This window comes from Euprymna scolopes, chromosome 10, assembly GCF_053919585.1.
Source record: "Euprymna scolopes isolate OS-2025 chromosome 10, ASM5391958v1, whole genome shotgun sequence".
Lineage (NCBI taxonomy): Eukaryota > Metazoa > Mollusca > Cephalopoda > Sepiida > Sepiolidae > Euprymna > Euprymna scolopes.
Window position 1 is genome coordinate 43,135,093 of NC_136491.1, and position 283,823 is coordinate 43,418,915.

General features: G+C 34.5%; 2 protein-coding genes across 15 annotated transcripts in view; both read right to left on the reverse strand.

Annotated features, from left to right (window-relative positions):
* LOC145285948 (uncharacterized) overlaps positions 1-55,207 on the reverse strand; it is a 90,897-nt gene extending 35,690 nt beyond the window's left edge. The window contains exons 1-9 of one of the 13 annotated variants that reach the window (XM_080134460.1): positions 55,062-55,205; positions 52,835-52,921; positions 40,871-40,966; positions 32,302-32,448; positions 28,376-28,522; positions 20,034-20,150; positions 15,881-15,954; positions 7,392-7,515; positions 2,519-2,586 (exon numbers count right to left, since the gene is read on the reverse strand). In XM_080134460.1, coding sequence (XP_079990586.1) covers positions 2,519-2,586; positions 7,392-7,515; positions 15,881-15,954; positions 20,034-20,150; positions 28,376-28,522; positions 32,302-32,448; positions 40,871-40,966; positions 52,835-52,913 — 852 coding nt within the window. In that variant the 5' untranslated portion in view covers positions 52,914-52,921; positions 55,062-55,205. Of the gene's footprint in view, positions 1-2,518; positions 2,587-7,391; positions 7,516-15,880; positions 15,955-20,033; positions 20,151-28,375; positions 28,523-32,301; positions 32,449-40,870; positions 40,967-41,073; positions 41,194-45,178; positions 45,261-52,834; positions 52,922-53,693; positions 54,130-55,030 lie in introns of those variants that run through there. The other 12 variants (XM_080134459.1, XM_080134458.1, XM_080134463.1 and 9 more) reach the window with 12 other exon arrangements.
* Positions 55,208-86,761: 31,554 nt separating this feature from the next.
* Positions 86,762-240,341, reverse strand: LOC145285951 (putative pyridoxal-dependent decarboxylase domain-containing protein 2). 2 transcript variants are annotated; one of them, XM_080134471.1, is made up of 24 exons: positions 240,094-240,341; positions 204,393-204,472; positions 144,978-145,049; positions 144,341-144,433; positions 141,653-141,808; positions 138,412-138,601; positions 137,111-137,179; positions 133,499-133,577; positions 131,974-132,058; positions 129,533-129,653; positions 127,647-127,802; positions 124,797-124,847; positions 113,888-113,962; positions 112,374-112,437; positions 111,677-111,768; positions 107,463-107,568; positions 105,527-105,585; positions 103,402-103,514; positions 97,897-98,021; positions 94,792-94,910; positions 91,331-91,423; positions 89,600-89,699; positions 88,736-89,279; positions 86,762-87,590 (listed from the first exon to the last, which is right to left on the reverse strand). In XM_080134471.1, exons 1-23 carry the CDS (start codon positions 240,253-240,255, stop codon positions 88,801-88,803), a joined length of 2,739 nt encoding a protein of 912 aa, XP_079990597.1. In that variant the 5' UTR covers positions 240,256-240,341; the 3' UTR covers positions 86,762-87,590; positions 88,736-88,800. The 2 variants fall into 2 exon arrangements, with proteins under 2 accessions (XP_079990597.1, XP_079990598.1); XM_080134472.1 differs by lacking the exon at positions 240,094-240,341 and adding an exon at positions 223,862-224,014.
* Between the last annotated feature and the right edge of the window lie 43,482 nt (positions 240,342-283,823).

Below are 283,823 nucleotides of genomic sequence, written 5' to 3' on the forward strand. Positions count from 1 at the left end.
GGGTGGCTCCACACTCCCTAAGGCCTCCAAGCTGGGGCCTCACCATCGGATATAGTTTAAGGTCATATCTAGGACCGTCTGATCTTTTTGTCTTTTTTGCTGACACTTCTTTTGATAATTCTGGTGCTGTTCTTCCGGATTTTCTTTTGAAATCTGATCAGTCTCTTGATTCTTTAATTATCACTCCAAAATTGGTTGCTAGCATTCTTGTTGGTCTTAACCAGTCTATACTTCTGGCCCTGATTCGATTCCTGTTGTTGTTTTCAAGTGTTGTGCTACTGAACTTCCTTCTATCCTCTCAAAATTATTCAATCTCTGTTTATTAAAATCACGTTTCTCTTCTTGTTGGAAAGAGTCATTTGTTGCCCCTATCTTTAAAAAATGCTGGCGATCGGTCTGACATAATAAATATTGTCCTATTAGTCTTCTCTGTTATTATATTTATAAAAAAATGACTCGTGTACCACCACCTTGAATCGAAACCAAAATGTTTAGCTTGCGATTTACTTTTCCTTTGACGTTAATGCCTGAACTATGAAGATATGTTTACTGCAAGGCTAAAAATTAAAACATGACCCAATAGCTATTACGTTATGTATGCATATTCATTTGACCTTCACCTGGCAATTTCCATTTTTTTCATTTTCACCCGTTTGTACCGATTTTCCCCGGCTAAAACCCAAATATAAAGTTTCACATTGGTTTGAATGCTCTATATATTAAGTTTCACATCTATAGTCCAAAAACTGACAAGAGTTTGGTAGGCAAAACTTTTTAAACAAATATATATACACATACATAATATATATAGAAAGAGGTTTGTGTTTACTATAACCTTTTTACGCAAATATTGCGCAAGTATAAATCCTGCAGAATATCTGCATGAATATAATTACACGTAATAGTTAACTAAAGATGATCATCCCATGAGAAAACCGAAAAAACTAATAGGGAATTAATTAAAATGAATGTTTAAAAGAATATGCAAATTAGCTAGATTTTTTGCTAGTGAATGCAATTATATGACTCATGTATAACAAAGTTGTATTTTCTTTTTAAATAAATTGAAAAAAGGGGTTTTAATATGAATACACACACAAAATGAACACACACACACAAAAAAAAAATTTATAGGAGTATAGATAATAAAATAAAATTTTAGAAGTATCTGAGAAGTGACTGTCTTGCCTGCCATTTTCAAAAAAATCTCAAGAAACAAAGGGGGATAACTCAACAAGACTTCCTACTCATACGATTTATGTTGTAATTCCTATGAATTCCTATTAATCACTAAAAGATGATATTGTTTATAAAAGTAGAACTACTCATAGATCAATTTACATGATTTTTATAATATGAGATTTTCGTTTCCTCACCGATACGTAAATTATACAGATTTTTGTTTATTTTTGTTTTTTAATATAGGGTGAATTCTGAACAAGAACCTCTGGCTAATCAATTACAAGGGAGATAACCAATCAATGACTGATTCATAAATAAATTAAAATGATCTTTAACAGTACAAAAAAAAAATGGGGTGCTTGTTCACACTGGTGATCTTTTAAACCAATGCATTTGAGGTGAAAACATAATAGCTATGTGCCAATACAATATACGGTGAGAAGGAACACAGGCCTATACACCCGACATTACAATCTCTCAATGCACATCATCTCTAGATTTGTAGTCTAAGCGGGTGATTCCTCCAATGTTTGTCTAGTCTGGCTTTGAAGGTATTGAATGACTCTACAGATACCACTTCTTCCGGCATGTGGTTCCACACGTTCACCACACGTTGGGAGAAGAAATGTGCTCGAACAGACCAAGCTGCCCCCCTCCGATATCGCTGCTTATTCAAACAAAAGGAATTCCCACAGGTCCTGCAATTAAGGAAGCATCTTGAGACAGTCAACATTGTATTCACCATGCATATATTTGAAGACTTGGATAGCATCTCCTTTCATTTGATGGACCACCAGAGTTGGAAGATCCAGTTGCTTCATTCACTCCTTATAGGACAGATCATGCAGATCTGGAACCAATTTCATAGCCCTCCTCTGCACTGCTTCTATGGTTCCAATGCCATGCATATATATCATGCATATATAAACATAATTCCAAAAATTACAAAACAAAATGATCCGGTAGAAAAATAAGTAAAAATAGAATTTAGTGAATTATCAAGTTTTATTGTATGTTTTAATATGGAAGAGCTGTATGACAAGGGAGATAACCCTTAACTTAAATTAAAGATCTTCCATCTTTAAACATGATATCTGGGAACGTAATTGTGGCTAATTTTTATTTAAAATACTTGTAGCACATCACCTACTGGATAATTTTTCATAATTTTTGGAATTTATACTAATTTCGCCATAACATGTAAGTTATAATAATTTCACGTGAAATGCGTTGGTATAAAAAATCACTAATATGAACAAACGCTCAAAATGGTTTTATAAAATATAAAAACTGAATCAATGAACTAAAATAAATAAATGTAATTTATGATTCATACATTTTGAGGATTCAATGTGGATTTAACTAAATCTTCACCATCTTCACCGTCTTGAGTAGTCATCGAATCTGAAAGGTAAATACTTCAATGTTATTTCAGTTAATGCTACAAATATCAACACCCTAAACGATTCTGAAATGGGAGCCACTTGGCTCCCTGTAGAAGACTGTCCAAAAAAAAACAACTTTTTTAATAATAATCTTAATAATTTTTTCCATGTTATTGACTTTAAATATTTTTCTTTAATTTACTTAAAAGACAAAAAAAAAAAAAAAATCTGTCTTTATTTTGAGGAGGAGGGGAGAAGACTTATCAGTCAATTCTTTGTAATACTAAGACTACCCCCCCCTTCACAACGCCTGATGCAAACATCCACTTATTTTCATCTCATTACTTCTTCGGTATCTTCCCCTTACACTCATACGCTCTCCCTTCCTCATTCCTATGAACATACAACTTCATTTGTTTAAACATCACGTGAATAGAGAATCAACAAGACACATTTATTGTGCCGTGATTTGTCATGCATAAATAGTAAAGCCGTTCAAAAGTTTGAGTGGATTTTAGTCGCCATCAAGAAAACCATATTTGCTGATGGAAAAAAAATAGTTGTCTTGTTTCAGCTTGGAAAATACAGTTATCTGATTTGCACAATGGTCTATATAACTGACATCCTTTTCTCTGTCTAGAGACATAGGATATCGCCTGAAAATATATGTGTGATGAAGAGTTTATGGTGAAGCAAGGGTGGCACAATTACCAACTGCACTTCTTTTAAACCGGCATTGCTTGACTTACACATCTGGACAGGTGCAGATCAGATCAGCCTTTCCTGCATTAAAAGGTACAAAACCAACTTCGAAATCTAGTGGGCAATGCCCTTTATCCTCCCTACTATCCCTCTCTCTCATAGAAGAGACATTGCTAGTCTTTCTCTACCGTTATTTTCATGGCAGGTGTTCGACCGAGCTCTAATCTATGGTACTCCAATAAAACATTCACAACAAAGACTCATCTAACTACAACCACTGTCAATAGTTTCCTCTCTCTCTCTCTCTTTCCATAAAACTAAATGAAACTTCCATGAACAAAGTTTCTTTCCTCGAACTACCTATCTGTAAAATGCAATACTTCCCAGTTCACCGCAGCATGATCGTTTTCAAGTTCAATGCCCTTTGAAATAATCAAATTCAGCCTAATCACGATAATTTCCAATCATCATGGTGTTGTCTCACCATCCACCTGACATTTCTATCCTTGAGTGGCTTTGGGGCCTTGATAAGCGATAAAACCTTAGTAAAAAGAAAAAAAAAACAAGCAAAAAAAAAAGCAACCTCTTCCCAGATGGTCTTCAACTGTTTGTTGCATAAAGGCATTTAAAAAAAAAAAATTTTCACCAAAGATTAAGGTCTTTGATACTATCAATATTATGGTTAACTGCGTATGTGTCATGCATATACTAAACTCTGTCTGTCTGTCTGTCTGTCTCTCTCTCTCTCTCTATATATATATATATATATATATGTACATATATACATATATATATGCATATATATACACATATACATATATTTAGATACATACATACATACATACACATGCACATATACGTGTGTGTACATATAACGTTCAAGTGAATGCTCTCTATAGAAAAACTCTATTGCCAAAACAATGTTAAATAAATTAACTTATGTAGCAGAAACAAATGGAACTTCTTTCTTCCTCGAATCAATGCCTCTCCCCCGTACTATTTGGCCACATACTGACCAATCAGGGGTACGGCGCATTGATCCTTCCTATCCCCTAAGGAATTCGGCCAGCATCCGGTTTGAGGAATAAGAACTCGTCCTTACTGAGAGAGACACCAAACAGAAAGGACCTTCCTTTTCTTCTCTCTCTCCACCTCAGTGATTTCTACCGGTATCGACGATTCCACGGGGAATAACTACTGCGATAGCACCAGGTGGCCGGAGTCCAGCTTTTGACAAGGAACATATCACATTCTCCTTAATAAACCTTTTCTGTGTTACATTTTATGAAATTGTTGCGTTCGTCATTTCAGAAGCTTGTATTGAATTATTTATTTTATTAGGTTGTGCCCTAAAAGCATTCTAAACCCTAAATGTATGTGCGTTTCTGAGTGGTAAAAATATCCAGTAATTTTGGTGAGATCTTGTAGCCTATTCAGTAAAGTCTCTGGTATGATCTTGTTTCCAAATCTCACTATGACTATGCTGAGGAGCTGTAAAAATGATGAAATGCGTGCGCGCCTGGAGATTATTACTAAAAAGGAAAAAAAGCAGACGCTCCCATAAATGAGTTATGACAGTGAGGTGCATGTTCTTCATAAATAAGTAAAACATTGTTTCTATTACCAAAACAATAACAACATGAATAAATATATGTACATATATACTAGCAGGCCTCCCGTCATTGCTCAGTCATAAAATTTGTTTAAATATGATATTTTAATTTATGCAGATTTCAAATTTATTATTATAAAGCCAATTCTCTATTGATTATTATATTGTACCTAACATATAGTAGTGATTTCAAAAGTTAAAAAAAGAAAATTATGACTTGGGTGCCATCAATTAGAATCAAAACCAAAACACTTAGATCCCCGAATTGTATTCGCTACCATATGACCTAAGGACAGAGGGATGTCAAAACTTTAAAAACTAATGCAATTTAAATATATGTTTGTACATGCATAGGGGAGCACTTTAAGCTGACTTAGGCCTGCCGAGTTTCAATTTTTTAATTTGACTCCCTTAGCAGCTATTTTAAAAATAAACACCAAATTGAATTTGTTCCACACATCTGAATTCTTTATATATATCACATTTCAAACCTGTAGACCAAAAATTGATAGAGTAGTTTGGTAAGTGACCTTGTCTTTGTGTGTGTGTGTGTGTGTGTGTGTGTGTGTGTGTGGAACAGTCTCTACCAAAGTGCACTGCATTATTGTAATGATAGTTGCAATTTGCATTAACAATCAAATTTGAAGTGAAAAGGGTTTTTACATTGAAGAAAACTTACCTAATATTCAATCACTAAAACCACGAGGTTGTTTGGTCCTATTGTGGATATGGCAAAACCCAGCACACCTGTTCATTTTTTATCTTCTGACCCTTTGTTAGTTGCATCGCATCACTTAATCACACTTAGCCAGTGCAGCCATGTCAATTCTATACCGTGTCAGTTCCTCAGCAAAAATACCAGATCATTGCTCAGGAATTTTTAGACTCTTCAAGATCGAGAAGTGCCTTTTAGACTAAGTTGATAACTACATGTTTCTGTACTGTTAAGACAAAAGAGCTACGATCAAGGGGAGCTAACTCCTTTTTTGTTTCAGGTGGAGTTAACTCCTCCCTTTTACCTCTGTTATGTGAATTTTCATATGGAGATGTGAGAATGGGCCAGACAGACTCTGGTAGGTGTCACCAAAAAGAATGACTTTAAATCTGGATAAATGAAGATGAAGTTATATTACTTCTGTCCATTATAGCTGTGACACACAAACTCAAGCAATATCGGACTAAGACTGATAGATGTAATTTGCATCATTCTATGTGTTGCCTCCTCGTAAATAAAATGTCTATGTCAAGGCAACTGTATCTTAATTTTTTCCACTACTTTTTGTCAATCATGTACTACATATATATATATACACACATATTTACCTTCTGGCATAATCCTCTGCAAAGCATTAATAGTTATGATATGCCAACATCCCCATTCATAACATGTACCATCTTCTATAATATAAATCTCATCTGTCTGTTTGAATGTATGTATGTATGTATGTCTGTATGTATGTCAGGTCATGTCATATGCTACTGGTACCATGTAACCCAGTACTACCTGCCTCATGGTCCGGTCACCGGTGACTAAACTGGTTCCCCCACCAGACTTGTTTGGTGAGGAGGGCGGCTAGTCTCCCTGAAGGATTAAAAACAAGACCTTCCAAAGGGCGAATGAACTCTTTTTCTGGGTCAACGGCCAACTAGCACCGTGTATATTTGTGTGTGTGTGTATATGTGTATTGGGGTAGAGAGGGCTCCCGTAAGCCGTGGTGAAGACAACCTTTCTAGGAGAAGCAAATCTCTGATTTAAAAAACCATAAAGCGGAAGACCAGTACCCGCATTAAGCTGGTCTGCAGTTTAATTTGTTGCTGGCTATCTTGCTCTTGCTTGTTGCTGGATCTCAACATTTTGAACCGAGAGAGACTTAGCTGTCGTACAAAGCTAAGACTCTGTAACATCATATTTGTATAGATACTCCCTCAGACATTTGGGCTCATGGATTTTAAATGTCTGAGGGAGTGGCACTCGTCTGACAAGACGTTGCAATCATCATCATGTCTGCCTAAAACTTTGACAGACGCATCAGAACATGACGAAACTGGTATCGTTTTAAACCTTGAACTTTCGGACGACAAATACCGAAAATTAACCAAAAACATTAATTCCTTCAACTAAGCAAGGCAGTTTTCTACAAGGAGGGGTTGCTTTTTTTTCAGATATTTTCGAAAGTCATCTACTCTTTTCAATTGACTAGTCTCAATTTTGACATTTGTCACTTCCGGTTTGGTGATGGACGCAACGGCAAAGACGTCACATTTTTTTTTTTTGTTCTTTTTCTCCTTCACAGTACGGGTTCGAGCCTGCTTGCCTACTACCACTTGTTTTTTTTTTTTTGCTTAACACACACCTCCAAACACCCGGGCAACGCCAGGCACCCAGGCTAGTCATATATAAACACAAATTCTTTACCATTCAATCCATCATTCCTCATTTTCTTTTTCTTTTTTTTTTTGCATGTTAATGAATAGTGTTTCACAACAATTTATGCAAATTTAAAACTCACCTTTGCAGGTCAAATTTTGAATATCCTTTTCCGACGTTTGACTTTGTACATTTACATTAGATCTAGTATTATTATCAATACATCTGCATTGTATTCTTTTTACTGGGTCCAATTCTGAAGGCGACTGAAGTATTGACAAAACAAAGCAGCAGAATTATTTAAAAAATAAAGATTAAAGTACAAGGTGAATATAAAGGACTCACATATTTGGAATGGGTAAGGGGCTGGCTGTAATGGCGGTATAAAAGTGAAAAAGATCTCAACTGATTTTTTTTTTTTACCATCTATGACAACACTTCAAAGGCCGTAAATGACCAAGTTCTCTCTGATTCTCTCTCCTCTGATCTTGAGCACATAGTACAATGGGAAAGAGGTAGCTGGTTAATTTGAATGCATTTAAAATCAAGCTTCTCTTTACATCATCAATGCTCTGATCCGCATCTGGCATCAAAATGAATGGCTCTCGTCTTGGGGAGGCTCCATGTTTGTACAAGCTCCTAGGTCTGACCTTTACTCCTGATCTGAAATGGAACACTTACACCAAGTCCGTTTCCAAGGTTGCTGGAAAAATGATGGGATCATTCTACCGCTCCAGTAGACATCTTAGTGCTGATGCAATTCTCTACCTGTATAAGAGCCAAGTACGTCCAAGGATGGAGTACTATTGCCACATCTGGGTAAAAGCTGCTAGAAGCAGCTTATCCTGCCTTGACAGAGTTCAAAATAGACTTTGTAGCTTAGTGGGGGATGCCCTTTTATCTTCCCTGCAACCTTTTTCCCACAGAAGCCTGGCGCTGCTTTATCATTATTTTCATGGCAAGTGCTCATCTGAACTCCAATCTATGCCCCCCCCCCCGCCAAATTTTCATGAAAAACACTCGTTTAGATGGAACGCCTATCAATAATTTCCGTCACTCTTTATCTGTGCCTAAACCTAAATGTAGATTCCATGAACAAAGATTCTTTCTTAAAACTGCATGCCTACGTATCTCTCTTCCATTCCCCTGCTTTCCAGCTGACTACAATATGGTCGTCTTCAAGTCCAACATAAACAAGTTCTGGATAAGCCGCCCCCTTAAGTAATCCAATTTCCCAAATTTCCATTACTAACGATTACTACGATATTGTCCCATTGACTTCTGTACACTCATTAACACTTATCCTCGAGTGGTTTCCGGCCTTTGATAATTGGTGACTACTTTGTAAAAAAAAAAAAAAATATCAACCCTTACCTTATAATGCTGATTGTTTAGGAAGAGGCGTCAAGTACCATTTTTTGAGAACTGAAACCCCATCTCCCACCCCCTTAGTGCTCACTTCAACCATTGTGCCAAATGTTCATTTCAAGGCACAAAATAATCTGTTGGATACACCCACCACCACCTTCGGTTTAACGTCTGCTTTACATGCTGGCATGTGTTGGATGGCTTTTAGAAATTGATTTTCAAACTGGACATATCTTTATCTCTATTTCTTTCAAACCCATTATTATCATCTCCTCTCATATTGTTATTGGCTTTCCCCTGCCACCTACTGCCTCAGCTGTTTTACGTCTACTAATCCAAGAACTCTCATTTATTCCTTCACCATGATCATACTAATGAGGTCTACAGACTTTACACACAGATTTCCAACATTTAAACTAAATGTTGTTTGTGGTGCCCACCTTACAGATAACAATGAACTCTTCCTCTTATTATAAAGACTGGAGGAATATACTTCTAAGTATTATGCACAAGTTATGCACACTTGGCAGTTAAACTGACGTATAACCATTCTTTTTATTTCTTTTTGTGTTTTTTTTTCTTTTTAATATATTTTTTCCACTAAATATCGAGTTATATCTTTTTACTTACCAGTCCACAACATATCTATCTATCTCTCTCTCTCTCTCTCTCTCTCTCTCTCTCTCTAATATATATATATATATATATATATATATGTATATATATATATATATATATATATAGAAAGTGTGTAAAATCATCAATCAAGTTTTCATAGGAGAAAACATAACAAAATCATATTTATATGTACGATCGTTTCGGAAACGATATCCTTTTATTCATTCGATATTTACAAAATAAAACCATCCCTTCTATTTATGCTGATGAGGAGACAATATCCAGAAATATTTTACTTATTATTCGATGGATTTATTTGTAAATATCGAATAAATAAAAGGATATCGTTTCCAAAACGATCATACATATAAACATGTTTTTGTTATGTTTCCTCCTATGAAAACTTGATTGATGATTTTACACACTTTATATATATATATATATATATATATATATATATATATATATATATATATATATATATATATATATATATATATAACACGGAAATTACATAATTGTCGATGCAATAATTTATTTCAACCTTATGGTATTTTCAAGCATCTAAACTAGACATTGTCTAGTTTAGATGCTTGAAAATACCATAAGGTTAGTTTAGATGCTTGAAAATACCATAAGGTTTAAATAAATTATTGCATCGACAATTATGTAATTTCCGTGTTATATTTTGATGTTATTGCTCTGTTTACCACATTGAGCTCTCATACCCGGATTTCCTCCTGGAATTATTCCATTATAACACTATATATATATATATATATATATATATATATATATATATATATATATAGCTCTATATTATTACACCTATTGAGCTTATCATAACTGCAATATTCAGAGCACAGTACCTTTAAATATATTTTACTGAGACTTTGCTCATTCAGACCCTGTCTATTACACTATATATACATATATACATATATATATATATATATATATATATATATATATATATTAGTGATGGGGCGATTCCAATATTTTTACCAATTCTGATACAATTACCGATTCTGATTCTTTATGAATCTTTAAATATTTAACTATGAAAGTGTTATTTTGTCCCGATTACTGTAAAAACGCTTCTTAAATGTGCGTATATTTTCTCAAATGTAAAAACACCTTTGTGAAGGGGGTAATCTATAGATTTTAGTTTTAGTGGAAGTTTAAATCGATTAATGTTTATTATTTTATTATTACTACCAGCAGTGGAAAATTTTGTTTTAAACAAAAATCGAATTAAAAAAAAAACAAAGGTAATGAAATCAAACGTTTTTGGCATCGGAAAATAGGCACAAAATTTTTCCAATTCCGATACCCTGAAAAGTTCTGATTTTTATGATTTCCAATTTTGATTCTGATTAATCGTCCAACACACACACACACACACACACACACACACACACACACACACACATATACTAGCAAAAGTACCCGTCGTTGATTGGGTTCAAAAACAGCCTACAGAAAATGGGCTCTGATTTATGAAAGTACGATAGGTTATGAAAAGGAAGGGTTGTAAAGAGATAGCTTCGAATTTGAGGGTATCAAAACCAAAGCAAAATATGATGAAAGTAAAAATAAAATAGATAAACCCCATAATTTATTATACCATACCTGTTCACACTAAAACACTTATCACAATATTCTGTGGATCTATATTAAAAAAACTTGTTACACTTTGTGACATATTTCCATTCTATGGAGGTCAGGTGCGAACGAACACCCCATAATTTTATTATACCATATTTCTTCAAACTGAAACATAATTATCAAGGTATACTTACGCAGATAAATATGAAAAGTCTTTATTAAAGTGTGTGCCTATTTCCATTCCATGGAGGCCAGGCGCGAATGCAGACCCCACAATTTTATTATACCATCCCTATTTAAGTTAAAACATACTTATCAAAGTATTCTTATGTACATCTATATCAAAAACACTTGTAAACGTTTTTTTTTTAAATTTTTAAATTTATTTCCATACTTTGTGGACCATGCGCGAACGCAGACCCCACAATTTTAATGAATCATCATTATGCCAGATCAAACATACCCATTCCTGTGTCTCGATACATCTTCTATCATTATCTGTAATCAGTTTTTTAAAATAGTCAACCATATAGGAGCCTGTTCGTGACCACACACACACACACATTCATCTTTATATTATATATATATATATATATATATATATATATATATATATATATATATATATATATATATATATAATTATATTTAAATAATAATAATTTTTTATACCTACAGACACTAGTGTTTCATACTTACGCAATCATCAGTGTAGTTCTACACACTTGGAATTTAAACTCATGTATAACCACTCTTTTGTTTGTTGTATTTATTTTTTCTTTTCAATATATTTTGTTTTCATTAAATATAGAGTTGTATCTTTCTTCTGAACCCTTACCGTAATTTCACTTAAATAATCATAATTTGTAAACTTATAATACTTTAAAAAACGAAATCACATTGATTTTTTTAATTAGTTTCACCATTTATATCTCAGGAATACAACTTATTGAGTGATGTGTTATATATATTATTGTGGTGCCCACCTTACAGATAACAATGAACTCTTTCTTCTTACGATAAAGACTGGAGGAATATGCCTTTTAGCGTTATACACAAGTTATGCACACTTGACAGTTAAACTGACGTATAACCATTCTTTTATTTGTTGGATTTGTTTATCTTTTCAATATATTTTGTTTCCACTAAACACAGAGTTGCGTCTTCCTTTTGGAACCTTACGGACCACAACACAAAACAATGCGAAATACGAATTCTCTTTTAAAAATCATTCCTTTAATTGCCGCAGCATTCATATAGGCTGGATGTCCTTAGTGTGATGATGATGACCAGTGTTTTAATCTAGACACCATCTGTACGTGATTGTCTATTAAGGCTAAAGTGCGCTTCGCCTGCCCTTTTGAGTTTCATGAAGTAATATGACTATTACTGATGTACGTCTTTAAAATTAAAAAAAAAAAAAAACGACAAAAAAATTATACTTCGCTCGTGTTTGCACTAATATTCATATAAAACTAGCATGACCTGTGGAAATTCCACAGAGGACTCATTCATATGCAATATAATATGTTAGCATTCTGTAGATGTTCAGCGTTAATGGAGATGCTCTGATATTATTGTACCTATTTACTATGCCTCCCCACGGGACAGAGTTAGACACCAGGGTCGTTTTTTAACGTGGAGAAAAGGTACAAAAATAAAAATTGTCTTAGTCGTGAAGGATTTCTCCTCCACCAAAAGAGAACAAGAAATAGAAGTGCAGCATCTGAAGAACAGATGGTGTTTATTTGCTCCCCCACCGAGCAAATTAGGCACAAGGCCGATTTTTAATGTGAGGAGTGAAGGGAGGGGGAAGGGAAAAAGGGGACCAGCTCCCGAGAGGTGGGAAATGGGAGCTGGTTAATGGTCAGGCATGTGGGGTTGCCCCCACATCTGGTCTTTGCTAGTCATAGCTAGTCATAGCTAGTCATAGCTTGCAGCATCTGCCGGAACAGATGCTACACTTTGATCTTGTCCCGACGTTTGTTAAGACTGCAAAAGTATTTATCTAAGCTAGCAGGGATGCTCGGTGTAGCCAGGTCGTAAAGTACGCTTAAAGATGCTGTTTTAATTATTGCAGATTTTATATACATTATTATAGAATGAGGCTCTATCGATTTTTATATTTTATAAGGTTGCGATTTCAAAAATAAAAATATATATATCCATATGACTTGGGTGCATCAGCTTGAATCGAAACCGAAACCAAAACATATATAAACTTGAGTTCCTTCAGCTATAATCGAAACCAAAAGCAAAACTTATGAAGAATTCTTGGTAAAATTATTTATTACAAAAAATGAAAGTCCTTAGCAGTTACTCGGATGTAAGCGTGACACACAAAATAAAGAACACACACGCTATCCTAATGCCTACTGGAGAGAACTTGAATGCCTACTGGAGAGAACTTGAATGCCTACTAGACACTATCCTCGAGTGTCTAAGGTCTCTCTGTGCAGGGGTTTGTCACAATAACCTGGTATGAGGATACTTTTCCCTAAAAGTAAACCCTGACCAAATATTCAAATTCACATAGTATTTGCTGCCCAAATAAGATCTCCTCACTATGGCTAACATGCATTAGCTTTTAGGAGGAATGGTGCACCTTCTCCAAGTGATGTTACCTCAAATAACAACACTAAGCTGGATACTCCACTAGATTAGATAAATTCTTGTCCCGGAATCCGGTAAGACCAAGAGACCAAAATAAAAAATATACTGCAAGATATAAAACTGGTTAATTGTGGAGAGGAAAATTATGTTCGCAATTTCTTTACTAACTCAGTGTTTGAGAAATAAACTTTAATGAAACATTCGAATATCCAGGTATCTTATATAGAGTTCAAGTGTTAGCCCCAGGTAGTGGGTCCCTTGATTTCTGAGAACTTCAACTGAAGTAAAATAAAACAATATATATATATATATATATATATATATATATATATATATATATAAAATTTCCTCTGGGAAGGCCCCCGGCCCCGACTCAATTCCAGCAGAAGTATATAAAGCTGGTGGACCTACACTGCTTTTAAGACTAACAGAACTCTTCCAATCTATGTGGGAGAGTGAAGAATTACCGCAAGATTTTCGTGATGCTACTATCGTTCACATTTACAAACGCAAGGGAAATCGTCAGTCATGTGACAACCACCGCGGGATATCCCTTCTTTCCATCGCCGGGAAAATCCTGGCCCGCGTCCTTCTCAACCGCCTGCTGGTGCACCTTGAAGATGGTCTTCTTCCCGAGAGCCAGTGTGGCTTTCGAGCGGGCCGCGGGACGACTGATATGATATTTGCTGCACGCCAACTGCAGGAGAAGTGTGTTGAGCAGCACCGGGGCCTCTACACCACGTTCGTCGACCTGACCAAGGCCTTCGACACTGTTTGCCGAAATGGCCTCTGGCGGATCATGAAAAAATTTGGTTGTCCAGACAGGTTCATCGCCATTGTCAGGCAGTTCCATGAGGGCATGACCGCTCGTGTCCTGGATGACGGCGACCCCTCAGAGCCCTTCCCTGTGACCAACGGGGTCAAGCAGGGCTGTGTCTTAGCCCCGACGCTCTTCAGCATGGTTTTCTCTGCCATGCTCCAGGACGCTTTCAAAGACAGTCACTCTGGCATTGACATCAAGTACAGATGTGACGGGGAATTGTTTAACATCAGGCGAATGCAGGCAGTCACGAAAGTGAGGGAAACCATCATCAGAGACCTTCTCTTTGCCAATGACTGTGCCCTTAATGCCCCAAATGAGATAGAGATGCAACGTCAAATGGACGGATTTTCCACCAGTTGTGACAACTTTGGTCTCACCATCAGTACAAAGAAGACAGAAGTTATGTACCAACCCGCCCCAGGAGATGCATACCATGAACCCGGCATCACTGTCAAAGGACAGAAGATCCATGCTGTGGAGCAATTCACCTACCTTGGCAGCACCCTCTCCCGCACCGCCAACATTGACATTGAGGTTAACCATAGGATCTCCACAGCGAGCAGTGCATTTGGGAGACTTAGAGACAATGTGTGGAAGAGGAGAGGCATTACACTCGCAACCAAACTGAAAGTATACCGAGCGGTCGTCCTGACAACCCTACTCTACGCCTGCGAAACTTGGACGCCATATAAAAGACATGAAAAACAGTTGAATGGCTTCCACCTCAGATGCCTCCGTAATCTTCTCAACATCCGCTGGCAAGACAGAATTCCTGACACAGAAGTCTTGAAGCGCGCGGGGCTCCATACCATCACCACCATAATCCGCAAAACCCAGCTCCGGTGGGCAGGCCATGTCTATTGCATGCACGACAGCCGAATCCCCAAACAACTTTTCTATGGGGAACTCAGCCAGGGAAAGCGGAATGCAGGGGGCCAAAAGAAACGATATAAAGACTGTCTGAGAACGTCCCTAAAAGACTTTGACATCAGCCCCCTGTCTTGGGAGAGTCGCGCTGCTAAACGTTCGGCCTGGCGTTGCGTCATCAGCCTAGGAGCCGACAGGGCAGAGAATCAACGCATGACACACGACCAGCAGAAGCGCAAGAGGAGGAAGGAGAGAGCTGCCTGTTCACAGCCTGCCGATACTGCCTTCACATGTCCAGAGTGTGGAAGAGTCTGCCGAGCACGGATTGGCCTTCGGACGACAAATATCGAAAAATTGTCCAAAAGCATTAATTCCTTCACCCTCAACTGGGTACTTTTCTACAGGGAGGGGTCACTTTTTTTGCCGATATTTTCGAAAGTTATCCCCTCTTTTCGATTGTCTAGCCTTAACTTAAACCTCCGTCACTTCCAGTTTGGTAATGGGCAGAATCACAAAGAAGTCAGGTCTTTTTTTTCACGTTCTTTGCCTCCGTTATGGTACAGATTCGAGCCTGCCTGCCTACTACAACTTTTTTCTTTTTGCTCAACACACACCTCCAAACACCCGTTTACACTATCTACAAAAATATCATGTGACCTAAATTTTCTGAGGCCAGAAATTGGTACTGCTTAAATAAACAAAACAATTTTCAAAAGGAACTTTCTGTATCTTACCTTTATATGTGCAGTTACTGATTCCTCCAGATCCCTGATGTCTGTTAAATCCGTTTCATCCTGGCTCTGGCTCTCTATTAATGATAAAACATACATTTTTTTCTGTCATTGCAATAACTTTACCAACTTGTAGTAGAAATAAGCAATTTCAAAGACAATGAAGAAGTCTATCTAGTCATAATATATCAACGCCTTGTTAAACAACCAAAGTGTAGTTGTTGTGACTGAATCATAAAACACTAAAAAGCAAATGTTTCTAATTGCTACTCTCTATCTTTCTCTGCTTCGTTTGGATTCACTTTCTTCTTCACTTCCTAAAGCAAGTAAGTTTTCACAGGAACGCGTTAACTCAAAGTATTTTCAACCAATGAAAATTGTTTCAAACCTCAAAAGTAACGAGTCTATGTTAAAATAGCAAGCTGACGCAAACTTATAAACTCTTTTAAAAACAAGGGAATAAACAGCTAAAATAAAGAGAGAGAGAGAGAGAGAGAGAGAGAGAGAGAGAGAGAGATTAAATCCAGCTCACCTGAAATACCAAAGAACGTATACTTCCCCCCCGAAAATGTGGAAAGGAATCTTCAATGACTCACATAAAAGCTTTCTCCATCTTGTGTACACATTCTTACACATTAGCAACAGTCAGTCAAACAAAAAACGAATTGCTACTCACAGCTATACATGCACTAACAAACACAAGGTAAACCAACACACATGCACAATGTCACGTTGCTAAATACTCACATCTGTATATTAGTCACTCCATGTACATTTTAGTCTACACCATTCTAAGCCTTGTGGGCGTTAACTTAACTTCCTTCACCAAACACATATTTGAATAGTGTGTCGTACGCATTCAAGTGTCAGTTTATAAATTTTTAAAGTAAATCAAAGTAGAATAAATACAGGGTGAAACATAAAATTGTCACCCTAGAAAAGACGACATGATTGCATTTCCGTTTGATGAAAACCGGTTTTCTTTCTTTTACTATTGCCAGCACCCTCAAAATGCATCGCTGAATTGGTAATGAATAACAGGGACATCCCCAGGGTGATGAAAACACAGTTCCCGGCCACGGTTTAAAATAAATCTGTAGTGTTATTTTTTTTTTTTAGGGCGACAATTTTATCGTTCCACCCTGTAGTGTTAGTGATTTTGAAGCAACAGTTCTATGGATATGTCTAGCTTATTATTGGAGTATTGTTCTTACAAGAAATGGATATGATACGAATATGCATAGCACAGTGGTTCATTTAAAACTCAACATGGGTGCCAGCATTCGCCACCAGCATCTCAAGCTGCATGGCCACTGCATCCACTGATTTCTCAAGTGACTCCTTTTTTTATTATCCCATTGTGTAACCATTTATAAGGCAAAAGAAAAAACAATCGAGGATAAAGGATAATGAAATAGATAATAAAAAATAGTAATTCTTCTGCTCTTTGCAGGAATATTGCTCATGGAATATACGGAATTGCTATATTGCGGGTCGGAATATACAGTATTGTGGGTCGACTGTTGTTTTGAATGAGTGCTATGTGGAGATTTCTAATCCTTCTATTCATCATTATTCAACTAAAAAACAAGCTAGTTATATAGTTACTTTAACACATGCATGCCGTTTTTTCCATGGCTGAAAACAATTAAAGAGTTTTCCACATGTGCGAATACCCTATATACTAAATTTCAAGTCTGTAGTTCAAAAATTTGTTGAGTATATAGGTTGAGAAGTGCCCTCACACGCGCACGCACACGCACACACACACACACACACACACACACACACACACACACACACACACATTCTCACTTTTATAGATATACTAGAAGATGTACCCGGGGAGTATTATGTGTTTTTTTTTTAACCGTTCACTTCTTGTAAATAAATAAATAAATAAAAATATGTGAGCTGAGATCAAAACCAAAACCAAAAGGCAGCGAGTCAAGTACGATAACCATTATACCAGCTAGACAGAACTTTTAAAAAGTGTTTTCAAACCAACTCATACTTAACATAAGGAAGCTCTCATATTTCATGACCGTGCATGCGCAGTCATGAAACAATTGAAAACAGATAAAAATCCGGTGGCCTAGCACGTACTAATTTTTAAATTTTGACTCCTTAGCAGCCCGTTTTTCCAGATGGAAACGGATTAAAAAGTTTTCCACGTGTCTAAATACCGTATGTACCAAATTTCAAGTCTGTAGATCAAAAATTTGTTAAGTATATAGGGTGAGAAGTGCCCTCACACACACACATTCTCACTTTTATAGATATATAGATAGACTAGATGTTGGGTCACAACTACTACTACTGCTGCTGCTACTACTACTACTACTACTACTACTACTACTACTACTACTACTACTACTAAGTAATCCCACCCCCACACTCTAGAGATCTCTAGATGTAAAAGATCTTTTTACTCCAATAGTTTCTTCCCCAGAACCGCTAGACTCTGGAATTCCATTCCAGGTCCCTGCTTCCCCAACAGTACTGACGTGCAGAAGTTCAAATGTAACGTGAACCGATATCTTGCTGCCCAAATCCCTACATAGTACCCCAGTAGTTGTTGCCCCTGATAGTAGCCCCTTACACCAAAGTGGCAATTTGCCTTGTTTGGAGTGAAAATGTAATAAAAAAAACAAAAAACAAAAAAAACAAAGTATACTTTAATTTTATTTGTAACGAGCGGTACCCGGCCACGCATTGCTGTGGCTTAATGGACATGGAAAAGAAACGCCATAAAAAAAAAGGCAAAAATGTATGTTTTTCATGTTCTCCATACTTACGGATACATTAGGTTGAAAGTGATGCAAACGTGAGTGTTTAATTTTATTATGGACAAGTAATTGAGCTCGCACTTGCAAATATCGTATAATAAAAATTGTAGCCGATTTTTAATTTGTATCAAAGTTATAGTGTTTTATAAATAATAATTCGCTGCAAAAAAAAAAAATTAAAGAAAACCTTCTAAAGAATAAATCAACAAAGTAATAGGACGATACACGTGCAGCCAGACACACGCATACCAACAGATGTGCGTACGAATGTCCAAATAAAAAAAAACGGAAATAAACTGCAAATACAATAAGAAAAGTAAATATGAAATCGGAAAAGTCTGAGTTGCACGACGATGTTCACTCTACACAGGTCTGAACGCTTCTTTCTTAGGACTGCCTGCCTATGGAACACTGTTCTGCTGGCTTGCTTCTCGACCGACGACAATATCGTTGCCTTCAAGTCCAATGTAAACAAGTTCGGAAAAGTCTGACGAGGTTCACTTTATACAGTTCTGAACGCTTCTGCCCACTCCCCCCCCCAGCAACCTGCTTTTATGGTGCCATCGCACACCTCAAAATCACGTGTGAGACGCAATTTTTCAAGACCTGTTCGAGACCAGCGATATTAAAAGACCACGGTCGCCATCTTGGATTTTTTCGTTTTTCCTTTTCATCGCGCACAACAGACCGACACAATCACGTTTTTGCGGTAAGCCTTGTCTATTTTCCTCACAATATATATATATATATATATATATATATATATATATTTAATTATTTTTCACAAGAGAAGTGGCATCTTACATTAAGAACAGTTGTGTATAGTGACGCCATATTTCAATGTAGTAACCGTTCGTTAATGTAGGGAAGAATAGGATTCTAAAATATTAGAATGTTCAGAGCTCAGCCAATCAGAATGGGCGGACTATGTGAAAGAAGATGTTATTAATTATGTATGGGAAAACTAAAATTTTATGGTATATCTCTGTATCTATTAAACAGTTACGATCAGTGCAATCTCAATAGCGTAGGAAAATGTAGAATTAGTCCTGGTATTTACTGGTAGTGGTAGTAAGACTTAATATTTAGAGAGAAAATAGGAACTCCTTCCTTTGAAGATGTTACGATTATGATGGTGTTGCTCTTCAGATGCAATGTACTATTTTATTATCACAATTGAATGTGTACATAATGGTGTTCGAAAGCTACAGAAGATAGTGGCTATTAGGCTAGATGTATTAAATTTTTATGCGGCATCTGTTGTTGTAAACCTACGATACTTTGGCCCAGAAGGGAGTTTCTGCAGTCCTTTTATTATATAAGAGATAAAAATATTGTAATGAATGCAATCAGAATGAAACACAAACCGTTTTCTGAGGCTGAGGAAATTTCGTAATCGTTGAGTTGAATGGCTTTGTAGTTCAAATACACCGCCAGTTCGTCTGCAAGTTGCTCGACTCGAGCTCTGTCACATTGGAACTCTTCTGTAAAGTAAAACAAGAAAAGTAAATGATGAATGTTAATGGCTTCTGCAAAGACCAACAAAAAAAAAAAAAAAAAAGAAAAAGAAAGAAAGAAAGAAGATGAGTGATAATTCCAAAAGACAAACGGGGGGGAAAAAAAAAATGGACATCGATGATAATGTCTTCCGCATGTCTGGATATAGAACAGAAAATAACATGATGGAAGATAATGTCTTCTATGTCGACGTATTCAGAAGATATTGAATGAAAGATAGCTTCTTCTCTAGTTGCTTATTCTAGTTGTGTTTAAAAAATAACACGTTGGGTCACCCACTCAGCTTTAATATAGACTTGCAGGCCGCCTGGTAATGCCCAGTGATAATATACGCTTAAATATATTTCAATTTGTACAGCTTACATATTTATTATCATAGAGCCCATTCTCTATTGATTATTATATTGTACCCAATATATAGTAATGCCCCACCCCCGGCATGATCCAGTCATTAAATACCCTTAAATATGATATTTTAATTCATGCATATTTCGTATTTATTATTTTATAGCTAATTCTCTGTTGATTATTATATTGTATACAATATATAGTAATGATTTCAAAAGTTTAAAAAAATGACTTGGGTGCATCAGCTAAAATCAAAACCAAAACATTCAGCAATCCAGTCTTAGTCGTTGCCATTTGAGCTATCAACAAATGGATGATAAAAGGATAAAAATTAAGCAACTTCAACCTACAAATGTATATTTGCGCATGCATAGAAGTAACAGGGTTAGTCGACTTGCACCCGCCAAGTTCAATTTTCTTATTTTTCAATTGTGACCCCTTAGCAGCAATTTTTAACAGCTAAAAGCCAAATTGAATTTATTCCACAGGTCTAAATCCTCTATATAAGAAATTTCATATCTGTAGACCAAAACTTGAGAAATGAGTTTGGTAGAAACCGTTCTACGTACACACAGACAAAGTCACATTTATATATATATATATATATATATATATATATATATATATATATATATATATAGATAGATAGATAGATATAGATAGATATATATAGATATATATATATATATATATAGATATAGATACAAATACATGTGCATGTGCTTGAACTTTTTCATCCTTAATACTATGCAATTATGCACAATATAAAAATTTTGCCTAAATAGAACTGAGCGTAATAGTTAAATGCACGTGATCATTCAATAAGAAACCATAAAAAATGAATAATTAATTAATGAAAGCTCGGTTTTCAAAGGAATAGGCAAATTAGTTAACCTGTATGGCGTAGCTATCAATGATTAAGAAGTCCGTTTAATAATTTTTTAATATAAAAAGTCAAACAAAATTTTATGTTTACAAATTTATTTTATTGCTTATAAAAAAAATAAAGAGAATAATATAATAAAAAAAACACACACACACGATATGATTTGTGAATCTTAGGTAGGGCGACCCTCGGTGTGCTTGATGTATTATGGTGAATGAGAACTTTAGCTAGAATCAAGCATAAACAAGCAAAGCTACAGTGACGAAGATTACCATAGACAACCCTTCTTCAATTTTTGGGTGGCCTTGTGCTTAATTTTTTGTTTAGTTTTTGTTTTAAATTTCCCCCACTCTATATCTGTGCCTAAATCAAAACGCGGATTCCATGAACAAAGCTTCTTTCTTAGAACTGCACGCCTGTGGAACTCTGTTCCGTCTGCCTGCTTCCCACCGGACTACAACTTGGATGTCTTCAAGTCCAATGTTAACAAATTCCTAATGAACCGCCCCCTTAAGTAAACACTTCATCAAATCTCCACACTAACGTAATGTACTTGCAATAACCCTTATCCCTGAGTGGCTTCCGGGCCTTGATAAGTGGTGATCACTGTGTAAAAAAAAAACAAAAAAAAAAACTTTAAGAGTGAATAAAAAATATATAAGTTGATGTAAGTGCGACAAAAGAACTCAATTTTGTGTATAAATTGTTTGGATCAGAAAGCTATGAGTGTGTAAACCTAATTAAATATAAAAAATAAAAAAGACAAAATCCGAAATCTCTCTCTCTCTCTCTCTCTCTCTTTCTCTCTCTCTCTCTCTTTCTCTCTCTCTCTTTCTTTCTCTCTCTCTTTCTCTCTCTCTCTCTCTTTCTCTCTCTCTCTTTCTTTCTCTCTCTCTTTCTCTCTCTCTCTCTCTCTCTCTCTTTCTCTCTCTCTCTCTCTCTCTCTCTCTCTCTTTATTTACAGGTTAAATAATATAACTACTCTTGGTGATATTCCCTTTTGTTCTGATTTTCTTGATGCCCTAAGAGTGCAAAGTTACACACTAGGTCAATTTTTTATGTGAAGAAAATCCATGGGCACTCCGAATTGGAACAAAATTAAACCTAAGTTTGTATGGTGTTTTTCTTGTATGGTTGTTTATGGGTTACGAATAATTTTTAATTTGTTTCGTCCACCATGGTGTTTCGTACACACGCTGAAGTCCAAAATAGGAACAGGGAAAAGGGAAACCGATTCGCTTTGCCATGGCAACACTGAAACCTGTGTATCGCTTTATTGTAGGTCAATATATTTTAATTTTGAAATTGCTATGAAACGCTGAGAAGTGAAAATTGGTACACTGATAGAGCTTAACAATGTGCCTTATTTCCTAGATTTTTGTGGAATTTGAACAAATATTTTGAAAATTATGCTAATTTTTTTTCTATTTTCTGGTAATTTTAAGTGTGTATCACTTTATTGCGGCGAGAGTGGCGAAGGTTTAAATTAAGGCTAGTCAATCGAAAAGAGAGGATGACTTTCGAAAATATCGGCGAAAAAAACAACCCTTCCTTGTAGAAAAGTGCCCCGTTGAGGGAGGAAGAATTAATATTTGTAGCCAATTTTTCGATATTTGTCGTCCGAAGGGTCGTGTTTTAAAACGATACCGATCTCGTGAAAATCCGTCGCTTCTGTCGAAAGTTTTAGGCAGACATACAAACATACATACATACATACATATACGCATTTAAACAGCAGATGAGATTTATATTATAGATTAGCCTGGGTGCCCAGTGTTGCCGGAGGTGTGTGTTGAGCAAAAAAAAAAAAAAAAAAAGTGGTAATAGGCAGGCAGGCTCGAACTTGTACTGCAAAGGAGGAAAAGAATGTGAAAAAAAAAAAAAAAAAAAAAAACGCAACGTCTTTGCCATTGCATCCATCGCCAAACCGGAAATAGCGAAGCTATTCAATCGAAATGAGGGGATGACTTTCGAAAATAACGATGAAAAAGCGACCCCTTCTTGTAGAAAAGTGCCCAGTTGAGAGTGAAGGAATTAATGTTTTTAGCTAATTTTTCGATATTTGTCGTCCGAAGGGCCGCGCTTCAAAATGATACCAATCTCGTGAAAAACTGTCGCCCCTGTCGAAAATTTTAGGCAGACATACATACATTTAAACAGACAGGTGAGATTCATATTAAGACTAGCGGTGGTACCCGGGGTTGGCCGGGTGTGGTGAGGTGTGTGTGTGTGGGGGGGGGTAGATCAAAACAATAATAAAAGGGAAAATAAAGAATACGCGAACGAAATAACCCTGTTTAAATGTTGAAACTTTTTGTTAAAATCGGAAAAACAAACAAAAAAACAACAACAGCGGACGTGATGTAAAATAAAGAATATGCAAACAAAAAAAAATGGCATGAATAACCCTGTTTTAATGTAAAAACTTCTTTTTAAAAAATCTGAAAAACAAAAGCAAAAACAAAAAAGCAGCGAACGTGATGGAAAAATAAAAAAAAGGAAAAATAAATAATAAACGAACGAAAACATGGCATGAATAACTGTTTAAATATTAAAACTTCAAAAAATCGAAAAAAAAATGTCTGATATGTTGACGCGAACATACAACCTTAAGACAACGACGCTGTCACTATAACAACTACTCTATGATCGATTGTTTTTCTTTTCTATTTAAACTAATTCAAAAAAGGTTTTTCGCGCGTGCATGTTTGGCTAAATTGTCATGACGGAATGATTTTTTACTAACCTCCCTCATTACGAACGTGTATTTCTATAGGAAATAATTAACCTTTTTTTTTTTTTTCTAATTTTTACATATTATTCGACCAAGACATCACCCTTTCAGACAGTACCGGTTTCGACCCGGTCCGGTGCCACGGAGAAATTTTTTAGGCAGGCAGACATACATACATACATACATACATACATACATACATACATACATATATTTAAACAGATAGGTGGGGTTTATATAATAGGCTAGCCTGGATGGCTGGCGTTGCTCGTGTGTTTGGAGGTGTGTGTTGAGCCAAAAAAAAAGTGGTAGTAGACAGGCAGGCTCGAATTCATGCCACAAAGATAGAAAAGAAAGTGAAAAAAATGTTACCGCTACTCCATGACGCGGCCGGAAGTTCGGAACGTTAAAATTAGGCAAAGTCAATCCAACCGATACGATGACTTGCAAAAATGACTCGCAAAAATTCGATCCCTCCTTGTAGAAAACTGCCCAGTTGAGGGTGAAGGAATTAATGTTTTTGACCAATTTTTCGATATTTATCGTCCGATATGTCGAGCTTCAAAATGATACCAATCTCGTGAAAATCCGTCGTCTCTGTCGAAAGTTTTAGGCATACATACATACATACATACATACATACATACATACATACATTTAAACAGACAGGTGAGATTTATATTATAGACTAGCGGGTGGGGGGAGGGACCCGGCGTTGCCCGAGTGTTTGTAGGTGTGTGTGCTCGGGCGGGGTTGATGGGTGTTGATGAAAACATAACAATAAGCGAAGTATAAAAAACAAAAAAGAAAACAGAAAAATGAACGTTAAAACTTATCTGAAAAATAAAGCGGGGTGTACCCGGGCGGGCGGGGGGTGGGTAATCAAAACATCGAAAAAACAAACACAAAAGAAACTAACGTAATGCAAACGAACGATGTTATATGTAAAATCGAAAAAACAAAAACAAAAAAGAAAACAGAAAAACGAACGTGAAAACTTCTTTAAAAAATCTAAACAATCCCCCCCCCCCAAAAGCGTGAAAAATGGCTTAAATAAGCCTGTTTCGATATTAAAATTTAAAAAATCGGTGGGTACCCGGTGTTGGCCGGGTGTTTTTGAGTGTGTGTGGTCGGTCGGGTGTGTGGTAGGGGTTGTTAATGAAAACCTAAGAATAAGCGAAGTAAAAAAAAAAAACAAAAAAAACAGAAAAACGAACCTTACGTGAAAAATGGCTTAAATAATCCTGCTTCAATATTAAAATTTAAAAAAATGAAAAAAAAAGAAGATATCTCACACCACGATTCGGACCAAAAACGTTTAGATAATGACCCAACGCTCTAACCAACTGAGCTAAGACGACGGACATGAAATTGTCAGTTCTTCAAATATTTAAACTAAATCAGGTTATGACGTCGTCTGACGCATGCGTAGAAGCGAATTCGTCATGAGAGGGCGGTTTTTGCTGACCCCCCCCCCTGTAGAAAAGTGCTGATTTCAGGGTGAAAAAAATTAACATTTTTGGCCAATTTTTCGATATTTGTCGGGCGAAGGATGGGGCTTTCATATGAGACCAAGTTTGTGAATTTTTGTTCTGTCTGTCGAAAGTTTTTAGCAAACATACAAACATACATACATACATACATACATATATACATTTTCGCTTTTATATATATAGATGAGGAATACTTTGCCTGGCAGACTAATTAACAAAAAAAAAAAAAATAAATAAATAGAAAAATAATAATAATAATAATAATAATAATAATAATAATAATAATAATAATAATAATAATAATAATGATGATGCCGTTCATCAAATTCCATCTGTGTTTGTTTACAATATCACGTCAGCTGATATTTGGGCTTGACGATGAATTCTCTGGAAAAGTCACTTCTGATTCATGTTTAGTTTTAAAACATGCAAACAAAGAAATGATTTGCGGAGATATTAAATGGTACCTCTTCTTTTATGGCAAATTGAACTTATTATTAAAAAATAATTAAAATAAAATGATGAGGTACACCCAGGCTTGAACAGGGTGACCATTTGATCTGTAGTCGAATGCTCTACCACTGAGCTATATATCCAGATGACAATATATCTATTTTTTTTTTAAAGAAGAAATGATTTGTTTAGATTTATTATCCCCTTTAGTCGGTGTAACGTAAAATATTTCCCTGTAAAAATTATTTTTTTTATCTATAAGAGAGAAAACCTATTTTTAAGATCGGATTTTTTTCTGATTTTCGATACTTATCAGATGAATTTCTAAACAAAACATATCTAAGAACACTGCCAGACATATAAATTAGCTTTGTGTGAAATTTGCAAAAGATAGGCTCAGCCGTTTCGGAACCTATGAGGAAGAAACTCACGCACACAATATATATTTATATAATAGTAGAGCTAGAGATATAGGGCAGATATCATGGGTTGTCACACATGGTCAACAAGTGGATTCGTTTGTGATGGTGGTTATCGGTGGTGCTATCCATTTACAGAGTGTAGTAGATGTAGTCAACAGGGCAAGTTGGGAGAAAAGGGGAGATAATAGTGTTATGAAATAAGATAAGCAGAAAAATACAACAAAAGGCTAGGAAAGATGGATTTTGGAGTGATGGTGGGGTGTTAATCTAAATAGTTTGGTATGAACGTGACCTGTTTCTCGGGAGAGTTAGGAGTAACTGTATTCAAAACATGCAAAATGCGTTTTCATCAAAACATAAAAGCATAAAAACGTAACTGGAGAATATCACAGGAATTAAAAGAAACAGGAAAAAGAAACGGGAAAAAGGAAACAGGGAAATATCACAGGAATTAAAAGAAACAGAGAAAAAGAAACACGGATAAAAAAAAAACGGAAAAATGACAGGGCAAAAAAAAAAAAAAAATAGGAAACAAGAAACAAGGAAAAAGAAAGAGGGGGAATAAACAAGGTAAAAAGAAACTGAAAAAAAAAGAAAGAAACAAACAAAAAAGAAACAGAAAAAACGGAAAAAGAAACAAAGTACAATCACAGGAACTAATAAAAGAAAGGGAAAAAATGAAGAATTAAAAAAAAAGCGGGGGAAAAGAAACGGAAAAAGAAACAAGAATTAAAAGAAACAGTGATGAAAAAAGAAACAGGTAATGTTTATAATGTTTCTGTGTCGTTCTTTCACAGAAAGGTCAACTATTTAATTCTGACTTCGAGTAACTGACATGTAATAGCTTTGTCATATTGTTTTACTCCGATCAATAGATTCTGTTTTAATACTTTAATTGTTTATAATACTTGTGTTATATATTAGGGCCCTATGCCGGTAGGTAGAGCGAATATGAATCTCGAGAGCGTGTCATTCAGTGCGTGTCAGGACAGCCTAGCGATGAACAGAAATAAACTCAGTGTGCCCGGTGAGACAGGTGATAACGGTTAAGGATTAAGTTCCTAGACAAAACAGTTAGATGCAGGTGTTGATTACGTACGAAATTAGATCACGTTTTTTTTGGAGGATAGGAATAGAGTTACGAGGCAGTTCGCGTCGAGGGGGGGGGGCTAGAGAGCAGACGTACTCAACAATGTAAGGAGCAAAGCGAATTACTTCTAGACTGCTTGTTCGTCGACCAAATTCTTAATTCATAAGTGAGAAGAATTAATTTAGCTTATATTTTATAAGAAAGAAATATTAGGTCTCTCCCCATTCTGTGAACGTGTTTCTTCCCAATAAAACCTTTAAATCGCAACAAGTCTCCTTGTGTTTCACGTATAAAGTTTGTTCGTTTTGAGTGAGAGAAGATCGAAGCCACTGAACGATGAACGATACAAGTCAATGGCTAGACGCACATAGGAAGTGGTTACCAAGGAATAAGGACCCGACACACGTATATACAATGATGTGTTGGTTGAGTGCTCACCGGCGATAACGCACCAGTATGCGTTTTGTTGAACGCACAAGCACGCGTGTGTGTGAAAAGACTATGTATGAACCATCGTGTACCGTCATTTATTGTTATGAAAGGAAGTGGTAAAAAGGATGTCGATCACGATAGTTTTAAGAGGTAAACAAAAATGCATTTCACGACACAAACTTTAAATAATTACGCACCCAGCAGTTTCTACATTACCACTTAATCTGTAAGTTGTTAAATAAATGTGTTAAAGGTTATATATACTCAGTCTGTTGATTATTTTCGAGTGATTATTAAACGGATACCATGTATCACCAGACGTAAAGCATTTACCTTTTAAAAGCTTCTTCCTTTCCCGAAGTTTCGCTTCCTTTTCCTGAAGTAGAAGACTTTGTTGATTGTATTCAAAAACTTTTGTTTTGAACAACATCTTTTCTTTTTTCATTCGTTTCTGCTGAAGCTTGAAATTCTTAAGTGTCTCTAAGAATAAAAAAAGAAAAAAAAGAAAAAGAAGCAAAAAGAAAAAAAAAGACAATATCACATTTTCATAGAATAAACAAAGATTGAATTTTGATTGACAAACGCCAAGAAAACGCAATGAAAAGCAAAGTAGAGGTTATCTAACTAACTTTGCTTTTTTTTATTATTATCATTTTGCTTTGGTTAATTTTAAGAGATCAAGGGAGCTAACTCCTGGAGCTAACACTTGATTTCATTACGATTTGAATTTATATCCGACGACTCTTTTAAGAAAAGTCACTGTTCCATTTATAGCTGTAATCTGTATTTCATGCCAAGTTGGTCTTCCAGTGATTGTTTTTAAGTCTTTCTTAAGATTGCTTTTCATTAGGCCAGTTGTTCCTATTACAACTGGTAGAATATTGATTTCTTTAAGGGACCATTTTGTTTTTAAATCATTCTTTAGATCTTGATATTTTGTTTTCTTATCTTTTCCCATTCAGCTCTATTAAGGCCAAAGTCATTCGGGGCAGTAACATCGATAATGAGCGCAGTTATTTCGGGCTTGTCCCATTTAACAACGTCTGGTTTAATGGCTTGTCTCATTTAACAATGTCTGGTTTAATGGCTTGTCCCATTTAACAATGTCTGGTTTAATGGCTTGTCTCATTTAACAATGTCTGGTTTAATGGCTTGTCCCATTTAACAATGTCTGGTTTAATGGCCTTGTCTTTTATGTATCTGCCCACCTGTATGTCTTTGTCATAGAATACTGTCACTTTTCCGTTTGATGTTATGGGTGATGGTTCACTTCTAAGCTGCATCTCTTCACAGATTTTTCAATGGGGGGGTGTAAATAGGCGGGTGTACCATTAGAGTGATTACCCGTCCCTCTAGCAAACCAGAAGCTCTGGCATAGGAACACATGTCGCTCGACTAGTTTTTACAACACCTACATGATTTTATTTCACATTGACGGCAGTTGGAACCAGTACATTGACCAGAACGGGTTGCATAGTGCAACTTACAAGGACTAGCTCTTAGCTGCTCTAATTCCTTTCTCCACTGTAGGTAAAATTGTAATGAGTTTGAATATTGCTTGCCTAAAAAATGACCACATGTCTGCGCGTCTTGTAGGGTTCGGCTGCTGAATGATAGAAGAAACCAAAATGGCAACACTCAGATGATTTCTTTTCTGAAACAGTCGCGTGAACTAATGCCGAATTCTTGCCGATCGTATGCAGATTAGACAATCTTGGGCTGTAAATAAGCAAGCTGTTTGAAGAATGGGAGAGTTTGTTTTTGAGAAAGGCAAGATCTACACGCATGCTAAATTGAGGTGTGACATGTTTTTGGAAGTTGAGACAACACAGTAAAGTTAAGAAAGATGGTGCTGTCAATTTCTATTATTTTCATCAGTATAGCCCAGTAAAAAGTATTTTCATTTAAAACTCCGATGTCGACTTCCTAATTCATTTTTGGAGTCAGATAAACTTTCTATCATCTATTATATTAGGCTGGCGCAAAAATAATGTTTTTTTTTGCGTTCAACTTTATGTCAAAAATCATTATTTTTGCATCAACCTAATAATAAATTGATGAACCTAACTTAGGTAATCGGATATGTACATTCAATGGCTGAGTGTCAGTTTTAGGAGTCAAAAAAAGCAGCTTTCAGAATTTTTCAATGAAGATTGATAATTTGAATTAAAAAGGACTATTCAAACGATTGATCGCCTCCTGTGTGTTATTCTTACAACGTTTCGGCAGATCTGCATTTTGTTGTACTCAGGAATCTTTATGTTGAAAAATCCATACTAGAATCGTCTATGATGCAACAGATAAAATGCTAAATAACGACCAATTCTTATAGAGGTTTAAGGTTCAATCTCCAGTACAGGCAATACTAAGAATATAATTAAGAAGTTTAAGATTTCGTCCAGAGTCATAGCTGACAGAACAAGAATAATCTACCTCTGTGGATTAAATAATGAGTTCACTTCGATGTTTTATAAAGATTCCAGAGTGTTGCAATATTTTTGATTAATAATAAGGATATGGTCCCTGACAGTCTGGAGATGCTATTTATAAACGATGCTGCTAGGAACTGGCGAATCAAATTAATTCATGTTCTGCTAGCAACCAATCAGAAACCAGAATTGCTCCATAAAAATTAAACCTTTTCTGTAGCAACCTTGCATGTGTTTTCTTTGTGTCAACACGGGAGGAATCTTTTGTTCTGGGGCTTCCAACACAAGAACTGTCTACTGAGAACCAGTCACCTCCAGGACTTGTATAGAACAACTAATCATCAGAAACTGTTCTGTCTACTGAGAACCAGTCACCTCCAGGACTTGTATACAACTAACCATCGGAAACTGTTCTGTCTACTGAGAACCAGTCACCTCCAGGACTTGTATAGAACAACTAACCATCGGAAACTGTCCTGTCTACTGAGAACCAGTCACCTCCAGGACTTGTATAGAACAACTAACCATCGGAAACTGTCCTGTCTACTGAGAACCAGTCACCTCCAGGACTTGTATAGAACAACTAACCATCGGAAACTGTTCTGTCTAATGAGAACCAGTCACCTCCATGACTTGTATAGAACAACTAACCATCGGAAACTGTTCTGTCTACTGAGAACCAGTCACCTCCAGGACTTGTATAGAACAACTAACCATCGGAAACTGTTCTGTCTACTGAGAACCAGTCACCTCCAGGACTTGTATAGAACAACTAAGCATCAGAAACTGTTCTGTCTACTGAGAACCAGTCACCTCCAGGACTTGTATAGAACAACTAACCATCGGAAACTGTTCTGTCTACTGAGAACCAGTCACCTCCAGGACTTGTATAGAACAACTAACCATCGGAAACTGTTCTGTCTACTGAGAACCAGTCACCTCCAGGACTTGTATAGAACAACTAACCATCGGAAACTGTTCTGTCTACTGAGAACCAGTCACCTCCAGGACTTGTATAGAACAACTAACCATCGGAAACTGTTCTGTCTACTGAGAACCAGTCACCTCCAGGACTTGTATAGAACAACTAACCATCGGAAACTGTCCTGTCTACTGAGAACCAGTCACCTCCAGGACTTGTATAGAACAACTAACCATCGGAAACTGTTCTGTCTACTGAGAACCAGTCACCTCCAGGACTTGTATAGAACAACTAACCATCGGAAACTGTTCTGTCTACTGAGAACCAGTCACCTCCAGGACTTGTATAGAACAACTAACCATCGGAAACTGTCCTGTCTACTGAGAACCAGTCACCTCCAGGACTTGTATAGAACAACTAATCATCGGAAACTGTTCTGTCTACTGAGAACCAGTCACCTCCAGGACTTGTATAGAACAACTAACCATCGGAAACTGTTCTGTCTACTGAGAACCAGTCACCTTCAGGACTTGTATAGAACAACTAATCATCGGAAACTGTTCTGTCTACTGAGAACCAGTCACCTCCAGGACTTGTATAGAACAACTAATCATCGGAAACTGTTCTGTCTACTGAGAACCAGTCACCTCCAGGACTTGTATAGAACGACTAACCATTGGAAACTGTTCTGAAACTAAACATAGCTTTCAACTCAAGACAAAAGTTGCTATAAAGATTGCCAAGTTGAGCAAGATGCACCTGAAGAAGTACGGAGGTTGCATCGGCCAAAACATTGCAAGAATTACATTGAAAACATGAAGAGTAGTCCGAATAATCTAAATACAAATTTAAAATAAAAAAAAGTTGAATTTTACCCTTATGAAAAAAAAAATTGATGCGATATTTACCACGTTTTTCTTTGATGTTTTCCTCGAGTCTGTGATATTCTTTACTGACTTCGTTAAGCGCTTCAGCAGCTGCAATAAGTTTCTCCTTGTTTGTGGAATACGTCTCATATGCCGCAGAAAGTAACGAGTAAATAATGTCACTTGATCCTGTGGAAATCGTTGAGAGATAGTTATATATTATATAGGGGCACTTTTTTTTTCACCACATATCAAGGCCCAGAGACCACTCAAGGATAAGTGTACAGTAGTCAATAGGACAATATCATAGTAATCGTTAGTAGTGGAAATTTGGTAAATTGGATTACTTACAGGGAACGGTTCATAAAGAACTTGTTTATGTTAGACTTGAAGACGACTATATTGTAGTCAGCTGGAATGCAAGCAAATGAAAGAGAGTTCCACAGGCGGGCAGTTCTAAGAAAGAAACTTTGTTCATGGAATCTATGTTTAGGTTTAGGCACAGATAAAAAGTGGGGGAAAGTATTGACAGTGTTTTCAGCTTGACAAGTGTTTCTCATGACAGATTGGCGAGGGGGGACCATAGATCGGAGCTCAGATGAGCACTTGCCATGAAAATAATGATAAGGCAGAGACAGACTCGCAACATCTCTTTTGTGAAGAAGAGGTTGCAAGGAAGAGAAAAGGGCATCCCTTAATAGGCTACGAAGTATATTTTGAACTCTGTCAAGGCAGGATAAGCTGCTTCTAGCAGCTCTTGCCAAGGTGTGGCAACAGTACTCCATCCTTGGATGTACCTGGCTCTTATATAGGTAGAGAATTGCATCAGCAGTGAGATATCTACTGAAGCAATAGAAGAATCCCACCATTTTTCCAGCGAGCTTGGAAACGGATTTGATGTACGTGTTCCATTTAAGATACGGAGTAAAGGTCAAACCCAGAAGCTTGTCAAAATATGGAGCCTCCCCAAGACGAGAGCCATTCATTTCAATTGATGCCAGATGGAGATCAGAGCTTTGATGATGTAAAGATAGAAGCTTGGTTTTAGATGCATTAAAAGTAACCAGCCACCTCTTTCCCCATTCTAACATGTGCTCAAGATCAGAGCAGAGAGAATCAGAGAGAACTTGGTCATTTACGGCTTTTGATGTGCTGCCATAGATGGTAGTGTCATCAGCATAAATGTCAACGAATGATCTAAGGATGTGATTTGGAAGATCATTGATGTAGATCAGGAAGAAATTTGGTCCCAGGATAGACCTCTGTGGGACTCCAGCATTAATACTGTGAGCTTCTGATTTTTGCCTCTTAACCACTACTCTTATGAACCTATCAGAGAGAAATGATTTAATAATTGAGAAGACATTTCCAGTTATACTGTATCTGGAAATCTTGTGAAGTAGACCTTTATACCATACCCTATCAAAGGCCTTTGATATGTCAAGAGCAATTGCCCTAGAAAGGAAGCCTCCATCAAGAGATTCGCTAATCCTATACGATATAACCGTAAGCACTGAGTATGTGGCATGATCCTTGGCTTTGGTAGAGGTGATTTTAGATGACGATAGCATTTTTGAGTATTGCCAAGAATCACACTGATATTTAAGATAAATTGCAGTATAAATGTTATGTTTAGTGCAAGTTCTTTCTGCCTTGCTTCCTCCAGCTAAGGGCAGAGGGTAGGGGTTGTAGAGAACCGTTCTTGGGTTCCTGTTACATACTGTCGGCTGATGAAGTCAGCCTGTCTTGGCTGTTTTATTCCCTAGCTTTCTGGGAGTTTCTAAATTTTGGGGGTTTGAAACGATTTACATTTAATGAAAATACTTGGAGTTAACATGTTCCTGTGGAAACTTACTTGCTTTTGGGAGTGAAGAAGAAAGTGAATTCCACTGAAGCTGAGAAAGAAAGAGGATAAGCAATTAGAGTCATTTGCTTTTTAGCGTTCATAGGAACCACTTCACGATTCCGTTACAAGTACATTGACTGCATGATAGGTTATAACTGGTCAGTATTAATGATGGTGTGTTGCTGTTGTTGTTAATATTATAGAAACTAAAGTTATCTCCCTTTTGGTAGAAATTATTTTCCAGCTTAGAGTTATTTCCCCTTGGGTTTACTTCCTGAAATCTTGTTACAAACATGAAATCTTGTGGCAACCTTCATACCAACACAAGTTCAAGAATTAGACATCTTTCTTATTTTGCTATTGGATGCTGAACAGTAAAGTAAGAAATGTAAAGATGACAAACTGATCTAAGAGTCTCGTCCAATTGCAGTCCAAACAGACAACATCTGACTGAAATCGTGAAAATCATGCTAAGATGGATAACCAATCAGACGACATATGACTGTCTTAAAGCCCAACCAGGAAAGAGGCTAAATCCAGCTTCTGAATCCCTCACTTAGAATGGAATTTAATTTAGTTTCCACAAGTAGGAAAGTACATTTTCTTGTTAGCTAGTATAATTCAGGGAAAATAACTTGAAAGCTAGCAATATTATCATTGCTAGAATAGATCATTACATGGCGATAGCAAGTTGAATAATGAAGTGCACAGGCCCTCATGGACGCCTATGCCTAAAATCATAAAATTTCTAGAAGGTGCTACCAAAACTTGACACACCATAACCGTCAACTTAATGAAGCCATATCGAATTATTTTATTAATATTCTGCCTAAAATTTGCTCTCTTACCAGAACTTTATTCCCTCTAGTCAGTATGTAAAAAAATTGCTAGATTCCAGCAGCAACTTTATCCATTTCATCATGTGTCCATGGCACCTGGTGCAACGGATAAAAGTGTTAAGTTAAATCAGTTCTAAATGACAATCTTCAAAAGGTTTTAGGTTCACTTCTCACTAAAGACACTCTTAACTATGAATAAAATAATATTACTTAAGACTTCTATCCAGTGATGACAGAATGAAAACAATCCACCCTTGTAAATTAGATAAAGAGTGTAGTTTGAAATTTGGTATAGATTCCAGCATTTGACAAGATGCATCTGAAGAAGGTCGAAGGTCATCTTGCCTGAAACGTGAATACAACACTTAAGATGAGAACATTAGTTCAAATGATATGAATTATCAATCCTCATCTCAGAAATTCAGAAACATGACATTCACTTTATTTATGCAAAGGTTTGTTGCTTTAAGAGTGATCTCCTTTGGGTTATATCCAAGTTATCTCCCCTGGATCATACTTTTGATGCTGTATTGCCAAACATCTTTCAGGATTGCAGTTCTGGAAACTTTCTTCTGGTAGCATTCACTGAGATCCTCAGGCTAGCCCACACACATGTAACTAAGATGTACTTATACATTATGCATCTCCTTCTCTTTCTTTCTCTCTTTCACTCCCCTCCCCTCTCTCTGAAACAGTGCGAGAATAACATTGAAGATGAGAATAGTAGTTCAAATGATCCAAATAATCATTTATGACGTCATGCTGCTTTTAGCAACTATCATTCATCTCTTATGACGTCATCCATTTTCAAATAAATATATATATTTCTTTCTTGTTGACCTTTTGGCCAAGATCACAGTGTAGGAGAAATCCTTCTAGACTGAGACAATTTTTATTTTTTGTTCCTATCCAGAGTGCCCCCTTTTAGGGAGCTGAATTTTCCCCACATTAAAACCGACCTTGTGTCTAACTCTACCCTCGTGGGGAGGCAAGTAAATAGGAATAATCATGAAGTTCACACAGTGACAATGTGCAGGTATGATAACAAGTACGCATTGTCCACAGAGTTTTAGCCATCTAGTCTGACCCCCCCCCCACACACACACACACTTTCTCTCTTTCCCTCTTTCTTGAGTCTGGCAATTTTCTATCTGTATAAGAGTCAAGTACGTCCTAAGATGGAGTACTGTTGCCACATCTGGGCAGGAGCTGCTCACAGCACTCTATCCTGCCATGACAGAGTGCAAAACCGATTTCGTAGCCTAGTAAGGGGATGCCCTTTTACTCTTTCCTGCAACCTCTTCCCCACAGAAGAGACGTTGCTAACCTGTCTCTACACTATCATTATTTTCATGGCAAGTGTTCATCTTAACACCAATCTACGGTCCCCTCTTGCCAAACTTTCATAAAAAAAACACTTGTCTAGTTGAAACCACTATCAATAATTTCCAACACTCTTTATCTGTGCCTAAACCTAAACGTGGATTCTATGAACAAAGCTTCTTTCTTAGAACTGTTCGCCTGTGAAACTCTGTTCCGTTTGCCTGCTTTCCAACTGACTACAATATGGTCATCTTCAAGTTCAATGTAAACAAGTTCTTAATGAGCCATCCCCTTAAGTAATACAATTTACCAAATTTCTACTACTAACGATTACTACGATACTGTCCCAATGACTACCCTACACTCATTAACCTTTATCCTCAAGTGGCCCCTGGACCTTGATAAGAGGTAACTCCTTTGTAAAAACAAGACATTCCAACAGTTCATTGGTAGTCTAGTCTATCTACAAAGTTCTTGATAGTTATCATTTATCCTTTGATTTGATTTGGTTGTTTTGTTTTCCGGCATATCAACCCTTTTCGGGTTATTTAATGCCGAATCAAGTTATTTTGGAAATAGTTTTTATGCTTCAAGTTCTTTATATCTTCACATATTTATTTGTAGAGTTTGGTTTGGTTGTTTTGTTTTATGGCATATCGACCCTTTTGGGATTATTTAATGGCGAATCCAGTTATTTTGGAAATAGTATTCATGTTGCATCCATTTATTTTGTTGAAGGTTTTTATTCTTCAATTTTTTTTTGTATCTTCAATCACTAGTCTGTAGTGTTTGGTTAGGTTGTTTACAGTGGATTTATCGTTTTTGTTCCCTACCCTTCAGAACATGAATGGGTTTTGCAATTGGAGAGAGAAAAGGGGTTACAATATTAATGCTTGGTACATTTTAAATTAGGAAACCAGTCAGGAAGTGAGGAAGATAGAAAGAGAAAAGGAAAATGGAAAGAAGAAAAAGGAGGAAAAGGTGGGTTGTTGTTTCGGTTTTTGGTTTTACAGAACATAATTAAGTTTTGCAAAAGGAAGTAGAAAAACAAAAAGCATCAATGTTAGATGCATTTCGTCTCAGGAAGCCAATATCTTCAGACAGCCTGATCTGGTAGCACCAGTCATGTATCCTTTCTAATGTCATCCACTTTCAATTAATTATATATTTTTTTTTCCTGATAATAATAATTCGTTTTTATACACTCTTCCTTTTGTCTTTTCATGTCTACCTCAGTTTATCTTACTTTTCCTCCTCCCACGACGTCATAACTTTTTTTAGTTTTATTGCATACACACACATGCGCCCCCCCCACATTTTATTATAAATATAAATAATTATTTGTATACCTACAGACACTAGTGTTTCATGCTTTCGCAATCATCAGTGCAAGAAGTGATAATTACTACTGGTCAGGAGATTTGAACCCTGCTACAAAGTCACTGTTGACCATTTGATAGGACGTTGCCTCCTGGCCAAGAATTAAGGAAAATTTAACACCTATCAATGCCAAATGCGGGCACAACAGTAAAGCAGTCAAGAATGTTCAAACGAGCAGAACTCGTGAACATTGCACAATGCTAGTAGATTGCCTTTCTTTTATTTTTTTTCCCCTGACAGGTTTCAATTTTAATAATCTTAAAGAGTTTATAATTATAAATGTTAATAATTATTTTTATACCTACAGACACTAATGTTTCATGTTTCTGCAATCATCAGTGCAGGAAGTGACAATTACAGCCACAAAGTCACCTTTGACTCCATTTGCTAGGATGTTACCTCCAAACCAGCGTCAATAATTGTCACGAGAATTAAGTGAAATTTAAAAGATTAGAAAAACATTTGTACCAACGGTTTCAAATCGAAACAAAAGTGGCCTATAATTGGTCTTCTTTACTGGGCTCTCTTTAGCGTCTGTTTATGTTTACGTCTCTGGAAAAAAGCCATCGGGGGGGGGGGGGGTAAACATAAACAAAGGCTGAAGAAAGTCCGGTAAAGGAGACCATTTATAGATCACCTTTGTTCGGATTTGAAACCGAGGGTACAAATGTTTTTCTAATCTTTTAAATTTAAATTTCACTTAATTTCACTTTTATTTTTTAATTTTCTTAATAATCGAACAGTCTACTGGGGTTGTCTCCCACTAATCACACACACACACACACACACACACACACACACACACACACACACACATATATTATTTAAATTATTATTATTTAAATTCACACACACAAAAAAAAAAACACTGTAGGCTAGATGTCCGCAAAGGGACCTTCTCATAGATGTTTGTCAACACATGGAATAATCTCCCAGATGCAGTTGTACGAGCACAAACGGTAAACACATTCAAAAGCAGGCTTGACGCCCATTGCCGATTGCTGTCGAGTTTATATTGTCCATCCTCCTAAATGGAAGTGCAAATTCCTGGGTTTCTGTGCCACGCATGCCACAAAGTTGTCTGGGAAATATTTCCCTTGGAACGATGAACAGGTCCAAACCTGGACCTCAAACATCTATATGTTCAAAGTCAAAGTCAAAGTCAAAAATTCGGTTAATAGCCCAATTGAGCTAAAAATGTTAATAGACCTAAAAATAAATACTAATTTTAGAAATGTTCAGAATTTACTATTTAAAAAACATGATTATCCATACAATTGTTTTTGCCAAATTCAAAACACATTTTTCTTGATAAATAATAAATTCAAAATGTTTTCAAAGTGCTTCCTGAGCGACATTTTTATCTTCAATCAAATTAAACCCAAGAAAAATCAAAACCGTTAACTTCATAATTGTTCTCTTTCTTCATTTTACTTTATCCATTGGGCCAGAAAAAAGAATTCTAAAAGATTTGAGTGATAGCCAGCGACCTGAACAGCTGGGCTGACCAGACGCTCCTCGATCTGGGGTGGGGGCATCAGGGCCTGAGGTTATGATGTTAACTAGCCTGTGTTAATGGGAAATCTGTGACTTTACTTGTCTGGTCATACATCGTTCACTGCTCAGTTACCTCAATTTAGACAGTAACCGCTGTGAACTGATCAAATTAATAAATAATTTGTTGTTGTTTGTTCTGTTGTTTGTTCTGTTGTTTGTTCTGTTTGTTTGTGCTGAGAACTTTTCATTTTGCAGCAAGTTGACCAGACCAGCAGAGGGGTTAATAAATCTGGAGACTACACAGAATAGGAGACGATTTGGTCGAGACACGAAGCGCCCCACCATGGAAACACAAAGACGATCAATAGGCCAACGTGATGGAACAACGTATGATCAAAAAAGCACCTGTCATGTTGGGTGCGGTTCGATGAGGATAGAGATACCCGTTATGGATGGTGCTGTTCGAACCCATTATAACTGAAATAACTTCTTTCTTTCAAACACTTGTCTTCCTTGACTTTACCCACATGCAAAAATTAAAGTGTAATGTTGTACCCCTTTTCCTCCTCATGACGTCCCCAATTTTAACGTTCCTTGGTTCTACTTGGTCACTTGGTACCTGTTCACAAAATGGTTATTGTTTTCTTGAAGACTGCAGATGTTGAAAGGTTCAGGTGTGGTAAATTACCACTTTCCTTACATTGTCAAAGATAAAGAATTCAATTGTCCGGCATTGGTCATCAGAGTTGTACTATTGAGAAACAGAGGTACCTTTTAAGCATTATAATAATAATTATAATAATAATTATAATAATAATTATAATAATAATTCGATGGTTGTTCTTTTTGTATAAAAAATAATTATTCTGAGTAAATGTTACAATGTGTTTGTGTAGAAAAAGAAGAAAAAAACTTTTAAATGCACTTTTTACTTGTCTAAGTGTTTTTTGGATCCTTATACCTAAGTCTGGATTCTGCGTCTTGGTGACGTGAAGTCGTTAAAGCTTTTTACACTTTATTCTATATTGAGAACTGGCTTGCGTACCCGGCGTTGACCGGGTGTTTGGAGGTGTGTGTAGTTGAGCAAAAGAAAAAAAGTGGTAGTAGGCAGGCAGGCTGGCAGGCTCGAACCCATACCGCGAAGGAGAAAAAGAACGTGAAAGAAAAAAGGTAACGCCTTTGCTGCTGCGCCCATCGCCCAACCGGAAGTAACGTAGGTTTAAGTTAAGGCTAGTCAATTGAAAAGAGGGGATGACATTCGAAAATATTGGCGAAAATTGCAATCCCTCCTCATAGAAAAGTGCCCAGTTGAGGGTGAAGAAATTAATGTTTTTAGCCAAATTTTTCGATATTTGTCATCCGAAGAGTCGAGCTTCAAAATGATACGGATATCATGAAAATCTGTCGCCTTTGTCGAAACTTTTAGGCAGACCCGTGTCAGGTATATAGCCAGCTAATCTGTTTTTCATGAAAATTTCCTATTCACACGATGAGAAAAACAATCGTTCTCCTTCATTGCAGATTTTCTAATTAAATTGCAAGTTCTTTTGTCTTTTAGTAAAACCAGGTTTCATATCAACCCTTTTCAATCTGACAATATTGTCATGGTAACCCCTTATGCTCCAGTGGCACTATGCCTTGTTTATGATGGACAAAAGTAAAAAAAAAAAATGAAATACAAATTATTATGTGTTAAGAATATCCGTAGCAATCTGTCTCTACTTACTCAATAACGATGCTTTGTTTTTCCTTTTGATGTCCCAAGGAAACTTTGTAACCCGTTCATTGTGCGGGGAATATTTAGGTGTCTTCATGTTCTCACCTGAAAATAAAATTAAGAGTGAGGGGGGAAAAATGGGCTCCTGTCTACAATTCAACCTAATAAATTTAAAAACAAAAATACAGAAAAAATATTTATGGTCTACGTACCCATTATGGAATGAAAATATCATACTCCAAAAACCATGTGAATTGATTAAGTGGGTTTTCTTTTTACTACGAAAATCAAATTTTATGAGAGAGTGCGAGTCGTGTATCTCGTTCCGTCATCTTTAATAAATAAAGGAAGACAATTCAATTAGAACTACCGAGATTAAAATCAGTCTTGTAATAGCTACGATTAGTATAAAAATCGCTAAAAATCGTGAAAAAAATTATTCTCTCTCTCTTCCCCCCCTCTCTCTCTTTCTATATATATATATATATGTGTGTGTGTGTGTGTGTTTTTAACATGTTTTTAAACATGTTTTATTAACTACTTGTTCTTATATATATATATATATATATATATATATATATATATATATATATATATATGAATGGAAATGTATAAAAAAAGAATACGAAAAGTATAAAAGCCTATAACTTTTCTTTATTCGTTTTCAATTGGTGACGTGCAGGAATTCAAAATAATATTATGAAAAAAATTTAAAAAAACTTTTTTTACAAGTACATAATTTTCGGCCGATCCTTCAGTCTTCATTGGTGTAGTGAAAGTATATATATAAAATACGACTTGATCAATTTATGTGCTTTTTGGAAAATGATACTTTCATTCCATAATGGGTATGTACATCATAAATATTTTTAATTCAGTTGAATTCTGAACAAGAACCAAAAAATAAATTTGGGGCCTTCTTGACATAAAAAAAATTCTTGTCTCAAAAATGTAAGTACGATTCTAAATTTCTCATCGCTTGTTCTCGCCTAACCTGGATCACCCTGCTAGTTTGATGGCTTTCTGCAAATCTTCCATCAAGAGAGTTGAGGTAGCTCTCGTGAAATAATTAGAATATTTCCTTTATGTAAGCGTTGTATGAATTTTAATTCAAATGCGTCCGTTTAAGAAGCCGATTAAACACAGAATTTTTTTTTTTTATTCCTAAAGATAGTGTCATATGGTGGAGACTTAGTTATATTTAGATAAATAAATATCTACTTAAAAAAGATAATTCTGCGTTGTATTGGATTCTTAAGCTTACAAATTCAAATTAAAATTTTCACAACTCTTACATCAATGAAAAGATCTTTAAATATAAAACATATTCGCTTTATTTATTTAAGTACAACTTAGCTAGTGATGATGGTGATCTATAATATAAGTCTCACCTGTCTGTTTAAATGTATGTATGTATGTATGTATGTATGTGTGTGTGTATGTATGTATGTATGTATGTATGTATGTATGTATGTATGTATAAGTCTCACCTGTCTGTTTAAATGTATGTATGTATGTATGTATGTATGTATGTATGTATGTACGTATAAGTCTCACCTGTCTGTTTAAATGTATGTATGTATGTATGTATGTATGTATGTATGTATGTATAAGTCTCACCTGTCTGTTTAAATGTATGTATGTATGTATGTATGTATGTATGTATGTATGTATGTATGTATGTCTGCCTAAAAATTTCGACAGAATCGACGGATTTTCAAAAGATTGGTATCGTTTTAAAGCATGACGCTTCAGACGACAAATATCGAAAAATTGGCTAAACACATTAATTCTTTCACCCTTAACTGGGCAATTTTCTACAAGGACGAGGCAATTTTTTCGCCGAGATTTTCCAAAAGTCACCCCCCCCTTTCGATTGACTAGCCTTAATTTTAACCTTGTCTCAAAAATGTAAGTACGATTCTAATTTTCTCATTACTTGTTCTCACACAGACAAGGGTTATTCTACGTTTTTAGTGTAAACAAATAGTTTTTTTTTTCTTTTCTTGTTTTTTTTTTTTTTTTTACTCACGTTCACCCCTAACAAAGCATATCGCTATTTGGATGTAAGGGACTACTATTTGGGACCATGCCTAGGAAAGGTTAACAAAGATATTGGTTTACATTATATTTAAACTTCTGCATATCAGTACAGTCAGGGAAGCAGGTAGCAGGAAGGAAATTCCAAAGTCTAGCTGTTCGAGGGAAGAAGCTGTTAGAGTTGAAAACTTTCTGGCATTTAGGGACGTCAACAGTGAAGGGGTGAGATTTTGTTGCTAAGCGAGTTTGCCGGAGATATGTACATCGAGAGGGCACAAGTGCAACGAGTTCATCAGAACACATTCCATTAAAATATTTGTAAAACAGGCACAGAGATGCAACATTGTGGCAATGGTACAGAGGTTGGAGCTTAGTTGACAAAGTGGGACCGATGAGATTGACAACTCTTTTTTTGACCCTATCCAAGAGGGAGAGGCTAGTGGTAGATGCACCTGCCCAGATGTGGCAACAATACTCCATGTATGGGCGAATGGTGGCCTTGTAGAGGTACAGGATGTTCCAGTTCATATTGTTTGTGAATGATATGCCAAGGAGTTTGCTTTTTATTTGAGACTAGCAGGTGTACTCGGCATTGTCCAGACCAAAAAAGTAACATAACTTCTATTTCTTTATAGTTGGACATACAAGCATACATTTGCCCTTTTATATAGCTTCTAGAGCTACCTTAATTCCTGATCTGAAATGAAACACATATATCAAATCTGTTGCCAATATCTCTGGAAAAATGGTTGGATTATTGTACCTTTCCAATAAGTATCTCACTGCCGATGCAATCCTCTATCTGTATAAGAGACGAGTATGTCCTAAAATGGAGTAGTGTTGCCACATCTGGACAGTAGCTGCCCAGCATTCCCTATTCTGCCTTAATACAGTTAAAAAGCAGCTTCAAAACCTAATAGGTGATACACTTTTTTCTTTCCTGCAGCCTCTTTTCCACAGAAGAGACTTGCGAGCCTGTCTTTTCTCTATCATTATTTTCATAGCAAGTGCTCGTCTGAGCTCCGATCTATGATCCCTCTTTGCCAAACTTTCACAAAAACACTCGACTAGTTACAATCACTATAAAAGATTTCCCCCACTCTCTATCTGTGCCTAAATCTAAATGCAGATTCCACAAACATAGCTTTTTTCCTAGAACTGCCTACCTGTGGAACACTGTTCCACTGGTCTGCTTCTCGACCGATTGCAACATGGTAACCTTCAAGTTTAATGCAAACAAGTTCTTGTTGCACCATCCTCTTAAATAATTCAATTCTACCTTTCCTCTCTGCTCTGCTCTAAGCAAATCTGTCGACCTAATCCACGAATCCAAAATCTCAATCATGAAAGGTACTCAGAAAAAATATTCGATCAAACCCAAATCTCCAACTTCCAACGCAGACCCCCACTACCATGTCTCCTTCTTCAACATCAGAGGTTTACGTTCCTACCTTCCAGAGGTTTAAACTCTATTACAGGAGACCAAACCAGACCTATTATTTCTAAGTGAAACTGGCATTAGACCCACTTTTTCCCTAGATGAGTTCGTAATTAAAGGATACTCTAACTTAACCTCTAAATCTGACCCCCAAAATCGCCATGGGCATGGAGTATGTGCCTACATTAAAGACGACTTTCCATGTGGTAGGGACATCTCTAGAGAAGATTCTAATTTACCTTACATGTGCTTCTGGGTTGCACTTGCTCACACTAGTGCGTTTATATTTGCACTCTATCGACCCCACAACAATGGAATTACTATCTTAAATAACATAACTGAGAAAATTGACCATCTCCTATCTGAGTACCCCTCAGCTAACATCCACGTCTATGGGGACTTCAATGTTCACAACGTGGAACGGTTAACCCACTTTAACAAGACCAATGACAAGGGGAGGTTCTGCCATGATTGCTCCATTGCTTATGATCTCACTCAGATTATCCAAGAACCCACCCACGTTCCTGACACTGACGGTCAGTATGCAAGTCTCCTAGACCTCTTTCTCACAACTTGCCCTGAGTTGTGCTCATCTTCCGTTCAGTCCCCACTGGGATCTTCTGACCACTCTGTTGTATTGGTCAAGATAGAAACAAAATGTAATAGGTCCTCAGACATACCTCTCCATCGTACAGTGTATCGATATTCTATGGCTGACTGGGATAGCTTCCGTACATTTATATCAGACCTACCTCTACGTGCCATGTTTAAAAAGGATGTGTCGTCTATAGTATCAGACCTGACGGAATGGTTAACTGTAGGCATAGACAGTTTCATACCCTCAAAAAAGTTCCAGCAAAAACCTAACAGCCAGCCGTGGTTCTCCACAGAATGTGCTGCTGCCATTGTGCACACAGATCACTTTTTCCATTGCTTCCAACGTAATAGATGTACTGAGACTAAAGCCGCCTTCAGGACTCCCAGCAACCACTGTAAAAAAGTAATAAAGAACGCAAGAGAGTTGTATGCTCAGCCCGTCAAGTTCAAGGTAGCTGAGCAGCGGCTTGGTTCCCATCAGTTCTGGCAAATAGCAAACAGAATCCTCAACAGAAGTGTGAGCTCTATCCCAACTATCATCAATGGACCTGAGTTAATATCGTCAGCATCAGAACTTTGCAGCTAATTCTACCCTTTACGACCAAGGCCGCCAACCCCCAGTATTTCCTTGCATATCAGAAAACATGCTAAGTGACATACAAATATCTGTATGTGATGTTGCCAAGTTAATCAAAAACTTTGATTCCAGTAAAGCAACTGGTCCTGACGCCATTCCAGTCATAAAGCTCAAAAGGCTTCAACTGGAACTAGCGCCCATACTTACCAAGTTATTTAAGCATTGTCTTAAGGAGAAATGCTTCCCAACAGCTTGTAAAATCTCATGAGTATGCCCTGTATTTAAAAACTCAGGTGATCACTCATCTCCCTCTCAGTACAGACCAATAAGTCTCCTATGCATCATGAGTAAGATGCTGGAATCTGTGCTAAACAAGGAAGTAGTCAACCATCTCAGCAAAAATAATTTTCTTAGTGATATGCAATATGGTTTCTGTTCTGCTAGATCTACAGCAGACGTGCTTACAGTTATCTCATAGGATTGGCGAATCCCTCGATGGAGGCTTCCTCTCTAGGGCAATTGCTCTTGACATATCAAAGGCCTTTGATAAGGTATGGCATAAAGGCCTACTTCACAAGATCTCCAGTCATGGTATAGCTGGAAATGTTTTCTCAATCATTAAATCATTTCTCTTTGATAGGTTCTTAAGAGTAATGGTTGATGGACAGAAATCAGAGGCTCTCAGTATTAATACTGGAGTCTCTCAGGGGTCCATCCTGGGTCCGACTCTCTTCCTGATCTACATCAATGATCTTCCAGACCACATCCTTAGATCATTCGTAGACATTTATGCTGACGACACTACCATCTATAGTAGCACTCGACGACCGTAAACGACCAAGTTCTCTCTGACTCTCTCTCCTCTAATCTTGAGCACGTAGTACAATGGGGGAAAGGAGTGGCTGGTTACTTTTAATGCATCTAAAACCAAGCTTCTATCCTTACATCATCAATACTCTGCTGCCCAGCTGCCATCAATCGAAATGAATGGCACTCGTCTTGGGGAGGCTCCATGTTTTGACAAGCTTCTGGGCTTGACATTTACTCCCGATCTGAAATGGAACACTATCAAATCAATTGCCAAAGTCGCTGGAAAGATGGTGGGATCCTTCTACCGCTCCAGTAGATATCTCACTCCTGATGCAATTCTCTACCTATATAAAAGCCAGGTTCGGCCAACGATGGAGTACTGTTGCCACATCTGGGCAGGAGCTGCTAGAAGCAGCTTATCCTGTCTTGACAGAGTTCAAAATAGACTTTGTAGCTTAGTGGGGGATGCCCTTTTCTCTTCTCTGCAACCCCTTTCCTACAGAAGAGACGTAGCGAGCCTGTCCCTGCTTTATCGTTATTTTCATGGCAGATGTTCATCTGAACTTTGATCTCTGGTCCCTCCTCGCCAGACTTTCACGAAAAACACTTGTCTTGCCAGAACCACTTTCAACAATTACCCACACTCTTTATCCGTGCCTACACCTAAACATAGATTCAATAAACAGGGTTTCTTTCTTAGAACTGCTCGCCTGTGGAACTCTATTCCGTTTGCCTGCTTTCCAGCTGACTACAATCTGATTGTCTTCAAGTCCAACGTGAACAAGTTCTTATTGAACCGTCCCCCTAAGTAATCCAAGTTACAAAATTCCCACTAATGTTTACTACGCTAAAATCACAATGACTAATATATACCTATAAACCCGTATCCTCTAGTAGCCTCTTGGCCTTGGTAAGCGGTGACCCCCATGTAAGAAAAAAAATTCTACCCAACTTACACCATGAACGATTACTACACTACCACCTTACATTCATTAACCTTCATCCTCGAGTGGCCTCCAGGTGACTCCCTTTATATATATATATATATATATATATATAAGCGAGATAAGACACAGATTAAAAATCAGGTGAAATATCCTGATAGATATTACTTGAGGTAATACTTTCAGGGTGATCCTAGCCAAAAAGGAGAAGCTCAATATTTAAGAATAGAGCAATATATAAGTTTAGTGGTTAAAGTTAAATTCTGAAAATCAAAATATAGACACACATATTCGAGTTAAGAATTTACCTGGCAATAATACCACAGAAGATATCATACTCCTTCCGATAATGGATTGCCCAGGTTGTATGAAACTTCTTTTCCTATAAATATTTTCATATAATTATTATTCACCAACCAAAAAACTTTTTCAATATATGTGCTGAAAAGCAAAATACGTGTCTATTCACAGGTGAACATTTTACTAACCGCATTTCATTTCCTCTGATGATATGAGCCATTATTGAAAATCCATGGATTAAGGAAATTAACATAACCCCTTTCTATATTTTCCTTTGTGAAACAATAAATTCTTAACTCGAATATAGGTGTCTATATTTTGATTTTCAGAATTGAACTAAACTTAATATATATATATATATATATATATATATATATATATATATATATATATTATGTTGGTGCAAAAATAATATCGTTCGTCGACATGTAGTTGAACGTCAAAAATCCATATTATTTTTGCACCAACCTAATATATATATATATATATATATATATATATATATATATATATATATATATATATATATATATATATATATATATATGTGGGCCCAGGCAGACGAAACAATATTATTGATATGAATCCATTAAAAGTAAACCGTATTCCCTTTTTATAAATGTCAAGCATGAGCATGGACCCCACAATATTATTTGTATGAATAAATTAAATGTAAAACTATTTTCTTTTTATGAATGTTAAGCGTGAACGCAAACCTTACAATATTATTTTATGAATAAGTTAAAAGTAATAGGCACCAGAGCCATTTGACGTCATAAGTTTTCATGTAATTCTCTCTCTTGAAAAATATTTAAAACACGCATAGACATACAAACAAAAAGAGAAAGTGCTGCGTATATTATAAGTGGAATAACAGACAGCTCCAAACAATCCAGCATTGCTCGGTAATGAATGAGCACCTTGAAATACTCCTACTCTTTTACGCCCAGCCCTAAACCACATATGTTTATATTATTCTTTTTTGTTTTAATTTCTATTTTCAAATTATAAATAAAATAAACGGTGTGTATGCATGTCCAGCACAAGTGCTGACCCCACGTTATTCTAAACCCCATAATATGTCTTCTTTTTTTTTTCAGAAGAGTCACCACTTATCAAGGGCCGGAAGCGACTCGAGGATAAGTGTTAATGAATGTACAGTAGTCAATGGGACAATATCGTAGTAATCGTTAGTAGTGGAAATTTGGTAAATTGGATTACTTAAGGGGACAGCTCATCAAGAACTTGTTTACATTGGACTTGAAGATGACCATATTGTAGTGAGCTGGAAAGCAGAAAAATGGAAGACAGTTCCGCAGGTGTGCAGTTCTAAGAAAGAAGCTTTGTTTATGGACTCTACATTAGGCTAGGCGAAATTATTGATAGTAGTTTCGGATAGACAAGTGTTTTTGGTGAATGTTTGGCGAGGGGGGGGGCGGGCATAGATTGAAGCTCAGACGAGCATTTGCCATGAAAATAAGGATAAAGCAGAAACAGGCTTGCAAGGTCTCTTCTTTGGGAAAGAGGTTGCAGGAAAGAGAAAAGGGGCATCACCCACTAAGCTACAAAGTCTATTTTGAACTCTGTCAAGGCAAAATAAGGTCTTTTCAGCAGTTCCTGCCCAGATATGGCAACAGTACTCCATCATTGGACATACTTGGCTCTTATACAGGTAGAGAACTGCATCAACAGTGAGATATCTACTGGAACAGTGTGTAAGTTTGATGGCTTCAAAGCGCCAAAAGAAACTAAGAGAGACGCATCATAAGAGCATTTGTAAGCACCCCCCCCCACCGCACCATAAAAAACAACAACAAAAAACAAATAAATCCAAGTAATATGCTAGCAGGTACACCTGGCGTTGCCCGGGAATAAATAAAGGCTACCTGTGTACCACTATTCCCAAGCCTGAAACCTATATCGTTAATTTATTTTTTGCTCTTTTTTTAAAGATCATATTTCTAATTATATATTTTAGTGAAAATATTGAATAAACAATGCTTAATTCAATGATAATATCGATAGTTTGAGAAATTAATTTTCCTTCGAATTATATTGATTTCATTGACATGGATTTTAGTGGCTCTTTTTGTAGTATATAAGAAATATTTAATTTATTTTTTAAATTGATAACATCTAAGATGCTTTATTTTCATAAAAACAGCAAAAATAAATTCATGCAATTTTTTAATACTTAAAAATATAACATTAGTAAAGGTGTTCTTTGTTTACACAAAATAATAAATTTTTACTAATATTTGAAAAAACAAATAATGGGTTCATTAAATTCTGTGTTCAGTAATTAACAAATACTGAAAATTTCATTAAATTCGTTGATTTCTTGAATTCAGGTGAATTTTTAATTAAAGGTAGATGTGAAAATGTTTTTACATTTTGGGAATCGGACCTAGCAGTCACCATAACATACTATTTTCTCTTGTGGATTAATGGCCCCATGCTGACTGATTCGGCCATGCAGTTAGCTAATAGGGCGCATTTATCCTATATGTCCCTTAAGGAACTAATTACCCCTGTCAGGAACTAACCAGCAGCCAATAGAGGAGCTCAGACCACCAAAGAAGACAGACCCCTCTCCTCTCACTCTTTGTCCACAGAACCCCTCCAAGCTACAACTGCTTCACTAAAGACCCCTACTGAAAACCTGGGTACACTCCAAGTTTCTGCCTCCCAACACGAGAACATTCAGGAATTTTTCCTTCTTTTTCTTTCTTTCTTTTTTTTTTTTTTTTTTTTTTTTACCTCAGACACAGTCCTTTTTCCAAAATAAACCCTTTCGTTGTTTTGTTCTAAAAAGAGATGTTGATTAATCATTCAGCGCTTTTGTGTTGTAAATTAATCTTTTATTAGGTTTTGTGTGTTCACGCATAAAACCTACCTAAACGGTCATTCATTCTTGCCAAGGTTTGATTTTGGATATCAGTGAGTACATCAGCTAGTGTTTATTTGATTGAAAAATATTCGTTGGATGAAATTAACTGGTGATGATAAACAGGATGCGTCACAGACAAAGGGCTAGCAGAGTACAGACGAGTGACATTTAGATTATAAGATGTCTGAAAACAATATCAAGATAAGCAAAGAAGAGTGGTGTCATTTTAGATATTTCTTTCTTCAAGACTAACTCAGCAAGGCTTGAGCGTCTAGTCTACACTACTATTTAATATATAACTGGAGGAGTTGACATATATAGAATTATACTAGCAGGGAGATCCATGGTTGACTGGATCGATTGGGAATCAACAAATGTTCTACAATTTCCAATACTTCTATTGTTATTGAAATTCGTGAAGTCATCCATTTTTCACTGAAATCAACTGATTGCTTGCTCTCGTCAGAGGTTCATCATGGTGTACTGGAAGTCAGCTTCACATGCCTCCCCACAGTGACTTAATCCAGAATACATTGTAATCTTCATTGCACTGTAGAGAATCTTCTGTTGATTTTATGAAATTATTTTTTATATAATGGCTTGAATTAAAGTTTAAAATACAAAAGTCAGTACCATGGTTCAACTGTGCTCTAAACAGAAACATTCATTTCGAAAGCGCCCTTAGTAAGAAGTAAGTAAAAATCTACTGTTGATTTTATACGCTGGGCCGTTCTTCTTGTGCGGTGATAAAACTTCTCACATGCAGTTGTGATGTTAGGCTATATAAGGGTGTTAATTTGCGTCAAAATTAGACTTCCTTTTCGATACTTAATCGTAGGCATTCCGATACAAAACTTATCTAAGAACACTCCCAGACACATAAAATACATTTGTGTGAAATTTAAAAAAAATCGGCCCGACTGTTTCGGAAACCATAGGGAAAAAACTCACACAGACACATATACCCAGACACACTCACACACAGAGACAAATTTAAGGGTCCTGGATATGACCTTAAACTATATCTGGTGGTGAGGCCCCAGCTTGCGGGCTTTGGGGAGTGTGGAGATACACCTTAATTGCCATTGCTCCCAGATGCATCCTCACCTGGGATGGTAGTATCTGTTAGGGTCCAAATTATGGGTTGAATAGAAACCGACTTGAAAAAAAAAATATTCTATTAAAAAGTTTCTTCAAAATCACTGGATTTCGGCATTGAATAACTTGAAAAGGGTTGATATGCCGTAAAACAAAAACAACCAACCAACATAATTTCAGTGCCACTTCTAGATCATAGTTACCCTGGACTCAGTAAAAGTTACCAAGAATTTGTATTATTTCTTTTTTTCTTTTTTTCCTTATATAGTTTTATATTAAATGTTATTTAGTTGCCATTATAACAGTTTTTTCTTTTTCATCTCAAACAAAGCATATTGCCATTTGGACGTAAGGGGGGGTTACTATTTTGGATTGTGTCTAACAAGGGACTGTGGGGAGTTGAGCAGAGAGATGTCTATTCACATTACATTTGAATTTCTGCGGGTTAGTACAGTCAGGAAAGCAGGAAACAAGGAAGGGATTACCTTCTTGGCAACGCCCTTAATGTATTTCTTCCGATTCGTGTTTCCTGTGAATGTTAATCCGGCGAGTTTGATAGACGAGCTCTCAGGTAGGGTGTTATTTGTCATGACAGTCGGTGGTTGAGAAGAGTTTATTTTGTAGTTGTTAAAGGAAAGAAGCTTAGTCTTAGTAGCATTAAGTGCTACCAGTTTGGTCTTCCTTCAAGCATTGATGTTTAATCTCAACACGAATTGATAAACGAACAGTTAAATAGGTTTTCTCATGGAAACAAACGTTAATTAATTCTGTTTTAGTGCCACATTTAGGCTGGTGCACCAACCCCTAGTCTTTCCCTCTTAGGAGCCCCCATACTATCAACAATGTCTCATCGTTACAATATTACATTCCTGCGCCTGTTTTACAAGTATTTTAAAGGAATGTGCTCTGATGAACTCATAGCACTTGCACACCCTTAATGTAAGTACTCTCGACTAACCTGACAAGCAGCAAAATCCCACCCCTTCATTGTAGAGATCCCTAGATGCCGGAAAGCCTTCTACTTGAATAGTTTCTTCTCTGAGACTACTGGGCTTTGGAATCCCCCCCCCCCTGTTTCCTGCTTCTCTGATTGTACTACCATGCAGAAATTTGAGTGTAATGTGAACAGACATCTTGCTGCCTAACTCCCTACATAGTGTCCTTGAGTTATAGTCCCAAATAGTAGTCCCTTACGTCGAAGTGGCAGTATGCCTTGTTTGGGGTGAAAAAAAGAAAAAGAAAAAAAAAATAGACATGAAAAAAAAAGTTCATAAAATACCAAAGTATGGCTGCGTTTCTGGGTTCAATGGGGTTATTAATCCGGTATTTCGATCGATGTAGTTGAATTCCGTGTCCATGCGATGGTCTGAAATTCAAAATAATTTGTTTTCGTTATACTAATTCTATTTTCGGATTCATCATAGTAAAACACCGACCTGTTATTTTTCTGAACGTTTGTAGCAGTTCCGTGACAGATCTATTTCGTTTATATGTTATGTTCCTGTTTACTTGCCTCCCCACGAGGGCAGAGTTAGACACAAGGTCGGTTTTTAATGTGGGGAAAATCCAGTTCCCCCAAAAAGAGGCACTCTGGATAGGAACAAAAATAAAAAATTGTCTCGGTCATGAAGGATTTCTCCTCAACTGACCAAAGACAGAAGAGGCGAAGTGTAGCATCAGAACAGTAAGGTATTTATTTGCTTCCCCACAAGGTTGTTTTTTAATGTGGGGGGAAACCAGCTCCCCCAAAAGGGGGCACTTTGGCAGTATCCACATAAATAGTAATTGTCTCAGTATGAAGGGTTTCCCCTACATTGACCAAGGACCAATTACTTAACTAAAGCATCAGAACAGATCCTACACTGTGGTCTTGGCCCGAAGTTATGTTATGTTGAGTTGTAGTTCGATCAGTGTACTGATACAATTAGCACACCACTGACATGTGCACACACTCGTAACCTGTTGATTTTAGCCCAGTTATTTTCTTTGACAAATAAAAAGCAGTTCAAATCGAGACTTCTGTGGCTGATTCTCTGGCTTATTACTTTGATATAGTCTTGTTATTTTTGGACTGAAGTGAGGGGTTGAAATGATTTTAATTGGTTGAAAATACTTAACACGTTCTTGTGAAAACTTACTTGCTTGTGAAGGAGCATAGAGAAAAGCGAATCCAAATGAAGCATGCGTCAGAATCATGAATGAATCTCGCTATATTTTAGCATAGACAGACTGTCATTTTCTATCTCTCTTCGTCTTACTCATCATGGCGACAAGGGTCAACTCAAATTATATTACCTTCAACTCACATCTTTACATTCCTGTAGTCTTGTTCCAGTTAAATATATTATTGTAGAGAATATGCTGGGACACTTCTGCTTTACACGGACGGTGCCATTTTTTGTGTGCTTAAACTGTCGCCAGGTGGCGCTTCTTGATCTGTAAAGTTTTAACCTGATTCAAAAGGGTCAATCCGTCGACCAAGTTCATTCATTTCATTCCCTTCAAATTGTTTGTTAATTTAAAAATTAAAACTATAATATATATAACTGTGTTGACTCTTCAACAGGTGCCACAGAAAATTAAAACTATATTTTAGTGACAATTTTGCTTTAATTCAGAAAAAAAAAAAAAAAAAAAAATCCAATGTTACTTTAATTCGAAAAATGTTTCATTTAAATTATTTAATTGTTCAGAAAAAGACTCCAAATTAAAAAAAAAAAATGTTTCGGGGAAAAATCCAATGTTGCTTTCATTCAAAAATTGTTTTATTAAAATTATATTTTATTACGCAGACTTTTCAATAAATGTTTTTATATTGATACATTTTTATACAATAAATGTTTTGGTTTCCAAATATTTTTGTGTTCGGGAAAAAAAATCTTGTTTTTAATTTAGTTGACTAAGAAGAAATTGGATTAATTGCCCCCAAACAATGGCGCCGTTCGTGTAATACAAAAATGCCGATGCTGGTGTTTTTCCTTCCAACACTAGTGACCCTTTTTCTTTTTTTTTTTTAATTCAAGCCAGATACATACAGATACGACCGACTCAGCAAAATGGCTATCTCCTGTCTTGACACTCACCAGACACAAACACATCTACAATAAATTGGGTGACTTCTGAAATATTCTGAATGCGTTTGTCTTTCGTTTTCTTAATGTTTTCTTTTTCTTTATGGAAATCGCCTCAGACAATGTACGAAGCCACTTGATGTAAGGAGCTAAAAAACAAAGCTACTACCTCAAAGTTAAAAACTAACAAACGATAAAAATGTTAACTGGATAGACTCTGACCCAAAATAGGTCCTGCCTGCACTATCAGCCAAACTCCAATCTCTGCTCCATTACTGCGCGATGTTGCATCTGTGTTCCTGTTCTGCAAGTACTTTAATGGAATATGCTCTGATGAACTCACAGACCTTGTGCCCCCTGAAAACTAAAAAAAAAAGAAAAGAAAAGAAAATATGATACTTAACGATAACAAATATGTCCGATCTTCCTAGTTACCGTAAATTACCGAGGTCTAACGAAATGTTACGAACGGTTAACCGTGGTTCCTATGGACAGCTAAGGCAACACTTTCTTCACTAACCGACTTAGCGGTTGTCTCTGTTTTCTTTTTTCCTCTTACGCATTAGCGGATTCGAACGTTATGAAACAATAGAAATATGACGTCATCATTTTTGCTTTCAGAATTAATTTCTCTTTTGTTTTCGATAATTCATTTCAGATGGCGGTATGTCTGGATTGGACTTATTTGTTATTTGCTTTCGTGTTTTCTTTTTTTCTTTTTTTCTTACGTAGGCATCACCACTTATCACATGATCCCTAAGAGGGTAATAGTTTTGTTGTTTTTTTAAATACTTTTTTTAGATAAATTCACATGATCCTTAAAGAGACCAACGATTACAACCAGGTGTTAACGAATTGGAAACGTCATTCAAAACACTTATTTAACAACTTACAGATTAAATGGTCATGTAAAAGCTGTAAATTCATATTCGAATATCAAGGGTAGAAACAAATACACTCTTTAAACCAAGTGAACGGGCGAATTGATTGTTGGAAACTTACACAAAGAAAATAAAAATCCCATTTCGCGCTAGAACATGTTAAAACAAACAGTAGAATGAACAGCTTAGCCCCCCCCCCCGCATACATACATAGACGTACATTTATGCTGATATATTATTTAATTATTGGAATTCTTTGAGATGAGTAATTTGTATATTTTATTTATTTATTTGCGGAATGTTATCCTCATCTTCATAGTTGTTGTTTCACGACGTTTCGGCCAACTTTCGGCCTTTGTCAGGTTGTTAACCACGACGGGATAGTAATGCTGAGTCTCTTAACTGTATTTTCAATACTTACTGCCTTCCATAGTTGTTGTCGTCTCACCATGTTTTGGCCAACTAATCCTCTGGTCAGAAGATACAATTGAAGATTCAGCATTTCTATCCTGTCGCGGTTAACAATCTGATGAAGGCTGGAGAAAAAAATTGGCCGAAACGTCATGAAACAACAAGTATTATGATGAGGATAATAAATAAATAAAATTTCTGTTGATCTTGTAAGACCAGAGGCGCTTTTCTTCTCTCAACGTTCAACGATTCATAAAATGAACACAATTAATTTATTTACATGCGTAATATTATGCAAATATTGCACATCAATGCTATTGCAGTCGCTCTCGTCTAGAAGCGGAGAAAGAACGTACACAATTAGAACCATTTTATTTTTAGCGTTCGTCGGAATCGTTTTGCGATTCAGCCGCCACAATTCTACACGCCAAAGAAAACCTGATGAAATTTCTCTCGCAAAGAAAAGAAAAACGTACAATTGACAGAAATTAAACCCCTTAATTCAAAAGTGAACGCAGTGACAAGTCGGGTTCGAACATATTATAGAAACGAGCGGCCATTTAGAAGATGAAAGCCGAGAAGCAACTTATCACACTGAAGTTTACGATAAACAACATCGTTTCAAGTGGTGTCACTGCTAGAGAACCTTTCTTATCCTAACAACCAGATACGTAGAACTGAGGTCACATTCTAACATTTAAAGCAACTGCAGGTGGTTTTCCAGAATATCAACAACAAAAAAACAAAAAAACAAAAAACAAACAAACAAACAAACAAACAGTGAGGTGGGAAAAAAATACACAACGAATAAGTGTTACTCTTCTACCTACCTAGATAAGTTTAAAGTGTTTTTTTTTTACTTAAAAATAAAAGTAGTGTAAATAAAGTCTGTCGAGTTAGAACGATTATGGCGGTTTTTAACGACGTTTGAAAAAGGGTGACCATTTCGGTTGGTCCCCCTTTTGGGGCACCTGCGACATTAGAGAGAGAACAAGAGTGTTGAAAAAGAACGGTTGTGGAAAAGAAAACATCGTTAAGTGCGAGACTTTAGGATTGATGATGTTGCGTTGATGCTTTTATCTAGGCACCGGCACCGCCAAAACTGGGGGGGGGGGGCAGGTAAGTACTTTTTGACGGACCGTCTTTTTAAAAATCTACCAAAAATCAGGTAATTATCAAATCAATACGAAATTTTCAGCGATTATTAAGAGAAGAATGAACTTTATAACAGTGTACTTATTTTTCATAAACAATATTTATATATATATTTTGGTAAATATCCAGATCCGCTACTACAGAACACCGACCACTCTAATTTGTTTTTTTATAGGTAATTGAGGTCGCTGACATCGAATCTGATAGTCAAACTTGGGGCAAATTTACCGTTTGCATGGTATTTACCCCCGAACCCACGAACTACTTTCTACCATTTTGCAGCTTCGCGCATGCACGCTGTAGCATAAACGACGGCTTCACCAAGCAAACTACATTGGCGGAGGGGATTTTTTTTCCAGGACATAGAATTTTCTAATTTTCAAAAATACATTATCGCACTTTTTGGGTGGAAAATTTAAAATTAGCTGAAAAAGAAATAAAACAAGAAAGGGAAAGCACTCCAAGTTGGAGTAGGGGGGGTTAATTTATTTGTTTTTTTTTTACCTGGAACATAGAATCCGGGGGGGGGGATGTGATGTCGGGGCGCGCGCGCCCCAACATCACATCCGCCCCCCCCCCCACCGCTCGCGCCCCCAATGTAAACAGTAAAATCTTCGGAAAATGATAAATGGTGTTCTAATTGGTAAATGTCGGTGCGTTACTTACGGAAAAACGTTTAACTAAACTGCAAAAGCACCTATTAAGCCACATAAGTTCTATAATTGAATCCCCCCCCCGCAAAAAAAAGAATGAAAAACATAAAGATGTTTGGTGCTTATGTTTTTGTAAACCACATTAAAAACTACGTGAGACAAAAAAAAAAAAAGTCCCCCAATTTGTTGTACTTTTCTTTAACTGTAAGTTATTAAAAAAATGTCAGCCCGTAATTTTTTTTATTGGTACGCCATGTGAGAAGGCAGTTTGCTAGGTGAAGCAAAGCAAGCCATCGTTCATGCAGCAGCGCACGCGCGTAGCGTAAACGGAAGCTGCAAAATGGTGGAAAGTTATTCGTGGGTTAATACCATGCAAACGGTAAATTTGCCCCAAGTTTGACTATCAGATTCGTTGTCAGCGACCTATAAAAAAACAAATTAGAGTGGTCGGTGTTCTGTAGTAGCGGATCTGGATATTTACCTGTATATTTTTTTGCTTACAAAACCCCCCTTGTTTTGAGGGGGTTCCAAATATGCTTAAAATAATCATCTGAAACTGAACAAAACATATTATGTTGTTGTAAGGGACGGGATTATAGATTTAAAAAAAAACAAAAAAACAAAAAAAAAACTTGTTTGCATACCTTATTTTGATGTCTGAATATCAAAACTTCGATTGTGTTTAATTATCCCGCTTTTGAGTTTTGAAGTGTGAAATTCGGTGAATATGTTAAGTAAAATAATTAATTTAAGTTAAGCGAAACAAAAAAAAAATTTTTTTTAATATTTATATAAAAAAAAGCCATTTTAAAATCTTTGATAAATAAATTAACAGTTTTTTTTAGCGAGCCGAATAATGCATAACCATTATTAAACAGGGCATGCTTTGAAGAATCGATACAAAAAAAAAAAAAATTCGATAAATATTGTGCCCTTTGTGTTAAAAATAGCATCATTTTTTCGATCCCGTTTGAAAACGTTTGCCGTCTTTCGACTACGGTGGACTAAACACGCTGAAATAATTTTTTTTATTCTGCTTTAAATTGCCCCCCCCCCATTTTGGGGAGCCTGGCCCCCACACGCGTACACATTAAAACCAAACTCATACAAATGGTCATCTGGTACTGGCCAGCCTCAGCGTTAATAATACATTGAAATTTTCGTCACTGAAACATAATTTTTTTTGGCCTGTTTGGTCTTCCATAGTTTGCTTTTTACCAAGTACAAACGTAAACATTGTCTAGATCGACGCAAAGTAACTGGTTGCCTATATGAATAAGTGGAATTATTTGAAATCCAGGTACTTATATTATAATATTTTTGCATATTCTCATAGAAAATCACCCTAAATCTTAGTTAGACAACAAATAAATAAATTAATTATTTCAAAAACCTTTTTTTTTTTCTTTTTTTTTTTTTTAAATATTTATGTACGTTTTTTGTGCAAGACAAAAAAATGTCAATTGTTAACTTTTTGGGAAAATTTAACATTTAAAATTTAATTAAAAATAGTAGAAAAAGTTTTACATTATTCTGTTTTCTATATGATAAAATTCAGGGTTTTATCTTTCTGGGGGAAAAAAGTTACTCAGAAATAATGGATTTTAATAAATGTAATTTAGTTTTAAAAAACAACAACTTGATTTTTCGGCCATTTTTGGCAGTGCCTACTTTTATCGTTTCCGCATGTCTGAGAGAGATTTCTTCTTTGTATCTCCCTCCAAGACAGTCCTCTATTCCGATTGGCTGAAACCTCTGGTGACGTGAGAAGAAAGGAAGGGAAAAGTAGAATAGTAGGAAGAAAGAGAGAAATAAGGGAAGCATACCGTAGCAGCATCATAGTAGTAGTTCACTACATGATAAACAAAATGGTGGTCTTATCCGAGACGTAGTTGAGCCTCGATAATGGCTCAAAAATCGAAAATTAAACAAAATACTGGTAGAACATTACATCTTTGCATGATTGATGATATTTATTCGATGCTTATCATTATTTTGTTAATTTTCGATTTTTGAGCGAATATTGAGACTCGATTGAGACCAAAGGTCACAACTTTGAGTTTAATTTGAGAGTTCGATTTGTGTCTGGTACTATCGACCGTCGCATATATTTGTTACAAGCAGGGAGACCTAATGTTGCCTGGGATTGAATAAGGATCAACAAATGTTCTACATTTCCAATACTTTGTCATCGAAATCTATGAAATTGACCATTTATTAATCAAATTGATTGCTTGCCTGCTCTAGTTGGGGACCCACTGTAGTGGACCAGGACGAAACTTCACATGCCTCACTGCAATGACTTAGTCCATTGTAGTCTACATTGCACTAACATACTATTGATTTTATAAAATTATTTTTATATAATAGCTTGATTTAAAATTTGAAATTCAAAAGTAAAGTATTGTGGTTCAATTGTGCCCTGAACAGAAATATTCATTTTGAACGCACCTCTGTGTTATCAAAAAATCTACTGTTGATTTAAAAATAAATATATTGTTATATAATGGCTTGAATTAAAATGCAAAAACCAAGTATCATAGTTCAGTTGTGTTCTAAACAGAAAAATTTATTTCAAACACACCCCTGTCTTACCCAAGAACGTACCATTGATTTTATATACCGGGCCCTTCTGCTTGTGCGGTGATAAAACTTCTTGTGATGTTAGGCTTTATAAGGTGTTAACTTTGTTCAAAATCGGACTGCTCCTTCTTTAATCGGATTTTTTTGATAATCGATTAACGATTTTCGATACTTATCAGAGGCATTCCGATACAAAACCTATCTAAAAAAAACCACTCCTAAACACAAAGTATACATGCGTAAAATTTCATAAAAACTGGCCCAGCCATTTCGGAGTCGATAGGGATCAAACAATTGAAATGAATGGCTCTCGTCTTCAGGAAGCCTCAAGTTTTGACAAGCTTCTGGGCTTGACCATTACTCCTGATCTTAAATGGAACACGTACATCAAATCTGTTGCCAAGGCCACTGGAAAAATGGTGGGATCTTTCTATCGATCCAGTAGATATCTCACTGCTGATGCAATTCTCTATCTATATAAGAGCCAGGTACGTCCAAGGATGGAATACTGTTGCCACATCTGGGCAGGAGCTGCTAGAAAGGACTTGTCCTGCCTTGATAGAGTTCAAAATAGACTTCGTAGCCTCGTAGGAGATGTCCTTTTCTCTTCCCTGCAGCCTCTATCTCACAGAAGAGATGTTGCGAGTTTGTCTCTGATGTATCGTTATTTTCATGGAAAGTGTTCGACTGAGCTTCAGTCTATGGTCCCCCCTCGCCTAACTTTCACAAGAAACACTCGTCTAACTGAAAACACTATCAATAATTCCCCTCACTCTTTATCTGTGCCTAAACCTAAACGTAGATTCCATGAACAAAGCTTCTTTCTTAGAACTGCACGCCTGTGGAATTGTCTTCCGTTTTCCTGCTTTCCGGCTGACTACAATATGGTTGTCTTCAAGTCTAACGTAAATAAGTCCTTGATGAGCCGTTCCATATAAGTTATCAAATTTACCGAATTTTCATTACTAATGATTACTATATTGTCCAATTTCTACTGTACACTCTTTAACCCTTATCCTTGAGTGGCCTCTTGGCCTTGATAATGTGGTGATGCCTATGTAAAAAAAAAAAAAAAAGTAGAAATATAAGACGGTGATTTTCCAGATTAGTCAACAAAATAAAAAAGCGTGAAAAAAAAGAAAGAAAAAATACACAACAAATAAATGTTACCAAAGGCAAGTTAAGTTACTCTTCTACCTACCTGGATATTCTTTATGTGTTGTAACTTATTTTAAAATGTTTTTTACTTTAAAATTAAAGATAGTGTAACGCGTATTGAGTTAGAACAAAAAAAACAAAAAAGTGGCCTCAGAGCCATAGTCCAGCCTTGATAATCGCTCAAAAATCGAAACTTAAACAAAATACTGGTAGAAACACATCCAATAAATGTCATTAATCATGCGAAAATGTAATTTTCAACCAGTATTTTGTGTAATTTTCGATTTTTGAGCGATTATCAAAGCTTAACTAAGACCACCATTTTGTTTTTCGTTTTAACTTAACAGGCTTTACATTACCTTTATTTTTAATTAAAAAACACTTTAAAATAAGTTAAAATACAAAAAAACTTAGCTTGCTTTTTTTTTTTTTTTACTCACATTCGCCTCTAACAAGGCATATGACCACTTGGACATAAAGGGGCTACTATATGGTACCATGCCTAGAAAAGATTAACAAAATGTTGGTTTACCTTACATTTAAACGTCTGCATATCAGTACAGTCAGGGAAGCAGATAGCAGAAAGGGAATTCCAAACTTTAGCTGCTCGAGGGAAGAAACTATTTAGAGAGAAAGCTTTCTAGCAGTTAGGAACCTTAGCAGTGAAGGGATGAGATTTTGTTGCTAAGCGTGTTTGTCAGGGATATGTATGTCAAGGGGGCACAAATGCAACAAGTTCATCAGAGCACGTTCCATTAAAATACTTTTAAAACAGGCACAGAGATGCAACATTGCGGCGATGCTTAAGCTTCAGTTAAGCTTAGTTGACAAAGTGGGACCTATTAGATTGGAGACTCTTCTTTGGACCCTATCCAAGAGGGAGAAACTAATGGTAGATGCACCAGCCAAGATATGGCAACAATACTCCATGCATGAGTAAATGGTGGCTTTGTAGACGTACAGGATACTCTCAGGTGTGAGTTAGTCTTCTAACACGATAGAGAGAGCCCTCCTTCTTTGCAGCAGCTTTTGCAATGTCCTCAATGTATTTGTTCCAGTTCATATTGCCCGTATCGTTTATTTGTTATGTATTTACTTTTTCACCTTTTTATTTTTTATTTTTTTATTTTATTAGTTATTCTAGAAAATCATCAGAAAAGTTTGTGTTTTGAAGGTAGTTACTACCAATATACATTTTTTTTTATTTTTAACATAAGTTGGACAAATCAAATTGAATTAAATGAATCAAATTTATTTGCCAAAAAATAGCAAAGTGAAACAAGACATGCAAGTGGAAGCTATTTCTAAAGCCACACACAGTCTGAATGTCCATCTAATTCTGTTTTAAACTTTGATATAGTAATCATCGTCACCACCTCCTCTGGCAGGTTGTTCCATGGAGCAGAGACACAAACCGGGAATGCTGGTTTTTCTTTGATTAAATGCTAGATTCTTTTTTCGAAGATCCACAAAAACCACGATTTTATGTTCCTTGAGATGTCAATTTACATTCCTATTGATGATAGTGTTATGACAGAATCAATTCTCGTCTGCTGCTCAAGTAGACACTCTTCGTAAGTAAGCATGGAAAGTCCTGTCACCAGATTTCATTCCTACCAATTCTCTCTTGAAACTCAAATGGTCTGATAATACTTAGGACTACAGTTTGTTTGTTTTTTTTTTTTTTTTTTTTTTTTTTTTTTTAACTATGGCAAATGGAGTTTCATTCACCATTGGCTAAAAAATTCCCCCCCCCCCCAAATTAAGTTTTAAAAATGTGTTTCTCTTAACTTTTATTCGATTGCGACAATGCCCTATGTGCATTCACCAGCCGTGTGTGTCTCCCTTTGTTGTTCCGATCCATCTAGTGCTGCAACAAAGAATTTGCATCCCAAACAAAACAAGTCCAACTTATAAACAAATGCACATTTTTTATTATTTGGGATAAGTGGCATTCACTTTATCAAGGTTGAATGGCAGATCTTTGCTCGACCAAATCAGCACACCTAAATCCCTTGGCTGAGAGTTCCTAAGGGACCCAACCTGGTTGAAGAGGTACAGCAGACAAACTTTCCACCAAAACCAAGTGCCCACTCTATAATATTCAACTCCCACTTCTTCATTCTTTTTCTTCGAAGGGCTTCAATTCTGACTGCCCCCACTGAAACCTTGCTTGGTTCTGGCCTTTTGTTGGTGGTCATTGTTCAGCCGCCCAAAGAACACACTCACTAAAGATAACATTCAATTATTCGGACATTGTTTCCATCACAAAGCTGATCCTAGCAGGACTCTTACATTAAATGAGACACTTTTTCAAACCAAGAGAATATCTGTTGGATGGTCTGACTCTGACCAGTGATATTTTCAGTTCTATACGCCCTCAAGCTTCTATCAATGCACCGCCCGCTGCTCACATGCATTAACAAAACATGCTGCCATGCACATGTTTACAGTATTATTATAGGCAATATAAAAATGTATCAGGTTGTCCAGAAAGTTTGTACTGATTTTTAGTTCATGTTATGACATGTTAAAATATGCCGACTCATCAAAAACATACATTTATATTTATAGATAAAATATACTTACATAGTTACAGCCAGGGGGTTTCCCTCAGCTTCTGAACTATTGTAGCGATGGCTTGTTCGCTGTTAGGCTGAGGTATGATTCTGTATAGTTCTCCCAGGTTTTGCTTCCTCACTTTTTGAGAAGGAGTTAGTTTATTGCTAATCGCCTGAGGTGTCCCAAACAGGGAATACTGATGGGACTGCCCAGGTATTTTTTGCAGGCCAGAGTGCTTTTCTTGTAGAGTGCTGGCTTTTCAGATCCCACTTTCTCAATCTTGTGTAACATCTCACGTATGGCTCCATTTTTAATGAGAAATTGACTCTGAAACTTCTTGGTCATTCTTTAAAATCGGTTCTCTATCACCTAAAACACTTTCTCACATCTGAGGACATTCTCTATTTCTACAAACCTATCAGACCGTGTAGGGAGTATTGTCATTTTTAGACTAATGAATCTCTATCCCATTTAAGGGTCTTTGATGAAGGTGCAGAAACATATCTGTAATTTGATTGACTCAACCCTTTCTCACAGACATGATGTTGCTAGTTGATAAATTGCAGAAACACATCCGCAATTTAATTGCTCCCCCTTTCTTCTTCTCTGCAGCCTCTCTTTCACAAACGTGATGTTGCTAGTCTCAGTCTTTCCTACAAATACTATTATGGCAGGTGCTCTTCAGAATTGTCTGATCCATTTCCTACTTTCTTTATTCCAGCTCATTTGTCTAGTGGTCTGAATTCACTGTTTTCATACCTCATTGTAATACAGCTTCCCATTCCAGTAGCTTCTTTCCAAGAACCACAGACTTGTAGAACTCTCTTCCTGCTGTTTTCCTCTTACTTACAGTTTTGGTCATTTCAAAACTTTCAGTACGCACCTGCTGTCTTTTCGATAATCATCTTTTGTTGTGTTAGTTCCTTACTTAAAATGGCTTTACACCTCTGCTGGAGCAATTTCCATATAAAAAAATTGGGGTTCTTGATGACGACCTGTATGTATAATAATAACATGCCACAAACAACCGAAAAATGTTACAGCATGACTTGACCAAGAATTGAACCCTGGTCTCCCGGCCCATTATCAAATACTAACTATATATCAAACTGATTTTTAATATCATCTCAAACGGTTGATAAAATTTTTTGAATAATGATATATGATTAGGATATTCATTTTTGATTGAAAAAAGTTTATTGGGATACGAACAGCCATTTTGGATTAAAAAAAAAATGTTTTTAAATTAAAATGTTAGTCGACTCATTTGTAGCCTTTCTTCTGAGATATGGCATAATCATGTTGAGCCTCGGTTCTCATTACACCACTAAGTTAAGCAATGCTGAGCTTGATCAGTACAAGATGGGTGACTATTTAGAAATACTAGATAATGTATGTAGAAGGACGTCAAGATTTTCAACAGCTCCTGCATCTCATTTGGCCTCCAGCTATCTTGACTTAATCCTGCCGCTGAATCAGGCTGGTTGGGACAAAAGAGTGAGGCTGGCTCTGTGCAAACCAACTTCATTCTAAACAAACTCCCAGTTTATGTCATCCATCATCCCTAGGATGATCAGATGGTCTTCATCCCTCTGGGGGAAGGAAATTAATTAGTTTTCTTCCGAGGACTGATACATATGTTAAGAAATGGGATTTTATTTTGAAGGATCCATAAAAATATGGAAATGATTTTACACCAATAAGAAATAGATGTTGTTTTTTTTTTTTTTTTGTCAACGGTAATGTAAAAAGAGAAATGTTAACCTGTAATTTATTGTGTTTAATGAAAATTATTAAATTGTTATCAAAATATTACTTATACTCATAATCTATTATTCTGTTGTAATACAAAGTTAACTGAACATTTTTGCTTTTAAATGTTTTTTTATTTAGCACAATTTTTTTTTTTTACAACCAATAAAAGTAAGTAATACTTTATAAAGAAAAGTTATATATTTATATATATATATATATATATATATATATATATATACTAGCAGGGCGCCTAGCATTGCCCGATCCTAAAATACACTTAAATATGATATTTTGATTAATACAGATTTCGTATTTATAATTATATTATATAGGACTGGCCAATATATAGTAGTGAGTTAAAAAGTTTTAAAATAAAAAATTAAATAAAAGAAAGATCTCGTGCGCCACTACCGAGAATCAAAACCAAAACATTTAGCTTACAATTTATTTTTTCCTCTGCTGTTAATAACTAAGCTATGAAGACATGGTTACTACAAGGTTTAAAATTAAAACATGAACCAATAGCTATTACATTACGCATGCATATTCATAATGCCGGCGTTCGGCCTTCACCTGCCAAATTTCATCTTTTTTTTTTTTTAATTTTCACACTTTTGTACCGATTTTCCTAGGTTATAACCCAAATATAAAGTTTTGTATGGATTCAAATATCTTATATATGAAGTTTCATGTCTGTAGACTAAAAACTGTAGGAGGAGTTTGGTAGGCAAAATTTTTTTAAACAAAAGTATATGCGTATACATAAATATATATGGAAAGAATATTTTGACACAAATATTACGCAATTATAAATCATGTAGAATATCTGCATGAATATAATTACACGTAATAGTTAACTAAAGATGATCATCCCATAAGAAAACTGAACAAAACTAATAGAGAATTAATTAAAATGAATGTTTAAAAGAATATGCAAATTAGCGAGATATTTTGCAGATGGAAGCAATTCCACGACCTATATATAACAAAGTTGTGCTTCCTTTTTAAATAAATAGAAAAAAGGGTTTTTAATATGAATATCGATACACAAAAAACCCCAAATTTATAAGAGTGTATATATATATCTATACAAGTGAACGTGTCTGTGTGTCCGTCTGTCTGTGTACATTTTCCTTCACAATAACTCTGTTAATTTTCAGTCTACAGACTCGAAATTTGATATACAGGGTACTGAGATTTGGTAAAATCTTTGGGATCGGTTTTTGGGCAGAAATTTGGCTATTAAGGAGTCAAAGTTCAACGATTTGACCTTTGAGAACTCTACCAAACTCCTCCGACAATTTTGGGTCTAAACACTTGAAATTTTAGATATAGGTTCCTTGGACATGAATCTAACTTAATAACTCGGTGTGAGCCCAAAACAATAAATTTTAAGGGTTCATAATAGAGGTCAAAGTTTTAAAAATTGACCGTTTTTTTTTTTGCTCTGCATACACCTCCAAACATCCGGGCAACACTGAGCTGAAATGCTAGTATATAGATATACACACAAAGTAGCGTCCAAAACTAAGGGACAAAATTTTAAAACCAAATATTTGTTAGAAATAACCACTGTGAAAAGCTGAAATCTTGACAACTGGTAGTCGTTATCATCCATAATAACATTCTAAAGTTTGAATCATTTGCGAAGGATAGAAAAAGATTTATAACAATTATTTATTTATTTTCAAAATAGGAACGTCCAAAAGTAAGGGACAAAATTGAGAAAAACAATGTAAACAGCCAAAAAACAATAAAAATACATGTACAATCAATATTTAGTAAATGAGCCCTTGCTCTCAATGACAGCTACACATCTTCGACTACAAGAACGAATCAGTTCTTGACAATCCTCGATACTAATTTTAGACCATTCTTCTTGAAGCTTCACCCACCAATCCCTCAGATTTCTTTCGATAACTTTCACTCCTAAGGTCTTCCAAAGATTTTCTATTGGATTTAAGTCAGGACTTTGCGGTGGCCAATCCATAATTTCGAAATCTTGCTCGCTAAGGTAAATTACCACCTTTGCCTTGTGTCATGGGGCATTATCTTGCATAAAGGTAGCCCTATCGAAACCTGAATTCTGTATGATTGGCACAACATGATCTTGAACAATATTTTTATAGATCTGCGCATTTACACGAGTTTATAACCGGACAAGAGGCATTGTACCTTGGCTTGAAAACATTCCAAATACCATGACGCTTCTGCCCCCAAACTTGACAGTTTTCTTAGTACACTTTGCACTTAATCTTTCACCAATATGTCTTTTTACATTGTTTTTTCCATCATTTTCAAATAAATTAAACTTGATTTCATCATTAAAAAATACTTTTGCCCAATTTTCATATGTCCACATTCCATACCTATTTGCAAACTCTAATCTCTTATTCTTCGAACTATCAAGTGGTTTCTTCCTTGGGGTTTGATTAAACAGCCCTATTTCTTGCCGTCGTCTAGAAACAGTCTGTCTTGACACATTAACACATGAGGTACTATTCATAACCCTTTTAATTTCTGTGCAAGACTTAAAACAGTTCTTTAATGACATATGCTGCATTATTCAATCTTCTCTTGCCGAAGTTTTGTGGTGTCTGCCGGTTTTAAAAGCACAAACTATTTTGCCAGTACCATTTAACAACTCTGCCTACAACACTCTTGAAACGTTTGTCTGAAATCTCTCTAATGGTGTGCTTTTCCTTGTGTATTTTCACAATAGCTTGTCTCACAGAGTAATCAAGTTTTTGGCGTTTCGCCATGGTGCCGGCTGATACAACATTTACAAATGACTAACATTTACAATTTCCTTTAGAGGAAATAAAAAAATTTGAATATAGCATACTGTTTACATTGTTTTTCTCAACTTTTGTCCCTTACTTTTGGACGTTCCTATTTTGAAAATAAATAAATAATCGTTATAAATCTTTTTCTATCCTTTGCAAAGGATTCAAATTTTAGTATGTTATTATGGATGATAACGACTACCAGTCGTCAAAATTTCAGCTTTTCACAGTGGTTATTTCTAACAAATATTAGGTTTTAAAATTTTGTCCCTTAGTTTTGGATGCAACTATATATATATATATATGACAATTGAAACCATTTTCACATTCCAAATAAAGAGCATATACAAAGGTGTTATAGTTGTTTACAGCTGTTTCAAGGCAATGTTTATTTAAAGACATACAATGAAACATAATTTTCCAAACATCGGTTCATCTTCAGAACAGAATTTTTGCAAGTACCTAGAAAAAAAAAACTCAGCAACAATATGTGTGTGTTTGCATTAACACAACTTGTTTCTTGGCAAAAGTTAAAAAAAAAAAAAAAAAAAAATCGCAACCCCACCTCCCTGAAGTAAATGAGCAAGAAAGACACTTTTCACCCAAAATGCTAAGTCTCCATCTACGATATAAAAAAAAAATATTTGCAAATTGAACGGCATTATATTAAAACGAAAACAATCATAGAGTTAGAAAACAACAAAAACAAATAGTGAATTAATGAGATGTCCTTTTGTAATGAAAATATGCAAATTAGTTAATCTTATGGTGTTGGTTGCATACACATGGTCAGTATATTAATGTTATTTTTATTCCATTGTGATTAAAATTTGGCATTTTAACCTTACTGCTTTATTTTTTTATTTTATTTTATTTGATACTAGCAGGACATATGTTCTAGTGTTGCCTAGGAAAATTGAACAAACTAAGAATTGCACACCCTAGAATTAAATTAACTGAAAAAAAAACTTTTTCTGCATAAAATACTAAGTCTTTATCTACAATGTAAAACATATCCATAAATGGAACTATGTGTTATAGTAAAATTAAAACAATCATTTAATTAGAAAATTAAAAAACAAAAGCAGAAACAAATAGTCAATAAATGAAATGTCCTTTTGTAAAGCAATATGCAAATTAATCAATTAAACAACGTTCGTCACATACACATGATCAATAAATTAGAAGGCTATTGATCTTCTATCGTGAATATGAATTTAGCATTTTAATCTCACTGTCAGTGCAATAAATGATCCAACTTTAAAAATATAGATATATATACACGACCACCCATGATCCGTTGAGTCAGTACTTGTTATAAATATTTGGAAATTCCAAAATGGTTTCATTAATGTTTAGAAATTTCTACAAGATTGAACATCTTTGAAATATATCTGAAGGAAGTTGGCCTTCACGTCTTCAGGAATGATTGTTCTAGTGTAATGAGCTCTCAATAATCATTTATATATATATATATATATATATATATATATATATTATACTAGCACTCTGCTTGGCGTTGACCAGTTGTAAAGTACACTTAAATATATTTTCATTTATGCAGATTTCGTTTTTATTATTATAGAGCAAATTCTCTATTGATTATTATATTGTACCCAATATATAGTATTGATTTCAAAAGTTGAAAAAACAAAAAACAAACAACCCCCCCCCCCGACTTCGGGACTATCAGCTAGAATCAAAACCAAAACATTTAGCTCTCCAATGGTATTCACTACCGTATGACTTAAGGAGGTGGATATCAAAATGTTAAAAAAGTTAATGTAGTTTACTGTACAAATGTATATTTGCGCATGCGTAGAGGAGCACTTTGTCGCCTTACACTTGTCAAATTTACAATTTTGACCACTTAGCAGCTATTTTTACTGGCTTTTTCTCCCAGTCCTTTTCTCTTAATTATTTATATCCTCCACCTGTTTGCACTACTTTTCTTATTATTCGGCCCTTTTTATGATGTCATCCAATGTGCACAGTAACAAGCAAGACAAGAAGATCAACAGACTTTGAGCATTAAGAATAACTGTCTGTGCTAATATGATGCAAGAGTACCCAAAATTGGTAAAGATACTCCATAACTGACGATCTCCTTGATGTATCTTGATAATCTATTTATTTAATTATTGATAATGAGGCTGGCTATTAAGAAAAGTTGATGGGATGGACTAAGCTTGAATACATGCCAGGATGGTTCACAACAGGAATCTATTGACATTGAATTTTATAAATTACTATATATATATATATATATATATATATATATACTAATGGGGGGGGGATTCCTGGCTTTGCCCGGAGCCTAAAATATGCTTAAATATGGTATTTTAATTTGTCCAGATTTTGTATATAAGTCGTGATTGCAAAAGTAAAAAAAAAAGAAAAGTATTTAAGTGCCAACAGCTAGAATTGAAACCAAAACTGTTGCATTCAAAGCTAAGATTAATGTACAAAATGTTTAACGATTTTTTTCAATTTTTACCCATTTTTGACCCATTAAAAACAATTTTAACAAGCTAAAGACCCATAAAAGAAAAAAAAAAAAAAAATCAATTTGAGGCCTTTAGTGCTCCTCTGCGACTTTTTGTTTTGGAGAAGATAGAGTTTGAAAATATGGAGACAGGCAGACAAACTGACATATAGCTGTTTATATATTAGATTTGTCTGAAGAGGTTAATCCTTTTCTATTTTTTTTTTTTTCAAATCTATTTAATTTTCTGTCAGATCTGCTTCACCGGGAACGGTCTTCCTATGCTAGTTTGAGTTAAAGTTGACCACACATCTGAAGAAGAAAAATATTTTACCTAAAAATCACATTAGCAAAGGTCAGGTAATATAAAATTATATATATATATATATATATATATATAGTTTTTGTTTTTTTGAATTTTTAAACAATATTAAGGTTAACGTCTCCATCTCGGAGATCCAGTGTTTTTCTTAGAAAGTCGCCCATTTTTTATTTGGACATATTTTTATTTATTTAACAGTAATCTACAGACACTCCTAAAGAGGAGTAGGTCTCCGAAACACGTGTGTCCGTAGATTACTGTTTTTAAAAATAATATATATATTGTATTAATTTAAAAAAAAGAGTGGACACTGCAAAACTCATTTCCCTGTTATATGTCTTGATTTCTTTCAGTTCATGTTTATCTGTTACACCTATGCATTGCACTGTATAAATTAAATTTATATACACACTGAATAATGTTTCAAGCAAACTATATTAATCTCTCTCTCTCACACACACACACATACATTACTAGTGTATTTATATATTACTAGTGAGACTTGTGAAAATTCCACAGCAACATATGTAGTATATTGCTGGGCGCTTATGTCAAGTTTATTTAATTTTTGCTGTTGATTAATTAACATAGTTTCATTGTAATAGGTTGTTTACTTTTGTTTTGTGTAATACGTTAATTAATAAGTTTATTTTGTTACTTATATTTTAAGTTCGTTGATTAACTTGTTTTCTTTTTGTTGAAATTTCCGGGACTAACTTCAACATCACCCGACGCTTGCAGGTAAAATATTCGTGTAATCATATTTTTTTCTCTTTTATTTATTTTTTTCATTTAACTTTCTTTCATTGTTCTACTGATTTTTCAGCGTCCCAAATTATATCTTGCAAAATATCCTTATTTTTGCTATGTCTAGGCTGGTTATCTCCCTTAGATTTAATGATCCGTTGACATAAGCGCCACTGTAAAAGTATTAATCTTAGTAATCTGGTTATTACAGTTTATTTCCAATATCCTTATAGGAGTCTGTGAAATATTTCCATTGTATGGATGACCAGCGCAAACGGAAACCCCACAATATCAGTATACTATCTTTAGACAGAACAGATACTACCCTTGGATCCTAGCCAAAGCACCAAGAAGCTATATTTTAGTTTCATGTATGACCCAAAAGCAATATCATTTAAAAAAAAAATTTTTTTTTTTATATTGCTTCTTCGATGATCGGGAGATCCTATTTATTAAAAAGGAGGACAGAAGGAGATAACATACTACGAACATTAAATTAGTGAATCTATATACAAATAATTTAATGTTTTTAATATGTTATCACTTTCTATCCCCCTTTTTAATAAATAGGATCTCCCGATCAAATAATTTATAATCTGGAAACGGTGACACATGTACATACATTAAAGGTACTACAGTATTAATATATAAAAAACTTGTATGTAAATTAATTCTTAAGTGAATTGGATTTCAAACCTAACAAAATATTTTGGACTCTTTTTCTCTTGTAAAGGATACCGTTGTTCTGCATGGACAAATTTCATATCATAATAGATGAGTAACAATTATTTACTGTGAGAAGGTCAAATTTGGTGAAAGAGATGTCCACTCAAGCGGCACACACCTGCCAATCTATTGACTGAGCAGGCTGTGATACAGCTAGTCTTGCACAACCACAACATAATGAGCTGGTGTCTTGCCTTGCTGAAAGGACAGACCCTCTGTACTATCCTGCTGTTGTAAAACAGCAAAGGCTACTGTTATGGTCTGCCATGACACACATGTAAAGTTACTTAGGACAGAGTACACACGCTTGAAATTTAGTATATAGAGTATTCAAATATGTGGAAATTTTTTTTCATCGGTTCCCATCTGAAAAAAAGGGCTGCTAAGGGGTCAAAATTGAAAAATTGCTACTTGGGACTCATTGGATTTTTATCTGTTTGTCAACTGTTTCATGACTGCGTATGCATGAATCGTTCACATGACAGCTTCCTTATATTAAGAATAAGTAGGTTTTTAAACACTTTTTAAAGATTGTCACAAGCTGGTTATCGTACTTGATTCATTGTCTTTAGGTTTGGGTTTTAATCTCAGCTCGAGTACTTTTTTTTTTTTTTTTACTCACAAGAAATGAACTGTTTAGAAAAAACCTAATACTCGCATGCACACATCTCAGTTTTTTGTTTTTTTTACTTCATTTTTTTTTTTTTTTGAAGGAATTTAATATTACATTTAATACCAAGCAACGCTAGGTACTAAAAACAAAAAGTAAAAAAAAAAAAAAAAAAAATTAAGTTCACAAGCCAAAAGCTCCTGTAAACTTAATGGAAATTTAAATATTAATATTTATCTCTATCTGGGTCATGATAACACAACATTTCTTTACTTCTGGCGCATCTTTGAACCGATTCTTTCACCGTCATTTCAAACTTTTTGCTTCTTATGCCAGTTAACTCTGTCTCTAATCGAAAAAAAAAATTAATGCTTTAAAAAAATGTTCTTTCTCGATTGCCTGCAAACTGTTTTTTTTTTCTACAAAATAATTAGTTTACCCTTATTTTGGATTTTTAATTTGGATAGCTATGGTAATATTTCATATTCGGACTACTTCTTATTATAATCTTTTGTCGAATTCGCCTTTTAGAACAATCTAATCACTGTATATCCTTTCATTTGTATTTTTTATACATAGGAATCATCACTTATCAAGGCCCGGAGGCAACTCGAGGATAAGGGTTAATGGGCATACATCAATCAATGTGATTATAGCATACTAAACATAAGTAGTGGGAATTTTGTAAATTGGATTACTTAGGGGGACGGTTCATCAAGAATTTGCTTACGTTGGACTTGAATCAGATTGTAGTCAGCTGGAAAGCAGGCAATAGGAAGAGAGTTCCACAGGCAGTTCTAAAGAAGCTTTGTTCATGGAATCTACATTTAGGCTTAGGCATAGACAAAGAGTGTGGGAATTTATTGATAGTGGTTTTGGCTAGACAAGTGTTTTTCGTGAAAGTTTGGTGAGGGGGGGACCATAGATTGGAGCTCAGATGAGCACTTGCCATGAAAATAACGATAAAGCAGAGACAGGCTCGCAATGTTTTTTCTGTGGGAAAGAAGGTTGCAGGGAAGAGAAAAGGGCATCCCCCACTAAGCTACGAAGTCTATTTTGAACTCTGTCGATGCAGGATAAGCTGCTTTTAGCGGCATTTCCTGCTTTTCATTATTCACTGCTTCATATTAGAAAAAGAAAAATTGGAACAAAAAAGAAAGAATAAAAAATGAATAAAATAAACAAAACAAAAGTAAAAAGAAAGAAAAGAAAAAACCCACAAACAAAAATTTGATTAGATATTTTGCATTGAAGCTGTGGTTTATTCCGAGTTTTATAATAATAGCCGGAGCAGAAGACGGATACAAACCATGCATACAAAAAAAATGAGCATTGGTCAAGCAAACTATCTTTTATACACGCCATTAATTAAACTGACCCATATTAACAACTATGCATGTCTTTTGAATAGCAACAACTAAATAACGCGTTTCTGTCCCAGAAAGATGTGAAAATATAAATTAAATCAAAAGTAAAAAAGGGGAAAATATATCCTGGAATGTATTTGATGTAATGACAATTCATTTCTAGGGTGAAAGAAAAAAAAAAGTAAAAATAAAAAACAGAAAATAAAAACAAAAATGACAGTGCTTTTATATATATAAAAGGGATTGGACAAAATGATGGAAACACCTTGTAAATTTTGCATAGATTTTAAAATAACTACAAAAATTGAAAAAAAATTACCAAAATGTTAATTTCATTTTTACTTATGATTATTGTTATCCTGAATTGATTGGTTAAATTTATTTTTCAATTTCAGATAGTGCATATCAAAATATTCGATACCCACCTTATATGAAATATGCTCTGATTTTACAGTAAATACAGTGGTTGGACAAAATAATGAAAACACCTAGTGAATTTTGCATCAATTAATAATAACCTATAAAAATTGTAAAATTATCAAAATGTTGGTTTTATGTAAGATGCAAGTCTTTCAAGGTCCTTGAGAGGAAAAAAAAATGTGCTGGTACGAGACCTTTTCTGCCCCACTCCCTCTTCCAAACACTGGTCATATCTGGATAATTCAGTTGAACTAATTGCACTTGATTAAAAAAACAGAAAAATCTTTATCATGCACGTACTCGTCATGGAATGAGTATGTCATATGCCAAAAATCACATAAATTGATCAAGTAATTTTTTATTACGAAAATCAATTTTTACGATTTTTAGTGATTAAAATCTTTTAAAAATTATTTTAAATACATTACAAACAAAATCTCTGTAGTCAAATTGAATTGTCACCCTTGAATTTTGTCATACTTTAAAATGATATGGTCACTGCTGGCCTCCCTATGGCTTTCTATTATAATTCGTTAATTAAAAAAAAGAAAAAATTACTTGATCAATTTACGTAATTTTCGGAATATGACATCTTCGCTCTGTACATACATCATAAAGATTTTTCTTTCTTTTTTTTTTTAAAAATCAAGTGCAATTCTAAATAAGCACCATATCCTTTACTAATCAGAACATATAATGTAATGCAACTGAATTATTTAGATTTGACCAGTGTTTGAAAGGGGAGGGGCAGAAAAGGTTTTGTACAAGCACATTTTGTTTTAACTCTCAAGGGCCCTGTAGACATTTCTGGGACCATGTTAGGAAGACTCGTATCTTGCTGAAAACATAAAACCAACATTTTGATATTTTTTTCAATTTTTATAGGTTTAAAACCCTTATGAATTGATGCAAAGTTCACAAGGTGTTTTCATTATTTTGTCCAACCCTTATATATATATATATATATAACACGGAAATTACATAATTGTCGATGCAATAATTTATTTCAACCTTATGGTATTTTCAAGCATCTAAAATGTAATTGTCTAGTTTAGATGCTTGAAAATACCATAAGGTTGAAATAAATTAGTGCATCGACAATTATGTAATTTCCGTGTTATATTTTTATGTTATTGCTCTGTTTACCACATTGAGCTCTCATACCCGGATTTCCTCCTGGAATTATTCCATTATAACACTATATATATATATATATATATATATATATATATATATATATATATATATATATATATATACACACACAGAGGTTTTTTACATATCTAAAAGAAAGAATAAATTTTAAATCATGAATTGAATGAAGCCATGTTCACAATTATTTTTTATGTTTCTTTATTTTACAATCCTTGTTAAAAAAAAAAACGATTCTAATTGTACATTATGATTACAAGCTTTAGTAAAACCAATTTGTTTTTTATGGATTAAATATTTTTCTAAAAACTTTTTGGATAAAAATTTTTAAGGTATCACATCACTCTTGGCTCCTCCTTGTAAGACATTCACAGCAAGAACACGTTTTTCTACCACAATGGAAAAAAAAAAACTTTTCGACACTTGTCCAGTTTTATTCCAATATTAACAACTGCTTGGAAAAAAAAAAAAAAAAAAAAACGGCACAAAATTTTATGCACTTACGTGACATTTTTTTAAAAAGGCAGTACTTCGAAAATTAAACAAACTCACAAAGTATATTATTTTAAGCAATAACAAACACTTGTATTATGATTTGCATTCTTTGAAACGTAATAACAAACACATTTTAACGATGAATTGTCCTGGCCACCATTTTCTGCTTACCTTAAGCTCAATAGCCAAGGGACATAATTCAATAATCAATTATCATACAATCACCATCATAATACAAACTAGAGATTGTTTACTGATCAAATTTGATTTTATATAAACAATAATGGATGAATCTGGATGTAGATTTTGGTGTACAGCCATTTTTAACCTAACAGGTATGTACACAATATAGTTTTTGTACAATTATAATTTTAATATTGGGGTAAAACCAGATAAGAGCCGACTTGTCTTTTTTCTGTCATGTACCAAGTGTCAAGCAGAATTTTCATGGAGAAATCTTTCTTTTTTTTCCTGTTAATGAAACACATTGTTGTGCAACTGCAAATCCAACATGAACAAACCAATAAGTAATCAAACTTAGATCGTTCCATGGATTGTTTTTCATATTTCCACTGACAATCATTCGATCTCATTAACTCTTATCCTCAAACAACTCTCGGCCTTGATAAGTGGCAAAAAAAAAAAAAAAAAATGTTTTAAAAAAATGTACAAAGTTGAAGTGAATCTGCATTAAGGGTCTTGTACTTTGTTTTTGGCCCCAATTCAATTAAATCTGTCATCATTAAATCGATTCAATTAAATATACCATTATCATTAAATTAAATCAATTTCAGAAAATCATCTATTATGATTAGTCATATTATGTGTTTTCTTTCCTATCAAATAATTGTTAAAATGGCTACTTTTACAAACTTCTCTTCAAATGGAAAGAAAATTTGAAAACAATTAAAAAGAAAAGTTTTAAATTGTTTTCACTCAAACTTGCATAATAATTGTCAACACATGAAGTCTTGTTAAAAAAAAAAAAAAAAAATTTAGGATATATCAAAGACCGATCATTTCTGATAGGGTTATGGTTAGAGTTAGAGTAAACTTTGTGATAAATGTATGATGTTGAAAGGCCCAAAACTTCCTGATGACCCAAAGCAAAACACATCACTAATACTGCCCACTGATGACGCAATTAGGAGTGTATATTAAGAGGGAAATGACCGTCAGATCGGTGACCATCTTAAGTCAAAGATCTACCTAACTGTTGTGCACTTTGCCATTAAGCTTTTGAAGCTGCACAATGAGGACAGTAGAACAAGTATTCCCCGTTATGAAAACCAAAATGCTCCACTGGATGTCTGGAATTACACTGTTTGATCAAGTCTGCAATCTAGAGATACAATAGCATGTTGGACAATAATATCATTGAGAAACTAGCCTTTGCATTAGAAGGCGATGAGAAGTGACTGAAAGGAAGGCTGAGAATGCAATGGGCAGACACACTGCACAAATATGTCTGTAAAACTGACCTTCACTCAAACCAAACCTGTGATTGTGTCAAATGGAGACAAAAATCCATCATTGTAGATCCTGCTGTAGTTCAGGATTATTGCATAAGAAAAGGAAGATTGGAAGCATAAAGTAAAATTTAAAAAAAAAATCTTTTTTAATAAGGATTGTAACATTAAGAAGCAAAAAAGTTGTTTTTATCATGATTTATATCAAACACACACAAACATATATATACATTTTGATGAGATTAAATGGATTTGTTATAACTCCATTTATTCTCGTCAAAATATATATATATATATATATATGTATTATGTTATATTTTGAATACATGGAGTCATAATGAATCTGAACACTATTGGGTAGAAAATTAGAAATTAAAAAAAAAAAAAAAAAATGCACGTTTTCAATATTAATAGTCACAAGACTATTCGACTAAAACCATAAAAGTATAAGAAAAAAAAAAAAAAATTAATTCAACTAAAAGATAATCAAATTAATTTTTGTCCTTCTCATACATTTATGGCTTTTTTTGACTATTAAATGTAGAAAATGTGTACTTTTTTTTCTAATTTCTTTTTCCCCACCCTTTCTATGTAATATGTCCTCTTTGGATTTGTTAGAACTCCATTTATTCACTTATTGTTATATATATATATATATATATATATATATATATATATAGATAGTAAGTTAGGAAAATATATATGGCAATTAAGCTACACAGAATATTCCGCGTTTCATCCATACTAGGATTCGTCAGGCTTGATTTGATATTTCGGCTCAAGCTGCCAGATCTTAATCATAGAATGAATATTTATTAAGTTGAAGTTATTATTTCTGTACAGAAAATAAATGAGGCAAGAAAAGTATTCATTCCATAACTCAATCAACCGAGTCAAAATACTGGAATGAATCCTAATGTGGATGAAACGCGGAATATTCTGTGTAGCTTAATTGCCATATATATTTTCCTAACTTACTACCTAGCTCTACCTATGTATTGAGCACTGTTGAAGTAAATATTTAGTTTACTCATAAATTATACTTTATTATAGTAATTTATGTGATTAAATGAAGTAGTCATATATGTGTATATATATATATATGTGTGTGTGCGCGGAATGAAGTAATGAGCAAGGGTACAAACCATATAAAAATTTTAACACTAAAAACATGTTGATTGATTTTGATATTTTGGCTCAAGCTGCCAGATCTTAATCATGGAATGAATATTTATTAAGTTGAAGTCATTATTTCTGTACAGAGGATAAATGAGGCAATAAGAATATTTATTCCATAACGCAATCAACCGAGTCAAAATATTGGCATGAATTAACACTTTAAACCTGTTTTTGTGTCAATTATTTTACATAGTTGGTTTACTTGCTTGTTATCGCATTATGTATACACACCAGTTCATTTTTATTGCTCATATATATATATATATATATATATATATATATATACAGTAATTTATAAAATATATATGGCGATTAAGCTACACTGAATATTCCACGTTTCATCCACTCTAGGACTCTTCAGGCTTTTTTTTTTATAGGTTTAAAACACTTATTAATTGATGCAAAGTTCACAAGGTGTTTCGTTGCACATAAGCCTGAAGAGTCCTAGAGTGGATGAAACACGGAATATTCAGTGTAGTTTAATCGCCATATATATTTTATAAATTACTAACTAGCTCTACCTACATATTGAGCACTTTTGAAGTAAATACTTAAAGGTTACGCATAAATCTATACTTTCGTATATTAATTTTATGTGAGTAAATTAAGTAGTTATATATATATATATATATATATATATATATGAGTAAAAAGATGTATAATTGTAAATTATGAATCAGCTTCAAAAGGAAAAACAAAATCAAATTTCGTTTCGGAAACGATATTCATTTTATTCAAATTGAGAATAAGCATAGAAAATAATTGACAAATACTTTTGTTTTCAAATACGATCTCCTCATCAGCACAAAAAAAATGTTGTTTCTGAAACGATCGTACACTCAATTTGATTTTGTTTGTTTTTCTTTTTAAACTGATTCATAATTTACAATTATCAATCTTTCTACTCAATATTAATATAGCTCTAGGATAAATATACCTATTGAGCTTATTATATATCTACATTACTATGAGCACTGTTTCTTTTAAAGTATAAATACATTAAAATAAACTTTGCTCTTTAGACTCCAGGTCTAATTCACTATATATATATATATATATATATATATATATATATATATATATATATATATTGTTATAATGGAATAATTCCAGGAGGAAATCCGGGTATGAGAGCTCAATGTGGTAAACAGAGCAATAACATAAAAATATAACACGGAAATTACATAATTGTCGATGCAATAATTTATTTCAACCTTATGGTATTTTCAAGCATCTAAACTAGACAATTACATTTTTGATACTCATTTTTGATAAATTATTGCATCGACAATTATGTAATTCCCGTGTTATATTTATATATATATATATATATATATATATATAAAAGAGTTAATAAAAAAAATACCAATACAAAGTATTTTAATTCAATAAGCCATTTTTTGTCAAGCATAAATCCCCAAACAAGTGTAGATTGTCATGTCAAGCATCCAATTTAAGAAAACCTGTTTAAATAATCTGATTTAAATAATACAATTTTTTTTTCCAAGAGTTTTTATGGTTCATTTTTTTTTTTTATTGTTTAATAAGTATGAAATAGTAATTCTTGTGGGGATAATGTATTAATAAGAATGCAGTGAGGAACCAATTACATATAACACATATACCTATGTAGAACATAGATTAAGTTATGTATGTTGATAATATTAACTTTGGAGAAATCCTTAAAACTGCTGGCTCATCGCTGTTTCAAAACAACTTATTACATTTCTCCACAATTTTGCACATATATTTTTAAAAAAAAATTATATTTTATGTAAATAAACAAACAAACAAAAAACATGAGTTCAGAGTTCGACCTAATTAAAAAAATAAAGATTTTTATGTATTTTTGTTTTGTTTTATGATGTACATCTCTGTCTCGGAACGCAAAATGTCAAATTCCAAAAACCATATAAATTAATCAAGTAGTTTTTTCATATGTAGAAAATCATTTTTCATTTTACAATTTTTTTTTTTACAATTTTAATAGTAAATTGTAACAATTAAAAAGGCTGATTTTGATCACTGTAGTTCGAATTGAGTTATCTCCTTTTATTTACGAATAAATAGCTTCCTCAAAAATGTTCATTTTCTTAATTAAAAAAAACTACTTGATCAATTTATATGATTTTTGGAATGTGACATTTTCGTTTTATGAAGGGTACGTACATCATAAAGATTTTTCTGTATTTTTTTTTTTTTAATTAGGTTAAATTCTGGACTTGCACCAAAATATTTTATAGCAATTTAAATTGCACACCTGAAATACTTGAAAAAGACATCTTTTAATGCTGGAATTTTGAATATAGTGCATGTAGATAAGTAGTCAGGATAAAAGGGAAATAACTCTGTCTGTAAAAATAACAAGTAAAATAAGCCCGGTTCTGTTATGAAATGAAAAAAAAAGAAAAAAAAAAGAAAAGGGGTTTTATTTTGATTTTCATTAGAGAGTGGAGTTTATTGCTCTTGTAACATTTTACAAACCAACTAAGTTCCCCCTTCTGTCTTGCACCATTTATTTATATCGGCCATATTCAAAATTTCAATATGATAAGACTTTTTTTTTCTCCACCATTTTGCACATATATTTCAACACTTACTATAATTTACTGTTTTTTGTTTCATTAAAAAAAGAAAAAAAAAAAGAAACCCATATCTTTTGATAAAATAAGTGTTTTAAATAGTATTGAGTGCCATGTTTTAGGAGTTTCCCTAAAGTTAATCTTAACTACCCTCCCATATATATAGTATTTTAATTCTTTAAGCTCTTACACAAAGTGGGTTCAAGTTGAACAGTAATTAAAATACTAGAGCTCAAAATGTAACAAAATCATGAAAGTCTGAATTTTTAGTTGAAAACATTTTTTTTTACTTCCAAACAATTGTTTCAAGCTCACTGATGAGACTGATTGAAAAATAGCTTGTTAATATAATTAAAAAAAAAATGTATGATTTAATATGATCGAAATGATCAGAATAAAAAAAAAACGTTTTAATGTAAAAATTGAAGATATTATGTTTCTGAATTTTTGAAATGATGATTGATAATGCGTTTTATTTACATTCTTCAGACTACTGTTCCCATTTTGAGTGTAATTATCACAATCTTTCGGTCAATATAACCTTCGACCTTCTTTAGGTGTATCTTGTCGAACTTGGAAATCTTTGTCACAAGAACTCGTGGCGTAATGGATAAAGTACTTGTTAAAATTCAGTTGTAAGCTACACTCTTCTGGAGGTTGCGGTTCAACCCTCAGTGTGGGCAACACTCAAAATACAATTGCAAATTATTTAGAACTTCTACCTGGTCATGTGGATTAAATAAAGGGTTCTATTCGAAATTCCATACAGATTCTTGAGTTTGACAGAAAGATTCCAGAGTTCTGAAGAAGGTCAGAGATTACATCAACTGAAATGTGAAAATAACACCCAAGATGAGAATAGTAATTTGAATAATCGAAATAATAATACTATTCCCTTTATATATATATATATATGTGTGTGTGTGTGTATGTTGATTGACGTTTTATTTTAAACAATACTGTCAAAGGTTATCATACTTTTGCTATCAGCTGTGAACAACTTTATCTCTTTTTTTTAGTTTTTCTGTTTTAAAAACAAACAAACAAAAGAAGCCCGCATTTTAAATCCTGTATAAATGGTCGAGACTTACCGAGCACAGGGGAATCTTATAATTGCCTTTATATGCAGATATATCGTCAGAGTTGAACGAAAGTATTTCTTAATTAAAAAGTTAAAAAATACAAATAAGTTACCTATATGGTGTTAATCACAAGTGAAACTTGCATTCCAAGTAAAAACACTGTGATATACATAAATATCAATCAGAAATAAGTATCGTCACCAAAAATTTTAAAAAATAAATGAACCGAGTAGAAGATTAATTACAAGTCAAAACCAGTTTTATTGCATTATGCACTGTTGAAGATTACTCTAAAACCAGGGGAGGTAATGCAGTCTGTCCTTTTGGCAATCGGTACTTCTCTTATAAATCAATTTTATCATAGATTGCAGTTTTATTGGATTACATCTTTCACGTTTACTTTGTTATATGAAAAACTGATTCATCTCTCCTTCTTTATGAGTTCTTCCGGTACTTCTATTAAAAATGGTAGTGCAAAATAATACGATAAGATTAATTTTTACTTTTTAATAAAAAGTTTTAATTAATCTTCTATTCAATCATTTTTTTTGGTACTTTTACAGTTTAATGAAGACATTAAAAAAATGAAAATATAAAAAAAAAAGTTATATTGTACATATCCGTTTTGAACTGAAGTTCTCAAAAAAAAAAAAAATTAAATAATTCGCTTGATTTGATCAAATAGTTTCTTTTAACAGCGGAAAAACATGTTTTTATGACAGCACGCTGGAGGCAGCCATGTTTGGATTTTTAGAACACGCCATGGGGAGATAACTCAGTCTAAAGCGTCGACATCCCCCTCCCCATCTTAAATACTAGCTTTTCTTTCTAAAAATCAAAACATGGCTACCTTTTGATCGGTATCATAACAAATTGTTTTTCGCTGTAAAAAAAAAAAAAAAAAAAAAAACCTATTTGATAAAATTAAGTGAAATTTTTTTTTCAGAGAACTTCATTCCATAACGGATACGTACAATATAACTTTTTTCTCAATATTTTCATTTTATAATGTTTTGATTAAACTGTACAAGTACCATTTTTTTTTCAAATTTTTCGTGAGGATACTTATTTCTGCATGATATCTTCATACATCAAAGTGTTTTTAATTGGAATGTGATTTTCACTTGTGCCTCATACTATATAAGCACCTAGAAATATATTCCTGAATTCCTACATTTTTTACTTAATCTTTGTAAGCTTTTAATTCTTTAATTAAAATAATTTTTTTTGAACTCTTATGATACTCCGACATATGAAAAGCAATGTTAAATTTTGCATCACTAAAAAATAAACTTTCAGTTATAAGTAAATCACTTTTTAATTTATTTTTTTTTAATTTATTTTTTTTTTTGTAAATTTATTTGAGAAATAGTGACTTTTCAATATGAGAAAATATACTGAATTTTTAAATATTTTTGTTTTATTTTACTAATTGTCTAGTATACATGATAACAGAAATAATGATGATAATGTTCTCTAATGTATATCCCCCTCCAAAACAAAACAAAAAAAAACAAAACAAAAAAGCAAGCTACTAAAAGACTGCTTTATTTCTAAGTAAATAATCCCCAACAAAAGCTCTAGCAAATATCAGAGAAATATCATCCAAAATTTAAAATAATTTAATTTATGTTTCAGAATTTGTTGTGATGAGAATTGATAATTTTGTATCAAGTGCTTGTGCAGTATAATGGAATTTTGAACAAATGCACTTTAGGTAAAAAAACACTATCGCATACTTCCAGAAAAAAAAAAAAAAAAGATCCAGTAGATGTGCTAGATCTATTTTTCACAAAAAAATCATAGATACTAGTGGTCAGATATTTTCTGGTTTTTTTTTTCTTCCTTTCAATGACAGACTTCAAGGAAAATAAGGGAGATAAGTCAGTTTGTCATGCAGAATTAATCACACAACTCTTCCACATTAAAACATACAAAAAAATTCGATAAATCAATAAATTCTATTTTTACTTGTAATTATTTTTCTATCCGATCATTTTTCAAAATTTATACTAAATTCAATACAACATGCGTGCATGATAATGTTTTTACCTGAAATGCATTTGTTCAAAAACCAAGTATATTGCTCAAGCATCTTATACAGGGTGACCCCCCCCAAAAAAACAAAAGCTAAATGGAGGCCATCTAGAACATTTGCTGTAGAACGGAGAAAAAAAGGCCAAAGACCCTAGTGTTTTGATGTGATGTTTTGAATATAATAAACTAGTTATGACCAAAATTTCATTTCATTCGAACAAAACACTAAGAAACGGGGCCTAATTAGAGTTGGGGCCTGTTTTTTTTTGGGGGGGGGGGGGTTACCCTAACATTCCAGTCGATATAACCTCTGATTTTCTTCAGATACATCTTATCAAACTTGGGAATCTTTCATGTCTAATTCGGAAAGCTATATGGAATTTCAGACTGAACCCTTTATTTAATCCAGACAAGTAGATTGTTCTTGTTTCATCAGTCGTGACCAAGTAAAAATGTTAACTATTAAGTTGTTTTTAGTTTTTATCACCTGATTAAACCCTAAACCTTCAGAAGAAACTCACTTAGAATCGATTGCTAATCAGCGCCTTTATCCATTGAACCACATAGCCATGTTGCTTAACAACCACTTCTAAGTGACAATCTTGTATAAAGGTAAAAAGTTCAATCCTCACTACAAGTGATAATAACTAAGAATTAAATAGTTATGGTGTTTTGGAGAGTTTGTGCATACACAAATAAAAACGTGATTGGTTGGCAAAAAAAAAAAAAAAAAAAGGGAATAGGCAGAGTATACATTACTATGGTAGTAGTTTTTATGTTTTTTTTTTTGGTACACTTTAATGCAACATAATGACATTAAAAAAAACATTACATAAAATTCTTTTTTTAAACTAAGTGATCCTTTTTATTTTGCTTATCTACAAAAAATTAGTGGACACAAGCGGTACTTAGTATTAGTTAAAAGTAAAGTTGTTTTTTTGCATAAAAACACAATTTATCAAGAGGTAGAAACTAGGTAAAGATGAAAATTAACATACCCAGGTACTGTACCAACACTGCTTAATGAAAGGATATAAACAAGTAACTAATTAGTTACTAATTAATTAATATTTGTGTGGCTGACAGAATGAAGACAATCTACCCCGCGTGGATTATATAATTAAAAAACATAATTTATAAAGCAGTCCAAGCTAGATAAAGATGGAAATTAACATACCCAGGTACAAAAACCACTGAAATAGTTTAAATAAGTTAAATCTTTTTTAATATTAGTAAGTACTAAAACTAAATGTGGAAAAAATATTAATTTTTGATGGATACAAAAAAGGAATTTTTATGCATTTAAACTGTCGAATAGAAAGTCTTTATTTCAAACTCTGTGTTGCTTTTACTGATATCTGTTGGTCTCCGAAGAACTGTATGACAGTACAAGGACAATATTTTCCGTCATGACAGCAAAACATGTGTAAGACAGTAATGAAGAAAATATAGGCATTCTCCTATATAATTTAAGAACAAACAAACAAAACAACAAATAAAAACAAACAAACAAAAATGATGATTGTAGATGAGTTCTTTCCTTTTATCATTGAAACAAGAACATATTACCTCTATGGATTCCCAAGTTTGAAACGATGCACTTGAAGAAGGTCGGAAGTTACATCGACTGAAACATTGTGAAAAATTAGAACCAAGATAAAAATAGTAGCTCAAAGAATACATTTAATTTAAATTCTCACCTTATTCCTTTGATTAATGTAAATTTAAAGATCTTGTTTGGAGATAATTTACTTAAACTGAACCAACTTTTAGTAACTTATCATGCTTTTTTTTTTTTTTTAAAGTTTTGTACCCAATAACATTTTTCTAAAAGTGAACATCTATAAATAAAACAAAAACAAAAACAACAAAAAAAAATAACAACAGAAGATAAAAATATAACGTAAAGAAAATGAAGAGTTAGAGACTATATTCAAAGGGAGGCTACAGTTTGTAAACCCTCAGTAACACTAGAAGTGATGTACCATTTTCCCACCATTAGGTTATGTTTAGATACCATGTATTTCCTACTACCAGTGTTCATCGTTCAGATTTGGTAATGGGAAGTCAACCCCGAGAGAGCAGAGGGAATAGGAAAAAAAAAAATTTTTTTTATTTTTTTAGAAAGCTTCAGCCTTTTTGATCACTTTTTCTTTCTTTTCTTTTTTATTTTCCTTGCTCTAAAAAGAAAAATTTGTTCGTTTAATCTCTTGACTAGGCAAGTCGTAAAGCCGCTGCAAGACTTGTACAAAAATCTGAGCCGTTTCCAGTTGAGGCGATCGATCTCGTGCTCTTCTTTTGGGTGGTGGCAGCGAGGAAAGAGAGGGAAAAAATGAAGGGAGAAAAGCTGAAAGAGAGAGAGAGAAAAAAAAAACTGCGTAAGAATTAAAAAAAAAAAAAAAAAAAATCTCAAAATAACGAAAATAAAATTTAAAAAAAAAAAAAAAAAAATAATTTTTTTTTTTTTATTACTACAGAGGTCACCACATATCAAGGCCCGGAGGTCACTCTAAGATAAGGGTTAAATGTAAGGTAGATGGTGAGAAAACAATGTCATAGTGAAAATTAAGTTAGGCAAGATTTTCTAAGAGGATGCCTCAACAGGAATTGATTCTTATATAATACTTGTTGAAGTATTTGTCTTAGGATGGGTTTATAACATTCCTCATAGTAGGGATTCCAAACCAAAATTTTATATTTATTATATCTAAAAGCTTTTAATACAGGCACATAGATCTTTGCAAAATGTAAACAACTAGCCTGGGTGCCCAGCGTTGCTCGGGTGTTTGGAGGTGTGTGTTGAGCGAAAAAAAAAAAAGTACCGCGAAGGAGGAAAAGAAGTAGAAAAAAAAAAAGTGATGTCTTTACTGTTACGTCCCTCGCCAAACCGGAAGTGGCATAGGTTTAAATTAAGGCTAGTCAATCGAAAAGATGGGATGACTTTCGAAAATATTGGTGAAAAAAGTGACCCCCTCCTTGTAGAAAAGTGCCTAGTTGAGGGTGAAGGAATTAATGTTTTTAGCCAATTTTTCGATATTTGTCGCTCGAAGGGCTGAGCTTCAAAATGATACTGATCTCATGCAAATCTGTCGCCTTCGTCGAAAGTTTTAGGCAGACATACAAGCATACATTTAAACAGACAGGTAAGATTTATATTACAGGTGACATTGTATTTATTTTGGTAGCTCAATTAGCCACTGAATTATTTCCATTCAAATTTTATTGAAAATTAGAAAATTTGTCATCTGGTATGCTATTGGTCGAGAAGCCAATTTTCACTGATTATAACTATAAATGCAGACTTCAAACAAGTGGAAAATCCTTATAAATGTAATGTTATTTTGTGATAAATGAAAATTAATCATAATGGAAGCAATGTTCAGATAGTTAAGATAATCCTGAAGGTTATATTCTATCAATTACACATATCAGTCCTTAACTTAAGTTTTTGACATATTCAACATACAGAGAAAAGAAAAAAAAAAAACTTACAAATTTTCTAATTCAAAATTTCCCATCTCGTTTTCCATTTAAATCTCACTCTCTCACTCTCCCTTTCAGTGGCTCAAAACTTCTGTTGTTGGTGTGTTGATATTTTGTGTTGATTGACCGTTACTTGTAAGTTCTGTGGTAGATTGTATTGTTCCTGACCCTTTCACTGCTTCAGGTTCTATGACCGTCAAACCTTCTGCTGCTGCAGTAGGTTCTACTGCAATATCAGATGTTTTGAGCACTGGGCTCTCCTCTCTAGCTTCCATAGCAGGTTCCACCTGCATGTCAGCATCTGTTGGTCGGTTCTCTTCATCTGGGACGTGCATATTTAAGCCTTCCATTTCAGTTACAGAGTCACTAGGTGTCGTCTGAGGCACCTGATGAGTCTGTAATGGTTCTTCGTGAATCAGGCTTTCATTTAGACTCAATTCACTTGACTGTGATGACAAACCAAGTTGAGATGACTGAGCCTTCAAACTGGACCCTTCGTCCTCTTTTATTTGCATGTGATATTTGTAAATGGATTCTGTGGATGCTACCGTCCCTTTAGAAAACAAATAAAAAATTTATAAATCATAAAATCATTGATATGAATCATAAAATTTACAAAACATCATAACTATAAATCATAAAACTTACAAATCATAATAAATCATAATCTTATAAATCATAAGAATAAATCATAATCTTATAAATCATAAAATGACATACCTTTAACAAGTCTAACAAAGATTACAGTCAGTGCCTTGATAGCATTAACATACCATTGAATTGTTTCATTTGTTAGTTGAATAATAATAATAATAATAATAAAACTCAATCAGAATTGCTTTCAGCTGTAAAGATAAATTTCAGTCAACTTACCTGAACTTAAATTGAACGTTCTTCCCTTAATACTTTCTTTCGTTGGTGGTGACCACCAATTCAACAATGAACCAACCAAAGGCACTTGTCTTAACAGACCCTGTGAAAAAGTTTGGAATTTCAAATTACGAACTCATCATTAAAATTACACTAACAATTATTAAATAACATTCAGAAGATGTAATTAATAAAGAAGCCATAGGTATCAAGTCAAACAAATGGTTTAGTCAGGTTTTTAACATCAGGTTTATTTAATTGCTAATGCAGTCCCTAATTTTGTTTATGACCTTGTATTCATGAAAACATTTTTTTTTAATGCCACATTCATACAAGTCCTTAGGATTTTTAACTGAAAACAAACTTCTTTTTCTTGAAATCTAATCAGTTTAATATTATGAATTAGAGCTTAAAGAATAATTTTCTTCTCCCTTCAAAGGAAGATACTACAACATTTAAAAAAAGAATTCTTCTTCATTTTCGTTGGTTTAACATCCATTTTATATATTGGCATATGTTAGACCGCTTTTAAAAATTGACTGCCAAAGTAACCTATCTTTGGTCAGATTTTTATTTCTCCCAAGTCCATTCTTATCACTTCCTCCAATGTTTTCTTTGACTCCCACCTGGAATGACTGTACTAGCTCAATTATTCTAGATCTATTAATCGAGAAATTCCCATCCATTCTTTCAACGTGACCACACCATTGAAGCCTCATGTTTTGCACACATCTCCCTATACTGTCCAAATTTAATTTGCTTCAGAGTTCATTAGATTCACACATATCTTTAAAACTCATATCACACATCACTCCTATCATTTGCAAACTTTTTCTATACATGCAACACATGTCCTCAACCCTTACTGGCCAGGTTTCACTTCCATACATCATCATCATGCTGTGTAGATATGCCTACTAGACTCTTCCCTTGGTCGACAGTTGTAATGCTCTGCTGGTTAGTAATAACAGAAGTTCCCTGAAACCACTCTATCCACTTCTCTTGTGGTGAGTTACACCAAGTTAGCAACAGCAGTCGCTTGTATTTCATTGAAAAACAATAAAAAAACAAAAAGAAAACATTTTAATTTAATTCTCATAAAATAATTTTTTACCTACTATCATGATGTGCAACCAATTTTGAGAAATAGTTTAGGCTTTTAAGCTTATAGTTGAGAAATATGATTATATATATATATATATATATATATATATATATATAGTGAAAAATGTAGAATATTTTATTTTAAAAATGTTAATGCTGTGTAGATGCTTAGAGAAATAATGCCTCCATATTAACAATCTTCCTAGCCAGAGTTGAAAGAAACTGAACGTTTCTTCTTGCTACTGGAGGTTAGAGAATAATTTTCTCTCTTCAAAGGGACATAAATCTAGTCCCTACAATGTTTACCCCCCACCAAAAAAAAACTTAAATAGAAAATAAAAAACAAACCAAAAAGAAAACATTTTAAACTAATTCAAAAGAAAGCCTACTTGCTATCACACTTGCTAATCATGCAATAAGCAGCAAAGTTCATTTAACATTTTCCCACCCCAATACATCTCCCAGCAAAAAATGACCATTATCATTTGTTTCTACAAAATTTCGTAATAATAATCTTAACAATAAATAAGGTAAATAACATTGAGTTTTAAATTAAATTAAGAAAAACAAACTTTTTATTTAAATTCCTTGACCAACAAAAAAAGACAGAAGAATAGCTTGAACTCTTACCTCTTGCACGATACGTTCTTCATTCTCTCGTTGGAGATCTTTATTGGCTTCTTCAATTCCTTTTAAGATTCGTTCAGACATCGTTTCCAAAAACTGAAAAATGATATTTAGAAAAAGAAAGCATAATTATGATGGATTTAATTTGATGGTATGCCAATCTGTCTATGATTCATTTTTTTTTTTTTCCATTAATTCCATATATCCCATAATAGGTGTTCCTCTGTTATGTGCACATTAGTTACCTCCAACATGTGCCACAGTTTTACCCCCTCCTGTATGTAACACGATGTAACTGTAATTTAATATTATCATCCTAACTTTCTTACCATTTAAATGCAGAAGCTTCAAATAAACTAATATTTTAAAAAAATTTTTTTACAGCATATAAAAATAATGAAAATGCAAGACAAAAATCATGTTTACATTATCAACACTTTAAAACAACGTTCCTATGTAGTGACGTTTTTTAAGCCATAGACACCCATGTTTTAAAAATCTAGCGAAAATCAAATAATTGTCATGTTTTCCTGAAAATTTTGATATTTATTCATTATTAAATAAACTTACATAATAAAAATAGATTTTGTTAAATATATTAGAGGATTTTTTTTTTTTTTTTTTTAGGTGCTCTACTCCCCCCCCCCCATATTTCATGTTACTAAAATTAAACAAAATAAATGTAGGTCGATAAAAATTTCAACAAATTTTGAAGCTGAAAAGATCAATTAAAATATATATATATATATATATATATATATATATATATATATATATATATATAAATAAAATCCCATCATTTTTTTCACTTACCTTAAATTTGTAAATAAAATTGGACATAAAATCAATATTATTATGTTAACCCCCCCCCCAAAAAAAAAAAACACTTTCTCTTGATAATTTTTTTTCTCTGTAATATATTTGTTTGAATTATAAAAAAAAATAGAATTCTAAAAAATAATTATTTTTAAAAAGCGCTAAATGATATTAAATTCAAATATTATGTGATATGAAGTTTAAACAGGTTTTTTTATATAACAGGTTTCCAATAATAAAAAAATATATTCATATAAAAGAATATATGACTCTTGAGATAAAAATTACAAAAGCAAAATCGACTAAAAAAAATTTGTTTGGATTTGATTATTTAAAATAATAGAGGGTGATAATCAAATTTTGCATCTTTTTTCCAAAAAAGTATGGATGTATGTAAGCAGCATCTTTAGATTCATGTATCAACAGAACAGGTTAAAATTAATTTTATCGTCTGTGTAGTTCGTTATTAAAAATCTATTTATTTTACAAAAGGTAAGTCTTATATTGTTTTTTATCCATTTTTTTTTATTGTACATTTTATTTATTCATAAATTTCTGCATAAATGATCTTCCATAGAAATTGACCCAAGACTATAGTAAACACACAAAATGATGACGTCACTAGTTAATGCTTAAAATGATAACCTTCTACACAATGGTTTGGAGATGCCTAGTGCACATAGTTATAATTAGGGCTGACACAACAGAATATTCTAATCATTGTATTGACTCTCGAGTATATATATCCAACACAGTTAATCAATCTAAAACCACATCACTATATATGAAAACATATAAGATATCAACTGATATATACTCGAGAGTCAAAATAATGAAAAGCATATTCTGTTGTCCTAGTCCTAGTTATAAGACAAGTTTCAGAGTTTGTTATGGCTGACATGTTTAGTTCATTATATTTTTCTGGTATAAATGCAGTTCTTTGACGGAAACCTCAATAGCATAAGTTCAAAGGGGAAACGTGGTGCTTGTTTATATTGGTGATCTCTTAAGCCAGCACACTTCAAGTGAAAACATTACGTACTGATGAGTCAGTTCGAAATTAGTATAAATTGCAAAAATTATGAAAAAATAATACAGCAGAAAATGTGTGCTAGATGTATTAAAAAAAAAAAAAAAAATCATCCACAATTATGTTTGGTTTAAAAATGGCAGACTTCATTTAAGACAATTTCAATCAAAGGTTATCTCCCTTGTTTGTCATATTGAACTGGTGGTCGCACATCTCTTCCATATTAAAACATGATAAAACTTAATTCGATAAATTCTATTTTTACTTGCTATTATTTTTTTACTGGATCATTTTATAATTTTTGGAATTAATACTAATTTTGCTATGACATGCAATAAATGTATTCACCTGAAATGTGTTTGCCTAAAAGATCAGCAACAGAAACAAGTATCGGAGATGTCATGTCATAAGTATTACACGTCATAAGACACCTTGTAATATCTTTGAATATTTTTATATTTAAAGAGAAATAACATTGTGACCAAAAGTTATCTTACCAAGAAACATTTTGAAGTAAAAGTTATCTGTCCCTGCATTTTGACCAGACGACAACAAAACAAGAAAAATTCAAAAGTATTGGTTTGTTTGTTTTGCTTTACGGTATTTCAACCTTTTTTAGGGTTATTTACTGTCAAATCCAGCAATTTTGGAAAAAAGGTTTTATTTTTTTAAGTTATTTATACGTTCAAATTCATGGTATCTAGTTTGATTGTCTTGCAGAAAAAAAAAAGTTTTTGTTTTGGATTTTGAAGAACATGATTAACTTTTGCAAAGGGAAAGTAAAACAAAAACAAAACAATAATATCAATGTTTGGTGTATTTATGGTCAGGAAGCCAGTATCTTCAGACAGCCCGACCTAGTTGCACTATCTGGTGCTACTAAAGATGGCCTCGGAGCAATCTAACACATAAAAGGCAAAATGGGCGTGTGTATGTTCGCAAAAGGCTTTTTGCATTGGGTTTCTCGCGTCGGTTAGATTCCGCAAGAAGTTTTCGCATACTTCCCAGATCGTAATATCTCAGATTCGCAAACGGACAGTCTCTATCTTTTTTATTAATCGAGTTAAACAAAATTCCCACAGTGGTGACATCTCAGGTGTTTGTTTGGCTTTTATGTATAAAGTAAAACTGTGCGAAGAAGTGGCAAAGCATTTAAATCATCGTACGTTCGATTAACTATGCTTAAATTCAACACACGCAACTTCTGCTTGCACGATGGCAACATCGGCTGACGCGTTATGTTTTTTTTTTTCAGTTATGGGTTTGATCCTGCCTGCCTGCTACCACTTTTTTAACCTCACCTTTTCCTCCTTCACGTTACGGGTTCCAGCTTACTACCACTTTTTTTAACACCTCTCTCCACCCTGCTGCCCCCCCCTCCCGACTGCTTTTTATTCCCACTCTTACTACACCACTGCAACACACCCAGGCAATGCGGGGTACCCCTGCTAGTATTAACTTAAAGGTAACTCTACATTCCCACAGCTCCAAAATGGGGTCTCACCATCAGATGCTTTTTACGGTCATACCCAGGACTTCAAAAGTATTATTAGATGGCTTATGTATCCATCTAAACACTCTGGTGATAAAAAATAAATAAAAGTAAAAACAGTTTCACCTTTGAAGATTCTTCAACTTCTTTGCCAATGTTTTCAACAAGTGACACCAGTTCTACAATGTTGGTGTCGGCTGTAATCAAACCAAATTTCACGCAAGCAATACCATCATCAGACTGACCTGAAAAATAAAGTACACAAATAAAAATGTTTCATTGTAGAATTTGAATAGGAGTAAACACATCTTTGAAAGCATTATTTTCGTAAGGTTCAAAATGAAAACATTAGAAAACAGAGTAATGTTAGGATTTTTTTTTTTATAAAAAGAAAAATGAAAATCATTTTTCTTTTAATTTTCTGAGACTTTAATAGAATTCTACTCTAATCATAAAAGATTTTGTGGCTATAGTCAGCTAATGTACTTCTTAATTTTCTGCAGAGCACTACTGGAAGCAGTGACAAGGCAAATTAGTTCCTTCACTTTTATTGTTTTTTCAGTATTTCTATTGTAAAAGCATTTATTGAAATAAAATATAAACAAAGGACATTATTGAAAAATATACAATAAAAATTAACAAAATTATAAAAAGATGAAAATAACACAATAAGTCTTTATTTGCACTTTTAATAACAACATTTTTTAAAAAGTTTTTTTTTAATTTAAGAAATATATATTTATGAAACTATAAAAATAAGTGTTTTTTTTTTTTTTTAAAATAAAAACATTAAAAAAAAAAATGTACGTAATAAAAGTGAAGGAACAGATTTGTCTTGTCATCACTCCAGTAGCACTTCGCAGAAAATTAGGAAGTACGTTAGTAGACTATAATCGATTTCATAATGTTTTTTCATGTTTTAAAATTTTTTATTCATTTTGGTAATGCTAGCAATTACTTTATAAGAGAGAACTGAATTCTGATCCTCTTGACAGTTATATTAAAGTCCAATAATGCTTTAAAGAATGCAGCTTGTTCCTATTCAAATATGTGCTGACCATGTGACGCATTATCCAAATTTAACTTTAATACAATCATCAAGATCAATTGCTTGCAGACTTAACATCACCGTTACAAGGAAAAAATTTAAAAAGGAAAAAAAAACATTGCAAAATCTTCTATGATGACAATGGATCCAACTGAAAGTCTTAGAATATTAAATAAAAATGATTTTTATTTTTAATTTGTTAAAAAAAAAATTACAACATTATCCGGTTTCATTCTAGTTTTTTTTAATGCAATCATTTTCCTAACGTCTTCTTCTATTACATCAATCTCAAATGTCTGTTTGTGTATGTGTTTGTATGTCCACTAAAAACTTTTGTCAGTCGCATTGGACCAGGTCGAAACCAGTACTATCTGAAAGAGCAATCCCTCGGATGCATAATACACGAAAATTAGAAAAAAAAGATTAATTCTGTGGTAGTCAATTGAACCATATTTTGGAAGGAGGTGGGGTGGGTTCACTTTTGCATTGCAATTTTTGCAAGTCACACACGTGTATTAAACTGAAACTATGTTTAAAAATGTTGGCAGTAACAGCTAACATGTTAGGCAGTAACTTTTTCCCTTCTTTCACGTTTCAGGTTCAAACTCAGCTGCCGCACATTTTTTTTTTTTGTCAGTTGCATGGGCACTGCTATCTTGATTGAAAGAAAAGAAAGTTGTTTTGATTCATTTATTTATTTTCTTTCGGAGAAGAGCTACTTCTCTTCGTATCCCTTCTGTCGAAATATTTGGTGGGGAGGTTTTTCTTCTTTTTTTTTTTAGGTGATTCCGTTCTGCTGTGGGGTTGTCGATGAAAGTGCTCAATATTCTTAGTATAGCAGACAAACTGAACTTCATGCCCACCCAGGCAACGCCAGGTATCCATGCAAGTCTATTATATAAATCTCAGTCATTTGTGTGTTTGTATGTCCACTAAAAACTTTTGTCATCCACATCGAAGCGGCACAAAACTGGTACTGTTAGAGAGAGCGATATCTTGAACACATAGTATCAAAATATTAGAAAAAAAATTGTCAATTATTTCATGTAGCAATTTTAGTTTGTTTGAAGGGAGGGGGTGTAGATAAAGTTCTTGGTTTCAACATTGTAAATCACCCAGATAAATTTGCAATGCCATAACAGTTGTGTTTTTGTAGTCCAATCGATAGCGTATTCGCTTACAAAGTTATGCAAGTTTGTGCCCAGCACGCAGCATTTTTTTCATTTTTTTCTTTTTGCATACAAAATATTGCTTCCTGTTTCACTTCTGGCTGATGAAACCCAAGTCTTGTTTTTTATTTTTTTTATTTAAACATATTTTAGCCCCCCCCCACTAGTTTTATAATATGTGTAAACCTTTCATCAAAAACAAATTATGCTCCATCAGTGTTTGTTCTAATATTCATATAAAATAACATCTCAATCAGTGAAATAAAAACAAGATGTTCTTGTTCAGAATTTCCTCTATATTAAAAAAAACAAAAATAAAGAAAAATAAGTATCATGTACATACCCATGATGAAACAATATCATCTTCCAAAAATCACGTAAATTGATGGAGTAGTTTTATTTTATCAAATCATTTTTAAGTGATTAATGGGAATTTGTAAGTATGAATTATTGTTCAGTTATCTCCTTTTTTTTTAAAGATATTTTTCAAAATGACAGGCATTACAGCCACTCCTCAGAGGTTCATAAAATTTCATTTCCTTATTTAAAAATAAAACTACTTCCTCAATTTATATGATTTTTGGAACATGATATTTTTGTTTTGTAATGGCTACGTACATCATAAAGATTTTTCTTTATTTTTGTTTTTCAATATAGGAGGAATTCTGGTCAAGACCCCCCCCCTCCACCCCCCAAAAAGAAATAGTAAACTAAAATGTCTAACTCGAAGGTTTATAGAAAGAAAGAAAAAAAAAAAAAGAAAGAAAATCAATAAATCAGTATAAAAAGAAGGTAGAGAAAAAAAAAGAGTCTCATTATGGAAATAAGTTGTTAAAAATACATCTAGCATATCATCTACTGGATTATTTTTTTTAAATTTATACTAATTTCACCATGACACATAAGTATATAATGTTTTCACCTGAAATGCGTTGGTTTAAAAAGAACACCAATGTAAACAAGCACCAAATAATCAAATACAAATTATCAATTCTGAAACAAAGTGATATTTACCTAAAGAAAAGGCGCCATCTGTTGCCTTGAGTTTATGCACCAGTTCAATATTCAGAGCATTAATATCATTTTTATTCTCCTCAGGTAAGTTTCCTAGTTTATCTATCAAAGTAGTTGGTATGTACCTGAACAAAAGAAAATAGGAGTTAAAAATAAATGTCAATTAGCATTAGTAATATATATATATACATACGTATTTATATATTTCTTTCAGGTAGGAAGATATCCAAAAATTGAAAATAATTGAATTTCAACAAGGGTCGTTGATAAGAACCTTAATTTTTGCCCATTGCCAGTATGGCAATTTCTCTCTCCTCAAAATTTTAAAAGGTCTGGAACCTTTTTCATTTTTGCACTTTAATTTTTTTTGCCTGATGATATCTAATATGATTGAAACGGTCTGCACATCGTAGCAAGATATGACTGTATTTACATAAAGAATAATATATCTCACACTAGCTATACATACCCAGCATTGGCAGGATTACTTCTTTTTTTTTTCAGTTTAAAGTAGCCCGATCTATCTAATCTTTTCCTAATTATTATTTTTTTCATATTAAAAGTAGTCCGATCTATCTAATATTTCTTTTAATGACTAACTGACGCCACAAGAAAAAATGCAATTCTTTTTACATGATGACGCTACATACCACATATCTCACAGATCACTGGCATGAGTTCATGACATGTTTATGGAAAAGAGAACAATAAGCAAAGGGTTATGGCCACCATGTTCCCTGCACTTGTCATCATGTGATTTTTTATCTTTGGAGGACTTTAAAACAAAAAGTTTAAGCAAATAATCCTCACAATCTAGACCAACTAAAGGAGAACATTAATAACGCTATCAGTAGAATCACCAGAGAAGATCTACAGGCAGTATCTGCAAACATTGTTAAACATGCCCAGAAATGCATAGATGTCAACCGAGAGATCTTCCAGCATCTTTTATAACATTACATGTAATTTAAACAATAAAAGAATGTTCCTCCTCTCTACTACATTTTCTGAGCTACTTTTAAGTGGGCAACACTGTATTTAAATTCAACTTTTATAAATCCTATTTCTTAAGGAATAAAATCATCAAATGAAAAGGTTCAATAAAGGATGATTTAGGACACACACACACACACACACACACACACACACACACACACACACACAAAATGAACCAATTATTCATTAACAAAATCGAAGCCCATTTCACTCTAAATGACTGAAACAGAAATGAACCTGTAATGAATTATTTTTATTTTTCATGATGGAAGTATTCTTTAAAATTGTAAGTTTACAAAGTCAGTACAAAACAGAATTTCTTTTTAAAAATAAAATTTTATTTGCTTAAAATCAACTAAGTTTTAGTGATATAACATCATCAGGAATAGAATCAGTATTTTTTTTCTCTTTCGTCTAAGCATAGTGTCAGTAGAAAAGTTAAGTCCATCAACAGCGATATTTTCAAATGTTCGAAATCAGGAGTAATGTGCATTTCACGTGAAATGAAGAGATGAAGTTTATTTTTTCCTCAATCTAAGCATTGTTTAAATTTAAATTGAAATATTGAACTTTAGAAAGCAAAAGAATCCCTTTTTAAAAATAAGCAAACATTTATTTGCTTGAAATCAACTCCGCCAATGTTTTAGTTTTTTAAAATAAAAAATTCTCATGCATTAAAAGATTGAAAGCTCTGAAAGTTATTTAATCTACTAATTTTAATGGCCTAATCTTAATAGTCAAGATCAAAGTGTAGTATCTATTCTTCAGATGCTGCACTTCCATTTCTTGTTCTCTTTCGGTGGAGGATCAGTCTTTCACGACTGAGACAATTTTTTTATTTTTGTACCTTTTCTCCACGTTAAAAAACGACCCTGGTGTCTAACTCTGTCCCGTGGGGAGGCATAGTAAATAGGTACTAATTTTAAGAGGAAAAGAGTGATGAAGCGAAGGAAAGGTAGCAAGAATGGGAGAGATGGAGAGAGGTAGCATGGGATAGAGAGTAGCAGAGAAGGAACGATGGAGAGAGAGAGAGAGAGAGAGAGAGAGAATCGTGGTGAAATTAGGAGAGATGGGAAGTGTACAGAGGAGTGTGGCCTGGGACATCAAATTATATTCAAACTATCTCCCTTTCTCATAATATTTCTCAATACACTAGAACCTTGGAATACGGTGGCCATAGGATACAGTTTTTTCAGATTACGATGTGGAATACAATGTTTTTCCGGACTCTGGTTACAGCATTTGTCCCACCTTACGGTGTTATTTATAATGTTATTTGATTATATACATGTATATTATATACTGTACTGTATTTTGTTACTCATTTTTAATACCATATCCCGGGATTCTAGTGTACTAGGACTTATACTTGAGTCTTTGTGGCATATTATAATCAAAGAGTTAGTTTGAGGCATCAACAGACTTTTGTACACCATTGCCTTAACCCCCTAGATTTTTTTTATATCAATGGTTATATCAATGGTTATATCAATGATAATATCTATCAAAAAAATCTCCACATTATTCCTAAACTGAAGAATGCTATCATAGTCCGAATCAAGGTAGCGTCAGAAGAGAAGTGCATTAGAAGTGCTAAAAATTTTGCACATTATATCCGAACGTTACTTGCAATGCAGACATGTACAGCAAAAAAACAAAGACTGCCACAACATATCTTTCAGTTTTTGATGAAATATTGGTTTTTGTTTAGAATTCTTATATTGAAAAAAATAAAGGAAAAAAATCTGCATGTACGATGTCACATGTACCTGTAATGAAATGAAAATACCATATTCCAAAAATCACGTAAATTGATAAAGTACCTATTTACAATGCCTCCCCACGGGACAGAGTTAGAAACCAGGGTCGTTTTTTAACGTGGAGAAAAAGTACAAAAATAAAAATTGTCTCAGTCGTGAAGGATTTCTCCTCCACTGAAAGAGAACGAGAAATGGAAGTGCCGCATCTCTACATATTACACTTTGATCTTGGCCAAAAGAAAAATGAGTAACTGAGAGGAGAAAATTTCTTGCCCGCCATTTTGAAAACAAAGTCAAGAAAAAAAGGGAAATAACTCAACAATAATTCAAACTTGCAAGATTTACAAATTCCCATTAATCACTTATAAATGATTTTCTTTATAAAAAGGAAACCACTCGATCAATTTACATAATTTTTCGAATAATATTTTCGTTTTGTCACAAGTATGCACATCATACAGATTTTTAAAGAATTTGTTTTTTAATATAGAGGGAATTCTGGAAAAGAACTGAAATATCTGCCAGCAATCATCATGTGAGAGGTGTCAACACTTTAGAAACTTGCAAATAAACTTTCTGCACAATCAAGTACAGAAAGCATCCTTGCAGAGATTTTTAAACAAGATGACTACTACATCTTCTGTTTCAGAATTTTTGAGATGAGGATTGATTATTCGTATTATTTGGATCCATCGGACTACTGTTCTCATCTTGAGTGACATTTTCACAACATTTCGGTCGATATAACCTCTGACTTTCTTCTGGTGTATCTTGTCAAACTCAGGAATGTTTGTTTTTGTTGAACTCAGGAATTTGGAACAGAACCCTTTATTTACTTCATGGGGGGGGGGTAGCATGCTCTCATGACTGGCTAGAAGTCCCAAGTAATTCGCAATTGTATTTTTCGGTTGCCCACACTGACAATTGAACCTTCAACCTTCAAGAGAATATTACTTTCACAATTGATTTTTCTAAGTACTCTAACCGCTGTTTCACTGATCTTGCAGACAGTTCTAGTACGATGAAAATGATTTTCTCCTGAAGATTCAATTCTCAGTGTGGGTGACCAAAAAATAAATCACTTAGGACCACTATTGAGTCATGGCTGACAGAACAAGAGCATGCTACCCCTGTGAAGTAAATAAAGGGTACCGTTTGAAATTCTGTCCAAATTCCAGAGTTGAACAAAATGCACCTGAAGAAGGTTGAAGGTTACATTGGCCGAAATGCTGTGAAAATGAAACTCCAGATGAGAACAGTAGTTCGATGAATCTAAATAATACGAATACTATATCTTCATCTGTGCACTTTTCATGTTCACGTTGGAGGGACGCTAATATTTATAATCCAATAAATAAATCTGAAATAATAAAATAATATAAAAATATTTTTAAATACTGTATATAAAATAATCTCCAAACTCCTTCAAGCAAATTTCGATATTGCTCATTAGCATATTTTTTGTTTTTATGTTTCTAATAAATTTTATTCTGTAATATATACATTTCTAATTTGCATTGCCAAACTTTCTTCTATGTAGGCAATCTTTTTATCATTAGTAATACTATTATACTTATTAATAAAATTATATAAAGATTTTATAAAAAAAAAAAAAAAAGAAAAGGATACAGTTTTAAAAAGTTTTGGAATTTTATTTTCAAGGGAGATAATTTACTTCTGACATTAGTAAAATGTCAAATGTTGCAGAGATGTGGAGAATAGATATCATGCTTCCAGGTATTAACTCTACGTCCTGTGAAAGGGATATATTCGTTTGAAGTAGCAAGTCGCCTTACTAAATGAGTGTTTGTGGTCGAAGTTATGAGACTTTCAGTGTATCTTTCAACATCTCCCCAAGCTGTTCTACTGTTTGGTATTTATGGTTTTTAACTAGCCAATGATATTTTTGTGAAGAGAAACTCGGATGCACTCACAATTCATTACATCATAATATTTGAAAACACAGTTTCTAAAATATACTGGATGTATGTATAACATGAAAAGAAACTGGAATCTTAAGATCTCTATCAATCCAGTAATCATGTGGAAAGGACATATTCATTAGAAGTAGCTGAGTGGTCTTGGCTACTTATTCAAGTAATAATCTAGTAAGTCACCTTACTGAATGAATGTTTGTAGTTGGAGCTGGTATAGCTTTAATGTGAGACTTTCAGTGTACCTTTAAATGTCTCCCCAAGCTGATTTACCAGTCCTGTATTTTTGGCTTAACCAATCAATCATATTCTTGTGAGGAGTAATCCATATATATTCATTGAATCAAACTCCTATTTTTTTTTGAAAGGAGGGGGGATTTGCAATGATATTATCAACTTACCCCTTCCTTTGGGGTCAGTGTATATAGTCAGTTCATCATGATATTATTCTCTAGCTGAACAAATATATGCAACCAGAAGGAGCACATATTTGCTAGTAATTAATCTAAGTCAAAAGAGACAAGTCCCTATGTTAGCTGTGGCAGTTCACAAGTTTAAGAATTGTACCATAGTTAATGTTACACTAGATGTAAATATAAACTCAAAGGAAGTTTTGAGTCACAATATTGATTTAGGAGAAAGATTTAGTTATTTTGCTTTATGGCATATCAACCCTTTTTCGGGTTACTGAATGCCGAATCCAATAATTTTGTAAAACGTTTTATGTTTCAAGTTTTTGTATATATTCAAATATTCACCTTGTAATTGAGAGTTTCATTTCCCCTCAGAGAATAAAATATGAGAATCTTGATTACCTGAGAGCTCCTAAGCCAGCATAGCCTTCCATTTCTATTAATGCAAGATTTTCACATTCCATCACAATATTTCGGAAAGGTTTTCGCATAGACACAGTAGCATCAAGTATCACCTAGGATTAAAAATAAATAAATAAATGAAATACAAAAAAAAAACTAAAAATAAAAAAAAACAGAATAACTTGGATAGGATATTTAGTATAAAAAAAAATCCTCAATATATCGAGATGCAATCAAATAAAAGCATCTCACATAAATGTTATTTTTAAAGGAATTTCTTTTTAGTTATATTTATATAGTAAATAATTATTATTGTTGATCTATGCAAAATCGTTTTCATCCAATTTATTCTTCATGTCTGTGTCTTACCATTCACAAAAGACCATTTTATTTCAAGATTAAAACATTACCATAAAAATTGGCCAAATTTAAAAAACAAATGTGTTTAAACCAAAAGAGACTAATAAAAGTATTGAATAAAAGCATTTGCCAAAATGATAGAAATGGCGCTTTGACATTTTCGTCAATGTAAACTTTGCAGAAAAATAACATTATTTTAAAAGAAAACTATATAAAAAAATCAATATCTATATTATAGTTCTTTTAGTCTGTCTGTTTGTCCATTCCACTTTTTCTCAGAAACTACCGGGTCCGATCTGGCTGAAATTTTATATGGACCTATTTTATAATAAGTGTAGATAATTGCTGTTCAATGCACAGTTAGGGATTAATAGAGATTAGTTACCACAATATCACATTTACTCTACAAATTTAGCATAAAGCATTCATTCTAAGTCAATGCCAGTTTTTAATATGCTAAAAAGCCTAGGTTTTTACATTTTCATTATATTTTTTAAAAAATAGATTTTTTATTCAACTTTCTAACAAGACATATATCTTTATTAACATGTTGGTTTTCTTATTTCATCTACTTATTTGGTTGAATCATTTATCGCTCTGATAGTGAGATTGAAATACCAAATTCATATTCAAAGTTGAATAAAAATAGTTTTCCAACATATTGATAATGTGTATGCAACTAATGTCATAAGACTAACTAATTTGCATACTGCTTCACAAAAAGACATCTCATTAATTCACTATTTGTTCTCATTGTTTCCTAAATCAATGATGGTTTTTATTTCATTATAATACGGTTCTATTTTTTCATATTGTAGATAGCAACTTAGAATTTAGAGTGAAGAGTCTGTCCAGGTACATTTATACTTACCCAACACTGATCCATCCCACACATCATTGTCAAAAAATAAGTCTGTGAGTATCTCGGCCCACATTAATTTCATTCAGAAAATTAAATTTCATGATAATGCATGCAAAAACAAATCAGCCATTTTATTTGTTAAATTTTAAATTAAAAACAAAGCTCTCCTTTCCCACTTCAAAAAGTACACACCTACACAGCATGGAAAGTGTTCGACTGAGCTTCAGTCTATGGTCCCCCCCCTCGCCAAACTTTCACAAGAAAGCTGAAAACACTATTAACAATTCCCCCCACTCTTTATCTGTGCCTAAACCTAAACGTAGATTCCATGAACAAAGCTTCTTTCTTAGAACTGCACGCCTGTGGAATTCTCTTTCGTTTTCCTGCTTTCCAGCTGACTACAATATGGTTGTCTTCAAGTCTAACGTAAACAAGTTCTTGATTAACTGTTCCACTTGTTAACAAATTTACCGAATTTCCATTTACTAACGATTACTATATTGTCCAATTTCTACTGCACACTCTTTAACCTTTATCCTCGAGTGGCCTCTTGGCCTTGATAAGTGAGGATGCCTATGTAAAAAAAAAAAAAAAAACACAGCAGTCAAGTCCATGAGTACCCCCACCCCACCCGCCTTAACATTTTACAAATATTTGCTATATCACTGATAAAGGCTTAGCATTTTGGATGAAAAGAGACATTCCAGTCCTTAGTCAATTTGTCTTGATGATAGAAGTGGGGGGTGACTTTTTGTTTTTCCTTAATTTTCCTAGACAAAACCGGAACATAGGTTTCCCTAGCAATACATGAAAGGAGTTCTATTTCTTAAAATTCATAAAAAATTGTTAAATGCCAATAAGGTTTTATAGATAACTTGAGAGAAATGCAAATGGTTCACTTACAATTTGTGCCTGTAAAGAGCTTATAAAGTCTTCAATGTCTTCTTCTGTGGTTCCTAAAACTAAAACACATTTTAATAAAGGGAATTAATTCATTTACAAATTTGAATAGACATACCCCCCCCTCCCCAAAAAAAAAACAAACAAACAATACAATTTTATATCTTTATTTAAATCAAATAGATTTAAGGCATCCTAGAATGGGCAATGACCCAAAGGACACATTCTGTCATAACATTGCATTTTTAACAAAACAATAGATGCACATTTGTAACTATACCTTCACAAATGGTGGGATGGGGTTATTTTTAAAAAACTTTTATGAATAATAAAAAAAATAAAAATAGAGATTTTTTTTTTTACAAGCACTTTTTGCTATAATGCACATTTTAATTTTAAAGAGTTTTATTTACAAAGCGTTTTTTTATAAAACTTTGGCAATTCATAAAAGATATTAAAAATGCAGTTTTAATTGTCCAGAATTACCCCTTACATTAAATAACAAAAGTACAGAGAAAAAAACCAAAAGTAACTGCTTTATATATACTTGTGCAAAACTGGTATACATTGAATAGCAGGTATATATATATATATATATATATATATATATATATATATATTTTTTTTTTTTTTTTTTTTTTTTACATTTTCACCCCAAACAAGGCAAATTGCCACTTTGGTGTAGGGGGCTACTATCAGGGGCAACAATTACTGGGGTACTATGTAGGGATTTGGGCAGCAAGGTGTCGGTTCACGTTACACTTGAACTTCTGCACGTCAGTACTGTTGGGGAAGCAGGGACCTGGAATGGAATTCCAGAGTCTAGCGGTTCTGGGGAAGAAACTATTGGAGTAAAAAGATCTTTTACATCTAGGGATCTCTACAGTGTGGGGGTGGGATTTAGCAGCCTGTCAGGTTTGTCGAGGGTGCTCACGTCATGGGGGCACAAGTGATTGCATTCACCACTAAAATACTTGTAGAACAAGCAGAGGGATGCAACATTTCGTCGATGGGACAGAGGCTGAAGCTTAGATGCCAGTTCAGGGCCTATCAGGTTTGCGACTCTCTTTTGAACCTTGTCAAGGAGCGAGAGACTAGTAGCAGATGCACCAGCCCAGATGTGGCAGCAATACTCCATACATGGGCGAATGGTGGCCTTATAGAGGTACAGGATACTTTCGGGTGTTAGTAGTTTTCTAGCACGGTAGAGAGAGCCCACCTTTCTTGCAGCGGCCCTGGCAATGCCTTCAATGTAATTGTTCCAACTCATGTTTCCTGTGAACATTAGGCCAAGGAGTTTGAAAGATGGACTCTCAGATAAAGAGTCGTTGGCCATTGCTATGGGTGGTAGAGAGGGTTTCTATATATATATGCTCAGTGTCTGCGTGATATATGTATAAATGATGTGTATCTAGTATATAGTGTAGTGTATATAGTATTCATGTAATTGTATAATATTCATTTGCGGGTGCGTGTTACACATATTCAATACTTTTCACCAAATGAGACAATGATGTATGAGGGATGGTTCTTCAACAAAGTAACAAATAACATCTTTGCCTGCTTAGCCACTCAAACTGCTGACTACCCAACTCAGAATGTTGCAAAAACTGTCTTACATGACTATATCATCTCTTGCTTCTTTGCTTTCTATCCTACGTCAGCCTTACATCACATAACCAGAGCAGTCGTCATCATATTATATGAATCTGAAGATTCTATTGTTAGAATTGGTATTTTTTTAGTAAGAATCCTTTCTAGAAAGATGTCAGGTCCTTACGAGAGGGATCACGTGAAGGCTGCCAACATCCTAAGCGAAAGTGAACAAACTGGATTTGAACTTGAGACACTCAGATTGTCAGTCCGTGTTTTCAACCATTGAACCACGATCACCTGTAATCTGTTAATATGAATCAACAAACAAAAAGGCAACACTTACTTTGTGCAAATTCAAGAGGAGAAAACCGTAAGCAAACACCTTCTCTATCAACATTGACAGCTTCGATTGATATTTTTCGATTTTCTCGTAATAATAAGTCTGCTAACTGAAAAGGATAATAAAATATCAAATAAATAAAAACTGAATGTGAAATAATTTAATAAATTTGAAAGAAAACAAAAATGTAGTTTTATGTATTTCAGAAAGTGTTATAAAAGATATAAACATTTTTTTTAAATAATGAATCAAGATAAAAATAATAACTTGATAAAGGTTCAGGAGATGGGTAGATTGTTAGTTGAATGATGAGGAATATTATGAGGGGATTGAAAATAATTAATGGAAAAAGCATTTATTTGCATTTGTAAATTAGTTAGTGTGGCTGTTTTCCCTTCTTTAAGGGTTGTGTAGATTTGCCAGTTGTTGCATAGAATTCCCCTTAGATTAAAAAACAAAAATGAAGAAAAATCTGTATGATGTACATACCCATGACGAAACAAAAATATCATATTCCAAAAATCACATAAATTGATCAAAAAGTTTTATTTTTATAAAAAAAATTTTTTTAACTGATTAATGGTAATTTGTAGGCATTAAAACAAATCATCTTGCTAGTTTACGTTATTTAATTATCTCCTTCAGATTTAAAAAAAAAAATTATTTTCAAAATGGCAGACAAAACAGTCATGCTTCTGTTACTAATAAAATTAGATTTTTTTGGTCCCCTGACAAAAGGTAGTGGACCTGTAAATTTACCCTTGTCCATTCGTCTGTCCATACTTTTCTCAATAACTATGCCTTGGAATTTTTTGAAATTTTGCACAAGCATTAAACATGATATGAGTAAAAAAGTAACAGAACAGATTTTCTGGGAAAACTCTGGTTATTTTCACCAGGATTTGACATCCCCTTCAGACTTTGGGGGCTAAATGGGGGGGAAGGGAAGATGCTGAACTTAATCATTTTTTTTTATGCCTTGTTCACTGTGCACTCACGGGGGACCATGCATACTTCACTTGTTTTATTTAAAAATAAAACTACTTGATCAATTTATGCAAATTTTTGAATATAGATATCTCATTGCTGATGCAATTCTCTATCTAAGTATGTACATCATACAGATGTGTACAAGTATGTACATTATACAGATTTTTAAAGAATTTGTTTTTTTATACAGAGGGAATTTTGGACAAGAACCGATCTGCCAAGAGATATACTCAATCACTGCACCCTTAGGAATCATGTGAGTCGGCCCATAAAAACTTAAATGCTAAGAGCTTCTGCTCTTTTTTCCATTTTCACTATTACGGTTGATTGCATTACAACACAAGACCCCAGATGGCTGTCACAAGTAAAGATTTCCTCCTAATATCAAAACTGTTGAGAGTGAAGCATGTGTACTTGTTAACAAAACATTCCTTCACATAAATCCTATGAATGCAAATCTTCCTTCTATATATTTACATTTTACTGCTTGTGTATCATTCTTTATTACTTGCCTAAATAAAATTGCTCAATTAATATGCACGATTGTTGTTTCTCTTCTTTAAAAGCTATTGTTCCAGCTGCGCTTATCTTTGAGTATAATTCCTATTCTCTTCTTTTTTTTTTTTTAACATGGATGGGAAGTCACCATTTATCAAGGCTCAAAAGCTACTCAAGGATAAGGGTTAATGTGACTCAAATAGTCGGTGAGACAACACTGTGATGATAGGTAGCACTGGAAATTCTGGCGAATGTTTTTATTTAAAAGTACAGCTCAACAAGAACTTGTTTACATTGAACTTGAAAGTGACCATGTTGTATTCAGCTGGGAAGCAGTTCCGCAGTGTTGTGTCTTGTGCAAAAGACAATTGGATTTTTAGAAAATGTGACTTAATATATTTTTTTATTATTTTTCTCTCAGCTCTCCACCTGGGCAATGCCGGGTGGGAACAGCTAGTAAGGAGTAATAAAGGGTTGCCTTAATGAAAAGTGCTTCCCAACACCCTGGAAAACCTCATCAGTATATCCTGTATTTAAGAATTCAGGTGATAAGTCCTCTCCCTTTCAGTACAGACCAATAAGTCTTCTGTGTATCATGAGTAAGTTGCTGGAATCCATATTAAATAGAGAAGTAGTCAACCACCACAGCAGAAATAACCTTCTTAGTGACATGCAATATGGTGGTTTCCATTTTGCCAGATCTACAGCAGATGTGCTAACAGCTACATCTGATAAGATTAGTGAATCTCTTGACAAAGGCTTCCTCTCTAGGGCAATTGCTCTTGACATATCAAAAGCCTTCGATAAGGTATGGCATAAGGGTCTACTTCACAAGATTTCCAGCTGCAGTATAACTGGAAATGTTTTCTCAATCATTAAATCATTTCTCTCCGATAGGCTCATAAGAGTAATGATTCATGGACAGAAATCAGAGGCCCTCAGTATTAATGCTGGAGTCTCTCAGGGGTCCATCCTGGGCCCAACTCTCTTCCTGATCTACATCAATGATGTCCCAAAACACATAAATCATTCGTTGACATCTATGCTGATAACACGACCATCTATGGCAACACATCAAAGGCCGTAAATGACAAAGTTCTCTTTGATTCTCTCTCCTCTGATCTCAAGCACGTGGTACAGTGGGGAAGAGGTGGCTGGTTACTTTTAATGCATCTAAAACCAAGCTTCTATCTTTACATCATCAACGCTCTGATCCCTATCTGGCATCAATTGAAATTGATGGCTCTCGTCTAGAGGAAGCCCCATATTTTGATAAGCTTCTGGGCTTGACATTTACTCCTGACCTGAAATGGAACACGTACATCAAGTCTGTTGCCAAGGCCGCTGGAAAAATGGTAAGATCCTTCTACCACTCCAGAAGATATCTCACTGCTGATGCAATTCTCTATCTATATAAAAGCCAAGTACGTCCAAGGATGGAGTACTGTTGCCAAATCTGGGCAGGAGCTACTAAAAACAGCCTATCCTGCCTTGACAGAGTGCAAAATAGACTTCGTAGCTTAGTGGGGGATGCTCTTTTCTCTACCCTGCAACCTCTCTCCCACAGGAGAGACGTTGCGAGCCTGTCTTTGTTTTATCGTTACTTCCATGGCAAGTGCTCATTTGAGCTCCAATACCTGGTCTCCCCTCGCCAATCTTACACGAAAAACACCCATCTAGCAGAAACATTGTCAAAAATTTTCTCCACTCTTTATCTGTGCCAAAACCAAAACGTAGATTCCATGAACAAAGCTTCTTTCTTAGAAGTGCACGCCTGTGGAACTCTGTTCCGTTTGCCTGTTTCCCACCTGACTACAACCTGGATGTCTTCAAGTCCAACATTAACAAATTCCTGATGAACCACCACCTAAAGACACTTTATCAAATCTCAACACTAACGTACTGTACACACAATAACCTTTATCCTCGAATGGCTTCTGGGCCTTGATAAGTGGTGACAACCTTGTAAAAAAAAAAAAAAAAAAAAAAAATTAACTCCTAACCTTTATGAAAAGGTAATAAGTCTATTTCCTCAATCCTTGTGGGTTATCCTTCCACACTGAGGCAATTTTTATGTGTAGTTATTACTCTATCTACAAATGGCTATGGCTACACTGTACAATGTTATTTCATAGTTGTCTTACTTTAATTTTGTAAATACATGAAAGATTTGTTTTTTAATTTTTGAGATGAGGATTTATAGTTCATATTATTTGCAAGATTCGTATTACTGTTCTCATCTTGAGTGTTATTTTGACAATGTTTCAGTCCATGTAACCTCCAACCTTCTCCAGGTGTATCTTGTTGGACTCGGGAATCTGCATGGAATTTCGAATGAAACTCTTTATTTAATCCTTGAGTATAGCATGCTCTCATTCCGTCACCCATGACTGGGTAGAAAGTTTAAAAATACAATTGCAAATTACTTAATGTCACCTGCAGAAGAGTGTAACTTCCAACTGAATTTTACCAAGATCTTTATCCACTATGCCACAGGTCGACGGTTACATAGACTGAAACATGCAAATAAAATTCATGAGAACAGTTGTCTGAATAACCCAAATATTATGAATTACATGAAAACAATTTTGATAGAAAAAAAAAGTCGAGCTATTATTCGCATTAATATATTTCATTGAAATGAGTTTTTTTTTTTTTTTTTAAATTTTGTTCATTATGAATTTAAAATATGAAACCAAATCATGCAGAATTCCATGGCAGACACTCACCCACGTATTTAATGCATTATAGTAAGCCGTTTGCTTTTCATCTTCACTTGATTCTTCGGAGGTTTTTATCATGTAAGGCGTGGATTCAGTTTCTACAAAAATAAATTAAAAAGTTACAAATAAAACCAACATACAAAAATGTTGCATCTACAAACATCTAACAAATTTATAAATTAAAAAAAAAAAAAAAAAAAAAAAAAAATAGTTCTTGACCAGAATTCTCACGATATGAAAAAACAAAAATAAAGAAAAATCTGTATGATGTACATACACATAATGAAAATTAAATATTTAAATATCACATTCCAAAAACCATGTAAATTGATAAGTAGTTTTATTTTTAAATAAGAAAATGAAATTTTACGAGTATCGGATTGACTGTCTTGCCGGCCATTTAAAAATTATTTTTCTCAAAAAACAAGGATAACTCAACAATAATTCAAACTTGTGAGAATTCCCATTAACCGATTAAAAATTATTTTTTTTTATAAAAATAAAACTTGAAAAATTTATATGATTTTTAAAATATATTTTCATTCCGCCAGTTTTCTAATTTTTGGAATCTATACTAATTTCGACATGACAGGTTAGTACATAAGTGTTTTTACTCAAAATGAAATTTTAAATTTCACTATTCAGCAAAAGCACCTTATTTTCTTTATAGATAGAATGGTTTCAAATGTAAAAATACTCTCACCTGCTTTAGGAGAGTTCTCTGTGTATCGGAATATCACAGTTGGAGTCACAACATCAAAAACGAGCTACAAAAAAAACAAACAAAAAACAAACAATTATACAAAAGTGGGTTTAATAGTTTTGCTTGCCTTTGTTTTGTTTTTTACAAGATTATTTAATAGCAGTGAATCATGAGCCCTGTATTCTTGCCAGGAGAATAGGCTCAACACTTTCCACCTGTATGACCTCAGGGCAATTCTAGGAATCACTTGGCAGGACTACATCTCAAATAAGGCCATCCTTGATAGACATCCCAAATATTTTTGCTCTGCTCAGACAACAACAATACCAATGGTTTAACCATGCCGGACAAATGGACGATGGGAGGATCTCAAAGGATATTCTTGATGGCAAGCTCACAATTGGTTTCAAACCAATAGGAACACCTGTTCTACGCTTCAAGGATATCTGTAAACAAGACACGAGGGAAGGTGGCATCAACCACAGATTGAAAGTTCATAGCTGAAGAATGTAGCTGTTGGAAAAGAGCTGTAAAGGTATGCTTCACAAGAAGTGAAGAGAGAAGAAACCAGCAGATGAAGGAGAGAAGGGAACACAGATGGCAGAGGGATGCAACAGAGCTCTTGCAACCAGATACAGCCTACATCTGTGGCATCTGCAACAAAGCTGATCGATTCCGGATAGGCTTGCAGTCACAGGAAATGATGCAATTGGACAATGGACTAATCTGAGAAGCAGAACTCCATTGTCTCCCGGACAGGTAGATGCCAGCAGGTTATGGTTAAGACAATACTTATTGATAACAATTAATTGAAAATTTGTTGGATACTGCTGCCTAGATTTTATATTAAAAAAAAAATAATGTGGTGACAATTTGTGAAATATAACTTTTCTGCTTTTAGTTTTCACTGCCTATTCAGTTCACCGTTGATAGACTGATCCCCTTTTCAGCATGACTATTTTAGTATTACCCATTGTATAGGTGATAGAAAAGAGGACTTTCATTTTATTTACAGGACACAATTTTCTTCCAAATCAGATCTCTATCCAGTATACAACATTGTTTGATGATTTATTCTCGAAGATGTAATTGTTGCCCGAAAATAGAAAGTTTTTCAATGCAAAACTTGACAAATTCATTAAATGTGAAAAGTAAAACTTGACAAATTCATTAAATGTGAAAAGTAAAATTTAACAAATTCATTAAATGTGAAAAGTAAAATTTAACAAATTCATTAAATGTGAAAAGTAAAATTTAACAAATTCATTAAATGTGAAAAGTAAAACTTGACAAATTCATTAAATGTGAAAAGTAAAATTTGACAAATTCATTAAATGTGAAAAGTAAAATTTAACAAATTCATTAAATGTGAAAAGTAAAATTTAACAAATTCATTAAATGTGAAAAGTAAAATTTGACAAATTCATTAAATGTGAAAAATAAAACTTGACAAATTCATTAAATGTGAAAAGTAAAATTTGACAAATTCATTAAATGTGAAAAGTAAAACGTACAAGTGTATCAATTGCAGGTGAAATTAAATCTCCATATTTTTCGGAATCCTTATCGTCTGATTTCTTTTCCGTATTCTGAAAAAAAAAAAAAGAAAAAAAGTAAAGAAAACCTATCATAAAAAGAGACATATTCTTTTAATATCTATCCAAGAGAAGGAAGGAAGGGCTAATCAATTAATATTTTATTGCGTCAACGGAAAAGTAGAAAAATAAAATGTATCATTGTATTCAAGGTATTAAAATCCAGGGGAGGTAACTGCAATCTATAATTTTGAAAAAAGTATTAAAATCCACGATTTCAAAATAGTAAAAAAAAAAAATAGTTCTATTGATTATTTTTTTGGAATTTTTACTAATTCGACAGTACATGTAAGTAAGTAGTAATGTTTTTACCTAAAATGCATTATTTTGAAACTGAATTATACTGCACAAGCATCAGACCTTCATAGCTTGGTGATAATCTTTTGAAGATGAAGTCAACCCAAATTTCACAATTAGATAGCTTAAAGAGATGTAGCCAAGTTCCAAAAAGTATTGTTCATGAATGCATTTCATTCAGGTCTATTAGTACAAGCTTTGCTAGGTGGCAGACTAGTATCCTCATATGGGGATTTTTCAGGCCATCTGTTCAGATTCAACCTACAAGATCAAAAATGAGTACCAAATCTACAACCTTTTCAAGCTGAAAAGGGGAATCTATTACTTAGTAAAAATTAGCATGGCTACCAGGTGTTGTCAGGGGAGGGGGGGCATAGACAACAAAATAGAAGAGTTAAAAAGTGTGTGCAACATCCCTCTCCTGCTCAAGGAAGATTTCCTTTCCTCAGACAGAATAGATACTATACTTTGAAGTATTTATTTTTAGAAATCTAAAAAATTACATTAATAATAAATTTGGCACAAGGCCATTCAAAAATGTGGAAAAATAAGTGTCATTGATCATTGTTTGTCACTATAATTAAAAAATGTCTATCTTACTTTCAACTAGAATCCTCAATCACCATAATACCACGTTTACTCTAACGGCCGTCCTACTTAAAATTCCTCAAATCGTTCAAAAATTTATATTGAAAATAAATATGTCTATGCACAATTATTTCATTGGTGCAGAACGGTTGGCCTTTGGACTACGATCCAAGTGCAGAACAGATATTACACTTTAAACCTAGCCTAAACTACCAAGAAAATGTATTTAGTTCAAGTTTCCAATCAAAGATTGATAAAAAAAAAAAAAAAAAAAAAAAACAGACTAAATTTGTCTCTGGTAATTCCAAAAAGAATGACTATTATAAAAAAAAGTATTATCTATATTCTGGCAGAGTCAAAGCTAAAAAAGAATATATCAGCCTTGTGTATCTTGTGTAGTTTCTGACTTTTAGCTGAACACACACAACTGTTCATTATATAACAGACGAGCAGCACCCATGTCCTGACATTGCCTGTGTGGAATATAAAAGGATTTAACTGTAAAAAAACTATTTGCAAAAATGAAGTGCGAAAATCATACTTAATGTTTTATGATACATTTTTTTTGCTGCCCCACTCCTTTTTAAAAAGTTTTTTTTTTTTTAATTACATTTTCACCCCAAACAAGGCAAATTGCCACTTTGGTGTAGGAGGCTACTATCAGGGGCAGCAACTACTGGGGTACTATGTAGGGATTTGGGCAGCAAGATGTCGGTTCACGTTACACTTGAACTTCTGCACATCAGTACTGTTGGGGAAGCAGGGACCTGGAATGGAATTCCAGAGTCTAGCGGTTCTGGGGAAGAAACTATTGGAGTAAAAAGATCTTTTACATCTAGGGATCTCTACAGTGTGGGGGTGGGATTTAGCAGCCTGTCGGGTTTGTCGAGGGTGCTCACGTCGTGGGGGCACAAGTGATTGCAAACTTAATATAAAACTTAATATAAAACTTACTTTAGGGTTAGGCTAAGGTAAAAAGTATTGTTTTGCAAACCAATAATGATTATTAAATAATGGCTTGAAAATGGTGTAATGCTAATAGGCCACTAATGGTCACAGAAGATGGAGGTCACTGTTTTCATAATTATTCTCACCGAAAAGTATAAAAAGATAAAAAGTCGAAATTGAAAAATTTTACAAAATTACTGCTCCCCACCCTATTTTTATTTAAACAGGAAAAAATCCCAAAAAACAAAACTCCAATTTTTTTCTTGGTTAAAGATTCATAACTAATAGCTTGGAAATGGAAAATTATATATATCACGATGGCTAAAAAACAGTGAAATTTTCAATGATTTTTATGTTATTCAGTCAAAGGTAAGCAATTTATCTACATGCTATTGATAAGCATAATTATATGGATGACAATAATTGCAATAATATTTTGTTTTATTATTTATAACTTTATATAGAACATTGGTTTTCAAACAAATTAATTTTTTTTGTCTGTATTGCAGTACTGGACATACATACATGTTTTAAAAAAAAATTTTTTTTTTTACTCCATTTTCCCCCCAAATAAGGCAACGAGCCACTTTGATGTAGGGGGCTACTATCGGGGCCATAAGTTGCAGGAATACTATATAGGGAGTTGAGGAGCAAGATGTCTGTTCACATTACACTTGAACTTCTGCATATCAGTACAGTTGGGAAAGCAGGAACTCGAAAGAAAGTTCCAAAGTCTAGCAGTTCTGGAAAAGAAACTATTAGAGTTGAGAGCCTTTTTGCATTTAGGGATCTCAGTGTAGAGGTGGGATTTTGCTGCTTGTTGGGGGTATTTACGTCGAGAGGGTACGAAGGCTTGTAGTTTGTCAGAATATCCATCATTAAAATACATGTAGAACAGGCAGAGGGATGCAACATTTCGTCGATGGGACAGAGGCTGAAGCTTAGATGATAGTTCAGGACCTATCAGGTTGGTGACTCTCTTTTGAACCCTGTCCAGAAGTGAGAGACTAGTAACAGATGCACCAGCCCAAATGTGACAACAATACTCCATACATGGGTGACTGGTGATCTTGTAGAGATACAGGATACTTTCAGGCATAAGTAACTTTCTAGCAGGGTAGAGAGAGTGTCATTCAATATCACTAAATATCGTTAAATCTAAAAATTAATTTTTTTTTAAATTTAATAATTTTTGTAAATCCAAGTCTTAAGTTACCAAATTAAACAGAAACTTTTAATAATAATTACATTACTTTATTGCAGAACTGGACATCTGTATATTTCATGACTTGACTTAATTGCGTTACATCGAGAAGTTAATAATTCTTCTAGTTGTATTGATTTTTGTAAATTTAGGTCAGAAGGCATTGAATTAAAAAGAAGTGTTTTAAACAACAATTACATTAATTGCGGGTATTTGGAGGTGTGTGCTTTGCAAAAAAAAAAAAAAAAAAAAAAAAAAAATGTGGTAGTAGGCAGGCTCAAACCCGTACCGCAAAGGAGGCAAAGAACGTAAAAAAAAAAACCCCTGACATCTTTGCTATTGCGCCCATTGCCAAACCGGAAGTGACGTAGGTTTAAGTTAAAGCTAACAATCGAAAAGAGGGGATGACTTTTGAAAATATCGTCAAAAAAAAAATATCGTCAAAAAAAAAAAAAATATCGTCAAAAAAAAAATATCGGCAATATGGTAGAAAAGTGCCCAGTTGAAGGTGAAGGAATTAGTGTTTTTGGCCAATTTTTCAATATTTGTCGTTCGAAGAGTCAAGCTTCAAAATGTTATCGATCTCATGAAAATCTGTTGCCTCTGTTGAAATTTTAAGGCAGACATACAAACATATATTTAAACAGACAGGTGAGATTTATATTATAGACTAGCGGGGGTACCCGGTGTTGCCCGAGTGTTTAGAGGTGTGTATGTTGGGGGGGGGGGGGTAAATCAAAACAAAAGAATAAGCAAAGTAATAACCCTGGTTAAATATTATAAAGAAAAACAATAAACGAGCGTGATGCGCAAGCGAACGATGGTAAAATTTTTTTAAATCGGAAAAACAAAAACTAAAAAAGACAACATGAACGTGATGAAAAAAAAAAAAAACATGATACAAAGCAAACAATGTTAAAACTTCTTTAAAAAATCTGAAAAATAAAAACAAAAAAAGCAGCGAACACGAAAAATGGCATAAATAACTCTGTTTCAATATTAAAACTGTAGGTGTATGTGTTGGTGGGGGGGGGTAGATGGAAACTAACAATAATAACCCTGTTTAAATATTAAAAAACAAAACAAAAAAAAACAGCGAAAAAAATTTTGGGAAGGAGGAAAGCTCAAACCTGAAGCCTTGAGGTTATAGTCTGATGACATGCCATGAAGCCAGGCACTTTAGAAGAAATAAGGATTTAAAAACGAAGGTGGTTTTCTAGGTCAAATATCACGCCATAGCAGCAGCAGTAGGAGAGAAAACGAAATCACAACGCAAATTTTGTAAGATAAAAGTCGCTGAAATAAAAGATTTTTACGACGTCGTTTCGTAAGTGTTAGATATTATCATCTTGGTAGCATATAAAAAGTTATAAGAATGAGGAAGCAACCTGAGAAGTACCCGGAAAAAAGCCTTTGCTGGACATACAAAAAAAAATGCACGCACACACGTTTTGCCCTTTAAATATATAGACTAGTGGGGGTACCCGTTGTTGCCGGGGTGTTTCAAGGTGTGTATGCTCTTAAATCAAAAAGAAACATGGGGTGGAGGGGTGTAAAAAAGTTTTGGTAGATAGGTAAGATCGAACCCGAAGCCCTGAGGCGAAATTAAAAAATAAAATGTGAAAAAAACATGACACATTAACTGCTCGGCCAGCAAGAATGAGTTACTGAAAGATGTTTGATTTTATTTAAGTAAGAAGAGAATTGACAGGTGCCCGCACTTAATGACGTCAAGTGGAAGTATAGAGTTAACATTTTGTGTGAGCGTTACGACGACGTAAGCAATAGCTATTCAGCAATTAACATTTCCTGTGGGACAGTTTTTAATGAGGTCAATAACCCGGTTTGTTTGTTTATACCTAATTTTGGGGAAAACCAGCTCCTACGTTTATTAGGGGAGTGTCTCGTCTTGAAATGAAAGCAACCGTCTGATATGACGGTGATAAGCCGACATTGATCAAATGGTACATCACTTTCTGGAGACCACTGGCCGTGGGCCATGGATTCGAATCGAGTTTCGCTTTTTTTATACCGAAAAACGAAAGCAACATGCGGCAATTCGAAAATGTGGAATATTTAACGTTTCAAAGTCGGGCAAATTAAATAGACAGGCGACCCCCATTGTTAACTCATAGATATTATCATTTAGACAGCATATAAAAAGTTTTAAGAATGAGCGAACCCCGAGGACCCCCCACCCGCGGAAAAAAGCCTTTAGTGGACATACAGAAAAAGCGAACATACATACACACACACACACACATTTTTACTTTTATATATATAGACTAGCGGGGTGTACCCGGCATTGCCCGGGTATTTGGAGGTGAGTTGTTGGGGGGTGGGATGGAGTGGGGGGTAGATCAAAACATGGTCGGGTGTTTGGAGGTGTAAAAAAAAAAAAATGTTTTAGTAGGAAGGGTGGCTTGAACCCCGAAGCCTTGATGCGAAGGTGGAAATGAAAGGGAAAAAAAGCCAGACACCTAACCATCTCAGACGCGAGGGAAGAGGAATTGATAAGCGTGTTAAGTTAACGTTTATAAATTGAAATTGACACGTGCAAGGAAGTTAAGTCGTGTGATGTTTGCACTTGAAACATGACATAAGCAATGGCTGTTCAGCAGTTAAGATATTGTGCGGGACAGCTTTTACCGAACTTTGGGGAACAAAAAGCAGCTTCCCCGTTTATTAGGTGAGTGTCTCAAAATGAAAGCATCTGTCTAGTATGACGGTAAAAAGCCAACATTGACCAAACGTTATATCGCTTTCTGGAGACCACAAGCCGTGTGTCAGGGAGCTGGCTATTCGAATCGAGTTTCACTTTTTTTATACTGAAAAACGAAAGCAACACGCAGCAATCCAAAAATATGGAATATTTAATGTTTCAAAGTCGGGCAAATTAAATAGACAGGCGACTCCCTTGTTAACTTGTAGATATTATGATACAGAAGTGATATAAAAAGTTATAAGAATGAGGGAGCGATCAGCCACCGGAAAAAGCCTTTTGCGGACATACCCAAAAAGTGCACATTACTGTACATGCAATAACCCTTATCCCTGAGTGGCCTCCAGGCCTTGATAAGTGGTGACCTCCATGTAAAAAAATAAAAAACATACATACACACACATATTTTCGCTTTTATATTTATAGATGGCTTAGAAATTTTAAAATTATTTTACAATAAAAAAAAATAGATCTATAAAAATTTCAAAAACACTGAATTAAAAAATGTAGCTAATTTTTAACAAAAGAAAGTGAAAGTTTTTTTTTATTAATACACTAGCGGGGGTACCTGGCGTTGCCCGGGTGTTTGTAGGTGTGTGGAGGGGGGTAAGTAATAACCCTGAAACGATGTTAAAAAAAATCGGAAAAACCAAAAAAAAAAAAAAAAAAAAAAAAAAAAAAACGCTGTGTGTATAGGGGTGGGGGGTAAACTAAAGAATAAGCGAAGTAAAAAAAAAAAAAAAAAAAACGTTGCCCGGGTGTTTAAAGATGTAAAAGAAAAAAAAATAGTTTTGGTCGGGAGGCGGGATTGAACCCGGAAGCCTTGACGCAGAGGTGAAACAAACTCCAACCACTTAACCGACTAGGCCAAGAGTAAGAGGAATTGATCAGAGTGTTAAAATAAGGCTTATAAAGCGAGTGAAAGAGGTTTGATTGATAGACGGCCGCAAAATGAGGTCATCGCGGGAGCGTTACGAGATGACGTAGCAGTATTTTATTTAATGCGTGACAGATTTTTTGGGTTTGTTTGCAGGGCAGTTTTCGCTTCCCCAAGATGAAGGGGGAGGGGAGCGGGAAACCGGTCCCCAAATGAAAGGGGATTAGCAATTATTTGATATAAGAAGTTTAGCCCCACATTGATCAAAGCTGATTGCTTGCGGACGTTCCCGCCGCGATGCAGAGAACCGTGTTAGCTTTGAATTAGTTTCGCTTTTTATACGAAAAAGCCGAATCAACACGTGAGAAGCCAAAATAGCAATAATTTTGTAAAAGTCGATGTAAATAAATCTAGACGGGACGCGCTTTCCCAAATCCTAGATATTATTATCTATGGCCTATATAAACACTTCTAAGCGATTGTAACCTCCCCCACCTCACACCCCGGTGACCGTGTGCGAGAAAAGCCTTTGCGAGACATACACGAAATGGTCACACACATTTTGCCTTTTATATATATATATATATATATATAGATTCTTCGGTGAAGAAGCAAACAAACACACTATCGATAATCATAGTTGTCACACAACTACAGACAAAAGTATGAAAAGAAATGAGCTTTGATAAAGTTATTGTACTTATATCCCTTAAATGAAAATACCCAGTTTAAATCCAAATAGCAACAAATCTCACCCCTTTCACAGCAGGAGTCTCTAGATACTGGGAAATTTTCTACTCTAACATCTTACCTTTGGAATTTCTCCCTGCTTTTCTGATAATACCAGCATGCAGACATTTCTTGATACCCAACTTCTTACTGAGGTTGTCCCCACCCCCTTATAAATCTAGATCATATCACAGTAGCATATTACGTTAAAGTGATAATATGTCTTATTTGAGGTTAAAAAAAAAAAAGGAAAAAAAAAATTTTCCAACCAAATAGATTGTGCACTGTCTGCCAAGCTCAAGAACCTGATGCATTGCCGCATTGTTGCTTCTCTGTGCTTGTTTTATAAGTACTTCAATGGAATGTGCTCCGATGAACTAACTTTCCGGGCTGTTGGAAAACCGCTTCTGTGGTACCAATATTCAAGAATTCTGGCGAAAGAACTGACCCATCAAATTATCGCCCCATTAGCCTCCTCCCACTTTTCGCCAAAATATTTGAGACCATAATTAACCATGCTCTAGTCCGGCACCTTACAGACACTAAACTTCTGACTGACCAACAATATGGATTTAGACAAGCCCGTTCCACACCTGACATTCTCACTGTAATCTCTGAACGTATATACCATTCACTGGATAAAGTGGGGGAGGGCAGAGCGGTAGCTCTAGATATATCTAAGGCTTTTGACAGGGTATGGCACAAGGGTCTCCTCAGGAAAATTAAATCATACGGTATCACTGGTAGAATACTTAGCATAATTGAATCCTTCTTAGACAAGAGAAAAATCCAGGTTGTCCTCGACGGTCGAACATCTAAACAGTGTGATATAAATGCGGGAGTGCCTCAGGGGTCTATTCTTGGACCTCTATTGTTCCTGATATTTATTAATGACCTCCCCGACAAAACTGCCTCTGAGATGGGTATATATGCTGATGACACTACACTCTATAAAAGGCATGACAGGAAAACAAATGAACACATATCTAAAGAAATGGCAAAAACACTAGAGGATGACCTCCAATCTGTAGTGGAATGGGAACATAAATGGATGGTCACATTCAATGCTGCCAAAACCAAACTGGTTTCCTTCAATAACTACAAGAAACCTTCTCTGCCACCAATAGCAATGGCCAGTGACTCCCTGTCTGAGAGTACATCTTTCAAACTGCTTGGCCTAACGTTCACAGGAAACATGAGCTGGAACAATTATATTGAAAACATTGCCAGGGCCGCTGCAAAAAAGGTAGGCTCTCTCTACCGTGCTAGAAAACTACTGACACCTGAAAGTATCCTGTATCTCTATAAGGCCACCATTCGCCCATGTATGGAGTATTGTTGTCACATCTGGGCTGGTGCGTCTACTACTAGTCTCTCGCTCCTAGACAAGGTCCAAAAAAGAGTCGCCAATCTGATAGGCCCTGAACTGGCATCTAAGCTTCAGCCTCTGTCCCATCGACATAACGTTGCATCCCTCTGCTTGTTCTACAAGTATTTTAATGGTGAGTGCTCTGACAAACTGCAGACACTTGTGCCCCCACGTCGCAGACACCCTCGACAAACCCGACAGGCAGCTAAATCCCACCCCCACACAGTAGAGATCCCTAGATGCAAAAGATCCTTCTACTCCAGTAGTTTCTTCCCCAGAACCGCTAGACTCTGGAATTCCATTCTAGGATCATGCTTCCCTAACTGTACTGACATGCAGAAGTTCAAGTGCAACGTGAACCGACATCTTGCTGCCCAAATTCCTACATAGTGCTCCCGTAGTTGCTGACCCTGATAGTAGCCCCCTACACCTGAGTGGCAATGTGCCTTGTTTGGGGTGAAAATGTAAAAAAAAAAAAAAAAAAAAAAAAAAAAAAAACTGCACTTGAACTTCCTAAACAAAAACATCCATGATCTACCTGACTAGTAGCAAAATCTCACTGTAGAGATCTCTAGATGCCAAAAGATTTTCTACTTGGACCATTTGCTTTTGGAATTCTCTTCCTGTTCTCTGTTTCCCTCAGATCATACGAACATGCATGAATTTAAATATAATGTGAACAAATATCTTGCTACTCAACATCCCAATCTGGACTCCATCACAGTAGTTCCTCTGTTTCAAAGGCAATATGCCTTGTTTAGTTCAAAAGTTTTGAAAAATATGAATGAATTTATATTGTTTGCATCCTTTGCAGCCAAATAGTTTTACATAATGAAAATTATGGTTCTTGTCCAAAATTCACCCATATTAAAAAAACAAAAATAAAGAAAAATCTGTATGTTGTATGTACCTATGTCAAAATGGAAATATCATATTACAAAAATCATAAATTGATCAAGTAGTTTTATTTTTATTCAAAAAATCATTTTTAATTGATTAATGAGAATATAGTCATTACTACATAATCTCATAAGTTTTGAATTATCTTTTTTTTTTTAGATATTTTTTCAAAATGGCAGGCGAGATAGTCACTCCTCCAATACTTATAAAATTTGATTTTCTTATTTAAAAATTAAACTACTTGTTTAATTTACGAATTTTTTGGAATATGATATTTTCGTTATATCAAAGGTATGTACATCATTTAATTTTGTTTTTTAATATAGAGAGAATTACTATAAAAAAATACATTTCAGGTGCTATTTAGTAAGCACAACATGTGGCACAAGTTTTATTTATAATGGAACGCCTTGGATGCTGAATGTAGAAATAAAATAAAATGTTCCTTCAAATAATGGCCTTGACCAGTGTTTGTTTGCTGCAATAGAGAAATGTAGTCTATGAGGATTTCTTGAATAAGTGATGAATATCGTAATCTCTTTCTAAATTCAAAACCTTAAAATTACCCAGTAGAAGAATGCAGAGTTGATAGGAAAAAGATGTCTAGTTTTCACATAAGGATAATTAAAACCTCCTGCTTCCCTTATTTTATCTCTTAGTCCTCACATTTCATGAGTGATATTTCTGACAAAGTAGGAAGAAATGCTGTTTTCTGGGCTGTAATCTATCCACCTAATACTTATTATTGGCTAAGTTTTGACCATGAAGTCGGTATTTTTTTTTTTAGTTTCTTATATGAAATAGGCCAATGCCTTGTCTGCTGGACGAGGAGGAGGAGGAGGAGGAGGAGCAGCAATAATAATAACAATAATAATAATAACAATAATGATAATAATAATAATAAAAATATTAAAAATTATGGTGCTAGTGCAGAGAGTGATCCGCGCTATTTTTTAAATCGTATTTCCAAGTTTAATTAAAGTTTTATGTTTTTTATTCAATTGTAAGATTGAAGTATAGAATAGGCACAAAACACCCTCCCCTCCCCATGTTAAGAATGGCTTTTTAAATAATGTTATTATTTACGTCCGAATCACTCTCTGCACTAGTACCAAAATTATAATAATAATAATAATAATAAAAATAATAATAAAAAAATTATACTTAAAAAAAAGTATTATTATAAAATCTTACCACAAGTTTTATTGTTGGGAGTGAACTTAGCTTTTCAAGCAAAAGTTTACACTGAAAAGAAAGAAAAAGTTGAAAATAATAAGAAAAAGCTTAAACATTGCAAGCAAAAAAAAAATAATTTGATTAAAAGTAAAATATTGCAAAATTCCTATAAAAATTTTGATGGAATTTTAAAGAATTTGATTAAAAAATAATGACATTTTAACACAAGAATATAAATTTGGTAATAACATTAATTTTGATTTAGATCCTACTTGAATGGACCACTAAATATGAGATTTATTTGTTAGCTATTGAAGACAGCTCTGTGAGATGATAAAGGTTCTGATTGGTTAAACAAGCTTACATGTTAGAAAAGAGGGACTTTTTAAAAAGTTGTTTGTGTTCTGTGCACAGCCAAATTGGACTGTCTCTAGGATAGCCTATACATGGAAACATTAATGTAAAGGTTGTAGCAATGTATAACGTAACTGATCAACCTGACCGGAGATGATGGTTTGCAGAAATGTGAAGTCATCTTGTCAGACCCAAATAGTATTTAAACTGATAAATAAAATTTTGCTTCTGACCAATTTTTATTTGTTATTGGTGTACTGTATTATTAGCAATATAATAACATAGTTAACTACAATTTATATTAAACTAGCCTAGGTGCCCGGCATTGCCTGGGTGTTTGGAGTTGTGTGTTGAACAAAAAAAAATGGTTGTAGGCGGGTAGGCTTGAAACTGTGCTGCAAAGGTGGAAAAGAAAGTGAAAGAAAATCTGACGTCTTAGCTGATGTCTCCATGATGCGACCGGAAGTCAAACGCATTGAAATTACCGAAGTCAATCCAACGGTGACGATAACTTGCTAAAATGTCAGCGAAGAAAATCGACCCCTCCTTGTACAAAACAGCCAAGTTTAGGGTGAAGGAATCAGTCAGGAGGATAACTAATTTTAAATTGAAGAATAGGTAAATACAGGTAGTTGAATATTGAATATTCATGCCTTTATTGGAAGACAACTTTTAGTTATAAGGAATGAAGATGATGGCAGTCTTGTTCAACATATGGAGTCAAGATTACGGAAAAATACCTGTGAAACTGAGATATTCATCATCATCTTCAGATACTAGCATATGTTGGAAGGCTTTTCCAAACTAACATATCTTTCCAGGTTTTTATTTATCCATTTTTATCTCAAATTCATATTATCACTTTCTTGCATGTTTTCATTGGCTTTTTCCTGCTAACTTATACTCTCCAGATTTAGTCTTCATCTGAGGTCATCAGATCTAACTTTTTAAGACTCACATTACACATCCATCAAATTATCATACCATTTATCTTCACCATAGAACTGAGTGGACAATGGCAAAAGTCCTGCCTCTCCCAAGTTACCATCCTGGGGAGGACATTCTCCTCTTCTCCAAATAAAATGGGAGATCATTGTATGTTAAATTCATATGCAACACTGATCCCCAACTCTAAATTCTGAAATAACATTTTTTATTTTCTGACAAGTTTTTTGTGTGTTCTCACATAATCACTAGGGTTGTGACAAGAGAATATTCTTTTCATTATTTTGACTCTCAAGTATATATCTTATATGCTTTTATATAGAGTGATGTGGTTCTCGATTGTTTAACTGTGTTCGCTATATACTTCAGAGTCAAAACAATAAGAATATTCTCTTGTCATAGCCATAATAATCACCTAAAAGAAATGGGGAAAAAGGGTAATCAAGGGTTTTAATCTATAATACCTTTTTTACCCCCCCCCCATACTGAAAGTATCAACTGATATGTTTTAACTTCATTGTTGCTTTCAAATTTGTTAAAAATCTTCTAAAACTATCTTTTTTGCATAAAAAAATAATTAAAAATATGGCACTTAGCAAGAACAAGACTCCAAGTGCATATGTAGGGGAGGCACAGGAAGTTATTCTCATTGAAACTAGTCTTCTACCAGCCCCCGCCCCGCTCATTGTGAGTTGTTTGAAGTGAGGTAAAGAAAAGCAACCACAAATGAAGCGAGGTTGAGAAAAAAACAAGAGGGAAAGAAAGATATAGTGAGAATGAGGAGGAAACAGAAAAAAAAAAAAAAAAAGAGATGAAACTCTAGCAATTCAGCAGAAATCAGTCTTTGTTTAAAAATAACAAAAAAAAAAAAAAAACAAAAAACAAAACAAAAAAAAACAGAATTACACTTTTTCTGATTTACAAAAAGCGAAATTTCACTAAAAAAACAATACAAAGTTAACCTGAGGTGTACTTTTAGCATTCTCATAACTCTTGCTTCCATTATTTTGTCCTTTAGTCCTCACATTCCGTGAGCAACATTTCTGACAAAGGGGAAAGAATCGTTGTTTTCTGGGTCGGAATCTATCAATATAACACTTGTTAGTTAGTTGAAGAATTATTTTTTTTAGCTTCTTACGTCAAGTGGCTTCATACATTGAAAGGAGTGAATTTCATAAAAATTTTTTTTTTTTTTTTTTAAAGTAGAGGTCACATCTCTGCTCCAGATAACACACATCCGCAACCCTCACTAACCAGATTTCACTTCCATACATCACACTGCACACATGCGCCTGATTGATTGACTCTTCTCTTGGTTGATCACAAGCACCAAATATATAACAATATTTTTATATAGAATGTTGCTGTAGTTACCATAAAACATTTACTCCACTTTGTTGAACTAATTTTGTACATTTATTAACTACTGATGACCACCAAGTGTGGGCAGAAAAAAAAAAAAAAAAAAAAAAAAAAAAGAGAAAAATAGTATAGTTGTTTACATTTCAAAAAGAGGTGTGTGTGCACACGTGCAAAGGGTGGGGTGCTGAATGATAAAAAAATACTTACCAGATGGAAAGATGATCTTATTCTGGTAACAATACCTTCATGTCCTAAACTCTGTAGACAAATCCACAATGGCAGACAGGAAAGTTTTGAAGTAGCATTAAAAGAGTTCATTCCGGCAGCATATGTCATCGTGGTATCTTCACACATATACAAAGTCTGAGAAACATCGATAAAGGAAAAATGATTTCGGTTTTTATAATATGATACGTCCCACAAAAGGGATATATATTCACTTGAAGTAGTTGAGTGGTCTTAGTTACTGTAATCAAGTAATAATCTAGTAAATCGACTGAATGAACGAATGTTTGTGGTCGGAACTGATTATATCCTTGATCATTCCTTGATCCAGTAATTTGTATTTTATCCTTCTTTACATTAAAGATTTGTTTATTTTCATCCTCTATTCTTTCCACATTTTTCGTTTTACATACTTATTTGAAGTGATTCTTTTTCAAACACTTTGAACAGGTTTTTCCAAATGGTGAGCATTTTTCTTTTTCCCCCCTTCATGAATTTTTCCACAGTACATACATTTTTTTCTTTTCATTTCTACCGTATACGTGTCGGCCATTATTTCTTCGTAAGAGTTTTTTTTTTAAATTTTGGTTGTAGGTATGTATCAATTCCATCTATTGTATAAATTCTAGACACATATTCAAGGGCATGTTTGTAAGTTGTAACTGTTCCATTAGCTTATATCTATGTACCAAATTGTGCATACCTTCAATTAATCTTAGTTGGATTAACTCTTCTTCTGTTGACTGTTTTTCTGTTCCTAGTTTTTCAAATTCACAGTATTTACTCGCACTTCTTAACCGGTGTAAATATTTTACCATCAGTTTATTCACTTCCTGCTTCGTTGCCATAAACTTGATCCTTTCTGCAATCACCAGTCTTTTCTTTGGCCTCATGTTTCCCTTGAAAACCTGACTTATTTCTTTGAAAGTCATTTCTTCTAGTTCTTGAGAGTAAACCATTGTAGCAACCTTCATAATTGCTTCATAACCAGCGTTAGCCATGAACAAGTTGGTGATTTCATTCTTCACTCCTTGTTTTTTGAGGTCTTTCAACTTTTTGCTTCTTGCATTAGCAGCAAAGCAACAAATCCAAGTATCTACATATTCCGGGCCTTCAAAGACCAGAGAATATCCTATTGTTGACGCCATTGATAAAAATGAAAATATCAAAAAAAGGTTATATTGTACGTATTCGTTTTGGACTGAAGATCTCCGAAAAAAAAATTCACTTAATTTGATTGAGTAGTTTTTTTTTTACAGCGGAAAAACACGTTTTTATGAGAGCACATTGAAGTCAGCTATAATGAAATTTATTGAACACGCCACGAGGAGATAACTCCAGTGAAAGCGCCAACACCCCTCCCCATCTTTAATTCTAGCTTTTCTTCCTAAAAATCGAACCTTTTGCTCGGTATCATAACAAATAGTTTTTTCGCTTAAAAAAAAGAAAACTACTTGATGAAATTAAGTGAAATTTTTTTTCAGAGAACTTCGTTCCATAATGGATACATACAATTTAAACTTTTTCAATATTTTCATTTTTTAATGTCTTGATTAAACTGTACAAGTATCAAACCTTCTGTAGCCATAATTAAGAGTGGGCGATGGAAATATATAATTTTAGAGTGCTATAAAAGAGTAAAACCGTAAACAGTATAATCAGGGTTCATAGAGCTTTTCAAGGACTTTTCAACGTTTTTCAAGGCCTTCTCCAGACAAAATTCAAGTTTTGAAAACAAAATTTGGGGTTTGTTTTACAATCCACAGCAATTTGAAAAAGTGGTAATAAATCAAATATACAACTAAATCTCAGAAGAAATATGAAATTAAATGGTGCCAATGAAAAAAAAAAAAAAAAAAAAAGGATACAGCCGCTTGAAGGGATGGAATGCCCAGCCATTTGCCAGGTTTTATGCTAATACTGTCTCCACATTTGGATGCCTGAATGGTGTTTGGATCGGAAAACAAGATCAATGCTGCCAAGTTGTTTCTGAAAATCAAATAGGGAAACCATGAGTAAAAAAAAAGTGTGTATGTAGAGGTGGGGGTTGAACCAGGACTGACATAAATATACTACGCCTCTTCACTAAAAATCACATGACTTGCTAATGTCATAGGTGAAGTTCTACAATCACAGACCTATAGTACTATTAAGAAAGATTGTTATTTTCTGTTTCAATTCTTAAAAAAATAGCTGTAGGATTCATAAAACTGGTTCAAAAGTGATTGTATTTTATTTTCAGAAAGATAAAAAAATTATTTTACATTTGAACATGCGCAATTAAAAAGTATTTTTTGCCGGGAAAATACTGTGAAATTTTATATTTTTTAAAAGTGTATTTAATTACTAATTCAAATGCGATTTTAATTTTAATTTAAAAATGCACTTGTCAAATAATTTTTAAACAAGAATTTTTTACAATCTTTTTTCTTGATAATAAAACAAATTAGTGAATTTTTGGTCAGAAAGTTGAAAATTAATTTCTTATTTTTTTAAAGCTTACAGGGTATTTTTTTTACAATCCTTTTTGTTGATAATACAGCAATGTTGAATTATTAATCTTCTAACTGTATATTTTCTTATAAGGATCTTAAAAATAAAAGTTAATTTTTGGTCAGAAAATTGAAAATTATTTTTTTTTTTAACAAATAAATTTTTTTACAGGATATTTTTCCAGTTTATTCTCTTACTAATAAATAAAACTTGTCACAATACTATTCATATATTTTAGAGAGATCTTTAGTTTTTGATATCAGGAGTCAATAACTGTAGGCAAATGTTTAGTTTTGACAATAAGTGTTTTAACTTGTTCATTTCTTTCTTTTAAATCCATTAAACCCTTTTTTGTATAAAAAGAATGTTTCAAGTTTATTATTTTCGTGAGGAATTTTCTTTTGTATATTTAAAAAAAAAACTAATGTTTATCCTTATTAAAAAGTATAAGGCGGGCAAACATATGTCCATAAAAAATATGTGCAAACTAAAACTGTTTATATTTATTCCCAAATAGTTTTGAATTTCTTGTATCAACAAGTTTTATAAGACTTACAACATTCAGTTTTCTTGTCTTGTTTGTAAAAAAAATATTTCTTATATAAAAAGAAAAATTGATCAATTTATATGATTTTTAGAATATGACATCTTTGTTCCGTGATGGGTATGTATATCAAAGTTCTGTATTTTTTTTTTTTTTTTTTTATTAAGTTGAATTCTAAAGAAGAACCCAAAATTCATTAATTAATCAGTTTTTGATATTTATGCAGAATACGGACTGTGCTGAAATAATGTTATTATTTAGAAACCTATTTTTAACTAAACGATCCAACAGATTTTTCAACAAGTTTGATATAAAAAGATATTTCTGCACTAGTAACTTTGTATTTAATTTATTTGAATTTAAATTGTTTTCATTTTAAAAAGTATTTATTTCTCCATTTTAATTTGTTTAATTATTGTTTGTTTATTCGCTAAATTCATAATTCAGTTTTTGCATTATTGGATTGCCTCTTGCTTCAAACACATAATTTTCCATACATAATATTTGTTCTTGTTTTTTTAATTTATATTAAATAAAGTTCAGTTCAAGTATAAATCAAATTGTGTTCCTTTATTTTCTTTTTTTTTTAAATGCAATATTTTAAGTAAATAATAAACGAAATCCATGAAAAAACAAAATGTTTATTTATAGAATGTTGTTTTGCTGAAACAAATCAATTTTTCTCTTTTGAATTAATTCTCATTTTTTTCTTTTAATTAATATTGAAGAAGTTCAGTTTCAGTATAAATCAGGCTACTTATTTTTCTTTTTTTTTTTTCAATGCAAGTTGTATTTTTGTAAAAAAGCTCTCATTCATTATTGACAGTCTAACTTTTCAACAGATCTTGCTTGCTAGAATCTCAAGCATGACGTCATTTTTCAGTGATTGGGCCTACTATTATGAAGGTCACGGTTGAACTGTTTCTAAAAGTTCAGTTTTTTCTCTTCTTCAAAATTTTATTTTTGTTCAAAAACAATGAATCATTGTATTTGTAGCAGGAATGTATTGTTAGAGACAAGTAATTCAGGACTAATTAAATCTGTAGACCAAACACTTAATTCCAATTTCTATCACAATTGTGATAGAAATTGGAGTCAAGAATAATAAAATTTCTTAAGAGCTAATAAGAAAACTGTGATTCTTTTGTATATTAAAGACCAAGCTTAAATAATTTTGCTTATGTCTACCTTCATTATACCAACAGTTAATTTTTTTAAAAGATGAAAAAAAAAAAAAAAAATGGAAGAAAATGACAAAAGATGTTCTCTTACCCTTCAACATGCAACCAAATGCCATTAAGTGCACATATTTCTTGTAGTCTCTTTAAATTATCAACATGACCAACAACTGGAGTGCCTATACAAAATAAACAAGAAAAAAAAAAAATGGATAAAAAATGATTCTGGCCTTTTGTTGGTGGTCATTGTTCAGCTACCCGGAAGACTGTTTCTATTCATAGGGGTTTTATCTGGAGTACATTTAGGAAAATCATTTTTCTCCACAAAAGCCACTCTCAGCATGACTTTCCCAATAAATAAAACACTTACAAGAAATATTCTCTTGGGTGGTCTGACTATAGCTGGAGATATTTTCAGCTCTTTGTGCACTCTCCTGTTTTCCTCTGACCAAGCATCTAACAACTGCATGCCTGACACCCACATGCAGTAGCGAAACAGGCTGCACAAACCATACTTACAGATAAAATTTCTCTATATGCATATTTATAGACACATGCACTAAGTAGTTGCATGTTTACTGGTGCATATGAATTGTTTTTTGTTTTAAATAAAATAAGTGTCTCATTTAGCAAGGATTCATGCTAAGAATAACCTACTTGAGAAAAGTCATGTTCCTAGATGGTCTGCAGATAAGCCCTTTTGAGTATACACTATCTAGCCATAATCTCAAGTAAACATCTGGTAATCTTTCTGGGTTGTTGAATGGAAAATGAATGACTGAAATCAAGACTGGATTCTCGGATTTCTGGTGCATATATTACAAGAGATGAGAATGGAAAGCCAGTTAGAGTCAGAGCTCTGGTGTTTATCAGGCAGTTTTAGTCCTCTGGTGTCTGGCAGACACCTCCTCAAGTAAGATAGGCTCTTAGTTAAAAATTGGATTCATTAGACTTGTATTTTGATTTGCTATCTTTAAAGTCTATTATCAACCCCTGTCCCATCGCCGCAAGGTTACATCTCTGTATCCGTTTTACAAATATTTTAATGGCATGTGCTCTGATGAACTCATTGTACGTGTCCCCTCGACGTACATATCCCCAACAAAGCCACTTGGCAACAAAATCTCACCTCTTCACCCCTAAATGCCAGAAAGCTTTTTACTCAAATAGTTTCTTCCCTCAAACAGCTAGACTTTGGAATTCCCTTCCTGCTACTTACTTCTGACTATACTGATATGCAGAAGTTTAAATGTCACATAAACGAACATCGTGTTAATCTTTCCTAGGCATGGTCCCAAATAGTAACCCCTTATGTCTAGGTGGCGATATGCCTTGTTAGGGGTGAACAAATAAACAAAAAAAAAAATTGTTTAGAAAACGCATATGATGTGTAATCTCCAAAAATTAAACCTCTGTAAATTGTTTTTAAACTAGAATTGTTGTTTTGTTTGGAGGGATGATTCCTTTATTGCAACACTGACAAAATCGAGCAACAATTTTAAACCGACACAAGTGAAAATGATCGCTGCCTGTGCAGTGGACACACACATGCATGTTCTTAATCTATAGAGGGACCAAACTAGATATAGAAAACAAAACTAGAAAACCATGACACTCACCAGCATATCCTACCAAGAGGACGGGAGTCTTAGCAGCAGCAATGTCATCTTGTATCAATTTCTCCAACATTGCTACATCCTAAAGAGAGAAGAAAAAATATCTTATGTTATAGCAAGTTGGAAGTGGGGAACAGATAGTTTAGGATAAAAAACTGACAAAGAATCAAATTAAAACGATGTAACAAATTTATTATTTTAAAAAACCAAAGAGTTATTTAAAATGAAATTGTTTGTAGAATGTATAAAAAAAAGCAATTGGGTGCTTTTTTTGTATAACGGACAATGAACGATGGGAATTTGATAATCAGATTACTAAGTGAGGTAAGTAATTTATCTGATATTTAATAAACAATAATATGAGAAAAAAGGATAATATGAAAAATGGAAACAAAGAAATGATTACGTAGATCTCTCACAGATGTTAATTTTAAACATATGGCAAAGGAGAAAAGATCCTAAACAGAAACGCACAGTTTTGCATTAGACTGGGAATCAAGAATATAAAAAAAATATGGAAAAAATAATAAATACTATTGTTTTGTTATAAATCAAGAATTTCTAATAATAATGCAGATTTCTAATTTGTGCTCGTTTTCAGATTAAGAATCTTCTATTTAAGCGAAACGGCTTCCTGTTATTTCTTTTCCTTCTTTTTATAATATTTTGCAAATATATCTAATTTCAATTTATCAACCTCTAACCTCTATTTGCAATCTTCCTTCCCCCACAAAAAATTACTTGAACCTTACTAATAACTCTAAGTCCAGGTGGCAACAGACCCATCTTCCAGTAAAATAAATTTTATTTTTAGCCGACTCACACTAAAGATGTATGCACAAAATTGCTCATGAAAAAGGAACGAAATTGCTGAGATTCTTGATTTATAACAAATAATAGTATTTGTTTATTATTTTCTTCATATTTTCTCTATATTCTTGAGATCCACAAAAAATCCCCCAAATAACCAGAAACTACTTTTTAACAAACAATAGTACAAATTGGGATTATTATGGTTAAACCATTTTCAATTACATTATAGTATCACATCAAAGTAAAATATGAAAATGACCCAAGACAAAATTATTAAAAAAAAAAAAAATTCAAATGTTTTCTTCTACTTTCCATAATTAAGTAACCTAGAGTTTAATTATACAATGTTCCATCATTTTTCTTCTTTTTTTTTACACATAATTATGAAATAAAACAATCATTTTTTTTTTAAAACTATGTATTAATGTCTGTGCTTACTTTTCTACACAGCCATATTTGTTCAACTATTTGGCATCTTTCGATTTTTAACAAACAGAATTTCACTTACAAATCATTATTTACTTACATTTTATTTACTTACACTATAAAGTTGTGTTAAAAAAAAAAAATTAATATAAATGAATAAAAATTGAATGGACGATCAATTAATGTTTTGCCTTGGAACTTTAAGATTTGGGTTTCAATTTTTTTTTTTTTTCATATTAGATTTTATACATATTTAAAATTGGTATTTTTGTTTGGTTGGTTGTTTTTGTTTTATGGCATATCAACCTTTTTCAGGTTATTTAATGCCGAATCTAGTTATTTTAAACGATTTTTAATCGAGTATATTTTTTTTTTTTTACATCAGATTCTATTTAACCCATAGTTGGGACCCTAACAGGTACTACCACTCCGGGTCAGAGTGGACCTGGGAGCAATGGCAATTAAAGGGTGGCTCCACACTCACCAAAGCCCGCAAGCTGGGGCTTCACCATCGGATATAGTTTTAGGTCATATCCAGGACCTATTTTTGTTTGACAAATGTTTTTTTACAACATGATTAACATATAATAATGACAAAACCCATCTCAGTATAATTTACATGACTGAAATAGGAATTAACCAGAACTACTTTGATTAAAAAAAAAAAAAAAAAGAACTTTTGTTTCTGAGCAATATGTATCATATGCAGGATAAAATATATGTGTGTGTTTTCTATGCAACAACGGACTTAAACATTGAATTTATTGATCGAATACTTTTTGTAATCACAAATGTAATAGCATGAAATAAAACAAAATAATTAAAATCTGATGCTATTTTTGATACAATTATTTATCATCAATTAAATTCATATTATTTGGACTACTGTTCTCATCTTGAGCTTTATTCACACAACGTTTCGTTTGATGTAACCTCTGACCTACTTCAGATGTATCTCGTTGAATTCAGAGAATCTGCACAGAATTTCTAACAGAACCCTTTCTTTAATCCATGGGAGTAGCATACTCTTGTTCCATCAGCCAAGGCTGGATAGAAGTCTATTCACAATTATATTTTGAGTGCTTCCCGCACTGAGTATTGAACCATCAACCTCCAGTAGAGTGTAACTTACAACTGAATTTTACCAAGTATTTTATCCACTATGCCATGGGTCTTTGCAGAAAATTCTAGAATTAATTTTGGGAGCTTTACATCTGTTTTTGGTTTTAGAAGTACAATCTTACTACTTATGTGCAGATTGCATCAACTGAAATGTAACGAAAATAACCCAAGAAAAATCTGTATAATGTAGGTTCCTGTGCCAAAGAAAAAATATTATATTCCAAAAATTACAAAAACTAATCAAGTAGTTTTAGTTTTATAAAGAAAATCATTTTTAAATGATTAATGGGAATTTGTCGGCATTACAACATAAATCTTACAAGTTTCAATTACTGAGTTATCTCCATTTGATTTTTTAAAAAGACTGTTTCATACATATTTTTCTTTTTTAATATGGGGGAATTCTGGACAAGAACTTTTCTGCAATGACAAGGTTTAAAATTCACTTTGGAACTAGCCCCTTTCTTACTTAAGTGACACTGTTGGTCTTTCTTTATTATTATTCCGATAGAAGGTGCTCAACTGAGCTTCAACCTCCTTGTAAAACATTCACAGGAAAAACTCGTTCTTCTATCATTATCACTGCAAAGAACTTATTTCTCCCTTAGTGTATTTAACATCAAATAGAATTTCCATGAACAATGTTTTTTTCCAAGAACTTCCTGTCTATGGAACATGTTGCCACAAGATTGCTTTTCTCAATAGGTTCAATATGGTTCTCTTCAAAGCTAATGTGAATAAACATTTGTGAAAAACAATCCTAATAAGTGGTTATTAATCCTAACCCTTGAGTGGCTTATCAGTATATGGGGAAAAAAAAGGATAAACCATAAAAAAATAAAACTTTATAGAATAGAAAAAAAAAATGTTGAATGTATAATATGAGTCTCGAAGAGAGGTTTAATTCTGATAATTTCAGAAAAGAGTAAATCTGGACATTATAAGGGAGATATGTGCAAAAAAGTAAACTTCAAAAGTATGGCCATGTTGAAAGAATGGACGAGAGTTCTTGTGTTAGTAGATGTAGAACAGTTGAGGTAGCAGGTCCAGTTCACATGAGAAAGCCAAAGAAAATATGAGAGGAAGTGATAAAAATGGGTCTAAGAGAAAGAAGGAAAAGTAAAGATCTAGCTAAAGATAAGTTACTTTGGAAATCAATTTCCTTAAGCTGATCAATATGTGCCAGCATAAAGAAATGGACATTAAATTCATGATAATGATGATGAAAAAAAAAAAATGGGGGAAGATAGTTACCATTTTACTGCTTGCTCCAAACATTGTATTACAAGGAACCATACTGATACAAGACATGGGCAATCCAAGCTGAAATCAAATAAAAATACTATTGAAAGAAAAAGAAACTGACGTTTACTGATGGTTTTATCTAGAACAATGAATTCAAATTCAGAGTAGGAACAAATTTATTGCCTCAGGAGTTAATGTCAAATTCCAAGCCAGAGTTAGATCATTTTAGGTTCAAAACAAAGCAAAAAAATAATTTCTAATTCACAATTTTATCCTCATTATTTTTTAAACAATCTTGTTGCTAGAAAAATGGTTGGATAATTCTACCATTCCAAAAAGGTACCTGACTTCTGATACAATCCTGTACATATATAAGAGCCAGATATGTGTTAAAATGGAGTACTGCTGCCACATTTGCGGACATATTATCCAGAGCACTCTTTTTTTGTTTTGACAGTGTTCGAAACCAACTTAATGGGAAATGACCGTTTCTTTTTTCTGCAGAAGATTCGATTGTTTTGTTTTATGGCATATCAATCCTTTTTGAAGTTATTTAATGCTGACTTTAGTAATTTTAGAAAAAATTTTCATGCTTGGATTTGTTTAGATCTTTAAATATTCATGGTGTTTGGTTTAGTTGTGGAGGAAAATTGTTTTTGTTTTTGACTTTGCAGAAGTTTTGCAAAGAAAAAGAGAAAGCAAAAACCAATAACATCAATATTTGGTCCATCTTAGATCAAGAACCCAGTACCTTCAGACAGCATGATTTGATAGGACCAGACTCTCATAAAAAATATTGCTAACCTTTTTCTATTCTATCACTATTTCCATGAAAGATGCTCGACTGAGCTTCAATCTCCGGTTCCTCCTTGAAAAACTTTCACAGCAAGAATTATCTAGCAATCACAATTGCAAAGAACTTTTCTTTCTTTTCACAGGTGCCTAATATCAAACAGAATTTCTATGAACAGACTTTCTTTCTAAGAACTTACCCACTAAGGAACACTATACAATGGGATTGATTTACTGCAGGCTACAACATGGTAGTTTTTAAATTCAGTGTCAAACATTTTTCATAAGCTATCCCACAATCAAATTTTATTCATTCATCATTTTCACTCTTCTCATAATATTCTTCATTATTCAACTGGCAATCTATCACTGAACCTTATACACGAGTGGCTTTTAGCATTGATAAATGTTGAATCATTAATGAAATAAAAATAAAAGAATTGCATAGGCTGGTGTACAATGTGTGACTTCTAAAACAGTTGCTAAGTACTATTTATTGAGTAAGAAAACGAACAGACCTGTGTACAGAGATGTTGGCCCAAACCAATGGGGGCTGCTGAGCTGAGATATATAACAGGTGGCCGCGAGTACAAAGCCTCAAAACCTTCGGTTCCATACTTGGGATATTTCTGATGTAAAGCCAACTTGCAAACTTTTACCAAACCCTCTCGTTCTTCATGATGGTAATATACATGGGCATCAGCTAATCTGAATAATTAAAAACAAAGAAAACACTTTTTTGAAATTAAACTAATTTTATAGTTCAATTCTGTTGAAATCTCTATATATAAAGTTAGGTATGTGTGTATATATATATATATATAGAGAGAGAGAGGTGGTGTTTGATCAACATTGCTGGGGAGCCATGATGTAATATACTGTTTTGTTTTTAAATCCCCGAAACAGTGTTTCATGGTAAACAACTGATGATCCCTTAAAAAATAAATTATTACTGGTACTATAGTGAATTTGAGAGAGCAAATTTATGCAGTGATTGCAGGTTATTGAATGACTTACTGACTAAATGGTTTTCTCATGAATGAAAAAAATTTTTTTTGTATAGTTTTAAAGGTTAAAAACTTCCAAGACTATATATGGCTCGTGTACAGAAGTTGCTTGTATTAAAAAACAAAAATTTAAAAAAATCTGTATTATGTGTGTACCTGTGACAAAACAAAAATATCATATTTCAAAAATCATCCAGATGGAGTTTTATTTTTACTTAAGAAAATCATATTGTATGAGGATCGGAGACATAACTGTCTCTCCTGCTATTTTGAAAAATCTAAAAAAAAAAGAGAGATGTCTCAATCTATATAATTATAAAACTCAAATGACCTTCTAACGAGTGTTGTAACCCAACATCCGGTTTACGACTTCCGGTTGCGCATGCGTACATAAACAAATAATCAACGCAACAATAAAACATACTGTTTTACTGTGTACGTTTTCAGCATCCCAATTGTTTTTTTTTTTTCGCATTTAAATTATCCAAATAAACAATTGTTAATACATTCTGCATTTTTTTTACATCATTCATTTCGGTATCATGTTTAAGTTATTTTAATGCAATTTTCTTACAAATAAATCTACTTTAACCAGTTGACAACCATAAGACCATTTTACAACAGCGATTTACCCACCGCCCACCTTTTTTTTTTAAATTTATTCTCGATTTTAATACACCTTTCTTAAAAAACATTCATACATTTTCTTCTACACTACCAACATAAATAAATAACCCCGAAAATATGTTTTTTTAATTTGCGTTACAAATAAATAATCAACATGATAATAAAACATTGTTTTACTGTGTACGTTTTCAGCGTCCCAATTGTTTTTTTTTTTTTTTTGCGTTTAAATTAAAAGATATATCTAAATTTGAATTTAACTTTAAGTATTATGGTATCAGTTCAGTGCACATTTACCTATAAGTATGGCAAACCGCTTATAATTCAATGGCTATAAGTTTTTCCTTTTCAAAAATGAACAATTATAAACAAAACAACTCATAGAAATCTATATTCATTTTCATTTTAATATACTTTCATAGAAATGTTTCTGTTATATCACAAAAAACTATTTTCTTTACATCACAAGTGTCACGCTCATACATTAATTCCATAGCTAATATAACATACTGACCCAACCGATCACGGGTAGTCTAGTAATAATTTAAAACTTTCAAAATTTATGTTGTAATGCCTACAAATTCCCATTGTTCACTTAAAAATGATTTTCTTTATAAAAATAAAAAACTTGGTCAATTTACGTGAATTTTGGAATATGGCATTTTGGTTTCGTCATGGATATGTATATTCCGAGTACATATTTTTCTTTCTTTTTTTTTTTTGATATAGGGGAAATTCTGGACAAGTACCTTATATATTTTATGTACAAGATAATCTCCTAAACTAATAAATAGGTCATCATGAATTTTGGAATTTTCATTCTAGGCAACACAGTAAGTAACATGGGCACCCTATTTTGTTTTGTAATTTTTAATATTTAAAAGGTTCATATATATAAAGTTAGGTATGTGTGTATATATATTTTATTGTAAAGGATCAACTCCTAAACTAATGCACAGATCATTACGAATTTGGAAATATATATTCTTGGCAATTCAGTCATGGCACAATCACGTTGACACACCGGTTCTTGCCAGATCACTGAAGTTAAGCAATGTTGAGCCTGGCCAATACCAGATGGGTGACCATTTGGAAAGGTTAGGTGCTATATGTACCTTCTGGCAAAGTTGGGCATGAGGCCAGCACCCTCACCCCGAAAAAAAAAAAAAAAAAAAAAAAAAAAAAACCTCCTTGCTACAAAAGCATCTACAAACTTGTGGATGGCCTTGTCCCTCCAGGGATTCAAGGTGATGGATGGATGGAATACAGTAAAATGAGCACAAACTTTACAAAACTTGCATCCTCTCCCCAAAAAACTTAAAATAAGTTAAATACAAAAAGTTTAATATAGGTAAAAAATGGGACAATTTAAAAATAATACACATTTTTTTTTTTTTTTTCTTCATTCCGACGCAATTGCAAAGAAGCAGGAGTATAAATGCAGAATAGTGATCTAAAAATTTAATGGAGATTCTTGATTTTTGTCGACAAATTCTGGAATAATGACAAATTGTAGAAACAAATATTTAGAAAACATCTTTTGTTTGTTTCTTTTTGCAGATTTCTAATTTGTGCTCGTTTTCAGATTAAGAACATTACCCACTTTCTTCTATTTCAGTGAAACAGCTTCCTATTACTTCTTTACCTTCTTTTTATGATATTTTGTAAATATATCTAATTTTAAGTTATCGACCTCTAACCTCTATTTGCAGTCTTCCTTCCCCCACAAAATTTACTTGAATCTTACTCATAACTCTAAGTCCATGTGGCAACAGACCCATCTGCCAGTAAAATAAAATAACCCAAAAAGTAAAAACAAAATTTTTTTAAATTGATCTGCCTCCCTCCTTCATTTGCAGTTTTCCTTTCTTACGCATAAACAAAAAAAAAAAAAAAAATATAATTAAAACTGAGAAAAAAAAAAACAAAAACAAAAAAAAAAAAACAATAGAAGCAAACAAAAAAGTTTTGTTCTGTTCACCGAACGTTCAGGTAGCTATGTATATGACAACTCTGTGATCTCCACAAGTACTGAAATTCTTCGATGACTATTCTGCATAAGCACCAAAACACTGGCAAATAAAATAAACAAGAATTAAGTTCCTTTGAAATCGGATTGGATTCTTACCTGAATAACCGAGTCAGCATCGTCTGACAATCCGACGTGATTTTGGATGCAATTGTTTTCATATGACTTTCATTTAATGTTGAAATGTAAGCCGTCAAACAATGGCCAATTAATGTTGCATGACTAACAGCGTCCAATTCGGGAAGTTCGGCTGGACTATGAAAGGGAAAAAACAAATAAAAATGTTAATTTATCAATGAATATATAGTTAGATAAGACATTCTTGTAGAGCAATGTAGTAAAATAAAAGTCAGGCAGTTTAAACATTTAAGTAAAGGAAATAATCCAGTACTCAGTCTATAAACAAACAGAGGTACAGTTTAATCAAGACATTAAAAAATGAAAATATTGAAAAATGTTTAAATTGTACGTATCCGTTATGGAATGAAGTTCTCCGAAAAAAATTTCACTTCATTTCATCCAGTAATTTTTTTATTTTTTTTTTTTTACAGCGAAAAACAATTTGTTATGATACCAAGCAAAAGGTTCGATGTTTAGGAAGAAAAGCTAGTATTAAAGATGGGGAAGGAGTGTCGGTGCTTTACATTGAGTTATCTCCCCGTGGTGTGTTCTAAAAATCCAAACAAAAATTTTAAAAAATTCAAAGATGTCTACCTTCAACGTGCTGTCATAAAAACATGTTTTTCCGTTGTAAAAAAAATTACTCTATCAAATTAAGTGAATTTTTTTTCGGAGATCTTCAGTTCAAAACGGATACGTACAATATAACCTTTTTTTTGATATTTTCATTTTTTTTATGTCTTGATTAAACTGTACAAGTGCCCAAACAGATTCACTAGTCATCTCTCTAGTAACTCCTCAGAAATTAAAAGATGCAACTATGTATTTCTCATCAGTAAACAAACTTATTGTTTTTATAAGAATAGAGTTCGTAATATGATATAACATTTACATATTTTGCCTGGTTGTTATACTTGCAGCAGTTCATTAAATAATATAGACGACATTTTGAAGTTATTTTTAGGAGCTTATTCATCAATCAATATATAAGTAAATAAGATATACGTGCAAGGTGATGTAGTAAAATGAAGGCCAGGCAGTTTACTCACTTAGGTAAAGGAAGTAATTTGGTCCTCACTCCATAAACAAATAGATTCACTAGTCATCTCTCTAGTAACTCCTCAAGAATGAAAGATGTAACTACTTGTTTTTTTTAATTTAACAAATGTATTTACTTTTTTCTAAGAATAAAATAATGATGTTCCCATTTTTTTTTTTTTTTTTAACCTAATTCTCATACTGGTACCAGTACATTGTGCAACTCAGATGACGTTTTGAATTTCTGTTAAGGAGCTCATTCCTTAGCTTCTTTCCTGTTCCATTCCAGAGTTCTTTTATCACATGATAAAGACATGGAAGGAAACGTATCAACACCACCTGCTACAAACATATTCAAGGCTACAAAATCACTTTCACCCTAGAAAAAGTATGAATCTGTATAGCTTTCTTCCAGCTATGGATTACGTATAGGGTGATCTCCCAATAGATGATACACTCATGGAATCATTTGTAAAATTCACAATCCTTCCTGAAATCCAACCATATTTGCTACAAATAAACTTCAGTCTATGCCTGGCTTGTCCACCAAGTTTTAGTCATGAATGTTCAACAGTCTTTGTTTTATTGTCATTCAATAGTATAAAATGGTGAAAATAAGATTTTCTGAAACGTGTACATATTGAGAAATATTGTTGAGAGTTAATTTCTAGAATCATGATTACAAAATATTAATTATGTCATAAATTTTGTATTAAACTGAATTAAAATATATAAGCTCTGTTTGTGTTAACCTTTAAGATTAATTTTATCTGCAGTATTTAATATATCTTAGGGATTCATGATAACATATTTTAATTATAAAAATTGTGCGTTATTTGAACTATTCAAACTATTGTTATTATCTTTGATTTTATTCTAACAATGTTTCGGTCAATATAACCTCCGAATGTCTTCAGGTGTGTTTTGTCAAACTCAAGAATCTTTATGCTGAACTTGAAAAAGAAACAGTTTTTCCATGACAGTTTTGTGAAGTAAACAAATGCATCTTGCGTCACAAACTTTAATCATTACACACTGAGCAGCTTCTATCTTACCATTTTGCTTTGTAAGTTGTTGAATAAATCTGTTAAAAGTTTATACTTCGTCTTCTGCTCATTTTTTTGAGTTGGTATTAAACCAATAATGTGTATCAGATGTATGAACGCTTTCTGGATCATTTTAATAAAAAGCTTTTACGCTGCAAGTTCTTAATATCCTCAAATATTTATAGATTAATTTTTTAGGCATATATTTATATAGTTTAAACAATAAATGGCATGCTGACAAGTTCTACTAGTATGGTTTAAATGGTTCTGGGAGTAGTGGAAACTAAAGATACCTCCATTCTTCTGAGAGCTCTCAAAATATCACCACTAAATAATGTTTAATGTCATATCCAGGACGGGTGGAGTAGTCCGACAAAAAGGTAGAGAAAGTTGTAATTTTGGGTTAGAGAGGATGAATGTAAGGGAAACATCTTGCTCAAGGGTGTCTGAGACAAGTGTAATGTGAGAGACAGACAAAGGGAGAGAGAGAGAGAAAGAAAGAGGGAAGGACAGAGAAAGGAAGAGGAAGAGAAAGAGAAAAAGTGGTTTCTTTCTGTGTATTGATAGTTTTTATGTGACTTACTGGGTTTTTTCTTCTTCTTCCATGGATTTTTCATAAACGATCAGTTGTTCTATGTCCTTCATTGTTTTAAATATTCTGTCTGCGTATTCTCCCCTTACAAATAAAACATCAAAAAGACATAAATTAGCAAGACAAAATACGCACATGTATACAAAAATTCTAGGTGAAAAATTGATCATCATAGTGATCATAATGAAAATGATGACTATTTCTAGTGGAAATCAGTCAACATGGGTTTAAAAGCTGTTGCCAACAAGAAAAAAAAAAGTAAGAAGAAAAGAAAAAAAATGAAAAAAAAAAAAACAAGATGAAGACAAGAAAAGACAGAAAAAGGAAAATTAAAAAGAAAAATATAAGTCAGAAGAAAAAACAAAGACAAGAAGAAATGTAAGAAAAGAAAAAGAAAATGAAAAAAGAAAAATAAGAAAATTAAGACAAAAAGAAAGAAGCAAAGACACAAATAAATGTAAGGAGAAAAGTAAAAAAAAAAAAAAACGGTGAAAAAAGAAAAAAATTAGAAAAATAGTAAACAAAAAGTAAAAAAGAAAGAAAAACAAGTGAGAAAAAAAAAATGATGAGAAAAAAAAGTAGTGGTAGTAAGATTAAGTAGTAGAAGAAGAAAACTCTTTTAACTTACAAAATATTCTGTGGTACAACCGTATCAATAATTGCTGAATCGGTTCCTTCTTTACCATCGAAGGGTTCACCCCTGAAAGGTATAAATTTACTTTGATAAATACTTTTTTACATTTAAATAAAAAAGCAAAAGAAATGGAATGAGATAAAGAATATTTTTTTAAAGATTTAATTTCAAGTTTGAAATACATTATTAGAATAGAAACTATCTGGAGATATCCACAGAAAAACAGGTTCATAATATTGGGCTTTTTATTAACTTCCACATATTTTAAAGCAATTAAAAACATACAGTAATAATAAAAACCGGAATAAACACAGCTTACACAATTGAAGTTCTGGGCTGTGGGGGGGAAAAAAAAAAAAAAAAAAGAAACTTTTAAGCTAAATTCATTCAGAGGTTTTTAAAATGATTGCAATTTGCTCAGATTACAAGAATTTAGCAAACACTCTTCCAAACTTCAGCCTCTGCCCCATCACATCGTAATGTTGTATCCCTGTGCTTTTACAAGTACTTCAACAGTATGTTCTTTGACGACCTTGATACACATGTTGTCCCTCAATATAAGTATGTCAAGCAGCAAAATCATGTCCCTCCACTATAGCGGTCCCTCAGATGCCAGAAGGCTTTTTACTTTTATAACTACTTTCCTCGAATTGCTTGCCTATGGAATTCCCTCCTGCTCCCTGTTTCGATTGTACCAACATGCAGAAATATAAATGTAATCTGAACAAGATGCTCCTATGGATATGCCTCCTAATTTGCATTAGTGATTACAATATGCCTTGCTTGGGGTGAAGAGAAGTAAAATAAAATTACACACACACATGTTTTCTATGCTTCTTTTGTTTACATATTTTTGCTAGCCTGAGAGGACAGTATCATGATAAATAAACATATACTACACTTCACTCCTGAAAGTGAAGGTAATGCCTGGGGGATGGTTTCATGACAACAGACATTACATTTTCCTCATCTCCTGAATTAATTTGTTTGGTTTGGTTGTTTTATGGCATAATCAACCCTTTTTGTGTTATTTAATGCCAAATTCAGTCATTTTGATAAAAGTTTTTATGCTTCAAGTTTTTATATCTTCAAATATTTATTTATGATGTTTGGTTTGGTTGTTTTGTTTTACAGCATATTAATAGTTTTCAGGTTATTTAAAGCAAAATTCAGTAATTTTGGTAAAAGATTTCATGCTTTAAGTTGGCCGAGTTTCACAATTTCATTCGCTTGTAAAAGACGTTGTTGGTCAGAATAGTATTCTATACTAGACATCATATTATGGCGCAACCGAGAAGCAAAACTAGCGGCCTAATTAAGAGATGTTTGATTTGCAGAGATCTTTAAAGGAAATTAGGTCAACTATATTTGCAAACACATACAATAACAATATTAGATGTGCTGAAAGATTAAAAGATAAAAAAATATGTGGATCATATCTTTTAACAGACATCTTAATTACCTTTTTGTTTTGTTCAATACTTACTATTTTCCACAACAAAAATACGTATTTTTCATTTATCTTTGAACACATCTTTTTATTTTCAGATACAACTCAGAATGTTATTCTATGTATCTTTTAAATACAGTTGATTTAATTTCTTCCCAAAATCTCTGGTAATCAATGTCAATAAACTTCCAGTCATGTTTCTTAGTTGGACCACAATGGCCTGTAATATATTTATTTAGTTCTTCTGCAGGAGGTTAGACACAAGGTCAGACGAGTTTTGAAGAATCAGTGCACGAGGTGGAGCGCACTCAAGCTTACAAAAAATGCTAAAAATGCTGATAGGGGTACGTTCAGTAATTAGCAATAAACTCTTTTTCAGACAAAAAGGCAAACCCTGGAAGCTACTCAAAGGAGGCCTGTAGTATGGAATGTCACGGTGTTGATCCAAAACAAATTCTCAATAAATTAATTTCTTTTTGAAATCAACTCACATGCTAGGTTATATATTAAACTGCAATAAACTAAATCATTGAGAGCTTATCAATAGAGAAAAGAATGATAATCTAAACAGATTTGTACAATAAAAATTAATTGCATTCTTATCTTCACCAGAGACGAGAAAAGTTGAAGGGAGAGAGAGAGGTCCAGAGGTGTTAGTTTTTTTTTTTTTTTTTTTTTAACTCTAGAGTTAAGAGGCAATTCTTTATATTCCCAGCAAATGCAGCACATGAGTTGTTTGCAATAAAAATTGATCAACTAATAGCAAAGAAATCCTTCTGTAAGATTAGAATCAACTTAGTTTGGTTTTGTAGAATATACTCATGCAGATGTTACATATGAAAAACTTGTCTCTCTATCAAAGAACTCTAGCAAGAATAATATATTAACATTTATTTTTAGTGAAATTTAAATAAAATGAAAAAAAAAAAACCCCAAAAAAACTTACTGATCTTTTACCTGACAACAGCTTGGAACAGCCATTCTCCAGAACTGTTTTAGATTACCAAACATGGCATTAAAATGAATTAACCATAATTTCTGTATATAATGATTAATAATCTTTGTCAAAATGAGACTGATGTCTGTCACAAAGTAAACCTGTCTTCGAGGAAAAGCCCTTTCTTTTATTAAAACTGATCCACCACTCAGAATTTCGAATCTGTTTTGCCAACATGCATAATTACTAAAGATTAATTAGATTCTTATTCATGAATTAATTTTCATACAGATAATGTTTAAATCAATAAGTTGACAAAATTACTGTAAAATGATATTACTTTCGTGAATGTACTGTGAGACCCGACGAAAGAGTTGATGGAAAAAAGCACTCAAATGACCTAAGACGAGAGAAATTGAAACATGCAAGAGGAACAAGGTATACGCATTTGCAATAACCCTAAAAAGTTTGCTTTACTTTGTATGAGGAACAGGGTTAATTACACACTGCAGTCACTCTTGAATGCATCTGTTGAAAAGAGATCAACTAAATAAGAATGATCATAGTAGGAAGTGGAGGATCATATTTAAAAAAAAAAATGGTTACTGTCATTACATATTTCTGAATTTTTCAGATGAGAAATTAATAATTTAGATTATGCAGACCAATGTTCTCATCTTAAGCATTATTCTCACAACTTTTTGAATGATGTAACTTCTGATGTTCTCCAAGTATATTTTGTCGAACTCTGGAATCTGCATAAAATTTAAAAAGAATCCTTTATTTAATCCACATTGGGTAGATTGCTCTCTTTCCCTCATCCATGACGGGGTAGCAGTCCTAAGTAATTTGCAATTGTATTTTGAGTATTGCCTACACTGGCAGTTGAAAGAACCTCCAACCTCCAGAAGAGTGTCACAACTGAATTCTACCACGTATTTTATCTGGACAATTCTAGTATGAATTTTGGGAGCCTTAAGCCTATTCTTGTTTTTAGATATACAATCTTACTACTATAGATCACTACTTATTACTACAGATGATGTCCGTCCATCAATTTTGATGAATACCATGAAACATCACTGATGATGCTGTGACTTGCGCATTAATTTTTTTGCGTAATCTCTAACCACACGAGTTAATACTGTTAAATACCAGTGGCAAGTAGAAATTTCAGGACGACTGGAAACAATGCTGAAGTAAGTGGAGAGCACATACAATGCCTGCTATTCCCAAATTGTCACCCATCTGGTACTGGCCAGGCCCACCATTGCTTAACTTCTGTGATCTGACAAGAACCGGTGTGCCAATGTTATATATATATATATATATATATATATATATATATATATATATATGCAAGATTCGTTAAACAGCAGGGATAATTCCTATTTATTTTTCTTGCAATCCGTTTTTTCCATTTAGTGCGCCAATATTCAAACGTTTTGTCCGAGTGTAAAAAGAAATTTGCCATAGTCAGAAACATTTTTGACTTCCACAAGTCATCTTCAGGCAAGTGATGAATTTAAAAAATTGTGTCTAGTGAATTTATTAAAAAAATTGTTTAAAATTGTAAAAAGCACTTAAGCATGCTCTCCCCCTCATATTGAGCCTGATTAATGGTCGGTTTGTTTATGTGAATGAGTAGAAATTTTCATGATTGGGAGGTGCAGGTTACAATGTGAGACGGCTAAAATGGGGATATTTTTTATTAATGTTTATAAATTCATTTTTAGGGGGTGTCATGTGCTACTAGGTGTTGGTAGAGGGAGATATTAGGGGAAGATAGGGGACATATACTTGTCCTAGTCATGCTGATGTAAGAGTTGTTTTTGAAGACACATTTCCCTATAGAACTTTTAAAAACATATATGGCATTGCTAGTTTTCAGTAAATTGTCATTTTATGACTTATTAATAAATGAAGTGTCTTAAATTTTTTATAATAAATGAATTGAAGTTTAGAAATTTTTCACTGGTGGAAATGTGTTTAAGTACGATATTTCTTATTTCTCACTGGCTTACATGTTACCTGTCTTCCCCTAACAGCTCCATCTACCAACACCTAATAGCACATGACCCCCACCCGCAAATAAATTTAAAAACATAATGATAAAAAACACTGCCATTTTAGTTATCTCACATTGTAACCTGCAGCTCCCAATCATGGAAGCCTTACTCATTCGCATAAACAAACAAACCATCAATCAAACTCAATATGAGGGGAAGGGCACGCTTAAGTGCTTTAAACGATTTGTAATCTACTTTTTCAATAAATTGACTAAACACAATTTTTTTAATTCACTACTTGCCTGAAGATGACTCATGGAAGTCGAAAACGTTCACGAATACAGCAAATTTCTTTTTACACTCGACCAAAACGTTCGAAGATTGGCCTACCAAATGGAAAAAACAGGTCGCAAGGGAAACAAACAGGAATTATCCCTGCTGTTCAACGAAACATGCATAAGAGAAAAACCAAAGATACTAATATATATATATATATATATATAATAATAATGACTGCAACGTCTTGTCAGACGAGTGCCACTACCTCAGATATTTAAAGTCCACGAGCCCAAAAATGACTTTTTTCTAGTCCTGCTGGTGAATTCACATGCTCAAGCAGGTATGACACTAAAAACGGTTGTTGAGATCAATTATTACATGCTTCCAGCATTTCAATCCTCCACACATCACAACTTTTCCATCGCCACAGGACCATTTTTATAGACAAATGCCTGAGGGAGTATCTATACATAGACGATGTTACAGAGTCTTAGCTTTGTACGACAGCTAAGTCTCTCTCTCGGTTCAAAATGTTGAGATCCAGCAACAAGCAAGAGCAAGATAGCCAGCAACAAGTTAAACTGCAGACCAGCTTAATGTGGGTACTGGTCTCCCACTTTATGGTTTTTTAAATCAGAGATTTGCTTCTCCTAGAAAGGTTGCCTTCACCATGGCTTACAGGAGCCCTCTCCACCCCAACACACACATACATACACACAAGCACACACGGTGATAGTTGCCCGTTGATCCCGAAAAAGGGTTCATTCGCCCTTTGGAAGGTCTTGTTTTTAATCCTTCAGGGAGACTAGTCACCCTCCTCACCAAACAAGTCTGGTGGGGGAACCAATTTAGTCACCAGTGACCTGACCATGAGGCAGGTAGTACTGGGTTACATGGTACTAGTAGCATATGACATGACCTGACACAAATATATATACATACACACACACACACACACACATATATATATACACGCACACATACTTTTTTTAGTGTGAATAATGTAAATATGTATTATCAATTCCCATCTCTAACATATGGAAACTTAATTTTTGTCCAGAACTCCTCTTAATATTAAAAAAGAAAATAAAAGAAAAATCTGTATGATGTACATACCTATGATTGAAAGAAAATATTGTACACCAAAAATTACGTAAGTTGATCAAGTAGTTTTATTTTTAAGTAAAAAAATCAAATTTTGTGATCAAACAAACATCGATCATATCGCACCGCCACCTTGAAAACAAGGGAAATAACTACAAATGATTCAAACTTGCAAGATTTTAGAAAGACATTTTTAACATGGAGGACATCGGAAGAACTTGAATTCACTTAAAAAATGATTTTATTTTTAAAATAAAACTATTTGATCAATTTACATAATTTTTGGAACACAGTATTTTATTTCTGTCACTGATACAGAAATCATAGATTTAAGGGTAATTCTGGAGAAGGACTGGAAACTTTTGTTGCAATATTTTTGTATCAAAAATAATATTGGAAGAGATTGATTGGAGAGAAGATATAAATGGTTATTTCATACCAGCTGTTCTCAGCAATGACACCTGGTGCAGTTTAGATCATAATTCTAACAATGGCAGAAATTATAAGATCTGAGTAGGAAGGACAACAAATTGTGAAAAGTAGAATTATCAAGAAACTATAAATAATACAAGCCATAAAGCGTCAGAAGACACGTCTGCAGGAGACAAACTGCGTTTCTATCAAAAGTTAATACAATTTGTTTTTACCAAAAAGAACGAGTGATTTTTTTTTTATTTTTATATTAGTCAACAAAACAAAAAACGGGTGAAAAAAAAAAAAAAAAAAAAAAAAAAAAAAAAATGATGATTTAGCATATTTACTGATCCAAACAACTTTGTTTTGAAACTCTTTGGAAGAAAATAGTCTTACTTATTTTGAAGATCTTGCTATCTTACATTCTTTAATTTAATCTAGAAACTCAGCTAATATCATATTTCTTATTGGATTCCTATTTATTATGTAATTTAATTATATTTGGACAAATGCACATTTTCTTTTAATTTGGTTTATTTTATTTAATTTATTATATGTTAAAATTTTTTATTTTAACTATGTTAACATTCATTCATTTTCTTTTCCATTTTTTTTATTTTACTTTATTATGTTTAAAAAATACTTTACTTTCAATATTAATTATTTCTATAAAAAATATTTCTATAAATAAACATATTTTATTAAAAGAAAAACATGTAAATAAATATGTTTGTTAAAATAATATAATTGTAAAAAAAAAAAAAATAATTGAAAGATTATTTGAAACACATTGGTTGGAGAAGATGTAAAACAATTGTTTGCATGGGGATTCTTTTTACATCATGTCAAATCAGACAATGGGTAATGCTAAAACTACTAATCAAATATTTCTGCATGTGGGTGATGTAATTTAAATTAGAAATATATCAAAACAGAAAACAAAGGGACAAATGACGTATCGTTAACGTAGATGTTTGTTTTATAAACACAAACAGAACAAAGATACAAGAGACAACAGGGGGAAGAAACTCAGAATAAAAATGAGACAGATGTTTATGCATTAGGCCAGGAACTTAGACGACAAACGATATCATTTAGCTGACTCACATAAACAATAACGGACATGCAATTATCGATGGAACAGATTGTTGTCAAAATAGAAATTATTACAATTGCATCAAATGTTAAGTAAACAAAACTCATTCTTGATTACAACAAAGGACTTTGTGGGCTTTTATTATTTTTCGCAGCATTCTTAAGGTCCCACAACAACAACAAACCCCAAGTAAAGGAGAACTAGTTTTCAATCTTATGTTTTTGAATTTTTAGATGAGGACTGATGATTTGGATTATTTGGACTACTGTTCTCTTCTTGAATTTTATTCGCACAACACAAGGACTTGTAGCATAGTGGATAAAGTAGTTGGTGGAATTCGGTTGTAAGTTACACTCTTCTAAGGGGTTAAAGGTTCAATCCTCAGTGCGGGCGACACTCAAAATACTATTGCGAATTACTTAAGACTTCTACCCAGTCATAACTGATGAAATGAGAGCATGCTACTCCCGTGGATTAAATAAAGGGTTCCATTCAAAATTCTGTGCAGATTTCGGAGTTAGACAGAAAAAATTTCCAGAGTTCGCTAAGTTATACCTGAAGAAAATCAGAGGTTACACTGATTGAAACATTGTGTGAATAACACTCAAGATGAGAACAATAGTCCGAATAATAAAAATAATACAATTTAGTTTTCAACAAACAATAGTATCAATTGGAATTTTTTCATTTGCATCAGATTAATTTTTATGATCAAGGAGTTTATAACCTCACCTCCATCATGTTACATAAAGAGAAAAGGTGGCCATTTTTTTCTTCATTCGTTTGGTTCACACGAAACTCTACAGACTGCATACAAACAGGTTTGTACTAATTTTTTAAATACTTAATCATATAAAAGCAACTTATTTTGCCTTTGGTAGCATTTTAGACTACAGGATGATAGCCGATACAAGTACAAGAGCAGATTATTTTATTTTTTCCTGTAATCTATGTAAGTTAAGGAAATTAGTTCTTTAAACACTGCCAGGAAGTTGTGGTACTCAGTAATAATCCTGGAGTGGTAATGTCTGCTTCAAACGCATTATGTAATCGCACTTTTTTTTAAAGCTTGAGACCCTCGGATTAAAAGCTTCAAAATTACTTTTAAATTTCAAAGTTACATGATATCATAAACAAAAGCCAACTATTTTAATCTATTATTAAAAGATTAACAATGGCCGACTTCGGTTTAAACATTTCTGTATTCAAAATGAATTCTTCAGATTTTAAACGTATGAACAGAAAGTAATTTATGAATTAAATAAAGTCAAAAGTCAAGCATTATGGTTTAATTGTGTTTCTAAATAAAAAAAAAAGATTAATTTCCTCATGAACTAATGTTGTGTCAAGCACTGTGTCATCCATAAGCAACCAAAACATTAATGAAGCATACTGATAAAACAAAGGTATGAACCCATTTTTCCACCCTATTTAATGACATCAGGTTAAAATAGTAAGGTAAGCTAGTCTCAAACCTCGATAGGGAATCTAGAAATAGAACTCCAAAGTAGCACCTACACCCATATGAATATCTAAGACCGTAGACATAATAATCTTCATTAGAAATAGGAAAGAGTTTTTTTTTTTTTTTGGTAAAAAGATATTTTCCATAAATAATTGAAATCTTGGTAGAATTGTAACAAGGTACTTGCTTGAAATTGTATATGCAAATAAAATTGAAAGTTGGGACATGCATGCACAAAAAAAAAAAAAGCACATAAAACTAGACTTTTTACATGTGAAAAACGGGCAAAAGTTATAGTTAGTCAACTTTGTACAAGTGCTTTATGCCCAATTGATGGTTAAATATGATTAAAATTGTGCTCATTTTTCCATCAAATACTAATCCATATTACCCCCTATCTGCATGATACTTAGTTTGCTGCACGAGACAAAATTTCAGCCAGATCGGATCAGTAGTTTCCAAAAAAAACTTTTAGAGTAAATGTGATAGTGTGGTGACTAATCCCAATCAATCTTTATTACGCCCTAACTGTGCACCAAAAGTATACTATAATACTTAGTTCGCTGCACCTTATAACAAAGGTCTGCACAAAATTTCGACCAGATCAGTCCAGCAGTTTGAGAAAACTTCTACAATAAGTGTAGTATTGTGGTGATTAATCAGTACTAATCCCTAAATGCGCATTAAGCAGATACTATAATACTTAATTCACTGCACCATATCATAACAAATGATAATACAAAATTTCAGTCAAATTGGCCCAGTAGTTCAGAAAACAAGTGGAACGGACAAAAAAAATCTATAATATAAATCTGTCTGTTTAAATGTATGTATGTATGTATGTATGTATGTCTAAAACTTTCAACAGAAGCGATGGATTTTCACAAGATCGGTATCGTTTTCAAGCTTGACCCTTCGGACGACAAATATCGAAAAATTGGCTGAAAACATTAATTCCTTCACCCTCAACCGGGCAGTTTTCTACAAGGAGGGTTGGGTTTTTTTGCGTCGCCATTTTTGTAAGTAATCATATCGGTTGGAATGACTTTACTAATTTCAACATTCAGAACTTCCTGTTGCGTTATGGAGTAGAGGTAAGACGTCAGGTTTTCTTTCACTTTTGTTTCCGTCTTCATGTCACGGGTTTGAACAACCACATTTTTTTTTTTTTTGCTCAACACACACCTCCAAACACCCAGGCAACGCCGGGCACCCAGGCTAGTATGATATAGATAATAAAATGCTTAACAGAGCAAGGATTTAACTCCAAAAATAAGTATGCCATTTTAAAAGCTTTACGAGCCACAGTTTGCTCATGACGGCCTTAACTGACCAACAAGACTTTGGTATAAGTCATCATCATCATCATCGTGATTCATTCTATTTTGAGATCCACTATTCGGCAGCATTCGAGGCATCCCTCAGATTTGCATTAGAGCATGCCTCATTCAAGGGATAGTCTGTGAGGATGTGCACAATAATCTACTCAGTGCCGCAGAGACAACGAGCGTCCTGTACATAACCATACTTGTGCAAGTTGTCCTGTGTTTTGGCAACCTTCGCCCAGTTGAGTGTTACTCACTTTTTCCAGGGGGAGTTAAAAGCCTGCCAGGAGATCATCTTTCAGTACCAGAAGATCCTCCTTGCTGGCTTTTTTCCAGACTAATTCCACAAATACTATCGGAACAATGCTGGTGCTGTTCATCTGAGGCCCGTGATGGTGGTTGCTGCGGCACCTTTTGATGTTCATATAGGGGATTGCAATTGTTGTTGATCTGCTTGTCACACTGCCTTTGCAATTGCCTCTCAATGAATCTATAGTAGAGCTATTCGAGACGGCTATAGATAGATGACAGTCACTTTCAGGTTGTCGGTAATCATCCTGCATATGTTGTTGAGCTCAATGTCAAACTTTGCAGCATGAGCAGAAAAAAACCCATACCAATGTATTCTATGTTTGAGCAGTACAGCGTTAAAACTCATCTCGGCAAAAAAAACTTTGTGGCGGTAAACGAGTAGACCCTCAGACCCAACTATTCTAAGTTTTCAGCTGTCACCCACAAAAAATTGACTTCCTGTCCAATCCCAAAGCTAATGTCCTGTGCTTTCAAGAGACACATAAAATATCCCTTCCCTGCCAGAATTCCAGGCATTTTTTTTTAGTTATTTTCCATGCCAGTGCAGTATACGGAAGTACCATTTACATGCAGGAGAAGACAATTGTTAAAGGTTGCTGGGACAAGTCAGCTGACAGTATAGAAATACTGCAACTGGAAACTAACAAGATGACAGTAACATTTGTTTACAAGCCACCTCCAATACTGTCCAAATGGTTAGCCAACTGCACTATGGACAGTAAATCCTAAAAAAAAAAGTACCATGCAGCTGCAGCCAAGATTGGACTGCCTACACGAGTTTGTAGTGTAATTCAAATCTTGTCGGTAGCTGAATACTTGATGCTTCGTTAGGACTATCAAGGGTATTTTTTATCATGACACCATCACTAGATGGGTTGCCTACCACGGCTTAAGAGAGGCCTATCTACCCTTGAGAGAAGGATAGACAGCACCAGTTTCCCAACCTGGTGTTTTACCTCACAGTACATACAGCATCTCGCCTTTCCAAATGGCCACCCATCTGGTACTGGCCAGACTTGACATTGCTTAATTTTGGTGATCTGTTGAGAACTTGTGTGTCAATGTGATTGTGCTGTAAACCTTACTTGATTATTGATGACTTCGATAGCCATAATACTATGACCTAGCTACACTGAACAAAGCCAAGGATAACCCATCTTTTCTCAGCGCATGCTGGAAGAAGGGTTATAACTATAATTTACTAACAAATTCAAACGTAATTTGGGTTAAGTAAAATATCTTCAGTGCTTGCCTTCTCTCAGATTAGCGATAAGAATTCCTGACCTTCTTTCTTGATATGATGCAGCTTGTTTTTCTTTTTTAAAAGGACAAGATTTATTTCCTTCTACTTAACAAAAAGAATCTAGCCTTACAGAATGATAAGATCAAGTGTTAAGGTCTCATATCAGTAGAGAAGATACAATTAGACAACGTCTACATATATTTTCATCAAAGTCTCTTTTTGCTGCCTCTTCAAATGTAAACCAATAGGCTTTTCTTCACTATCTCACATGAATTAGCTGCCTTATTATTAGTAGAAATACTGAACAGAGAATAGGATGAATATCAGAAGATGGGGGTTTTATGTTTGATTCTATCTCAAGATCTTTGGCTGCTTCTCATTGGAGCTTTTTTTGTTTGATGCACCTTATGCATGTTAAATAAAATTTGAAAAAGTGATATTTTTAGTTAAACCCTTTCAGTCCCATGATCCAATGTATTAGACTATTAGACGCCTTCAAAAATGTTCGTAAATAATAAATTTGACACACTACAAGTATGAGTCACACTGTCCTGTTTATTGGACAGGTTTTAAACAAGTTATAACAGGGAAACAAGTTGAGTGGCGGATAAGATTGTGAAAGAATAAAGTTCTTGAATGCAAAATAATCATACTTTAAGCCTTTTTGACTGGTTAAATAAATTATGTATATCTATTATATGCAAAATTATATAAATATCAGCATTGATCTATGCCAACCGTCTCATCAAGGATTTGAGATATATATATATATATTTCTATAGAAATATATTTTCTTATAATAAATACCAATCCTTATTTAAGAAGCTCAATGTAATTACAAAGCAATATAGTGAATAAATGACAAAAATCTATATTCCAAAATTCATGATGTTGACCATCTTATAATTTATACCTTTAATTCAGTTGACTTTTACAATTCTTGACAGTATCTGTTTCGTAGCACAAAATCAATCACTTAATTATTATATCAATTAGTGAATCTATTATGCCTCAACTCATCAGAAGAAATAGCAACGATCAATCCACCAAAAAGAAATAAAGTGCGATTTGACACGATTAAAATCCGAAAATTGAAAGAGAAGCTGCAAATACCTTTTAATATGTTTCCATTACGCCATTTTGAATTCAATAAGCATTGTTTGATTATATATATATATATTAATTATAAGTAATTAGTGTCGATTTATCAAGTAGCACTTTCAAAACTGAATACAATTCTATAATTACAAGTTATAATATGCACAGATGGAAAATTCCATAGTTTAATTAGAAACAATTAGCAACGATGAAAAAATCATTTAAATTCTATTGTCATCCATCATTCTGTCTTTCCTTTTGTGTGTGTGTATATATATATATATATATATATATATATATATATATATATATAGATGTTATTTGTTTTTGTGATACGTTTTGAATGAATTCAATTATTTACGAAAGTGCATTTTTATCTAAATGCGAGTTGGGAATAATTTTCCCTTTAACCAATTTGGTACCCCCACATGGGGAGCAGTATATATATATATATATATATATATATATATATATATATATATATACTAGATTCACTAGACTCAGCCACTCTGATGAGGTGTAAACGACGAAACACGTGTCAGTGGATCTTTTTTTTTTCTTTAGAGGTGGTGAACTTTAAATTGACAACTATTTTCTATAATTGTAAATTTGGCAACTACCGGTTATTTTGACTTCAACTTGGTTTGATCATATGGTTTCAACCGGATGGAGGTACATGCTCCACAGCACATGATATGGTTAATATACAGAGAGAAACATTTCATGAATGAATAATTTCACAGGCCACCTCGTTCATGTAATTTAACCCTATTAGATTATTTTCTTATTTATAGTAATTTTCTATCAAATATTTAAAGGGAAGTGTGTTTCTGCTTTAAATGATTTTTTTTTTTAAAGAAAAAAAAAAATCATTATTATTGATGGTGGTGGTAGCGGCAGTTACAATAATCCAAAGCAACACATTTTTTAAATTAGGTGCTATAAAAAATGTTTTTAAATGCCTGCATGAACAGCATCATCCCCCCCCCAACCCCCCAAAAAAGGGAACGCCAATAAGATTAATTGATATTTAATATCTACAATGAATTGGATTTCGACATTACTTCCAAGATAAGTTAGATTTTGCCAAAATCAAAATAATCTTTAGCAAATGGATACTTACATGTTAGTTTTGTATTCATGTATTGCTAAGGACAAGTGAAGCGCTCTTTAGCCTTGGTAGGCAATCATCTACATATTGTGTCTCGATAAAAACAATGGTCACCCAGCACCTCATTGGGTTGATGTTAGAAAGGGCATCTGCCCTATAAAGATTTTGCCTTAAATAAGATAATGACTTCCAAAGAAAAGTTGTCATATTTTAAGTTATGTAGTTTAAATAATGATCTGACCAGTTCTGCATTAAATTCGGAGTCAATTTCTAAAAGCCGTCCAACACGTGTCAACATGGAAAATGGATGTTAAACTGAATATGATAAAAATAAAAAAGAAGAATCGATAAGCTGTAATTTCTATGCCACACGATGAATACTTGTAGTGTAACGGATTTTTTGTTTTTATTTCTAATTATGGTAGTAGTAATATCATTGCCAATATTCAAAGTGAAATATAATTCTGTGTTACTAGCCAAAAGAGTTTCTAGAAAAGAAAGTTATTATTATCATTATTGATAGTGTTAGTAATATCATAGACATTATCCCTATATATATATACTAGCAAAGATACCCGTGCTTCGCACGGAGCTTTGTTGCGCACTCGGGTACCAAAATCTGTGGGCACCTTTCCAGTAAGTTGATGTTGTAAGAGCAACGATTGCATAAGGTGATTAACATTTTAACTACCTCTTGTAGTGACTGAAATTCAATCAGGAACTTCACAAAACATTTTCATCAAAAAGGAAGGTTACTTGATGTTACATAGTAAATTTTTCATTGAAGTAATTTTCAACTCTTGCTTAAATTTTATCTTGCACATTCAATACTAAAAACTTACCACAATCAGATCATGTTAGTTTTTCCTCATATCCATTTCTCGAACTTTTCACTGAAGAGCCTCAGGGTAAACTACATTTCTGCTGCTTTGATTTGGAGCCATAATGTAGAGTTTTTCTGAACTTCCTGTCCGGCTGATGGAGACGTAGAACATACCGTGACTGAAGCAGTCTGATGTCAAGTCTACGCCAATGGTGTTAAATGTCTGACCTTGACTTTTGTTTATGCTCATTGCAAAACACACCTTCACAGGAAATTGGAGTCTCCGGAATTTAAATGGAAGTTCTGAGTCCGATGGAACTAAGGGGATCCTTGGCAGTAGAACGGTTTCGCCTTTGTAGGGACCACAGGAAATGGTGGCCTCAAGTACATTGGTGTGCAATCTGGTGATAACACATCTGGTTCCGTTTGTTGTTTTTGGCGGTTCCAAGGATCGAAGAATCATGATTGGCGATCCAATTTTGAGATTTAAAATGTGTGGAGGCATTCCAGATATCTCCAAAGAGTTTAAAAACTCCACAGGGTAGTGAACAGCTTCATATTCATTAGTAGCCGAATCAACTGACTTGTATTGCTTTGTGTCTCCTGGAAATTCATCCATTATTGAATTGTTCAAATGATTCACATTGCTGTTTAATGGCGAAATAATAGCCCTCTCAGCAAGCCAATCCGGTGATTTTCAATTGTTTTGCAGGTCTGGGTACACTTTGTCTTTCAGTTGCTTCTGATTACCGACACATTTATCAAGCGCAGTTGGAATCTTAATTGTGTCAGGTGAAGAAGTGATAGGAAACTGACCATTACCGATTTGGAGAAGCAATTTTGAGAAGTCTGCTGCAGCTGTGTTATCAGAGATATAGGCTCTCATATTAGTAGTCAGTCTCTTCACTATAACGTGCCTCCAGAGATAGGATTGTTTCAAACTTGCATTGACAATGTTAGCCCTTGTGCCATTTTAACCACTGGGAGGATTTGACGGAAATCACCGCAAAATAAGGTTGGAATGCCACCCATGGGATTCTTGTTTCCTGTGATGTCTTGCAGTGTTCGGTCAATTGCTTCATAAGCACTCTTGTGCGTCATTGGGGCTTCGTCTACAATGATTGCAGAGGTGTCTCTAATTACATTTGCCAAGGCTGAGTTACCAGTAATTTTGTAAACTGGCTGATCCATTCGATGAGTATCCAAGGGTACTTTAAAAGTGCTGTGAAGAGTGCGGCCACCTTGTAGTAGAGTAGCAGCAATGCCACTGGATGCTGTTGCAAGCACAATCTTTCTCATGGATCTAATCTTTGCAAGGATCAAATTGATTACAAAAGTCTTGCCCGTACCACCTGGAGCATCAAGAAACATCATGTTTTTGTTCATTTCACCTTGTGCTTCCAACATTGCCATGAATGAATTGTAAACTTCTCTTTGAGAATCGGTCAGTTTTTCTTGCATATTTTCTGCTTGTAGGGAAAGTTCTTCAAGATTATAAGTAACTTCACGTTGATACTCTCTCGCGAGTCTTTCATCTCTCCCTTGCGTTGGTGCAGGTAATCCATAGCTTGCCAATGGTTGACCGCACATAAGGAGAACTTTTTCCTCAATTAGACAAAGAGTTTTATTGTAAATGTCCTCATTAAAATCTGCTTCTGGATTGTTAACTTCTTGCCTGTATCTGTGAAGAATGTCTTCAGATATTACATCACGAAAAGCCATCCAGATCTCAAGAGGATTTCTTGGCTCACAGGCTGTTAAAATTATCACAAATAGGCTTCGCAAATTTGAAGGTGATTGAGTGGCACTTGCCTCTCCTACTGCTTGATGCAAGTGATGGTCATTTTCTAGAAGGCCTTGAGCAAGGCACGCTGCTCTGTATGTTTCAAACACCTGACCATTGTATGCTCGCAAATTTTGAAATGAAGTTGGACCAGCAACCTCATTGAGCAACAGGCGTAAGAAATAACACTCCCCTGCTTTTGGACTAATCGTGTAGATTCTCCCAATGCATGGTGCCTTCCATACATCATCATTTTCAGTACCTTCAACTTGTACCCCACGCATTCTTCTCATCCATTTCTTTGTCGATTTGTTCCAAGTGTAAAACTCAGGGACTTCTACGTATTTGAGACCCCTTGCAAAGTCATCCTCATGGCAGAGTTGAAAAAATGCTGTCAAAGTTGTGGCAGGCGGTGGACCTTGGGCTCGTTCCAGAGCAGTATCAGCTGAGAACATGACATGCTGCCCATTTTCAAGATGAACAGAAAGTTGTACAATTGGGGGGAAATGTTCATGGATGGGATGTTCCAATATCCTCCAGGCCGCCTCTGAACTGCCGACATACCTTGCATTCTGGAACTGCTGGATCTCATCCACAATGTGACTTTGTACTTGGCCTTGTTGGTTAGCTGCTCCATCAGTTCTTTGTAGTTCAAACACTGCTTGATCACATCCTTTATTCACGTATTTGAGGACATATTTGATGCTTTGGATCGAGCTGCAAATTTCTACGTTAATGTGAGCGTTGAACTGCTGAAGGAGGACCTTGTTGTACGGAACAATCCACTGGTTTGTTATTTCTTGATTAACATACCGACCATTTCTCTTCATCCTTATTGTACCAGTCTGGCCTCCATCTTCTGGTTTTCTTCGCCTGTACTTGGGGTAAGAGTCTTGGCCTTGCTCGGTACACTGAAGAAATTCTTTTGGGTATTTTTTGGAACATTTGTTGTCAATCATACATGGACAATTTGGATTAAATGGTCCACAAGGTCCATGCACCATATGTGCCATCACTTTAGCATGAAGATCAGGATCTTCCTCTTTGTCAGGGATCTCTACATATCTGCAGAGATCCATTTTTTCTGGTAGAAGTTTGTCCTCTGGGGCCTGCCAGGTGAGGATGTGTGCATGCGGCAGTCCTCTTTTTTGATATTCAATACTGTACAGGAAAGCCCTCAACCTGCCAAATCCTCCCTTTTTAATAAATTCAAGTAACTTTTTTAGCTTCTGCCTGAAAACCCTGGCAACAATATCTGGACGATCCTGAGGGTCTTGCCCTTGAAGACAATTTTCTGTAATTTCTGTCCACTTTGGATTTGTTGTGAACGTGATGAAGAGGTCGGCTCGGCCCATTCGCCGAACATATGCCATGGCATCACTTTGACGCTCAAACATGTATCGAGGGCCTCCTGTATAAGTTGCCGGAAGTACAACTCGTTGACCAAACTGTTCTGGATTCCCATCCTCCCTAAGAATTGAATCTCTCAAGTTGCTATAATTGTCAGCTCTCAGGGTCTGTTGCTCACGCCTCAGGAACTGTAAACGTTCTGTTTCAATCTTGCAGTACACATCCACCAGCCATTGTTGAAATAGCCTTCGGTACCAGAGAAAATAGTTTCCAGGCCGAGTCATTAAATGGTACGAATAAAATTGCTGTTGGGTAACTTTTCGCCCATTGGATGCCTTCATGTAGATGTTGTAAGATGGAGAACCATAGGGGTACATTAACGGGTACATTAAAGTATCGTAGAGGGGATGTAGTTCGGAGATCCGTTTTAATGTATCATTTCTAAAATGCAAGACAATATCCCGGTTAGCTGTTGGTTCATTCTCCATTAATATTCCAATCTCATACATTGTTGTTGGAGCATTGAATCGCCGTGGATGCTCTTCTTGCGGCCTTCGGTCTTCCCTTATGACAACTTTATGTTCTACCAAGTGTTCTTCTTCAATCCTCTCCTTTGTTGTTTTCAGCTGACAAATGAAGCTGTTGTTCTCATGTAAAAATTCAGTCAGACTTTGGAGAATGTCTCTATTGAGTCTACTGTCACGCCCCCGATTATGTAGTTCCTCTTCCAGACTATCCAAGAAGTAGACTTGAATAAACTTTGCTGTTTCATCCTCAGGTGGTAAAAGACTCCCAATCTGGTGGCAAACCTGGCCTCGAATTCTAAAAGAAGGATTCCACCCATGTACTGCCGCAATTTTGTGACCAAATGATGTCATTGCAAAACAATTGTTATAACTGCGTAGATTTTGCAGAAAATCTTTAGAGATGGGACCATTGCCGGAGAGCAAATCTTGAAGCAACTGAGGCAGTGGTGGAAAGCTATCAAGCACAACTTTGCCAGAAGAACAACAACAACCAGGGGTTTCTCCTTTAAATTTTACAGCTGAGCAATGTTGACATACTTTGTCCATTTTTCCTATATCAGCTGTAGTGAGAGAGTCATTTTTGTTGTAGAGCAATCCTTTTCTATTGCAGTGTTCTATTTCATGGTGTCTCAAAGCAGTCATTCGTTGTCTAGCTGCCTCGTTTTCTGTCAATTGCTGGGGCAAAGTCATACTCTCTCTCCATGTAGCCTCTCGTTGTTGCCCTTGGTATAGGCGAAAGCTTCGTTGGGTTTCCGATTCATTCTGATGTCGTTGAGCCACTCTCAACTGACCTTGTGTACGTCTACTTACCTCATATAATTCATTCGATCGTAATATTGCTTCTCTTTCCAGTGCATATCTTTGCCTTTCTTGAATTTCATCTTGTGATGAATTTAACCGCCTTACAGCATGTCTAGTTCTGTCAGCTTCACGTTGGGTTTCTCTTTCCAAATCTGACAGTCTTGCTCTCCTTTCTCTTTGACGTATCCTGTTAAGTTCTAGACGTCTTTCTCTATCTGAATTGTTTTCATTGGAGCGAATTGCAGCAACTCTTAGTCTATTAGCTTCCAATCTTTCCATTCTTTCTTCCTCACTTTCGTTTCTACTTCGTTTGGGTGGCATAATTTCGGTTTTAAACGGAATTGTTTAACGATATTAATGATTGTAAATTAATTAAGCGTAAAGGTAATGTATACTAACTGAAATGGACGAACTATAAATAATATTTCTGAATAGTACAATTATAAACAATTATATTGTACCTATTTACTATGCCTCCCCACGGGACAGAGTTAGACACCAGGGTCGTTTTTTAACGTGGAGAAAAGGTACAAAAATAAAAATTGTCTCAGTCGTGAAGGATTTCTCCTCCACCGAAAGAGAACAAGAAAATGAAATGCAGCATCTGAAGAACAGATACTACACTTTGATCTTGACCAAAAGAAATGAATAAAAGCGACCTACGTGTGACTCATTACTTCCGGGTGTAAACGTCACAGTCTAAAAGTAATAATTAAAAAAAAAAGTAAATGTAAAATAAATGTAATACCAACTTAGGTTAACTAAGTAAACAGTACAATTAAAACAGTTCTATTAAAACAAATAATTACTAAGATCTAGGTAATTGTTAGTCTCATTGTTATGGTTTTAAAGAAAAAAATGTGTAAAAAAAGTTCTGCTTTTGTGAGTACGTGTATTTCTTTTAAATTACATAACCTTTTTATTTTATTATTTATATCTCTTTTAAATTTATATATTTTGTTAGTAAACTGGAAGAAATTCAGTTGAATAAAACCTTGTTCGTGTTCTTTACGTTAAACTCATATTTTATAAAAGGTTCATCCGGTTTAAAGAAAGCACTAAGTTTAAATAAGACTGGAAATAACTAATTCAATATATAAATAGAAAAATGAAATAAATATAAGCTTTAAGTCTTAAGATAGTAATAATCAAAATGTAATAAATTATTTGTAGTTCAAATCTATGATAAGACAGGCTTTCGAAATAGGCTCGACCAGAAAGATTAAATTGGAACGAAATTATAATCTCCGTGCCATTTTCAAAACAACCCCACAAAAGTAACGGTATCCTGCAGTTGGTTAAATGACAATGGTTGTAAGAAAAATGTAAAAGAAAATGCGCTTATCTGTTTATTTTGACCTGTTTTATTTAATTAAAAAAAAATTGGCTATAACTGGAAGAGAGCGTTATGTTTTGGGGGTTGTTTAAAAAATAGAATGGAAATAAAGTTAGTTCCGTTTTAATTGTCTTTAATTGCGGCAAGCGCTAACAAAATCGAAAAATCACTGTTTACATTCGAAATGTTAACTTTTATAGGTTTACAGGTTTGCTGACAAGGCTGGGGGTGTTTAATACAATTATTTTACTAAATTGATTTTTTTCATTTAAAAATAAAATTATTTCTTTTTTAATAAAGTTTTATTTTAAAATATTTGTTTTTGTTTATTTATATAAAATTACGATAGTTGAATTGTATTCTTTCAATTATATTGGCAAGTAAAATATAAAAGATTAAAACGGAACGAAATTGAAATTTCCATTACATTTTCAATACAATCCCAAAACATAAAGCTTTCCTCGCCAATGAATTGTTTTGATAATATACGTAAAGTGAAATAAATCGAATATAAAATTAAATGAAAATATATTAAATAATTAAATGTTAAATAGATTTTGTAAATAGTACAGTTGAAATGATTAGAATATTTCCAATATGTAATAAGGTCGAGGTAATTAGTTAAAGAGATTTAATATAATGTGATATGCAAATGAGCATAAGTCATTCGATATGGGGGTGGTTTGTAGACTAGTATATAAAGAAATTAGGCATAGATTCTTATGTCTCCTATAACAGAAACATCCTAAAATGGGTTCTAATGTTTCTCTACCAGGAGAGATCTATCCTCTTACCTCCTTTATATTTCGTTGATGATGGAGAGCTGTACACACAGACAGAAACACACGAACCCTATTACTTTATAAAAATATAGATATATAATATACTCATTTTTACCCCTCTGATTTTGACCTTAATAGGATTAGAAATCAAGATATTTTATGCAAATGTAATATGCACAAACTGTAGCACAATATCTGAGGTGTGTTATAGGCCTATTACCTATCCACTTTCTCGATAATTGTAGATTCCTATATTCTATCTGCTGAGAGTTCACGGCCAAAATCGGTTAAGATCAATGGAAGTGGTAAAATCTTTTCTCTCTAATTCGCCCGCCACCACTTAACACCGCTGCAGGATTGTCCACAAGAGACAGTTACGAAGGAATACTGGTTTGGGTTTTCTTTACTTTGCAGTTGCTTAAAAAAGCTGGAATGGAATTTTAATTCTACTGGGTGAAACGCACCATGGAGTTAACCGAATCGAAGGGTTATTTATGCCATTTTTTTTTTCGCTTTTCATTGTCTTTTTTGTTTTTGTTTTTTCTCAACACGTCCATCATTTTTCCCTGATTTATGCTTCATGTTTTTCCGATTTCTTTTTTAAAGAAGTTTTACGTTTGTTTGCTGTTTTTTTTTTGTTTTGCCGAATTTTTAAAAGAAGTTTAACATCGTTTTTATTTTTATATTTAAACAGGGTTATTCTTTACTTTACACTCCCCTTTCACACACACCTCCAAAAACCCAGGCAACGCCGGGTACCCCCACTAATTTAAAATGAAGTGGTTTTGTTATTTCATTTTTTGTTACTTTAATTCACCATATTGTCACCAAAACATAAGGGGTTAAGGGTCATATCAATAAGGGTATCCTAAGCGGGGAATTGTGCAGCTAGATTTTTGCCTGCATTACATTTAATTTTCTAAATGTTGGTACAGTCAAAGAAACGGAGGGGGTGGCAGGAATGGAAGAATTCTAAAGGCTAGTAGTATGAAGAAAGAAACTACTAGCATTTGGGAACCTCAACAGTGAAGGAATGAGATTTAGCTGATTATCGGGTTAATCACAGGTATTTACCTTGAAGGGGTACCAGAGCAGCAAGTTTATCAGAGCACATTCCATCAAAGGAATTGTAAAACAAGCACAGGGATGTAACACTGTAGTGATGGGACAGGAGCTAGAGCCTAGTAGACAATGAGAGACCTATTAGACAACTTTTTGGGGCTCTGTCTAAATGTGACTACAATACTTCATGCATGAACAAATGCTAGCTTTGGAGCAGTATAGGATACCGGCAGGTATTACAAGTTTTTTTTTTTTTTTTTTTTTTACATAGACGTCACCACTTATCAAGGCCGATAGGCGACTCAAGGATAAGGGTTAAAGAGTGTAGAGTAGTCAAAAGGACAATATAGTAATCGATAGTAATGGAAGTTCGGTAAATTTGTTAACTTAAGTGGAGCGGCTCATCAGAAACTTGTTCACGTAGGACTTGAAGACAACCATATTATAGACAGCTGGAAAGCAGGAAAACGGAAGACAATTCCACAGGCGTGCAGTTCTAAGAAAGAAGCTTTGATCATGGAATCTATGTTTAGGTTTAGGCACAGATAAAGAATGTGGAAAATTATTGATAATGTTTTCAGCTAGTCTAGTGTTTCTTGTGAAAGTTTAGCGAGAGGGGACCACAGATTGAAGCTCAGTCGAACACTTTCCATGAAAATAACGATAAAGCAGAGACAAACTCGAACATCTCTTCTGTGAGATAGAGGTTGCAGTGAAGAGAAAAGGACATCTCCCACCAGGCCACGAAGTCGATTTTGAGCCCTATCAAGGCAGGACAAGTCTTTTCTAGCAGTTCCTGCCCAGATGTGGCAATAGTATTCCATCCTTGGACGAATCTGGCTCTTATATAGATAGAGAATTGCATCAGCAGTGAGATATCTACTGGATCGATAGAAGGATCCAACCATTTTTCCAGCGGCCTTGGCAACAGATTTGATGTACGTGTTCCATTTAAGATCAGGAGTAAAGGTCAAGCCCAGAAGCCTGTCAAAATTTGAGGCCTCCCCAAGGCGAGAGCCATTCATTTTAATTGATGCCAGATGGGGATCAGAACGTTGATGATGTAAAGATAGAAGCTTGGTTTTAGATGCATTAAAAGTAACCAGCCACTCCTTTCTCCATTGTACAACGTGATCAAGATCAAAGGAGAGAGAATCGGAGAGAACTTGGTCGTTTACTGTCTTAGATGTGCTACCATAGATTGTAGTGCCGTCAGCAAAAATGTCTACGAATGATGTAAGGATGTTATTTGGAAGATCATTAGTGTAGATCAGGAAAAGAGTTGGGCCCAGGATGAACCCCTGAGGGACTCCAGCATTTATACTGTGAGCTTCTGATTTTTGCCCATCAACTACTACTCTTATGAACCTATCAGAGAGAAATGATTTAATAATTGAGAAGACATTTCCAGCTATACCAAAGCTGGAGATTTTGTGAAGTAAACCTTTATGCCATACCCTATCGAAGGCCTTTGATATGTCAAGAGCAATTGCCTCTGTCGAGAGATTTGCTAATCCTATGAGATATAACTGTAAGCACATCTGCTGTAGATCTAGCAGAACGGAAACCATATTGTGTGTCACTAAGAAGGTTATTTTTGCTGAGATGGTTGATTACTTCTCTATTTAACACAGATTCCAGCAACTTACTCATGACGCACAGGAGACTTATTGGCCTGTACTGAGAGGGGGATGAACGATCACCTGAGTTCTTAAATACAGGGCATACTGATAAGATTTTCCAAGGTGATGGGAAGCAATTCTCCTTAAGACAACGTTTAAACAGTTTTGTAAGTATGGGTGCTAGTTCTGGTTGAAGTTTTTTGAATACTATAATTGGAATACCGTCAGGGCCGGTTGCTTTACTGGAATCAAGGTTTGATTAGCTTGACAACATCACATACAGATATTTGTATATCACATAGTGTGTTTTCTGATACAGGAGGAAATATTGGGGGTTGGCAGCCTTGGTCGCAAAAGGTAGAATTGGCTGCAAAATTCTTGGCAAAGAGTTTGGCTTTGTCTGATGCTGCCGAGATTAACTCAGGTCCACTGATGATAGTTGGGATAGAGCACACGCTTCTGTTCAGGATTCTGTTTGCAATTTGCCAAAACTGGTGGGAACCAAGCCGCTGCTCAGCTACTTTGGACTTGACGGACTGAGCATACAACTCTCTTGCGTTCTTTATTACTTTCTTACAATGGTTGCTGGCAGTCCTGAAAGCGGCTTGAGTTTCCATACATCTATTACGTTGGAAGCAGTGGAAAAAGTGATTTCTGTGCGCAATGGCAGCAGCACATTTTGGAGAAAACCATGGCTGGCTGTTAGGTTTTTGCTGGAACTTTTTTGAGGGTATGAAATTGTCTATACCTACAATTAACCATTCAGTCAGGTCTGATACTATAGACGACACATCCTTTTTAAACATGGAACGCAGAGGAAGATCTGATATAAATGTACGGAAACTATCCCAGTCAGCCATAGTGTATTGATATACTGTACGATGGAGAGGTACGTCTGAGGACTTATTACATTTCATTTTTATCTTAATTGATACAACTGAGTGGTCGGAAGATCCAAGAGGAGACAGAACGGAAACTGAACATAGTTCAGGGCAAGTTGTGAGAAAAAGGTCTAGGAGACTTGCATACTGGCCGTCATTGTCGGGCACACGGGTGGGTTCGTGAACAATCTGAGTGAGGTCATAAGCAATGGAGAAATCATGACAGAATCTCCCCTCATCATCGGTCTTGTTTGAGTGGGTCAACCATTCCACATTATGAACATTGAAGTCTCCACATACGTGAATGTTAGCTGAAGGATATGCTGATAGAACTTGGTCAATTTTCTCAGATATGCTTTTAAAGATAGTAACTCCGCTGTTATGGGGGCGATAGAGAGTAAATATAAATGCTGTAGTGTGAGCTAGTGCTACTCAGAAGCACATATAGGGTAAGTTAGGATCTTCTCTGGAGATGTCCCTACCACATGGAAAGCCATCTTTTATATAGGCACATATTCCATGCCCATGGCGATCTTGGGGGTCAGATTTGGAAATTAGGTTAGAGTATCCTTTAATTACGAACTCATTTAGGGAAATAGTCTGATTTAGATTGGCAGAGAGATTGAATGAATGCCTCCGTTCGGTCTCAAAAGATAAAGGATACTCCTGTAGGAACAGTTGTGCATGTAATTGTTTGACAAGGGTTGCACAATCCTCAACCACACCTCTCTTGAATTGGCTCTGCTGGAGTCCAGTAGCAAGAAGAAGTCCAAGATGACTGGAAACAATGCCAAGATAAGCACCTGGAAGTTCCAAATAGTAACCCATCTGGTACTGGCCAGGTTCATTGTTGCTTAACTTGGGTGATCTGACGGGAACCAGTGTGTCAAACGTGATTATGCCATATGGCAGAAAGATTAATCAGAAACAAATTAACATTAATAAAACGAAAACATAGTATTATAATTATTATAAATAGTATTAGTATTAATGGAGATGTCATAGGTATTACAAACTAACCTAGAGATTAAAGTTCTGAATTTTTCTAGATGAGAGCTGATTATTTATATTACTTTTATTGATCGGACTCTCATCTTGAGTGTTATTTGTGCAATGTTTTGGTTGGTTTGGCATTCAACTGTCCTCAGGCATCTTGGTTGTTGTTTGGAAAGGAAAAGAGAAAAGTTACTAGCTCCTGAAGATGGTCGAAGGCCAAATCAACCGAAACGTTGCACAAATAACACTCAAGATGAGAACAATAGTCCGATTAATACAAGTAATGTACACAACCTAGAGTTTGCTGAAACTCCCTTCAATTTCAATTTTTTTTTTATTATTTTGCTAAAATTTAGATGTAAACAAAATTTAATCTTTTTGTTTTATAAATGTACAATGCTTTCTCGTGTGTTAATAACTTTTTTCATGCTACTTTAAGTGACAGGCGATGCATTTTTAAATGTTGATTTTTTTTTTTCAACTTAACTGCATGCTAGTGTGTCTCTCTTTGCATAAAAAAAAATCTAAGTTGAAAACTTAAACAAATGAAAATTTTGCTCTACATATTATCAAACTGCTTTTATATGGTCCAAATCTGATTTTTTTTTAAATCAATTTATTATTAAACAAACATTTTTTGTTAAATCAAGCTTGATTTCTAATATGCTATAAATCATATTAAGAAGATTCAATGTTTTAGCTGTTTAAATGAATCTTATATGAACACAGTTGCATTTCCTTGTCATTTTTGTTTGTTTTATGTTTTTCAATGTCGTCTTGATCTAATAATTATTGTTTCAGTTATGATTAATTTTCATTTTACCACAAAATAACATTTGCAAGGATGTTTTTTTTTATTTGTTCCAATCCAGCATTTTTAGTTATAAACTCGGCTTCTCATGCAATCGCATACGAACAAACTTTAAAGAGTCCTAAATCGATGGCTAACTGGACTACCAAAGTAAATTTGGTATCAGAGTTTATGCTTTATGCCCATATTAAAAGCTGTTAAATATAATGAAAATAAAATTTTGGCTAGGATTACCTAGTCATAGTCGATAGTAAATGTATTTCAACATAAGTAAAAGATTTAGAAGTAAATTATGAGTATTGTTAGAACTTGTTATTCATGCGGATAACAATAGTAGTAATATAACACTGTAGCGCACCGAAATGGCACTCACCCTAGGCGAGTTGAACTGGCTTCCTCCAAAGAAGGAAGTCTCATGGGAATATCAAATTCACAAGTGGTCCCCAGTCATATGTAAGTAATAATATAATAGTTGATAATAAAAGAGAATTGGTGTTTTGCATCAATTAAAAACAGTATTTGTAACTATATAACGTGTTTTGACATTACTTCAAAACAATGAAATACGACAATATAAATTATTTTGGAGTGACAGATTTTGTTTCTGATTTTAATAGCAAGTACACATTTATTGGGGGTGGGAGGATGAGGATTAATTCTCTTCACAGTAAAAATGGACCGCATGTCTAAATATGTCCTCGGAAGGAAACTACTTCTTCATAATCGACAGAAATTTATAATAAGAAATTGTTTAGTTAGTTTATTTTACCAGCATATTAACACTTAGGTTATTTAATGCTGCAGAATTTGTTTTGTTTTATTTATTTATTGTTTGTTATTTTCCCAGATTTTGTTGGTATTGAAACTTAAGTAGAAATAATGCTTTTTGATGGGCACTAGTTATATATTGTGTTTTTTAGATTTTTTTTTTCAACTATATATTGCTGTACAACTTTATTTAAAAAATTCAACGAGATTTTTGGGATCAACTTTGTAAAAAATTGATTTCAGATTGTTTTCTTGATTATATTTTATTCTTATTGAATTAAAATCTATGCAGTTGGTTAGAATATGTTTCACTGTGTAAGGTTCTTGACATGGGGTACAGCTTGGTAGTTTTTCGCCTTTTAGTAGATACGAATGCGTGGCAGTGGTATGTCCTGTTTGAAATCTTGCTGTTATTACTTCTTTTTTTGTCATTTTCCTGTTGAAGATTTTAACTTCTGCCCATTCTTTGAGGATGGGTTTGATTTGGTAAAGTTTGTTTTTGCATGAGTTCCATAAAAGAAATTGTGAAAAAGTAATTAACTTCAAGTAGTAACACATACTTATTGTTATATGACATGATCTTGAATGAGTACATTTGATTTGAGTGTGTGGGTAAGATAAGAAAATGATAACAACCGAAAACGCGAGTAATTGGAATAAAATCAGTGCATTGGAATAATTATAACATTAAGAAATAATAAAATGGACATTGGTGTGAAATGATGCATCTCTGCTTCTGATACGTGCCCATGATAAGGGTGGCTTTTTTTCTTTTTTTTTTTTTTTAGAGTCTTACACTGTAAATACCTGAAACAAAGAGATGAAACTTTCAGGTCATCAGTCATCATAACAATGCAATTTGCAATTCCTTTTGATCCATTTAGGCGGAATAAAAAATAGGAGTCATTACTTTTGGAATACCCGTCGTATTTCATATTGCTTGGTTGGTTGTTGTGTGGTATATCTTTTTTTTTTTTACCAATGTTTCACTCCCTAACAAGGCATAGAACAACTTTTTTTTTTCTTCTTCATTAGGGTCACCACTTATCAAGGCCCAGGAGCCACTCGGGGATAAGGGTTATTGTGTGTACACTAATCAGTGGGATAGTATCGTAGTAATAGTTAGTATTGGGGATTTGATAGGTGTCATTACTTAAGGGGGCGGTTCATCAGGAATTTGTTTGTGTTAGACTTGAAGACATCCAAGTTGAATTCGGGGGGGGGGGGGAATCAGGCAAGCGGCAGAGAGTTCCACAGCCGTGCAGTTCTAAGAAAGAAGCTTTGTTCATGGAATCTAAGTTTTGATTTAGGCACGGATAAAGAGTGGGGAAAATTATTCACAGTGGTTTCAGCTAGTCGGGTGTTTTTCGTGAAAGATTGGTGGGGGGTGGCAGAGAATGGAGCTCAGACGAGCACTTGCCATGGAAATAATGATAAAACAGAGACAGGCTCGCAATGTCTCTTCTGTGGGAGAGAGGTTGCAGGAAAGAGAAAAGGTCTCCCCCACCAAGCCACGAAGTCTATTTTGTACTCTGTCAAGGCAGGATAGACTGTTTTTAGCAGCTCCTGCCCAGATGTGGCAGCAGTACTCCATCCTTGGACGTACTTGGCTTTTATACAGATAGAGAATTGCATCATTAGTGAGATATCTTCAGGAGCGGTAGAAGGATCCCACCATTTTCCCAGCGACCTTGGCCACAGACTTGATGTATGTGTTCCATTTCAGATCAGGAGTAAAGGTCAAACCCAGAAGCTTATCAAAACATGGGGCCTCCCCTAGACGAGAGCCATTCATTTCAATCGATGCCAGATGGGGATCAGAGCGTCTATGATGTAATGATAGGAGCTTGGTCTTAGATGCATTAAAGGAAACCAGCCACTGAAACATGCGCTCAAGATCTGAGGAGAGAGAATCAGAGAGATCGTTGCCATAGATAGTCGTGTCATCAGCATAGATGTCAATGAATGATTTTAGTATGTGTTTTGGGAGTTGAGAACCAAGATATCTGTTCACATTACACTTGAACTTCTGCATATCAGTTGCAGCCAGGGGAGCAGATATCTGAGAGAGAATTCCAAAATCTAGCAGTTTGAGGGAAAAAACTATTTAGTAGGTTTTACAGCATCTAGGGATCACTACAATGTAGGGGTGGGATTTTGTTGCTTGTCGGGTTAGTCAGGGGTATTTACATTGAGGTATATCTGCTTTGAGATCATCACAGTGCATTCTGTTAAAATACTTGTAAAAAAGGCAGAGATGCAACATTTTGGCAATAGGAGAGAGGGTGCAGTTTGGTTGCTAGTGTGGAACCTATTAGATTGGTGATTCTTTTTTAAACCATGTCTAAGTGTAAGAGACTAGTAGCAGATGCACTAGCTCAGATGCAGCAACAATATCAATCATTTCTTCAAGTTCAATCATTTTGGTGGAAAGACTTTATCATGTCTCTAATATCAGTAAACATGTTATCTATGATGTAAATTTTATTTAACTGAATGTACTTTAATGCAATAGTCAGTATTAATTCTTATAGTATCCTGACAGACTGAGTCAGAAAGTATAAGGCTCAATTCTAATCCCAACAATTTCAAAACATTCAGACTCCGTCTCCTAGCGTCCAAAAACATTCAGACTCCGTCTCCTAGCTTCCAAAAACATTCAGACTCCGTTTCCTAGCGTCCAAAAACATTCAGACTCCGTCTCCTAGCGTCCAAAAACATTCAGACTCCGTCTCCTAGCATCCAAAAACATTCAGACTCCGTTTCCTAGCTTCCAAAAACATTCAGACTCCGTTTCCTAGCTTCCAAAAACATTCAAACTCCGTCTCCTAGCGTCCAAAAACATTCAGACTCCGTTTCCTAGCTTCCAAAAACATTCAGACTCCGTTTCCTAGCTTCCAAAAACATTCAGACTCCGTTTCCTAGCTTCCAAAAACATTCAGACTCCGTCTCCTAGCTTCCAAAAACATTCAGACTCCGTCTCCTAGCGTCCAAAAACATTCAGACTCAGTTTCCTAGCTTCCAAAAACATTCAAACTCCGTTTCCTAGCTTCCAAAAACATTCAGACTCCGTTTCCTAGCGTCCAAACACATTCAGACTCCTTCTCCTAGCTTCCAAAAACATTCAGACTCCGTCTCCTAGCTTCCAAAAACATTCAGACTCCGTCTCCTAGCGTCCAAACACATTCAGACTCCGTCTCCTAGCGTCCAAAAACATTCAGACTCCGTCTCCTAGCATCCAAAAACATTCAGACTCTGTCTCCTAGCATCCAAAAACATTCAGACTGTCTCCTAGCACCCAAAAACATTTAGATTCTTTCTTCAGACTCCACAATCCTACTGACAGGTTATACAACTCAAAATCAGAATGGACCTGAAAGTAAAGACAAATTGAGTGCCCCCCCCCCACCATATACACGTTTCTCATCACATTAAAGGACATTCAGTTGTTAGGCAGCTGTTACTAATGGTTTCCACTTACTTGTATGATATTAAATCCTCACGCAAAATTATATTGATTCTGGAAATTTGAGAATGTTTATTTTTGACATTCTAATGAGGCATTTCATAAAATTATTAACATATTCAGAAAATATTGATCGATGTTTTTGACTTGCTTTTAAAAACTTGATTACGGTTGCTATTTTTGCATTGTTTTATTCAGCATTTTAGATGATTAACAATTGACGTGTACTCGTTAATTAATTTCCGATAATTAAATTCAAAACACAATTGCGAAACATAAACAGTATATAATGAAGATCAAAACAGAAAAAAAAAAAAAAAACATATATACACTTTTTTTTCTAGAGTCCAAACATGGCTATAATGCATCCCAAACCACTGCCAGTGTCAACTGACTGTAGGAAAATGGATCTCAAATGATTAGACATGCCCCTGACGAAATCTGGCTCAGCTCACCCCCAGTGATTTTATTTATCTCGAGTAACGATGATGAAGGATATATCAACTTTGTGGTTGTTTGTTTTGTTGTTTTTTACTTTTAGTTGGACATACTAACATACACACAGTCAGGATCTCAAGAATGATTTAAAGGCAACACAGTCTCTGAAAGAAACAAACATTATACAATAGTTGTAATAGGAGCAACTGACCTACCGATAAAAAAAAATCTTAAAAAATACTTGGAAACAATCCCTGGAAGATCAATACAGATAGCAGCCTTAAAGGGAACAACGAGCTCTCAGATATAAATTCTAATCGTAATGAAATCACAGAGCCCGTTGATCTATTAAAAGTAACTGAAGTAAAATAAAAAAAAAATAAAGACGATTGCACTTTATATAATAGTTGAACAAGCATAGACCATGCTTGCTTGTACCTGATTGGATATTGTGAAATAACCAATCACTTGTAATACATTATCTAAAAGATACTCTTTTCCTTTTATTAACAAACAGGCAGGATCCACTGATGAATGCTAACTGTGCAATGTTATAACTTCAAGCTTATAATTTTATTTTAGATTATTATTAGATTGAAAGGAATTTAAATATACATAAAAAGTGGTTAACAAAATATATTTGAAATTAATTAATCAATGAAATTAATATTTTTTTACCAAATTATCTCTAAAAAAAATAATAATAAATAAATAAATAAAAAACCCTACTTTATGTATTATTCAGGTTTACAATATTTAAACCCCATGTTACAGGGCTCTATGGACAAATTTATGTTTAGTTGTTATTTGACAACTAAATATTTTCGTTTATTAGCCAAATAGAAAAGTTACGAGCCAAACCCACATGATTTTTGGAATATGACATCTTCATTCCGTGACAAGTATGTACATCATTAAGAGTTTTCTTTCTTTTTTTTTTTTTTTAATAAATGTAATTCTAAATAAGCACCGAATTTTATGTTGAGACTTGAAGGTATAAACATTCAAAATTCTTTAGATGTTTTTTTTTTAGACAGCCTTTGTTTAAAAAAAAAAAAAAAAAAAATTCTTCTATTAAACTTTTGTTTAAATAATTTGCCTTTGCTTGTTTTATTTAAAAAAAAAAAAAACGTTGAAAAGACAAAAAGACATTTTTCATTCAGCAATAAGCTTTTAAGCTTTGGAAGATTGTTGGTGTAAAAAAAAAAAAATAAAAAAAAAAATTTCCAAAAGATAAGCGTTTTATTATCTCTAGTCGCCATTTGTAAAAAAAAAAAAAAAAAAAAAAAAAAAAATCACTTGCAACGTAAAGCCCTGTGTTATATCCATGGAATAAGACTACATGAGAGAAATGTTAAAATATAAAAGGAAAACTTAACCATTGTGAGGAGGAAGAGATACACTTGTGGTGTCCACTTTACAAATTACAAAGAACCCTTTCGCTTATTATAAAGATCAGAAGAATATGCTTCTCGACGTTATGCACACTTTGTAGTCAGACTGACATGCAACCATTCTGTTGTATTTGTCTTTCTTTTAAACACATTTGGTTTCCACCAATGACAGAGTTTCTTTCAGGTCCTTGTCGGTCAACAGATACTAAAGTTGAAAGAAATTCATATGTACATATAACTATATGTAAACAAACAGTAAGAATTTTACTCTTTTTATAAGAGAGTCTACTGCAACTGTTTTTTTCTTTTTCTTTTGTGCATCTTCTACGTCTTTCTCCATTTTTGTATTCAGAACTTAATAGTTTTGTCCGTTTTTCCCTTTCCGTCTGTCTTCTAACTCCTTTACTTTCGCTTTCCCTCCTTCCCTATATCTGTCGTTTCTTGTAAAAATAATACCTTCAATCAATTCCAAGGAAATCTTAAAATTCTTATCGATCAAGTTAATTTCGTTTTTATATCTATCACGTAGGCTTTATAATTTTCTCAGTGCATTGTTACCATAGTTACGGAAAACAAAATAGAAAGCAAAGAAAAGAGTGAACGACTACAGCCATACCCTCTCTCACTCTCTTTGTTTAACAATCCACAAATAACTTGTGTCTATCATGTATGCTTTTCAGTTTTCTGTGCTATCATTATAGTTACCGAGATAGCGAAGATGTAACCTCTGCCTTCTACAAAGACTTGATATGCTTGAGCTGGACCATGGAGAAGTGCTCTTGCTGGCTCAAAAGGCTCCTTCAGTCTTTGACAGACTATGGATACCCACGTAGGAGTGCCTGCATGTGAAATTTTTGTGGCAGGAGTGCGCAATCTCCAACCACACCTCTCCTGAGTCGACATTGTTAAATACCAGTGGCAAGTGAAGTGTATGTACAAGACGACTGGAAACAAATGCCGAGATAAACAGAGAGCACATACAGTGCCTAAAATTCCCAAACGGTCACCCATCTGGTACTAACCAGGCTCAACGTTGCTTAACTTCTGTGATCCGACGAGAACCGGTGTGTCAATGCGATTATGCCGTATACGCTCTTGCTGGCTTATAAAGTGGTTAATGGGACGTGCAACATCGCTCACCTCTGACTGACAAACTCCCATTCACAGGGTGACTGGTGCTATCATATCAGGCTGTCAGAAGACGTCAGCTTTCTGACTTAAAATGCACCAAACATTGATGTTATTGTTTTCATTCTCCCTTTCTCTTTGCTAAACTGAATAGCGTTCTGCAAAGCCCAAAACAAAAACAACAATTTTCCTCTACAAAACAACCAAACCAAACATCATAAATAAATATTTAACGCTATAAAGGACTTGAAGCATAAAACCTTTTACCAAAACGACTGGATTCGGCATTCAATAACCCAGAAATGGTTGATAAGCTGTAAAACAAAACCAAGCACCATGAATAAATATTGCAAGAAATAAAAGAACTTGAAGCATAAAAACTTTTACCAAAATGACCAGATTTGTCTGATTAAGCTGAAAAGAGTTGATATGCTGTAAAACCAACCAACCACTTGGTATTGTCACGACCCGGTTAATGGATGACCGAATTGATTGGCAATCAGATCGAAACACATAAATTTATTTTATTTGATATCCAATGGCTCATCACTTATCTTCGGTTAATCGTCGGATGTCGGATCAACCAGCGAAATATATCATTAAGGGGAAAAACAGAGCAATGAATGACGAAACAAACACTCAATCAAAGTTTAAAATTCAATAAAGACTTATATACAAAAAGGAAGAAGAAGAAGCCACGATAAAAAGAATGAGTGAGATAGACGTATCTTTGGAATGTTTGCCAGATGTATGCGACATGCAATTACAATATAATATGTAGAAAAGTTTGTGGATAAGAAAAGATATTGGCATGAGATAGGCCAAACTTAGCTGTTTTGTCCGTTAGGGTAAAAACGGATCATAAGTTCACAAACACGATAACCAAAAAAAACAAAAAAAAAAGTTGAGATGGCGAAAGTCTATCTTTTCCTCGAATCATAATTCCAAAGAAGAATAAATGTTGAGTTCAATCGGCAATACGATCGTATTTGAATAATAATCAGCAATTCAATTAATTCAAATCTCAATCTTCGATGAGGTTCGATTCTCGGAGATAATGTAATGTTTACACACCGGGCTGTGCCGCTTTCTTTACGCCAACTGCCGTATATCTTCCTATTTTCAAGTCCCCTCGTGTTCAGCTTTCCCGCCTCAAATGTTCGCTGTCTGGTTGCCATGACGACGTATTTCCGTTCGTTACGGCAATTGTCACACCCAACCTCTGCCCCACTTCCCCCAGTCAAGTGACTGCCACGACATATCTTCACAGAGAGAGGAGGTTGTCTGGCTGATTAGGTCTTAGAAAGAGAGAGAGATAGCAAGATATATAGAGAGTAAGTATTAACGTACGATAGATAGAGAGGTAGAGAGATTGAATGTTCGCTTTGCTCTGACGTTACAGTATGAAAGTAAAAGTTTCAGTGCTATAACTAATTTAATAAATGTTAGAGCAAGATTTGAGTTCCTCTCCTTACAGAAAGACCAAATAAACTTTTCTCATGGCAAATGCCACACTTTCTGATTCACAAGTGGTTGGTTTTCAGTGGCTCAATCATGAGTGACTAGTCATCTCACCACCTCCATGCATGGGCTGCGATATGTGCTGCATATCAGAGAGAGAGAGAGAGAGAGTCAGCTCAACCAGATCAGGATTGATCTCTTTTAAGGAGATTAAAAAGTGGAGTTTACTTTCAACAACCTTGTAACTCTCGCTTCCTTTATTTTGTCATTTAGTGATATTTTTGACAAAGGGGAAAGAATTACTGTTTTCTGGATCGGAATCTATCCATCTAACTCTTATCATTGGCTAGATTTTAATCTTAAAGTAGTAGTTCTTTTTTTTTAACTCCTTAAATGCAGCAACAATGTTTGGAGCGATTTCCATTGAAAAAGAAAAGAAAGAAAAGGATGAATGTCACCACAAGTTTGGCATCTCTGCCTGTTCCAATCATTTCTAGACATTGCACAGAAAGTTCAAGGGAAATTTAATCTATAAAAATAAAGGTGGTGGTGGTGGTAGTAGTGAATACTTATAGAGGTTTTCTCTGTTCATTTCAATAGTCACTGAACACATATAGGCCACAGCTGGGAACATAAGAGACTCTCTAAATATCAACACTCTTGAGTATTGATTGGCCAAACGAAACAAAAGAAAAATCACAGCTTTTATAGCAATTGTACATTTTGTACAGATGATTTTGAAGTTGTAGTCAGCATAAGGTAACATCTTGATCAACAACTAAATAAATAGAAACAAATGTAATAAAATCTATTTGCTATTTTGTAAATCGTTTTTTCTTTTCCTTCCTTAAATCATTCAAAATTATGAGAAGAGTATAACAGTACAATATCTTGTGTAAACAAAAAGAGTAGTTGCTGGGACTTAATGTAAATTTACTATATTCTCTATTTAGTATCACCTCTAATGTAACACTTTTAGGATGAACCCCCAAATGTGTTATTTAGTCAGAGAAATCCAGAGATCGCTACCAACAACTGTAGTGTGAGAGTACATAGGACAAACTTTATGGTGGGAAGATGTGAAACATGGTCGAGAAAGTAGAATTTGAAAAGCCACCATCCTAGGAAAAGAAGAATCTGGTCTGGAAAAAAAAATGCATGGATAGCCACGTGGAATACCCCAGTGGGGGTGCCTCAAGCGATTTGCAATCTCAAAGGGTGAGAAGGTAAAGCTTGGGAGTAGACCTCTTAGAACTGCACAGGATCACAGCCAGACCTTAGCCAATGGGGTACATGTCATCTTAACAATGACCTAGACTGTTGGCTTTGAGGCCGAGGGAAACCATTGGCAATAACTTGATGTTAAAATCACAAAACGAATTAAGATTATGAAAACCAAATCTATTATTAAAAAAAATATAATCAACTATTAATATCTGTAGCACTGGTAATCCATGGGAGTGATCAATTTAGAGTTTAGTCTAAGTTCATAAATCGGTTATCTTTTTTTTTTAACATCTACTTTCTACTTAACAGAACTTTTGCCAAGTCTTTTTTTTTTTCAGAATGCTTTCATAAAATAAAACTATATTTTAAAAGTTTACATAAAAAATAGTATTCACTTTGAAATTTAAAATTAAAAAAAAAATCTATTTTGGTTATAACATTTTATTAAAAATAAAACCATACTGAAAAAGAAACATTTTAAAACAACCACTATCTTTTCATATGTAGACTGTAAAATTAAACAGGAATTTACATAAGTATTAATCAGAAGAGACTTTTCCTTGGTATAACATTGGCAAGACTTTTGCTAAACAGAAAGCAGAAGTCAAAAAGAAATTGTTTTTAGTAAAAGAACCTCTAAATCTATACAAAATCTATCTAAATACATGGAAAATTGAGGGGAACTAGCTGCAAGCAAAACTAGTTAGAGAACCACAATTTATCAGTTTTTTTAAGAAAAAGTCTGATTCTTAATGAAATCAAACTTGAACCAATGAAATATGCTGACATTTTTTTTTATCAGAGAATGATCACCAGGGCTGTGATAAAAGAATATTCTTTTTATTGTTTTGACTCTCAAGTATATATCCGACACAGTCAATCAAGTGAGAACCACATCAGTCTATATAAAAACATATGAGATATTAATAGATATGTACTCAAGAGTCAAAACAATGAAAAGAATATGCTGTTGTCACAGCCCTAATGATCACACAGATTTGGACGATTATATTTATAGCCAGGAATGATAAGAATGAACCAATCGGGTACAAGAATTGTTATTTAAAATCAACTGAATCTGAATTTTTCAGTCATCATAGCTTTTCATTTTGAAGAGAACCATGCTCTGCTGATCCTGACTAGATCAATAGTAAGCATAATTTGTCACTACCCCCCTTTGGGGGAGTATTTTTGTATTGTCTCCATTTAATAAAAATTACTTATTAAAATAATTTTTTTTCTACCGATTACTTTTGCTGGTAGAGGAATCAGCTCACATCGGTAAAAATGACTTGAAAGGGGGGGGGGGGTAGTGCACAAGAAGTGGCAGACCAGAATGTTATACAACTGTTTTGTTGTGGTCTAAAAAATCATCCATTGTCATAAAAAAAAAAAAAAAGAAAAAAAGATATTGATTACTTTTATCTTAATTGCTAGTCAAATATGATTCGTCACATTTCCAAATTGTTATCATTACATAATAAATATCTTAAAAAACGAAAATAATAAAGATACAGATATCAAGAGAAACAAATAAGTGAATTTTAAAATGTCTTTCAAAAGTTGCAATATTGAAGGAAAAATAACAAAATACCAGGGTTTTATGTATGACATGAAAAGAAATTGGAATCTTAGGAAGATCTCCATCATTCCAGTAATTATAGGAGTAACCGGCTCATGAAAAAGAATTTCAAAAACTACCTGACAAATACACTCAGTGAACCATATATATATATTGCGAGCTTTGGGGAGTGTGGAGCCACCCTTTAATTACCATTGCTCCCAGGTCCAATCCGACCCGGAGTGGTAGTACCTGTTAGGGTCCTAACTATTGGTTAAATAAAAACCAACTTGAAAAAAACAAATATATTCTATTAAAAAAAATTGTTCTTCAAAATCACTAGATTCGGCATTAAATAACCTTAAAAGGGTTGATATGCTGTAAAACAAAATCAACCAACCAACCCAGACAATGCAGGGTAGTCATGCTAAAATGTCTTTCAAAAGTTGCAATATTGAAGGAAAATTCAAGTGACAAGATTTCCTATTGGCATCAAAAATTGCATTAGTGGATATCTCAAAATTCTCTCAGCTGAATTCAAATCTTATTTCAAGGAAGCATCCCTGGATATTTTATGGAACAGAGGTGAAGCATCCCTGGATATTTTATGGCACAGAGGTGAAGTTATGTTTCAACACTGAAGATGAACAAAAGAGCTGGCAGAGTTCAAGGTTTCAAAAGCAATGAAACTGGCTTTCAATAACAAAGAAAACTTCTCCAGCTTCTGGTTGTCTGTTCAGAATGTGTAACCCCTACTCAGCAAGAAGGTGCTCATACAATTCACGACAGCATACTTTTGCAAATGTGGATTTTCTGACCTGGCAGCCAATTCAATGAGGTCCAGAAACCATCTTGATGTTTGGAATGATATTTACCTTGCTGTGTCCAGAATGGAGCCACAAATAAGAGGCCTTGTCACATGAGCTCAACTGCAAGTATGTCAATTTCAGCCACTTTGATTTATAATTTTAGAGTAACTAAATAAACAATGTAAAACAAAATTTACTTCTTTTTTTTTTTGTGAAGTGCAGGGGGCTACGAACAAGTGTCAAGATACTCGATAAGGGGGCCACAGATCATCATAGGTTGTAGAACACTGGTCTAGTCTATGAGTGTCTGTCTGTCTAGTCTGTGAGTGAAAGAAAAGAACACAAATGATGCTACATAAACATATATATATTTTGATGAACAATTTCAGAATATGTACAATGCACACTATATATATATAGTGTGCATTGTATATATATATATATATATATATAAAAAAGGCAAATGCAGCGTGCGCATTTTTGTATGTTCAAAAAAGGCTTTTTTCGCCAACGGTCCCGAGGTCGTTACTATCGTTTAGAAGTGTTTATATATCCCCCCCTAGATAATAATATCTAGGATTTGGGAAAGCGCGTCGCGTCTAGATTTATTTACAGCGAATTTTACAAAATTATTGCTATTTTGACTTCTCACGTGTTGATTCGGCTTTTTCCTATAAAAGCGAAACTAATTCAAAGTTAACACACTGTTCTTGGCAATTGTGCCGGGAACGTCCACAAGCAATCAGCTTTATCGGACAATTGCCTTTGGGGGAGCTGGTTTTTCCTCCCCACATTAAAAACGGCCTTGTGACTAATTTGCTCAGTGGGGAAGCAAATAAATACAAGCAATCAGCTTTAATACGAGGAAAATTCCTTATATCAGCCGATTGCTATTCAATTTAGACAATCCCCTTTTTATGGGGAGCTGGTTTCTCCCGACATCTTGGGGATACAAAACCAACCAAAGTTGAGTAAACAAACAAAAAAAAAAAACAAAAAAAAAAAAACCTGCCCAGCAGTAAATGTAAACTCTGTTACTTCTATTTGACCTCATTAATGAGGTCAAATAGAAGTACCGGAGTTAACTTTATTGCAGGCACCTGTCAATTAAAACATCTTTCCGTTACAATAGTAATTGGTCGGCGAACGGTTAACGTCACACGTTTTTGTTTATTTTTCACACTTTATTATTTTCCAACTGCGCCTCAAGGTTTCGACTTCTATTCTTCTTACTTACCTACCAAAACTTTTTTTTTTTAAACAAACACCTGGGCAACGATTTTTTATTATTCTTTTGTTTTGATTTACCCAAAACCACACACACCTCCAAACACCTGGGCAATGCCGGGTACCTCCCGCTAGTAATATATATATATATATATATATATATATATATATATATATATATATATATATATTCCGACTACCAACTATTTGTAAACATATGTTCATGTTATATACATACTCTGTGTAAACGTACAGAAAATGTGCTGATCCTACTAGTGAAACCACAACCATTGTAATTTACATTGTATATATGTATATAGATAGATATCCTACACTTTCTAATATAGGCTAATGTGTAGTCCTATATAAATAGATATATGTACTTCTATCCTTGAACAAAAGTTAATGTGTAAAATATATCTTTTTCTAGCTCTCAGATGAAACCATTTCATACAATGAGAGAAAGTGAGAAAGCAAGTCAGACAACCACCTCAGACTTACCCTACCACCTGAAATGAATTTGGAATGAAGTCCTTCACTCTATATAAAACGGCAACAATGGGTGTTTTTTTTCTTCTTTAGGTCATCAGAAATGATAATAATTTAAGAAAAATTAAATTACTAACATAATTCTGTGATTTTATTATTTTAATAACATTCTAGATAAATAGCAAATGTGAACACTGGCAAAGTGATGAGAGGGTTTGTATACTATTATAGAGAGGGAGATTGTTTTTAAAGAAAAGATTCCAATTTATAAAGAATGGACTTGTTGTCCCTGAATTCAATTGTGTGTTAAATATACCAGATGTGTTTTTTGTGTGATTTGAAATGTAATATTTATGACTGTAACTGAAACAATATAAGTATTGTTTGATTGTGTGTGTGTACGAGGGGCGTGCAATAAGTAATGACCCTGACCCACTTCCAGTTGTCTGATCTAGCTGAAATTTTGCATGTGCAATGATTTATATCTCGACGGGTTATGTGGCAAATTACTGCTCTGAACTAATTGTGGTTTCTGTTTTACAGGTGTTTGAACGGAGTCAGGTGTGAAATGGAGCCTGTTGAATGTCGAGCAGTGATCTGGTTTTTGTATTTGAAAGGACGCACACAACAGGAGACTTTTGATGAAATGAAAGAAAATTATGGTGATAAAGCCCCATCATATGAGCTTGTAAAACGCTGGCATCGTGAATTCAAACATGGCCGGAAGTCTGTGGAAACAGCTCCCAGACCTTCTGCCATTAATGAGGCATCTGTCTGTCAAGTTGAGGCTGCCGTTTTGGAAGATCGGTGCATTACTATTCGTCAAATAGTCCAAGATGTCCAGATTAGTACAGGGTCTGTGGCAACTATCATTCATGACCATTTGCATATGCATAAAGTGTCTGCCAGATGGATTCCCAGGTTGCTCAAACCATTCCAGAAGCAAGAACGCGTCGAGTGCTCGAGGATGAATTTGGAGATGTGCCAAGAAGATGAGTCAAAGTTTTTCAAACGACTGATTACACAGGATGAAACCTGTGTCCATCACTTATGATCCAGAGACCAAAGCCCAGTCAATGCAGTGGAAGCACTTGGACTCACCACCTCCAAAGAAGGCAAGATGGAGTAGTGATGACAGATTTCCTGGCAAAGGGTACCACAATTACAAGAGCCTATTATGCTTCACTTTTGAGGAAATTAAGGAAAGCTATCAAAATCAAGAGGCAGGGCAAGATCAGCAAAGGTACCCTCCTCCTGCAGGACAACGCTTCGGTCCACAACTCGCATGTTGCCAAATCAGAAGCACGGGCGTGCGGTTATGAAATCCTTCCCCATCCTCCCTACTCTCCTGACCTTGCACCCTCTGACTTTCACCTCTTCCCAGCCATGAACGTGTTTTTGAAAGGAAAGCGTTTCCCAGATGATGCAGCCTTGATTTCTGAAGTCACGTCGTGGTTGGAGGACCAACCTGGGGTGTTCTACAAAAATGGTCTCCAGAGCTGCATCAAACGATGGGAGAAATGTGTAGCTCTGGGTGGTTTCTATGTAGAGAAAGACTAATAAGTGTGCCAAGTTTTGTTGCTCTACTGCTATGGGAAGTGGATCAGGGGCATTACTTATTGCACGTCCCTCGTATATATATATATATATATACACATACATATATATATTAATTATAAGTAATTAGTGTTGACTTATCATGTAGCACTTTCAAAACTGAATATAATTATATAATTACAAGTTATAATATGCATGGATGGGATATTCCATAGTTTAATTAGAAATAATTAGCAACGATTAAAAAATCGTTTAAATTCCATTGTCATCCATCTATTCTCCATCTTTCTTTTCATTTGTGTGTGTATATATATATATATATATATATATATATATATATATATATAGAGAGAGAGAGAGAGAGAGAGAGAGAGGCAGCGAACTTTAAATTGACAATTCTGTTTCTTTAATTGCAGATTTAGCAACTATCGGTTATTTTGACTTCAATCTGATTTCATCATGTGGTTTCAACAGGATGGAGCTACATGCCACACAATGTGCGATACGGTCAATTTACTGAGAGAAACATTTCATGAACGAATAATTTCACAAAATGAATCTTGTCGATTGGTCATTTAACCCCATTAGATTATTTTTTTGGGGGGGGGGATATGTAAAATCCTATGTCACACTGATAAACCATACATACCTTAAAGACAGCATTTGATGCATTATTACTGAAATACAGCGTAATTTACTGCGTAGTTGTGAAAATTGGACCTCTAGATTATGCCATATACATGCAAGCCAGACGACAAAATTAATGTTTGGTATAAATCACATATTTGTACAATAAAAATATTTTTCTGTGATTTATTTTAATTTAAACTTTGCCACCTCTAAAAAAACTCTCTCTCTCTCTCTCTCTCTCTCTCTCTCTCTCTCTCTCTCTCTCTCTCTCTCTCTCTCTCTCATATATATATATATTAGCAGGAAGACCCGGGATTGAATGAGGATCAATGAATGTTTCACACTCCCATATTTTATTGTCAAAAAGTCTAGTATCATGCTTCAATTGTACTCTAAACAGAAACATTTATTTTGAACATACCCCTGTCATATCAAAGAACTTACTGGATTTTCTAAATTACACTAAATATCGATATGCTATTTAAGTGTAATTTAGAAAATCCAATCAACAATGGTATATATATAGCCAAAAAGTGATTAAAAGTTTTTTTTTTTTTGTTTTGTTTTTATCAAATTATTTTTTTAAACAGAACTTTAAAGACTTAAATTCATTAGTTTTTTCTATTAATTAACTATAATTAACTATAACTAACTATAATTAACTAGTATAGTTTTATTTTTTTACTTTTGCATTTATCTTTATGTTTGAACACATTATTTAAACATTTTATTTCAATTATTTTATGTAGCAAGCTTTACAAAGCGATAGCAAGTGGATGAAGCCATATATATACATATCTATGAGGTCATTCAAAAAAATAATGCCTATTTTTTTTTTTAAATCAAAAGGTTGAAGACCTATGAAGACGTAAGTGGTAACATTTAAACAAGCAACCTTTTTAGCTTAAGAATTTATTTTTCTACATAGTCACCACCATTCTCAATGTACTTTAACCAGGAATTCAATGATACATCTCTGCTTCTGACACATATCTATGACAGGGGTTGCTTTCTTTGAGTCTCACACCGTCAACAGAGAGATGAAACTTTCAGGTCATGAATGCATAATTCAGTCATCATAAAAATGCAATTTACAATCCTCTCTTATCCAATCAGATGGAATAAGAAAAAATGGATATTACTTTTTAGGACGATGATTGTGTATATATATATATATATATATATATATATATATATAATGATGTTCAGCTGACTCTCAGCTATAAACGAAATATGTCTGCAAATGTGTAGCGAAAAATGTTTGTATAAATAAAAAGATTTATACTAGATATACAGCTCTATTATTGAGCACTATTATATAAATCTTGTAGTAGGGGTAGGCTATAGAAACAAAATTTTTCAAATAAATGCCAAAAGTGGCTTATTACCTTCATTTATATGTAAATAGATGGGAACAAGTGATTTTGTTCAAAACGGGTCAAAATTGGAGGGTCGCTGGCCCCAAACGTGATTTGACCGCGTCGACGCGTGAAAATGGCCCAAATTTCGCCCCCGAACACACTTAATCACTTATTAAAAGCCACAGGGTGCATTTTTTGACTATAAATGCATTTGTATCATTAAATCTAACATTCCCATTGGCTATCCCACAAGTATAGGGTTTTTTAGGGTATCTCAGAGTCCAAAATGGGTCAAAATTACCCCAAAATTAGCCAAAAATGGTCGGAAATCACGGATTTTCCAAAATGCACCTCCCATGGGCCCAAAGACACCTCTACATGGCAGAAACTGTTGGGAAATGCTTGAAGCAGGCACTCTCCTAACTTTTGCACTGTTAATGAGGGGTATAAGGACCTTTAAAAGGGGCTAAATATGGCCGATTTAGCCAAAGAGAGTCAAAAAGTCCCTAAGAATCAACATAGGTTGTCAAAAAGGGGCTTAATTTGAGTTATGGATGGAAAATTACCAAATAAGGAAATGTTTTCTTTCTGTAACAATGCAATGACATCTTTAAATAGACACGATAACATTGCATTGCATTAATTGTGAATTTGATTGAACTTTGCTTTCTTTTTCAGTTAGTAAAATGCAATGAACATGGCTGGTATAGCAGGGCAGATTGACGAAGATTATAATTACGACGATTGGACTTATCTTCTGCTTGATTCTCTTCCAACTGAGGCTGAATGTGTTCAAGCTGTGCAACATCATGCTGCCAAATATGGTACCACGACACAGAAAAATCATATTCACCAGTTCTCCTTGCGATTACTACAATTGTGGCAGAAAGCCTTTGGAAGTGATGTTCGTTATGTTACAATACCTGGGATAAAACATAAAATTGATCGATCGCTAAAAATTTACAACAAAGATGTCTACAAAGCAAAGGGTTCCAGACGTGTGAATATGATTAAATGGAAACGAGAGCACCATGTCCTTCTCAATATACTTTCAAAAGATGTGAATCCTGATGAATTTGATGTACATGAACGAAGATTCTTTGTCGATCAAAAGTCTCTCTCTCGCAAATGGCTCATTGACACTTTCCACGTCGATATGGAACATGAACGGTTTCTGGCAGAGCAAGAACTGCACAATCGTTTGGATTTGGACGATGATCAATTTGAAGTGGAGGATATAAGTGACCAATTGCCAGAGCATGATACCTCGAACAATTTGAACTACTCATTAAACAGATCGGGTACAATCCGTAGCACTGTCCCATGTACCGAGATCGCCACCCAAACACATGTCACTTACAATCTGCGAACTGGTGCACGGAATTTCCAGGAGTCAATCAATGTCTTGAAATAACAAAATAATTCCTTTGCTAATTACTCATACCTTTTATCAAGTTATTCAATATATTGGTTACAAATCGAGAAATAGCGAATTAAGGGCCATTTTCATCAATTTTGGGGTAACTATGAGAACAATATGAATTCAGACTCTTCTTGGACAGCATTTTATTGACATTCAATGTTCAATTTACAATTAATTACTTTCTGAGAAGTTGATGTAGTAAAGTTACGATGTTTCTAAAAAGTATCATTAATGAATGAACTAATGATTCATATGTTATGTACCGTAAAGCGTAATTTTGTCATTTTTGGATTGTTTTGACCCTTTTTACATCCCCCAAAGATCTCTAAATACCCTAAATACAAATGGATAAGATAACAGGGTGGTTATTTCAGTCTTCCAACTGTAAAAAGCCATACAGGAGTGTTTATAGGAGCCCGATGAGATATAATACCTGCATTTTGGGGATTATCCGTGATTTTCGTTCATTTTTGGCTAATTTTTGGGTAAATTTGACCCATTTTGGACCCTTAAGATACCTTGAAAAGCCCTATATAGGTGGGATAGCCAGTGAGAATGTTAGATTTAATGATATAGAGTCATTTATGGTCAAAAATTGCACCCTGTGTGGCTTGGGAGGTGCATTTTGGAAAATCCATGATTTCCGACCATTTTTGGCTAATTTTGGGGTAATTTTGACCCATTTTGGACTCTGAGATACCCTAAAAAGCCCTATACTTGTGGGATAGCCAATGGGAATGTTAGATTTAATGATACAAATGCATTTATAGTCAAAAAATGCACCCTGTGGCTTTCAATAAATGATTAAGTGTGTTCGGGGGCAAAATTTGGGCTATTTTCACGCGTTGACGCGGTCAAATCACGTTTGGAGCCAGCGACCCTCCAATTTTGACCCGTTTTGAAAAAAATCACTTGTTCCCATCTATTTACATATAAATGAAGGTACTAAGCCACTTTTGGCATTTATTTGAAAAATTTTGTTTCTATAGCCTACCCCTACTTGTAGGGATTCACTGGATGAAACTCTGGACAGAAACTCACTGAAAGTATATACATGTGTGTGTATAAAAATTTATGTAAACAAGTGAAGTATGCATGGTCCCCCATGAGTGCACAATGAACGAGGCATAAAAAAATGATTAAGTTAAGCATCCCCCCCTCTCCCATTTAGACCCAAAAATCCCCTGGGGATGTCAAATCCTGGTGAAAATGAACAAACTGTGCAATTTTACAGTTTTAGGCTTTAACATATGTTAATTTAAGTTCTGCACCATGCAAAAAAAAGAAATGACTAAGTCCATCATTTGCACCCCCCCCCATTTAGCCTCAAGGCCTTAACATATTCAAATTTGAGTTCAGCACCATATAAAACTGCTAAATAGACATACACAGAAAATTTTGTGCAAATATGGTAAAATAGTCCCAAAAATGGAGTATTTTTATTAGCCTCAAAAGAGCCCCTGGGGTACACCCAAGAGTTATTGCGAAGTATAGACAAACAAAATTATACAGAAATCAGTTAGTTACAAGTTTTCAGAAAGTTTTATAAAAATCCACGGCATCAGTTTTTTTTAATACGTACAAAAGTGTCAATTTTAACCATTTTAACATAAAAAGCACCCCTAGGGGAGCAACCGGAGTTTTCCGGGAAATCCGTTCTGTTACTTTTTTACTTATATCATGTTTAATGTTTGTGCAAAATTTCAAAAAATTCCAAGGCGTAGTTATTGAAAAAAGTGCGAACGGACAAAGGTGATTTACAGGTCCACCCTCCTTTTGTCGGAGGACCAAAAACTGTTTACATCTATTTTAATTTAATTTCTTATTTTCTTATGTATAAGAATGTAATTATATATATATATATATATATATTTCTGTAGAAAATATATTTTCTTATAATATATATCAATCTTTATTTAAGAAGCTCAATGTAATTACAGAGCAATATAGAGAATAAATGACAAAAAATTATATTCCAAAATTCATGGTCTAAATTATAAGATGGTCAACATCATGAATTTTGCAATATAACTTCTTTTCATTTATTCTCTCTCTCTCTCATATATATATATATATATATATATATATATAAAGCTGAACGTCTGTGTGTGTGCGTGTGTGTGTGTCTGGTCATGAATAGGCTCCTATATGGTTGACTATTTTAAAAAACTGATTACATATAATGATAGAAGATGGATCAGGAATGGGTATGTTTGATCTGGCAGAATGGTGGTTCATAAAAATTGTGGGGTCTGCGTTCGCGCCTGGTCCACAAAGTATGGAAATAAAAAATAAAAAAAAACGTTTACAAAGGTTTTTGATATAGATGTACATAATACTTTGATAAGTATGTTCTAACTTAAATAGGGATGGTATAATAAAATTGTGGGGTCTGCGTTCACACCTGTACTCCATGGAAATATGGCACAAAGATTAACAAAGACTTTTCATATCTATTTGCGTAAGTATACTTTGATAATTATGTTTCAGTTTGAAGAAATATGGTATAATAAAATTATTGGGTGTTCGTTCGCGCCTGGCCTTCATAGAATGTAAATATGTCACAAAGTTTAACAAGGTTTTTTTAAAAGGAGTGAGAGTCCACAATAACACCTTAACTTTAATCTTAATTCACATTAGCTTTTATTTATTTTTTTTAGTTGAATCATATTGTGTCGAATAAATTCACGTTCTTTTTAAAGTGAAAGTCAAAAAAAGTCGAAACTTTAGACAATTCTCGACACAAATTTTGCATAACTGATTTTTTCCTTTTCCACTTGCACATGGCACTCTTTCGTAAACAGATAAATAGATAAATAATAAAAAATAAGAACGTTACTTGTTATCGTGACAAAAGAAGGAAAAAATCCTGCTCATGTGATTACGTGTCATTTTAAAAACATTTGCATAACATTTTTATTTATATATCTGTTTAAGCTTTTTTTTGCCAGTGTACTAGAAGGAATTCAGCTGATTACAACCCTTTCTGCGTGTTTTTTACATTACAATAGTACAACCCTGAATTCGACGGCGCAATACTACACCGTTCAATAATGTAAAACTGAAACGAAGCAGTTCTGCTTGAAAAGGGCACCATTTTCTTCTTATTCATATCGATTCTTTGCTTTAAAAAACTAAAGTAATTACGTGCTTACTTTTTTAATATCCCATTTTGCTGTTTTGGATTATTTTACTAAAGTAAGTAAAGCTTCATTATTTTTCAAAACTGTTTTTGTTTCTTTGTTTTTCGATATTTCGTCAATATTATTTAGTAAGAGTGTTTAGCAGAAAAGCCAACAAACAACTACCCGAAACAATAAATATACAAGAAATAAATGTTACCATAGTCAATAAAAGTTCAGTTCATGTTTTTTGTTTTGTTTTGAAATAGTTTTTAATGCTCTTTACTTTAAATAATTTCAGCGAACCGAAATTTAAATGAAATGAATTTTTACATATACTACAGATGCCATAATCGAATATTCCTCAAACACAAAATAACGGAAAACATTAAAATATGTTTATAAATATTCCTTAAGTTGACGGAACTCTCTTAAATTGTTAACAAAGAATGCTCATGTACCCCTCCTCCAAATTGAAAATGGGGCTCTCCATTTGAAAGTCGCTGCCATTTTGATTTTTTTAAACCGGTTCGTGAATTAAAAAAAAACATTTTTTTTACAAACTACTTAAAAATATAAACCAATGAATTTTTCTACCATAAAAGTAACTTTTATTGACTATGGTGACATTTATTTCTTATATATATAATAATATAAATATACAACATTTTCTCTTTGTAAGGAAACATCATTTTGTTGGTCACTCTTGGCTATGAATGGAAACAAAGTTGATATACTAAATATATTTTCGCGAAAATTATCTTTACTTTCATCATATTTTGCTTAGGGTAAAATTTTTGAGTATCAAAACCTATCTCTTTACGACCCCCTCCTTTTCATAACCTATCATACTTTCATCAATCACAGTCCATTTTCTGTAGGCTGTTTTTGAACCCAGTCAACGACGGGTACTTCTGCTAGTATATATGTATATATATATATATAACTTGCTTTCTTTCTCCACATATTTTGAATCATTCATTATCTTTAACAATTACTGTGCTAATTAAGTGAAGACAAAATAAACATGTCAGTTTATAAATAGGCACACCAACAACATAGCTATCAATAAGTGATCAACGTTAATTTAGTTAATTATAATGCAACCCATAACTTTTTAATGATAATATTAGACACTCATAAGTAGACTTGAAGACTAGTGGTGGTTTCCATAGCTGGCTGGCATACTCTTAAGCATTTCATGACTTCTCGTGCAGTATTATACATTAGGGGCCCTACGTTAGTAAGGATTAAGTTAGCTAGTGTGGATTTTGACAAGGGTCACATTGAGTGCATAATAACCCAGATCTATAAAACAGAATTATTCTCAGGGTTGCATGAAAGATGAATGACAAAGATAAGGCAGGGAGCAAAGGTCAAACAGTAGATAAAACAGCACCAAATAATGATAAATAGCATCATGTTTTTTGAGCTAAACAAACGTTTTCAAATCAGTCTTTTTGTGGAAGCTATGCAAACGAGATACTGCCAATAATGTAGAAAGCTTGTAATCTAAGGTGAATGTTACTTTGATGACTGCCTGTGCACATCACTCATTACATTAAGTTAGAAAATGTAAGAAGTAAATAACTAGTTAAGATAACATTAGTCACTCTCTCCTAAGACATTCCTTCCAAATAAAACACTGCAAAAACTTCCAGCAAACGTCCCTTTGTGTCTTTTTAATAAAGTTTTATTTGTCATAGTTAAACAGACAAAACAATCAACACCCACTCATGAAAAGCAGTGAAGAAAAACAGCAGTATCAGACAAAGTGATAAGACATATACGTACCCCACTCATCTCTTAACATATAAATACATATTTTTATTTGTATGTGCAAATGTTGCAACAGTATAAATGTGAAACTATACTATATAAGTTATATCCTGGATATGACCTTACCTACAACTATTAATGAGACCCCACTTTAAGAGCTTTAGGGAGTTTAAGTCACCAGTTAGTTGCTATTGTTCCAATGACTTGGAGTGGTAGTACCCATCCAAGTTCTATCTATTTCAGACTATATACAATGTATACTATCGAACTTTATATGGTGGTATATATGTATATGGTGCAACCTTGTACAGTGACTCCACACACACACACACACACACACACACACACACACACACACACACACACACACACACACAAAATGTCACCCATGGAATCGTTAATAAAAATTTTTTGCAGGTGCTTGCGCAGTTTACATACTGTGCTATTTTATAGGTAGGAGTTTTAAGTTAAATTTAATTTTTACAGCATCTTTTTTTTATTAAATTGTTAGGTGAAAGTACAGAATAGTTAACAAAGCCCTCCCTCCCCATGTTAAGAATGGTTTTCTAAATAGTAACGTTATTATTTCAGCAGTGTCTGTAAACTGCACAAGTACACTTTTTCTTCAATCCAACCGTTTTGTCATAAATAAACTTTAGTATATGCTTGTCTTGTCCATCATGAAGTTTTAGTCTTTGTTTATCACAGTTCAGTGATGTGCAGGGACACTTTGATGATTGTCTCATAAGTATGAAGCATGATTCCTAATGGCCTTCGCACTCATTCAGGTTTTTAATCGTGGGGTTATCTAAAAGATAATGCTTGTCAAAACAATATCCAAACTATTTCTGAACTGAACTGGAATATGTGAGAGATATTAACAATTTTGTACCTTGTATACAAGTGTGCTTATCATTGTAATAACACACCTGTTGGACTGAAATTTGCTGTACAAATGAGACATAGACTGAAATTTATTCTTACAAAATATGCTTGATTGTAGAAAGGATTGTGAATTTTAGTGATAATTCCATAGATGGCATTTTTTTTCTTGGGGGGGGGGTAACTCTATATTGTGTCGAAAACAAGATATAATAGCTTTGAAATGAATAGTGAACGATTCCAGAGTAGATAATGGTAATGTTTAACTGAATTATGCATTTATTATAGTGGGAAATGAAATTGCATGCATGCGTGAGAGGTGCTTGTGTGTAAGGTGACCATGTTGACAATCTAAGGATCCTATCTTTAAATTCTCTCAAGAAAGAACCTTGAAAGAAGATGTAACTTTAGTTATCGTTAAATAGCAAGAAAAAAAATTGTGTCCCTTTAATATTTTTTTTTTTTTTAATTTTTAATCAGGGCTATGTAGCCTTGATTTTAACAAACAATACACGATAATTTTCAATGACATTAATGGGGGAGTGCTCCTCCTCAGGGGTGCTGACTTCTCAATCCCACTTTCCGACCATGGTGTTACAGTTCTTGCAGTGGGAAAGAACTAAATACCCCTTCAATGATATTAATGCGGTGAAAATATATAGTGCTTCTAACAAAATGACTGAATTTAGCAATAAGTCAACATGCTGTAAAAGCAATATGAAAGGGATTAAAAAAAAATTCAAATAGATGCTATAATATCCTTCCTAAAAGCAGCGGACCCATGACAAAGTTTAAGATCTGACAAATGAAAAACAACAAGGCTAAAAGAATAAATGCAAATGTTGAGACCATTTCTTGCACTAAGTCAAAATGCCCGATTTCAAGTTGATTAAATTTTACAAAATGAACCCACCATCTTTTTATATACTGCTTATGTACATGCAATATGAAGATAATAAAACTAATCTGAAACATGCAAATACTGAAACTGTAAGGACCATATACTTGTTGAATACATGATATTTGGATCAAAACATCTATATCATATTTCTGTTTATTTGTCTGTTCCACTTTTTCTTGGAAACTACAGGGTCAAACTGGCTTAAATTTTGTATGAACTGTCATAAGATGCAGCAAACTAAGTAGTATGGTATCCGTTTGATGGATAGTTGGAGATTAATAGGGATTAGTATTTAATACAAAAATGAGCACAAATTTTATCATATTCTACTTTCAATTTTGTATAAAGAACTCATTCTAAGTCAGCATGCTATAGCTGTTGCTTGTTTGTAACATGCTAAAAAGTATAATATATATATATATAAATAAATATATAAAGAAACTATATCTATATTATATTCCTGTTTGTCTGTCTGTTCCACTTTTTCTTGAAAACTACTTGGCTAATCAGGCTCAAATGTATAGACTGGTTTTATGATAAGGTGCAATGAATTAAGTATCCATTCAATGGACAATTAGGAATTATTAGGTATTAAGTAGGGTAAGTCATCACAATACTACATTTACTATAGAAATTTGGCATGAAGCACTCATTCTAAGGCAATGGGCTAAAAATCTAGTATTTTACATTTAGCAAGTAAACCAAATGTGGATCAAAATATTTTCTACATTTTAATTATATTGCATTTGGATGAACATGTGTCACCTACATCACATCTTATATAAACAAGTTCTAAATACAAAGCGGATACACATAACATCTGGAATATATGTGTACCTATACTATATAACTAGTAACTACATTTTATCTGGACTAAAATGTATTCAACATGCTTAGCAACAACTTTGCCTCTGAATATATGATCAATATAATAAACAACTAAGAGACCAATATGTGTGCCACGTGCCCAAGAAAGTTAAAAACAAAAACAAATGATGATTACAAGTGATTCAACAATTACATATAGTTGAACAAATGCAACATGCCATAAAATGTTATTATAATTTCTTTTTAACTCTATAAGCATTCCTATCATTCTATTGCGACCACATACAAACCTCTTATTCCAATGATCATAATTTAAAACCAACTATGTCAATGCACTATAAGTTTCTAGCTCTCGATTCCTAACCAATTTGGCATATTAATAGGAAACAGTCAATCAAAACTACTGAAATTTTTCACTTCACTAAGACGGACACATATACATACATATGTGGTTAAACATCTCACAGGCTAACATGTAAGATGATTGTTTGAAAATTGACTTCAAAACTAATCTTTCTCTGACCAGGTCTTTATTTATCCCTCTTTCTCTCAAATCCATACTTATTTCCTACCATGTTTTCCTTGACCTTTTCCTATGAATGACCCTACCATATCAAGTGCTCTTTATTTACTAACTCAAGAACTCTAATTTGTTCTTTCAATGTGACCAAACCAACAAAGTCTTCGGTTTTGCACACATCTTACTGTACTGTCCAGATTTAATCTTTCTCTGGAGGGTCATTAAAACTCATATTACACATCCACCCTATGATTCTCATAATTTCTTTTCATGCAACACATGTCCCAAACCATCACTGACCAGGTTTCACTTCCATACATCATCACACTACATACACATGACTGATAGATGTTTCCTTTGCTCAACAATGATAACTCTCTGCTGCTTAATAATGGCAGAAATTCCCTGAACTTACTTCATACCCTCTTTTGCAATCACACCAGCACTTCCCTCTTCATCAATGCATCACCAAGGTAACAAAACTTCTGAACAACATCAATAGACTTTCTCCAGAGTTTTCATCCATCTCCATTATCTAACATATCTTATAAACATATGCTTCAATTAAAACTAGATTAAATTCAATTTAATTGACTAAAATTATGGACCCTAAGCGATCAAATTCTAGTATATGAAATGATTTTTAATGGCAATACATGGTTAAAGTTAAATAAATTGTTTTTGTTAAAACATTATGATATTGAGGGTATATCTATCAGACTTTGGACGCTCTTATTTATAACTACGTTAGGGCAATCAACCAATGAGAAGTTTCCGACCTCATTATAAAAATATTAAATTTTGGATTCCAGTCAGTTCGCTATCAGTCTGTCTTGACAAGACTGAACCACTGATGATCAAGACTACATTGATTCTTTGCTGATCTACGATCTAATACCGCCATCATTGTTCTAAAGAATTACTCAACACTCGAGATCGTGACTGCATTGATTTTTTGCTGATTTGATTTACTACCGCCATCTTTGTTCAACATAATGTTTCAATATTTGACAGTTTTAGACTATTTAAATAATTTCCATCACTATTAATAATGTTCATCCATTTATTATTCCATTTTTTGTATTATCACTTATGCTTAAATTCATGTTTTGAAACATGATGCAAATTATAAATCCATGATGTCATGCCAAAGCTATAATTATTTGGTTAAGGTAGAACCTCAGGCTGGAATTTCAAAGTTTCAGTTTCCAGTCATGACATTCGCTTTATTTGTTGGGGATTTATTATTTGCCAATAATGCAATATATTCCGTTTCTAAAAGTAGTAAAGATCTGATATTTTGAAATGAGACAAATTCTGCAATGTATTTATTACATTTTTAAAAAATTGTGACTGACGGATGGACAGACAATATTTATTTATATAATAGATAATATATATAACATTTAGAATCCCGAGTTCAAATATGTTTTACTGATGCGCTCAAAGGAGGGCAAAACTCTAATCTATGACTTCTGTCCTGCAGCTTTCATGATTTGTGTGAGCTGCCTGCAGTATTATTTGAAAGGGGAAATAATTATATATATCATCTCACATTAAAAAAAGAAAATTTTTAATGGTACATTATTAGTAGGGTTGTGATAACAGCATACTTTTCATTATTTTGACTATCGAGTATATATCGGACACAGTTAAACTCAGTTAATCAACCAAGAACCACATCAATCTATATAAAAATATAAGATATTAACGGATATATACTCAAGAGTCAAAACAATGAAAAGAATATGCTGTTGTCACAGCCCTAATTATTAGTTAAGAGTAAATGCAAAAAAAATGTTTTTGAATTAATGATATCAGATTGATTGAATGTCAATATAATCCTAGTATTATTACAGAACAATACTATCCAATACTATTTTTGATACAATGGAAAAAGTTCTATAATAATGCCAGGATTGGGGAGTCAGATGTTTTCGAAATAGCCGAAGTTGGAGTTATAAGAATGGTAGGAGTTAAAGTTGAATTTTTTTTATCTCTGAAGAGTCAACAGACAGTCTGAATACCAAAAGACTTCAAAATAAGGAGCCGTTGAATATTTGGGAGTTCTAGCAGCTGAATCTTTGGAGTCTTAGAAGTCCGAGTCAAATCTTCAGATTCTGCAATCCTAATAATAAAGTCAATAGAAATGACTATGCATTATAAGAAATTTTATGAACAGTTTCATTCTAACCAATTTCAATGAGAAAGGTTGGATTGACCGGTTTTCAGGTACTCATCAAAGCTAAGCCTCCTACCAATACAAGCAAACTCCAAACCAAGATCTTAGTAGAGTTTTATGACTTCTGATTAGAAATGTTTAACAGCTGGGATGGCCACATCCCATTTTTAACAGCTGGTCACCACTCACATATTCACAGACCTTTAAATCAGCAGAGGCAAGGAAAAAGAGAAAGAAGAACTATGAGACAGACAGAGAGGGTGAGGTAAGGGGTAGAAAGTGAAAATCAAAGAGAAATGAACACACCAGGTCAAACATCCAGATCAGGAGAGAGGAAAAGAAAAATCGAAAAACACACAAAAGAAAAAAATCTGAACTGCAAAATATTAAGTCATTAAAAAAAAAGAAAAGAAATCAATATCATATTTTATTTATAATTACATAGCACCATGTTTTTAAATATAAATTGATATGTGATGTAAATCTAATTTTAATGTGATTTTAATTACTTAAATAATTCGTATCTCTTACCATTTAAAAAGACATGGTATTAAAATATTGATACTTCCACTGAGCTTGTTTTGCTGTATAAACAATACTAATATTTTGGAATATTAAAACTACTAGTAATTGTCTGTATTTTTGAGATGAGGTGTTTTCATTGATTGAGATAGTCGGACTGACTTTCTCATCTTGGTTGTTAGAGTCACAACGTTTTGGCCGTTTTGCCCTCCGGCCTTCAAGCGGTTCCCTAGTTCGATACAAAACACCTGATGAAGGCCGGAGGGCAAAACGGCCGAAACGTTGTGACTCTAACAACCAAGATGAGGAAGTCAGTCTGACTATCTCAATCAATTAAAACTACTGTATTCATTTTGGATGTTATTCTTACATTTTGAACAAGCTTCACGTGTGTCTTGTCGAACTCTGGAATCTTAACTAAACCATTCACAGCATTTAGTCCTCATCCTTCAACTTATTAGACCATGAAGAAATATAGGAGAAATCTAATTAGAGTTAATTTTTCATATTACACTGTGTGTTATCTCACTTCATATTGACCAGTGCACCGGCTAGATTTATTATTAGAGCTATTAAAAAAACATTAGTTCAATTTGGATTGTTTGAACTATTGTTGTCATTTTGGATGTTATTTTCACAATGTTTGTACTGATGCAACCTTCAATCTCCTTTTGGTGTGTCTTGTCGAACGCGGGAATCTATATAAAATTTCAAATGAAACCCTTCATTTAATCCACAGAGGTAGCTTGCTTTTGTTCCATTAGACTGAAGTTTAAAGTAATTTGTAATTGTATTTTTACTATTGCCAGTATTTAGGATTGAACCCTTAACCTCAAGAAGATTGTCACTTAGAAGAGTTTATTATTACTATAGCACTTTATTTGTTATGCCACAAGTCCTATCAGACAATTCTAGTATGAATTGTGGAAGCCTTAAACTTATACTAGTCTAAAATGTGTAGTATTACTATTTATGACTATAGATTATTACTGATTATTTCTTTTATTTTTTTTTTATTCTTTCTTCACCCCAAACAAGGGATATTGTCACTTGGAACATAAGGGGCTACTATTTGGGATCGTGTCTAACATGGGACTGTACATTTTTGTTTTGCAAGTAAGTACAATAAAAAAAGCAGGAAACCTCGAGGAAATTTCAAAGTCAAGCAGTACAAGGGAAGAAATTATTAGAGTAGAAAGCCTTCCTACATCTAGAGACCTCAACAGTGAAGGGGGTAGGATTTTGCTGCTTGCCTGATTAGTTGGGAGCGTGCACATCATGTGGACACCAGTGCTAGGAGTTCATAAGAGCACATTCTGTTAAAGTACATGCCAGAGCACATTCCATTTCTTTTATTGATCGTAACTCCTCCCCCATAAGCATTTGAATCACCACTTAATTTATCACAGATTATAACTTTTTCAAGACAGAAAGAAGATGGATTGGTCTGTACTGAAATGCAAAAGACCAATGTTCAGTACTGTGATCCAGAACACTGATTGCTAGAAAAAGTTCCCCAAAATGCATTATGTATATAATATGTAAAATTTAATCAACCTAGCTAGTGGTCTTACTCTTGTAAAGTGTAGAAGTTGATCAGAAGAGACACTTAGTAGACGATATGTTCAAGTCATCTCTTTGCTACAAGTGATACTTTTTTTGTTAGATAAAAATAAAAAGGTGTCAGTCTTTATAAAAACATGTAAAAATTAAAACTTTGTAGTCATTCATACCAGAAATGCAGCCGAATGCTTTTATTACCATTATCCAAGTTTGAAAAGAAATGAAACAAAATATGGAAGAAAAATAGATTGGAAGGAATAGAATTAAAGGAATGATATTATTTAACATATGTGCTGAAAAGACAAATAAAAACAATGTGTATAACAATGTCATCTTCATGAACGACAACCAGTGTATATGAAAAAAACATCCTTTCTTTTTCTGTAACTTCATTTATAATCCTTTCTGTTGTTTATTTTTTGTGTATTTTTAAATGAAAGACATGTACTTATTTTTGTTTTCTCTTATCAGATATTTTCTAATGATTGTTCGGCATTTGTGCAGTTTAATAAAAACATTAAAAAATAAAAATATCGAAAAAAGGTTATATTGTACGTATCCGATTTGGACTGAAAATCTCCAAAAAAAATTTCACTTAATTTGATTGAGTAGTTTTTTTTTTATTTTTTTACAGTAGATAAAACACATTTTTATGACAGTGCGTTGAAGATAGACATCTTTGAATTTTTTAACACACCACGGGGAGATAACTCAATCTAAAATACTGACCCCCCCCCATCTTTAATACTAGATATTCTTCCTAAGAATCGAACCTTTTGCTTGGTATCATAACAAATTGTTTTTTCGCTGTAAAAAGAAAAAAACAAAAAAAAAAACTACTTGATGAAGTTAAGTGAAATTTTTTTCCGGAGAACTTCATTCTATAACGGATACATACAATTCAAACTTTTTTTGATATTTTCATTTTTTAATGTTTTTATTATATTAAACTGTACGAGTACCGATTGTTCAAAAAAAAAAAAAAAAAAAAAAAAGTAATAAGATGTAGAAATTTTGTATCACTCTGCGTGTGTGTGACTTAAAATTCATTTTTAATTTTGCTCCTAACCAGAGAACAAAATTGCAATATGCACAAGAAAAAATAAAGTAAATAAAAATTGAACTGGAAGAAGAGATAATTACCTAACATTCAGTAAGTTATTATTTAAAGCAAAATGAGTTTCGGCATTATGCCAGAACTTATCAAACAGATTGAGGATGCCATTTTCATTTACAAATTATAACAAATGAAGCAATTTTAATAAACAGTAAATCTTGTACAGTGTCTGATACTGAAAGAATTATTGAATTGGATAGAATATGGAATCAATGAAAACAATTGGAATTTTTTTATCTAAATAACACAGACTGAAAGTTTCTGTATTGAACTGGCAAGTTAGAATCAAGTATTGATTTGTTAAATGCATTACTATTTAGGTCTAAACTGTAAAATCTGACTAACTTAATTCTATATATTAGATTAAAACAAAGAGTAAAATAATTTTAAGATGACAGATTTTTATGATAGACTTATAAGATAAATCACTAACTTACCCAACCTGACTGTCACCCATTATGTTAAAACTTTCACCAATTTTCTGTTCAACACTGGATAAGGAAGGATGTTCAAAATACTGAAAAGAGAGAAACATTAGCAGGATTATGAAACAAGAAATACAAGATCTGTGTAGAAGAATACATAAACATGGGCGAATTAAGAGTGTCTTTCTGAGTGAAATAATAGGGTAGACTAAACTCTAAAGCCTTGGTAGAGCAAAAGTTTAGATGTAAAATCTGCAATAAAATTTGCAACCAGGTTGGTCTCAGATATATGTGCTATACCATGTACATGTACAAACATTTGCTTGGTGGAGAGAGAGTGGGATGAGGCTTATACTCTTCATAATGCATGATCCACTATAAATTTTAATAAAAGAAGTCGAGGTAACTATCAATGCCGGATTTCTTAAACTTTTCTCCTCTGCATATCAGTTCAAATGAAAAAGTTTTTTTTTTTTTATCTATAAAACATAGAAAAACAATGTAGATTCTGTAGACAAAGAGACAAAACAGTAAATCACATACCTGATCACATGAGTAAATGCAGCAAACTAGCCCAAAAAGAATACAAGAACAGACAACTGTGTATGAAAAGCAGTACACTGGGAACTCTGCAAATAACTGCACTGAGGCACAAACCAGAGACAATACTGGAAAACGAAAATCACAAAATCCTTTGAAACATGGAGATATAAACTGATAAACCCATCTAAGCATGGAGATTGGACGTCATAATAATTAACAAGAAGGAAATAAACTGCCAAATTGTAGATTTCACCATCCCAGCAGTTCACAGGGTGAAGATCAAAGAAACAGAAAAACAAAATAAATATGCAGGGCTCTACGAACAAATTTATCTTTAGTTGACCTTTGACAAATAAATATTTTCATTTACTATCCAAATAGAAATATTACTAGCACAAACGCACATGATTTTTGGAATATCTTCATTCTGTGAGGAGTATGTACATGAAAGACTTTTTTGTATCTTTTTTTTTTTTTTAAATAAGTGTAATTCTAAATATGCACGAATTGTATGCTAAGACTTAAAGATATAAACACACAAATTTCTTCAGATGTTTTTTAAACAGCCTTCATTAAAAAAAAAAAAAAAGTATCTTGTTCAAATAAAGGTTTTAGAGTTGGTTTACTGACAGTTTTAGGTGTGGCAAGAAGTTTATGGACAGCCTTAAGTTTGCAACAGTTGAAGACAAGTTTCAGTTTGACACAGTTAAACGCAAGTTGTGTCTTAGAGCAGATCGAAATGAGCTAAGCGCAACTGACGAACACAGTCACGACAGACTATGTAGATGTGGATTTTAGCCCTTACAGGTTTGTTTCCTGCAATGATGTCACATATGCACTCAGAGGCCTTCTGACATCTACGGAAGGTGTTTTCTATGTTTTCTTTTGAATAGTTTTATTTTTATAGTTGTGAACCTATGCTCATCTTCTTAGCAATCGCCAATGTGAGAGACAACGACACTTCCAGAAGAGAAGATGAAAGAGAAGAAGACCACATAAAACATCGTTGGAGTCAGTGATTATCAAGCGAGGAGAAGCACACATGATCCCACAATACACTCAGTTATGAGCAGCTTCATTGTATTGTTTACCCTTTTCTAATCACACAGAACACTTATGTGACTTACACATTATTTATTGCAATAAATTCATCACTGGTTAATTCCCCTTAAAAAATTCTTCAAAAATAGAGTTTAAAATCATCTTTGTTTCTGAATTTTTGCAATGAGGATTAATAATTCGTATTATTTTAACTACTATTCTTATCTTGAGGGTTACTCTCACAACTTTTCATCTGATGTAACTGTCAAACTCAGGGAATCAGTAAGGAATTTTAAATGGAACCCTTTATTTTATCCATGAGGATAGCATGCTCGTGTTCCATTAGCCATGACCGGGTAGAAATCTTGAGCAATTTGCAATTGTATTCTTCCAGACCTGTAGTATACTAGATAAAGTACTTGATGAAATCCAGTTGTAAGTCACACTTTTCTGGAGGTTGAAGGTTCAATTCTTCGTGCAGGCGACATTGAAAATACAATTGCGAATTACTTAGGGCTTCTACCCAGTCATGGCTGACAGAACGAGAACATACTACCCCCATACGATTAGCCCCATATGTAGATTAAATAAGGGGTCCCATTTTAAATTCTTTGTAGATGCCGAGTTCAGCAGAAAGATTCACGAATGCAATAAAATACACCCAAAGAATCAACAGAAATGTCGTGCAAATAATACTCGAGATGAGAACAGCAGTCTGAATAATCTAAATAATACAAATGGTTGGAATCTTGGAAAACCCGCAAACAGTTTCTCTGCTTGTGAAAAAGAGATTAGGAGCAACTTAATCTTTAGTGGTACTTGTAAGCATTGGTCACATAAAAAGTGCAGTGGAATTACAGATAGGTTGAGAGAGGACAATCATTTTTTGTACAAGATGTTTAAGACACTGCAGTCTGATAATAATTCAGATGTGGATAAAGTATATCTGGATGGCGAGACTATTAAGGCTGTTGAGTAGTTTTGTTACCTGTGCTAGTGGAATCACAAGAGTGGATGGAGTAAGTTTAGGAAACTTCAACCATTATTAATCAGCAGAATGTTATCACTGTCGACCGAGGGAAGATTTTATCAGACATATGTGTGAAGTACGATGATGTATGGATGTGAAACTTAACCAAAGAAGTTTGAGAATATGTATTATGTGGAGAGAAATGATAATAGAATGATGAGTGTGGAATGCAAGTCTTAAAAAAATACTTCGATCTGACGACCTAAACTGAATATTGAATCTGGACAGTGTAGAGAGATGTGAACAGAACAGGAAACTTCATTTGTTTGGTCACATTGATAGAACAGATAAGTGTGTTTGGGTTAGTAGATGAAGAACAATTGAGATAACAGGGTCAATTGGCAGAAGGTCAATGAAAACATGGGATGAAATGGTAAGGAATGATTTAAGAGAAAGAGAGATAAATATAAACCTGACCAGAAATAGGTTAGTTTGGAAAAACAGGAGACTTTGTTGGTTTGGTCACATTGAGAAAAAAAAATGGATAAGTACTTGTATTAGAACAGTTGAGGTATCAAGATCAGTTGGCAGGGGAAAGCCAGGGAAAACATGGGAGGAAGTGATAAGAAAGGGGTTGAGAGAAAGAGGGATGAATAAAGACATGGTCAGAGATAGTTTGGAAGTTAATTTTTGAAAGTCATCCATCACATGCCAGCAAGTAAAACATACTATAAACTAATGATGATAATGATGAACTTAGAATCAATTTAAAACCATTGGGGATATTTAAAGTGGGGGTAGTTCATAAATGTGGTATTGTGGTGATTGTTGAAGTGAAAGTGATTGACAAAGGGCGAAAGAATGAAAGGAACAACGTTTGTACAGGTGAGTAAAAATACACCTAGTTACAAGTGGAACAGAAGAAAACCAATAACATCCCCACTTTTGATGGTCTTGTACTGAATTGTTAATGAAATTGACTTTTTTTTATTTGCAAATAATAGGTCCCTCACAACTGGCTAACTCTAACCTCTGTCCCTTCGTCACAATGTTGCATCCTTGTGCTGTGCCCATTTTACAAGTACTTAAATGGAACATGCTCTAATGAACACTTAACACTTCTGACCCCTCGACGTGCATACTCTTAATTAACCCGACTAGCAATAGAATCCCACCCCTTCACTGTTGAGGTCTCTAGATGCCTGAAAGCCTTCTACTCTAAGTCTTTCCTCGGACTGCTAGACTTTAGAATTCCCTTCATATTTCCTGCTTCCATGCCTGTACTAACCTACTGAAGTTTAAATGTAATGTCGACAGACATCTTGCTGTTCAACTTTCCACAGTTCACTGTCAGATTCCCAAAATAGTAGTCTCTTACGTTTGAAGTGGCAATATGACTGGTTTGGGATGCAAAAAAAATAAATAAATAAATAATAATAATTCAAAATATTTGTGTCATTATTACGTGATGGTTACCTTTATAAAATAAATAAAAAAATAACCACTTTCAAATGAAATAAGATCTTTATATTCTTTTTTTAATTTTGAACATTTTTTATGTATCTTTCTTTTCTTTTTCTTTTTTTTTTTTTTTTTAAGCCAGAGTCTGAATCAGCCTATTTTTGCAATGTTCTGGATCCAATCAGACAGCCTTAGTTTCAATAAAAAAATTTTTTAAATCTGACATTTACCACCACCACCACCACATTTCTTCTGCTTTGTTGAAGTTTTACGCCACATTGTACAAATGTCAGTTTTGATGTGCCCAAACAGCAAAGGCCGAACCGAAATTAACTTTGTCCAAATGCTACACCTTTCAGTGTGTCTGTTTAAAGACATAACATTACTCTATTTACATTAACTGCCGGCGAAGGGAAAACAATTTTGCTGGCCTTATTGATTCCCGAGAGGCTGCAATTAGAAAATTAGAAGAGACACTGTTTGTGTATCTCCCAACACAAAACTTAGTTAAAAAAAAATAAAAATAAATAAATAATAATAAAAAATAAATAAAAAATGGAGAAAACGACTGAGAAAAATGAACCCAACTCTATTGAGCCTCAAAGGTTGTCCATGTCAAAATAGAAAATAAAATAAAAGGTTATATTCATGAGGTACGTATTTATTGGAAACTCAAAACAAACAAAACAGCATACGAGCCTGCCAGCGATAGGGGGGGGGACTATATGATCATGAAGCTGATCGCTCGATTGAAAATGGCCTTGATCGTTCAAGTGACAGTGATAACAACACGGCTCAATAAGACTGTCTCAAAAAGCGATCGAGTCTGCTGTGCCGCATCTTCAAAGAAACAACAGATGAAAGAAATCGCCTAATAGTTTTATATGTGTGATAATGAGATCAGACAGTGGGGTGGGGTGTAATAAACAGAGTTTACCCCCCCCCCCATACACACACACATAATCTCCACAGGAGTAAGCTTTTCTCACTTAAGAAAAAAAAAAAAAAAAAATCCTATCATTTCGTTCTACCGGATGCCAGACATTCACCTGTTATCTCATGCTTTCCAATCAAGAAAGTTTTTTAAGACTCTTTTGCACTTGGTTAACTGGGTATATTTGTCAGGTCATTTTATTTTATTTTCCTTCAGTCGAAGTTCTCAGAAATCAAGGAGCCCCTTACCTGGGGCTAACACTTGAACTTATATGAGATACATAATAGATATTGGAATGCTCCATTAAAGTTCTTTACCTCTCAAACACTGAATTAGTAAAGAAGAGAATATGATTTTCCTCTCCTCAGTTTACCATTTTAATGTGTTTCTTTTTTTGTTTTTTGGTCTTAAATGATTCCAAGACAAGAATTCATCTTGTCTGGTGGGGTATCAAGATTCGTGCAATTACTTAAGGTAACATCACTTGAAGAAGGTGCACCATTCGTTGTAAAAGATAGTATGGCTAGCCATAGTGAGGAGATCTTATTTGGATCACGAATACTATGTGATTCTGATTATTTAATCAGGGTTTAATTCTAGGAAACATATCCTCGTGCCAGGTTGTCCTGAGACAGTAAAAAGAGACCTTAGACACTTGAGGATAGTGTCTAGTAGGCATTCAAGTCTCTCTTTTTTATTTTAATTTTGTTATCACTTTGTTTTTTCCTGGGGATGGGGCATTCTACCGGATGCCAAACACTCATTAACCGAGAGATCTTTTTAAGATTCTAACCGTCCCTTTAAGTGCTTATGATCGTTTGTGTCATACACTAACTGTGATAAAGGCAACCAGTTATTCGCATTGGCTTACTTCAAACCGATAGGCGGACACAGGTAGACAGGCGGACACAGGTGGACAGGATACATAATGTAATTAAATCCTTTTTAAGTAAGAGAAAAATCCAGGTTGTCCTCGATGGTCATACATCTAAACAATATGATATAAATGTGGGAGTACCTCAGGGATCTATTCTTGGACCTTTATTATTCTTGGTATTCATAAATGACCTCGTTGATAAAATTGTTTCTGAGATGGGTATATTTGCTGATGACACCATACTCTATAGCAGGCACGAGGGGAAAACAAATGAACACATATCTAAATAAATGGCAGAAACACTAGATGACCTCCAATCTGTATTGGAATGGGGACAAAAATGGATGGTCACATTCAATGCTGCCAAGACTAAGCTTGTTTCCTTCAATAATTACAAGAAACCTTCTCTACCCCCAATAGCAACGGCCAAGAACACATTACCCGAAAGTACTTCTTTTAAACTCCTCGGCTGAATGTTTACAGGGAACATGAACTGGAATAGATACATTGAAAGTATTAACAAGGCTGCTGCGAAGAAGTTGAGCTCTCTCTACCGTGCTAGAAAACTACTTACGCCTGAAAGTATCCTGTACCTCTATAAGGCCACCATTCACCCATGTATTTGGACTGATGCACCTGCTATTTGTCTCTCACTTCTTGACAAGGTTCAAAAGAAAGTCACCAACCTGATAGGTCCTGAACTGTCATCTAGGCTTCAGTCTCTGTTCCATCGACGAAATGTTGCATCCCTCGACCTGTTCTACAAATACTTTTAATGGTGAATGCTCTGATGAACTAGAAGCACTTGTACCCCCTCGACGTGAACATCCCCGACAAACCTGACAAGCAGCTAAATCCCACCTCTTCACAGTATAGATCCCTAGGTGTAAGAAAGCCTTTTACTCCAATAGTTTCTTCCCCAGAAATGCTAGACTTTGGAACTCCCTTCCGGGATTCAGCTTTCCCAACTGTACTGACATGCAGAAGTTCAAGTGTAATGTGAACAGACATTTTGCTACTCATCTCCCTTCATAATACCCCTGCAACTTATGTCTCCGATAGTAGTCCCTTACTTCAAAGTGGCACTGTGCCTTGTTTGGGGTGAAAATTGAATTAAAAAAAAAAAAAAAAAAAGACAGAGGTGGACAGGTGGACACAGGTAGACAGACAGGCGGACATAGGTAAACAGGCAGATAAGCGGACACAAGTAGACAGGCAGACAGACAGGCGGACACAGATAAAGATAATTATCTATTTTGTAATTAAAAATGGTAACACAAAATGTAAATAATGAGAAGCTATTAAATGAGATTTGATTTTCAATTGTTAAAGTAACAGAAAAATGGAAAGGACTCCAATGAAAAGAAATAATCAATTTGTTTTGCTTTAATAAAATACTAATAATAATAATACTCAATAAAATGCTGATATTATTCTTTAGTGAATGTTTCTAAGAACAATAATACAACTGCTTAGAATTGTGGGAATGCAGATTGTATGTATAATCATAGTTTCACAGAGCCTCTGACGCTGGTAACAACAGCAGCAAGCCAGCTGTGCAATGGGACGTCACAGAAAAGACAAAAGGATACACTTGGATGGAAAAGCATGTTCAAGGAACGTGTTCAGAGAAAGAGATATTTTGAGCCGGGTATTTGGAAAAAACATACGTTAGAGATGCAGAAGAGATGAAAAGTCACATGCGACTAGAGAAGGAGAAATTAATTGTTTAAAAGATTCAAGACAAAAATGCATTGTTGGAAATACTAGGTATACAGGTTTTTGTTAAAAAGGAATGCGAGTCGAGTTTTTACGTTTCTTCTGTTTCTTTGCGACAGAGTCTACAACGTTTTGGGTACGTTAAAATGTAATGACACCATTAAAATAAGGTGTACACGTTATCTTAGTTAGTCCCCCACTTCCCTTTTCTCTTACACAGTGACCAAGTTAGACATGAAGTTGATGTTTAAAGTGAAAAGAATTTAACTCTCCCTAAAAATGGGCACCCTGGATAGGAAGCAAAAAAATATAAAATTTCTTACTCTAAGGACAAAACAGATACTACACTTTTTTTTTTTTTTTTTTGCAGAGAGGAGCCAAACAAAATTATCTCCCTTTAACTTTTGTTTTTTTAAAGAGCAACATAGATCGTACACAAAATCAATCTTACTAAATCCATCCATATAAAGTTAGATATGTGCATATGTTTACATATTTCTATGTATAGGATTCACTCCTAAACTAATTGACCAATCATTATGAATTTCAGAAGACAGATGCTATGCGCAACAGCAAGTAAGTTTTGAAAAACTTTTATTCATCCCTAAATAAAGCATATTGTCATTATAGTACAAGAGATGTTATATGAGAAAGATTTTTATTGGTGGGAACAGAGGTTGACATTGGTGGGGAGCTGGCCAGCAAGATGTTTGTTCACATTACATTTAAATTTCTACATATTGGTTCGGTTAGGGAAACATGGAGCAGGGAAGGAACACCAAAGGCAAGTGGTCCAGGAAAGAAATTATTAGAGTAGAAAGCTTTTTGGCATCCAGGGATCTCTGCTAAGAGAGTGGGTCAAGAGTATTTTTGGAGTGATATAAGTCTCTAGAGTTCAGTTCGTTCGAGTACATTTTGTGATGAAAGTACTTGTAAACAGGTACAGAGATGCAACTCTGTGGTGATACAACAGGGACTGAAGCTTGTCGGACAGTGTGGAACCTATCAGATTAGAAATTTCTTTTTTTTTTGTACTCTGTCCAAGAGGGAGAGGCTAATGTTTGGTGTACCAGTCAAGATATGGCAACAATACTCCAATGTACGGACCAATGGTGGCTTTATAGAGATATAGGATACTGGCAGGCATAAGAAATAAAGAGAATGAGCTTATCTATTTTTGCAGCAAACTTGGCAACATTTTTTATGTTACCTAAGAGTTTTAACATTGGACTCTCAGGAAGAGTGTCGTCAGCAATAATAACTGGTAGTTGGAAAAGTTTCTTGTAGTTTCATTCTACTACAGACTAAAGGTCGTTTTGTAAGGATTCAGCCATTGTCTTGCAATAGAGCACAGTGTCATCAGTAAATAAACCCATCTGAAACAATTGTATCCGAGACTATTCTCTATCTCAACAGATCTATTATAAGATCATGTATGAAATACTGTTGCTATATTTAAGCTGATGAATCTCTGTCCCATTTGAGGGTTCTTGATAAGGTGCAGAAACGCATCTGTAATTTGATTGGCCCTCACCCTTTCTTCTTCCTTGCAACCTCTCTCTCACAGATGTGGGATTGCTAGTTTCAGACTTTTTTTTATAAATACTATTATGGCATATGCGCTTCACAATTGTCTGCTTTACATTCCTTTGTTCCAGCTCATTTGACTCTTGGTCCAGTAGTCTTCATCAAGTTGTTATTTTGAAAGCTCATTGTAATACAGCTTCCCATTCCAGTAACTTGTTTCCAAAATCACAGACTTGTGGAACTCTTTCTGCTGATTGTTTTTCCTTCTACCTATAGCAATGTTCTATTCAAGACTAAGGCCAATAGACATACCATGTCTTTATGATAATTAGGGCTATAACAACAGCATATTCTTATTGTTTTGACTCTCGAGTATATATCTGACACAGTTAGACACAGTTACTCAACCGAGAACCAAATCACTTTATATAAAAGCATATAAGATATTAACGGATACACACTCGAGAGTGAAAATAATGAAAAGAATATGCTGTTGTCCTAGCCCTAGTGATAATCATCTTTCATTCTTGTTAGCTCCTTACATCAAGTGGCTTCATGCCTTGTCTGAAATAATTTCCATAAAAAAAAATAACTTGAGTTGTTTTTAAAAATCATGAATGATATAGGTTTCAATATCATTGCCCAGGGCACATGTGACGCTGTTTAGACGTACAACCATCAAGAAAACCTGGATCTTTCTTTTAATTATGATCGGATTATATTAAGCATTCTCCCAGTAATGTCATACAATTTCATTTTTCTGAGAAGACCTTCCTGCCAGACTTTGTCAAATGTTTTGGATATATCAAGTGCTACTCCTCTAACTTCACCTGCTTTATCCAGTATGTGATATATATGTTCAGAGATGACCATAGGCCTAAATACATATTGTTGGTCAGAAATAAATTTAGCATTTTCAAGCTGGATTATCGCTAGGTTTATTAAGAACTTAAAGATTATAGTGAAGACTGGGAGAAAACATGGGGTTATTATATTTTACTAGCAGGGGTACTTGGCGTTGCCCAGATGTGTCGAGGTGGAGTAGTAAGGAACCCCGAAAAAAAGTGATAGTAGCTGGGGGGTGGGGATCAAAACAACAGTAGGCAGCTTGGGTGGAGAGAGGTGCTATAAAAACAAAAGTGCTAGTTTGAAGGCTCGATCCTGTAATGCGAGGGAGGAAAAGAATGTGTAAAAAAACATAACATTTTAGCTGATGCGTCTATGGCGAAACTGGATGTCGCGAGCGTTGAAATTAAGGTTAGTCAATCGAAAGGAGACGATGACTTGCGGAAATGTCGATGAAAAAAGCGACCCTTCCTTGTAGAAAACTGGCCAGTTGAGGGTGAAGGAATTAATGTTTTTGGCCAATATTTTGATATTTGTTGTCCAAAAGACTGAGCTTTAAAACGATATTGATTTCGTCCCGTTCTGACGCATCTGTCTGAAGTTTTTGCAAGGCATACAAACACACACACATTTTGCCTTTTATATATTAGACGAACCTGAGTGCCCAGCGTTGCCTGGGTGTTTGGAGATGTGTGTTGAGCAAAATTAAAAAAAAGTGGTAGTAGGCAGGCAGACTGAAACCCGTACTGCGAAGGAGGAAAAGAACAAAAAAAAAAGTGACATCTTTGCCGTTGAATCCATCGCCAAACCAGAAGTGGCGAAGGTTTAAATTAAGTCTAGTCAATCGAAAAGAGGGGATGACTTTTAAAAATTTCAGCGAAAAAAGCAACTCCTCCTTGTAGAAAAATGCCCAGTTGAGGGTGAAAGAATGAATGTTTTTAGCCAATTATTCGACATTTGTCGTCCGAAGGGTCGAGCTTCAAAACGATACCGATCTTGTGAAAATCCGTCGGCTCTGTCGAAAGTTTTAGGAAGACATACAAACATACATACATATTTAAACAGACAGGTGAGATTTATATAGAAGATGGATCAGCTCTTTCTACAGTTTTTGAAAACTGGTACCACAGAGGCAATTTTCCAGCAAGATTCTGCAAGGCATTTATTAAAGAGTTCAGAGAAGATAAGGGCCAATTCAACATAGCATTTCTTTATAATTATAGCAAAGATAAGAACTGGTCCACATACTTTGGAGATGTGAAGTGCAGTAATGATACTGTCAGAGACATACTCAATAAAAAGTACAACCGTAGGTCGAAGGGTATAATGTTGTATAATTAGTTGAAAACACATGTAAGCCTGAGCTTTAGATTTTAGGTTATGTTCTCTAGTTAAGGAAAGTGCGCTGCAGATGTAAACTCTGAGCTCATGCATGGGTTTACTTGCAGAGCAAGAGGTATTCAAACATAAAAATAATTTAGGATTGAAGAGTTTAAGTTAGTTTCATATGGTTTTAGAATATCTGGGTGTTTTATGTGGAGGAATGATTCTATATCATAAGTTTGTCTGAAGGAGAACCTCAAGGGAGGAGGTGATTTAGTATTTTGAGGGAAAAGGCGTCTGATTTGATCATTTTTCTGCTATTTTGTATTTTCATTATTTTTGTTGTTTTGGTAAAGTGAGTTTGGACAATATTGGATTAAAAAAACAAAACAAAAAAAAACAATAATCGCTCAAAAATAGAAAATTAAACAAAATACTGGTAAAAACAGATCCGATAAATGTCACAAATCATGCAAAAATGTAATGTTCTATTACTATTTTGTTTAGTTTTCGATTTTTTTTTTCTTGATTTATCGAGGCTCCAAACTGGCACACTGCCAATTTTTATTTTGTTCTAACTCTACAGACTTTACACTACTTTTGTTTTGAAGCAAAGAAACACTTTAAAATGAGTTAAAACATAAAAAAAACCCTATTCAGATAGGTAGAAGAGTAATTTATCTTGCCTTTGGTAACATTTATTTATTATATATTTATCTTTTCACTCTGTTTTGTTTTTTTGGCTATTGTAATAAATACACTTTTTTGATGATGATGATGATGATGATGATGATGACGCCGATGATGACAATTTAATTCAGCTTTAAAACTTCTTTCATTTGCTTTTTTTAGTTTTATTTTTTAAATAAACAATGCCTAAAAAGGACAAGTTAATGCTGCTTGGATTTAAAAAAAAAAAAAAAAAAAACAGTGGAGGGAGGAAGTTATATAATAATCAGCCCATCACACTGATTCATTTGAATGAAATTTAATCTTCTTACATCTCTAACAATCTTCTATTCACTATGTATAATTATAAAATTATGAGACAATTTCTCGCATCAATTTACACATTTAATTGTTATTTATACTCACTAGGAGTTCTTACACAGATTACTTACCGATAATAATCGGTTTGGTTGTTTTGTTTTACGATATATCAACCCTTTTCGGGTTATTTAATGTCAAATCAGTAATTTGGAAAAAAGTTTATAAGTTTCTGAATTTTTGAGATGAGGATTGGTTATTTGGATTCATCAGACCATTATTCTCATCTTGAGTGTGATTTTCACAACGTTCCGGTCGATGTAACCTCAGACCTTCTTTAGATGTATTTTGTCAAACTCAGGAATTTGGATGGAATTTCAAATGGAACCTTTTATTTACTTCATGGGGGTAGCATGTTCTTGTTCTGTCAATCATGAATGGATAGAGGTCCCAAGTAATTTGCAATTGTATTTTTCGGTTGTCCCCATTGAGAGTTGAACCTTCAACCCTCAGAAGAATATCATTTTTACAATTGATTTTTCCCAGTATTCTAACCACTGCGCCAATTTGACAAGAGACACCTGAAGAAGGTTGGAGGTTACATCGACCGAAACGTGAAAATCACACTCAAGATGAGAACAGCAGTCCGATGAATCTAAAAAAAAGTTTATATTCTTCAAGTTCTTCATATTTTCAAATATTTATTCATGGTGTTTGGTTTGGTTGTTTTGTAGAAGAAAATCGTTTTTATTTTTTTACTTTGCATAACATGATTGAGTTTTGTAAAGAAGGAAAAAAGAATAACATCAATGTTTATTGCATTCATTGGTTAGGAAGCCAATATCTTCAGACAACCTGATCTGATAGCACCACATGCTCTAACAGGTATAACTACTCTGGGCTAAAATGGACCTGGGAGCAATGGTAACTAAGAGGCAGCTCTACAATACCCAGAGCCCCCAAATAGGGTCTCACTACTGGATATCCTTTAAGGTCATACCCAGAACTGACAACAAATGGGATGTTTCCTGGAGTCTGTGTAACAAAAAGTCTCCCCAGATTTCCAATACTCTTCACCTCTTTTGATAATCCTTGCAAATGACTTTGCATTATCGTAACAGCCACTTGCCATTGAGTTTTCACTGGCAACAACCATTGGTCTTCACTAGATTTTAGGTGGCAATAAGTCTCTGCAAGGTCCCAGTACTCTTCACACATATCCAGTGGAGGTCTGGTTAGCACTTTGCTTCTTTGGTCCTTCCATCCTTCTTGACTCTTCACGCCTATTTTGTGTTATCAGCAGTGGCTGATTTTATTATTATTATTATTATTATTATTATTATTATTTACTGAAATCAAAAATGGAATAACATAAAAAGATGTTTTTAATCCTATTTTTCTTTTTTAGAATTACAAAATTAAATCCACCAGAATATATTTCGATTTCTTCAAAACAATTTAACGATTTTAATATTTTGTTAATAGTTTGAAGAAAAGAATGAATTTCTTTGTGATCTTTCGAAATTTGAAAGACATTTGGCATAATTGTTGCATAGTAAGGCACTTAAACTTGCTCTAAATTTTTCTCGTATATTAAAACTTTTGAAACCTAATTACATCTAATCGTTTTTATAAATAGGATGAAAACATCGTCTTAAATTATTAATTATAATTTTATGACAATTTGGTTCAGTTAATAATTTAATAATCAAGCATTACTGTAATAATAATTAAATTTAACTTTCGAAATCCTGTTTAAAAAGTATCAATTAAAAATAGTATCACGGTTCCAAATAAAAACTGCTTTAATTTATGCAAATTCTGTAAAATCACACACTGCACCCCCCCTCCCCCGACCAGTGGCAGTTTGGGATTTTACGGGATGTTACATCGATATAAGGTAAATGTCAAGTTTACAATAAACGTACAATAGCGAAATGTAATATAAAAATATAATAAAATAAAAATATATATAAAAGAATAAAAAATATAATAATACACAATGAGATGCTGTGTTATTTTGTGTGTCTTCCACTTAAACGTCAACACCCTGGAAATAATTGGGCAGATCTTGTTTCCTGTATCCTGTTCTTATGGATTCTTAATTGAATTTATTGGATTTTACCTCCTTATTCAATGGATTGTTACCATATCCTTTTAATACTTCCACTTTTTTTTTTTTTTTTTTTACTTGTTTCTGCTTTCATGATCATTATGAAACTGTATAAACTTTCACAAACTGTAACAAATTTAAAAAAAAATTTTCTGCAAATATGATTCATCTTTGTAGTTTCTTTTAATGCATTTATTGTATATTTTGTAAACCTCTTTCCTCTGATGAGAAGAATTGCATTTTTCGAAACTCCTCGGAATAAAATCTTCCCAATTTATCTGTACTCCTTGTCGGATAATTAAAAATTCTGTATACTTTCTGTACAGGTTTTTCATGTGTTTCTTGAGAATTTGAATCAATTTTCAATAAGATTATATATATGGATTAGGTCCTTGCTAATGAAGCCAGAGATGGCTTCTGTCGCCGGGGTTGAATCTATCAACTGGTGTCAATCGTGACACCCTGCACTGATGATTCCCGAAAAGATGAAACACTAGTGTCTGTACGTATTAAATAATTATTATAGTAAATAATTATATATATATATATATATATATATATATATACACTTTTTATTTGTTTTACACAAGCATTTATATGTCGGTATGCATTCAAATGGAGTCTATTTCTGTATAAGCAGCATCGCTTGAAGAAGTCTACTTACTTGTAACTGGTTGACCAAAACATGCTCATGAGTGTGTAGCCACATATAAATGCCTATGTAAAACAAATAAGTGTATCTTGCCCTATTGAGTATTGAGCACTCTTGTATGAACCTCATTGGAAAATATTACCCTGAATTGTGTGTGTGTGTGTGTAAAATAATATATTAATAAATCACCGCTTATCAGGGGCTAAATGCCACTCGAGGATACGAGTTAATAAGTTTATCAGGTAGATGGTTAGACAACATCGTGAGGATTAGTAATGATGGTTGAAACTGGGCATAACTTGATTACTTAAGACGGCTCACTAAGAACTTGTTAACATTTGGACGTGAAAACGACCATGTTGTAGTCAGCTGGGAAGCTGCCCCATGGCATTGTGTTCCACAGACTGATAGTTCTTGGAAAGAAACTTTTCTCATGAACGTTCCATTTAGTTTTAATACACAGAAGATGGAAGGAAAATTATTTAGTGGTTGCAGCTAGATGAGTTTTGGTTGTGAATATCTTATTGAGGCAATCATAGATTGGAGCTCAGCCGAGGTTTATTTATTTTATGATGACAATTTTTTTTTCTTGTTGGTTTTACTTAAATTTATTTTAACCGTTTTATTTTTTCAATTTTGATCATTTTTTTTCACTTTCCTGAACTGTCCTTACATTTCCGATTACACGTCATCACCACTAACAGCTTGGTGCTACATCTAGACATGGGATTATAACTTGGTGTGCGTGTTTTAAAGTTTGATTATATTTTGACCGCACATGCACACGCAAATAAATGTAAAAGTTTTTCCATTCATCCAAACTATATTTATGTTGTGGTCCCGTAAGCGTCCGAGAGAAAACTCAGTAATAAGTCGAAGCAAAATATATTAAACAGAAAAATAATTATGATAAATAGTGTGGTTATACGTCAGTCCGACTGCCACAGTGTAAGACTCGTACATTACTTGTGTACTAACATCAGGAAACATGTTCATCTGGTCTTTATACTAAGTGGAAGAGTTTATTATTACCTGTAGGGTGGACATACCACAACACCCTCCAACCACAGGGGTTTAAGTATCGTTTACTCCTTGAGTTTATCACAGACTAGGACTACGTAGATCATATCTCTAATCTTTTACAATTAGATTTCAGGTCTATGTTTACTTAGTAACATCATCCATTAGAAAAAAAAGGTCCTTGGCCTTTGAGCTGAGATCGAAGTGTAGTATCTGACTGATGTTACACTTAAGTTAATTTGTCCTTGGTCAATGGAGAGGAAACCCTCTATACTGAGACAATTATTATTTTGGGCTATTGCAAGAATGACCCTTTTGTCCTTCTTTTGGGGAGCTGGTTTTCCTTCCACATTAAAAACATCACATTTTGGTTTCGTGGGGAAGACAAATAAATTCCAATATCATCCATTAGTTTCTGAATGACATCCCAATTCCGTTTCACAAGTTCAGTTAATTTGGTATTAGCTGGTATGGCCGGATCAACTTCGTATTTGCCAATTCTACATGCGGATCGGTTTGACATTGTTTTTTTCCTTTTCATTAAAGCTTCAATGTTTCAAGAATTTATTATCCGTAGGGAGGACACATCACAACAATATCAAAAAACCTTAGGCTTATTTAATTCGATTATACATTAGCATAGCAAGTTATGAAAATATACGAGGAGCATGCAATAAGTAATGACCCTGACCCACTTCCAATTGTCTGATCTAGCTGAAATTTTGCATGTGCAATGATTTATATCTCTACAGGTTATGTGGCAAATTACAGCTCTGAACTAATTGTGGTTTCTGTTTTACAGGTGTTTGAACTGAGTCAGGTGTGAAATGGAGTCTGTTGAATGTCGAGCAGTGATCCGGTTTTTGTATTTGAAAGGACACACACCACAGGAGACTTTTGATGAAATGAAAGAAACTTATGGTGATAATGCCCCATCATATGAGATTGTAAAACGCTGGCATCGTGAATTCAAACATGGCCGGAAGTCTATGGAAACAGCTCCCACACCTGGTCGCCCCCTTCTGCCATTGATGAGGCATCTGTCCGTCAAGTTGAGGCTGCCATTTTGGAAGATCAGCACATTACTATTCGCCAAATAACCCAAGATGTCAAGATTATTACAAGGTATGTGGAAACTATCATTCATAACCATTTGCACATGCATAAGGTGTCTGCCAGATGGATTCCAAGGTTGCTCACACCATTCCAGAAGCGAGAACGTGTCGAGTGCTCAAGGATGAATTTGGAGATGTGCCAAGAAGATGAGTCAAAGTTTTCCAAAAGACTGATTACACAGGATGAAACCTGGGTCCATCACTATGATCCAGAGACCAAAGCCCAGTCAATGCAGTGGAAGCACTTGGACTCACCACCTCCAAAGAAGACAAGGGTGCAGCCCTCCGCTGGCAAGGTCATGCTCACAGTCTTCTGGGACCAGGACAGAGTAGTGATGACAGATTTCCTGGCAAAGGGTACCACAATTACAGGAACCTATTATGCTTCACTTTTGAGGAAATTAAGGGAAGCTATCAAAATCAAGAGGTGGGGCAAGATCAGCAAAGGTACGCTTCTCCTGCAGGACAACGCTCCGGTCCAAAACTCACATGTCGCCAGCTCAGAAGCACAGGCGTGTGGTTATGAAATCCTACCTCATCCTCCCTACTCTCTTGACCTTGCACCCTCTGACTTTCTCCTCTTCCCAGCCATGAACGTGTTTTGAAAGGAAAGCGTTTCCCAGATGATCCAACCTTGATTTCTGAAGTCACGTCGTGGTTGGAGGACCAACCTGGGCTGTTCTACAAAAACGGTCTCCAGAGCTGCATCAAACGATGGGAGAAATGCATTGGGTGGTTCCTATGTAGAGAAAGACTAATAAGTGTGCCAAGTTTCGTTGCTCTACTGCTATAGGAAGTGGGTCAGGGATATTACTTATTGCACGCCCCTCGTATATGGTAATTAAGCGACACAGAATTTTTCACGTTGCATCCTCATAACTTACTACCTAACTTTATTCACGTATTGACCAATGTTGCAGTAAATACGGAAAGTAGATACATAAAATATTATATCCTCATAAAACTTTATGTAAATATATGAAATAATATTTTTATATATATATATATATATATACACACACAAAAACTTTAGAGAGTGGAATTCCGGATGTTTTTGATTTTTAGATGAAAATATTAAGATGTATTTAGTCCCCCCCCCCCACTGCAAAAACTATGACACCAGTTTTGTAAAGAAGGATTGAGAAGTCAGTGCCCCTGAGGAGGGGTACTCTGATCTACAAAAAGTGTGTGTGCAGCCCCGTCGGCATTTCCCGGTAATGGTGCCTCAGGCGATTAGCAATAAACTAACCTCTTCTCAAAGAGAAGGCAAAACCTAGGAGGGTGGACCTCCTAGAACTGCACAGAACTAGCATTACACAGCAATCAACATGGATCAAGTCATTACAGGAATGGAATAATCTCTGTTGATTTTGGAGGGTCAAGGATAAAATCCCTAAAATGATTTGGATTAATCGAATTACTATTCTCATCATTTCACAACATTTCGCCGCTCAAACCTACTTTGTTCATGCACATTTTTTTGAGCTTGGATGTGTAACTCAAGAAGCTGTACAGCGATGAGAATAGATTGTTCTCATTCCGTCTGCTACGACTGGGTGGAAATGTTAATTTTGTTATTTTAGCTATTATCACCTTAGACTGTTTTTCCTAAAGACAACCACCTGAAAATTGCATGTTAACTAATGCAGTTATCTGTTACGATTTTATTATTAATTTAAGAAGGCTTAAAAACTTAATCTTGTCTTACTCTGTATTATTACTCTTTTGTTTCTAAAAATATAAAATCTTATTTTTCTATTGACCGTGTAAGGGCAAACGTTGAAATCTAACAGTTTTATGTTTAATATTTAAGGTGTTGTTTTCGTTTTCTTTTAAACTATGTACATGTAAGAAATTCATTTATTACATGAAGTTTTTGTTTTTACCTAATATTCAACGTAAACAAGTTTTCTCGAAAACAGTAACCTTTTCAGGTGTCAAAGGTATAAAGAGATACTTTATTTAATGTTTTTGCTATATTTTTTAAGCAAGGGTAGTAGTATCTGTTGTGTTCTGTCCTCAGTCAGGAGGATTGATTCTTCTCATCTGGGATAATTATACTTTTTCTTTCCAGTCAAGAGTACCCTTTTATTTTTATTTTTGGCGGGTGGGGATGTTAAATTCTTTCAATTAAAAACTTGTGCCTAACTTTGCCCTCGTGTAGGGGGAGGGGTAGTAAATAAGAGATGTGATTTTCCGCCCCCCCCCACCTTGATGTGAGAGAAAGGCGAAGCTTCCTTCGAGAATAGGGATGGGATTCACACATTATTTGCAATATTCCCCTCTCGGTGGAGATAATGCTTGGGAGAACGATCTAACAAAACAATTAGAAATACTAAAATAAGAGAAATACCTTATTTTTCTTAAAATGAAAAGATGTCGATATCTTCTTTGTCATGTCGATTTAACAATAAAATATCTTACATATGAATTGTTACGTGTCAATGCTTGGGTGGAGAAGAAAAAAGAATTACGTGTTACTGTTAAGTGTTCGTTATTATTCTTCTATATAATAAATCAGGAGCAGTTTGTTTGGTCACTTTAAAAGTAAACAATAATTCGAAGTGACAAATATAAATCATTTATTAGTTGAACAAGTTTTATTCCTGGGATGTAGTTTTCATCCGCGATTTTAAATGTAACATTTTATAAATATTTTGGATTTTTTCTTTCTTTTTTTTTCAAATGAAAAAATAAATAAATAAATAAATAAATATTTATATCATATTTCTATTTGTCTGTCTGTTTGTCCGTTTCATTTTTCTCGGAATCTACTGGACCAATCTAACTGAAATTCTGAGTGAACTTTTGTCATGATAAAGGTGCAACGAACTAGGTATTATGGCATCTGTTCGATACACAGTTAGGGATTAATAAGGGTTATTATTTAATACAAAACTGAGCACAAATCTACTCATATTCAACCATCAGTTTGGCATAAAACACTCATTCTAAGTCAACGGGCTATAACTTTTAGCTAAAAAAGTTTAATTTATATAATAACTAGCATTTCAGCCCGGCGTTGCCAGGTGTTTGGAGGTGTGTGTTGAGCAAAAAAAAAAAAAAAAAAAGTGGTAGTATTAGTAGTGTTTAGACCCAAAATTGGCGGAGGAGTTTGGTAGAGTTCTCAAAGGTCAAATCGTTGAACTTTGACCCCTTAACAGGCAAATTTCTAGCCGAAAACCGATCACAAAGATTTTCCCAGATCTCAGTACCCTATATATCAAATTTCGAGTCTGTAGACTGAAAAGTGACAGTTATTGCATAGGGAAATGTACACAGACACAGACACACACACAGACACGTTCACTTTTATAGATAGATAGATAGATAGATAGATAGATAGATAGATAGATAGATAGAGGTGGATCGTGGCTAATGACACGGACTGAAAATCTGGGTATGCCAAGTTCGAATCTAGCTGGTTCCACAGAAACATTTCCATCAAATTTAAACCTGACCTTATTTAATGTTTAATCTCTTGGAGAGGAGATAAATAAAAAGCACTTCTGTATGACAGTGTCATGCAGCGAATGTGTTCATTTTAGTTTCAAGAACGACCGATTGATAGAGGGCGTTTCTCATTCAAAGAACAAGAGCCGATAACTCATACCTTTCTAAAAGTTTGTGCAAAAACCTCTATAAACGTTTCATGTTTTTAAAATTATATTTTGCTACATTGACAAACTAAAATTATATTTTTATATATTTTTATATATTTTTTTTATACAATCTTATTGTGAAAAACAAAACAAAAACAAATAATTATATTACATTTCATACAATCTTACAGGACAAAAAAAAACAAATTATTCTAAAAAAACAATCTATAGATGTTTCGCTTTTTCTATATTTTTGTGTTATTTATTTTGTTATTATATATTTTTGCGTTTTTGGAGACACGTGTTTATATTTGAGGTTCAGGGAACGGCCGGTAAGAGGGCGTTTTTCATTCAAAGAACAGGGGTCGATAACTCGTCTCAATCGACTCATGGCACTGTCGTACAGAAGTGCCAAATAAAATATAATACACTAAGCCACTTCCTGATCGTACGCACGTTATCACCTTTCACACACATAAAATATAAGATCATCCGATTGACAAAGATGGCTACAGGTGACTTACTCTATGCGGTTTCCATATTTTCAAATTATCTCCTTCAAAACTAAAAATCACAGAGCGGCACTAGGGTAGGTGTATCAGAATTTGGGGGGAATTTTTGACACCCCTACCATGAAACTGTGAATGAAATATTAAAAAATCGTAATTTCTCTTTTAAAAGTGGGTTGTTTATTTTCTTTATGGAATATATTTCCAAAATAAACTATTAAAGTTGTTTAAAAAATAATAGAAATATTATTTTTGATTTTTTAAAAAACAGTGTTTACAAAGTGTCGGCGTGTCTTCATGCAGCCATTTTTTTTTTACATAATGAAATCAATTGAATTTTACGAGTTAATTTTTTTTTTTTCAATTTTTAAACTTTAAAAATCTATAAAAAATTTTCTATTGATTCAATTTTTACCATATTTTTAGGGTCAATGTGAAAGTTTATGCTCTTTCCAATAAACCGAATATAATATTTTAGACAAACGTTTTTTTGTAAATTCACCCCTCCCCAATTTTGAAATGTCTATTAAAATTTTAATAATTAATTTATATACCAAAGTTGTATATATCACAAATTGAAGATAAAAATCAATAAATAATATATTGTAAATTAAAACAAAAAATGTTTTTTGAAAATTTACCTGTAAAGTCCAAAATGTAAAACCTTTTTTTTTTTTAAAAACCACGTTGATTTTTTTTTTTTTTTTAAATTGGAAGCCTATGTTCTGCTTATATTGTCTAGTAAGTAATGGACGATGACAATTTTTTTCTATTTCATTGAATGTTTTCTTTTTTTAGATATTTAAAAAAAAAAAAAATTTCACTCGACAAAAAAAGAATGAAAATATAATAAATCAAAACTTTATGTATTTCTTTGAGAAAAGAAAAAAAAATTCCATGAGTGTTTTTTTTTTTTTTTTTTTTTTTTTTTTACAGGCAAAATCTTATAAGTAAAATTTGACTATTTTTAAACTATGGGAACACATATTCTTCACGGACAAGGCTAGAAAACAAATGCAAAGTGTGATTTTTACTTCCCTCATGTCCACCCATAGTTCAAAACAATAAAAAAAAAAAAAACTACTTCTGGTTTTGGATAAAAACGTAAAATACTTTTGTCATGGTGCGTTTTTCAAATAGGCGTTTAAAAAATTCTTTTATTTAAAAAATTAATGGATTTTAAAATATAAATATGGATGAACTCTTAACAATGAAGAATGGAATTACACATTGATTAGTAATTTTTATAGGTAAGTGACATTTTGGAATTTATATCAATTTTTTATAATCGCCGTAAGTTAAATTTCGTTTATTTTCTTCAAATCTTTTTAAAGAAAACCGATTTAAAAAACAAATATTGCATAATTTGCTATTAAACCTGTTATTTTTTTTAAAAATTTGGTCTTTGCTCCTTAAATTGCAAAAAAAAAAAAAAAAAAAAAAAAAAAAAAGGCTTTGAATTACATTTTTCAAATAGTTATAAGCTTGGAAAGATAGGAGGTCAAATTATTCAATATTTTTCATGCATTCATAAGGTCGGTTTCTGACACACCTAGCGCTAGGGGCCTCAAATGATTGGAGTTTTTACGGGTTGTTCTTTTATGGGTCCTTAGCGGGTTAAAATTGTTTTTAAGGGGCCAAAATTGGGTCAAAATTGAAAAAAATCGTTAAACATTTTGTACATTCATCTTAGTTTATTTTTAATCGAGTTATATGTGTGTTACGTTGGTACAATGATAACGTCATCAGCTTTGAACGCTAGTTTCGGTTTTGATTCTACTGATGCACTTAAATATATTTTTCTACTTTTAAAATCCCGGCTCTATAATAATATGTGCAAAGTTTGGACAAATTAAAATATCATATTTAAGCATATTTTAGTTTGGAGAGTAAATTCTTTCACCAGAATTCTTGAACACTAGTACCACAAAGGCAATTTTCCAGCTATCAGGAAGCAAGATTTGGCAAGGCATTTATTTTGGGAAGGACAGGGGCCAGCTCAGCAGAGCATTTTGTTATTACTATTGCAGAGATAATATCAGATCAACATGCTTTAGAGGTGTCCAGATGTTTTATGGTATCCACAACATGGAAAGGAGTGATGATCAGATCTTCAAGTATGATTTTTGTGTCCATTGTGGAAAATTTGGAAAAGGACAATGTGTGTGGAGTCCAAAGTAGAGCTTTAGGTAAACTGCTGAGACATTTCAACTTTATCCGTTGTTGTATAAATAACATCATGGTAATTGGATAGTGGAAGAACTGTTTATTTTATTTACCTCATCTCCAAGAAGTTAGACACAAAATCAAGTGTGGGTTTGATAAAAGTGTCTCTGCAGATTGAACTGGATTTGAACTTGGTAAACCCAGGTTTTCAATTGTTAACCATTTCACAATTGTCCGGTGGAATTGTTTATTGTCCATTGTTCATCACACTATCATCGATTTCCCAGAAACCACGAGTTCCGAATTTCTATGATTTGATGCATTTTTTGATCATCTTGGTATAACTACTCTTAACTGTTATCACACTCTTCCAATGGTTTCTTGATGCTATGAATTTTTGTCTATTTGTAACTTACTTATGGTGAAGCGGCCAAATACTTGCAGCCTATGCGCAATAGCAGCCATATACATTAAGGCAAACCATTGGAAAGAGTAGGGCTTACTACAGAATTTTCGTGTGGAGACATGTGCTTCTATGCCTGCTTCAATCCTTTCAATAGCCTCAATTTGTGCACTGTTCAGCGGGGAGAGAAAAGGTTTTACTCCATGAGGCAACTCTGATATGATCGCTGATAGATTTCCAATCAGCCCATTGGTACTCTTATAATTTGTAGTAATAAGAGGTTAATGTAGTTTGCTTAAAGCATTGTATAGTGTGCATGCCATTCCGTCAACTAAAACAATGCAATTTTAAATAAATACATTTTAAAAAAAAAACAAAGTGACATCGATTTTATGGACCTGAAGAATATTTAGCTGATAATTATTTTTATGATAAGACAAAATATTTATTGTTGCCGTATAATATTTTCATATCCTGATTTTGATGTTGATCATATATTTATGGTTTCTATTTGATGTCTAATCGCAATGCTAAGACTTTATTCAAAGAAAAAAATTCTGTATTATCTCAGAAACGATCGTACACTGATTTGCTGTCAATATTAATTTCTTGAAGCCTAAGTAAATTTTTGTTCTCTATGGACTCCAAAACGGCCAGACCGATTTTTATGAAATTTCGCACAAAGGTACTTTATGTGCCTGGTAGTGTTTTTTAACCAAAGTTAACACCTTACACAGCCTAACATCACAAGTGCATTTGAGAAATTTTATTACCACACAAGCTGAAAGGTCAGACATATAAAATCAACAGTAGGTTATTTGATACGACAGGGACACGTTTGAAAAAAACGTTTGTGTTTAAAACACAATAGCACCAGGATACTTGACTTATTCATTTTAAATTTAAATTCAAGCCATTATCATTATACAGGCAGTAAGGACAGGCATATAAAATAAACAATAGGTTCTTTAATATGGCAGGGGCGTGTTTGAAATGATTGTTTCTGTTTTGAGTACAACTGAAGCACCAATTTCAATGTCAATAAAAATATGGACGTATGAAACATTCGTCGATCATCATTCAATCCTGGGCAACATCAAGTCTCCCAGTTAGTGTATGTGTGTATATATCAAATTTTAGTCATTCCATGAATTTAAAAATTTATGACGTGAAATGTTTGAATTTCAAATCAAAAGATTTTTATTATTCTATGTAAGACAAAGAATACATTTGAAATATTAGAACTCCTTATCCTATAGGATTTCGATGTTTACCATCTCTTCAGGGGAGAAAATATTAGCAAATAGTTATAATGATTCACACCTTACTTGCTAAAGTCAGTGAGACGGAAAATCACGATTAAAAGTTGTTTAAGTATTTTAATGTCAGAGTAAGAGAAGTAATGAAAAGGATATAAAAATTCACATCCAAATTGCATGGTAATATCCAAAGTGAATGTCTTTGATAGCAGTGTTGTAAAATGATCCAAACTGTATTTTGAATAATCCACATCACAATGTAATGGTCTGAAGTAGGCATTTCCCTGGAGCAATTTTCTTTGTTTATATAATGGGTCCGGTAAAAAATAATTTATATATATATATATATATATATATATATATATATATATATATATATATATATATATATATATAGGCCCGGTGGATCTGTTTATTAATAAACATATAAATTGATATATTTAATATTTTTTATAATTATAGAAAATGAGCTTTAAATTCCACTCCAAAATAACTTAAAATTGTTAATTAAAATTAAAAATTAAATTAAAATTAAAACCGCTTTCAAGCAATGCAAAATAAGAGAAACTGAACTGATAAGAAAAATGAAAAGAAAAGAAAATGCTTATGCATAATAAAACAGCAAGTATAAGAAAAGATAAGATAAAATAAAATAAAAGGGAAGGGAAGGAAATATATTATTGAATAGGGAGAAATAGAAAAAGAATAAGGAAAAAAGAAAGAAAACAATAATGAAGAAATAGAGGGGGGAGGGAGAGAGAGAGGAAGATGAACTAAGAAGACGAAGTCAATAAACCTTCATAAAATAAAGTGACAGGTCGCGAAAATAGGTCAGGATGTGAAAGCAAGGCCAGACATATGCAGGAAAGAAAAAGAAAGCAAATAAAAAATAATGCATGTCAAATAGAAATTCCCGATTAAAATCAATTCAAATCCAGTCAACTCAAAATAATCTTATCTAATACATAAAGTACTATTCTTGCTAATTTTATATGTATTGATAATATCCTTTAAAAGATAATAAAATTTAGAACTATAATAATCTGTGTAAGTAATTTGCAAAAAAAAATCTAGGCGCATTAATAAAATGTGTTATAAATGTTATAATACTAATGATAATACTTTACTGAAAAAAATATCATAATATTGATAATAATACTTAACTGAAAAAAAAAAAAAACTTAGGGGGACGGTTCAATAAGAACTTGTTCATGTTTGATTGTAGTCAACTGGAAAGCAGGCAAATGGAATAGAGTTCCACAGGCGAGCAGTTCTAAGAAAGCGCTGTTCATGGAATCTACATTTAGGTGTAGGCATAGATAAAGAGTGTGGAAAATTGTTGATAGTGGTTCTGGCTAGACGAGTGTTCTTTGTGAAAGTCTGGCGAGGGAGACAATAGATTGAAGTTCAGATGAGCACCTGCCATGAAAATAATGATAATGCCGAGACAGGCTCGTTACGTCTCTTCTATGGGAAAGAGGTTGCAGGGAAGAGAAAAGAGCATCCCCACCTAAGCTACGAAGTCTATTTTGAACTCTGTCAAGACAGGATAAGCTGCTTCTAGCAGCTCCTGCGCAGATGTGGTAACAGTACTCCATCGTTGGTCGAACCTGGCTTTTATATAGGTAGAGAACTGCATCAGAAGTGAGATATCTACTGGAGCGGTAGAAGGATCCCACCATTTTTCCAGCGACTTTGGATTTGATATACATGTTCCATTTCAGATCTGGAGTAAAGATCAAGCCCAGCAGCTTGTTAAAACATGAAGCCTTCCCAAGACGAGCGCCATTCATTTTAATTGATGGCAGCTGGACAACAAGAGCGTTAATGATGTAAAAATAGAAGCTTGGTTTTAGATGCATTAAAAGTAACCAGCCACTTTTTCCCCCATTGTACCACGTGCTGAAGATCAGAGGAGAGAGAGTAAGAGAGAACTTGGTCATTTACAGTCTTTAAAGTGCTACCATAGATGGTAGTGTCGTCAGGATAAATATCTACGAATGATCTAAGGATGTGGTTTGGAAAATCATTGATGTAGATCAAGAAGAGAGTTGGACCCAGGATGGACCCCTGAGGGACTCCAGCATTAATACTGAGAGCTTCTGATTTTTGCCCATCAACTACTACTCTTAAGAATCTATCAGAGAGAAATGATTTAATAATTAAGAAAACATTTCCAGCTATACCACGACTGGAGATCTTGTGAAGTAGGCCTTTATGCCATACCTTATCAAAGGCCTTTGATATGTCAAGTGCAATTGCCCTAGAGAGGAAGCCTCCATTGAGAGATTCACTAATCCTATGAGATACAACTGTAAGCACGTCTGCTGTAGATCTAGCAGAACGGAAACCATATTGCATGTCACTAAGAAGGTTATTTTTGCTGAGATGGTTGACTACTTTTTTATTTAGCACAGATTCCAGCATCTTACTCATGATGCATAGAAGACTTATCGGTCTATACTGAGAGGGAGATGAGCGATCACCTGAGTTCTTAAATACAGGGCATACTGATGCGATTTTCTAAGGTGTTGAGAAGCATTTCTTCTTAAGACAACGCTTAAATAACTTTGTAAGTATGGGCACTAGTTCTGGTTGAAGTCTTTTGAGCACTATAATTGGAATGCCGTTAGGGCCAGTTGCTTTACTGGAATCAAGATTTTTGATTAGCTTGGCAACATCACATACAGATATTTGTATGTCACATAGCACGTTTTCTGATATGCAAGGAAATACTGGGGGTTGGCAGCCTTGGTCGTAAAGGGTAGAATTAGCTGCTAAGTTCTTGGCAAAGAGATTAGTTTTGTCTGATGCTGACGAGATTACCTCAGGTCCATTGATGATAGTTGGGATATAGCACACACTTCTGTTGAGGATTGTTTGCTATTTGCCAGAACTGATGGGAACCAAGCCGCTGCTCAGCTACCTTGGACTTGACGAGCTGAGCATACAACTCTCTTGCGTTCTTTATTACTTTTTTACAGTGGTTGCTGGTGGTCCTGAAAGCGGCTTTAGTCTCAATACATCTATTATGTTGGAAGCAATGGAAAAAGTGATTTCCGTGTGCAATGGCAGCAGCACATTCTGGGGAGAACGACGACTGGCTGTTAGGTTTTTGCTGGAACTTTTTCGAGGATATGAAACTGTCTATACCTACAGTTCCGTCAGACGTGTTATTATAGAGGACACATCCTTTTTAAACATGACACGTAGAGGTAGGTCTGATATAAATGTACGGAAGCTATCCCAGTCAGCCATAGAGTATCGATATACTGTACGATGGAGAGGTATGTCTGAAAACCTGTTACATTTTGTTTTTATCTTAACTGATACAACAGAGTGATTGGAAAATCCCAGTGGAGACTGAACGGGAGATGAGCATAGTTCAGGGCAAGTTGTGAGAAGAGGTCTAGGAGACTTGTATACTGACCGTCAGTGTTGGGAACACGGGTGGGTTCTTGGATAATCTGAGTGAGGTCATAAGCAATGGAGAAATTGTGGCAGAACCTCCCCTTGTCATTGGTCTTGTTTGAGTAGGTTAACCATTCCACGTTGTGAACATTGAAGTTCCCACAGACATGGATGTTAGCTGAGGGGTACGCAGACAGGACATGGTCAATTTTCTCAGATATGCTATTAAAGATAGTAATTCCACTATTGTGGGGGCGATAAAGTGCAAATATAAATGCAGTAGTGTGAGCAAGTGCAACCCGGAAGCACATGTAAGATAAATTAGGATCTTCTCTGGAGATGTCACTACCACATGGAAAGTTGTCTTTAATGTAGGCACATACTCCATGCCCATGGTGATCTTGAGGGTTGGATTTAGAGGTTAATTTAGAGTATCCTTTAATTACGAACTCATCTAGGAAGGAGGCGGTCCAATGCCTGTTTCGCTTAGGAATAATAGGTCTGGTTTAGTTTCCTGTAATACAGTTTGGCCCTCTGGAAGGTTGGAACGTAGACCTCTGATGTTGGAGAAGGAGACATGGTAGTGGGGGTCTGCATTGGAAGTTGGAGATCTGGGTTTAATCGAGTATTTTTTCTGGAAACCTTTCATGATTGAAATTTGGGGTTTGTGGAATAGGTCGACAGACTTGCTTAGAGCAGGGCAGAGAGGGAAGATAAGAGAAAAAGAAATTAAAAATTATTTTATTTTTTATTTTGTAGCACATAAGGTAAAGCCATAACAATTACCCACTAATATGGCATTGAGAGGCCCCACCAGAAGCTACTGCATGGTCCAGAATCCATTCACCAAATGGCAATACAGAAACCCCAGTACTTTGCACCTGCTGATAGGACAGCCTCCTTAGGGGTGAAACCAAGGTTCGGGTCCCTGACTATTAAGCAGATAACGTCAACCCAGTTGAAACATTTACCTCCAGCACCCTTATTAGTGACATGGCCACAAGGATAGATAAAGGAACAGAGTTTCCAATATCTCTGGCAACTGTTCACACAAAATATTGCCAACCGAGTAAACAGCTTTTCCTTTGTCAGAAAAATCACTCATTGAAAAAATGAGCACTGAGGGACAAATAAGGAAAAGCAAAAGTAACGAGAACTGCCGATAATCCACAATGCATTGTCTACTCTCCATTAAAAAAAAAAAAAGATTCAAAGGACTTATTAATATTTATTAGACCGTAGCTCTAATTCAAAATTCCCCTCTCATATTTACGAATGAATTTATATTGTGGATTTGACGTGATACCGTCAGTTATAGTTACCATTTTTTTCTTTCTTTTTCTTTGGGGGGTGGGGGGAATATTCTAGATATATTTGCATTTAACGACTGACTGAAATAAACATTATATTAGACCAAATTAAGTCTAGTTGTTTTAATGACAACCAAGACTTCAAAGAATGGGTTAATAGCAACAAATAGTGTATTTCATTGTTAGTTACAATTGTTTCAAAACTATTCGGACAAATCCAAACATTATGTCATTTGAAAATTTTCACAAGAACAGCCTTTCTTCAGACTTATTGAATAAAGAACACTTTAACAATAAAACATTATGGAAACCATTTCTCTTATAAGGAAAAGAAAACAAGTGAAAGTATTTTACCTATATTTCATCCTTGCAATAGATTTTTTTTTTTTTTTTTTTTGTCTAGAAAATTGCTTTCCAACACTCAAAAAAACCTAATCAGTATCTCCTGTATTTAAGAATTCAGGTGATTGGTCATCTCCCTCCAAGTATAGATCAATCAGCCTCCTGTGTATTATGAGTAAGTTGCTGGAATTTTTGTTAAATAGAGAAGTCGTCAAGTACCTCAGTGACGTGTAATATGGATTCTGTTCGGCTAGATTTACAGCAGATGTACTTACAGTTATATCTCATAGGATTAGCGAATCTTTCGATGGAGGCTACCTCTCTAAGGCAATTGCTCTTGACATATCAAAGGCCTTTGATAGAGTATGGCATAAAGGTTTACTTCACAAGATCTCCAGCTACAGTATAGCTGGAAATGTTTTTTTAATTATTAAATCATTTCTCTCTGATAGGTTCATAAGAGTAGTGGTTAATGGGCAGAAATCAGAAACACACAGTATTAATGCTGGAGTCCCTCAGGGGTTCATCCTGGGCCCAACTCTCTTCCTGATCTGCATCAATGATCTTCCAAATTACATCCTTAGATCATTCATAGACATTTATCCTGATGACGCTACCATCTATGGCAACACATCAAAGGCCATAAATGACCAAGTTCTCTTTGATTCTCTCTCCTCTGCTCTTGAGCATGTGGTGCATTGGGGAAAGAGGTGGCTAGTTTCTTTTAATGCATCTAAAACCAAGCTTCTATCTTTACATCATCAACGCTCTGATCCTCATCTGGCATCAATTAAAAGGAATGGTTCTCGTCTAGGGGAGGCTCCATGCTTTGACAAGCTTGACCTTTACTCCTGATCTGCAATAGAACACATATATCAAATCTGTTGCAAAGGTTGCTGGAAAAATGGTGTGATCGTTCTACCACTTCAGTAGACATCTCACTGCTAATGCAATTCTCTAACTATATAAAAGCCAGGTATGTCCAAGGATGGAGTACTGTTGCCACATTTTGGGCAGGAGCTGCTAGAAAGATCTTATCCTGCCTTGACAAAGTTCAGAATAGACTTTGTAGCCTAGTAGGAAAATTGACTTCGTAGCCTAGTAGGGGACGCCCTTTTTTCTTCCCTGCAACCTTTTTCCCATAGAAGAAACGTTGCGAGTCTGTCTCTGCTTTATCATTATTTTCATGGCAGGTGCTCATCTGAGCTCTAATCTATAGCCCCCCCCCCCCCACTCGCCAAATTTTCACAAAAAAATACTTGTCTAGCTGAAACCACTATCAATAATTTCCCTCACTTTTATCCGTGCCTAAACCTAAATGTAGATTTCATGACCAAAGCTTCTTTCTTAGAACTGTACACCTGTGGAACTCTCTTCCATTTGACTGCTTTCCAGCTGACTACAATTTAGTCAACTTTAACATGAACAAATTCTTGATGAGCCTTAAGTAATCCAATTTACCAAATTTCCACGATATTGTTCCATGACTTCTGTATACTCATTAACCCTTATCCTCGAGTGGCCTCCAGGCCTTGATAAGGGATCCTACGATGATGAAAAAAAAAAAAAAGAAAAAAAAAAGAGAAACAGCTATAAAGGGCTATAGTAACATGGGTTGCTCCTTATCGATTTAGGCCTGTTTTTTTTTGGGGGGGGATAAGATTGTAATTCTGGATTGATCCCGGACTAATCCAACTGCCAGATTCTATTTGATTGAGGAACTGGATAACTTTCGGATTGCAATCCGATTGTTATCTGATGTAATCCATGGTGATCTCACTCAAAGACAAAATTTTGATTGATCCTGTGAGACGTCACAACCAAAACGAAAGCAGCTGTCCAGACAGGATTTGCAGTGATCCGATGGACCGAAATATCTTGATGAAGTAGAAGCATTGTAGTACAGTTAAAATATTATATATCTCCAAAAATAAAAGCAAAACCATGCAGAAACTGCTAAATTGTGTAACTGGTAAAAAAAAAAAAAAATTTATTGGATAATCAATTTTGACTCCAACTCCAGCTAAAACCTCTGACTCCGCAACGCAACCCTGCTTTTCTCTTCTTCGCAACTGCTTTCTCCACAAAAGAGACACTGCAAGTCTGTCTCTGCTCTATCGTTATTTTCATGACAAGTGCTCGTCGTGTGAGCTTGAATCTAATCTAATCTGCCAAACCGTCACAACAAGCACACGTCTAGCTACAACCACTATCAGCAGTTTCCATTACTCTCTATCTGTGCCTAAATCAAAACGCAAATTTCATGAACAAAACTTTTTTTCCTAGAACTACCCGCCTGTAAACTTCTGTTCTGCTGGCCAGTTTTCTAGGTAACTACAATACGCTTGCCTTCAATGTAAACAAGTTCTTGTTGAGCCGCCCCCTTAAATAATCTAATTCTACTCAATTTTCATCACTAATGATCACTACGGACTACGCTGTTGTCTTGGCGACCACCGTACACTCATTAACCTTTATCCTCAAGTGACTTTTGGGCCTTGATAAGTAATGACTCTTTTGTAAAAAAAAAATTTTTTAATGTGGATGCATGAAATAATAATAATAATAATAATAATAATAATAATAATAATAATAATATAATTAAAGTTAACTCGAGACTATTACGACAAAATATGCCTAAAGTGATCTCTGCTCATTTTTAATCCACATAAAACTTAAAATATGATCCCATAAATCTTTTCGGCTCCATGTAACTTTGATAAATACACATTGATCTATCGTATATTTATTTATGTAAAACTAAGAGAAAACTAAAATGATTTTGAATTATTTAAAATCAAAAATGTTATAAATATAAATATATTTTGAATTATGTTGTTTCCACTAATCTTTTCACTTCTAACACGGGTAAAAAAAAATATCGTAGGCTAATAAATTATTAGTAATAATAAAAAATTAGATTGTATGGATCTAAAAGGAACTAATATTCTAACACATTTAAAATACAAAGGTACTCAACAGGACTTTGATTTAAGTAAACAAATAAAATATATTGAGATAAAGTAATTACTTAAAAAGGGAGGAGGTAGTCGTACGTAGAAAAAAAAGGTGTGGTTCTATCACACGTCAGCCTGACACACCGTGTCACATGGGTGGGTCCCTTTTGAATAACAAAAATAAATAGTGAAATACTTGACGCCTTAAATTTTAAGATTGTGTCCTGTTATGCCGTTGTGTCAGCGATAATATTGACATATATTTTTTTTAAATAAACCTTTTAACACAAATAGAATTTTTAAAAATATTAAAATAGAATATGTAGCTTTACATGATCAATTTTTAAGCGATTCTAGAAAAAAAAAAAAAAATAAATAACAAACCAAAACATTATTTTCTTGTTTTTTTTTTCTAAATGTTAAAAAATGTGTAAATTCAAATTTCTGGTACTTATGCAGTTTATGGATCGTACTGAAATAACGTTATTTCAAAACGCATTCTTAACATGGAGATTTTTTTTTGTAATCTATTTCTATACTTTCACCTAACAATTTAATAAACAAAAGATACGGTAAAAAAAAAAAAATAAATTGAATTTAACTTTAAAACCCTACCAAAAAAAAAAAAAAAAAAAATAGAACGGTCCATATTCTGCATAAGTAACCAACTTTTAAGGTGTATTCATTTGCGAAATAAAATCGAAAAACTGAATCACATTTTAAAATCATTTTTTTTTTTTAACTTTTATTTTACACGTGTGTGTGTGTGTGTGTGCGCGCGCGCGCGCACGCGCGCGTTTTAATAATTGATTTTATTAAACTGTCAAACTTTACCTTTAAAATATAAAATTAAGCTTTCTTTTTTAACCGATAAAATATAATTTTCTAATTGATTATTTTTTGTTTATGTTTACCCTTTGTCCTCACGCTGTCAATGGGGGGGGGAGAAAAGTAAATCAAATAAAATGTTCTAAGACTTGAAATTCACTTGCACTCTGTAAAATATAACACAAAATGATCACCCACTTCCGAACCAGAAAGCATTATTGTACTCAGGTCTTGACCACACATTTGTGATCATTTTGGAAATACAATAAAAGTGATTACCCGTTTCTGTCCTTCGCAAAACATTCGTAACAAATACTCGTCTCACTACAACAACGGTCAATAATTTCGGTAAACTTTTACTTGGTTTTCACTTTAACATTTTCTTTCAAATATGCCAAAAATATGGGCCTGCTTGCGCGTACAATAATGGCCACCACTTTTAACATAAGGAATTACACTGATTAATATCCGGAAAACTACTTATTTGCGGAAAATGTAAATGCGATATTCGGTTTAAAAATTGACCATAATTTCCGTCATTCTCTACCTGTAAACGAACATTCTATGAGCAAAGTTTCTTTCCTAGAACTGTCCGTCTGTGGAACACAATACCACACAGAGCTGCTTCTCAACTGACTATAACATGGTCTGGTAGTTTTCAAATCTAATGTAAATAAGTTATTGTTGAGTCATACTCATCCTCTTTTAAATAATTAAACCATACCAAAGTTTCGCCATTATCGATCATCACAGTCTACCCGACACATTCTCGAGTGGCTTTGGGCCTTGATAAGCGGTTAACCCTTAGTAAAAAAATATAAATGAATAAATAAAATAAAATCCTCTGCAGTCAAGAACTAAGTGACCATTTTACGTTAAATTTATACAGTAAAGTGAATGACAACAATAAACTATAAACTATTTTATTAAAAAAAAAAAAAAAATTCCAGTGTACTTACTACTGTTGACTTGACATAATAATAATAATAATAATAATAATAATATCGTTTTTATTTGTTCGTTGACAGCTAAACTTCATCCAATTTTAATTATTTTTTTTTTCAAAAACAATCTAATAAAATTCAATTCAATATTCGACTGACGACTGGACTCACTGATCAATAAAAAAAATATATATTCAAATTCCGATATCGATGAAGAAATCAATTTTAATAAAAATTTAAATAAGTTTTCTAAAAAGAAAAAAAAACTTTTCAACAGAAAAAAAAATGCCCCTTTTTAAATTTATTCCGCTATTTTTAATTATTTATCTTTAATTTTAATTTATATTAAAAAGTTAATATATTAATCGTACTATTAAGGAATTATTTGTTTTTGTGGTTCATTTGGTGTTGTTACAATTTATTGTAAATAAAAAATATATATTATTGAATTTAGATCCAGAATGAAACTATGTTATATATAAGTATTTGAAATAATAATGAAAATAAAACTAATATATCGATCTTTTTAATTTGACAAAATAAAATATAATAATAGATATCTACAGTATTTTGGAGGGGTGTCAAAAAAAAAATGCAACTACAAAATCAATACGCTTTTTTGCTTTGTTTTAAACAAATTAAGTGTTTATTAGACATTTTAAACAAATAAAGTAGACATGTCATCGTTGTATAGCCATATAAAATTATAAAAATGACATATTTAATTTAAAAATCAAAATATTGAAAAAACATAAACACTGATAATTGAAACGATCACCAGTTTCTGATTACGACATAAACATAGGATAGGAATTTCCATGAAGAGCCGACCGACAAAAAATGCCTTGTCATACCTTGGCAATATAATGTTGATTTCCACTTCCATTGTTCGTAGAAGGACCAGTAATGTGTGATGGGTCCGAAACTGAATCCTCGTTCTCTAAGGTTAACTCATTAACGGATTTATCGCCATTTGAAAAGGTCCGAGTATCGAGTTCTGGAGGAAGAGCGGCCATTTTGAGACTGCCGGTTTTCTTCTCCTTTTTACACGCTGGCAGTTTGTTGCGAGAGTGAAACTGTCGTAAAAAAAAAAAAAAAAATGCCAACAAAAACTCACTTTCTCTCTTTCTCTCTTTCATTATTATTATTATTACTAGTAGTTTTATTTTCAACTAGATACCACATTATAGCCAGAAGAAAAAGGAGCTCATTAAGAAAGAAGAAAAAAAAACCCAAATATTCCAAGGAAGCTTATATGATTTAATTTAAAAGAAAAGGTTTATGAAACGTTACCAGAAAAGAAGACGATATTTTACGTCATTTTAACACCCGTAAAACGGATTGCTTTACGGCACGGCATATCAACCCTTATTGGATATTTAATCCAGTCATTTTGAAAAATTATACTTTAAGTTAAAAAAAATATTTTTTCAGCTATTTAGTCATAGTGTTTTGTTTGGTTATTTTGTTCTATGACATATCAACCCTTGACTTATGCGCGTAATCCAGAGAGCTTCGCCACATGCTTGAGAACAAAAACCAACCATTTTATTTTTATTTTACACTTTTATTTTGCACCTTTTTTATGATTGATTTTATTGGTCCAGTTTTTCAATTGTTAGGAGCAACATGCCATGTGAGAAAATCCTCACCTAGGTTTTTGAATTGAAGAAAACCAAACAGAATTACAACTTTTAAACTTCAACGTAAATTTTATTAAAGCAAAAAGATCCATATTGCAAAAGAAGTGTCATCTTCAGCTATCTGCCACTTTGGGTTGGTAACGTCCCCGAAGCGATAATAGTTCGTCTTCGATAAAAGCTGAGTAGAAAACTTTGCTGATGAAGAATTGTGCAGGTTGAAGAGTAGAGATGGATATTGCAAGTCTGGTAGCCTCGTGGAGTCCTCTGTAGATTCAGTCCAATGGCAGATAAATGACAGGTCAAACAGTGGACCTTAATTTCGTCTTTGACAGACATTATATAGCAACGAAGAAAGTCAATTAATTCACAGAGCACAACAGCGTGCAAAATATAATAATTCGCCCAACATAAGTGCATTGGTGTTTGCAAATCATAATAACATTTCGCCCCACATTTGAGCATTAAAAGATCTCATAGTGACAAATTAATTTCGAGACTTCGAGCTGCAAGTGAGAATTCTATGTCCATTCAAGCCTGCATCTTGTTGAATTCTGGCGATCTGAAAGGATAATTTTGGCACCAAGAACATCTTCAGCAGTTAGTAATAACATGCAATCTGATTGGTCCAAACAAATCCGTGGGTGAACAAACTGTCCAATAAAGAGCCTGCTTATTTCTGCAGAATTTCTCACAGCCAGTCCAAACCATCTTCTTTAGTAGTCATCTTCTTGATCTTGGATTAAATTTTCTTAGTATGATTTATTATATCAACCCTTTTTGGCTCATTTAATGCTGAAGCCAGTCATTTTTGTAAAAGTTTTTATGCTAAACATCTTCAAATATATATCTATACATGCTGTACATGTTTTGTATAAGAATGGTTTGTAATTTTTTTTTGTTGTTTTTGTTATAACAAACATGGTTCTGTACAGATCCGTGTCTGCTATCCCAACCATTATCAATGGACTTGATGTGATCTTGGCAGCATCCAACAAAACCAACTCTTTGATAAGAATTTGGCATCAAACTCAACAAGGGCCGACCATCCCCTGGATTTCTGCTCACGACTAAAAATACTCTGAGTGGCATACAAACTTACAAAGAACCTTGATTCCGGCAAAGCAACTGGCTCTGACAACATTCACATCATAGTGCTCAAAAAATTGCAACCTGAACTAGCAGCTATTAGTTGTTTAAATGTTGCCTCAAGAATTTCTTCCAAACATATTGGAAAACTTTGACAGTTTGCCCAATATTTAAAAAGTACTGCAGATCGATCCTCTACATCTCAGTATAGACCAGTCTCCTCTGTGCATCATGAGTAAGTTGCACAAATTCATGATAAATAGAGAAGTTGTCAACCACCTTAGCAGTAAAAACCTACTCAGTGACGACCTGATTAGTTTTTGCCCTGTGAAATCTACAGCTAATATGCTGACTGTAATATCACACAGGGTCAGTGAATCTCTTTATGGTGGCTTCGTATCTAGAGCGATAGTTCTTGATATATCAAAACCATCTTATAGGGTTTGGCATAAAGGTCTACTTCACAAAATTTCCAACTACGGAATATCTGGAAATGCACCCCCAACCATCAAATCCTTTCTCTGTGATAGATTTATCAAAGTATTCGTTAATGGACAGAAATCCAAATCTCATAATATTAACACTGGCATGCCTCCAGAATCTATCCTGGACTCAACTCTCTTCATCATCTTCACCTAAATCATGATCATTCGTTCACATTTATGCAGATGGCACTACCATCTATGGCAATATTTCAAAGACCAGCAACAACCAAGATCTTTCTGATTCTCTCTCTTCCAACCTTGAGGATGTGGTACAATGGGGAAAAAGATAGTTGATCACCTTTAATGCATCCAAAACCAAACTTCTATCCTTTCACTCCCAGAACTCTGATCCCCATCCGGCCCCAATTAAAATGAACAGCTCTCATCTTGAGGAAGCACCCTGCCTTGACAAGCTTCTAAGTCTGACCTTCACTTCTAACCTAAAATGGAAAACTTACATCAGATCCGTTGCCAACCATTGTTAAAATTGTTGGATCATTCTACCGCTCCAGAAGGTATTTCACCTCTGATGCAATCCTCCATCCTAAGATGGAGTACTGTTGCCACAGCTGTGGAGGAGCTATTAAGAGTATCCTTTCCTGTCTTGATAAGGGTTCAAAACCGGTTTTGTAATCTAGTGGGCAAAGCTCTCTTCTCCTCCTACTTCCTCTTTCTAGTCTATCTCTGCTTCATCATTATTTTTGTGGCAGATGCTCAACTGAATTTCTATTTATGGTCACTCCTCCCCTATAGAATATTCACAGCAGATACTCTCCTAGCTACAACTACTAACAATTTTCCTTATTATCTAGCTATGCCTGAAACTAAACGTAAATTCCATGAGCAAAGTTTCTTTCCTCAAACTGCCTGTCTATGGAACACAATATCACAAAGCTGCTTATTCATGGTAACCGTAATGGCTTGGAGATGCCTAACTTGATATGTCACTGACACCCAAGAAACTGGATTCCTTGAATTTAACTATGACAGAGTAATCTGCGAGAAACCCTGTGGTCGAAAGTGCCATTCCCACCCTTGTTCTTGATTGAGGACTGTCATAGGCCCAGGGTTGAATTGTAATTCTACAGAGGGAGCTGAGAAGTGCTCAAAAAGCTTCCTTGGTTCAATGAAATTTCTCGGTCTTCTAAAAGGAAATTCCACAGAGGATTAGTGAAGGGTGGGACTAAGAATACCTTTGTCAAGCAGTTTGGGTGCTTAGGTGAGAAGATCAAATCTAAAAGGAGTTAGGCGCTAAATATGAATGTTTTCAACAACTATGAGTACTCATTGAGCTGAAAATTGTCCCAGAGTGCATTACTCCCTTAATGTCATACGAGTCAGTTTCGAAATGGAGAACCTGGCCAAATGTTAAAGAATAAATGCCCATAGCACTTTCTTCAAATGCCATGAACTAAAACAGTTCTGGATGTATGTCAGTGAGATGATGGCTCGTATACACCTTGAGCATACTCTGCCCCTTAGCATATCTTACGTAATTAACAACATCTGATTGTCGTGAGATAGGGAGAGATGAATGGTGTTTTTTGTGATTCTAGCCATAGTGCAAATGATGGTGTGCATGTCGCGTCTGAGAGGAAACTGAGTTATTGAATCTTTTGCTGATCTGGTTGCATTTTTGATGCACCAAATGGAGATCACGATCAGATGTGATAGAAAAAAAATCACATTACTCAGATATTGAAAAAAAAGGATGGATCCAAGTAGTGAACTTGTGCATAGTAGTGAGCTCCTAGCTTTTCAATCACCTTCGGGTTTTTGACGCAAAGAAATCCATGAGAGTTTGAAGCAAGTCTGCTTCATTTCCCATAATGATATTTACCTAAGGAGTAGAAGAGGTGATAATCAGATGGTGTAAGATCAGACAAATAAAGTTGATGGAACTGTTTCTCTCCCAAGTTGCTGTATGGTATCTCTGACCACTTATGCGACATGCGGCCTGGTGTTGTCATGAAGGAAAAGAACACCTTTGAAACATTAGTGTCTGTAGGTATTTAATAATTATTATAGCAAATAATTATATGTTTGTGTGTGTGTGAACATTGGAAATAAAGAATATAACAAAAGACAATCCAAAAATAACACAAGGAAATTAGCACAAAATGTATCAATATTTCACCTAAAGCTTTAATAGGCTTTTTTTAAAGTGCTTTCATATAAAAAAATTGTAGCAGAAACAAATAGAACTCTTTTCTTGTACGTCAGTGCCTCCCCTGACTGTGTGATATGGCACATACTGACCAATCAGAGGCATAGCACAGGGACATTCCTTACCCCCTAAGGAACTTTAACTGCTTCCATTCCGGACGAGAAAAACTTTTTTTCCAGCCAGACGCCAAAGAGAGCGAACATGTTTCCTCACTCTCCCTCTCTGCCTACACCGGTATCGATGATTCCCACTTGGGAATAACTACCGGGCAAAGGTAGACAAGTTTTATCCGAGTTATATCTTTTGGGCATCTTACCCTGACTTGTTTCAATAAACCTTCTCCTTGTTAAGTTTTACGAAGTTGTTTGTTCGTTTATTCAGTAGCTTGTGTCAAATTATTTATTTTATTAGGGAGTGCCCAAAAAGCACTAATTCAACTCCCTAAAATGGTGACCCGACGTGTACACAAGTTTACTAAATGGCGAGCCTGACTTCTTCCCCGTTTAAGCAAGGAAAAGACGGCAAACAGAAATTCCTATGAAATACTTTTCTGAAGAAAAGAAATACTATACGGACAAACTTCCCACCTCTGAGAAGGATATATATAAAAAAAAAAAAAGTGACTAAAAGTTTGTTTTTTCCCCCCGTCTTCTTTGGGAAAACGACGCCAGAACGCACACACATACGAACAGGAGACAAGTAATTCAAGAGACAGTTAATTCCATGAAACAAAAGAGAGAACTTTTACCCCCCCCCCCAAAAAAAAACTTGCTTTCACGTATCGGCCAAAACGTAAGTACCCGTTTAAAGAATTCATTTACCTCCAGGTTATAGGTTACACACACAGGCACAAAAAAAAAAAAAAACACAAAAAAAAACACCCACACACATATTGTCCATTTTTTTTACCACTGCTCTTTTGAATCATTTTTCTAGTTTATTTTCTTGTAAACATTTTTTTTTCTCTCTCTTTAGCCTGTTAAATATTTTTCTTATTTTTGCCTCTGTCTAAATATTTTCCCTAAATATTTTCCCTTTTCCTACCGTGGTCCTTCGATAATGTCCTTCTAGTATCCGGATAGTTTATTTATTTATTTATTTTTTTGGTCTATTTTCCTCTTAAAATGACAACATTGCTTGCCTTTGCCGGTGACGTTCGAGTTTGGTTTGCCCAACTCGAATCATATTTTCGGAGTAAACACAATTACATATTTTATTTAGTGCTTTCCCTATGTCTTTGACTCCTGTTGTCAAGGACTTAATAGCTGACACCTCTCTTAACGCTACATATGACAGCCTAAAGCGGGAGGTACTGCTCCGGATGTCAGTCTCGGCGGAAAAACGTTTTGAAACGTTGGTTCATGACGAACATTTAGGGAACCGCAGGCCAACAGAGTTACTCCACAGAATGAGGGAGCTGGCAGAAGATATCCCCCCCTGACAGTACCCTAATTAAGCAGCTTTTCTTCTCAAGGCTGCCGGTGCAAGTAAAGGCAATACTAGCGCCTATGATAGAGAAGCATTCCATTGACATAGTAGCAGCGTCGGTGGATAAAGTAATGGATTTTGTGAAAGGGCCTACCACCACGGCGATCCCTCAGCAACAGGCTGAAGTACCCGCAGGCCCTGCGGCGAATAGAAATTTAACACAAGAAGCAACATCGGTGGCTATACTTACAGCCATTGAACGCCTCACCAGAGAGGTGATTAAGCTGAACATGGGCAGGTCACATTCGCCCCACACCACCGTCGCCGTTCAAACATGCCAGGACTATGTTTTTACCATAGTCGTTATGGCGCTGAGGCACGAAAATGCAAAATGCTCTGTTCTTTTCCTAACCAGGGAAACTAGATAGTGGGAAGACGAGCACGGCAAGCTTTTCACAAAATTATAACAACCGTGCCTATTTCGTTATGGACTCTCGATCCCAAGCACGTTGTTTGGTTGATACGGGTGCAGCTTGCAGTATCTGGCCACTGAAACTCATTAAAGAGAAGCCACCAGTGTCGCTTATCACATTGCAAGCGGTAAATCATTCTCCCGTTCCCATGTACGGTCAAATTTCACGTTCTCTGGACTTGGAATTACGGAGAGACTTTACATGGGTTTTTACCGTAGCGGATTTACCTTACCCCATCCTAAGCGTAGACATGCGCAGACGCCGGCTGATAGACACTAGTATGGAACTTTCCATCCCTGGCATAATGCCAAATGTCCCATCTATCAGCACAGTATTTTTCATTGCCGCTTCAAATGATCTTTACCACGAGTTGCTACACTCCTACCCGGAATTAACAAACCTAAATTTTGTGGTGAGCAAACCCACGCACACCACAAAACACCACATCGAGACCACAGGTGCTTCTGTGTTCTCACATCCTCGTCGCCTCCCTGCTGATAAATTTAAAGCAGCGAAGGCTGAATTCAATCATATGCTACAGTTGGGAATAATACTCCCCTCATCCAGTTCATGGGCTTCCCTTTTGCATATGGTTCCAAAACGTGACAGAGATTGGTGTCCAACTGGGGACTACCGATGACTCAATGCCATGACGGTACCTGATTGTTACTCAATCCCACATATACAGGATTTTGCTTCCTCGTTGCATGGTTGTAAGACCTTTTCCAAACTAGATTTGGTCAAGGCTTACCATCAAATCCCAGTAAATCTGGCCGACATACCAAAGATGGCAGTAACAACTCCATGTGGAGCGTTTGAATTTTTAACTATGCCTTTCGGTTTGCGTAATGCCGCTAGTACTTTTCAGTGCTCCATGGACAAAGTAGTGCGTGATTTGGACTTCATCTATAACTATATAGACGACATTCTTGTGGCAAGTGCTTCACCTGAGGAACACGTCACTCACCTCCACCTACTGTTCAAACAGTTTCAGCAATACCAGGTGAGGATTAAGCATTTTCGGTGCTTCGTCACTAGTTTTCCTGGGCTACATTATCAGCCCAGATGGTATATCTCCATTACCGGAAAAGGTGAAGGATCTGCAAGACCTTCAACCACCTACTTCACTTCGCCAACTAAGGCACTTCCTCGGTCTGTTGAATTACTACAGACGCTTTATTCCACACTGTGCAGATCTTCTAGCTCCTCTTTCCGACCTGTTACAGGAAGAAGAAAAATGAGCAAATCTTACTTAATGAGGTCCAGCTCAATGAAGTGAAAACAAAACTGGCGACAACATCTCTACTTGCACATCCTGTACTCGATGCCCAGTTTTCACTGGTCGTTGACGCATCAGGTACAGCTGTAGGTGCAGTGTTGCAACAGCAGCACCAACAACAGTTACAACCTCTCGTATACTTTTCGCGACAACTAAAACTGGCAGAACAACGTTACAGCACGTTTGGCCGTGAACTGCTGGCAATGTACCTCGCAGTGAAACACTTCCAACATTCACTCGTGGGTCGTCAATTTGTGATCTACACTGATCACCGTCTGATTACATGCGCACTTCGTTCTAAGCCAAACAAATATTCTCCCCACGAAATACGCCACTTGAATTTTGTTTCACAATTTACCAGTGATATCTGACATTTTTCGGGTGAGCAGAACACAGCGGCAGATGCCTTGTCTCGCCTTCCCATTAATTCTCTGTCCTCACCATCGGATATCGATTTACAGCAGATGGTCTTAGACCAGCCTAGTCTGGACACGTTGGATCCATCATCACCTAAATGTGCGACTTGTAAATTCTCATACCTGCCCGTACCTACGTCGGACACGCAGATCATCTGTGACACCATAACGGATTCACCTCGACCATTTGCTCCAAAGACTCATGGTAGAGTTGTTTTTGACACTTTACACAACCTGGCACACCCCGGATGCAAAGCCACAGTGAAGCTAATTACAGCTAGATTTTTCTGGCCAAATATGAGGCGTGATATCACTGCCTGGACATGTTCCTGTATATCTTGCCAAAAGTCAAAGGTACATGAGCATATCCGTGCACCCCTTGGAACATTCAGCACCCCAGACGCTCGGTTTAGCCATGTTCACATAGACTTGGTTGGACCATGGCCGGTCAGTCAGGGATTTACTTATCTTCTAACCTGCTTAGACCGTTTCACACGGTGGCCTGAAGCTATTCTCCTAAATGACATTTCGGCTGAATCTTTAGCACGAGCCTTTATATCAGGCTGGATATCACGTTACGGAGTTTCCACCACCATCATCACTGATCGTGGTGAACAATCCGAATCCCACCTATTCCGGAAACTGTCCAGGATCCTAGGGATCACACGCATTTAGACAACGAGCTATCACCCAGCTTTTAACGGGATGATAGAACGCTTCCATCGCCAATTGAAAGCAGCATTACGTGCTTACTCTGACCAACAGCGATGGAACGAGTAATTACCGGTCGTCCTTCTTGGCTGTCGTGCCTCAGTCAAAGAGGACGGGATATTCTGCAGCTGAACTAGTCTATGGAGCACTTCTATCATTGCCAGGTCAGATGCTGACCCCAATAGAGGATACAGCAACTGACTCAGCTCTGTATGTCAACAAACTACAAGCCTATCTCAGTAAGCTACCACCGATGCACCCTAGGGAACAGACCATAAAATCTTTGGTCCCGAAGGACATATCAACATGGACTCACGTGTCCCTTAGAAAGGACGCAGTAAAAGCTCCTCTAACTCCACCCTACACTGGCCCTTATCGCATGCTTTCACGCACTAATAAAACTTTTATCCTTGACATTAGTGGTAAAAAAGAAACAGTTCCATAGATAGGGTAAAAAGAGCCTTTCTGGACACATTAATACATGAGCCACACATTCCTCCAACATACACACAGTATCAGCATACACCTGAGGTAAATGCTCCACGTGAGAACACTTATGTGACCACTACACGTAGTGGCCGACGGGTACATTGGCCAAAGAAACTATGTAAAACTGTATATTTCTGTTAAAAAAAGAAACTTTTCTTTCTCTCCTTTTTACAAAAAAGAACACTTTTTTTTTTCCATAAAAACAAAAAAATAATTTAAATAAATTGACATTTTTATTTAATTTTTTTTTTTTTTTTTGCTATTTGTTCTGCTACATTTTCTCTGTCGGCTTTCAGCCTAAGCAGGGGGGTAGCAGAAACAAATAGAACTCTTTTCTTGTGCATCAGTGCCTCCCCTGACTGCGCGATATGGCACATACTGACCAATCAGAGACATAGCACAGGGACCTTCCTTACCCCCTAAGGAACTCTAACTGCTTCCGTTCCAGACGAGAAAAACTCCTCCTTCTTTTCCAGCCAGACGCCAAAGAGAGTGGACCTGTTTCCTCACTCTCCCTCTCTGCCTACACCGGTATCAATGATTCCCACTTGGGAATAACTACCGGGCAAAGGCAGACAAGTTTTATACGAGTTATATCTTTTGGGCATCTTACCCTGACTCACTTCAATAAACCTTTTCCTTGTTAAGTTTTACGAAGTTGTTTGTTCGTTTATTCAGTAGCTTGTGTCGAATTATTTATTTTATTAGGGAGTGCCCGAAAAGCACTAACTCAACTCCCTAAAAAATATTAAAACCCATCACATTGCCATTAAAATTATTTATTATAAATTACAGTTGTATATTTAACAATTTGACAATTTAATCATTTCGTTACTTCCTTTCAAATAAAAAAAAATAAAGCTAGTCTTGAATAAGATATATAAAAGCATTATGAAGTCCTTGCAGGACACAGTTTTTCTTCGACAGATGTCAAGTATACGTGTGCACCTTGTTAGCAATACAGTTTTGAAGTTTTGTAATATTCTGACATGAGAAAAAAAAATAGGTTTTTGAAAGGCGTGAGACAATGTTGATGACGTTGACATGTGTGACAGCTGTAAATAACGTGTTCGTAGAAAACGGAGTCAGCCTCATACAAGTTACCTGTAATTAATTTAAAAAAATGACGTACTTCATTGTTAAAAATTTTCTTCTACTTCCTATCTAACCTCCTGATGCAATCCTCTACGTGGATAAGAGCCAAATATATCCTAAGATGCAGTAATATTGCCACATCTTGGGAGGAGCTGGTCAGAGAATCTTTTTCTTCCTTGACAGGATTCAAAATCGGCTTTGAAATCTAGTGGGCAATGCCCCTTTCTCCTCCTTGCTACCTCATCTTTGCTCTATCATTATTTTCATGGCAAATTCTCAACTGAGCTTCCATCTATGCATCCCCCCTTGCAAAAGATTTGTAATAAACACTCGTCTACCTAGAACCACTGTCAACAATTTTCCCTACATTTTATCTGTGCCTAAATCTAATTCGATTAACAAAGTTTTTTCCCTGCCTGTGAGACTCTATACCGCATGGTTGCTTTCCAGCTAAATATAACAAGGTAGCTTTCAAGTCCAATGTAAACAAGTTTTTGTTGAAACATCTTAAATAATCAAATTCTACCCAATTTCCAACACTACCGATCATTATAGTGTTGTCTCATCGATCACCTGGCACTTATTAACCCCTTATCCTCGAGTATCTTTTTGGTCTTAACAAGTGGTCACACTCTTGTAAAAAAAACTTACATTAAAAGATAAGTCAGTCATGAGACTGCATACCTCTGCCTGACAATGTAAGGATAGGCCAAAATCTTATCTGGGCATTACTTTTCCATATTGTATCAAGTATTCCTGAGGCTATGGCATGGAAACATTGATAACTAAAAAACTATATTAGGTTGTAATTCTCCATGGTGTTTACTGTTATCAAAGAGCATCAGATCCAATCTGGAAAAATCGGAAGTTGAAATTCAGTCAAAATTTGAATCTTGACCAAACTTGTCATGGTCATGATCAAAGGTCTAGAAGATGCAAGAATCCATTGGCTGCAATATGAGCCAACTCGTGAGTCTTCATGATGGACAGAGCTAAAGTTATCACCAAAAGTGTAACTTTCACCTTTGACATGACCATGATATTTGCCCTTTGACCTAATTATACCAAAATTAAGTCAATTCTAAGTTAAACCATGGCAGATATATTTTGACCAAGTTTTGTGACGACCGGTCAACCGATGGGGACACTAGGCTCTACACAAACACACTTGACTAAAATCATAACCTCTGTCAAACACACGATCAGTGCAAAAGCCAACGAACATGAAGAAGGAATCTATTAATTTTTTACAAAAGAAAAACAGGAAAATATTTTTTCATTATAGTGTAACATTTTCAATAACAAAAATCTTTAAAAAAAATCTTTTATACGTGCTTTTCGATACCGCCACACTTCTTTTCATTATAATAATATTTATATTTACTTCTTAACTTTTTAGCATAACAAATAAGTGACTCGCATGGACAGAGGCGTTGAGGTAACATTTCACTTAGATTATCAAGCTTTCTACATTTTTAGCCAACTACCCTGCATAATCCCATGACAGACTCACATTATTCAATGTCTCATGATTGGCTTTGACTGACTGACCTGAAAACGTTTGTTTTCTCTCGCTCAGAAAACGTGAGGTCATTCATCGATTCCTTATATCTCTTTTTTGTCTACTGTTTGACCTGATGCCCTCTGCCTCAAGCTTAACTTACTCATCTTTGGGAACGATTCTGTTTTTTAGATTTGGGTCACCATCATACACTCAGTGTGACCCAACTTTACATCGCCTGTCTCTGGGAACGATTCTATTTGCAGATTAAGGTTATAATGATATGCACTCAGTGTGGCCTCTGTCAAAATTGACGCTAGCTAACTTAATGCTCATTGACATAGGTTCCCTGATATGTAACATTAATAGGACGCATAAGATATTTGTGAACATTTTTTAATTCTTAACATTGTTTCGTAATTGTATTTAATCCTCTTCACTACACAAATTCTGAAATGCTTCATGTTAGGATTAACTTTTCAGTGTTCAGTTATCCATTATTCTGCCTATGGTAACTTTTGGAGATTCTTTGATGTAATGGGGGGTGATTGTTAACCTCTTTTTTAATCATGCTCCATACATAGTAGTCCAATAGATTAAAATCTGAGGAGTTACGATGCTAAATGTTAAGGGTTATATAGTCAGGAAAATTATCCGCCACACAATCTTACAATGCTACAGCCTTGTGTGATAGTGCTGAGTCTCATTTCTTTTCATAATTATGTTGCAATATTTTTGATGTACAGTGAGGGTATGATAGCTGAAAGTTGGGAGATTCTACTTATAGACGCTGCCAATAGGAACTGAAGAATCAAATTAAGCCATGTTCAATCAATCAGAATTACTCCATAAAAATATTGAATCTTTAAGCATTCCAGCACATAATTTTTTGGTGTCAACATGGAAAAGATCTTTTGCTCTTTGCCTGCAAAAATATAAAGTCCAGGACCTGTACAGAACAGTTACCCACTGAAAATTCTTCATCTGCAGGATTTGTACAGAATAGCTACTCATCAGAAACTCTTCTGAAATTAAGCATGGTTTTCAATTCAAGACCTTATTAACCCATTACTGGATGAAGTAATCAGCTATCAGAAAATAAAATATATAAAAATAATGCATCCAGTCCAGAAGATTTCCGAGTAATCAGAAGATGATTTTATGGTTCATAAATTGTTACATCTTTTTGCTTCTTTATTGCTGGTCCTCTTTTTTTTTTCTTTTTCTTTTCGTTTATATTGGTCTCTTCTCTCTCACCTAACCCGACGGTCTTTTCATTTAGCAAATTATCCTCAGTCTTTAGGCAGCATGTTAACTATTTGTTATCATTTTTTGCAAATCCTTTGGTTAATTGACATAAGTTTCAAATTTCAAATTAATTATTATCTTGTCTTTATGATGCAAGCTGATACATCGAGTTGTATTATGACGATTTTTTAATCATTTGCCATGTCTTGGATTGAAACAAAGCATGTTTGTAGAAATTCATTTTGGTTCCTGTAGTTCGAACAAATACATCAAATTGTATTTACCTGATTTTATAATCCTTCAAGATGTCCTAGACTGAAAGAAAACGTTTCACATCTTGGTTTCTTTACAGCAGAGGAAAACTCTAGAATCATCCATATGAAGTGACTTGGGTGCACGGCATGCAGGTTGATGCACCATGAATTCACACTATAGCCTAGCTAATTAAATGCAATGCTTCAAGCATCTTTTCTAAGTACAGGCTATGTGTAGAATGAATTTTTGAGAAGCTTTTGACTGCATTTTTTTAACTTTTCCTGCTAAAACTTTTTCTATCTGCTTTTTTATAAATTAACCACTTAGTAGCCTTTGCTTTCTTCATCGCCATATTTGACTTTATTGTTGCTAGATGACTTCGAATTTTTCCTTCTTTTTACTTCTGGTGGAAGAGGAAGCAGAAATATTTACAGTTTGCCAATGGAAATCAAATTATAACAAACCTTCTTTCCTCAAATAGACATAACATTTTACTTTTCCACTAAATCCATTTCCTCCACCCCTAATTTTTAATAAGTGAGCTGTTTAGAAAAAAAAAAAAACATAATACTTGTATAATCATATTTCAGTTCCTTTGTTTTCATTTTTTTTAAAGGAATTTAATGTTATGTTTTAATACCGGCAACGCCGGACACATCTTCTAGTATATATATATATATAGTCTTCCACTTTCAGTTGTTTCGCTGTATGACAGCTTGTCCAAACGCCTAAACTCAATTTGTTTTACACAATGAGCATCGCTTAATATGCTAATGGTAGTTTGTATATCACTTCTCAATATGCTCAACCCAATATAGGGAGCATTATAGTCATTCACTGTTTCGCTGTATCACAGCTCATCAGTGCGGCTAGACAAGCAACTACCTCAAACCAGGATCGAAACTCGACTGCCCAAACGGCAGTTGAGGATTCTAACCATTACACTATCTGGCTACTGCTTTATATATATATATATATATATATATATATATATATATATATATATATATATATATATATATATATATATATATATATATATATATATATATATATATATATAAGAAAGGGATAGAAATAGCAGGTGTTTTTGAAATTACTATTGCCTTTCCCTATATTATTAGAAATATATCAAATAGGTACTTTTTTTTTGTAAAGACAAAATCTTATAATTGAATTATTTTGTTTCTTTCAGGTAAAGGTTCAAAATGTGGATAATTAAACATGAAGTTTTTGTATACAAGAGCTACGTGGAAAGTAATGAGTCAGTCATAGCTGTTCAGAGAATTTCCTCAGCATTTAAACCTAACTCGACATCAGTTACCTGTTCCAAAAATAGACACAATTCTAAACTGAGTTCATTCTCTTTGCACAGAAGGCGCATTACAGAAAAAAAAAACCTTTCAGGACACCAAGAAACAGTAAGAATCCCATATAATGTGGAGTGGGTTCGAGAAGCTATTCTCAGGAGTCTAAAGCGATCTGCTCAGAAACATTTTGCCGCTCTTTTGAATTAGTGTTCGATCTATAAGGTGCATCTTACATGAAGAGCTCCACTTCTATCCATACAGATTAGCCATCACTCAAAAGCTTCAGCAAGCAGACTATGAGAAGTGGCTTTACTTTGCACGTCAGATAGAAAAGATTTTCAAAACAAATGACAACCTCATTTTTTAATGAGTAATGAAGGTCATTTTCATCTGAATGGAACTATTAATCAATAGAACTGTCGCTATTTAGCTGGAGAAAATCCTTAAGAACTGCATGAAAAGCCACTGCATAGCCCAAAAGTAACAGTATGGTGTATTATAGGAGAAATTGAACTGATTGGACTTTACTTTTTTCTTTTGTTTAAATAATGCTGGAAATTGTGTTACTATTAACTTAGAACGCTACATCCAGAGGATCAATAATTTCTTTCTGTCTGAGTTAAGACGAAATCGAATTCCAATTCAATGTATGTGATTTTTTTTTTTTACATGGGGGTCACCACTTATCACGGCCCGAAGGCCACTCAGGGATAAGGGTTATTGCGTGTATAGTAATCAATGAGATAGTATTGTAGTAATCATTAGTATTGGGGGTTTTGATAGAGTGTCTTACTTAAGGGGGCGGTTTGTCAGGAGTTTGTTTATGTTGGACTTGAAGACGTCCAAGTTGTAGTCAGGTGGGAAACAGGCAAGCGGCAGAGAGTTCCACTGGCGTGCAGTTCTAAGAAAGAAGCTTTGCTCATGGAATCTACGTTTGGATTTAAGCACAGATAAAGAGTGGGGAAAATTATTGACAGTAGTTTCAGCCAGATGGGCGTTTCTTGTGAAAGACTGGCGAGGGGGGGACGAGGGATTGGAGCTCAGACGAGCACCTGCCATGGAAATAACGATAAAACAAAGACAGGCTCGCAACGTCTCTTCTGTGGGAGAGAGGTTGCAGGGAAGAGAAAAGGGCATCCCCCACTAGAGCAACAGAACATACTGCTAGGAATTCAATGGATGTTCTCTGACAAATTTTTGCCGAACGGCTTATTTCCAGGCTTGTAGCTTGGATTATCAAAGGGGAGATAATCCATATTCGTAACATCCTGTATATAATATTTTGATTGCAGAAATTTCCCTCTGGACCAAATTACCGTAGATTTGCAATAACAGATGCCACATATAAATTTAATATGTTTAAACTATTACCCACCATCTTATGTAACTTTTGAACGCCGTTAGATACACATTCAGTCATGATATTGAAATGCTACATTCCATTCGTGGAGAACCACCATCACAATCGCAACATTATAAGAAGAAGGAGTCCCTACTTTTCTCTATATATATTTAATCCTACCACTGCTACCAGTTGTCAATTGGTACGATTCTGCATTATCAAAAGGGGAGATAATCCATATTCACAACAAACTGCTTTCACTGTATCATGCGTTCGGTTTTCTTTCTTCCTAAGCAATAAAATAATATTTCAATGTTTACAAATTTAAAGCATGCATTTCTTGATACAAAATGTGTACTTGTCAATATATTTTAACTCAGAAAATATTCCTCATATGATATTATATTTAACAAAAACAACAAAAAAACAAAACTTTTTTTCGCACAATAAGCTCACGCGTCAATTTAATGATTTTGCCCAATTGTTTATATTAACAGTTGTAGAAGAATTAGGGAAACAACAAAAAAAAAAAACCCATGTGAGAGAAAGCATGCCACCTCACAGGGTGGAACACACTTATCCTCCATGTTAGATGCAAGCCATACATTAGTGGAACATATCGATCCTATCAATGATAGACGTCTCCACCTGGTGGATGAGTTATGAACTTTTGTATTGCTCTGTTATGTTGTGTTATTTGTCTGTATTGCATTTGTCAATGTGTTAATAAATGTCTATATATGTACTTGGATTCCGTCTTGTTAGTCATTATATGTAATTTATGCTTGTGAAGTATTTTCCATTTCAGATTAATTAATTTAGTTATGCGACGACAATACGCCCAACACACTTTTCAGATCCGTGTTTTGTACATGTTGTCCTTTTCGGTACAGAGTTAAAAATAGACACGTGATTCTACAGATTTTTAACTTAACCGGATCTGCTTTCGTTAACCTGCCCCTACGGATACCGAGACTTAGCTGTGTCGATTTAGATTTATTTAACCAAAGAATCAATTCTTATTGCAACTTTCCTAGTGATTTTCCATCTTTCTTTTTTTTTAAACATCTATTTCTATAATTACTCACGCTATGAATTCTATTTTAACACTATGTGATTTATTCCTACTATGCTTTTTCACATAATTATTGTTATTAAAACAACAATGATTTTTTTTTTTTTAATATTTACAGTCAATTAGAATTTTTATGGTTGAACTTATTCACACCTTCCTACTTCTATTTCAACTTTGTTCTACACACCTACATCTATAATTAGTCACACATAGGATTTTTATCCTTGGCCTCCAAAATCAACAGAAATTAGACTATTCCTGTTATGACCTGGTTTGTAATGCCGCTTCTGTGCAGTTCTAGGAGGTCCATCCTTGCCTTCTCTCTTTTAGAAGGCACCTTTACCGGGGAATGCCAACGGGGATGCCCAAGCACTTTTTGCAGGTTAGAGTGACCCTCCTTGGGGGCACCGACTTCTGTTGGGGAGTTGTGTAAGTCCCCCCCAAACAAATTTTTTTTTTTTTAAATTGCATTTTCACCCCAAACAAGGCACATTGCCACTTTGTTGTAGGAGGCTACTATCAGGTACATAAGCATCAGGGGTACTGTGTAGGGAGTTGGGCAGCAAAATGTCGGTTCACATTACACTTGAACTTCTGCATGTCAGTACAGTTGGGGAAGCAGGGACCCGGAAGGGAATTCCAAAGTCTAGTGGTTCTGGGGAAGAAACTACTGGAGTAAAAGGCTCTCTTACTGTTACGTTGTTGCTCTATAATAAAGGGTGGAGTGTTTGATTATCTTATCAGTTTAATGTCGTGTGTATCTGATCGTCTAGTGATGCTGTTAAGTGTGCATACGTGTGTAACTTGTCATGTATCTTTTAAACATACCTTCTGCCATTTTGTTGGTCCATTTGGAAATTCTCATCTAGAAAGGAGACTTGATTCCTGTGTTTGGGGACGAAGAATTATTTCACTCCAAGACAAGAAATTGGTTCTATAGTTTTTTTCACCTTCCAAATGTTTTGCAGAAAGGAATGGAAAGTGAATTTAGCCTGTGGTTTCTTCTTCTAGGTCTTATTTCTACCACGTCAGCGTTCGTCCCCCCACCCCCGAAGGGGAGGAGAGAACGATAAAGCCGTCCGCTTTCGTTCAAGTCCTAACCAAATCTCCTCGATTCAGCTAACCTGATCACATGACTCACACGCAATCAAATCAGCTGATCTTTTACTTCTGGTCAACGTGTCTACACTATAATTCCACTCTCCCCCCTCTCTTTCTCTCTCTCTCCCTCTCTCTATTCCTTAACATTACATCTAGGGATCTCTACTGTGAAGGAGTGGGATTTCGTTGCTTGTTGGGTTTTTCGTGGGTATTTACGTCGTGGGGGCACAAGTGCTTGCAGTTCATCAGAGCATTCACCATTAAAGTACTTGTAGAACAGGCAGAGGGATGCAACATTTCGTCGATGGGACAGAGGCTGAAGTTTAGATGACAGTTCAGGACCTATCAGATTGGCGACTCTCTTTTAAACCTTGTCTAGGAGCGAGAGACTAGTGGCAGATGCACCAGCCTAAATATGATGACAATACTCCATACATGGGCGAATGGTGGCCTTATAGAGGTATAGGATACTTTTGGGCGTTAATAACTTTCTAGCACAGAAGAGAGAACTCACCTTCTTCACAGCAGTCCTGGCAATGTTCTCAATGTAATTGTTCCAACTCATGTTTCCTGTGAACGTTAGGCCAAGCAGTTAAAAAGATGTACTTTCGGATAAAGAGTCATTGCCCATTGCTATTGGTGGTAGGGAAGGTTTCTTGTAATTATTGAAGGAAACAAGTTTAGTCTTGGCAGCATTGAATGTGACCATCCATTTTTGGCCCCATTCCACTATGGATCGGAAATCATCCTCTAGTGTTTCTGCCATTTCTTTAGATATGTGTTCATTTGTTTTCCTGTCATGTCTGTTATAGAGCATGGTGTCATCAGCATATATCTCACAGACAATTTTGTCAGGGAGGTCATTTATGAATATTAGGAATAACAGAGGTCCAAGGATAGACCCCTGAGGCATTCCCGCATTTATATCATATTGTTTAGATGTACGTAGGTCAACCTGGATTTTTCTCTTATCTAAGAAGGATTTAATTATGTTATGTATTCTTCCAGTGATACCGTACGATGTGATTTTCTTGAGAAGACCCTCATGCCATACCCTGTCAAAAGCCTTAGATACCGCTCTACCCTCCCCTACTTTGTCCAATGAATGGTATATACATTCTGAGATTACAGTTAGGATTTCTACTGTGGAACAGGCTTGCCTAAATCCATATTGTTGGTCAGTAAGAAGTTTAGCATCTGTAAGGTGATGGACTAGAGCTTGGTTAATTATGGTCTCAAATATTTTGGCGATAAGTGGGAGGAGACTAATGGGGCGATAATTTACTGGGTCAGTTCTTTCGCCAGAATTCCTGAAAACTGGTACTACAGAAACAGTTTTCCAGCAGGCAGGAAAGCAAGATTCATCAAGGCATTTGTTGTAAAGTTTGGAGAGAACTGGAGCTACTTCGACGACGCACTTTTTTAATAGCACAGCCGGGATGAGATCAGGTCCACATACTTTTGCAGTGTCAAGATTTCTCATGATAGCATGCACTTGAGAAGGGGTAATTTTCAGATCGTCTAGTGTGGCGTCTGTCCACAAAAGGAAAGTCAGGGAGGGGGTGGTTAGCAGGGTCCAGTGTGGAATTGGAGGCAAGCCATCTGGCAAACATGTTAGTCTTCTCAGTTGCAGAGCAAACAACCTCATGATTGTTGGATAGTGGAGGAATTATTGATTGCCCATTATTTACTACACTGTTGTAGATTTTCCAGAAGTCACAGGTTCCTAATTTCTGTGCTCGATGCGTCTTTTAGTGGTTTCAGTAAATTCTCTCTTAGCTGTCGCTATTTCTTTCTTACAGTTATTTCTGGCTTCTATATACTTCTGTCTGTTTGATCTGGACGTATGTCGGTCAAAATTGCTGCCTTTGCGCTATGGCAGCTGCACATGTAGAAGTAAACCATTGGCGAGAGTGGGGCTTGCTATAGAATTTGCACATGGGAACATGTGCCGTTTTGAACCATGCGCAATGTTCAGCAGGAAGTGAAAAAATATTTTGCCATGGGGCGTCCCTGATGAGATCCCTGATGGCTTCCCAGTCAGCCTTTTTATAATATCTCGTTGTTTTGAGCAGTGGCTCTTCAGTTTTGGGTCTAGAGTTTAGGGCGATTTCAACCATTACCACTGCACGATGGGCGTTCCCTAGAGGGCTGTGGAGATTCGTTACACAGTCGGGAACTGTGGTCAAAAACAGATCTAGAAGTGATGCATGTTGTTCTTGCTGGTCTGGGAAATGGGTTGGAAATGTAACCATCTGTGATAGAGAATGAGATATAGAGAAGTTATGTGTTGTGGTACCAGCTGCATCTGTGTAAGTAGAAAATCCAAGCCAGTTGCTGTGGTGGACATTGAAGTCACCAAATACATGCACTTGTGTGCCAGTGTTGAGGGAAAGTGCTGTATCTATACTGTCAGAGACTTTGTTTATTAGGGTACAGTCCTGGATCGAATAGTACAGAAAATAAAAGTAGCTAATGTTATGTTGCATGTTAAGTCTAAAGCACATAAAGGCTTGATTCTAGTTTAGTTTCTCTAGTCAAGAGGAGGGTGTTTCGAATGTAGACTCCAAGCCCATGCATATGTCTGTCAGAGTCCTTATGGCAGAGTGGGAGATATCCAGGCATGTTAAAGTAATTAGAGAGGATGGAGGAGTGTAGGTTAGTCTCACTTAGTGCTAAGATATCCGGGATGTTTGTTAGGAAAAATGCTTCAACATCATTTAAATTAGTTCTAAGCTCACGGATGTTCGTAAATGCAAGCCTCAAGGGAGAAGGCAGGTTGGTTTTGTTCGAGTTTGGACCTGGTTTTAGCGTAATTTTTTTTGTTGTACTGTCATTTTTATTTTTAAGAGTTTCAGTTTAGGTAAGGGTGCTGAGCAAGTGGTTATGCAGAATACCAGACATGCAACACAAGCAGACCATCAGTTATCCCTCCATCTACTAGGATTGAAATACACTACCAAATAATGTAAAATAAACTTTTGTTTACTTTCATAAAAAGAAAAGAAATTACTTGTGTGTGTGTGTGTGTGTGTGTGTGTGTGTGTGTGTGTGACAGTCTGTATGAAAGAAGGAAGGGAGGAAGGAGGTGAAAACTTGAGAGCATGAGAAAAAGAGTCTGACTACATGTTGTGGCGAAGTGAGAGAAAGAGAGAGTTAAGCAATGTTCCTTAACGTGTGAGAGAAGCTGTCATCTCAGCTACTGAATTCACTTGGCGAGCGTTCTACTTGCAAGGTCTCTCTGCTGGTGTATGTTGTTCTCTGACAGAAGTTCTTCTTGCCTTTTTATATTTTTTTAGAGGCTCCCAGAGTCTTGCAAAAGAAAAATTAAAAAAAAAAAATTTTTTTTTGAGCCTTTCTAGAAGCTTGACAGCAGGAGAAGACAGAATTAATAGAAACATGTGTTTCTAGTGCCTGAACAGGAAGAAAAGCTGCATTGATAAGAATGGAGGACCTTGGCAGAAGGAGAGTTTGGATCAACAGGAACAAGGAAATTGGAACCTAGACAGTATGGGATGACGTCACATGGAGAGTGAAGTGTACTGAAATGCCTCAGGTAAGTTCGATATGTGTGGACGTGTCCAAGGGCTGGATCAACAGGAACAAGTAAGTCAGGACATCAACCAACACTAAAAAGGCAGGACTGGAAAAGTAACAAAAGTAGAAGCTTCTGGAGCTGATCCTGCAAGAAGGAGCAGGAACTGGAGAGGCAGGCTGAAGTAAAAGCAAGAAGGAGCTGGAGCAGGAGTCATTGAAAGAAGTTGGAGCTGGAAAGGTAGGTTGAAGTGGGAGCTGAAGTAAAAGCTGGAAAAGGGGTGCCGTAATGTTGGACAAAGGTTCATGGGGTGAAGTGTGGTAGACAATGATGCTGGAGACAGTGTTAGGTGATGAGGCAAGGGAAAACGGCCCAAAATGTATTGGTGACTGCTCTAGTACAATGCTTTGAAGAAAGTGTGTTGATTTCTGTCATACGAGTTAAGGCGCTCAAGGATTAAACATCCAGTTTTATTAAGAGTGACCAGTTATAAAGAGAACCAAATGGTGAGGGTTAATATGTTCAATGATTAAACATCTGGGTTTTTAGGTGTGAGAGTTATAAAGTGGGTGTCACATTAATATTAGAAGAATGTATTTAGGAGAAAGTCTGATTAGTTAAAAGCAGGCTGAGTTTATGTATGATTTGTAAGCATGTGAGTGTGTGTCACAATGGTGTAAGTCCACGCGTGTGCAGCTAGTTGCCATATTGAATATTGAAGCTTTCTGGTTGACACTATTAGCCATGATTAATGGCATGAGGTTTGCGGGCCAAGAAAAAAAAATTGGCACAGTTGAATTTGACAACTGTGCCTTCTTGTCACTAAAGTGGAAGCATAGTGGCAAATATTCTCTTTTATAGACCTCAGAACCAGTGTCTGCTCACATGAGCTGTTGTTTCTCATTGGACAAGTTAGAATCGAAATTACATGTTTGCTTCAATCAGCGTCCAGCGTAGAAGTCGAGCAGATATTTCAAACATTGTTAATGGCGATTGTTGCGGCCGTGTGTATTATGAATACTACAAGAGCTTCAGTTGCAATGAAAGCAAATTATTATTCAGTAAATTCTATAGAAATAAAAAATGAGAAAGAATGGGAGAGAGAAAGAGACAAAGATAACAAAATATTATTTCGGCCAAATAACTGACAGCTGATGGACAATACATAACGGAGATTAAAACATAAAGAGGTATCTTCCGAGGTGATTCTCTATCACCACTACTATTCATCATAGCAGTGATGCCCCTTAACAACATACTAAGAAAATGCCAAGTCGGATACAAGTTTACTTATACAGATGAATGATCCACCTAATGTATATGGATGACCTGCAAAAAACAAGAATGAATTAGAGATGCTAATAAACACAACCAGAATCTCCAGTCAGGATATGTGAATGGAATTCGGCATGGAAAAGTGCGCACTGCTGATCATGAGAAGGGGAAAACTGGAAACAACAGAAGGTATGATACTACCCAACCAAATGGAGATGAAGGCACTAGGTGAACGTGACAGCTACAAATATTTGGGCGTTCTGGAAGCAGACACCATCAAAGTAACAGAAATGAAAGAGGAAATTGGAAAGGAATACCTCAGAAGAAAAAGAAAACTTCAAATAAAACTATATAGTAAAAACCTAATTAAAGGTATAAACACATGAGCAGTGTCATTAGTAAGATAGTCTGCATCATTTAGAGGTTGGACCAACAACCGAGGCATCTCGATGAGAAGACCAGGAAACTCATGACTATGCACAATGCACTACATCCAAAGGATGATACTGACTAACTCTATGTGAAAAGAAAAGAGGGAGGAAGAGGGCTGGTATGTATAGAAAACTGTGTAAGTGACACAAGAAAAGAATTAGAAAAATACATAATGCAGAACACTGAATGAATATTTACTGCAGCAAAAGACACTGAAAAAAAACAAAAAAAAACAAACAAGACAGAAACAGAAGAAACAAAAAATAAGATGAGAAAAGAACAATGGGAGGGCAAACAACTACATGGACGATTTATAAGGATGACAGTTGATGAGAGTAAAGAAAAGACTTGGACATGGCTACAAAAAGGAAACCTTAACAAAGAAACTGAATCCCTAATAACAACCACACAAGATAACGTATTTAGAACTAACCACATCAAAGCAAGGATCAACAAGACACAAAAAACAGCAAATGCAAACTCTGCAGACAAAGAGATGAAACAATAAACCACATAGTAAGCGAATGCAGCAAACTAGCCCAAAAAGAATATAAGAATAGACACGACCAAGTGGGGAAGGTAGTACACTGGGAATTATGCAGACAACTGAATTTTGAACATCCAGACAAATGGTACAAGCACAAACCAGCAGCATTTCTTGAAAATGAAAGTCACAAAATCCTATGGGACATGGATATAGAAACGGGCAAACCCATCCAAGCAAGAAGATCAAATGTCATACTAATTAACAAGAAAGAAAAGACCTGTCAGAATGTAGATTTTGCCATTCCAGCAGACCACAGGGAAGATCAAGGAGACGGAGAAGTGGAGCAAATATACTGAACTGGCCAGAGAGCTCAAAGGAATATGGATGATGAAAAAGTCAAGATAGCACCATTAATAGTAGGAGCGCTAGGAACAATACTAAAAAACTTTGAAAAGAGAATGGAAGAGATTGGAATCAGAGGAATGGCTGATAAGATACAACGGATAACAATAATGAACACTACTGAAATATTAAGAAAAATCATTGAATGTGAGCACAAATTGAACATGCAGAAAATGCTACAGCTGTAAAATATGAAGGAACATCACATGGAATTATGAAAACTCGAACTGTATATTTTTAAGTTAATCCCCTACCTTCCCCCACTTGTGTGTGTGTGTGTGTGTGTGTGTGTGTGTGACCAAAAACTGATGCTACACCAAATAAGTGAGGAGGCTTAAGGAGGATGGAAAGACTGAGGAGAGAAAAGCACTAGCCAAACCTCCACTGGATGAGTAGAAAGAGAACTGGAACTTGGGGGAGGCTTTTTGCCACCCAAATTCTAATGAAGACCAATGGTCACCATTTATGAGAAATCAATGGTAAGCGGCTGTTGCGATAATGCAAATAGATCTACAATGGTTATCAAAATGGGTGGAGAGTACTGGAAATCTGGGGAGACTTGTTGTCGCTCAGACTCCAGAGAATGCCACAAGTTGTTCTCAAAGAGAAGTCTTTGATGGCCTGTGTGACTAATCCTAATGAGTAAATAATAATAATAATAATAATAATAATAATAATAATAATAATAATATGGCTTGCCCAAGCGACATTAACTTAACAAACAAAATGAATGAGAAACTACGGAACTATCAGAAAATGAGGTTGGTGATTGCTAGGTTGTGGAATAAGAAAACTTCCATCATGCCAATCATCATAGGTGCACTTAGCCCAATTCCAGATGATCTTGAGAAACAGTTGAACTCCTTGGGAATCGAGTACAACTTCACTATGCTCACTAGCTTTGGTGAAAAGCCTTCTCTTGAGTAAAAAAAAATGTGTAAAACATCACAACACCATGAAGGTAATGAACACATTTATAACAATAATAATAATAATAATAATAATAACAATAATAATAACAATAATAATAATAATAATGTTGTGTCTGTATCAATAACAACACGAACGCAGAAAGTAAAGGTAAAACAAATATATTAAGACGAAAATATAATACATATTTACAAAGGTGCAGTTGTACTGCAGTTGGAAGATTGTCCGGCAGAGGGTGTGTTAAAGTCTTTCATGGAGCAACCGGCACATGCGTCTTGCCTATCCGGCGTTCGAACACAGCTCCCCTGTCTTGCTGACTTGATACCTTTATCTATATCTTGTTCACCCACGTATGCTAATTAGTGGGCGTCTCCACAACACCCCGCCCTCCCAATATTTGAAGTCGTGTAGATTTCAATATCTTTTCCTTTTGGGGTCCATTATCATTGGGTCTATAGCCTTTCTTTTCCTTCCCGATCTCCTCGGTTCGGGCATGGTCTGTGGTGGTTCAATATTAAACGTTTCGTATACTATATCAATTGGATCTCCCTGTTCCTCAGGTTTGCCATGTTCGTTGTCCTTCCTATGACGTTTTCTCAATTGATTTTGGTGTCTTTTGTGTACCCTTTTGGACCTTTTATCATGTAGACCAATTAGCCGATACGTTTATCTACCGTACCAGACTCCCAATATGACATATTATTTTTAAAACATTTAAAATACACCTGATCACCAGGTTTAAACCTTTTACGTGATGTGTATGTCGTTTTATATACAACTGCTTGCTTTGGTATTAATTTATCAAATGGTGATTTTATTTTCTCGCAAACATTAATTCTGCTGGCGATAATTTCGACGGTATATTTGGGTTCTCAGTTATCCTGTATATTTGCAGGAACTGTTGTAATGCTTTATCCGTCAGTGTCCCTATCGATTTTCTAAGGGCACGCTTTATCATATTTACGAACCTTTCCGTTAATCCATTTGATCGAGGATGGAATGGTGGTGTAGTTATATGGTTTACCTGAAACGATTCACAAAAATCCTTGAAAATACTTGAAGTAAATTGTGTTCCGTTATCTGTGACTACAATGTCTGGTACCCCAAAACGTGCAAATATTTCCTGCAGAAAACTTACTGTGTTATCTGTCATTGGGTTTTTGACCCGCTTTACTTCCGGCCATCTGGAAAAACTATCTACTATGATTAGGTAGTATTGTCCCTCAATCGGTCCAGCAAAGTCTAGATGAATGCGTGACCATGGATGGTCAGTTTTTTTCCAAGGTTTATGAACTATCGGTGGTGCCTTAGCGGCTAACGCACAACCTTTACATTTGTTTACTCTTAATGCAATATGCACATCCATATTATGCCAGTAAACACAGCTCCTCATAAGTGTCTTCATCCTATTTATACCCGGGTGTCCTGTATGAAAATCACGTGAGATTTTTTTCTGCAAGGTTTTCGGTACAACCTCATTGCATAAGGAAAATATACTTTGCGTTTTTCCGTCATTTTCCCTTACTTTTTTCTTTATGTCTTTGATGACGACGTCATTTTCAGCCTCCCTTTTTATATCGGTAAGCGTGACTGGTAATTCTCTTATTATATTCGCCACCATGTTTTTTTCCTCATACTTGAAACGTATAGCTGCAATTACTGACTCTCCAAGGGTTTCATCCCTTTTCGGTATAAGCCTTGACAATCCATCCGCATGACCTATTTTTCCCAAACGTAGATGTTTTATTTTAAAATCATAATTTAGCAAGATCGTACCCCAATGGAGTAACCGATTTGCCGTATATACTGGTAAGCCCTTTTTTGAGCTGAAAATAGTCACTAGGGGCTTGTGGTCTGTTTCCAGTATAAAATGTCTCCCGTACAGATAACGGTGGAATTTCATCACCGCGAAAATAATGCTTAATGCTTCTTTTTCTATTTGGGAGTAAGCCTTCTCTGACGGAATTAGGGTCCTTGAAGCATGCGCTATAGGTTTCTTCGTTCCATCAGGCATGATATGCTGTATACATGCTCCTATACCATACGAGCTCGCGTCACTCACAACAATTATTTGTAATTTTGGGTTGTAATAAGTTAAGGATAAATCTGACGTCAAAGTCTTTTTAATTTCCTCAAATGAGTCTTGACATTCTTTTGTCCATATCCATGGTGTTTCTTTCTTTAATAATTCGTTCAGCGGAGCTCTTAGGTCGTGCATGCCTTTGATAAATACTTGGTAGTAGTTCGCGAGGCCTAAAAAGCTCTGTAAAGTCGTCACGTTATGTGGTGCTGGCATGTTCCTAATTGCTATCGCTCTTTCTGGATCAGGGCGTCGACCATCTTTACTTATTATTTGTCCTAAATACTTGATTTCGTCTAGACAAAACTCACATTTGTTTTCTTTCACCTTGAATCCGTACTCGTTTATTCTTGTGAACACTTGTTTTAAATGCTCAATATGTTCACTTATGGATGCGCTCCTTATGATTATGTCATCCAGGTATGCACAAACACAATCTAAACCATTCAGTATTGTGTCCATTGCTTGCTGGAACATCGCCGGCGCGATTTTTATCCCGAACAGTAATCGGTTATACTTGAATAACCCTTTGTGTGTGTTAATGTATAAAATCTTTGAGCATTTTTCTTCTATCGGAATTTGCAAATAGGTGTCGGACAAATCTACTTTTGAAAAAATTTTCCCAACATTTAGTTTGGCAAAAATCTCTTCCGGGCTTGGTAAAGGGTAATGGTGATCTTGTAGAATATTATTTAACCCGGTTGAAAAGTCTCCGCAGACTCGAATTTGTTCCGATTTCTTCTTTACGTACACCGTAGGCGCTGCCCAAACGCTAGTTTCAATTTTCGATAAAATGCCCGTTCTTTCAAGTCTGTCTAATTCGCTATCTATTTTGTCTAATCTGGCGAACGGTACGTTCCGTTTTTTTTTTAAATACTGGTGTTACATCCTTTTTTAGCTCGAACTAAGCTTTAAATTTATTACATCTTCCCAGTCCCATAGTAAATATTTCTGGGAATTCGTTCTTTAGTTCATTTTTAATATTTTCTGACGTTGTGGTGCAGCTGGTTATTTTTTTACAAAAAGCGTTCATCGGTTTATCCCAAAGGTTGAATTTTTCAATAAAATCTGTTCCCAATAAATTCTCGCTTTCTTTAATTACGAAGATTTTCAATTTCTTCGTCGTGCCATTTAAATTAATGGGCAGGACGACTTCTCCTTCAAATTTGATTTTGTCTCCTGTCACCGTTCTAGCACCCTTACCTGACTTTTTCAGAGTCGGTTTATCCAGTTTTTTCCAAGTGCTAACGTTTATTACCGACAAATCTGCTCCAGAATCAAGTTGGAATTTTATTTGTTTGCTGAAAATATTAACCAACACATATTTTCGTAAATTGTCTTTCTCTTTGTCGTTTGTTCTCATTTGGTGTACTCTATATTTTGTTCTGCAACAAATACTCTTATGTCCGACTTTGTCGCAATTGAAGCATCTGATATTTTTGTAAGGACAATCCTTTCGCCAATGTTTTTCATCACATTTTCCGCAATTATTACTTGGTCCCGATTTTTTATAGTTCCTTTGACTTGAATCGTAATTTCGTTTTCTGTAATTAGAGTTTGAGTATTTATAACTCACGTAATCTTTTGGATTTTGACGAGTCTCACACTTTCTTTGCCCTGCGTTTCTGCCAGATTTTTTAATCTTTCTTATGTACGACACACCTGCTTCTTCTATATCTTTGGAGTCTTTTTTTAGTGATACTGCCCTTTGACAATCTTCTGCTAACTTTTGCAGTGTCAGACCTTGTTCTGTCTCTAACTTTGAGAGAACACGTCTTCGAATCTCTGAATTTTTTGTAGAAATTAGCCCCTGTGCAAAAATTAAACATTTGAAGTCGTCAACCGTAAGTTCCGATAATTTAAAATTGTCACAGTGTTTATTCACTACTGACGCATATGTCAGGTAGTCCTGCTCCTCCGTTTTCTTAAGGTTCATACACGACCATCTCTTGTGAAAAAAGAGACATGTTCGGTCCGAATAACTCCTTAAGAAGTTTTACGGTCTCAGCGAAGTCTAACTGATTCGTTCTCCTTGGCAATATGAAATCAACAAATTTGCAATGTTCACTGGTACCAAGCTTTCGAAGTAATAAACTTACTTTCTTTGCGTTTGACCATCTTTCGCAATCTGTTTCGAAAATATCTTCATACCTCTTGAAGTATGCCTCAAAAGTTTTATCCTCTTCCGGTAGGGACGTGAACACATCTATGCTATTCACAATTGTTGCGTTGGAAAAAGTCGTATTGCTTTCCTGTGCAGAATTCGTGGTTAATCTTTCCAACAATTCTTTTTGACCAAGTTGCATTTGCTCTATACATTTAAGAAGCCGTTCATTCTGTCTTTCGTCTCTTTCTTGTTGTCTTTCGTCTCTTTCTTGTAGTTCTTTTTTTTCTGTAATTCGTCTCTTTCTTGTTGACGCATTTGCATTTCCGTGAATAACTTGATAAGATCCTCCATTTTGTTTTTCAAATTAGTAAATCAGTCACTTTTACAATTTCCTTTCTTTGATAACTACGAACAACCAATTCCTTTTGTTACGTTATTAATTACGTACAAGAAAGAAAAAAAATCCCTTAGTACACTGAGGAAAAAAAAATCACTTTTTCTTTCAAAACAGTCTACTTAATAAGTTCATGGTATCCTAGCGAAACACTTTTTTTTTCTTTTTTTTTTCTGTGCACTTTGCAGAAAGGTTTACTGTAACTTTCAAGTTTTTTTTTTTTCTCGTAGGCACTTTGAAATAAAGTGCTTGCTGTTTTTTTTTTTTTTTTTTTTTTTTTTCAAGTGTCCCGGGTTTTGAATTTCCTTTTCAAGTAGTCACAAAAAAAAAAATCTTGGTGTTTTGCAAGTATCCAGCGCTTGAATATCGCATTTGACAATTTCGTAGTTGCTGCATTTTAAACATTGAATTCCCGAGTGAATTTTTTTTTCAATCTTTGACGAGTAAGTATTTCCCGAATACCACTGTTGAGTTTGATAGTGTATTTTCTCACGCGTAACTCTTTTTTCGAAATCCCGTCGCCACTGTTGTGTCTGTATCAATAACAACACGAACGCAGAAAGTAAAGGTAAAACAAATATATTAAGACGAAAATATAATACATATTTACAAAGGTGCAGTTGTACTGCAGTTGGAAGATTGTCCGGCAGAGGGCATGTTAAAGTCTTTCATAGAGCAACCGGCACATGCGTCTTGCCTATCCGGCGTTCGAACACAGCTCTCCCGTCTTGCTGACTTGATACCTTTATCTAGATCTTGTTCACCCACGTATGCCAATTAGTGGGCGTCTCCACAACAACAACAACAACAACAACAAATAATAATAATAATAATAATAATAATAATAATAATAACGATAATAATGATAATAATAATAATAACAACAAAAATAATAATAATAATAATAATAATAACAATAATAATAACGATAATAATAATAACAACAATAATAATAATAATAACAATAGTAATAATAATGACAATAATAATAATAACAATAATAATAATAATAACAATAACAATAATAATAACAATAACAATAATAATAATAATAATAACAACAACCACAACAACAATAATAATAATAATAATAATAATAATAATAATAATAATAGAAATGAAAGAACACAAAGAAAAGGAAACTGCAGGACATTTCATATAAATATATATAAATAAATAAATAATAAAATCAAATAAATAATAAATTAATTAAAAAAAATTAAATAAATATATAAAAAGAAGGGCATCTGTCTTGGCTGATACCACGCAAAATAGCTGTGAAGAGTCAAGTAGGATGGGAAGACCCAGGAGGAAGAACACTAACCAGACATCCACTGGGTGAATATGGAGAGAGCTAGGATTTCGGAGAGGCTTGTTGCCACCAAGTTCCAGTGAAGATCAATGGTTATTTCAGTGAGTAATCAATAGTAAGCGGCTGTTGCGATAACGGAAATTCATTTAATAATAGTTATCAAGAGGTAGATAGTATTAGAAATATGGGGAGATTTATCACATAGATTTTAGGGAATATCACTAGTTATTAGTGGTAAATAATCATTGATGATGACATATCTGAGAACTCCTAGTGAGTAGTAGTAGTAGTAGTAGTAGTAGTAGTAGTAGGAGAAAGGATAGCGAACAGGGAAATGAGGGATGCAATGTAAAAAGCAGAAATAAAAAAAAAACATGGCATGGATTGATTACAAAAAAGCGTACGATGGAATCCCCCAAGCACGGATAATCGAATGCTTGTACGAAATATTCGATAAGATAATTAGACCTATTAAGGAAGCAATGGAAACATGTCGAGTGCATTTGACAGCTAAATAAGAACACCAAGCTGAGATAAGAATACAAAGAGGCTTCTTCTAAAGAGACACTTTATCACCACTATTGTTTATCATCGCCATGATACCACTCAACAAAATACTCAGGAAATGCGATGTCGTATACAAGTTTACAGATGCAGGACAAATAATAAATTACCACGTGAACGAGCTGGTTATATTTGCAAAAAAAAAAAAAAAAAAAAAAAAAAGAAAAAAGGGAACAGAAAAGCTGATAAACACGATCAAAATTTGCAGCCAGGATATTCAAACAAAATTCGGAATGGAAAAGTGTGCACTTCGAGAGATGAAAAGGGGGAAAACTAGAAACAGTGAAGAACATCAAACTGCAAAACGAATAGGAGATGAGGATGCTGTAAATATTTGGGAGTATTGGAAGCAGGCACCATCAAATCCGCAAAAATGAAATAGAAGATTAAAAAAGAACACCAGAATACCATAGAAGAACAAGGAAACAAAATTATATAGTAGAAATCTAGTTAAAGGAATAGATACTTGGGTGGTATAACTAATAAAATGCTCTGGACCATTCATAAGCTGGACGAAAGAAGAACTTTAACACCTTAACCAAAAGATTAGAAAATTGATGACCATGCACAATGCATTACACCCCAAAGATTATATTGACCGACTTTCCTGAACAAGAATGAAAGAGGAATAGAGTATAGAAGATTGATTTAGAAAAATACATAATCCAGAGCACAAAGACATCACAGTAAGAGTCACCATCAAAATGAACAATGCAGGAAGTAGTGAAACTATAAACAAAAAGACCAGAAAAAAAAAATGAGAAGATAAATAACTACATGAATGACTCAGAAACATGACAAGAGAACAGATCCATGAAATACATGGGCATGGCTAAGAAAAAAAAACACATGAACTGAGAAAAACGTTACTGACAGGTATATAGAACAATGCAATTAGAACTAGATATATAAAAACTAAAATAGATCAAATCCAGGAAAACAATAAATGTAGATTCTGTGGATAAAGAGACGAAATGGTAAATCATGTAAGTAAAGTAACCAAAAGAGAATACAAGACATGACTGTAAGGGGGAAGCTGTACACTGGAAACTATGCAAACGACTTAATTTTGAACATGCAAACAAAGGATATAGACACAAACTGGAGACAGTGCTGGAAAAAGAAAGTCACCAAATCCTCTGGAACATAATGGTACAAACAGATAAATTCATTAAAACAAGGAGACAAGAGGTTATTATGACCTCTGGTCTTCTTGTTTTAATGAGTTTATCTGTTTGCAGTACAGCAAAATATGCAATTTGCAATTTTTTTTCCATATTGTTGAATATAATATTCAACAATATGGAAAAAAATTTGCAAATTGCATATTTTGCTGTACCAGTAAACCTCAAAGAGATGAAAAAAACAAAAAACAAACAAAAAAAAAACAAACAAATGCACAGAATTTGCCAAAGAACTAAAAGGAATATGGAACATGAAAAAAGGCAATATAATACCAATAATCATGAAAGCTGAAAAAAAGGGCTAGGATAAATTGGAATTAAAGGGAAAATTGGGGCTATACAATGAACAGCAATGATGGAAACAGTTGTAATCTAAAAGAAAATCCTTGAATGTTCAAACTAACCCACATCTACAAATACAAACTAACCCACATAAACTACAAATACAAACTAACCCACATAAACTACAAATACAAACTAACCCACATAAATTACAAATACAAACTAACCCACATAAACTACAAATACTAACTAACACCAAGGAAATTGCAACAGGAATAAAACAAAAACACGTGAGGAGCACCATGTAAATGCAAGGGAACTGCAGCAAATAAAAACTGTACCCCCCCCCCCCCGCAAAAAAAATAAAAATAAATAATGACCTGCATGAGGACTCCTAGTGAGTCAATAATAATAACCTTGACTGGAAGAGTATGAGATTACCAAAACCTTGGAGAGACTTATTGCCACCCATATCTCAAGAAAGACCAGTGATCATTGCCAATCAAAATTAATGGTAAATGGCTGTAACAATGGTTACTGAAAGAGGTGGAGGGTATAGAACATCTAGAGAGGTTTGTTTCCATTTCAGAGTAATTATCAGTGAGTAAGCACTCATGATGACCTATGTGAGAACTCCTAGTGAATTTGTAGTAGTAGTAGTAATAATAATAATAATAATAATAGTAATAATTGTAATGTTGGCATCAACTGGTGCCACACCAAGTAGTCGAGAAGAGTCAAGGAGGTTGGAAAGACAGAGGAGAAAAAGCACTGGATGAGCACAGAAATTTCTAGTGAAGACCAATGGTCATTACCAACAAGAAGTTAATGGCAAGTGGCTGTTGTGATAGTGCAAAGATATTTGCCAAGATTATCAAAAGAGAAGGAGAGCACTGGAAATCTGGGGAAACTTATTGACATCCAGACTCCAGGGAACATCACCAGTAATCTCTGATGATGACTTTAAGTGAGTACAAATAATAACAAGCCACAACTTTATCCTTCTACGATTTCTATCCAGACGGCCTACATCTTTTAAAACATAAAAATGGAAGAGTTTAAATTTGTATTTGTTTTCAATTTAACGGTTTCACTAAATTTTACTCATAGTCTGCATGCAAAGTCGGTGTTTATTTCACAATGAATGTGTGTTAATGAAATGAACACCATATTGTAAGTATTAAGGTCTTATTGTTAATTGAATTACCCTGCAATAGAAAATACTTAACAAACATTAATAACATACAATGACTGACTAGATTAAGCATAAGTACATAAACACATATTTATTACAATATCGACAAATGTGAATGAAAACAGTAACACTATAATACAGAACAATACAGTAAAGCGGTACTCACTTTCGTGGTGGCTCTACTATGAGTGGTAGTTAATATTGAACATTCTAGAGTCTTACTCTGATTCAAGTGGGCATTGTTCCCACAAAGGGTAAAAACATGCATTTCTTTCTGGTTCTTGGACTTTCTCTGTCCCTCAAGGGAAATAACTCTCCAGTCTACTCCATAACCGGTGTTGTTTGCCCTTATTGCCTAACAACCCTTTATCGCTTTTATTTCTTTTTGTTCTTGGATGTTATCTATTTCACTTGCCAACATTACATACCACAACATTTCTAAACTTTTAAATTGTTCTGATCCCATTAGCCAAAATTCATAGTTTCATTTTCTTGAAAAGAAATTTGCAATGTTGAAACTAGGGTTTCATTTTTTTTTTTTTCCGCAATCATCATCATAATTATCATTATCATCAGCAGCAGCAGAAGAAGAAGCAGAAGAAGGAGTAGCAGCAGAAGCAGTGGAGTGATGGTTGATATGGATTGACAACTTGTGTGTGCCAACCAGTTTGTTTCACAGAAACACTTTCATTTAGAGATGTTGGCAACCTTCACATGATTTTTCCCATAAGTACCTGATGTCTTTCTAGAAAGAATTATAACTAGAAAGATATTGGAGAAATGATTGCCAACAAAATCATTTGATTTCATACGAATGAATGATGAACAACAATAACAACAACAACAAAATGATCATCATCATCTTCATTTTCAGTTTAATATCCATTCCATGTTAGCATGCATTGGATGGAATTCAGTAATTGACTTCCAAACGTAAGTCTTTATTTATCTTTCTTTATCTCAAGTCTATTCTTAATATTTTCTCCTATATTTTCTCTTGGCCTTCCCTTGTGAACTGAACTTTCTACTTCAAGAACTAACATCCATTTTCTCAATGTGGTCATATCATAGAAGTGTCCTGTTCTGCACACTCTTTCCACAAACTGAGGATTTTCCGACATTACAACCACTAATCATCATTTTAGTTTGGTAACATTCACTCTCAACCCTTCACTTTCCATAGCATGCCTCCAAGTCTTTACCTTAACAAGTAAATGATCCACTGTTTCATAGACAAATATTAAATGACCAGCACTACAGCATCTCTTCTGGACAATCTGTATCAAACTCTCTGGATAGAGCTTCTGCTTCAAAGACATAAATGAAAAGCAACAGACTCAGTATAGAATCCTGATGTACTCTTGCCTTAAGATTAAATCTGTCACCAAATTTTTACATGACTTTGAGCATTTTTGTACATTACTTGAACAAACTTCAGCCTTAGTTTATGCAAAGTCCACCAGACACAAGGTAAAAAGTTTTCTCCATATCACAAATCAAAAGACAGATTATTATTGGCTCACATGGAGCTTTCACACAAGTCAACAAACGATCGGTTTGGAGACCTGTGGTGTTCTCTGGAATCTGAGTGACAACAAGTCTCTCCAGATGTCCAGCTCTCTCCACCTCCTTCGATATCATTTGCAAATAAATTTGCGTCATCGCAACAGCCTCATACCATTGATTTCTCGCTGGTAGTGGGCATTGGTTTATACTGGAATTTGAGTGGCACTAAGCCTCCCCACAATCTCAGTTCTCTTCACGCTTGTCCAGCGGAGGTCTGGCCAGCGCTCTCTCCTTGGTCTTTCCATCCTCCTTGACCCTTCTCAGGTCTTTGGTATCACTTTTCTATTAGGAGGGGGGACGGTGATGAGACAATGGGGGGATACATGATGGTGTTATAGAACTTGTAGATATGCAGCTTCGGCATTCTTCATTCCCTGTAACGCTTCTTTGTTATATTGTCTTATGTTATTCCCCACATTTTAGGGTTTTCCTTAATATTTCAGCCGTTTTCATTATCATTAGGCGCTGTATTTTTGCAGTTATTCCTCTGATTCCAATTTCTGCCATTCTTTTTTCGAAGTTTTTCGGAATTGTTCCTAGTGCTCCTACTATTATCGGTACTATTTTGATTTTCTTCATCATCCAAATCCCTTTTAACTCTCTGGCAAGCTCTGGGTATTTGCTTCGTTTCTCCTTGTCTTTCATGCTCACCCTGTGGTCAGCTGGGACAGTAAAGTCTGCAATTTGACAGGATTTTTCTTTCTTGTTAATTATTATGACATCTGGTCTTCTTGCTTGGATGAGTTTGTCCGTCTGTATGTCCATGTCTCATAGGATTTTCTGGTTCTCGTTTTCGAGTGCTGTTGCAGGTTTATGCTTGTACCATTTGTCTGTACGCTCAAAATGCAGTCGTTGCATAATTCCCATTGCACCACCATCCCCACTTGGTCGTACCTGTTTTTGTATTCCTTTTGGGCCAGTTTGTTGCATTCACTTACTATATGTTTCGTCTCTCTGTCCACAGTCTGCATTTGCTGTTTTCTTATGTTTTATCGATCCTTGCTTTGATATGGTTGGTTCTTATCGTTATCTTGTGCTGCACTGCAGTTATTAGAGATTTCGTTTCTTGGTTTATATGTCCTTTTCGCATCCATGTCCAGGTATTTTCGTTATTCTCATCTTTTGTCATTCTTATGAATCTTCCATGGAGGTACTTCTCTTACATTTGTGTAAGGATAAAAATAACATCAGTATTACTTTGCACAGGCATAATGCCAAACTACACTTTATCTAGGTATATCTAACTTCTCAGTGCTCAATTATTCTCTCAATCACTTTATTGACCTGGTCTTCCCTGTGAACTGAACCTGTCATCTCAACTGTTCTACTTGAGAACTTAAATCCATTTTTTAAATGTGGTCATACCATAGAAGTGTCTTGTTCTACAAATCCTTTCCACAAACTGATTAAAGGAATGTTTCTCTTTCTAGGAGATTCTCAACACTACAACCATTAATCATCATTTTGGTTTGGTAGCATTCACTCTCAGACCTTTGTTTTCCGTAGCATTACTCCTGCAATTACTCCTGTCCATAATAAAAAAAAATCATAATTGTACTAAATTCCAAGTCTTTTGGAATAACTTCTTGTTTTATGATGTGATTTGTAAAGTGTGATCATTTCAATACCTGTTTCATTCGCAGCTTTCAAATTTCTGTAACCAATGTCTGAAAATTCTCCCGCCACATCTTTCTTCACCTTACAACTCCTCATAGCATTTCTTTCTTGATTCTTCCAGCTAGAACAGATGCTGCTTCTGCAATTTCCAGATTCTTTTTCAGTTTCATGAAAACTCAGTATTCAATAATTGTTCATACTGAAATTTCCAAGCATCTCTATAGTCCTAACACTCAATTGTCATTTCAAATTTATTTTTCATCAACGATATCCATATTTGTCCTTGCTATCTTGAATAATTCATTCTTCCGGTCATTCCTATGTATGTAACATAGTACATGGGAGTGCGTGGGAAAGTATCAGCAGCAGCAAAGGGTGACTGGCCATGAAGAGATTAGCAGCAGTAGCAGAAAAATGTGCATATGCAAATTAGGAAGTTTGTGCAAGAAGAAAAAGGGGAAAAAAAAGAGAAAAAAATGCACCACGTGCTCGAGGAGAAGCAAAGTGGACGTCAAAGAGAATGGACGTGTAAAGTCGAGGACGAGAATGGCCTGGCTGGGTTCAGCATGCGGTCAGAAGAAAGAGAAACGCGTGTTAGGCTAAAATAGACAGGAGGCAGCGAGAGACTTCTTTAAGTGATGCCGAAAATAATAATAATAATAATAATAATAATAATAATAATAATAATAAAAACGTTTTGTAAAAAGAGAAAAAAATGCCGACAAAATATGGCAAAATTCTGGAAAGTTGGGGGAAAAGCAGCTTGACCATAAATATATTCTAGTCAGAAAAAATGCTTCCAAAGACTGGTCTGTCTGAATTACCGGATATGGTTGTATACACCACCCCTCCTTCTAAGTGATTAGATAATGCCACATTATGTGAAGAGATTAGCAGCAGCAGTAGCAGAAAAAAAAAAGGTGTATGCAAATTAGGAAGTGTGTGTAAGAAGTAAAAAAAGAAAAGGAGAAAAAATGCACCACGTGCTTGAGGAAAAGCAAAGTGAACACGAGAATGGCCCGGCTGGGCTCAGCATGTGGTCGGAAGAAAGAGAAACGCATGTTAGGCTAAAATAGATAGAAGGCAGTGAGAGACTTCTTTAAGTGGTGCCGAAAAGTAACGGTAATAAAAACGTTTTGTAAGGAAGAAGAAAATGCCAACGCAGGTTTTTATTTACTTTTTTTCCAGTGTCGTTTTTATAAATTACTAAAGTAAAGTGTGACGCCATGAAGTATTTCTGGAAACCTGACTTCTTTTTTGGATTTGTATATTGCATTTCTTGCTTACCTCTTTGACTCCATATTCATTTCTTTATTCACAAAACGTTTTATTCACCCACTCTTTTGTTTCCACTTTTATTCTCAACTTCCTCATTTCACCATGATGTCACTATATGCTTTAAGGGCCTTTGTCCACCTACAAATCTATGTCTGTTATCTCCAGCAGTGGATTCTTCCACTTCTTCCGCTATGTTTCCAATAGTTTCTTATAGTAGATCTGGTAGCTGCATGCTCCATCATTTGGTCTCTAAACCCATGTTTCATTCAATCTTTGCATTTTTTCAATAAACAGATTGATAAAAAAAATACAATTAATTGGTGGAAAGGGAGGGTGGGCATGTACCATAAAGTAAATTTGTGTGAAATTTGTAAAAATATCGGCTCAGCGGTTTCTGAGTCCATAGGAAACGAACTCACACAGAGATAAAGTGTCTTATATATATTTTTATGAAATAATAGAAACAATCCAATTAGCATAGATTTAACAAGCATATTAATATATAGATTACTTCCTGCTGCAAGAAAATGTGGCACAATTCTGGAAAGTTGGGGAAAACCAGTTTGATCAAGAATATATTCCAGTCAGAAAAAATGCTTCCAAAGACTGGCTTGTTTGAATTAGCTGGTATGGTTTGATACACCACCCCTCCTCCTAAGTGATCAGGTAATGCCAGATTAAACTAGAACCGAATGCCAGGATGTACTTTATAGGTTATTATTTGTGCAATTAAAAATAAGTTGTTTATGATTAATGCTGTCATGGATGGTTATTCAATGTGTTGAAAAAAACTGCACTTAGTGTCAGCAATGTTGAAGATAGGACATTATCAAATGAAAGAAGTTCAATCCTTACATTTCATGAGCAATGTTTCTGATAAAAGGGAAAGAATTGCTGTTACATAGATCTGATTCTATTCATCTAATACTTATTGTTGACTAGTTTTTGGCTTTGAAATGCTTTTTTTCTTTTCTTTTCTTTTTTTTTAGCTCTTTGTATCAAGTGATTTCATGCCTTCTCTGGAGCGATTTCCATAAAGAAACAAGTGAAGCATGCATAGTCACTCGTCAGTGTACAGTGAACGAGACATAAAAAGAAATAAGTTCAGCATTTCCCCCCACCCTCAAATTTAACCCCAAAAGTCCCCAGTGGATGTCAAATCCTGGTGAAAATGAACAAACGGTGCAGTTTTAGGCCTTAACATATGTAAATTTGAGTTCTGCATCACTCAAAAAAAGAAATGACTAAGTCCATCATTCCCCCCCCCCACACCCATTTAGCCCCAAAAATCATCAAGGTCTTAACATCTTTAAATTTAAATTCAGCACCATACAAAACTGCTAAATAGACATGCACAGAAAATTTTGGACAAATATGGTAAAATAGTCCCCAAAATGAAGTGTTTTTATTAATCCTAAAAGAGCACCCAAGAGTTATCGCAAAGTATAGACAAACAAAATTATATAGAAATCAGTTAGTTACAACATTTCAGAAAGTTTAATAAAAATCCAAGGCATCAGTTTTTTTAATAAGCACAAAAGTGTCAATTTTAGCCATTTTAACCTGAAAGGCACCCCTAGTGGGGCAACCGGAATTTTCCCGGAAAATCCATTCTGTTACTTTTTTACTCATATCATGTTTAATGTTTGTGCAAAATTTTAAAAAATTCCCGTACAGATGAACGGACAAGGATGAATTTACAGGTCCACACTCCTTTTTTTCGGGGGAGGGGGGGGACCAAAAAAATTATATGCCCTCCATTTTTCTAAACCACTAGTGATCGTGATAAACTTAAACATTTTCTTGAATGAAAATAGACCGATACTTATGTTTAACACAACGGCTATCACTTGAATTTACTTGTCAAGCCATAACTAAAGTTAAACAGCATAAAATATAATTTCAAAATAAAGGGAGACTACTATGATCTGGTTAAATGTAAACGCACAAATTGATGATGTATTACATGCAGAGCCATCTGTCCATCGCCTAGTAAACTAGTTTTGAAAGATTATTTACAATTTACGTGATTGAAAGGTGTATTTAGACAATTAATTCCCATTTCAGTCACGTAAATTATTTCGAGTTGAAAAGAAAACACACACTGGAGTCGGATTCTTTTGTGCAACAATAAATAGAGTGGAACACGATGAATGGCTCTTCTGCATGACAGTGCCATGAGGCGAATGTGTGTATTTTAGTTTCGAGAACGGCCGATAGAGGGCATGTATCAGTCGAACAGGGGTCAATAAATCGTATCGTTCATTGAAAATAAATAAATAAATAAATAAAAAATTTCTATAAATTTTTATAAATAAATAAATAAATAAAAACTTCTATATTAAAATTATATTTTGCTCTATTGACAAACCAAAAATTATATTTTGATATATGTTTATACAATCTGACTGTGAAAAAAAATAAACAAACTATTTTTGTGTAAAAAAAAGAAAATATTCTTAAACTAAATGTTTCATGTTTTTAAAATTATATTTTGCTACATTTTTCTAAAATGATATTTTGATATATTTTTATACAATCTTATTGTGAAAAAAAAAAAAATTAAAAAGATAATTATTATGCTGCTACATTTTATACGATCATACAGAAAAAAAACCCAAATAATTTTAAAAACAATCTATAAATGTTTCATGTTTTTTACATTTATTTTATTTTCACTTATAAATCACTCATTTAAAATAAATAATATTAAAACATTAAAATTATATTTTTTATACAATAAATGTTTTGATTTTCCTATATTTTTGTGTTATTTATTTTGTTATTATATATTTTTGCATTCTAGGAGACACTTGATATTCACAGAATGGCCAGTAGAGGGCATTTCTCATTCAAAGAACAGAGGTCGGTAACTCATCTCAGTCACCTCATGGCACTGTCATGCAGAAGTGCCCAATGAATAAAATTGTTTCCCATCAAAAATTTGTGAAATTGCAAGAATTTTTCTTTTCTTTGAAAGAAATTTTTCTTTTCTTTGACAGAAGAAAATAGACCACATCCTGTCTGCACATCCCTCGGCTAACATCCACATCTGTGGTGACTTCAACGTCCATAACGTGGAATGGCTGACCCATTCAAATAAGACAGACAATGAGGGGAGGTTTTGTCATGATTTTGCCATTGCTTATGACCTCACTCAGATTGTTCGCGAACCCACCCGTGTGCCCGATACTACTGGTCAATATGCAAGCCTCCTAGACCTTTTTCTCTCAACTTTCCCTGAGCTATGTTCATGTTCCGTTCATTCTCCTCTAGGATCCTCCAACCACTCCGTCGTATCAGTTAAGATAAAAATGAAATATAATAAGTCCCCAGACGTACCCCTCCACCGTACTGTATACCAATACTCTATGGCTGACTGGGATAGCTTCCGTACATTCATATCTGATTTACCTCTGCATTCCATGTTTAAAAAGGATGTGTCCTCTATAGTATCAGATCTGACCGAATAGTTAATTGTAGGCATAGACCAATTCATACCATCTAAAATATTCCAACAAAAATCTAACAGCCAGCCATGGTTCTCCCCAGAATGTGTTGCTGCTATCGCGCACAGAAATCACTTTTTCCATAACTTCCAACGTAATAGATGCATGGAGACTAAAGCTGCTTTCAGGACCGCCAGCAACCACTGTAAAAGAGTAATAAAAAATGCAAGAGAGCTATATGCCCAGTCTGTTAAATCCAAAGTAGCTGATCAGTGGCTTGGTTCCCACCAGTTTTGGCAAATAACAAATAGGATCCTCAACAGAAGTGTGCGTTCTATCCCAACCATTATCAATGGACCAGAGGTCATCTCGTCAGCATCAGACTATTTGCAAAGAACTTTGCAGCTAATTCTACCCTATGCGACGAAGGCCATCAACTCCCCATATTTCCTTCTATAACACAGAACACGCTTGGTAACATACAAATATCTGTGCATGAGGTCGCCAAGCTAATCAAGAACCTTGATTCCAGTAAAGCAACTGGCCCTGACGGCATCCCAATTATAGTGTTAAAAAAGCTTCAACCAGAACTTGCTCCCATACTTACGAAACTGTTTAAGCATTGCCTTAAGGAGAAGTGCTTTCCGACTCCCTGGAAAACCTCATCAGTATGCCCTGTATTTAAGAATTCAGGTGATAAGCCATCTCCCTCTCAGTACAGACCAATAAGTCTCATGTATGTTATGAGTAAGTTGCTGGAATCCATATTAAATAGAGAAATAGTAAACCACCTCAGCAGAAACAACCTTCTTAGTGACACACAATATGGTTTCCATTCTGCAAGATCTACCGCAGATGTGCTAATGGTTATATCTCACAGGATTAGTGAATCTCTTGACAAAGACTTCCTTTCTAGGGCAATTGCTCTTGACATATCAAAGGCCTTCGACAAGGTATGGCATAAGGGCCTACTTCACAAGATTTCCAGCTACGGTATAACTGGAAATGTTTTCTCAATCATTAAATTATTTCTCTCCAATAGGCTCATAAGAGTAGTGGTCGATGGACAAAATTCCGAGGCCTGCAGTATTAATGCTGGAGTCCCTCAAGGGTCAATCCTGGGCCCAACTCTCTTCCTGATCTACATCAATGACCTCCCTCAGCACATGCTTAAATTATTCGTTGACATCTATACTGATGACAGGACCATCTACGGCAACACATCAAAGGCTGTAAATGACAAAGTTCTCTCTGATTCTCTCTCCTCTGATCTCGAGCGCGTGGTTCAGTGGGAGAAGACGTGGCTGGTTACCTTTAATGCATCTAAAACCAAACTCCTATCTTTAAATCATCAACGCTCTGATCCCCATCTGGCATCAATGTAAATGGAT

Excerpts from the sequence above, each read along its gene's own strand:
- LOC145285951 (XM_080134471.1), bottom strand. The coding sequence starts at position 240,255 with ATGGCCGCTCTTCCTCCAGAACTCGATACTCGGACCTTTTCAAATGGC. Across the intron at positions 141,809-144,340 it reads GAAGAAGAAGAAAAAACCCA|TCCAGCCGAACTTCCCGAAT; the intron begins GTAAGTCACATA and ends TCCCTTTCATAG. Across the intron at positions 111,769-112,373 it reads AGAGAACTCTCCTAAAGCAG|AAACTGAATCCACGCCTTAC; the intron begins GTGAGAGTATTT and ends TTATTTTTGTAG.